General features: G+C 36.3%; 3 protein-coding genes, 1 non-coding gene and 2 pseudogenes across 6 annotated transcripts in view; 1 reads left to right on the top strand and 5 right to left on the bottom strand.

The window, feature by feature from the left end:
* Window positions 1-4598: 4598 nt before the first annotated feature.
* LOC106986876 (ferritin light chain-like) lies at window positions 4599-5739 on the bottom strand (annotated as a pseudogene).
* Window positions 5740-34580: 28841 nt separating this feature from the next.
* Window positions 34581-200063, top strand: CB4H12orf40 (chromosome B4 C12orf40 homolog). 3 transcript variants are annotated; one of them, XM_015085066.3, is made up of 13 exons: window positions 34581-34629; window positions 142027-142066; window positions 145396-145534; window positions 150044-150176; window positions 150573-150606; window positions 151725-151913; window positions 154512-154627; window positions 167307-167824; window positions 168076-168145; window positions 169209-169269; window positions 184849-184909; window positions 195201-195283; window positions 199296-200063. In XM_015085066.3, exons 3-13 carry the CDS (start codon window positions 145429-145431, stop codon window positions 199656-199658), a joined length of 1734 nt encoding a protein of 577 aa, XP_014940552.1. In that variant the 5' UTR covers window positions 34581-34629; window positions 142027-142066; window positions 145396-145428; the 3' UTR covers window positions 199659-200063. The 3 variants fall into 3 exon arrangements, with proteins under 3 accessions (XP_014940552.1, XP_053082099.1, XP_053082100.1); XM_053226124.1 differs by lacking the exon at window positions 34581-34629 and adding an exon at window positions 111657-112561; XM_053226125.1 differs by lacking the exons at window positions 34581-34629; window positions 142027-142066; window positions 145396-145534 and adding an exon at window positions 147702-147798.
* ABCD2 (ATP binding cassette subfamily D member 2) lies at window positions 40090-108118 on the bottom strand. Its single transcript, XM_015085074.3, has 10 exons — window positions 106976-108118; window positions 105222-105402; window positions 94431-94552; window positions 90978-91146; window positions 90243-90337; window positions 86010-86155; window positions 60692-60837; window positions 53487-53571; window positions 49187-49312; window positions 40090-43669 (listed from the first exon to the last, which is right to left on the bottom strand). The coding sequence occupies exons 1-10, from the start codon at window positions 107912-107914 to the stop codon at window positions 43450-43452; spliced, it is 2229 nt and encodes a 742-aa protein (XP_014940560.1). The 5' UTR covers window positions 107915-108118; the 3' UTR covers window positions 40090-43449.
* LOC106986917 (cyclin-dependent kinases regulatory subunit 1-like) lies at window positions 143626-144286 on the bottom strand (annotated as a pseudogene).
* Window positions 200064-200180: 117 nt separating the features above from the next.
* LOC113593118 (U6 spliceosomal RNA) lies at window positions 200181-200291 on the bottom strand. Its single transcript, XR_003413177.1, has one exon. It is a non-coding gene; the product is annotated as a U6 spliceosomal RNA (small nuclear RNA).
* Window positions 200292-234521: 34230 nt separating this feature from the next.
* The window catches only part of SLC2A13 (solute carrier family 2 member 13), a 373732-nt gene continuing 319895 nt past the window's right edge, over window positions 234522-288358 (bottom strand). The window contains exons 8-10 of the mRNA XM_015085125.3: window positions 246009-246130; window positions 245744-245896; window positions 234522-239648 (exon numbers count right to left, since the gene is read on the bottom strand). Coding sequence (XP_014940611.2) covers window positions 239422-239648; window positions 245744-245896; window positions 246009-246130 — 502 coding nt within the window. The 3' untranslated portion in view covers window positions 234522-239421. The remainder of the gene's footprint in view (window positions 239649-245743; window positions 245897-246008; window positions 246131-288358) is intronic.

Here is a 288358-nt window from a genome sequence, read left to right on the forward strand (position 1 = left end):
TTTTTGAGAGATAGAGAGAGAGAGAGAGAGTGCAACAAGGGGAGGGGCAGAGAGAAAGGGGGAGACATAGAATCCAAAGCAGCCTCCAGGTTCTGAGCTGTCAGCACAGAGCCTAACATGGGGCTCAAACTCACGAACCGTGACATCATGACCTGAGCTGAAGTTGAACACCCAACCGACCGAGCCACCCAGGTGCCCTGAAGTTACTCTCTTTCTTTTGAAATTCTCTAGGACTCTTCACTTAGGAACAAAATCTGACTACTCAGCCTAAGAGACAAAATGTCACTGAAGAAAGCTTCCAGGGAATTAATTGTCTTCTTTATGCTTAGCCATCATCAAACAAGTTCTCTTAGAATAATATCAAGACCTAGACTGGCTCATATCCCTGTAACCTAGAGTGACAACTACAGGGTTTTTAAATCTGTGTTTAAACCCTAACTCTGCCACTGAACAATAGCTCTATCACCTTGGGCAAATTAAGGAACCTTGCAGTGCCACTGTTTGCTTATGTGTTAAGACAATAATTCCCACCTTTCAGTGGTGTTGTAATGATTGGATAAAGTTATATATATATATGTAAATTGCCTCCAGAGAATGCCTAAAACATAGTAGGATTTGAATAAAAGGTACTACTTACAGTATTACCCTTCAAACAAGAAGTCATTCCTGCCCTGTAATTCTTTAGGTACTTACAGATTCTCATATTTCAAATGACCAAAACCAATGCTGATCGCTAGGTGGTCATATTTTCTCAGAATAACTTCTTAGGCTAATTTATCTTCCTTTTCAATTTTTGTATGTAACCCATAGTTATCACATTTCTGGCATGTGCTCAATATGGTTAGACTTTCCAGCTTAGTGCTTTCCCTCCCTAGAAGATCAGAACCCTTAATTATGCACTTTTCCCCTAGCCACATAGCCAGGGATTTAGAGCTCCTTAAGAAGATTAATTAAAACTGCTGCCATTCCTGTAGCAAAGCTTCCTTTATTTTGGACTGCTGAACTGAGGGTTAAGTGCTTTATCACAGAGCAAATCAATGGCAACACTGGATGTGGAAGCCAACAAGCTAGATTACCAGCTCTTTGTGCCACTGAAAGAACACTTCCATTGACTGATTTTTTCTTCTGTGGGATTTCAACAATACCTTAGTGAGAATCTGCCTAGAGACAAGAGCACCTTCCTGTACTGTGATATGATATATCCGCACACTCACAGACAATTCCCCATTGATCTTAACTGTAGAAAAGGGAAGCCTGGCACACTACTTAAGAAGGGCAAGTCAACCTAATTAACAATTGCACTTACTCCCAGCTTTTTTACATCAATAGTGCTTTGTCTATGTTGCTTAACCCTTGAATACTTACGGGTGGGTTTCCTGCTTACAAATAACTAGCCAATATTTATCTAACTTAGGTTTATTAGATAATTTAATTTTGTCTATTTTTCCAGATCATTCGTATAATAAGTAGTCTGGCTCAAATATCAATGTATTGCTCCTTGACACATAAATGAAAATACCTCCATATTCTTTGGTACATAGCATTTGTTTGTTTGTTTCCTCATGGAAACTGAAAGCAAGAGAAAATATATCCTTTTAATAAGAAATGCTTTGTGCTTTGCTTTCATAATACAGTTTTGTGCCAAAGCCCAGAATGAATTTACCTTATAAACCAATCTCTGAAATTATGAATTTAATTGTTTTAAAAGTTGATTGTTATTAATCAGAGTTATAGAGAAGAGATTTGAATAAAGAAAAATTCTCAAAATTATCAAGTATAGCGTGTATAACATATAAGATACATGCAACTATTACCTGGAATGTGGTGTGTGTGTGTGTGTGTGTGTGTGTGTGTGTGTGTAAAAGACACTACTGAGGTAAATTTTGAATCAAAGCAAAATGTAATCCTCATGTATAGACTGCTTATAAAGATATCTTACCAGTGAGAGTTTATACACCATTTTTATGATATTTTGATTTGGACTCTTCAATAATTAAAAATATGTTCCCCCTCAATATGAGCTCAGTTATTAAGTACAGTATTTTAAAAATGGAAGACACAAATAGAAAAATAAACCATAGGTTGTACTGTTCAACCATCATTATGTGCTACCTCAAATCTTCATCTTGATGAGCACCTTTGCTTTACAAAATTGTTCAAACACTCTAGTATGTGTATCTTCAGTTTTGGAATAAAAAGGAAAATGTAATGGAAAAATAACAGAGTTTATGTTTAGCAATTTGGAGATTTTGGATTACCCATTCTAATATATCAATTTCAGTTCATATTTCACTCTTTCTCATTGCCAGGTAGTATTCCATTGTGTATGTAAAACACAATTTCTTTATCCATTCATCAGTTGATGGACATTTAGGCTCTTTCCATAATTTGGCTATTGTTGAAAGTGCTGCTATAAACATTGGGGTACAAGTGCCCCTATGCATCAGCACTCCTGTGTCCCTTGGGTAAATTCCTAACAGTGCTATTGCTGGGTCATAGGGTAGATCTATTTTTGATTTTTTTGAGGAACCTCCACACTGTTTTCCAGAGTGGCTGCACCAGTTTGCATTCCCACCAACAGTGCAAGAGGGTTCCCATTTCTCCACATCCTCTCCAGCATCTATAGTCTCCTGATTTGTTCATTTTAGCCTTTTGTAGCAATGTGGATGGAACTGGAGAGTATTATGCTACGTGAAATAAGTCATACAGAGAAAGACAGAAACCATATGTTTTCACTCCTATGTGGATCCTTAGAAACTTAACAGAAGACCATGGGGGAGGGGAAGGAAAAAAAAGTTAGAGAGGGAGAGAGCCAAACCATAAGAGACTCTTAAAAACTGAGAACAAGCTGAGGGTTGATGGGGGGTGGGAGGGTGGGGAGGGTGGGTGATGGGCACTGAGGAGGGCACCTGTTGGAATGAGCACTGGGTGTTGTATGGAAACCAATTTGACAATAATTTTCACATTAAAAAATAAAATAAAATAATAAAAAATTAAAGATATATTCATTCATATTTAATAATAAGCCTGCAGAATTCCTGTGGCTGTTTATTCTTTGTGATGAAATTCAAGATAGATTGTACCAGAAACAGTTTTCTTGACTATTCATATATATTGAGGGTGAGAAAAAAGATTAAGTTGAAATAGAGTTCTTTACAGTTCATGTTTCTTCTCATCTAATGATGGCAAACTGTGAAAACATTACCCAAGAGCATGGTTTTCTAGCTAGTAAACCATGTTCAGAAATGTTTCCCAGTTTAATACAAATACATTCATTCAGAAAAGGAAATTGCTGCGTTGATATGTCCCAGGCAGATTGTTTCCTGTTTTGGAAACCACTGTGTTCAGTTATTCAGAGCTGAGATGGTTCTATTCATCCTCCATAAGGGGAATTGGCCAGCTCAGTGAGAATGACTTCCAAATATTTCAGTAGAATTAAAGCTCAGGTTTTAGACTCACTGGATAACTAAATATAAAACTTTTTTCCCTATAAATTAAAAATGTTTAGGGGCACCTGGGTGGCTCAGTTGGTTAAGCATCCAACTTCAGCTCAGGTCATGATCTCACAGTTCGTGAGTTCAAGCCCCATGTCGGGCTCTGTGCTGATAGCTCAGAGCCTGGAGCCTGCTTTGGATTCTGTGTATTCCTCTCTCTCTCTGCCCTTTCCCTGCTCACGTTCTGTCTCTCCCTCTCTCTCAAAAATAAAGAAACAAAAATTTTTTTTAATGTTTATTTTTATATGCTATGATCTTTTATTTTTTCATACTTTGTATCTGCATGCCAAAAGAATTTGGAGTTTCAATTTAAATCCCCATTTATGCTATCAATCTTATGAAATCTCTTCTGGTAAGATGAAACATAATTTTATAGTTAGAGGAAATTCTTAGCTACTCCCATTAGAGAGGCACAAAGTTTTGGAAATTATGTATTAGCCAGTAACTCCATTTTTCCCAATCACATTTTCCATATAACCTGCTACTAACAAGTAAAGTAATTGATCTAAATTTTATATTACTCCCAAATTTTACTATGTTAATCACTTTGTGCATCCAACACTTTAAACTCCCTTCCTTTGGTGCATGTACCATACTCTTCCCCCCCCCCCCCCTTCTGTATAACTTTTGCCCTGGCCACCTGTTTAAAGTAGGAGTTTGCAAAGGCATTACCACCTCCAGTTCCAGTGATTGGACCAAGCCAGGCTAATAGGAGGCATTCCCAAGATTTTTCTAATTTGATGAGGGAAGGGACCAAATGAAAGGAGGTATTTGTTTACTAGATGTATTAACTAATTTGGGATTTATTTGTGATCATTTATTTAGTGTTTTTGTAAATTGATTTAAAAATTCTTCCTTACATAACAAAAATAGAGAGTAACCTATTGTTACATTTGGATCATATAATAATAAGGAGTTTAACATTTTTAGGTAGCCAAACATGTTTTATTCTATCACTGCTTTTCAAAAATGTTTGAGGTACAGTTGACGTACAATGTTATATTAGTTTCAGGAGTATAGCATAGTGATTCAACAATTCTGTACATTACTTAATGCTCACTATGATAAGTGTAGTTTACCATACAATGTTATTATAATATTACAATATTATTTTGCTGCTAAAAGCTTTATTGTTTCCATTTGATGCATGCCTTGGGAGGGCTCCAAGAGGGCTAAAAACCTACTTAGTGACTGCAGAGAGAGGCTCAGGCATAAGCCCTGGCACCAGAGGGATGCCAGAGGGGCCTCTCAAAGGCTTCTGGGCTTCAGAGGCTTCTAGTCATGCTTGAGGGTGAGCCTTTCAGAGAGATACTCACCCAGCCCAGCCTGGGGGCCAGCTGGCCTGTGGAGGTTAATCAGATGGTCGCCCATCTTCTTGATGAGTTTCACCTCCTGATCTAGGAAGTGGTTCTCCCTGAAGTCACAGAGATGGAAGTCTGTGTGGCAGAACCCTGACCATGCATATCCAAAAGGGCCTGGTTCAGGTTCTTCTCCAGGACCATGGTGGCTTCCATGGTGTTCAGGGTTTTACCCCACTCATCTTACGATGGCTTCTGCATGTCCTGGAGGAGAGAGCAGTTGCAGCACTGGTTTTGCACCTTTAAGAGACATTCAACTCCCTCATACTTCTCCTCAACCAACTCGTAGATGGAATGGCTCACTCTCCCCAGAGCCACTGGAAATAGAAGCCCAGAGAGAGGTAGGTGTAGGAGGCCAGCAGATGCATGTTGACCAGATGTTTGACAGTGTCTCCCACGTCGGTGAAATAATTCTGACAAATATGGGAGCTCATGGGTAATCAGTAATAAGGAGTTATGTTCAACATAGGGTGTTGGCTGGTCCTAGAGGCAGACTGGCTGAGAATATGGCTCCAAAGTTTGTGACTGGAAAAAAGGTTGGAAAAAAGTTTGGATGCTGGTAGGAGGCTGACAGAGGGGGCATTCCTGGGTCTGTACAGTCCAAATACTGTTGAAGCAAGAAACAGATCTGCAGGACCCTGGACACACAGCCTATTATAGTATTATTGACTATATTCCCTATGATGTTCTTTTTTTTTTAAGCTTATTTATTTATTTTGAGAGAGAGAGAGAGAAAACAAGTGGGGAAGAGCAGAGAGATCTGAAGGGAGACAGGAAGACAGAGGATCTGAAGCAGGCTCTGTGCTGACAGCAGAGAGCCCAATGTGGGGCTTAAACTCACAAACCACGAGATCATAACCTGAGCAGAAGTTGGATGCTTAACCAACTGAGACACCCAGGTGCCCCCCCACCCCCTGGGCTGTACTTTTCATCTCCATTTATTTTATAACTGTAAGTCTATACTTCCCAATTCCCTTCACCTATTTTGCCCATCCCCCCACCCACCTCTTCTCCGTCAGTCACTAGTTTGTTCTCTGTATTTAAGACTCTTCTTGTTTTTCCTTTGTTTGTTTTGTTTTTTAGATTCCACATATGAATGAACTTATATGGTATTTGTTGTTCTCTGCCTGGCATATTTTACTTAGCATAATACCCTCTAGGTCCATCCATGTTGTTGGAAATGACAAGATCTCATCATTTTTTATGGCTGAGTAATATTTCATCATATATATATGTATGTATACACACATATATATATACATATATGTGTGTGTGTGTGTATATATATATATATATACATCTTTTTTATCCATTCATCTGTCAGTGGACACTTGGGTTGCTATCATATCTCAGCTATTGTAAATATAGCTATAATGAACATATAGGTGAAGTATATTTTTGAATTGGTGTTTTCATTCTCTATTGGTAAATACCCAGTAGTGGAATTACTGGATCATATGGCATTTCTGTTTTTAATTTTTTGAGGAATCACACTGTTTAATTTTTTGAGGAATCACACTGTTTTCCACAGTGATTGCACCAATTTACTTTCCTACAATAGCACACCAGGTTCCTTTTTCTCCCCATTCTTGCCAATATTTGTTGTTTCTTGTCTTTTTGATAATAGCCATTCTGACTGTGTGAGATGATATCTCATTGTGGTTTTGATTTGCATCTCCCTGATGATTAGTGATGTTGAACATCTTTTCGTGTGTTTGTTAGCCATCTGTATGTCTTCTTCAGAAAAAATGTCTATTCAGGTACTCTGCTCATATTTAAATCAGATTGTTTGGTTTTTGGTGTTGAGTTGTAAAAGTTCTTTATATATTTTGGATATTAACCCCTATCAGATATATCATTTGCAAATATCTTCTTGCATTCAGTAGGTTGCCTTTTTGTTTGGTGGATGGTTTCCTTTGCTGTGCAAAAGCTTTTTGTTTTGGTTTAGTCCCAATGGTTTATTTCTGCTTGTGTTTCCATTGCCTGAGGAGACATATCCATAAATATGTTCCTAAGCTCTTGCTGTTTCTGTTTGTAGTCTCCTTGCTCTAGTGTTTGATTAATGCTCTCAATAGTACATCACACAATTACTTTCCGAGTTTTGAGCATTTGCTCACTACTTTTGCCAAGCCTATCATGTGCTTAACCTCTGCAATGATAGAGAATGGCAATTGTTTTGCTGAATTAACTCTGGAAAGTGACCATTCCTAATAAGCAGAATTAAATGACAAGGAGATAATTTCTTTGCTGCTTTGTTTTGTTTAAGGCTTAGGACCACCTACTGAGTGGATGGGGGTGGGAAGGCTATTTGCAATTATTTTTAAAAAGGAAAAAGAATCTGTGCACCTGTCGCACAGCTGTAGTGACAGCCAAATAGGGACAAAGCATGCTGGGAGTGTGCTCAGCGGTTATTTCTCTTACATGAGGTGTAAATGCTTTGCTGTTTCAGGAATTCCTATGAAAAGCATCAGGCCTAACAGTATCCTCAATGAATTATTTTGTGAGAGATTCTCTATCCTGATTTCATTTTAATTTGTAGAAAGTGATAAAGAGTAGCTTATTTGCAAAGGCAGTAAACTTTATAAAATATCTCATAGAATGAAACATTTTAAAAGGGGAAAACTGAGATGAAAAGAGAGAGTGATTTTTGAGCCATTTCCATTATTACAGAAAGCTCTGTTGAACAATGTTGCTCTGGAGATCCCTATTCTATAAAAATACAGTTTCAAATAAAATTTTGGATACAATTATCAGGTTCACACAAAACTGCATTTATCTTAGGTCTGTTTTTTTTTTTTAATGTTTATTTATTTTTTGAGAGAGGGAGTGTGACTGGGGGAAGAGCAGAGAGAGAGGGGGAACAGAGGATCCGAAACAGGCTCTGTGCTGACAGCAGCCAGTCCAACGTGAGCCTCAAACTCACGAACCCCAAGATCATGACCTGAGCCAAAGTTGGTTGCTTAACCGACCGAGCCACCCAGGCACCCTCTTTTTTTTTTAAAGTTTATTTATTTTGAGAGACAGAGAGAGTGAGAACAGGGGGAGGGACAGAGAGAGAGAGGAGAATCTCAAGCAGGCTCCACACTGTCAGCACAGAGCCCAACATGGGGCTCAAACTCACAAAACTGTAAGATCATGACCTGAGCCAAAATCAAGAGTCAGAGCTTAACTGACTGTGCACCCAGGTGCCCCTACCTTTACCTTAGGTCTTAAAACTATATATATACCTATACCTATACGTATACGTATAGGTATATATATAAAATTATCATAAAATCATAATAATAGTTATATCTAAAGGAAAGGGGGGAAGATACACTCTTTTAGGCATACATGGGTGCACTTCTAGGTGCCAGCAGTGTTCTATTTCCTAATATGTGAGGTGGTAACATTTGCATTTTTCTATAGATTCTCCTCAATGTGTTATATTTTGCAGTAAATATGGGCTAAAAATCACTGTCACAATTAATTGCATATGCCTACATCTTTGAAAACATCAAATCATTTTTAAACTGATACCACTGAGAGATTATTCATAACTGCATGGAATCTAGATGAGTGTATAAGCTACATTGTTACCTTTTAGTAATGAGAGGAAATTGTTAATTGAAAAATGTTGGCAGTAGATTGTGATAGACACACTTAAACAAAATAACATCACTTTTTTATTCCTTGGGGGTATGCATAAACTAGATGGCATATTTTTATTCTTCAAGTAGCTGGATATTTTAAATATCTTTGCTGAGTTTGCTGTCATTTTGTTCTAGATATCATGTCAAATAAAAGATTAATGGAGGTGTTTATAGATTTAGAAGTTGATACTGATACTGAAGCAGTTATTAAGGACAAGTTAGCACAAACATTTTCCTACTGCCACTAAATCCAGACTAGGTTCAAAAATTTCAGTTGAAAATGTTTCAAATATTCAAAACAATCTCTTATGCTATTATAAATTGGACAGGTTTATAAGCTTTATCTTCAGATACTTGTACGGCAAGAAGGATAATTCATACTCAATTATTCCTAGAACCTGGGGTTGTTGTTTATAAAGTGATAAACTTGGAAAAATATCAGACTGCTATAATCCGGAGTCTGACTACACCTCCTAATTAATATCTTTTCTAATTATTAATGTTATTCCAACTTAATGCTCTGCCCCTCTCTGAGTCTCACTACAGAGTTAAGCTTCTTGAGGTTTTTTATCTCCATGCTTTCAATTGTGTGAAGAGTCTTTTGATTACTAGTTACAAAAATCAATTCAAGCTAGGTTAAGAAAAACAGAAAAAAAAAATTTAAACTTAAAAAAAAAACCAAAAAGAAATTAAATACTAACTATACAATTTCAAACCCAGAAGAAGGAAGTACTATTAAAATTTGGCTGTCAGGGGCGCCTGGGTGGCTCAGTTGGTTAAGCGTCTGACTTTAGCTCAGGTCATGATCTCACAGTCTGTGGGTTCGAGCCCCGCATCAGGCTCCGTGCTGACGGCTCAGAGCCTGGAGCCTGCTTCCGATTCTGTGTCTCCCTCTCTCTCTGCCCCTCCCCTGCTCATGCTCTGTCTCTCTCTGTCGCAAAAATTAAAAATTAAAAAAAAAAAATTTGGCTGTCAGTCATTTCAAATTTTATGCATACCTGCACAGAAATTTTTTTCTTCACATGAGATGATACTATCCATATTACTCTTCCAGTGCCTTTTTTTTCATTTAATGAATAATCTTGCAAGACAGTATTAAAGAGTAAATTAGAGGGCTTCCCAATTTTGCAATGGCTGCATTATGTTAAATATTTAGAATATTTCCAATTTAAACAAGAATTTATGGACATTATGCTGGGACCATGAGTATAATCTGCCATACAGAATCCAAGGAAAAGTCTAATAACCATTCACAGGAATGGAGGAAACAAGGCAATTCTACAGCAGGAATCCTTTGACTTTCCTTCCAGAGCTCTGTGATTAATATGTCTGTCAGTTTAAATTCTCCAGAGAGTGTATCAGATTGGTCCCACAGGAGTCAGGTACTACATTTTGGTCCAATTAGCTTTGACCAAGGGGCCAGGATCAGGTAAGAAAAAACATGGCTGCCAAGAAACAACCTTGGTTTGTGGGATGCAGAGCCCATGTCATATTCGATTTTGTCTTTCTGGTGCTTATGCAGTGTCTTACCATCTCCACAGAAAGAGTTGTGACAAAGTAGTTCTCTGTAATAAGTTGTCTTCCTCTCATTTTCCCCCTTTATTTTAGTATTATACTGACATTACATGCTAAGTTAAAAGATGATTTGTGTGACAGGCCCTAAATGAAGTTCAGGTCCAGTGGGGCCAGCCCCATGGAGGTACAATGAAAGGAGGAAAAGGAAGTCTGTGTGAGACCTGAGTCACAGATCCCTTGTCTTCAGCATCCAATGCACATGACCCCATGCTTGCTTTCTCTAGGTCCAGAATTGCATATCTAGCTGCTTACCAGCAATTCCATCTAGACATCCATTGGACACTTCAAATCAGCATTTCCAACACTGAATTTACATTCTTCTCACAGACTTCCACTTGTTCTGTCTTATCTTAATTAATGGCATCTCACCCTGTTTTCCAGTCAGTCACCAACTTCTGTCAGCTCTTCCTTTAAGTTCTCTCAAATCATTCCATTGTTTTCCAATCCACTGCCACTGCCCTGGCTTAGGCTACCATCTTCTCTAGCCTGCACAACTGCAAACTAATTCGTGAAACTTCTCTTTTGCCTCTAGTCTTTTTTTTTTTTTTAAGAGAGAATGCACACACATGGGAGCTGGGGAGGAACAGAGAGAGGGAGAGAGAGAGAATCCCAAGCAGGCTCTACACTGTCAGCACACGGCCCCATGTGGGTCTCAATCCCACAATCAGCAAGACCATGACCTGAGCCAAAATCAAGAGTTGGGTGCCCAACCGACTAAGCCACCCAGATGCCCTTTCCTACCTCTAGAATTACTTTTACAGTCAGTTTTTGACCCTGCACCCAGTGAAAGCAAGACCTTTCCTTGCAACTATTCTCTGTTCAGAATAAAACCTGAAGTCCTTAGCATAGTTCAGCACAGGATAGCACTGCACAGCCTGCTAGGCGTTTCGTGAATTGTCCACTTCTTCCATCTCAGCCACTCTATCCTCCTTACCCATTACCTTTTCTCTCTGTTTTCTTGCAGCTCCCTGATTTCTTGCCTGCAGAACAATAGTTTTGAACCTTGAATGTACATTAGAATCATCTGGAGAACTATAAAAAATCCCATTAATCTAGGCATCCCAGACCAATTAAATCAGAACTCTGGGGGTGGGACCCAGGGCTAGGGATCAATATGTTTTTAAAGCTCCCCAGATGATTCCAATGTACAGCCAAGTTTGGGAGCCTCAGTAAAACTTTGCATAGGTTCATTTCCTCTCCTTGACCTAATTCCTATCCCCACTTTGTTTATTCTTCACTCCCTTCTTCAAGATGCCTAGCTCATACTCATCCTATTTATCTGACAAACATATATACAAGGAAACCTTTCCTGACCACATAATATAAATTATGTGAATAGATGCAGAATTTTGAATGATGGGACTCTCAAGATCTCTGAATTCATATCTCTAATTATCCTTTGGACCTTTGATATCTATATAATAAACATCTGGAAGATGTAACTGTGTTTGTCAGGCTAATAATATACATTCATTCATTAACTACCACTGTCAGAATTTGTGCTAGTTGTTTGTCTAATTATCTTGTTTCATCCTTTCAGTAATTTTTAGGAAGTATTCAGATCCCGTTTTACTGCTAAGAAAGCTAAAGCTTAGACAGTTTAACAAAAATGGACTAAATATAAATTTGTATATATTATATATACATATAATATATTAATTATATATTTTAAACATAATTACTATATGTATTATAATTGTAATTATATATTATTTAGTATATAGTATATATATTAATATATATACTAAATGTGTAATATATACTAAAGCTAAAGTACAGATACTAGTATGAATCAAACCAAACAGAATATGAAATATTCCCCAAGTTCTTTTTTTTTAATCAGCATTATAAACAAAAAGTTTTGAAATCTTTTAAACAAGAAACTGTTTGGAAATGTATGTTTTAAATTTTGCAGATGCTTATGGAAAGAACTATTCAGCAGCATAGCAGAAGAATAATAAATTAAAAAATTGGAAATATCAACAAATGGTTTTGTGCAAACAATAGTTTCCAATCAGCACATAAAGATTCAAATAAGAGAAATGGCAAATTACTTTATTTTGCTTTAAATTGGAAAATAGTTCTTTGACAATTCTAGTGTGTATTTAAGAGGATACATTTCAAAAGCAGCAGTTAGGAACAAAAGCTTAAAGGGGATTTCTAGTAGTTTCAATGCTACAGAGATCTTTATATCTACTGCATGGTTGACAGATACTAAGGTTTCAGAATCAGAACATACACCACACCCATTTTGTTCACTATCCCATTATCTCTTCACTTCTCCCCTCCCATCCCCTCAAATCACAGCCTCTCTTTATTTTTCCAGCTTGCACTGTGTTCATTCACTTCCTGTGTAATTACCATAAATAATCAGCAAGATAGGACCTGTGTGGTACAAATGCCACACCTTGGTTGTGTAGTGAGCAACCACTTGAAATGGTGGCAACCTAAACATTTGCACACTTTTTAAAGCCACAATGTCCTGTATTTAAGTATTTCACAAGTAAGTCTTTTAACACCCAATAGGTAAAATATCTGAATGTCGTTCCACTGTTAATACCTGACCCAAAAGTCACCTTTTGGCTGGCCACAACACTTGACTCTACATGCCTGGGATGGGTGTTGACTGCAGCTCAGAATGATTCCTTCAAATTAAAAACAAAACACAAAAAAACAATTGTTCTTCCCTATTAAGAACTGAGCAGGGGACAACAAAAGGCTTTGTTCAGTTGTAAATCATGTAAAAGCAGGGGTATGTTACCTGCTTCTGCCAAGACTAAAGTAAAGCAATCAGCAACATGACTTCAGGGATTGTAAAATCCCAGAAAATGACTATTATGGTACTTTATTGAGTCAGATATTAGTGACATTTATTAGGAAAAATAAAATAAAATAATAATAAAATACAATAAAAAAAAGAAGTTCCCAAGAAATAATAAGATAGGTAGGAAAAAGTCCTCTTATGGGTTCCTTTGGCCCATCCCTTCTTCACTGCCAGACTCAGCCTCCAATAAGTATTACTTTTCCCTCGGGCTTCGTTGTGTGCTCTGTGGGTCTTCCCAGCTGCAAGACAATTTTTCATCCCCATCTTCTCAAAGAAAGTATGAGGTTTTTAGCATGTAATAATGAGTCCTCAGTTTTGGAGAGTTACAAAACTCTGATTTCCAAATCACAAATACCACTTCCTGCCCAGCCCCTTACATATATGGGGCCCGAGGTGTGCAAAAAAACAAAATTATAGCATTAGATGGTACTGTAAAAACCAGTCAGTTTCCATAACTTAAAAGTGAAGAAACTGAGAGTCAGAAAGAATTCTTTTGTTCAAATTCACACCAGTTATTGGCAAACTAAAATAGAATTCAAATCTCATGAGTTCCAGTCAAGCGTATTTTCTTATACCTAATTATTTGTCTTTAGTAAGTTTATTTTGTTTACAAAATTTCACAACACCCTTTCAGATAGCTGGAGATACCTGGAGTATCATAAAACTAAGTGGGATCATCACCAAAGAGAAGCATAGAATTTAATTGAAATTCCTAAACATTCATTTTGTATTCTACTTAATCACAAAGTTCACACATGCCAGATTTTTTATTTCAGTTATCTGGCTTTTGCTAGCACAATCTCCCCTGGGTAATCTGTTTCTTATCATAATTTTGCAATGTAATTTTAACTGTTGCCTTTTCCTTTGATTTCGCACTGTCATTCTTTCCAATATTGACTAACCATTGCACGTTGTTTTCAAACAAGATGGTACAGCTTTTCTGAAGGAACTAGTGAGAAAATTGAGACAGATTAGCTGCTCTAAGATAGCTGCTTCTTAACTCTGTATTTTATGCAGCTTTCCTTCTCGACCTAGGTAGGTGGCTTCTGGAATGAGCGCAACTCAGCCAAAAACCATTCTGATAACTTGTCTTAAAAGATCTTGTATCAGGTTTACTTCTTACTCACTAGCCAAACATCAAATAAATCTCTTTTTCTCCTCTTCTTCAGGTGCTCCAACGAATTTACATATAAATTTCATGAAGTCAAGGCATAATTGTTCTTGCTTAGTAGCACTTAGTTCAGTAACATAGCCATGATATGCCATTAAGTAAGTGCTAATTCTTTAAGCACATGTGATTCATCACCTAAATGCAACTGTAACATACAATCCTAGGTTCTTCAGGGTCCAGGGCACCCAAACATTACAACCTGTTACTTAGCTGCAGACTGTGCTCAGGCCAATTCTGCTACTTCTTCAATCCCAACTTAAGCTTTATATTGGAAACTATATTTACCATTTCTCCCCATTTCTAAGTTTAGATAGAACTAAAAATATTGCATGTGCATCTTTCAGACTGTGAGCCCCTTCTGGGCAATGACCATGAAGTATTTAATGTTGACTTCCCAGTGACTAATTGCCTGATTCTTCATGGTTGTTTAATAAATGTTTAATCAATAACTGAATGAATGAATAAGAAATGAATGAATGTGCTCCAAATCCTTCCCATACAAAGATAATGCTGTTGAGACTGTACATTAAGGTCAATTTTCTCTATTGTGATCAACGTTTCCTTGTCCTTTCCCTAACTGCAACTCCATTTCTTCATCTCTGCCTCAAAAGAAACTATCCCTTTTCTGCTATGGCCCAAGATTATAGGGAATTGCAAAGATTGCAGAAGATGCTGATCTCATATGTCAAAGTAACAGGACACTCATTGGCATGTCCCAGTACATTATTGGATATTTATTGGGGACAATGATCAGATTCCAGTTTATAAGCAAAACTGACACCATCTATTAAGAAATTATCTGACGCCTGAGGTGCCTGGGTAGCTCAGTTGGTTGAGCCTCCAAGTCTTGGTTTAGGCTCAGATCACCATCCCAGGGTTGTGGGATCAAGTCCTGTGTCAGACTCCCCACCAAGAGTGGAGCCTGCTTAGGACTATATTTCTCCCTCTGCCCCCTGCTCCACTTGTGCTTGCTCTTTCTCTCTCTCTCTCTCTCTCTCTCTCTCAAATCAAATTAAGGGAAAAAAAATGGGGGGTGCTTGGGTGGCTCAGGTGGTTGAGTTTCTGACTTCAGCTCAAGTGGTGATCTCGCTGTTCCCCAGTTCGAGCCTCACATCGGGCTCTGTGATGACAGCTCAGAGCCTAGAGCCTGTTTCGGATTCTGTGTCTCCCTCTCTGTCTCTGCCCCTGTTCCACTCTTGCTCTGTCTCTCTCAAAATTATCTGTATTTTCTGGGGCCTGGACATTGAAAGGGAACATACCACTTCAAAGTCCAGAGGCTAGACTGGAACTCAGCAAGGAAAGGAATTGGAAGAGTAGGAAGAAAGTATAAGACCAGCTGGTGCTAAAATAGACATGAGCTTCTGAATGCAACCACAGAAGCAGTTCATACCTTCTCCACCCCAACCCCCTGCAATGAGCCCTGGATTGTTGACAGTTGTTCAGCAACTATGCATCTTTCCACTATCTTTCAACTATCTCAGTTGCTTCTAAAGGATTTGTGACTTCTTTTTTTTTTTTTTTTTTGCCTTTACCTTGTAGGACTGTCTTTAATAGTCATTTATTAATCACATTTCAAACGTCAGCAAATGTACTATTTGTTCTAAAATCTGAACCCTACTCAAGAAAGCCCATTTACTACAGAGAGTTCTGTGTCACTGACCCCACAGACTAAGTATAATCACTAAGGCAGCATGTTTTAAGTATACAAATCCTTTATCACTGATTCCACTTCTAAGAATTTAACCTAACAAAATATTCATAAATGGGCTGACATTTATCCCTTCTTTACAATGTCAAAAAAACTGGGTTTCAAGTTATACATGAGAGATTGGTTAAGTAAATAATGATACATCCATATAATGGATACCTTCAGTTGAAAATCAAGTTGTAATAGGATATCAACATTATTAATATTACCATGAAAATGAGTTCATCATATATTCTTTTAAAGTACATGCTGTTTAGCTATTTTTATGTATGTAATTATGTGCACAAGAAGAGTAAAATGTTACCGTTTTACTCTCAACAAAGAGCTATCTGGATGTATTCTTTAGAAAAATGTCTGTACAGGGAGGTGAGTGGGGCGGGGAGTGAATGGGCTAAATGGGTGATGGACTTTAAGGAGGGCACTTGTTGGGATAAGCAACAAGTTATATGTTATATGCAAGTGATGAATCACTAAATTCTACTCCTGAAACCATTATTACACTCTATGTTAAGTAACTTGGATTTAAATTTTAAAAAAAGAAGAGAAATGTCTGTTCATGTCTTATGCCCATTTCTTAACTGGATTATTTGGTTTTTGGGTGTTGAGTTTGATAAGTTCTTTTTTTTTTTAATTTTTTTTTTCAACGTTTATTTATTTTTTTGGGGACAGAGAGAGACAGAGCATGAACGGGGGAGGGGCAGAGAGAGAGGGAGACACAGAGTTTGATAAGTTCTTTATAGATTTTGGATACTAATCCTTTATCCAATATGTCATTTTCAAATATCTTCTCTCATTCTATAGACTAACTTTTAGTTTTGTTGATTATTTCCTTTGCTGTGCAGAAGGTTTTTATCTTGATGAAGTCCCATTAGTTCATTTTTGCCTTTCTTTTCCTTGCCTTTCTTTTCCAGTCATGTCTAGTAAGAAGTTGCTACAGCCAAGGTCAAAGAGGTTGATGTCTATGTTCTCCTCTAGGTTTTTGAAGATCTCCCATTAGGACTTTCATTCATTTTTTATTTGTTTTTGTGTATGGTATAAGAAAGTAGTCCAGTTTCATTCTTCTGCATATCACTGTATAGTTTTCCCACACCATTTGTTGAAAAGACTGTTTTCCATTGGATCTTATTTTTTGCTTTGTTGAAGATTAGTTGACCACAGTGTTGTGAGTCCATTTCTGGCTTCTCTATTCTCTTCCATTGACCTATGTGTTTGTTTTTGTGCCAGTACCAACTGTCTTGATGACTACAGCTTTGTAATATATCTTGAAGTCCATAATTGTAATGCTTCCAGCTTTCCTTTCTTCTTGAGGATTACTTTGGCTATTCAGGGAACTTTGTGGCTCCATACAAATTTTAGAATTATTTGTTCTAGCTCTGTAAAAAATTCCCGTGTTATTTTGATAAGGATTGCAATGAATGTGTAGATTGCTTTGGGTAGTATAGACATTTTAACAATATTTGTTCTTCCAATCCATGAACATGGAATGTGTTTCCATTTCTTTGTGTCTTCTTCAATTTCTTTCATAAGTGTTCTATAGTTTTAAGCATACAGATCTCTTTTTACCTCTTTGGTGACATTTATTCCTAGGTATCTTATGATTTTTGGTGCAGTTGTAAATGGGATTGATTCCTTGATTTCTCCTTCTGCTGCTTCATTATTTGTGTATAAAAATGCAACAGGTTTCGGGGCACCTGAATGGCTCAGTCAGTTAAGTGTCTGACTTCAGCTCAGGTCATGATCTCATGGTTCATGAGTTCAAGGCCCGCATCAGGCTCTGTGCTGACAGCTTGGAGCCTGGAGCCTGCTTCAGATTCTGTGTCTCCCTCTCTCTCTGCCCCAACCCCACTCATGCTCTGTCTCTCTCTCAAAAATAAATAAACGTTAAAAAAAATTTCTTTAAAAGAAATGCAACAGATTTCTGTACATTGATTTTATATCCTATAATTTTGTTGAATTCATGTGTCAGTTCTAGCAATTTTTTTTGTGTGTGTGGAGTCTTTTGGGTTTTCTACAGAGTATCATGTCATCTGTAAAGAGAGAAAGTTTGACCTCTTCTTTGTTGATTTGTATGCCTTTTATTTCTTTTTGTTGTCTGATTGCTGAGGACTTCTAGGGCTATGTTAAGCAACAGTGGTGAGAGTGGACATCAATCAACATAAAGAAACTCATTGATAATAATACCATAATAGAAGGAAACTTTAATGCTTGACTTATAGCAATGGACAGATTATCTAAGCAGAAGATCAATAAGGAAACAATGGCTTTGAATAACACTGGAACAGATGGACTTAACAGATGTATTCAGAGCATTTCATCCTAAAGCAGCAGAATACATCACTGTCATGTTCCTGACCTTAGGGGAAATGCTCTCAGTTTTTCACATCAACCTCTTTGATTGTTAATTGTTTTATGTATTTGAGTGCTCTCAAGTTGGGGGCATAAATGTTTACAGTTGTTAGATCTTGATAGATAGACCCCTTAATTATGATGTAATGCTCTTTTTCATGTCTTGTTACAATCTTTAGTTTAAAATCTAGTTTGTCCAGGTGTCTGGGTGGCTCAGTCAGTTAAGCATACGACTTCTGCTAAGGTCATGATCTCACAGTTCGTGAGTTTAAGCTCTGCATTGGGTTCTGCCCTGGCAGTGTGGCAGTGGGAAGCCTGCTTGGGATTCTTTTTCTTAACTTCTCTCTCTGCCAAAATAAATAAATAAATAAATTAATTAAATATATTTATTTACCAAATATAATAATAATAAATATAATAATATGTTATATATTATATATAACAATATAACAATAATAAATATACTAAATATATATATTTATTTATTTACCAAAAACTAGAATGGAGGCCTTGACATTTAAAGCAGCTTTTTCTTTGCTATTTGCTGAAATGACTACTTTTTTTTTTTGTCTCTTGTTCTACTGGGATGAGATTGTATCATTGGATTTACACTAATTGATGTATTCTGTTCCTATGTATAAAGAATAACAGTTTAGAGTTATAAAGTAAATAAGTATATGGAAAAAATCAAAATATGCCATTTCTTTATCTATTTATTGTAGTCCTTGAATATTAAATGCAAAATAAAAAGTACAAAGTTGTGTTCTTTTTTAATGATTTAATTTATTTGACAAATACTACAAAAGTAGAACTTAATTGTAATGTTTGTTACTCATATATCCATAAATATTTTTTGCCTAAGAGAATAAATAGTTAAGGAGAGCTGAGGGTCATGAAAGTCAGGATGGAAAGGACGTTTTCCCATCTAAAAGAAGTTTTCACTGATACAATGGGCCTTACTATCACAGCAGCCAAACATACTATTTCATTGCTGTCAGAATTCTGTTGAACTCACATATTGGAAGGACCACAATGAGAAACAAATATTCCAGTCATTAAAATGTTACACAAAAAAGATAATTTTAAGATTCTTACTCTATATGTATTTGTATATGTGTGTGTTTCCTTTTTTAAAAATCTGGAACCAGCATTTGATTTTTAATTCTGGAAAATGAAGCAAAAAGTTTAAGAATTATCATATTACCTTTGGCTTATAATATAATTTGTTAAGTGGGAGAGTTTTTGAGACGAGGTTTAAGCCTCTTTCAAGGCCCAGTAGAGCAGATTAGTAAATATCAGTGACTAACATTTAGACTTTAATCATGATCATGACAGTTTCAGGTAACCTTTATTAATCATTTCTATTGTAACTCTCAAAACAAAGAATCTGAGTTTCAGTGCCACTTAGAAAAAAATGTTTTATTTTTGCTTCAACATTGACACACAGAAAATGAAAGCATTATGTGTGAGACTTTTAGATACATTAGTCAAATTAGTGTATGAATCAGTTACACTTGGAAAACTGGGGAAAAGGGTGCACATGAAAAAACTCTGAGTTGGAGTAGACTGACAGTAAAAATAATGCAATTAAGTAAAATAGGTTTTGTCAATTCAAAAAAACGGTCTATTTCCAAGTTTTGGGAGATGTTTTCTGAGGTAAAGGGCATTTAAAAATTGCTTTCAACACGTTTTTGGAATGTTTACAAAACTTCTTGGAAAAGCCAAGCTTGTGTTTCATAAGCAAGGAACAGGAAGGAAAAGAAGGAACGTAGAAAGACTGTTGAAAAAAAAATTTTGTGGAGAGTCAAGTATGAGGTATTATCAAAGGGAAAGACTGGAGTTGGACAGATCAGGTTTGAATCCTAGCTCCACCATTTGGTGTCTGTGTTATTTAATCTCTTCATTCTTCAGTTTCCATATTGCTACATGGACAAAATACTCTCCAGGATTTTAAGTATTAAATGAAAAGTACTTGTCATAGCACATGGCATTTAATAAACTGTCAATGAATGGTGATGATGGTGTTGATGATGAAGATAATGATGATACTATTTTGAGGAACGTAGGCAAGAGTAGAGCAGTGTTTTCTATAACTGGCTTATCAGTGCTTAGGCTGCAGCATAGATTTTCAGGGGTTGGGGCCCAGAAATATATATTTTTAAAAATCCCTGGTGACTGTGTTAATAAGCTGATTTTAAGGACCACTGAAATTTAGCAAAAGTTGCTGGCATTTTAGTGACTTTTGTGGTGTGAAGGAAGGAAACCACAATCCTGTGATATCTAAAAGTAGCCAAGAAAAGAACTGTGAGTGAATTCTTAAGTGAGCTTACATCCTTTATACCTCTGTGATCTCCAGACCTCACGTGAGACTACCCTCCAGCTACCTGTAATGCTAGCATGCTAGTTTAAATAATCTCTTCAATTAAAAAACAAGTAAATAAACAGATGTTAATAATCTCTGTAAGACTGATAAATCCATTGAAAAAGCAAATAGCTAAACTTATGTTGATCCATAAATAATATCTCTAAATTCTGAAGGTATCAGCTGTGGATTGTTTGGCACTCAAGTGAGACCTGAGGCAGAATTTCCAAACTCTATTTGCATTCCTGTTCCCATTAGTGGTTCTCTAATCCTATTTCAGAAAGTGAGATGTCACCGTGGGGTACAACCCTGATTCTGATTCCACAGTTTTCTACTCTGAAAAGTAAGATGGACCCATGACACTTCTCTGTATCCTTAAGTGGGTAAGACAAAAGCTATAGAAATAAGTGCTAGTAAGGGTGTGGAGAAAAGAGAACACTTTTGTACTATGGTGGGAATATAAATTGGTGTAGCCACTATGGAAAAAATATGGAGGTTCCTCAAAAAATTAAAAATAGAACTGCCGTAATGATAATCCAGCAATCCCACTTTGGGGATATATCCACTTTAGGGAATATATTCAAAGAATATAAAACAAGGATTCAAAGAGATATCTGTACTCCATGTTCATTGCAGCATTATTCACAATAACCAAGATGTGGAAATAACCTAAGTGTCTTTAATGAATGAATAAATAAAGAAGATGTGACATATATACACACACACACACACACACACACACACACACACACACACACAATGGAGTATTACTTAGCCATGAGAGTGAAAGAAATCCTGACAGTTGCAACAACTTGGATGAAACTTGAGGGCATTATGCTAAGTGTACAAATCAGGCAGAGAAACACAAATACTGTATGATATTACTTATATGTGGAATCTAAAAAAAATCAAACTAAGGGAAACAGTAAAGTGGTGGTTATGAAGGGCTGGGTGTGGGGGAAATGGGAGATATTAGTCAAAAGGTACTAACTTCCTGTTATAAGATTAACAAGTTCTGGAGATCTAATGTATAGCATAGTGATTAGAGGTAATAATGCTAAGTTATGTACTTGAAAGTGCCAAGAAAGTAAATCTTACATGTTCTCACCACAAAAATGGAATGATAATTATGTAACAGGATGGTGATGTTAGCTAATGCTATCACAGTGGTCATTTTGCAACATATAAATATATCAAATCAGCAGGTTGTACACCTTAAATTTACACAATGTTATTTCAGTTATACCTCAATAAAACTGAGGTAGAAAAAAATATGAAGCTCTGGGATACCAATGGATGTTAAGTTGATGGTAGAGAAAGCAAATGAAATTTCTTCACTTATTAAAAATGACTGAGAGGATTTCCTGAAATCTATGCATTTACTTTCCTTCTTGAGTCCATGCAATGTATTTATTTAGGTACTTTTTGCAATAATTTGTATTCCCTGGACTCAAGTTAGTCACATGTTCTGAGATATAATCTATACAGGAGCATTAGCTACTGTGATATGCTCAAGTTTATCACCTAGGACAAGAAGGTTCCATTATATGACACAATTTTTCATTATGACCCCTAGGAAACTGACAGGGAAATAGACAATAACCCCTTAAGCAGCACTTTTTGGAAAGTATCAAAGGCAAGACAATAATTAATAATAATAATAATAATAATAATAATAATAATGCAACATTTATGTAACACTTTAAAACTTAGAAAAAGGCTTAGCAAATACTGTTAAATTTTAAGTTTTGAGAAACTTTATTTTATTTAGTTTGATTTTTGTAATCAAAATAAAATAAAAAGAGAGTAACAAGAAGGAATTACTTGCCCAAATATAAACAGACGCTAACTGCAGAAGTTAGAGTTTTTGTTCCAATGCTTTTTCACTAAATGATATTCATGACTTCAAGTCTACTATTCTCACTGTAAAAAGCTGATTTGATCACAATTTGTATGTAGTAAAGAAATACTGGCTCATTGCAATTTTTGGTGTTGATTCTAAAATTAAGTACAATAGTTCCTTTACAGAAGTTGTTACTAATTGTGTCAAGGAGCTAATTTATTGACTCCTCAGGCAGAAAATGACCTCCTATTGTAGTCCTTAGTCTTTCATAATATCTTCTGGGTCCACACAGTATTCTTCATTGTTTCAATAGTCCTTCTTTAACAGATAGTTAGAAAAAGAGAGCTACTATATTTACCACAGAGATATATTTCAAAGTTTCTTTTATGAGGAGTAAGGTAGAGGAAATGGGAAGCCTTATATAAAATCTGCAGCCATAATTAAAGGGGTAATAATAAAACTCTCACTGGATTACATAGGATGAGACTCAGACCAAATAACAATTATGCAGTGTGTTTTAATAACACTCTACAATCACTAATTAGGTAGTCCAAACATCTTCCCTATGAGGTAGGATGAATATTGTCATTCCTTTTTTGCCTATGAGGAAATAAAAACGCAGAGTGCTTCCATGACGTGTCCAGAGTCATACAGGTGAGTCATGGTTAAGCTGAGATTAGAATCCAGAGCTCTGTTGTTCCTACAACTTACTATTCTTCTTTCACAGGTTAATGCTAAAATATTGTTCTGTATGGTTTGGGATTATCATTTCTGCTTAAATGTTTTCATAAAAATAATGCTACCTCATTGCATTTATAGCTTGTTTCTTTTTTCTAATTTAAAGAATTTGATAGACATTCATTAGGCTGTCTGTCATGGTCTTATAGCCATGTGTCCATTGCCTGATAGGTATGGAGGTGAATAAAGGAGATGCCAGGAGAGGTGTAGAGAAAATGAGATTTACACTATAGGGTATGTATACATATATAAATGTTTGAGTGGGTATGTACACCTATCCTAAATTGTGAAAACACATATTCACATGTATACATACCCTGGGTAACCCATAAGGTCTCTCAGAATGGCCAGTTTGAACTGAAATTGTTAGGAACTAAAATGGAGGCACCCAAAAATATTTATAGAAATGAATTAGATAAGAAATAGCAGCTACCTTAGACTGAACTAGATAGAACAGAAAATCAATTTTGGTCTTAGTTTCATTGTTAGCACAGTCATTTAGCCCCAACAAGCCCCCTTTTATGCACTTGAACCAAATGTGAAATAGTCACATTTCCTGGATTTGGAGTGTAATTTCACCCTTCTCTTCCTTTTGTCATATTGCCTTTTACTCATTATTCTATCAGCAAAAGCATAGTCATCCTTCAAAATCCAACTTAAACATTACCTTGCCCATAAATGCTTCCTGAATAATTCCAATCAGGATTATTTAGTGACTGTTCATTTCTATATATGTTGCTTTTATCTTTTTATGGTTTTTATTTGATTCTGGTACATGTAGTTGTTTACATATTTATCGTATGCCTTTCACTAGATAGTGAACTGGAGATCAGAGCTATGTCTTTTTCATCTTTGAATTTTTGTCTCAAAGATGGAACACGGCACCATGCCTTGAATACATCTTCTAAAATGTATTCCCTTTTACTTATTTTACAGCACCCTATTCATTTTTTCTTTATTGATTATCATAAGTTGTAGTTATTTTCTCTATTTATATACAAACTTACTATCTGAATCCTTCACGAGAATATAAAGTCCACAAGGGAAGCGATCATGTCTATCCAATTCATCATTGTTTCTCTAGATGAAATGGGAGCTAATCAATAACTGCTTGCTTTTGGGTAAATTCCGCCTCTAGATTGTCACTTCCTTGAAATTATGGACTAATGCACAACTCGTCTTTAGATTATTCCCTAATGTATAGTAAATAAACACTAATTGAAAATTAGCTGTAAATTATGTTTAAAATGTATAGATGTCATCAAAAGGAAAAAGACATAAACAAAAGTAATTCTTAGATAAGAAATTTGTGGATAGTAGTTTTTTAAAATTTATTAAATTGGTTTTTGAGTTCTCCCAGGTGTTTTGGGGAAGTAAAAATTCAGAAGAATGAAATATGGTAATTTCAATGTTCAGAAAGATCTACACAGTCTTACTTCTAATTCCCATAAATTAGATAGTACATTTCCAAATGTCTGAATGGAGGGGCAGCTGGGTGGTTTAGATGGTTAAGCATCTGACTTTGGCTCAGGTCATTATCTTGTGGTTTGTGAGTTTGAGCTCCATGTCGGGCTCTGTGCTGAGCTGTCCATGTCGGGCAGGTGCCTGAGCCTGCTTCTGATTCTGTGTCTCCCTCTCTCTTGACCCTTTCCCTGCTCATGCTCTCTCTCTCTCTCAAGAATAAATAAACATTGGGGCGCCTGGGTGGCTCAGTCGGTTAAGCGGCCGACTTTAGCTCAGGTCATGATCTCGGAGTCCGTGAGTTGGAGCCCCGCGTCAGGCTCTGTGCTGACAGCTCAGAGCCTGGAGCCTGTTTCAGATTCTGTGTCTCCCTCTCTCTGACCCTCCCCTGTTCGTGCTCTGTCTCTCCCTGTCTCAAAAATAAATAAAACGTTAAAAAAAAATAAAATAAAAAAAAGAATAAACATTAAAAAATTTTTAATTAAAAAATAGAAATAAATAAATAAATGTCTGAACATAAACCTCAAAATAGTTTAAAGAATAATCACTTTCATATATATTCTTTATGTAAATAGTTATAAGTGACTTATAACTTCAGACTATAAGCCTTTATAATATGAAAATAATAACATAATGTAATGTTATTTATCCACATTGAGAAGTACCAAAGAGTGTAACTTTCAAAATAGCATTTTAATTATTTTGAAGCATTATTAGTTAGGCCTCCAAAGGCAAAGTTGTATAAGAGAGGAAAAATAATTTTGTGACTTCTACTGATTCAAAAGAAATCTAAATTAACTAATTCACCTTAATACAGTCTTTGTCTTCATTATCCAGAAAATTGGTCTACTCTTCACTGATATAGTCACATTAATATTTACTAAAATATCTTTAAGTTAAAAATTATTTTTGAGGGGCACTTGGGTGGCTTATTCGGTTCAGGTGAAGGGGGTGATGATGTATAAAGACAAAAAGGATCGGATACAGTAAATGGAAGCTAAAACAATTACAACTGAAAGGAATTCTTATTTCTGTAATTAAGGAGAGAAGAAATAACTCTACCTAATTTTGAGGAGAAGAAAAATTTCAGTACAAACGTTGATGAATTTTTTTATGTTGATGTATTCCCTATGAAGATTAAAAATCTCCTTAAAATCCATTGTTTATCTAGACTTTCTATGGAAACGTGAGTTCTACCTAATTCCTTTCCAAGGAAAAGCAGGAAAAGGAATTTCCTCAATAATAAATTCTTCAGGGGCGTATGGGGGGCTCAGTCGGTTGAGCGTCCGACTTCGGCTCAGGTCGTGATCTTGCGGTCTGTGAGTTCGAGCCCTGCGTCGGGCTCTGTGCTGACAGCTCAGAGCCTGGAGCCTGTTTCAGATTCTGTGTGTGTCTTTCTCTCTCTGACCCTCTCCCCATTCATGCTCTGTGTCTCTCTGTCTCAAAAATAAACGTTAAAAAAAATTAAAAAAATAATAATAAATTCTTCAGGTGGAATATGAAACAGAAGAGGGCGTTTATGATTAATTATGATAATGTTACATAAAATGTATGCGTTTTATGGTATTTTAAAAATTATCCTTAGATTTAGTGAAGCTCCTTGTGAAAATTGTAACCTCAGCTGTTCTATGGAAAACCAAAGTGAACGGGTTATCATGTTCATATTTAACTAGACGTTCCCCAAAGAGAAAGAGAAGCAGTTTATTTTGTGGGCTTCAAGTATGGCAGAAGTATCGAGAGAAAGAAGTTTTGAAACAGCTGAACACTGCCAGTCATATTTTTAAGCAGTATCTGGTTTATGTAGGAACTGGGTTTTTTTGTTTTTTGTGTGTTTTTTTGTTTTTGGCCTATAATCAAAACTTTATTGAAAAACTGGGACAGCAAAATAGGAGATCCCTGTTGTATACCTTACAAAATGAAACATAATTACATTATCCTATTACATTAACTAGAATTACTAAACTGATAAGGCTTTCTGTGATAGAACACAAATTCAGGAAGTTATATGGATGATTAGTATTGCTTTCTTGTAAATGAACACCCTGCAAAGGAAGCATGAGAGTGTCTTTAACACAAATCTACTGTATACCTGGTATAGTTTTAATGACAAAAAGTGCTTTTTAAGTAAAAAATTCAGGTTTTAGGAATATTAGACTCATATTCATATATAGGTTTTTCCCTTTTATACCAGAAATTTGCTATTACAAATCTTACATAATGGAATTTATTCTGATGTGACTACAACTGTCAATCTTGTTTCTTAAATGTTGTAATGGGGTCTCTTTAAGACCATGAGCCTGACTGAGTTCAACAGTTAAAACTCTAATGAAAGCTGTCAAAAAATGCAATCTTAATTGCAATCTTCTTAAATGCAATCTTAGGAACTATTCTGAGTTACTTTCCTAAGAATGTAATTTTGATTAGTTATTTTCTGATCTACTAGGAATACTCTGGTACAGATGTACCCTATTAATCATCTGTCAGCACATGAGCACAAAATTCCAAGATCATGGCATGTTATAAAGATTTCAGAAATATGATGCAGGAGTTTTTAATCTGGCCTCCATAAATGGGCTTGAGGGGTCAGCAGAAACCTATAAATCATAAAAAAAAATTTATGTACGTCTGCATTCGTCTTTTTAATTTAAATTATTGAGGGGGTTTGGTATATCTTAACTAGGGCCACTATTTATATTTTAATTGGGACAGTACTTCTTTATAAGGGACTGTTCCAGATATGAAGAACATATAACATCCTTTGGAAACATTTCCATTAAATGCCAGTAATGACTCCTTAGTCTTTGTGACAACTCAAACCAATCTCCGAGTTCCCATCCACTCCCCGAGTCCTTCTTGGATTGAAAAATCACTGGATGTTATATAATCTCCCCCAAAACCAAGAACCATTGCTTTCTGAAGCTTTGATTGCCTCACATTTGGAAAAGTGTTTCTTGCTTGTGTATGATGATCTTGCAAATATCTAATTGACTGGAAGCCTCAATTAGATGAATTGACAGGTATTGTGGGAATATCTGAGAAAGAGACATGAAAGAGTAGAAAGAAGGCAGTAGTCAGAATGAGATGTCTGATTTTAAGTTCAGAAGTTCAAGTAGTTCCAGATAATGACAAGTTCATTTGTGTCCATGGAAGTGGATGGCTTACGTGGGTGGAGGTGAATATCATTCAAGATGAAGAGTTCAGTGTTGGTTCCCAGGCCTCTGGCGAGCTTTCCTGGTGCAATCTGAAACTGTACTCTGTATGTGGAGGGCAGGGAGAGACCAAAGAAAGAGGCTGGTAAGTGGTAGTTTTAATAATAACAAAGAGAACTAACATACAAGGCTGGTCTGAGGCAGCAGCAAGACAAATGAATTCCCGCACCTCCTTCCCGCCCCCCCGCCACAATCTTAAAAGTTTATAAAGAGGCCCTGACAGGCTCAGTAAGGTAAATACTGTGTGGGTGTTTTCAACACCACAATGCCATCTCAAAGTTATGTCCTTGGAACAACCTTTGGGAGCAGGAAAGGTACGCAGAACCCACATTCCAAAGACAAGGGAAGGGGTGAGGAGCCCCTGAGTACCCAAGTCCAGTTCACAGGTCAATCAGTGGTCATGTCTTTTTGATGATGTTTTCAACAGTGAAGGAACAAAATGGCCATGTTCTTGAATGAGTTTTTCACATGTACATTGTCAAGACTCAGGTTAGTGGTAGGACTTGGGTTGAGGGGTGTTAGGTAATAGAGCTTTAAACAGGGAACTTGACATTTGACTTTTGAAAAGATAATTTGACATCTCTAATAGTCAGGAAGAAGCAAATTAGAAAATTAATTGGGTACTATTTTTCACCAGTTTGACAAATATTAAAAGATTGATAATATTCAGCACTGGAGACTGAACAGGCAAACAGATATTCTTATGTATCCCTAAAGGGAATGCTACTATCTTTTTGGTTAAAGATTTGTAAATATCTATTAATTCCTCCATCCTGCTCTTGAGAAGCTATTCTGCAGGAACTTAGCTATCAATATAGAAGGCCAAATGCACAAATCTGTTTATTGTAGTATTGTTGATAGTGTTAAAAAACCTAGTAACAAAATATCTATTTTGTGGAACAGTGGAACAGTGCATTTATAGTATGGAATGTGTTACATCTACTGAAATAGAAACAAATTAGAAATAAATGTTTTAAGAGAAGATATCTATAATATGTAAAAAAAAATTCAAGTTATAGAATTATACGCGAAGTAAGCAATAAAAAGAAACCAAATCCTATATTTGTTGGTATGAAAATAGAAAAAGTGTGGAAGACTACCCACCAATTTGTTCACATGTGATATATCATGAGATAGGAATGGAAGGGGAAAGACAGAGATTACAAGTGCTTTTCTCATACGCTTTGACTTTTTTGACTTGCTTAAGTAGGATTACTTTCACCATTAAAAACAAAACTATCGTGATGAGCAAAATAATCTATTTACTCAAAAGAAATGACAATCTTGAAAGGGATAAGAGAAGTATGCAAATAGCATTAAGAGGCAGAACAATAGATGTGTCTTGAAAGATCAACAAATTATATATATATATATTATATATATATACTACTAATATATATATTATATATATAACTACTACTAATATATATATAACAAAGGGAACAAATTATATTATATAATTATATTAATATATGTTACATATTTAAATGTTTATTTATTTTGAGAGAGAGAGAGAGAGAGAGAGAGAGAATGAGCAGGAGAGGGGCAGAGAAGGAGGGAGAGAGAATCCCAACCAGGCTCCGCATGTCAGCGCAGAGCCAGACGAGGGGCTCAAACTCACAAACTGCGAGATCATGACCTAAGCAGAAATCCAGAGCCACACGCTTGACCAACTGAGCCACCACCCAGGAGCCCATACCTAATAATATTTTTAAGAAAAAGATCGACCTACTCAAATTTTAAATTCACATAGTCATGTGAATTTTACTATAATGAGAACTACCATATAGGAAATTTTCTTCTTTATATGTGCTGGGGGTTTATTAAAATATGTATATTTTAAATTACTTTAAAAAGTAGTAATCCTTACTTTTGTAACAACTGACAAATAGTATTGAGTATTTAACAGGTAGTACTCCTTGACACATGTCTTGTTTCCTCTCCTGCAACACAATGTCTCTCGATATTGCCTGGAACTAGTATAATGTTTTACCAAACACAGACCATCCCTAGCCTTTGGCTATAGATACAGTATTACATATCATGAAAATAGATAAAGAAAAATAAGAAGCAGCAGGCATTTATGAAACATGAAGGCTATTATCTCTCTTAACGTCATGTTGCATGTGAACACTGTTTTGCAGAATGGGGATAAAGAAACTGTTTCTTTAGCTTAATTTGTCATAGTATTGCTGTTATTCTTTCCCCCTCCACCCTTTTGAGCTAATGCATTATGGTTAGAGTATGAGCCTGGGCGTCATCAGTGAACTCCACCCCTTACTTCCAGTTCCACAAGAACCCTAGGTAGGTGGATAGGTGTGTGTGATAGGGTGGTGCCCCTGTCACATTCATCCATCATACTCCTGTTGATCTAGTTGTTGAGCCAACAGGAAGTTGCAACCCCATAAGGAATGAAGGAAAACTTCCATCCAACTCATCTTCAATGTTTCCAACTTCACTTGATATTTAAGGGCATGGATTTTGGAATCAAATTCCACCTCTCTAGTCCCTAATTGTGTAATTTGGGCAGTTATTTCTTTTATCCTCTGAGCCTCAGTTTCTTTGCCTGTAGAATAAGGATTGTATCCATAGAGTCTTTGTGAAGATAAAGTGAGAAAATACACAAAAATTTTCTAAAACCACATCTGCTCAGAAAAGATTGACTCCTTATGTCCTCATCTCCCTATTTCACAATGCTAACTTCGACCTTTCATTTAATTTTCCTTTCACTGTCTATCACCTACTTTCTGCCCTTTCTCCCCCTTTTCCTTCTCTAAATGGATGGTCTTCTTTCTGGAAGAATTGGGATTCTTTTTTTTTCCCCCTTAATATTGTGCCCCTTTTAAGTTTTAGCCACTAGAGGGCTACATACTAGGATACAATTCCACTCTGACCGTGCTAGGAAATCAGAGAATAAAATCTAAGAAAGAAGAGTCAAATAATAATAGTTCTGAAGAGATATTAGAAAACACTTAATATAAAATTAAGTATGAGGGAACTAGAGATTTAAACAAATACAAACACAGGTAATTGTTATGGTTTTCAAATCACTACTTCTACAAATCTATAGTTAATAGATAAATCTCATTTTCTTCTGAAAGTTTTCTAACTTTTAATCGTTTTATGGAAAAAAAAAAAGAAGATACATGTAAGGGCAAATAAACTTCCTTTAGCAACAAAGCCATTTTCTTTATTTTCTTTAATTATTTTCTTTAATTCACTTCAAATAATTTAAAATGCAAAGTAAATCCACACATTCAATTAAAAATGTAAAATATCTAGGGGCACCTGGGTGGCTTAGTCAATTAAGCGTCTGACTTTAGCTCAGGTCATGATCTCACGGTTGGTAAGTTTGAGCCCCGCATCGGGCTCTGTGCTGACAGCTCAGAACCTGGAACCTGCTTCAGATTCTGTGTCTCCCTCTCTCTCTCTGTTCCTCCCCACTTGTACTCTGTCTCTCTCAAAAATAAAGATTTAAAAAAATTTAAAAAAAAGATTTTCAAAAAATGTAAAGTATCTATATTTGAAATATCTCAGGTAGATTTTAATTTTTGCTTTAATATTCAACAAATTAAAATTAGTCCGTACTTAGATATCCAAGTAACTTAAAGCATTAAGGCAATCTCTTAATGCTGAACACCCACTCATTCTAAAATATATTTAAAAAATCCCAAAAAGTATTCATACATACCTAGACCTACCTAGAAGCTAATACAAGTTATGATGCTATCATTGAAAAATGGATTAAGCAAAAGTCCTATACTATTAAAAGCATCACATTAAAATGCAAACAATTAAATAAAGAAATGAAAAATCCATGTAAACTATCCAATCCAGATGGTACCGTTTATATTTATTCATCTACTTTTCACACATCTACCCATAGTCCTTATGTCTGGGAAAGTACTTTGTATTTCTGTTTGTTATTTTTTCATTATTCTTTCATTTAAAAAAATGTTGCTCTGTACTTTTGAGCATAAACCAGACCCCACAGAATTCCACTATAGACATGCTAGTAGTGATGAGAGTTGTCTTTGTGCCTCAGAGCTGCACTGGAGAGAACTAAATAACCAGAAGGCCCATAATTAACATTTCATCAATATGGAAGTGTTTAAATATATCCTCATCCTTAAGTTATATTTTAAGAAAAGACAGTTACAAATCTGCCCATAAAATGCTATCTACAATTGGCAAAATTAAACTAACACTTGTATACATGTGAAACAAGCCAAATCCTGATTTTAAGTGAGGCTGGTGAACATGGTGACAGATTCTTGACATTAGAAAAATAGAAAAGAGTTTTGTTGCTGTTGTTTTAATAATCCTCTCACAAAATGATTAGTGACCCCAACAGCAATTCTTTGATACTTGACCTTCATTCATGTAGCCCTTACGTATAATGAGTAGTGGTAATTTGATTCATTCATTCGTTCGTTGGGCACATATTTATGGAGTTCTTACTATAGGCCAGGCAGAAGTCTAGGGTGAAAGCTAGAACCAAACCAGACAAACAAACAAAAAACAATCACAAGCAAGTTCCGTAGTCCTTATCCTCTTGAAACTGATGACCTAGTGTATGTTGGGGAAGGGAGGGAGAGGTGCCGAATGGATATAGATGTTAATCAAAGAAAGATAAAATTACAAATGTGACAAATGATAAGAAGTTCACATGTGACGTTAAGAAAATTAAACCGGAGAGGAAGGTTAGAGAAAGCTTCCCTCTGGGGCTGAAGACAGGGTTGAGATCTGAAGAAAAAATAAGGGAGCTAGGTAAAGAGGCAGAAGAGTAGTTATCTGGGCAAGGGGAAGAAACTGTAAAAGATCCCATGATGTTTCCCATTTCAGGAAAGGAAATAAGAACATGAAGCAGAAGAAGGCAAGGTTTGAGAAAAGGCTGTGCAAGGAGAGAATCCATATTATGTGGGGTTTTGCAGACCAAATGGAGGATTTTAGTTTTTCCCAAGAATTACCGAAAATCATTGAAAGAATAATACGATCAGATTTGCATTAGGAAAGGTCACTGTAGCTATTATGACTAGCATGGATGGGTCCAAGAGAAATGTGTGCACATTTGTAGCACAAGACATGTATAACAATGTTCATAGCAGTTTGCTGTTCTTAACAGCCCTAATCCAGAAGCAATCTAAATGTTTATCAAGAGTGGGATTAGGGGCGACTGGGTGGTTTATTCAGTTAAGCAACCAACTCTTGATTCCAGCTCAGGCCATGATCTCATGGTTTGTGAGATTGAGCCCCGCATTGGGCTCTTGTGCTCCTAGTGAGGAGCCTGCTTCGGATTCTCTCTCCCCTCTCTCTGACCCTCCCTCATTCGTGCTCTCTCTCACTCTCAAAATAAATCAATAAACTTAACAAAGAGTAAAATTAATAACTGTGCTGTAAGTATACAAGAGACTGCTATATAAAAATGAGAATGAACAAACTGATTTTACACTGCAACATGGATAAACTTCATGCACATGATGTTAAATGAAAGAAGCCACACTTAGAAAGATACATACAGTATGATCCTACTTGCATAAAGTTAAAAGCAGGCAAAACTAATGTGTAGTGCTAGAAGTCAGGATAGTGGTTATACTAGGAGGGGAAAGAGGAGCTAGTTATTAGAAAGTGGTTTAGATGGGCTTCAGGGCTGGCAATGCCCTATTTATTAACTTGGGTGGTTAGACTGGTATTCAGTTTGTGATAACATAGTGTGTATACCCTGTATATTTATGTTTTGTGAAGTTTTTGGTATTTGTATAATATCACACTTAAAAACATTTTTTAAAGTTTTTGTTTGTTTTTTTTTTAATGTTTATTTTTGAGAGAAAGAGACAGAATGTGAGCAGGGAGGGGCAGAGAGAGAGGAAGACACAGAATCTGAAGAAGGCTCCAGGCTCTGAGCTGTCAGCACAGAGCTCGACACCCGGCTCAAACTCACGAGCTGTGAGATCATGACTTGAGCGGAAGTCAGACGCTTAACCCACTGAGCCATCCAGGTGCCCCTGTTTTTTAAGAATAGATTGATGGAGGGCATCTGTTTGTCTCAGTCTGAGCTCTTCAGTCATGGAGCATGAGACTCTTGGTCTGGGGGTTGTGGGTTTGAGCCCCATGTGTAGAGATTACTTAAAAATAACTTTTGTAAAAGTGAATAGATACATGGAGTTATTGGATGGATACAGTAAGATCAGTCAGGAAGCAATGGCAGTAGACCCAGTAGGAGATTTCTACTTGAACCTTGTTAACATGGCAAAGATGGAAAAGGGACTGATTTGAAAGCACTTACTTAGAAGGCAAAATGAACAGGATTTGTTGGTGAATTAGATATGGAGTGTGAGGGGTGAGAAGGTAGCAGGGGTAATTCCTAGGAGCCACCAATTTAGGAAACAAGAGAAGCAGACCTCTGTGTGTCAGAAGGGACAGGGTCAAATGGGTGTGGTTGAGGATAAGTTGTCATCTTTGGTAGTAGAAAGGTAAAGAAAGGGTCAGTCAGAGACCAGCTGTGAGAAAAAGAGAAGGAGGGAGAGTTGGACTTGTTCAGAGAGCAGAGAAAATAGTTGTGGAGAATGGGAAAGTGAGTGAACTAAGGAATGTAGTGGGATTACTGAGTGCTACTGAGATGTCTTTGGTGACCACAAATTTATAGTGAACATTTTACTTTGACGAGTGACTTGTCAGTATTGTTCAGCCACTCTTGTCCAGGCATGAAGAGACTTGGTCACACGTGATTAGAGTTTTTCCAGATGGGTGTGATCAGTATAGTTTTGGGGCATTAAAATCATTCAAAATAGATCAGTAGGATGTTGTGACAAACCTCAATTTTCCATCTTCATCATAAAGGAGGAAGATCTTCAATGGGCACCTGTTCTAAAGTTCCCTGGGAATGTGGGCATTCTCCTCTTGAGAAGGTAAGAGAGAAGATGAGGGAAGTGGGTGTAACAAGGGTACTAGGTCTCCAGGATTACGCTCTTCTCTCTAGGCATACTTTCCAACGTCACTGCCACCACAGTCACATAGTACCATTTCCTCTCTATCTTTCTCTTCATTTTTCTTTTTCTCCAATTCCTTTTTTGGGGATTGTGTGGAAGAAATAAGCATGAAGTAGACACACTGAAGTGGAGGGACCCTGGCAGATGTGGGACGGGACATTCTAAGAAGAAAATTAGTTTCACCTTATTGGGCACAGCAGCGTATACATAGTTTCAGGCTTCAGTAACTAATGGGCCCATTGCGAAGATGGCATGTCCACACGATTTCAGTGATATGCCAGCTATGATTGGCATGAGGCAAAATTGCAGTTTTATCTTTGGCATGTGCCTATCTCCCTTTCTCTTTCTTCTGCCAACGCCTCACCTATTTATTCATTCAGTCATTCAGTCATTTATTCCACAAACATATATTGAGTAACCACCCTTCAACATAAGCTGAGCTTCTTGTCTGCTAGCACCTCACACTTGTGGTTTCTCACCCCCAAAGTATCACCCCTCCCCCCTAAATTAGCCCTCTGTCTTCCGTGACTCTCAAAATCAACCATTTCTGGAAGGATGCTGATTAGATATTTACTTAAATAACTCATAGCAGTAATATGTGTAAATGGTAATAGCTGTAAACATAAGCCAGGCTCTCCCCTAAGCACTTTATAAGGGTGAATACATTTAATCCTCACAACATACTACCAAGTAAGTACCATTATTATCTTCTTGTTAAAAATTAGAAACCTAAGGCATGGAAAGATGAAGCAACAGGTTCAGCAGGGAGTGGCAGAGGTAGGACTCAACCAAGCAGTCTTTCTTCACAGCCTGTGTTCCTAATCACTGCCCAGCATGGCCTACACCTGAGGCTTGTGGTAAGGGTTGGGGAGGAACAATTTCTTCTGCCCTTGAAGGTCCTGCTGGCTGGACTAAAAATCAAGTTGGCATGGGGGTGCCTGGGTGGCTCAGTCAGTTAAGTGTCTGACTTCGGCTCAGGTCATGATCTCACAGTTTGTGAGTTTGAGCCCTGCATCAGGCTCTGTGCTGACAGCTCAGATCCTGAAGCCTGTTTCAGAGTCTGTGTCTCCCTCTTGCTCTCTGCCCCTCCCCTGCTCACGCTCTGTCTCTCTCTCAAAAATAATAAAATAAACATTAAATTTTTTTTAAAAAAAATCAAGTTGGCATGAGACAGATTAACAAGAGAAAATAAAATTTAGTAACATATTTGTGGTGAATTCATACAGACATGGAAATTCCAAAGGCAGTCAGGCAACACGACGCTTACTTGAGCTAAGGAGAGGGGAGAGGGGTCTGAGGATACAAAGGGGAGAAAGACCATTAACAAGGTGAAAGGAGGTGTTTGAAAAACAAAGTTTACCTTATTATGTAGATAAGTTTCTTAGGTAAAGAGGAATATGTTAATAGCTCTCTTCCCTATATAAGCAAGCAGTTCAGGGGGAGGTAAAAAGCTTTTCCTGAATCTGCTGGGTTTTAATTGCTTTTAACTCAAAATAACGTTCACACCAAAGTTGTCCATTTTTGGACGGCCTACCCTTTGCTCTCAAAGAGGCAAGAAGAGATGCTGTGTTCTTACAGGCTCTATTGTGGGTTGTAATTGAAATTTGCTTTCTGCTTTGAATTGACCCCTTTGTTCTTACCATCAGAAGTCCAGTGGTCATTAGGTGGGGTAAGGTTGTTCTCTTGGTACTGAATTTTATATAAACATTAAAGAAAGTAAAAGTCAATTCATGACTAATTTGAGGAAAGACTTCATCTTATTTATTTAATGAGGGTATAGGATCTTTGAACCTGGAGGGGTATTGAGACCTACCCAGGGAAGCAGAAAGAGGAAGGATGTACACTTGTGGTTCCAGAGAGAGAAAATGTGAAGCAGTTAGAGAGGCCATCCAGTTAGATAGTTAATGGGATATCTAATTTCTATTGAATCAGTGAATTAGAAGAAATGTTTGTGAAAATTTTATAATCAGCATCCTGTTGGGAAGATTAAAACCAGAGTATCACTTCTTGACTTACGGTGGAGAGGAGGAGAGAAAGGGGATGAGGCAAATACTAGGTAATCCCCAAGATGCTCAATTTTTCTTTCAGGAGACGAAACCCCCTGCACTTTAGAGTTTTACCTAGCAGTATGGGCTTAATATACAAGAATATGCACTGTTGAAAGAAATGTAAATTTGTGCAGCGACTTATGGAAAATAGTATGGAGGTTCCTGAAAAACTTAAAAACAGTGCTACCATACAATCCAGCAATACACTTCTGGGTATATATCCAGAAGAATCGACAGCAGAGTCTCAAGGAGACAGCTACGCACCCATGTTCATAGCAGTATTATTCACAATAGCCGAAAGGTAGATGCAACCTGCTCTATCAATGGAAGAATAGATAAACTAAATGTGGTATCAACATACGATGGCTTTTATTCAGCCGTAAAGAAGAAGGAAATCCTGTCACATGCCACAATATGGATGAAAGCTTAAGGACATTATGCTAAATGAAATAAGCCAGTCACAAAAGGACAAATTCTGTTTGGTTCTACTCACATGAAGTACCTAACATAGTCAAATTCATAGAAACAGAAAGTAGAATGATGGTTACTAGGGACTGGAGAGGGGGAGAAAGAGGAGTTATTGTTTAGTGGATATAGAGTTTCCAATTTGTAAGATGATATGTTTCACAATGAGAATGTACTTAACATTCTGAACCCTAACTTGAAAATGGTTAAGATGGTAAACTTTGTTATGTTTTTTATCACAATAGAAAAATATTTTTTTTCACTACTTAAGTCTCAAAATAATTACGCTGTTTTTATATTAAGCTTCTAGACTGTGTGTGTGTGTGTGTGTGTGTGTGAGAGAGAGAGAGAGAGAGAGAGAGAGAGAGAGACAGACAGACAGACAGAGACACAGAGAGAGAGAGAGACAGAGAAGTTGCAGGACAATATATGTATCTGCTTGGATCTACATTAACCTCCCTTATGTAAACCCTATGTTTGTGGATCTTGGAAAGCTGTTGCATGGAGCCACAAGTTAGCCCAAATAAGGGGACTTTGACATTTACTCCCTCAGTCTTTATCACTCTTGAGTTATCAATATCTGCATGTTGCAAAAGGGCACTTTCTATTAGCTTTCCGAAAAGATGGCATCTTATCTAGGACCTCTTTTACCTCATCCTTATGTGAGTCCCTAGGCACTACAAACTTCTGTAGTTTTATACATTTACATGATTTTTAGGCCCAATTCATTTTTTTTCATATAGAAATTGATTGAACTTTATTGAGACTTGTTATGTGGCCTGATATGTGATCAAATTTGCAAATGTTCCATTTGGGATTTTAAAACATGTGCATTCTATTTTTGTGTGTGCACAACTTCATATATACATATATACTTACATTCATTTTATATATATTCATTAGAATAAACTTTTCTATTTTTTAATTAGTAAAGGATTTATAGGCCCAATAAATTTTAATTAAGTTTAATACATTCAATAGATAAAAGTTGAATAATATATTTGATACATAAGGTTGCCTCCTATTTTGTATCATCTATAATTAGATGATTTGGCAAGTGAATATTTAGTGTTTAATATTTCATTGTTTCATAGTTGCATTATCTATATTATAGGTATTAAATCACATAAGAACACGTAAGGTAAATATTTAATCACTTTATCTTCTACATTGGGTAACAAGTACTGAGATAGAACATATAATTTTAATTGTACTTAATTTTAGAAGCCTTGTGTATTCACTTTTACAATTATTATTTATTTTAAATTTAATTTTTGCTCTTTAGAATTATCCTGCTACAGTTATCTGTATTTTGTGTTAACACAAGAGCAGTACTTTTCATTGTACCTAACTGGTTCACTTTACATGACCTGAACTTGAGAAGCTGTTTCTCAGGTTTCAAGAAAACGTGCTAAATGCATGGGAGCACCTACTGGTGAAGGATGATATAGTCCTGCAGACTGGTTTTAATTGGACCTTGTCATTTAGACCAAGTTAGAGGGCATGAGGATTATGAAGCCTTTAAATGTGTAATCAAGGGAATGTTGCTGCCAGAAAATGCTTATTGCTTAAATGTTGCAACAGAGCTGTCCTAGGCAGGAAATACAAGAATTGAGAAGATACTACAAAACAAATATGCCATTTAGATGGGAACATAACTTCTAACAGGCATACAATTGTTTACTATTGATGTACTAAAACGTTTCATGAGGACTGAGACCAGGTCTGTGTTGTTCACTTAAAATCCCTAGCACAATAAATTGTACCTTGAATGTGTCAATAAATATTTACTGAATGAATGAATGAATGAATGTTAACCGGTTTGGACATTTCTTCTTCAAAACATTTGAAAATCTGCCTTTTGTTCTCTTTCTCTCATAGGACTGCATCCAACATTTATAATAAAAACAGTGAAAATACAATTTAAGTGACAAATTTCTGTTTTAGATGAAAAAAAATGCATGTTTGGTTAACCAGAAACCTTGAGCCAGTTAAAAATATACTTATAACTTAAGAGTTTAAAAGTTTAGAGTTTAAAACAATGATAATGACAAATTGACCTAAACTAATTAAAATGCAAGTGATGGGAGTTACATGGCTTTGTAATCCAATATTGCTAGGTTTAAATTTCAGCTCTATAGCTGTAGCTGTATGAGGTTGGATGAATTACTTAACCTGTCCTCACTTTCCACTTTTATTGAATTAGTTTTGTGAAGATGTAATAAGTCAATATGTATCAACGCTTTCTGCCTTCTTGGTAAATAATAAATAGTAGCTATTGAGTTTTTCTCTCAGGGTACTCATTTTCCTAATTTTCAATGAACGGTAAGCTTCTTTGTACAGGGACCATATTTTATTTATTCCTAGAACCTAGCACAGTGCCTGGCATAGGCTGGTACTTAATAAGTAAGTATGTGTTGAATTAATAAAGAAAATAAATATTTAAGCAACTATTTGGGGACTATTGTTCATAGCACTACATACAGTTGTACACCACACAACTTGTAAATGAGGTGTATATAGACACACTCAGCAAAGTCATTTAAAATATAGAAATAAGGTGTTTTCTACCACTGGAATAATTTGTAATTCCTTTGATTAATCAAACGTTTTTTAATGATTATTAAGGAATTCACAAGAAATGTTGAGCTCAAGCAACTGCACATTGGAGACTATATCATAGAGCATTCACAAATAGCCACATTCTAGATTAGCTACATAGTTATTTTTACCATTAAGGACATTTTTCTCACTTGCTTTCATTAACACAAGCCCTGTGTATAAGTATAGGCAACTGGTTTTGAACATTTCACAATAAAAACTGTAAAGCAGTTTTGTATTTGGTAATCAAGAAAGGCACCAACAATGAAGAAGGAATTTGCTTTTAATAAAAATATTTTTTGCATCCATCTGAAAGTTCTCATGTGGCAAACATGACAAGTACAACTCTAAAACATATTCGACATACCTAAGGGTATATCAGCAGAAATGTAAATACCCTGGGGTCTATGGAAGTACTTCACATTTCTAAATGAGACCCATATTTGCCATAATGTAATTCTTTCAAAGGTATCTCTTTTAATCAATGGTTTGATCATCATTACCATATTCTGCACACCTCAGAAGTGTGTAACATTTTCCGGATTTTGGGTTCCAATGTGTCACAAATTTTTCTAGGCTTATGGAATCAAAAACTATTCCAAAAAGATTTTAATAGGCGACGCCTATCGCCAAATATGAAATTATACTTGGAACCAAAGTCTCAAATAAAAAACTAACATGTTCATTTATACATTTACTGGAAAAGCATAATTTGAAACAAAACCCAAATTACTGTCGAGGAAAACCTTCCCCATTGTAAACAAATGTAAACTTAGGCTGAATATCGGGATATGTCATTGTCCTTGAGATTACCGGAGAGGGATTTTTAAACATTATCTTGTTTACAAGAACGCACACAATTTTAGATTCATGCTTGGCCTAACACTACATGCTGGAGAAATAAAATGCAACATTTTTATAGAATGCAACTTATTTTCCAAGTTGGAAGTTAGCCAAAAATTGCACATTTAAAAATCAATCTCCATAAACTTACAGCTTTCTTTGACAAAAAACCCAAAAAACCCAGAAGTCAAAAGTTTGGGTAAATCGATAACCTGGTAAAAGTAGTAAAAGTAAAAGTAGTAAAGTAGTTTGAAAATTGAAATATCCTTTCTTTTTCTTTTCATCTACCCTTTGCTGTATTCAAAGATGGCTATTTGATATCTTAATCTTGTTCATGTTTTTTTGTAAAATGTAACTATAAGAATAGCAAAATATGGTATACCCATTGGACCATTTTGGAAACAGTTAGATGGTACATCAACACAAATTGAAATCACAGATTTTTTTTCCCCTCCAAGTTGGAGGATATTGGTCCTTGATGAAAATTCAGAAAATAAATAGGCACAAAAATCTCATGTAAACCATGTTTCTCTTAGAATTTTAACATTTAAATTACAGTGTGTACAGTTGTTAGTACAGAATTTTAAACATCCTTGAATCCTGTACATTATAAATAATGAATCTTACTTCAGCTCATTGATAGGATGTATCAAATAAGGGCTAATTACAAATCTAATATTTGTTTTGGCATTCATTTCTAGGTTTCAAAACAATATATCAGGTCCTAAATGCTTTATATTTCAAATTGTGAAAATTAAGGCATGGAAATTATGCACATATTTCAAATGAGGACTTTTCATTTTCTTCCTGTACCTTTAAGAGTTAACAAGACACTTGCCTCTGACTGTTTCCTACAGCAGGATAAGCTGAATACCCACTAACACAGAAGTTAAGATTAATGGATGATTTTTATCAAGTTTAAATTTTGGGTCCATGCATTTTTTTGAAACTTTGACACTTGCCTCACTGAGTACCTGAAGATACTAACAGAAAAACCTAGACAGATGTACTGATTATGATTTTCTACTGACTTCCTTCATACAAGATGGTTACATTTGTTGATAACTAAACATGTCTTGATTAGCATGGAAGAATTGCAAATGTGAACACATCATGATGTTCTACTACAGTGATCATGAATGACTTCTGGGTACTCTACCGCCTGATAAAGTCTGAGAATCACTGACTTAGCATCTCTTATGATTGTGTCTAAGTATGTAAATAAAATCCAAAACCGCTAACAACTGATCACTCTCATTTTTCCTGGCCTGTCAATGTGGTGGCATAGGCAGTAGGAGATTAAAATGCCAGTTCTGGATTTTGTATTTCCAACTCCAGGGCACATGAATAGATCAGCTTTATTTCACATGGATTATTCCATGCAGATTCTTTCTCATTACATTCAATAAATATTAAAATTTATCTATAACACAACTAATTTCCCTTCTGATTGCTGGCTATAGAGGTACATCAATATTGAGTATGAGTGTATAGTTGCTGAAAAATTTGCTAACTTTCTTGGTTCATTTTAAACCACAGACCAATGACCTTTCCACTTTGTATGTAATTTCCATGTCTTGTAAACAATAACCACATAGTAACAGCCCTTTCATTACCAAATTTATTTTCTTTTCAACATCTCATCTAACTTTTATTGATATTACAGTCCAGTTAGATTTCAAGGATAATAGTAGAAAGTGGAAATAGCAATGATCAAGGAATCAGGAGAACTTTATTTGATCCTTGGATCTGTCCCTAAATAAATTGCATAATTAAGGCAAGTCTGAGTGTCAATTTCCACAAACGCGAAGTAGGCAAAGAATATTTGCCTCAATAGATTGACATAAGAATTAAAATGAAATGATATAAATGAGGATTGTAAATTCTAAAGTGCTATTTCAAGTGTGCTATTACTACTGTGATTTGGAGAACCCCTATATTCCATGATAGCGCTATTATTTAAAAATGTGGTGGACTCCTCCTCTGAGCACAAAAACAAGCTGAGTATTTCTAGACAGAAGTTGCAGTAGAAAATGCTGCCAAGCAAAGTAACAGGCTGAGACATACGTTGTTTGGATACTCCTTTTCTGTATTGGCCATTCTCTTTTTAAAACGAAAGGGTTTATTAACAAATATGTAAGATTCTCATTAAGACTAATTTGTTATGTGTCCACATTAAGATGCTGAAAATCTAAAATTTAAAGATATGGCACTTTACACACATACAGCCATGCTTCTTTCTTTCAACCACTGCCATTAAAATAATTTTTTTCATATTGACATTATTTATCAAACTGTCAGCTATTTTGTATGCAGGTTTAGTTGACCACTCGCAATGATGAACATGAATTCTAGCTATTAAACCTAATAACCATAAATGGACTGAGGCATTACTCAAACTTCTAATTTTATGCACCTGTTTTCAAACCAAATAATGTTCTTAAGTTGTTCCATTCTCAAGATATCTCCCATGTTTGTTAAGAACTTCAGATGCATCACATACACATAGCAAATCTGGTATTCATCATAAATTCACCTAGAAAATCTTGTTTCACAGGTGAACTAGGCCGTCACTAGGAATTAGTATAAGCGAGAATGACTAATCTCACATAATGCATTTGTTTATTTTCCTCTGAAAAGTCAGATCATATATTTCCTTGATGCTAAAGTCTTATAAAACATTCCTTCCTTTTTCTCTGTGCTTAAACACAATGCATGCAACATAACAGAGTGTCTCTGAGCCTTTACCTAAAAATTAACTTTTAAAACATGTCAAAACAAATTAGGATGTCTCATCTTCGGTTTTGATTGTTTTCAGCACTGAGTCTTCTCCCAAAATTTTACATAGTTCATTGAGTCTCTGCTGCATTTTGGGAATTCCAGCTAGCTGAGATTCTAGCTTTTGTTTTTCTTCACTGAGTGTTAAACGGATAGCGGTATCCAATTGTTCAAAGCGCCAGCCTCCTTCACCATCAAACTGTAATAAATGAGTGTGGTATTTCCTGCATGATCAAAATGAAATTATATTATTAGCAATAATTGTGAAAAGCCATTTTAGGTTTATCATTCCAGTTGGTATCCAAAGGCAAATTTTAAGTAAGGTGACTGTTATACATTTGATTTTCAAGAATCCCTCATGAGGTTAAGTATTATAATCTTTTTAATTTCAAAAGTCACTAATCTCTTGGGAATTCCATTGCTTATATTTATCTTATATTCTGAATATATACGAACTTCAAAGGAAGATATGCTGTTTGTATCTATTTATCTTCAGAACCAAGTATGGCCCCTAAATAAATATCAAAGCTTAGTTAGAATGGGAATAAGGAAAGCAAGCTGAGAGAAGAAAGTAAACTTTTAAAGTTATACAGGGGAAAAAACTAAGAAAAATAAAGGAAATACAATATCAATTCATTAATATACTACCTTTTCGGAATGAATTATTCTACATAAGTAAAAAGTACTCACTAATAAAGTTTTAAAACATTTTTTTAAGAGAGAGAGAGAGAGCGTGCATGTGTGCAAGCTGGGGAGGGGCAGAGGGAGAGGGAGAGAGAGAGAATCTTAAGCAGGTTGCACATCTAGCCGGGAGCCCAATGCGGGACTCCATCTCACAACCATGAGATCGTGACCTGAGCCAAAATCAAGAGTCAGACACTTACCCTCCTGGGCACTCCCCCCAAGCACCCCAGTTTTAAAACATAAAAAAAATGAACTCTTTGATAGAAATCTTTTAAAGATACTTCCATGCCTTCATACAATTTAATATCCTTTCTCATGGCTCTGGTTCATAATTAGAAACTTCAGACAAGTATAGAGATTATTTTATTAATGACACAGGAGATAATCCATGTTGTCCTAAAAAGAGGCTAAGATTACTGGTTTCTGGAATTTGTGGGGGATGTGTGGAGAGAGTAATGCTAGCAGAGTTGGCCTTGCATTGCTGTGTCCCTGCATTTTGTCACTTTCCTGACGTGGCGCATACTCCTATGTGTCCTCAGTTTTCCTGTCTTTTCCTTCCAGTTTTTGTTGCTTCTTGATCCCTTTTAAGCACTCATCTGTCATTATTTACTATAATCAGTGGGCTTATTTCAAGTAAATTCACTTCCTTTTTTAAACTTGAGATATGATTCACATAACACAAACTCATCCTTTTAAGTGTAAAATTCAGTGATTTTTAGTTTATTCAGAAGCTCATGTGACCATCACTACTATCCAATTCCAGAATATTTTCTTCACCCCCAAAAAAAACCCCATACCTATTAGCGGTCCTTCCCCTTTCCCTGCTCTGCTCAACCCCTCCCAACCATCAATTTTCTTTCTGTGTCTCTGGATTTGTCTATTCTAGACATTTCATATACATACAATTATATAATACATGGCTTTTTGTGACTGACTTCTTTCACTCAAAATGATTTCAAAGTTCATCTAAGTTGGAGCATGTATTAGTACTTCCTTCATTTTTATGGCTGAATAATATTCCATTGTATGGATTTGCACATTTTGTTGATCTATTCATCAGTTGTAGGACCTGTGGTTTCATCTCATTTTGATTAGATGGTTTTATCATGCTGTAAGATGAGGAAATTAACCTGGGTTAAACTGTGTCTAAAAGAATAAAATCACTCTCAAGATGAAGGTTGAAAGTTCATATGCTTGATAACATATGACAGAGATTAATGATCTTTATATATATATATATATATATATATATATATATATATATATATATATATATATATTCCTGGGCTTTTCCTAACTTTGGATGTACAGCTGGGAGCAATTTCAGAATGCAGTAGTTCTGATCTTGGGCAACTTTTATCTTCAAGGTATAATGAAGGTTTGGCTCGTCCCTCCCATCTCACAACATCATTTGATTTCTACATGGGAGGAAGAAAATGTATGGGTGTTTCATTACCTGAGATTCAAAGGTGTGTCCTACATAATGGGCTAAATAGTATTTCAGGATTTGCTTAAGAGGATTTTACAGGAAACTACTATATTAACTGAGACTCAGAGATAATCTACAGACTTTCTGCACAAATCGAGTCAAGCTTAGGAAAGTGGTAGATACAAAGCTATAATTCTATCCAGGAATCAAATAAGTTAATAAGCTCTTATAATTTTTGACATTTTTATACACTGATATTGATTTTAATCTTTACAATCAATAATTACTACTTTGCTGTCTTGGGGAAAATGTAATACAGTTTTCCTTCATCTGGTATCTTTTCAGGGAAAATAAGAATTTCATCTAGGGAGAAAGGTTAATCAGAAATGATAGATTTCTTCAACCTAAAATGCCTAAATTAATTCATACTGCAGAAGTAACATAATTTTTAGTTTTATGGGGAAATGTACTATGAATAGCTACAATTAAAAACATGTTTTTCTCATTAAAAGGCATAAAATTACAGATTTTGTTATTAGCTTAAAAAAATATCTGTCCTCTATACACCTATTAGAATGGCCAAAATCCAGGACCCTATAACACCAAGTGCCAACAAGGCTGTGGAGCAACAGAAACTCTCATTCATTGCTTGTTGGAATGCAAAATGGTACAGCCACTTTGGCAGACAATTTTTCAGTTTCCTACCGAACTAAACACACTCTTATTATATGATCCAGCAATTGCACTCCTTGATATTACCCGAAGGAGTTGAGAAAACTTGTGTCCACCTAAAAACCCTCATATGAATGTTTACAGCAGGTTTATTCATAATTTCCCAAACTGTAAGCAACCAAGATGTCCTTTAGTAGGTGAATGGATAAATAAACTGTCTACATCCAAACAATGGAATATTATTCAGTGCTAAAAAGAAATGAGGTTTCAAGCGATAAAAAGACATGGAGGAAACTTCTATGAGTATTACTAAGTGAAAGAAGCCAAACTGAAAAGGCTACATACTGTATGATTCCAGCCATATGACATTCTGAAAAAAGCAAAACTATGGAGGCATTAAAGATCAGTGGTTTCCAGAGCTTGAGGAAAGAGAGGGATGAATAGGCAGAGCACAGAAAATTTTTAGAGCAGTTAAAATCCTCTATACAATACTGTAATGATGGATATATGCAACTAAAAATTTGTTCCAACCCACAGACTGTACATCACCAAGAGTGACCCTAATGTAAATTATGGACTTTGGGTCATAATGATGTGTCAGTGTAGGTTCATTAATCATAGCAAATGTTTCATTTTATTGTGGATAGCTATGCATATGTAGGGGCAGAGTATATGGGATATTTCTGTCTCTTCCTGTCAGTTTATTGTAACATACTAAATTACTCTAAATAAAGTATTTAAAATCACAGCAACCAAAACCTATTTATTCCTTCAATTGAGAAAAAAAAAATGAGTGAATGTTTCCAATGCCTTTTTAGGCTTCTTGAATAAGGAACTGAGTGACGTAATAACATGATAAATTAATTGATAGAGGTCAGAAAATTACCAGAACTAAGACATAACTCCATGTTATCCTAACATGTGATCAATTAGGAAGCATGTCTGGAAATGGCAAGTGTATACCAGAAAGGGTTCAAGAGTTCTGGCGTGGTTCTATGCCATCGCTGATTCAGGGATTTATAGACAAATGTCGTAATTGTTGTGGAGATCCAGTTCCTGTTGGTTTTCTCCAGGGAAAAGTCAGAGGAATCACATTCATTGCCATGTACTCATCCTGGACTAGATCCAGACTGCTTCTGGAGAGATTTTATCACTCCAGATGCTAATTAGTTCTTAATGACAGAGAGACAAACCACAAAGTTCTATAGAAAGGGTCATTTCATGAAATGCTCTATTTTCAGGTTAACTCTCTGCAGGGAAAAATTATGAAAAATCTGAATGTTTAAATGAAGACAAAACAGGTTATTATCTTCTCAATAGAAGTACAGAATCAAAGAATTTTCAACAATGAAAGCCTGATCTAAACTGAATACTCAGTTTACTCACAATTTTACGGTAAGTATTCTCTATACAGTGGAAGTTCTAGAATGCCTTCTAGGATTAACTCAAATAAAGCTGGTTACTTAGCCTAGGTTTGAAGTCACCTACGTGATGGAGGCTTTGGCACAGAATGTGATTAGCCACCTGCTACAGAATACTCCAGCTAGAGAGAGAGGAAAAGTCCTGCCTGTCCCTTGGGAAATATGAGGCTAAAGCATATAGAATCCACAGTAGTAACTAATATGTCAAAAGAAAAGATTTTGATTGATGAAACAAATACCAAAGTAGTGGAGTGTAGTATAAATGAACAGTGTTTTTATGGCTTATATATAAGGTGCATTTTGAGCTCCTTATACTAACTAGAGCAGCATACTATAGTATAGAGTGATCATGGTAAGTTACTTTTCTCATTTTTCTAGTTCTCAGTTTCTTAATCATAAAATGGGAATAATTAGACTATCTATAATCTCTATAGGGTTGTTATGAGACTTGAATAAAATGAGCCTGGACCAGAATAGGTGCTGAATCTGCACTATCAACTATTATTATGGTTATCAATCAATGGGAAAAGTAGGGGAATGGTAAAAATAGTGTTGCCATTTCTTTAAATATGGGAAATCTCATTAGGTTTAATGGGATAATATTTAGAAAATATTTTCAATTTTCCTTAAAACAAAAGCAAAAAAAAAAAAAAGCTTTTTTTCCCTTGTGTTTTCTCCAACTTAATCATCTGTAGGAATAGTATGTTGTGCAGGTTTTTTCCTGGATTTTGAAAAAAGGGGTAAAAAGATGATATAAAATTACATAAATATATTCATTCCTAGTACACACTATGGATTATGAATATTTTCAGTTAAACACACTTGATTTTTCCACTGTTTTTCAGAATTATTGGAATGTGATAATAGTTTTTAAATAGCACATATATGTTACGATGTGAGGTTTGGGATATCTCTACAACTAGTGTGCAACTTAACAGAAATATAGGTAGAATAAGTGAAGTATCCGATGCTCTATAGTGACAGTTTAGGCAAAGTTGCTCTTTTTAAAAAAATTTTTTTAATTTTTTATTTTGAGAGAGAGAGAGAATACACACGTGTGTATGCACATGAACTGGGGAGGAGCAGAGAGACAGAGTGAGAGAAAGAATCTCAAGCAGTCTCAGCACTGTCAGTGCCAAGCCTGACGTGGGGCTCGATATCATGAACTGAGAAATCATGACCTGTGCCGAAATCAAGAGTTGGTTGCCAATCGACTGAGCTACCTAGGCACCCCTAGGCAAAGCTACTATTTAAGAAATATAGAGGGTTGCCTGAGTGGCTTAGTTGGTTGAGCATCCAACTCTTGATTTTGGCTCAGGTCATGATCCTAGGTTGTGAGATCCAGCCTTAGGTCATGCTCCAGGCTGATTATGGAGCCTGCTTGAGATTCTCTCTCTCTCTCTCTCTCTCTCTTTTCCTTTGCCCCTCTCCCCTGCTTGCATGATCTCTTTCTTTCTCTCTCCCTAAACAAAAGAAAAAAAGAAAGAAATATAAAGAAAAACCATCTATTGCAAATTAGCATTGGAAACACTTACCACAGAGAAGGCCTGTGCGTTATAGATAGTAAGGAAATTCCAGCCCCTTTTGCAGCCTGAAATATCTTTCCTTCAACATCAATGCTGACAGCACTGGTACATTCATCCAGTAATGCATATTTTGGTCTTGAAAAAAAATTAACACAAATAAATCAATGGCCTTCCTATTTGAATTATATATCTTTACATGGACAATATGAGTTGCAATGTTAACTTTATTTTTTAATTGTTTAAGCTCTATGCCCAATGTGGAGCTTGAACTCATGACCCTGAGATCAAGAGTAGCATGCTCTATCTACCAACTGAGCCAGCCAGGTGCCCTGCAATGTTAACTTTAAAGGAGCAAAAGAGGGGCGCCTGGGTGGTGCAGTCGGTTGGGCGTCCGACTTCAGCCAGGTCACGATCTCGCGGTCCGTGAGTTCGAGCCCCGCGTCGGGCTCTGGGCTGATGGCTCAGAGCCTGGAGCCTGTTTCCGATTCTGTGTGTCTCCCTCTCTCTCTGCCCCTCCTCCGTTCATGCTCTGTCTCTCTCTGTCCCAAAAATAAATAAACGTTGAAAAAAAAAAAGGTTTAAAGGAGGAAAAGAGTATATGAAATTAGTAAACGTGACAAATGATAAAGTAAAAGAGGGGTCACCCTCCCTCTTTGGATTAGGACATTATATTGTTCTTAAATTTTAAATAGATTTCCTGATGCCTACTCACTATACAATAAGCTTTATTGTTATGCAAATGGGTGAATCATGGGTATGAGACATAGGAAAGATGAGGCAGGTCACTGAGTGCATTTTCCCATAGAAGGCAAGTTCATTCCTGGTGACAGGTTCTGACTAATTACATGAAAAATACATTACAGTAGCTAATTATCAAAAAGGCCAAGGCCCTGTTAGCAAAGATTTATTGAGAAGATAACTTTATCAACAATGTCAGTACCAAAACACTATTAATGGAATTTCATTGCTACAAAATTCTGCAAAAGTAGTATGCCTAATCGGACAAATTTACACTGGCATTTAACCTGGTAATACTGAGACCATGCTTTGCAAATTCTTAAGGGAAAAAAATCAGTAACTGTTTTCTCATTACACTCAGTTAATTACTTTTTCTAGCTCAATTTTTACTTTGGAAAGGAATGTCTACCACTCTCAGAGGTACCTATCATTGGATACCATTTCCTTCTATTTATTCTCTTCCTTTCATCTCACCCCCTGCTCTTATCTTTCTTTCTTTCCCCTTCCCTGTCTTCTTTCAAGAAGAAGACAGGGTCATCTGGACTTTGGGTATATATTTGGTACTCAACAACATGACTTAGCTTGGTCAATGGGACCAAAGGTCAACTCATGCACTGTCATTTATTATTTATTTTAGAGCTGAAAACCAGTATTAAGTATTTTACCAGGACACTGTCCTCCATGAAGATATTCTGATCTTTAAAAATAAATGACACTGAAAAGATAAACGTTGAAACCAGTAGTAATTTCTCCTTCAGCATAATTATTTAGTACTTTAAATTGTTTTTCTATGATCTTATTAATAGGATCTTTTTATCTATTCCAGGATGGGTAGACAAGGCTAATAGATATAGGAGTCAACTTAACTTTAACACCCCATTTGACTTTAACAACTGCTTTCCATGCAAAGAGCTTAAGGATCACTGGACATTCCCCATGACATTAACAGAAATAGTTGTGCTGGGTGGTTTTTGGTTACTGTTCCGGTTTAAGTATTAAGCATTACATTTTTGTCTCAGAGTTGATTACTGTTTTGTGAATAATTTTTTTTAAGTAAAAAAGAGGAAGAAGAAAAGGAAGTATAAAAGAGAGATAAACTTTTCTTTTTCTGTGTGAATCTCCTTCCAGTAATTTAGTTACTTATTGTACTGTGTCGCTTTTTGAGCTAAACAGAGAAGAGATGCCATCTTAGAATTAGAAATAAAGTATATGTCTTACATTCAGTTGTCATAGCAATCCTTAGTCTAGCAGATGTAAGATAGACTGCGTACTTTTGTTTTCTTGGCAGAACTGGGGTATGTGTGTATGTGTATGTGTGTGCATGTGTGTGTGTATTTAAATTAAGCAATAGCTAGAATCTGGGCTGATATAACCAAGTGAAACATTATGTAATATTGTTTCTCAGATTTTCCAATCTTTTTGTTTTGATGTATCATCAGAGGAGGCAGCTTTGTGAAGGATCTACTCTATCCCCCTTAAGACAGAACTCTTCGGATCATTCTTTAAATATTAAAATTAAAATCCTCTCCAAAAGAGTATACTACTGTGATACTTAGTACTCCCTGCCAATGTTCTCCATTTTAGTTAGTTCAGGTCTTTCATACTGCATTCCCATATTGATATTAATCCTTTGGGAACAAGGGAAGGCAGTTTCTCATAATTATTCTTTTCCTTCACTGGATTTGAAATTTCTATTTAATTTTGTTTTTTCTCAACAGATTCTGCTTTCCAACAACTTGCTCATCTTCACTGATCTTTCTATACAGATCACTAAATTTTCCTTCTAGTGGTGTTTGTAACTTGAGCTTATTTAGTCTCACATTATATCCAAAATATTTTAGATACCAAGTATCAACTATTGATTTCAAGTTACAAGTGCTTACAGATCTCTTTGGGTTGAGATTAATGCCTCTTGCTCTTTGTTACAGGGTTTATTTTATTAACACACTGACACAGTGAGAAATTTATGGTCACATTTTACATTCCACCATATTATATTTCACCAGCTATGCTGGTGATCATGTTACTGAATATTTATGGACAAGGCTCAAACAGATTCAGGGTTATAGTGGCTAACAGCTGGTCATAAATGTCAAACAGAAAACTTTACCCTTGAATCTCACCACATCATCTGAGAAAGGGACATTTTAAAATACACTGAACTAAAAGTTCTGAGTTAGCAAATTTTGGTTTCTATTTTTTTTAGTTCACCATATTCTTTTTTTTTAAGTTTTTATTTAAATTCCTGTTAGTTAACACACAGTGTAATATTTGTTTCAGGTGTACAATTAGTGATTCAACACCTCTATACATCACCAGGTGCTCATCACAAGTGCAGTCCTTGATCTACGTCACCTATTTAACCCATACCCCCAACCCACCTCCCTTCTGGTAACCATCAGTTTGTTCTCTATAGTTAAGAGTCTGTTTCTTGGTTTGCCTCTCTCTCTTTCTCTCTTTTTTTCCCTTTGCTCATTTATTTTGTTTCTTAAATTCCACATATGAGTGAAATCATATGGTATTTGTCTTTCTCTGACTGACTTAATTTTGCTTAGCATAATCCTCTCTAGCTCCATCCATGTTGTTGCAAATTAGCTTGCCATATTCTTGAACTAACCATGTACATTATTACAAATGCCATGTTATTGGGGAACCTGGGCGGCTCAGTCGGTTAAGCATCTGACTTCGGCTCAGGTCATGATCTCACGGTTTGTGGGTTGGAGCCCCACATCGGGCTCTGTGCTGACAGCTCAGAGCCTGGAGCCTGCTTCGGATTCTGTGTCTCCCTCTCTTTCTGCCCCTCCCCTGCTCATATTCTGTCTATCTCTATATATGAAAATTTAATTTTGTCATCTAACATTACTCAACATAAGAAATACAAAAAAAGTACTGACAGACTTCTGACACATGAAAAAAATTACTTAAGAAGCATAAAACCTATATATTCTAAGGATTAGCTTTTCTTTCTTTTTCTTTTCTTTCTTTTTTATTTTAGTTGACACACACGTTGACATTAGTTTCAGGTGTACAACATAGTGATTAGACAAGTTTACATATTATGCTATGTTAACCACAAGTGTAGCTAACATGTCACTATACAGTGCTACTACAATATCATTGACTGTATTCCTTATACTGTGCCTTTTTATTTCTATGAGTTATTCATTCCTTAACTGGAAGCTTGTATCTCCCAATCTCCTTCACCATTTTGCCCATCCCTCTATTCCCCAGGAAGATATTTCTATGTTTCAAATGTTTATTTATTTATTTTGAGAGAGAGAAAGAGAGAGAGAGAGAGTGAGCATGAGTGGGTGAGGGGCAGAGAGAGAGGGAAAGAGAGAATCCCAAGCAGGGTCTGCACTGTCAGCACCAAGCCCATTGTTGGGCTTGATTCCACAAACTGCAAAATCATGACCTGAGCCAAAATCAAGAGTCAGACACTTAACTGAATGAGCCACCCAGGAGCTCCAAGGAGTAAGATATTTTTAAAGATGAGGGCATCGAATCATGTTCAAAGATTTTTTTTTTCAGTTACAATAATGAACTAGTTTCCTGAGTATAGCCTACTTACCTATGATAAAACATGCGAGCCATGCCCATTCTTTGCTTTTCTCCTCCTGACAGAACATCTTTCCAGTCCATAACAGCATCCCATCCTTAAAAATGTATAAAAACATATATTTTTATAAGGCATTTGTTTGTTACCATTTTTACCCCGGACAAGTGATTCCTGGCAAGTTTAAGTTATTAACACAAAGTACCTGGTATTTAAAAAAAAATTTTTTTTTAATGTTTATTTTTGAGACACAGAGAGAGAGACAGAGCACAAGCAGGGGTAGGAGCAGAGAGAGAGGGAGACACAGAATCCGAAGCAGCTCCAGATTCTGAGCTGTCATCACAGAGACCAATGCGGGGCTCGAAGTCACAAACCATGAGATCATGACCTGAGCTGAAGTCGGATGCTTAACTGACTGAACCACCTTGGCATCCCAAAGTACCTGATATTTTACAGAACATATGCTTGGATAAACTAGAGAGCCTCATGTATAAACATTTTGTTTTAGATTTCGTGGTTTTTTTTTTAATAGTAATAATTCCTTATGCTGACAAAACATCTTCTAAGATGCTAAATACTGGCACTTAAAAAATTTGTTTGTTTCTGAATATCTCCAAAAAGTTGGTACACTTATACTTATTTGGGAGGGTGGTAGGAGAAAAGACCAACAATTTGCATAGGCCTACTGCCCAATCTACAAAGAGTAAAACGGAAACTAACTTAAATGGCTTCCATGTGCCTGGTACTTTATCTGAGTTTTCTCATTATATATTCATATATAATTCTCATTATATATCCATAACCTTATGAGTTAGATCTTATTGTTGAATTTTATAAGTGGGTGAGCTGAAATCCATAGAGGAGTTGACATGTCTAAGTTAACACAGCTAGAGATCAGAGCTAGGACTCATATGTAGGTCTATATTCACACTATCTCTTACAACATCTGGGTTTTATTTGAAAATTAGTTTTAAGTTGTTTCTTTTTTTTTTTTTTTAGTTTATTTATTTATTTTGGGAGAGAGAGCAGGGGAGGGGCAGAGAGGGAGGGAGAGAGAGAATTCCAAACAGGAATTCTGTGCTGACAGCACAGAGCTGACACAGGGCTGGATCCCATGAACCACGACACCATGACCTGAGCTGAAATTGAAAGTTGTACGCTTTACTGAGCCACCCAGGATCTGCTCTCTTACATCTTCACTACTGACTTTCTGTTGCATATTTATACAAAAAGCAATGCTTCTATATATTAAAAAATTGGTTACATCTATACATACTGATGTAGAAATGTACTTGGAACACCTTTGTATGAAAAATCAAGTTGCAGAATTGTGTGTATGTATAGATATAGACACACACATACACATTTATATAAACTATGACTGCATTTCTATAAACACACACAACTCACACCCCACAGGAATGGAATTATGAGACTTTTACTTTCTAACTTGCACATTTTTATAATATTGGGAAATATAATGATTTTTATTATTTTTATGGTTTATCTTTATTTTGTAACAAAAGAAGTGTACTCCAAAGTAAAACTAGGGGCTCCTGGGTAGCTCAGTTGATTAAACATCCAACTTAAGCTCAAGTCATGATCTGATGGTTCATGGGTGTGAGCCCCACATCAGGCTCTGTGCTGACAGCTCAGAGCCTGGAGCCTCTTCAGATGTGTCTCCCTCTCTCTCTCTGTTCCTCCCTCACTTGTGTGCTCTCTCTCTTTCTCGCTCAAAATAAATAAATAAATATTTATAAGGAAAAAAAGAAAGAAAGAAAACAAAACCATGAGGCCTATGAGAGAGAGAGCCATATCAAATATTTATTCATGGAAATGTCAGAAAATAATAGAGCAGAGTAGGCAAAGTCTGATTTTCAAAGAGCAAAATTACTGCCAAAACTTGCCACATACACTTAGGACAACAGTTCCAAATCCCAAGTGTTCAAGGCGTAATTTTCCCATGTAGAAAAAATTCAGGCTCTTTGGCCTCTTCTTTCTCTGTCAGCTGAATTTTCACCTTTATTAAACTTTAAATAAACTGGGTCAAAGGAAAAGAAAATAGGAAGTAGAGGCATTGTTGTTTTCTGTGCAGTGGATTGAATAGATTTTCCCTATTTCCCAATGATACTCCCCAGTGGGGAACCACTGTTCATTTTCTTGGATGAACTTCCAGGAATTTTCTGTTCATTTAAAAATATAGCTTGGGGTGCCTGGGTGGCTCAGTTGGTTAAGCGTCCGACTTCAGTTCAGGTCATGATCTCGCAGTTTGTGAGTTCGAGCCCTGCATCAGGCTCTGGGCTGACAGCTCAGAGCCTGGAGCCTGCTTCAGATTCTGTGTCCCCCTCTCTCTCCACCCCACCCCAGCTTGTGCTCTGTCTCTCTCTGTCTTTCAAAAATGAATAAACATAAAAAAAATTTTAAATATAGCCTTAAAATTTTATGTTAAGAGAAAAATCTCCAAATGCCATCTGATTTCAAGTTCTTGCTTCTAGTGAAAACTGTTGAAATATAATTTTTCTTGATAACTGAATTTTATAGCATTTATGAAACATAAGCAAGGATTTGAAAAATAAGCTCAGATTGCTTCATAGTGGAGAAATATTTGGGGCTTAAAAATTTGTTGCTCCTGCCAACTGAGAAGGGGCAAGAGAAAAAAGTATTTGGGTCAAAGGAAACTTTAGCTTTACATATTTAAATAAATCATGTCTTCTGTTCCACTAAACCCAGAAGTTTTAATAGGCAATACTGCTTGATCACAGAACATATAAATCAAACCTCTGAGTTATAATATCATCTCTGATGCTGAGTAAGTGAGACTAAGCCAGCTGAGGACAGTTTTCCTGCTTTCTTGAGAGGTACATGTTAATTTAGTTCATGTTAACATTTGGTAACACTTTTGGTAACATTTGGTAACACTTTTACTCTTTTCTATTTTCTAATCTCTTTTCATGGAATGAAACATAGTTTTTCATTCCATCTTTTACTAGAGCAAAGCAAAGTATTAGCTAGTCTAAATAGAACTTCAGTATACTTCTTCCAAAGTAAGTGACGTCCTTGCAAATTTAGATGCTTTTCAGCTTGGCTTAAAAACATGCTTCGTGTTTTAAGGATGAAGCAAGTAGAGTAGATTTCCTTGAAATTGTTTTATGTGTAAGGATATAACAATTCTTATTAGTGCATAAGAAGCTAGTAGATTGCATAGCACAGTGGCATAGCCTACTATAGAACATTGACTTTCAAGTGAGATCTTTATTTGAATCCCTGTCATAACACTTGCTGTGGGCCCCTGAGGAAGTTACTAAAATTCTGAATTTCACCTGTAAAATGGGGTTAGTAAAACCCCCATCATAAGACAGTTTTAAATATTAAATAAGATGACAATGTGCATTGCTTAATATATTCTGCACAGCAGGCACCCAATAAACCATAACAATTACTGTTACATTATTAAGGTAAGAACATTCTTAAAAACAGTTCTTAAACTTCTCAATGACTTCTGAAAGAATAGAATAGCCCATGTTTATTTTAAATTTCTATTTGGATTATTGGATTTCAAACCTACCCAAGATTAACATGTAGCATTTATTCTGCTTCCCCGGTGTTTTAAAACGGTGAAGGAGATGATCATATGAAACAAAAAGATAGTACTTATGAATTGTGATTATAAACACCATAAAAATAAGTGTAATAATACCTCTCCTGTCTGCCTCATTTGCTTATTACAGGGATCAAATGAAACAACATAAATGAAATTGCCATGTAATATACCAAGTACTGGCACACAAAGACAAAATATCATAGTATCAATATTACAAGTAGTAATGTTACCATTAGCTACTAATTATTGTGTATTCACTATGTGCCACTGTTATAAATGCTCTTCAGAGAGCATTTCTTTAAGTTTTTGTTTTAATTCCAGTTAGTTAATATACAGTGCTGTATTAGTTTCAGGTGTACAATATAGAGATTCAACAATTCCATACATTACCCAGTGCTCATTACAAGTGCACTCCTTAATCCCCAGCACCTCTTTCACCCAACTCCTCACCCACTCCCCTCTGGTAACCATCAGTTTGTTCTGTAGAGTTGAGTCTGTTTCTTGACTTGTCTCTGTCTCTTTTTTTCTCCCCTTTGCTCATTTGTTTAGTTTCTTAAATTCCACATATGAGTGAAATCACATGGTATTTGTCTTTCTCTGACTTATTTAGCTCAGCATAGTATTCTCTAGCTCCGTCCATGTCTTTGCAAATGGCAAGACTTAATTCTTTTTTACAGCTGAGTAATACTCTGTTAAATCCATATATATATATACACACACACACATACATACCACCTCTTCTTAATCCATTCCTCAATAAGTGGACACTTCTGGCTGCTTCCATATCTTGGCTATTGTAAATAATGCTGCAATAAAAACAGGGATGCATCTGTGTTTTCGAATTAGTGTCTTTGTATTACTTGAGTAAATATCCAGTAGTTCCATTGCTGGATCACAGGGTAGTTCTATTTTTAACTTTTTGAGGAACCTCCATACTGTTTCCAGAGGGGCTGCATCAGTTTTCATCCCCAACAGTAGTACAGGAGGTTTGGTTGTTTTTTATCCACATCCTTGCCAACACTTGTTTTTTGTGTTTTTGACTTTAGCCATTCTGTCAGGTGTAAGGAGATATCTCATTGTAGTTTTGATTTGCATTTCCCTGATAGTAAGTGATGATGAACACCTTTTCATGTCTGTTGGCCGTCTGGATGTCTTCTTTGGAGAAATGTCTGTCCATGTGTTCTGCCTATTTTTAATTGGATTATTTGGTTTTTGGTATCTGTTTGTACCCCAAAACATTGTATTTTGGATACTAATCCTTCTTCAGATATGTCATTTGCAAATATCTTCTCCCATTTGGTAGGTCGTCTTTTAGTTTTTTTTTTTTTTTTTTAATTTTTTTTTCAACGTTTTTTATTTATTTTTGGGACAGAGAGAGGCAGAGCATGAACGGGGGAGGGGCAGAGAGAGAGGGAGACACAGAATCGGAAACAGGCTCCAGGCTCTGAGCCATCAGCCCAGAGCCTGACGCGGGGCTCGAACTCACGGACCACGAGATCGTGACCTGGCTGAAGTCGGACGCTCAACCGACTGCTCCACCCAGGTGCCCCAAGTTGTCTTTTAGTTTTGTTGATTGTTTCCTTCACTGTGCAGAAGCTTTTTATTTTGATAAGTCCCAATAGTTTATTTTTGCTTCTGTTTCCCTTGCCTCAGGTGACATATCTAGATAAAAGTTGCTATGGCTCATGTCAAAGAGGTTACTGCCTGTGTTCTCTTCTAGGATTTTTATGGTTTCAGGTCTCACATTTAGGTCTTTAATCTATTTTGAATTTATTTTTATGTATGGTGTAAGAAAGTGGTCTAGTTTTATTCTTTTTCATGTTGCTGTCCAGTTTTCCCAACACCATGTGTTGAAGAAACTTTCCTTTTTCTATTGGATATCCTTTCCTGCTTTGTTGAAGATTAATTGACCATATAGTTGTGTGACTCTGCAGAGAGTCTTATTTAATATTCACAGAATCCTTATAGGTAGATATGTATCCCCATTTTAGAATTGAAGATACAGAACAGTGCTAATTAGATTTGAGTCCAGAACTCTGACTTCAAAGCTCACATTCTTAACCACTGTATTTCTGATAGGTAAATGGGCTAGGAAGTAAAAGATAAAATCTATGCAAAATTAAATCTAGAATTCTAGCTTGTTATTTCAATACTTTTTCTAGGCTATCAAATTATGTGTTACAAGTTATTTGAAAGTGTGACTATTAGAAAGGAATTCTTTTTTAAGCTCATATGTGTAACTGTTATTTCTACTCTTTCAAAAATGCCTTATTCATAAAGAAATTGTGGTTTATATATACAATGGAGTACTACGTGGCAATGAGAAAAAACGAAATATGGCCCTTTTTAGCAACGTGGATGGAATTGGAGAATGTGATGCTAAGTGAAATAAGCCATACAGAGAAAGACAGATACCATATGTTTTCACTCTTATGTGGATCTTGAGAAACTTAACAGAAACCCATGGGGGAGGGGAAGGAAAAAAAAAAAGAGGTTAGAGTGGGAGACAGCCAAAGCATAAGAGACTCTTAAAAACTGAGAACAAACTGAGGGTTGATGGGGGGTGGGAGGGAGGGGAGGGTATACGATGGGCATTAAAGAGGGCATCTTTTGGGATGAGCACTGGGTGTTGTATGGAAACCAATTTGACAATCAATATATGAATTCAATATATGAATATATTAAAAAAATACCTTATTCATAAAACACACAGCACAGAAGTTCCTGGGGCACCTGGGTGGCACAGTCGGGTAAATGTCCATCCCTTGATTTCCGCTCAGGTCATGATCTCACAGTTTATGAGTTCGAGCCCCACATCAGGCTCTGCACTGACAGCATGGAACCTGCTTGGAATTCTGTCTTCCTCTTTCCCCACCACCACTTTTCAAAAAATAAATAAATAAACATTAAAAAATACTTAAAAAAATAAGTTTCTATACCTTATCTAATTCTCTATGTGCTGCTTGACAGAGGGAAAAAATGTATTGGTAAGACTGTGGGTCTGAAAACAAAAAAGAGGTTCTGCGATACCACTCTTCAAATTATTAAGTTTAATGTAAGTTGAGAACTTGACAGGAGGATATTTCTGCCACGGATTTTACATGCATCTAGATTAATGATGGCCTCAGAGACACTTGTATATTCAAATATGAAGAAAAAAACCCTTTCATTAAAAAAAATGTTTTTTTAATGTTTATTTTTGAGAGAGAGAGACAGAACACGAGTGGGGGAGGGGCAGAAAGAGGGAGACCCAGAATCAGAAGCAGCCTCCAGGCTCTGAGCTGTCAGCACAGAGCCCAACACGGGGCTCAAACTCACCAACCATGAAATCATGACCTCAGCCAAAGTCGGCACTTAACTGACTGAGCCACCCAGTCGCCCCCCCAAAAAACTGTTTTCAAATGCTAGCAGCAGACAATAAAAAATCCTGGTGTGCTGTAGGAAATACAACCCAAGCAGAAGACAGGACATCAAGAATGGAAAAACAATAAATGCTATGAAGTCCATGTGCGTGTTTATGTTCCAATGATAGCATATATTCAAATTAAAATAGGGATGATTTACGTAAGTTTAGTTTTTGAAACAAAGTTAAATGCATTTAGAAAATGGTAGACTTTACCTCCTTCTCTTTGAACTATGTGATAGAGGTGGACATTGTGTAGAATACATTCCAGGTCATGGTCTGTGTGGCCTTTGTCACGCATGTCATCCACCGAATCAGGGTAGATGACTTGATCGCGAAGACTCCCAAGAGACATGTATGGCCTATAAAACACCAACCACATAAGAATCCTCGTACAAAGCCATTTTAGTTTACTCAGTGTGACGTTCTTGTGGTCTGAAAGCTCAAGAGCACGTTTTAAATACTGTATTTCTAGAATTACATTTATTACCTGGTGATGAGTATTTCTCTCTCAGGCATGACAGGATAATACTCTGTTATGTTCATGTAAAAATTTATTGAGACATAGCCACAAAGAAAAGTTTCCTCAAGGAATAGTTGGATACTTTCACACAGAAACACATATCTTGTTTCACTGTATTTTATAAACATTGCTTCTGTAATCCGTCTAAAATTATTTGAGTTAAATATTATAAAATTTGAGGTTTTGGCCCAGAGACGTGCCCAAGCAAAACTTAAAAAAAAAATACCATTAATTAGGGACACCTGGGTGGCTCAGTTGGTAAGTGTCCAACTCTTGACTTCCGCTCAGGTTGTGATCTCAGGACTGTGAGATCAAGCCCCACATTAGGCTCCACACCCAGCTTGAGATTCTCTCTTCCCCTCTCCCTTTGTTCCTCCCCTGCTTACCCTCTATCCCTCTCTCTAAAAGAGAGAGACAGAGACAGAAAAATGCCATTGATAATAAAATGAGTGCAAATTAAAACTACACTGGGCTTCTTAGTTTTCAGATGGTGAAAGTTCAAAAACTTGACAACTTACTCAACTAGCAACCTATGGAGAAACAGGTCGTCTCAAACACTGGTGACAGTGAAAAAATGTACAATGTTTTGGAGGGGATTTGGCAAACCATCATATATTTTGGCCTTTGAACCACTTCTGGCAATTTATTCTAAAGATATACTTCAAAAATTACAAAGATAAAAGTGTGTAAGGCTATCCATTACAGCATTATCTATAATTGCAAAATATTGAAAACAACCTAAATGCCCATACAAAGGAGACTGAAAAAACTACAGCATCTACACTGTGGAGCTGTAAAACAGGATGTGGACCATCTCTACAGAGTGATTTTCCAAAAAATATTTTTATGTTGAAAATCAAAGTGCAGAAGTAGATGTATAGCAGGGTTTCTCAACAGCAGCATTATAGATAAATGAAACCAGTAATTCTTTGTTGTTGAGGGCTATCTTATGTATTCTAAATGTTTAGCAGCCCACCTGGTCTCCACCCACTAGATGCCTCTCCCCCAATAAAGAGTCTCCAGACATTACCCCTTTCACCAAACCATCCCCATTTGAGAACCACTAATATACAATATACTACCTTTATACAAAATGAAAGCAAAATGAGAAACTATACATTTATCTGCTTATATTCATAAAAGGAAACAAAGTAAATCAGAAACTAATAAAATTGGTTACCCACTAGAGATTGGAGAAACAAGGCAGAATGGATAGGGGAGGGAGTGGCCTAAGTATCCTTTCTATATATTTTTACTTTTAGAATCATGTTAAAATGTCATTGTTCAAAAAAATAGCATTAAACCAATAAGAGTGAAGGAAGAAACCTTAACATTAAGTACAAACAGAAACACATGAACTGAATAGTATATCAAATGAATAACAACCACACGGAAGGGGGAGGAGGTAGTGATCCATGAAACTTGTGCGTGGCTACACTATTTCAGTTGAAGACCAAAAGAACCACAAAGAAATCTTGAACCTTATTGGGCAAGTTTCTTGTTGGTAATCATATAGGTGTAGCAATTCTGAAATTGCTTTACCCATGTTGCAGGATTGACCAAAGAAGTAAACATTTTAATAATATTAGGAGGTAGGGTTCTCACTCTGGAAGAAAGAAGATATAAACACAGAAGGTGAGAAGGAAAGAAAGAACTGTAATATTTAATTTGAATTAGAGTGTCCATATAAATCCATGTTTTAAAAATAAATCTATTTTCTGTTCTGTCTATATTTGGTATGTCCTGATGTTATCCTCTGAGAAGGACACAACATCATTTACATACTGTAGTGGGTTGAACTGCAGACCCAAGAAGATATGCCCAAGTCCTAAACCCCCGGTACCTATGAATGTGACCTTATTTGGAAAAAAATGGGTCTTCTCAGATGTAACTACCCTAGGGATCTCCAGGTGAGATTATCCTGGATTAACCAGATGGGCCCTAAATCCAATAATTGCCCTTATAAGCAGAAGAGAAACACAGGGAAGAAAGTCATGTGAAGACGCAGGCAGAGATTGGGGTTATGTTGTCACAGGCAGAGGAATGCCTGAAACTGCCAGGAACTGGAAGAGGCAAGAAAAGATTCTACCCTAGAGCTTAGGGGGTTTAGACCTACCAAGACCTTGATTTTGAATTCCTGACCTCCAGAACTATGAAAGAATACATTTATGTTGTTTTAAACTGCCAAGCTTTTGGTTACCCAGCAGATCTTGGAAATAGATAGTATTCTTGCACTAAAAAAAAAAAAAAAAAAAAAAAGGTAACCTGAATCATAGCATCAGGAAACTACCAATCAAAACTAATTCCAGGGACTTTCTTAAAATAATAACAACAGTTCTGCACTCTATGCATATAAATGTCATAAAAAAGAAAAAAAACAACAACAAAGAGAAGCTGAGGAGGTGAGATTAAAAGAAACTAGAGTAACATGGCAACTTAGATGCAAATGAATTGAGAAAAAGTAGTTATTATAAAGGATAGCATTATGATAATTGGAAATTTAAAAATAGAAAACTTAAATATGGGAAGTTGTTGGGGCTCATTCGAAGGACACGACTCTCAGTTGACCATGAGCTGGACTGGGACAATTGAAGGCTCCTCACCCCCTCGCATGTGCTTGGAATGTATGCTCTGCCTACCATTCCCACAGCTGGAACCGTTTCCAAGGAAGCAGCGTGAGAGAGCATGGTCTTATTGGGACCGTCTGGATGCTATATGTGACTGAATCCAGTTAAGGCCTCTATACAAACTTAAGATTCTGGTGGGCGAGTGCAGAGATCCACTCACCTTGTAGCTGCCCAGGACAAGCCTCATATGGTAAGTTCCCTTGCTTATTACCACCTGCCACCTGCCAATTAGGAATGGTCTCTTCTGTCTACTTTTGCCTCCAGGGACAGGGGCCAGTTTGGGAACCAAAAGCGTGTTTAGATAATAATACCAATGTGAATTTTCATGAATTTGATCATTGTACTGTGGTTATGCTAGAGAATATCTTTGCTCTTTGGAAACACACCCTAAAGTAGTTACGGATGAAGATTTATGATTACTGCAACTTACTTTTTAAAGGGGAAGGGTGTGAGAGAAAGAGAGAGAGAAAGTTGAAGGTTTTAAATATAAATATATTTTTGTAGGTCACTCGTCTGCCTATTTTCCCATAACGTGCAAATGATTTAGTTGGAGCACAGATAACACAAGGTTATTTTACAACAGGTTTAACTAACATTTGAAAATAAAAGTATTTATATTTTAATGAGATATATATACATTCCTGTAAAGATTTTCAATGGGGTCTTTAAAAATATGGGAATCCCTGGCCATATTTTAAAAATTGATATATAATTCACATCATAAAATCCACCCTAGTAAAGTACACAATACTTTTTGAATGATTTTTTATTATATTCACAAGCTCATATAACCATTGCCACTATCTAATTCCATAACATTTTCTTCACATCAAAAAGAAGCTTCATACCCAATAGCAGACACTCCCCATTCTTCCCTCCTCCCTGTCACTGCCAATCACTAATATACTTTCTGTGTCCATGGATTTGCCTATTCTGGACATTTCATATACACGAAATCACACAATATGTCGTCTTTTGTGATGGCCCTTCTGTTAGCATAATGTTTTCAGGTTTGTTCATGTTGTAGCATGTCATAGTATTTCATTCTTTTTCATGGCTGAATAATATTCCACTGTATGAATATGCCACATTTTGGTAATTCATTCATAAGTTGATGGATATTCCAGTTGTTTTTGCTATTTGACTATTAGAAACAGTGGGCACACACCTAAGAGTGGAATTTCTGGGGCATATGATAATTCTTTGTTTGCTCTTTGAGGAACCACCCAACTGTTTTCTGAAGTGACTACACCATTTCTGGTCACATTTCTTCTACCATGTCCCTATATCTTCCTCTCTTCTATATCTCTTCTATATCTTCTGCCTTATTCTTTATCTTTCCTTCTCCAGTCTAACCGTAATTTTTTTAAAAAAATCAGAATTAGGATGCATAATTATTTGTTTACATTATATTAAGCATTCATCTAACGTGACAATATCTTAAGTTAATATCTGGTAATAATATTAGTAGCATAAAATAGAAACTGACTATCAGAGTCAATGAGTAGTTTTTCAGCTGGTACTCAGACAAGTTAAGGAAGAAATCCAAGGAAACCTTAGTAGGTAGTACTTTTGCTAATTTCCAAAGTAAATTAGAAGCACAGATATATTCTATACCTTAGTATAAACCTCAGATATAATTCGATCTATAGAACAGCCATGACACAATATATAAGGGAGACTACAATGAATAAAATACACTGAACATTCATTTCACAAGTGTTTCTACAGGATTCTACCATAAGACTTGATTAACTGGTAATATTGGATGAAATCATATTTTATATCTACATTTCAGGGAAGACAGTATAGAGTCATAGTTGTGATAATAGGCTCTGGGCTGCAATTCCAATCTTACTATGTACTAGCAATGTGATCCAAATTCTGAACTACAACTACCTCATTTTTAGAGTAACTTACTTTATTGTATTTGTTATGAAAACTAAATGAAGCAGTGGGTTTATATAAATCTTAAATGAAGCAATGTAGTCAGAACACTTAGTATAGTATAGGCACATAGTAGGCACTCAATAAACTGTTACAAAAAAATCACCTCTACTTAGGCTTAAGTTCTCTACCTATGTGAAGAAGCAACATCTTAAAAAAAAAAAAAAAAACAGATGCAAAGGAATTCCTATTTAACCAGCTAAGATACTTGTGATTTTATACCACATAGCAAATTTTTATTATTTTCACAAAATTAATAAATAACAAGTACATAATTATGTAAATTTTAGAAATCGTATTCTGTTAAACACTCAAGAAACCATCTCGGGTTTACCTAGAAGTACTTCTCTTAGTAACTGGAGCACCACTTAGTTCACTGGAGCAATTTATAAGGGCCTCAAAGGTATTAATGCATGTAAGGCTTCCTTCCATGTGCTTTCTTCCAAGAAGAACTTGGAGGAGAAAAACTTTGTAACTTCTTTAAAAGGCTAATTTACATTATTTATGATTTTGCTATGCTTTTTGAAATATGTCAGTTCTCTTTGATGAATAGATAGGGAAATTTATTTCAAAATGGCTCTTCATTATAAGGCAAAGTAAATATGTTTTTGCAATGCTAAAGTTTTTATTGAGTTTATAAGTCTAATAACATTTTGAATAAGCACTCTTGAAATAAAAGACAAAACAAAACAAAACAAACATGGTGTTTAGCCACGAAGTATTTAAAATTCAGTCAACGTGAGATTTAAGCAAAATGCCAAATCATAAACATATTATGATGCAAAATGAGGAACAGCAAATGTGTCCACATAACTTATTATTTGAGCTATTTGTTAATCAAATGATGTAATAGAATATGAAAACTGCTAGTTTGAAAATTTATGTAAAGGGAATACAGATGAAATTATAAAAAAAAATTTATAAAATTATATATTTATAAGGACTCAACAAATATTGCTTTATTAAAGTCCCATTTTCTCTCAATTATTGTTTAAAAATCATATAAAATGGTAAAAACAACACATTCTATATGTGTCCAATGAGGTACATGGCAACTAAGGATACTTTGATAGGTTTTATTAATATATGCATTTAAAAATATTATGAAGCCACCACCAAACTCTCTGGAAAAGCTATATCCAGAGAAGTTGGGATGATACTGAGTGTCTTCGGAAACATAGCAGATGAGGACCTTATACCCAATGTTTATGTGATTAATTTGCATGTGATCCTTTCCAGCTCATAGGCCTGGAGTTTAACGTTTTAAGCTAGCTCAAGTTCCTCTGGTCCTACTAGAGTTTTACAGAATTAATAAGCACTTAAAGTACCCTCTACTGAACTTTCCTTTCTAGACATATAGACCTATTTAGATCATCTTCTAAATATTTCAGGTAGACCAGTTACCACGTCAGAATGTTATTAGCTTACTTGCTCTGGCCCATCAGAGAGGGGATCCTGCAACATACCTACTACAAGCAACAAAATAAATAGATTGCTTATAATTTAGCAGATATCAAAGAAGAGCACTAACTAGTTTCAATTTACTCTTCTCTAAGTAACATTTAGAATCACCACTATTTGCTGTGGAAAAGATATCGGAATAAATTCATAGGTATCACATTATAATTTAAATAATAATTATTATTTAAACAATTATCATAATTGTTTTTCTTTGTAATCTGGGATGACTTCAAATGCATCTATATTTAAAACTATTAGTTATAATAGTAAAATTAAAATTATTTCAGATCAAATCAATTCGCAGTGAATATGGCTTTTTATATTTATATTACAAATGTCTCAGGGTACATTTATAACTTGTATTCTACTCCCACTTTTCTGTGTTAACATTTAAAAATCTGACAGTTCATGATTGCTTTGGTAAAATGTATTAACATTTCTTAGGGTTTATACTCATGGTATCTCTATTTTTTTTCTTTAAGAGACAAAAGTAGAAAGAAGGAGAAAGTGTTGAGAAATGTTGGCTCTGTCTCTTGTGCTTGGAGTCTGGAATGATCACCCAAAATGTGAAATGTTTCATAGTCATCTGGAATTTAATTTTCAACAATGGTTATAAAAATTTCACAGCAATATTAACTAGATTTAAACATGATAGGTGTTAAATTTAAGAATAAGGTACTGCTAAGTACTGCTGTGTAACCATAGTGATAAGAAGTTAGCAATCTGAAAGCCATAAGATCTAGCTATTAATAATTCATATAAATGTACACACTGGGACCAATCATGTCATCTGATTTTTCTCATGAATAGCAAGAATTAAATTTGAGTCCTCAATGCATAAGTCATTCCTAATATTCTTTAAATAAATATGTAGCAAAAAGAAGAAATACTCAACTAAAGAGATATTAACTATTATTGAAATTATATTTTTAGGATGTTATTCCTAGGCACCAAAGCAGAGATGTGCACTGCCCCCTGAAGAGCAGGGACTATATTTATTTCCAAGTAATAAGAATAATGTAGTGGAATAATCAAAGTATGGCTAACCTGATGAGAATGCAAACTTCTTAAAAGTCAACTTTAAGAATATTTATCATTATATTAGATTACCATTTGAAATCCCTATTATTTGACTTTTTGATCTACAAAAATTCTAATTCCATATGGTGCAACCTAATAATTGACTCATAAATTGAGGAAAAGTTTTAGAAGCAAAGGAAGATTTTTTCCATTATTATTTTCATAAATTAACCCATGGAAGAGTTAAATATGAAAAAAATTATCCTAAATATTTTCCCAAGCAAAAGAAAGCTATAGGAAATTGTTTACATTTATAGATTCTTTAAGAGAGTTTTAAAAAACTGAACTGTACCAACTACTACACAGGAAGTACCAAAATGTATACTTTCAACTGTCAGCCAATTGCCCAAAGATATTTATGCAAAGTTTACTTGCTTTTAGTCTAATAGTTATAAAGCAAAGGAAAAGAATTGAATTAGCTACAGCCATATTACTGAGCCTTCTTCATGGCAAAAATCATTTCTTTTACAAGGGACATGTGAAGTGGCAAATATTTATCACCATCATTTTTTTTTAATTTAATACTACACTTTATTTATTTTGATTTATTTAACTCAGTGCATCTAAAATACTGTCATTTCAACATGTGATCAGTGTAAAAATTATATGAGGTTATTTTACACTCTTTTTCATATTTGGTCTTTAAATTTCATGTGTATTTTATGCTTACAAGTACATTTCAATTTGAACTAGGGCATTTCAAGTGTTCAATAGCCACATATGGGTAGTGATTTCTTTTTTTTTTTTTTAAGATTGAATTATTTTTAATAATAAATTTCTTTAGATTTTTTTTTATATGAAATTTATTGTCAAATTGGTTTCCATACAACACCCAGTGCTCATCCCAAAAGGTGCCCTCCTCAATACCCATCACCCATCCTCTCCTCCCTCCCACCCCCCATCAACCCTCAGTTTGTTCTCAGTTTTTAAGAGTCTCTTATGCTTTGGCTCTCTCCCACTCTAACCTCTTTTTTTTTTTTTTCCTTCCCCTCCCTCATGGGTTCCTGTTAGGTTTCTCAGGATCCACATAAGAGTGAAACCATATGGTATCTGTCTTTCTCTGTATGGCTTATTTCACTTAGCATCACACTCTCCAGTTCCATCCACGTTGCTACAAAAGGCCATATTTCATTTTTTCTCATTGCCACGTAGTATTCCATTGTGTATATAAACCACAATTTCTTTATCCATTCATCAGTTGATGGACATTTAGGCTCTTTCCATAATTTGGCTATTGTTGAGAGTGCTGCTATGAACCTTGGGGTACAAGTGCCCCTATGCATCAGTACTCCTGTATCCCTTGGATAAATTCCTAGCAGTGCTATTGCTGGGTCATAGGGTAGGTCTATTTTTAATTTTCTGAGGAACCTCCACACTGCTTTCCAGAGGGGCTGCACCAATTTGCATTCCCACCAACAGTGCAAGAGGGTTCCCGTTTCTCCACATCCTCTCCAGCATCTATAGTCTCCTGATTTGTTCATTTTGGCCACTCTGACTGGCGTGAGGTGATACCTGAGTGTGGTTTTGATTTGTATTTCCCTGATAAGGAGCGACGCTGAACATCTTTTCATGTGCCTGTTGGCCATCCGGATGTCTTCTTTAGAGAAGTGTCTATTCATGTTTTCTGCCCATTTCTTCACTGGGTTATTTGCTTTTCGGGTGTGGAGTTTGGTGAGCTCTTTATAGATTTTGGATACTAGCCCTTTGTCCGATATGTCATTTGCAAATATCTTTTCCCATTCCGTTGGTTGCCTTTTAGTTTTGTTGGTTGCTTCCTTTGCTGTGCAGAAGCTTTTTATCTTCATAAGGTCCCAGTAATTCACTTTTGCTTTTAATTCCCTTGCCTTTGGGCATGTGTCGAGTAAGAGATTGCTACGGCTGAGGTCAGAGAGGTCTTTTCCTGCTTTCTCCTCTAAGGTTTTGATGGTTTCCTGTCTCACATTCAGGTCCTTTATCCATTTTGAGTTTATTTTTGTGAATGGTGTGAGAAAGTGGTCTAGTTTCAACCTTCTGCATGTTGCTGTCCAGTTTTCCCAGCACCATTTGCTAAAGAGACTGTCTTTTTTCCATTGGATGTTCTTTCCTGCTTTGTCAAAGATTAGTTGGCCATACTTTTGTGTGTCTAGTTCTGGGGTTTCTATTCTATTTCATTGGTCTATGTGTCTGTTTTTGTGCCAATACCATGCTGTATTGATGATTACAGCTTTGTAGTAGAGGCTAAAGTCTGGGATTGTGATGCCTCCTGCTTTGGTCTTCTTCTTCAAAATTACTTTGGCTATTTATCCCCATCATAAAGAGGATTACGTGACATAACTAGTGCATGCAGCAAAATAAATGCAGCCAATACCATGCTGTATTGATGATTACAGCTTTGTAGTAGAGGCTAAAGTCTGGGATTGTGATGCCTCCTGCTTTGGTCTTCTTCTTCAAAATTACTTTGGCTATTTATCCCCATCATAAAGAGGATTACGTGACATAACTAGTGCATGCAGCAAAATAAATAGTTTCCTTCCTAAATAGTATATGGAGCCAGACTGATTTGTCAGTAGAAACCAAATCTATGGAGATGTTCATCCACTCATTTATTCAATCATTCATCAGGTGTTCATTGCACTGTTATAATATACTATTCTTTAGATTCAGTAGATACCACCAGTGCCATACAGATATGCAGATGCCCTTTCTAGCTTATATTCTATAAAGATTTGTTCAATAGTAACTCAACATGGGCAAAGTCTGTTCTAGTAACAACTCTCACTCCCTAAGCCCAGATTTGTCTAATTTGGGGGCAGCAAGACCAGTGTATGTGTAACCAACTGGGTATGGGGCTCCATGAGTAGCCCTGAATTAAGCATATCACATTCTTCCTTTATTCCAGCGACCCTTTCAGACCAACATTCCACTCAGGCAATGGTCCGGGTAGCCTGCATCTTACTTAAATAAACACATTCTTTGTCCTTCAGAGGCTCTCCCTATTTTTTTTTTTTTTTTGCACTTAGAGATTCATTAAGAATCAAAAAGTCTGAAAACTAGAAACCCAGAGGAAAATGGTAATTGAGATATTTAACTTGCATACCCCTATACTCTTACTTAGGTCCTTTTCCAGGCCACATCCTCATTTTTAAATCTGACAGCTGAGGCAAAAGAAAGGAAAAAGAAAAAAAAAGCAAAGCAAAGGAAAGCAAGGATCTCACTGAAAATACTTTATTGACTATGAGGTTACTCTGTCTGCCATGGAGAGAGGAGGCAAACTAGGTCTTCTAACCTCCCTCCTGATCTCACATACTCCTGGTTCTCTAATAGTCATTCTCTGGTTTTATATGTGTGGCTTAAATGATGGTCTACTATAACATAGTTCTTCTATCCCTCCAAATAGGAAATCCTGGATATGGGACGTATTTATATAGAAACAATTCAAAGGGATGTGCAGATTTTTTTTTAAAAAAATGATTTTTTAATGTTTATTTATTTTTGAGAGACAGAGACAGAGACTGAACAGGGGAGAGGCAGAGAGAGAGGGAGACACAGAATCTGAAGCAGGCTCCAGGCTCTGAGCTGTCAGCACAGAGCCCAATGTGGGGCTTCAACCCACAAACCAGGAGATCATGACTTGAGCTGAAGTTGGATGCTTAACCAACTGAACCACCCAGGTGCCCTAGGATGTTCAGATTTTTAAGTATCTACAAAACTCATTTGACACATACATATCTTGGCCTGTGATGCAGTTTGTCAATGTGGGTGCTATTGGTGTCATTTAAGTGTTTTGTTCATTCTGTTGAACTACTTAAACCAAAAATCTTGCACTGTTGCAGAATACAGTCTCTTTTTTTGACAACATAAAGGTTAAATAATGATTTTTAACACCATAATCCATTGTTAAAATTAAGATTTGCTTGTTTTATATCTCTTCAGGCAGTCTGATTTTAAATTAAGGGAATATTTTTAGAGATTTTTAAAAACTTTATAGATAAGTGGGTTTTAGAAGAATACGAAAGAATAGAGAACATATTCTAATCTGAAAGTGATCTGAACATAGTTTAAAGGAATTTCAATGTTCACAAGAATATAGTTTCCTTCACATTAACATAAATGAATGACAGCCAGTACTGTGCTAAAATTGCCTGGGATTGCCATGTTCCCCCAGCATTATATGGACCTCTGCTTCTGAACAATAGCTTAATATTAATACAGATTTAGCATACCAAACAAACAACCCTAGATGGTGATACTTGCAAGGTCAGGCAAGAGAGTAGTAATTTTTTAGAGAAATATGCCCTGCTGCTAGCAATACCCAAGTGAAAATGACTTTAGAGTCAGACACACGTAAGTTCAAATGTTAGCTGTAGTCAGCTGCTTGACTTCAACGTAAGTTTTCTCACCTATAAAATAGGAATACTAATGCCATCTTTATGTGTTTTCATACAGAAAAATTAGAAACATATAATATGTGTAGAATAGTGACTAATGCATAATAATTAGTGTATTTTAAATTAACAAAAAGCAAAACAAAACAAAGTAGTAAGTCCAGAGATACTTAACCCTTGCTAAAGATGCCCCAGGATCCATCAATTATTTCAAGAGGTCATAAGATTCTCAACTAAAAATCAATATTAATTCACTTTATGGTAAAAATAACATAGGCTAGTCAACTATACTTCAGTAAAAAAAAAAAAAGTAAAAATGCATAGGCTAAATCATTAAAGGCTTGAGTGGAAATGCCATCCCAGAAAGCATGGATTAAATGCTGGCACTGTTAAAAGAAGAGGTTTCATGTCATAAGCTCATCTAACTAAGAAAAACAATTGAAAAAGACAGAAATTTTTGAAAGTGAATGCAAACTATAAAAGAATCATAGTTTGTTATTCCCCATAAATCTGGGACAGCGCTCAAGAAGATTTAATTACTATGATTGTCTGAGAAAACATTTAAGGTCAAACAGTGGTTTATTTTTTCTTTTCAATCACAGGTAGATGTTTTTAATGTGATTATTTTGTTAATCTGAAAATAAGAGGCAGTGAATGCAGAGGGATTTATATCCAGAGATTTGATGAACTCTAACTTCGGGCTCTGAAATGCTATGTAACTCAAAGTATTAAAGTCTCTAATCTCTTTGAACTCCAATTTAATTATTCAAAATATTCTATTTAGCATGACTTATGCAGAGCATAATCAGTAAGTGCTGTTTATACATTAAAAGATAGTCAGAGGTAACTATCTATATTTAATTTTCTTTACAATCTTTTTAATCATGCTATCATTCTTACATACAATCAAATTTAGGATTTTTCTCTTTCATTTAACTTAAAAATGTGGTTCATAACTACTTTATTAAGCAGTATTTACATTTAGTCTAGAAGATTAAGCTACATGGTACTTGAATATACTCTCCTGGAATGAAGTAGTAAATAATTACTGAACTGATAAATAAAATGTTTTTTTTATAATTTCAGAATATCTGCTGACAAAAGAGAATGAGAAGTAATGATTATAATAGAAGTTATGTCATCTTTTATATTTCTCAAGGAGCATTAACAGACTAAAATTTAACATGTAAGGTTATATTACATATATAAGGAAAATGTACCATTTACTTATAAAGAGGAGAGAAGTTCCTTAGGTGGAAATTAGACAAATGGCAGACAGACCCACAAAGTACCAAAAAATTTTAAAAACTCAAAGAGGGGTGCCTGGGTGGCTCAGTCAGTGGAGCATCTGACTTCAGCTCAGGTCATGATCTCACAGTTTGTAAGTTCAAGCCCTGCATCAGGCTCACTGCTGTCAGCACAGAGCCCACTTTGGATCCTCTGCCCCTCTTCTGCTTACTCTCTCTCTCAAAAATAAACAAACAAATGTCTAAACTTTTATTTAAAAAAAAAGTAATTCAAAGAACTTCAGCATGAAGAACACTTTAGCACTGCTTACGGACCTAGGGGATGGGTACTGTTATTTCCAGGATATATCAATGACATAATATTCATGGAGGTGAGTCTAATAAATGTTTGCTTTTCTCAGAGTGGTATATTAGAGGAAAGGTGGATAGGCCAACCTTGCTTAGAAGTGTCCAAAAAGAAAAACAATAATTGTATGTGTACTTGAATCTGAGGCATTTCTGATCTATTTAGTCATGGGAGAAACATCTAATTCATGACAACTGTTAAAATCCTAATTAACTTTCAAAACCTGGGTCAAATGACACACTGTTATATCATGGTTTTCCTCCTTTTGAACATCTACAGCATTTCTTGCTTTTCTTGAGGCACTTTTTCCTACTTTTATTGAAGTTGATTGCATGTTTTTGTTTATAACCAAATTTAACATAAGCTCTACATTGAGAGTGATTATGTCTTACTGTCTACCCTACATAGTATCTTATAGCAGGGCTTTAATAAACACTTAAAATTAAAAAAAAAAGTATTGACAAAAAATAATATACATTAATGTTCCCAAGATATGAAGTATAATATCCTGGCCATTCTATGCCTCTTTTTTCTCCTGTTTTTTCTGTTGTCTGTTTCTTTTAAAAAATGTTTAGTCAAATTTAATTCAACCCTTATAATACAGTCCTCTCACTTTCCTAACCTTTTACTTCTCAACCCCCAAAGTCAAAGATAGACAAAAATTTGTACAAGTTTTCTTTTCATACACAATTATGGGAAGTCTGAATCTATTTCAGATCTGTTGAATGTTAAGTATTAAGGCATAAGGATTGAGTAGTAACAACATCATGGTTAAAATTTCTGTCCCAAGATATTTCTACCAAGGAAGGGTAGGGAGAGCAAGAGCTCTGGGAACAGAATTACATAGTGGGTTGGTGACCAACTGGAAACTGTTGCTGAGGAGAAATATGTGAAGTATACAAATGGTCCTCCGGATGATTAAAAAGAAGAAAAAGTAATATGAAAGACCCAAGATTTTGCTACCTTTTGTTAATAAACACCTATTTCTTATGTCTTTCTTCCTTCCCTCCCTTCTCTCCATTCCTTCCATCTTTGTTCCTTCCCCACTCTCTCCTTCCCTCTCCTCACTCTCTGTGCCCCCAAACCCCACCAAAATGTTTCAATTCCCCATTTAGGTGAATGTTAGCATATACTAATGTTTTGTTAGCAGGTGAGCTAAACAAGTAAAAGATTGGACTTTTGAGGTTTAATGGCTGAAGAACTACAGCATGACTAATGGGTCATAAATTAGCGGATTAGTGAATGCAAAAGCAGATCACAAATCTACCCTTGGGTAGTTGGGAAGACAGAGAAACTGCACCAAGAATTGACAAAAGAAATTCGGGATCTGTATTCAAGTGGAAAACTTTTCCTAAGGGTCAAGATGGCTAACAGTAGGGAACAATGAGTTTCAGTCATCAGTTTGAAGATTACAATACAGTCACATTATTCAGGAATTTCAGTCTCCAATAGCCTAAAATTGCCAAAATATTTTTTAAAGTTACATCTGAGCAAAACAAAACATTTCACCATATATCATCCCATAGATTTAGAGTACTAAATCTACATTAGAGATAACATTTTTCTTTGCTAAAACATATCAAATGTTCTAGTAGTTATTGTATCCAATCATTAATGAAATAGGATGAGAGGAAGCTGTTTTGAAACTAATTTATCTAGCACAATATTTATTTCTATTGAACTAAGGCCCAGATTTTCTTTTATCTGGTTCTCATTATTAACATTGTTTAAGTATTAGAAGACAGTATCTGGGCTGATATTGAGGAGATTTCACAATTTCTTAGGAATTCGAGTTTCCCAGCTTGCAAAGTGAGCTACAGCAACACTCTCTGAAGATGTGATTTAAAATGTAAGTGTCGGGGCGCCTGGGTGGCTCAGTCGGTTAAGTGTCCGACTTCGGCTCAGGTCATGATCTCACGGACCGTGAGTTCGAGCCCCGCGTCGTGCTCTGTGCTGACCGCTCAGGGCCTGGAGCCTGTTTCAGATTCTGTGTCTCCCTCTCTCTCTTACCCTTCCCCGTTCATGCTCTGTCTCTCTCTGTCTCAAAACTAAATAAACGTTAAAAATAATTAAAATAAAATAAAATGTAAGTGTCCCAATTTGCTTAATTAGAACATTTATTTTCCTCAGTTCACTTTTTTCTTTTGAATACAAATGATATTATTAGATATGCACCTTAACAAAATCCACTCCGTTTCCCCCATGAAAATAACAATGAGATCCACCCTCTATCAAGAAGTCTTTCAATCATAAAAAGTGAAAACAGGGAGATTTTAATAAAGTCTGTTAGTGACTCATGAAATTTATTCTGTAGGTACATAAAACTCGATCCTGTATTAACTTTACAGTTTTTTTTTCTGCCAAAGTAGTACTTAATCAATATTCTGCTTCCCTAAATTAATGCAATAAACCAATAGATAATAATTCTCATTAATACGAATATTTGAAGAAGAAATGTTTAACTATTGGCAAATATTTTGAAGTAGGTTGTCACAGCTTTCTTTGAAATCATAAACACTTATGAGATTATTTTCAAATGTTCTTGAAAAAAATCAGCAGCTTTTAGGATATAAGAAATAAATACTACATTTAGTCTCTCTTGGTTTACATATACATTTATGTACATTTTATGCTTTTTTGCATATTATTTTGCATATGAGATATTTGTCTTATAAAATTTTAAATATAAATACAAATTTTCATATTTCTAGAAGCTATATAATCAAGATAAAATGACTTTTAACAGTAATTATTTTAAAACACCTTTAGCCTTAAAAAACAGAGTTTCAGTCTCATGTCTTCTTAACTAAGTTGCAGTTGACCTTTTGCTTAGCCAACAGTAAATTTCATAACTAAGAACAAGTTTCTCACTGATTTAGGTTCATTGCAAAATAACATAGGTCTCTCTGAGGGCAAATACTGGGATTTATGTACTTTATTTTCCCACTTTTTAAAGATTTGGTAAAATACACGTGGCATAAAATTTGCCATTTTAACCATTTTTATGTGTACAGTCCAGTGGCATTATTTTGGGTTTTTTTTTTTCAGTTTTACTGAGATAAAATTGACATACAACATTGCGTAAGTTTAAGATATAAAAATGTTGATTTGATGTACTTATATATAGCAAAATGATCACTGAAATGTTACCTGATGACTTTATCACTTCACATATTTATCATTACTTTATTATGGTGAGAACATTTTAGATTTACTCTCTCAACAACTTCCAAGCGTATGTTATTGTTAACGGTCATCATGACACTGTGTATTAGATTCCCTGAACTTAATCATCTTCTAACTAGAATTTTGTGCTCCTGACCAACATCTTCCCATTTCCTCTACTCTCTGGCTTCTGGTAACCACCATTCTATTCTCTGTTTCTACAAGTTTGGCTTTTTTAGATTCTACATGTAGGTGTTATCATATAGTATTCATCTTTCTTTGTCAGATATTTCACTTAGCATAATGCCCTCAAGATCCATTCATGTTGTCATAGATACCAGGATTTCCTTCTTTCTCTTGGCTGAAGAAGTTTCCTGTGTGTGTGTGTGTGTGTGTGTGTGTGTGTGTGTGTGTGTGTACTATATCTTCTCTTGCCATTCAACTGTTGATGGACACTGAGGTTGTTTTCATATTTTGGCTATTGCAAATACTGCTGCAATGAACATGGGAATACAGATATCTCTTCAAGATCCTGTTTTCATTTCCTTTAGTTATATATGCCCAGAAGTAAGTGGTATTGCTGGATCATATGATAGTTCTTTTTAATTTTTTGTGGAGCTTCCATACTGTTTTCCATAATGGCTAAACCAATTTACATTCCCACTAACAGTGCACAAGGATCCCCTTTTCTCTACATCCTTGCCAACACTTGTTATCTCTTGTCTTTTTGATACCAGTCATTCTCACAAGCGTTAGGTGATATCTCATTGTCGATATGGTTTGCATTTAGTGATGTTACCATCTTTTCATGTACCCCTTGGCCATTTGTCTTTGAAAAAAGTGTCTATTCAATTCTCTGCCCATTTTTAAATCAGACTGTTTGAGTTTTTGCTAATGAGCTGTATGTGTTCTTTATATTTTTTGGATATTAAACCCTTACTAGACATAAGATTTGCAAATATTTTCTCCCCTTCTATATGTTGATGTAGTCCCACTTATTGATTTTCGCCTTTGCTGTTTGTGCATTCGGTGTTATATCCAAAAAATCATTGCCAAGACCAATGCCAAGGAGCTTTTCCCCTATTTTCTTCTAGGACTTTTATGGTTTCAAGTCTCACATTAAGTTTTCAATCCATCTCAAGTTCGTTTTTGTGAGTGGTGTAAATACAGTTCCAATTTCATTTTTCTACATGTGGTCATCTAGTTTTTTTTTTTAAAAAACCTTTATTAAAGAGACTATCCTTTCCTCATTGTGTAGTCATGGCTCCCCTGTCAAATATGCAGGGGTTTATTTAATAATAATAATTAAATAATAATTTAATAATAAACCTCTGATCATATGCAGGGGTTTATTTCTGGTCTTTTGATTCTATTCCACTGGTCTATGTCTATTTTTATGCTAGCATCATACTGTTTTGGTGACTATAGGTTTGCAGTATAGCTGAAATCAGAAGTGCAATGCTTCCAGCTTTGTTCTTCTTTCTCAGGATTGCTTTCTCTATTCAGGTCAGTTTGTGGCTCCACACAATTTTTAGGATTGTTTTTTTTTTTCTATTTCTATAAAAAATGCCATTGAGATTTTGACCAGAATTGCATTGAATCTATAGACAGCTTTGGGTAGTTTGGACATTTTAGTAATATTAATTCTTCCAATCCATGAACTTGGGATGTCTTTCCATTTGTGTCTTCTTTAGTTTCTTTCATCAAAGTCATATAGTTTCAATATACAGATCTCTCACCCCCTTGGTCAAATTTATATCTAAGTACTTTATTGTTTTCAATGGTATTGTAAATAAGATTATTTTACTTCTTTTTCAGATACTTTGTTGTTAGTGTATAGAAATGCAGTTAATTTCTGTATGTTGGTTTTGTAACCTACAACTTCATTTAATTCATTGATTTGTCCTGAATGTTTTGGTGGAGCCTTCAGGCTTTTCTATATGTATGTAAGATCATACCATCTACTAACAAAGACAATTTACTTCTTCCCTTTTGATTTGGATGTCTTTTATTTCTTTATATTGCCTAATTGCTCTGGCTAGAAATTCCAGTACTATGTTGAATAACAGTGGTCAGATTAGGCACTCTTGTCTTGTTCTTGAGATCTTAGATAAAAAGCTTTCACTTTCAACTTTTCACTGTTGAGTATTATGTTAGCTGTGCGTTTTTCATATATGGCCTTTTATAATGTTGAGGTATGTTCCTTACATACCCACCTTACTGGGAGATTTTGTCATGAGAGCATGTTGTATTTTTTCAAATGCTTTGTCTTCATCTATTGAGATAATCATACGATTTTTATTCTATTCATGTGGTGCATCACGTTTATTGATTTGCATATGTTGAACACATGAACACATGAAGCAATAAATCTTCCTTAATCATAGCATGATTCTTTTAATGAGCTGTTAAATTTGGTTTGTTAATTTTGTTGAGAATTTTTACATCTATATTTATCTCGGATATTGGTCTATAGTTTTCTTATTTTGTAGAGTCCTTATCTTGCTTTGTTATCAGGGTAGTGCTGGCCTCATAAAATAAGTTTGGGAGTGCTCTCTCCTCTTTGATTTTTTGGAAGAATTTAAGAAGACTGACATTAATTCTTCTTTAAATGTTTGTTAGAAATTAACCAGTGAAACCAACTGGTTTTGGCTTTTCTTTCCTGGAAGGTTTTTCATTACTAATTTAATCTCCTTTCTTGTTATTGGTCTTTTCATATTTTCTTTCTTCATAATTCAGTCTTGGTAAATTGGTTATTTCTAGGCAGTCGTCCATTTCTTCTAGGTTATCCAATTTGTTAGTGTAACATTGTTCACAATAGTTTTTTAAGAACGTATGTATTTTAGATGTATCAGTTGTAATAGCTCCCCTTTCATTTCTAATTTTATTCATGAGTCTTCTTTCTTTTTCCCTTAGTCTAGCTGAAGGTTTATCAATATTGTTCATCTTTTCAAATTATTAGCTCTTAGGTTTGTTGATCTTTTTTATTGTTCTTTTGGTCTCTATTTCATTTATTTCTGCTCTGATATTAGTTATGTCCTTCCTTCTGTTAACTGTGGGCTTTATTTTTTCTTCTTTTTCTAGTTCTTTGAGGCACGAAGTTAAGTTTATTAGAAACATCTTTTTTCATTTTTAATATAGGCATTTATTGATATAAATGATCGCCTTAGAACTGCTATTGTAGCATCCCATATGTTTAGTTTCCATTTTCATTTGTTTCAAGATTTTTTAATTTCTCTTTTGATTTCTTCTTTGACCCATATTGGTTGCTCAGGAGCATGTTATTTAATTTTCACATATTTGTAAATTTTCCAGCTTTCCTCCTATTATTGATACTAGTTTCACACTATTATAATGAAAAAAAAATACTTGGTATGATTTCAATCTTCTTAAATTTGCTAAGACTAGTTCTGTGTTATATGTCAGACAATGTTCCATGCGTGCTTGAGAAGAATATGTAGTTTACTGCTTTTGGATAGAATATCTGTGTATGTCTGTTAGGTCCATTTGGTGTAAAATATGGTTTGAGTCCAATGTTTCTTGTTAATTTTCTGTCTGAATGATCTATCTGTTGTTGAAAGTAGGATACTGAAGTCCCCAACTATTCATGTATTGTGTAACTTCCTTCAGATTTGTTAGTATTTGCTTAATATGCACTCATATTTAATATTTGTTAGTATTTGCTTATACATGCACCCAACTCCACTGTTGGGTGCATATATATTACAATTATTGTACCTTCTTGACACATTGGACACATTATCATTATATAATGACCTTCTTTGTCTCTTGTTACCATTTTTCACCAGAAATGTGTTTTGTCTGATATAAGCATGGCTACTCCTGGTGTCTTTTGGTTTCCATTTACATGGAATATCTTTTTTCATCCCTTCACTTGCAATCTGTGTGTATCCTTAAAGCTGAAGTGAGTCTCTTGTAGGCAGCATATAGTTGGGTTTTGTTTTTTTTTTGTTTTGTTTTGTTTTTTTGTTTTTGGTTTTTTGTTTTTATCCATCCGTCCTGTCTATGCCTTTTGATTGGAGAATTCAATCCATTTACATTTAGAGTAAGTGTTAATAGGTAAGGACTTACTAATACTGGCTTATTGTTTTCTGGCTTTTTGTGTAGTTCTCTGACTTCTTTCTTCCCCATTCACAGCCCTCCTTTGTGAATTGCTGATTTTCTTTTTTCTTTTTTCCTTTTCTTTTTTCTTTTTCTTTTTTATTTTTTTAATTTTATTTTTTAAATTTACATCAAAATTGGTTAGCATATAGTGCAACAATGATTTCGGGAGTAGATTCCTTAGTGCCCCTTACCCATTAAGCCCATCTCCCCTCCCAAAACCCATTCCAGTAACCCTCTGTTTGTTCTCCATATTTATGAGTCTCTTATGTTTTGTCCCCCTCCCTGTTTTTATATTAGTTTTGTTTCCCTTCCCTTATGTTCATCTGTTTTGTCTCTTAAAGTCCGCATATGAGTGAAGTCATATGATATTTGTCTTTCTCTGACTGACTGATTTCACTTAGCATAATACCCTCCAGTTCCATTCACATAGTTGCAAATGGCAAGATTTCGTTCTTTTTGATTGCCAAGTAATACTCCATATATACCACATCTTCTTTATCCATTAATCCATCGATGGACATTTGGGCTCTTTCCATACTTTGGCTATTGTTGATAGTGCTGCTAAAAACACTGGGGTGCATGTATCCCTTCGAAACACACCTGTATCCCTTGGATAAATGCCTAGGAGTGCATTTTCTGGGTTGTAGGGTAGTTCTATTTTTAGTTTTTTGAGGAACCTCCATACTGTTTTCCAGAGTGACTGCACCAGCTTGCATTCCTACCAACAATACAAAAGAGATCATCTTTCTCCACATCCTCGCCAACTTCTGTTGTTGCCTGAGTTGTTAATGTTAGCCATTCTGACAGGTTTAAGGTGGTATCTCATTGTGGTTTTGATTTGTATTTCCCTGATGATGAGTGATGTTGAGCATTTTTTTCATGTGTCAGTTGGCCATCTGGATGTCTTCTTTGGAGAAGTGTCTATTCATGTCTTTTGCCCCTTTCTTCACTGGATTATATATTTTTTGGGGTGTTGAGTTGGATAAGTTCTTTATAGATTTTGGATACTAACCCTGTATCTGATATGTCATTTGCAAATATCTTCTCCCATTCTGTCGGTTGCCTTTTAATTTTGCTGATTGTTTCCTTCGCTGTGCAGAAGTTTTTTATTTTGATGAGATCCCAGTAGTTCATTTTTGCTTTTGTTTCTCTTGCCTCCAGATTTGCATTGAGTAAGAAGTTGCTGTGGCCAAGATCAAAGAGGTTTTTGCCTGTTTTCTCCTCAAGGATTTTGATGGCTTCCTGTCTTACATTGAGGTCTTTCATCCATTTTGAGTTTATTTTTGTGTATGGTGTAAGAAAGTGGTCCACGTTCATTCTTCTGCCTGTCGCTGTCCAGTTTTCTCAGCACCACTTGCTGAAGAGACTGTCTTTATTCCATTGGATATTCTTTCCTGCTTTGTCAAAGTTTAGTTCACCATACATTTGTGGGTCCATTTCTGGGTTCTCTATTCTGTTCCATTGATCTGAGTGTCTGTTCTTGTGCCAGTACGATACTGTCTTGATGATTACAGCTTTGTAGTATAGTTTGAAGTCCAGGATTGTGATGCCTTCTGCTTTGGTTTTCTTTTTCAAGATTGCTCTGGCTCTTTGGGGTCTTTTCTGGTTCCATACAATTTTAGGATTATTTGTTCTAGCTCTGTGAAGAATGGTGGTGTTATTTTGATAGGGATTGCATTGAATATGTAGATTGCTTTGGGTAGTATCGACATTTTAACAATATTTGTTCCTCCTATCCAGGAGCATGGAATCTTTTTCCATTTTTTTGTGTCTTCTTCAATTTCTTTCATAGGCTGTCTATAGTTTTCAGTGTATAGATTTTTCACCTCTTTGGTTAGATTTATTCCTAGGTATTTTATGGTTTTTGGTGCAATTGTAAATGGGATAGATTCCTTGATTTCTCTTTCTGTTGTTTCATTGTTGGTGTATAGGAATGCGACCGATTTCTGTGTGTTGGTTTTATATCCTGCAACTTTGCTGAATTCATGAATCAGTTCTAGCAGATTTTTTTGGTGGAATCTTTAGGGTTTTCCAAATAGTATCATGTCATCTACAAAGAGTGAAAGTTTGACCTCCTCCTGGCCAATTTGGATGCTTTTATTTCTTTGTGTGAATTGGTGATTTTATGTAGTAGTATGCTGATTCCCTTGTTTTTATCTATGAATCTACTATAGGTTTTCACTTTGTGGTAACAACCTAACTTCAATTGCATATAAAAGCTCTACTCTGGGATGCCTAAGTGACTCAATCAGTTGAGGATCCAACTTAGGCTCAGGTCATGATCTCACAGTTCATGGGTTCAAGCCCTGTGTCAGGCTCTGTGCTGACAGCTCAGAGCCTGGAAACTGCTTCGGATTCTGTGCCTCCCTTTCTCTCTGCCCCCTCCCCTGCTCATGCTCTGTCTCTCTCTGTCTCTCAAAAATGAATGATCATTATAATTTTTTTAAAAACTCGACCCTTTCTTTTATGTTCTTAATATCACAATTTATCTCTTTTTATATTGTGTATCACTTAAAAGTTACACGAGTTGTAGTGATTTTTAGTACTCTGTCCTCTAACTTTCATACTAATATTTAAGTGGTTAACATACCATCTTATTACAGTATTAGAATATTCTGAATTTGACTGTATATTTACCTTTACTAGTGTTGTATATGTTCATATGTTTTCATGTTACTAGCTAGCTTCATTTCAGTTTCAAGAACTCCTTTCAGCATTTCAGGCAGGTCTAGTAGTGATGGATTCCCTCAGCTTTTGTTTGTCTGGGAAAGTCTTTATTTTTCCTTAATTTCTGAAGGATGATTTTGCTTGATTATGCACTTTTGTATGCCTTGGAAATGTCTTGTGTTGTTCAGGTTACAGCTATATTCAAGATCTGTACCTTTCTGGGGTGCCTGGGTGGCTCAGTCAGTTTAGCCTCCAACTTTGGCTCAGGTCATGATCTCAAGGCACATGAGTTCGGGCCCCACGTAGGGCTCTGTGCTGACAGTTCACAGCCTGGAGCCTGCTTTGGATTCTGTGTCTCCCTCTCTCTCTGCCCCTAACCCACTCGCATTCTGTCTCTGTCTCTCTCAAAAAAAAAAAAAAAAAAAAAAATTTAAAAAAAAATGAACTGTACCTTTTATATTATTTAGGAAATCTAAAATAGCTTAAAATATAAAATTTATATATACATGATTTTATTTGAGTTGAGAGTAGAATTCTATGATAGAATATTTTCCTCATGATTCTATGCCTTATAACCTAAATTAAAAATTAAAAATCCATTTACTTAACACATTAGTGTCTGAAACTTAAGCTTTGGCAGGATAATTTAGTTGTCAGATTCAGAAGATCTCCCAAGAAACTTTAAAGCATATAGAGAAAGAGAAGGATTCTGGTGTCACAAGATGTTATCTATTTTGTGGTAAACATAAGAATTCATGACACTGCTCACATCCAATATTTTCTTATTGCTAATGCATCTCTTAATTCTCTTATACTTCAAGTAGCTTTCCACTGCTAACATAAGTCTTACTTTAAAAAAAATTTTTTTTAATGTTTATTTATTTTTGAGAGAGAGACAGAGCATGAACGGGGGAGGGGCAGAGAGAGAGGGAGACACAGAATCGGAAGCAGGCTCCAGGCTCTGAGCCATCAGCCCAGAGCCCGAGGCGGGGCTGGAACTCACAGACCGAGAGACCGTGACCTGAGTTGAAGTCAGACGCTTAACCAACTGAGCCACCCAGGCGCCCCATAAGTCTTACTTTAAAGCAAAGAACCCCACATAACTTCATCTGCCTAACTACAACATGCGGTCTAAAAATTAGACGAGAGGGCAGGAAGGTGCAAGCACTTTATAACAAAAGAAAAGGAGCAAGACAGACATGTGATAGCACCATACTTGATATAAATTTCACATTTGCTCTGGTTCTATACCTCCAGCCTAAGTGCTCTTTTAGGTTCCACAGAAGAATGTTCTAACACAATAGGAGTAAGTACTCTGTGATGTCTACCTAACCCAGGGTGATGACAGATGGAAAAGATGAGCAGGAATAAATATTCCAAATTCTCACGTATGACGTTGTATTCAGATATTTCTAAATGCTTATGAGGAAAGATGGCTAAAGACTTCAAAAGAAACAATGTTCCTTTTAAATATTTCTATGCTTACTTTACACTCATTCTTAGAGTAAAATTTTAATTAAGGTAGTTTCAAATCATTAATAATATAGCATAACAGTAATAGAGACTATTTTATAAAGGCTCTTAAAATATAAGTGAACAATTTTAGAACATATGAATGTATACAGCTTGATGAAGAGATTAGTATACTATCCAGGTAATATTTTTTCTGTGAGAAGAGATAAGTTGACATCTAAAGCAATCAAATTATTCTTTCAACTAGCTTGCTATTCCTTGAGATTAACATCTGTAGTCTTTGAGTGCTCATTATATCTAGATAGATGGGAAAATAAAAAGAAGTGGTATTGTCCTGGAAACTTCTAATCAAAGCAATAATAAAACTTTTTGGATAACTAAATTTTTATTTCCTTAATAGCTGCTCTGAGAGAAAACTTGTTTAAAGATGATAAACTGAGGAGCCTAAGGAAATCAATATAATTCAAAAGAAAAATGAAATGTTTTTGTGATATAAAATATGTACCTACCTTTGTGGAATGTAGAACATATGTTGGGGAGGTGGTTTATAGAGGACTCCTTCATACACAGGCCAGAGCCCACTTAAAATTCTGAAGAGAGAACTTTTTCCACAACCATTGGGCCCAGTTATCAAAAGGTGCATTCCTTCTTGTACCTAGAGTAAGAAATAGAATTATAAACTGCAATATTTAAATGTGATTTCATTTGGTAGCATTTAAAAGCAATTCTTTGCAAATTTTGAAACACATGATAACCTAGGATTCGCAAGGATTCAAAAAATATATATATCAGGACTGAGAACATCAAATTTGGCTTTGACTTTGCTCTGAGGCTAATAGCATGATAAGATAATCCAACTCCAAAGGAAATAGACCTTCTTGGAATGAGCACTGGATTTCTAAAATTTTAATTGAGGTCCTGTCATCAGATGTTATACACATATGTAGAAACAAAACCACATGGGAAATAAGAAAGTATAAAATTTTAAATTAACATATATTAAATTTGATTTTATTTATATTAGTATTTGACTAAATTTATACTGAATTCAAATACAACTTTGTTGTATTTGTCAGTTGGAGTTATTAGCTATAAAGCAAAGTTTATTCTAAGATCCAGATGGTTGGTTTAATTTTCTATTTCAGCAGTCTGAAATGTTACACAATCACAAAAGCTCATCAGAGAGATGAAATGATTCTAATTCTGTTTTGTTCACAGATGGGGAAAATACATTTGCCAAGCCAAGAGAGAGGAAAGCAAGAAGACTATAATTTAGTCTTATGTCTAGGAATGGATTAAAACATATATATACATATGTCATATATGTTATATATATGTTATATGTGTTATATATATGTTACATATGTTGTATATGTATAATATATAATTCTAGGAATGAATTAAAACATATATATATATGTGTGTGTGTGTATATATATATATATATATCATAAGTTTTTATCCATTATCAGTTGGATGCTTCTCTTTAGAATCTTCCATCTTATTTATCATTTAAATTTAAACAGTTAAGTTTCATGAATTCCCATTCCACCCAATGGAATCAGGAAGCTGTCTTAGTGTGGTATTTAAAAGGCATTGTAAAAAACAAGGAAAAAGAACAGCATTTAAAAATTTGCCTTAAGAACACTGATAAGAACATTTCTAAGAACAAATGATATTTTGTAATCAGTACTAAAAAGTGAATATAGCATCAACGTATGAAAGGCAGAAATCTGTATGCTTGTAGATACAGTTTTGTGTAATAAGGACACAAATATCTAAGTATCAGTGATATAGAATATGTCTTATTTAAAACTCAATGATGAAGGAGTGCCTGGGTGGCTCAGTCTGTTAAGGGCTTGACTCTTGATTTTGGCTCAGGTCATGATCTCACAGTTTTTGAGATTGAGCACCGAGGTTCTGTGCTGTTAGCCTGCACAGAGCTTGCTTGGGATTCGCTCTCTCTTCCATTCTCTCTACCCCCCTCACCCAAAATATAAATAAATAAATAAATAAACTTAAAAAAAAAAAGAAAACTCAAAGGTGAGAAAACACTATATTATTTGCATTATGTCAGTATAAGGGACCACTTCCATGTCTACATATTGTGTATAACATAAGCTGGAATCTTCTTGTTGAAAGAAGGTGGTGGGAAGAGGAAGGAAGGGAAGGAAAAAAGGGAAGGATTGGGAAGGAGGTTAAGATAAAGGAGCTAGGGATGTATACAATAAGTATATGTAAAGCCAAAATGGCTCAGATTTATGTTCTGTCTAAATAATTAGATTTCCTTAGTAAACACTGATTGGATATCTACCATGTGCCAGACATTCCTCTAGGCACAAGGGCTACAGTGCCACCCAAGACACATTTCTGTTCTCATAGAGCTTATATTCCAATGGGAAAGACGACAAGAAACATGTGAACAAAAATTAAGCAGTGATAAACACTTCTTTAATGGCAAAACAAGAAAGATTCATTTGGGAAAGATGGTGGCATTGTGGGGTTGGACGTGGTAGGGGGGATGCTTCTTTTGAATGGGTAGACAGGAAAATCCTCTTTGAGGAGGTAACGTTTAGGCTGAGCCTGCGTGACAAGAAACAGCCAGTCAGAGCAGGAGAAAGAACATTTCAAGCACTGAAGGCAGCTACCACAAGGACATAAGACAGGAGTGAGCTTGAGTCTCAACATTTTACTATAGATATTTTTTCTCCCTAATTGTAGCCAGCTGAAAAGTTATTTTGATAGAATAAAGTTTGAAGAAAATCCTGGGAAGAACCCAGAAAGAATTAATTTTGTGATTTGCTGCACTCTGTCACTAGAGAGAGGGTTAAGGAAGTTTAATTTTGTAGAAGCATAAATACCTCCCAAATGATTTTTTTAAAGGTATGTGGCATGGCAAAAGGCATATTCACAAAATATTTTAATAGCATCATTCTCTATTAGGAATTCTCAGAAATTTAACACATTTGAGTCATAATAGAAGCCTTTTCTATATTCGTATTATTTTATTAGCATAAATTTTCTTATGTTTAACAGTGAGTGTGAAGCAAAAATAATTCCCACACCATTGAGTTTTCTTTATCAAATAGTTTTTTAATCCCATAATGGATAAGAACCTGTTCCTCTAGAAACCTGTTTGTCAATGTATATATAGGAAACAGAATTTTCATTATATTTTAGGGACCTGACACTTTTTAAATAAAACTCCCCGAGTTAGAAACAAAGCCAACTATCATAAAGTATACTATATTAACATATATCTTTGTAGAACTTCAAAATTGATGACATTTCATTAGATTAAGTATTTTTAAATTCATTTTGTATAAAAAACAAACTGAGCCCTGAATTTTTTCACAGAGAGAGTGTGATGTGTCCACAATAATGTAGTTAGTAGGTGGTATAATTCAAGACTCTTAATACTATTTAATAAATGGAACAACAAGAATTGATACTACAAAACCTAACCTGACAAATTCTGTATAACAAGTCATAAATTAAAAATTGCTAAACTATTAATAAATAATTAAACATTCCATATATGCCCCTTCAAATGTTTTATTTCAAATCTAAAGATTATGGTGCATCATTAGCACCTAATTGGTACTCATGATCATATCCAACTAATTAAATCATTCTGTAAGTCTATAAGTGGAAAAATAAAGCCTAACCAAATTGTAATTTAAATACAATTTCTCAGGCATCTGGGTGGCTTAGTCAATTAAGCGTCCGACTCTTGATTTCAGCTCAGGTCATGATCCCAGGGTCATGGGATTAATCCCTAAATCAGCCTCTATGCTGAGGAGCCTGCTTAAGAGTCTCTCTCTCTGCCCCTCCCCCACTCATTCTCTCTCTCAAAACAAACAAACACAATTTCTCCTATATTTATTAACACAGAATTTTCCCATGTTCAGTACTTATCTTCCAGAACCCTTATTCATTTGCAAGCACATCTGTAATAATTAAACTTAGACTGAGGTCCATGCTGAAATCATTAGTATGTGTATTGTCATGTTTGTAATTCTGTTACCAAGTCCAATCATGTCTTCGTAAATTTAGATGCCTTCATTGTAGTCATTAATGCTTATCAGCGAATTATTGTGTGCTTGAATTCCAAAAATGTTTGTTCAAATTTTACAATGCTTTAAATTAGGGCCTCTGGTTTACTAAGCAATTTTCACTTCTTGGTTTTTGTTACCAAGACATAGAATAATAAATAACAACTCTTAATCTCAACAAAATTAAACACTAAATTCCAATCCATGAATCTTCTGATTATTTCTTCCTATGGAAGAGGTGATTATTGGAAATATAAATTATATTTAGAGAATATATAATAGCAGAAGTAAACTTGCTAATGACCTCTTCCTTATATTTTAGTAAATACATTACAACATAGGCTTGTATATTTTGAGTAATCCCTATGAGGAAAAAATTAAAATCTTTTTCCAGATGTTAATTTCTGAGGAATTTCTCTATTGTTCCCAAAAGTTACCTTGTATGGGCCCTCAGTGCACTGAGAAATTTTGATTTTCACCCCGGCAAAAAAGGAGTAGAAATCAAATTTCTCTTTCTCTTTGCTTTCTGAGGAACTGCTTCTGTAATTGAGCCACTATGCATACCTTTCTTGATTTCCCCTCCTTTCCATATGCTCCTCCAAGTACTTAACATAAGGTACATGAATTCTGAGTTGTTTTGTATTAGTGTGATGGCAACAATCAGAAGATTCTTGAATATCATCTTACTTTGAAGTTTAGCCTGGAAGCCACCACTTCTCCCGTTGGTGTAATTATGGGAACATTTTCACAAATAATTCCATGATCCACATCAATAACTCTTCCTAAAAGTTAAGGAATAATTTAAGTTATAAAAGCTAGTATATGTTGTATCTACATCTCAAAAGAGGTTTAATGTAAATTTGGACATTCCGACACATATATTTGGAAAATATTTCTCAGAAACATTGTACAATAATCTAATGTCAACATCATAATGAGAGCATAATGAGATAAACTCTATCTGATATAACCTAGCTATATTCTTTATAATTGTTTATTTCACTAAATTAACCTTCCCTACAGAAAAAATACAATGCTGCAATAAGAGAATTAAGGTGTGGAATAACACAATTTTTTAAAATGTGATAATTAAAGTTAAGTTAAAAAATATAGAATAATGAAGAACAATAAAATGTTAGCTCTAATTCTGTATTTGAATTTTAAAAGCAAACAATTCATCCTGCCATATGTTCAGTTTCTAAAAATAATTCTAGAAATTTGTTCTAAATAAAATAGCATAATTTTTTCTTGGTAATGTTAGTCACCACTCCTCAAATTGTGACACTAACTTTAGGAATAGTTGTTTAAATAAGTAAATATTAGCTCTTGGTAACTAAAAACAGTGATCTTCTAAAAAATTTTGGTTCTGTTGATAAAGTAAGCATTTCAAAAGAGGAAAATATAAAACATTTGCTTTAATACCTTTAATTTCCAATGTGTCACTGAGGGGTAATTCTATGTTAACTCCATTCTTGCTATGGTTTTCAGACTCTTGCATGACAGCAGCTCTCTTATAAATGCCTCTTTTTACTTCATCAAAGACCCAAAACATATTGTACACTCGAGCAGTATAGCCTGCTAATTCTGTGATCTAAAATCAGCACAGAGATAAAATAGAGTTAATATACTCCAGATAGACTTTTAAATAAATATGCAATCTATTAGCTTCTTGATTTAATATTAAAGATCTTATTTCATAATACATGAAAAAAATAATACATCTGTTAGTGATAAAAAATAACAGAAAAGGCTTACCAAGAGAGCAAAATAACACAGTGTCAATGTAAATTTGATTGGAATTATAAAACCCATAAAAATTATTCATTCAAGTGAGTGTTCAAAATAAAATGTAAAGATTTCAGAATGTTAGTGAGGCTTAAAATCTTTCAATCAAATTTCTGATTTGGCTCCTGTTTACATGACAAATTTTATTTCCAGAAAATTAGAAATTTTGTGAAAAGCTTAACGTCATTCAATGAAATAACAATCCTTTGTTTTGATATCTTTTTTCAATTTAAAATGGAAGATTTTAAATATAAGAAAAATAGGGGTTTTTTTCCTTATTATGAAATGAATGTTTTTAAGTCAAATTGATTGTCAAAATTCCTAAGCTTCGCCAAAGAAAACACTCCTGTCAGAGGATATCAATACTGGAAGTGAGCTCAGTGAAAAGCTTCAAATCCTTTTCAGTCCAAATCCCATAGTTCAGCTTCTTTTCCAGCCAAACATGATTTACATGCCCAAAGAAAAACATTAAATCTGACTTTTATTCTGGGTGAGATTAAAAATGAGATAAATGTCTGTTTTAGTCCCTAAGGTCAGTAGAATGGTGCCTTGCTCTTATTCTGCCAGTTGTCCAATTTAGGTTGAATCCCTTGCTGTTTTTCTATTAAAATAACACCTTGTTGTTATCAGGGTAATGTGAAAGGTGACTCATCTCCTGTCAAGACCATCTTTCTCAGTGCAAAGAAAAGCACAAAAACCATTCCCTTATGGGAATATTTACTAGGAAATTGGTACCAACAAGCAAGGCATGTCACTAATAAATTGTGGAGTAATACAACAATGCTGACATTTGTGTAAGATTTATGTGTGTGCAAAACCTAAGCTGTAAATGAGTATGGATAGTTATCAATAGCCTTCTAGCACACGTCTCTACTATGTGAGACGTCTGTATTTAGTATTTCATTTCTGTATATTAATGTTGTAAGTATTTAATCGGTAATTTCTAAAATGTTATCTAGAAGAATCCCTTGAGTCCCCAAGTGGAGCAAAACAGAGCCAAGAATTAACAACATACAGATTCAAAAGAAACTCAGGTAAATGTATTTGCATAGAGGAAAAAATCCGAAATGAAATGTATGGGTCAGTTAAAGAAAGGCAAGAGGCAATGAGTTAATACGCTAGAATGCAAGGTGGAGTGGGCAGAGTGAGCATATGACTGCTGACAAATTACTTTGGGATACAAGGCAGGGAGTTTGCCCTAGGACTCTTACTCTAGAGAGGAATCTTGTTTCTTCTGGAACCAGCAGAGAGAACGCATGGTTCTTGCTTGTGCTGTTACAGCAATGGTAAGATTCTTTAGATGTGAACATTCTATGATCCCAAGTATATTCAGGGAAAATAAAGCAAAATGAAATTATTTCTTGTATTGGATACAATGTAGAAAAAACTAGTCAATTTATTTCTGTGACTTAGGTAGCAAAGTATTTTAATATGAGATGCGTAAAACTTTGATTTGTCATTTAATTTTAATAAATGATTTACTACATCAAAAACCTATCTTAAAAACGATGTACACATTATCAAAATTATTATTTGAAAAAAAATTTAAAGCTGAGTTGTTTTGGTATATGACCCTAAACAATCGGTTTTACTTTTTTTTAAAAAAAAAAATCCTTTCAATAAATCAGTTGTTGAATGACACTGAAAACTTTTGTCAGCAAATCACAAGCTTTCTTACTTTTTTATATGGTCTCTTCAAGGCTGATTTAATAGGCAGATAAATTTATAATGATGGTCTGGTGATTCATATTGATACAAAAGCCAAAAGGGTAAATTAATGGTGAAAATGATTAATCATGGGAATATTATATAATATCTGAAATAAATAATTTCTAATTTTAACACTGTGACATCTTCAGGTCTTAATACCATTCTTTCAGCAAACATTTCTTGACCACATACAATATTCCAAGTATTAAAATGATTAGGACTGCAAAGATGAGTAAGTTAATGCTTTCCACTCAGGGTCTGGTGAGCAGATAGACAATTGTAATGTGGTAAAGCATCAGATTTACTGGGACACGGAGAAGGGAGACCCAGACTCTGCAAGGAAGGTGGGGAAGAAGGTGGAATCACAAGAGGATTTTATATGCGGTTGGTGAGGCTTGACTTGTCATGAACGATGAGTACAAGTTTGCAAAGTATATAAATGATATTATTGCCTAGCAGTGATTGAATTCCTTAATATGTGTTATTTTTATAATTATTACGATTTTTTTAATGTTTATTTTTGAGAGAGACAGAGAGTGAGCAGGGGAGGGACAGAGAGAGAGAGAGGGAGACACAGAATCCGAAGCAGGCTCCAGGCTCTGAGCTGTCAGCAAGAGCTCCACACAGGGTTTGAACTCACAAACCATGAGATCATGACCTAAGCCAAAGCTTGGATGCTTAACCGACTGAGCCACCCAGATGCCCCTGTTGTTTTAAATATTCTACATGTATTGACTCACAACAACCCTACAAAATCAATGCCGTCATTATCCCCACTTCACATATGAGGAAACAAATGCAGACAGGTTAAGGAACTTGATCAAGTTCACATAATTTGTAAATACTGGAGTAAGCTTTTAAATGTAGGTTCTCTGGTTCCAGAATCCACACCTAATAGACTTTTTTTTAAAAACAGATATGTCATACTAGGGGCGCCTCTGCGGCTCAGTCGGTTGAGCACCCTGCTCTTGATTTGGGCTCAGTTTATGATCTCACTGTTCTTGAGATCAAGCCTTTAAGTCAGGCTCTAGCTCATAGGGCTGGGGCTGCTTGGGATTCTCACTCTCCCTCTCTCTCTCTGCCCCTCCCCTCCTTGTGCACTTACTCGCTCTGTCTCAAAATAAACAAATAAACATTAAAAAAAGAAAAGAAAAGAAAACTATACACCGAAAAAGGGGAGTTTCAATTGAGAGTATAAAACTCAAATAGTATTAGCATCAAAACACTTAGGAGTTGCTGCCCTTTATCTTGATTACAGTTTTAGGAATTTTTAGTAGAGAAAAGATGATTTCAAAATGCTAAGTATATCTGATAATTTACATCTTTCTTGATTTTCAAATATTTTATTTTAATCAAATTGAAAACAATATATGCAAGTACCTCTTTGTATGACGACATAATCCTTTCGATAGCATCAGCTCCAGAGGCCAATAAATTTCGAGCAGTAGTAAAGGCTTCTGTCCGTTCACTAACCATAGCTTGTTTTTGGCCATCTTCTAGATCTAAAAGCAAATTACAAAACTATTGAGTTTTTTCAAGTAACTATTTCATTTTTACAAATGAAATGGTGACTAAAAAACCTACGTGTAAATTTTTCATTAATATCAGCAATTTTCTAGAAATTTAATGAATTATTGAAAATACAGTATTTGTACCGGATTTTATTTAAAGCTTCCTTTCATTATTTTTTTAGGAGAGAGAGCAATTAAGCAATTAAGCAATTAAGACTATTTTCATTTAGCATTTAGCATTTTTCATTTCATTTAGCATTTTTTCAAACCTTTCCAAATTCAACATTCAGCCCTTCTTACAGTTACGCAATAAAATGCTAGTGATTTGTTCAATAAACTAGTAATAACTGGAATATAAGCAAGTATTTCTAGGGTGATTCCTTCAATAGAAATGTAAATTAGCTGATCTTCATAATCTAGACTTAGTTTATATGTTTCACCCAAACTGTACCTACAGCACTTCAAACATACGATATTCCATTCACCTCAAGCATACAAAATTCTGTTTATCCTTTGGTATTTGCATATACCATTTCCTTGAAATGGTATATATACCATTAATGTATATACTTACTGCACTTCCCTTCCTTTTTTTGCCTAGCTCTTTCTTTAAGAAAGTCAACTCTTTAAAAGAGATTTCCCTGGAAACCCTCGTCTGCCTTTTCTAATAATCTATAGGCTCCTTAAGAGTCAAGACTGTTTTTTACTCTTTATTCCCAGTACTCAGCAGAGTGTCCAGCACAGAGCACACCTCAATGTGTATTGAATGCATGGATGAACAAATGGATACATGGATGAACATCCTAAATTACTGTCAAAGCAGAATTACGGTCAAGAGTAGGAGGTAGACTAGGTTTGAATGCAGGCTCTACTACTTAATGACAAATGGTAAGAGAAATAAAACAAGCCAGTGACCTTCTTCATGCCTATTTTCTCATGTGTAAATGAGGGAATTCATACTACTATCTTAAACAATTGTATCTCAAAGGATTGTTGTGAGGTTTAAAGGTGAGACACAAATGAAGTATTAGTCTAATCCATGGCTGATAATAAGTGCTCTAAGTGTTAGCGGTGATTACTTTCTCTGGTTATTATTGCGTATGTACTCAATTTAGTCTTATTCTTCTCAATTATTCTCCACAGTCATTACTTTATATTTCCCATCATCTATAGGATTTTCAACATGGTTCTCCTATAAATTATCTCCAAAGTTCTAAATTAAATACTATAAATTAATGAAAGTATTAGAATGCTATAGATAGCCATAGGCCCGTTTTGATATATATTTCTCTCTGTTTAATCTCAGTGTAAAGTGTTTTTTTGTTTGTTTGTTTGTTTCATTTTCTGTGTTTTGTTTTCTACAACAGTGCAAATATTTAACTTGTGCCCTGCTAGGACTACCAAATACTTTTACCTTTACTTGCTCATAGACAGCTCAGCTGAGTTTGAAAGGGTTCCATGCATAACATAAGGTAAAATTCACTCAGCAGATATTTACTCAACAACTAGATGTGTTAAGAAATTAGGCACAGTATTATATGACATGCAAGGATAAATGTGATTTTCAGACTCTTTCCTTGGGGGACTTACAGTCTGGTAGGAGACAGAAGACAAGTTGCTAAATAACTACACAGGGTAGCCTATGACAAGAGTTAGTGTGAGGTGTTTGGAGAGGGCAAAAATCAATTCTTGCTGCAAGACACAGGAAATGTATCACGGAGCAGCTGACTGTGACAGAGGCCTTGAAGACTATGTACAATTAAGAAATCACAAGTACAGCGTAAGTAATGGCACAGAGAAAGGAAATTTCCAGCAATGCCAATTGGATGATAAATAGCCTGCTCATGTTACAGTATGGATGGTGTCAGGCACAGATTTCACTTGAATATCAGAATCACCGTGTGTCCATGGAGACATTTTATGATAATCCAATATGGTCCCTCCTGGCCCTACCGTTAATCACTGCTTTACAGAACTACCATTAGTCCCTTGAAGTTAGTTTCCTTGAAGAATGAAAAAAGAAAGGCTTTGAGTGCTGGTAGAAGTGAGGAGTGAAGGATGTGATTGGATAAATAGACTGGGAACAGAATGTAGATATTCTTAACACATTTAAATGTGATAAAATTTAGATAGCCACAAAAAAATTACAGAAGGGTTCTCAGCAAGCTACAAAAATAATGAATTGCTATATCAGTTAAAGTTCTAAGAATAGGTTTGGCTCATAGAGAATCTGGCTGATGATCTAAAATAATTATGGAATTTTATGAATTTAGGTTAAAAGGGGTTTGAGTAGCAGCTTTCATCAACAGCCTCTGTTAACAAGGAAAAACACTAGCACAGATGGATTTGTGCTTGATACGGCATGGTACTTTCCATGTTGCTTTGGCAGATTAGTGCTTACTGGGTTTTCTTCATGCTTTTAGCAACAAAATTACAGATAGCTGTGGACAGATTTCATTTGACTTTTATTCTATTGGTTGTTTTTTGGCAGGTACTATGAGGACAGTGCCAGTAGTATTTTGTCATGCATACAACAGCCAACTGCATAACTTCTATGAAAAAGCCAAATTCCTTAGTGGCAGAATATAAATTCATGACCTAGGGCACTCACGTATTTTGTATCATAGGTCAACACATTTTATTTTCCTCACCAAATAGTTTAAATATTTTGTCAAATGTTTCTCATTTAAGGATGTAATATTTAACATTATTTGCTCATTTTACTTCAACCTTTCAGCTCTGCTAATAAAAAGTATATATTGAAAGATGGTGACATCTGTTATTCACTGCAAAGGTGAGAAAAAATTTAAAAACTAAGGTTATGTCACGATGCACTTGTCAAAAACCCTACAGCTGTACAATGCAAAGAATAAATCCTAATGTAAACTATGCATTTCAGTTAATAATGTGTGCATATTGGTTCATCAGTTGTAACAAATGTACCACACTAATACAAGATGTAAATAATAGGGGAAGCTGTGAGGGAAACTGGATATTTATTTGGAACTCTTTGTACTTCCTGCTCAATTTTTCTGTACACCTAAAACTGCTCTAAGAAAATTAAGTCTATTAATTTTTTGTTTAAGTAGGCTTCATGCCTCAAAGCAGGGTTTCAACTCACGAGCCTAAGATTCAGACCTGAGCTGAGATCAAGAATCAGACTCTCAGCAGGTGACTCTGAGCCACCGAGGCACCCTAAGTCTATTAATTTTTTAAAAACTAAAATAGTAGGTTATTCCTCTGTACTTTTTTCTTTGGACTTATAATCTGAGTTTAATTCTTTCCACTTGAATTTTATCTTTATCACATTGACAAATCTCAGCAAAACCTTATGGTCTTTCCCTACCTCACACTGTATAAAATATCAATTCTAATTGGATTGAAGATCTCAATATGAAATGAAAAACCAATAATTTTCTAGAAGATAAAGTAGGAGAATATCTTCATGGCCTTGGATTAGGCAAATATTTCTTGAATAAGACATAAAACCACTAACCATACACACAAAAATGATTGATAAACTGAACTGTTAAAATGAACTTCTCTTACACACTATTAAGAGACTGAAAAGGTAAGAATAGAGTGGGAAAAGATATTTAAGATTGTGTGTGTGTATGTCTGACAAAAGTCACATTATAGAGTACATAAGAATTTTTACAAATCAATAAGAAAAAAACAGAAAAGTCAATTTAAAAGTGAGCAAAAAACTTATTGGCGCTTCATAAGAAGAGCTATCTAGGGTGCCTGGGTGGCTCAGTTGGTTAGGTGTCCGACTTCAGCTCATGTCATGATCTCGAGGTTTGTGAGTTCGAGCCCTGCACTGGGCCCCACATCGGGCTCTGTGCTGACAGCTCAGAGTCTGGAGCCTGCTTTGGATTCTGTCTCCCTCTCTTTCTCTGCCTCTCCCCTACTTGTGCTCTGTCTCTCTCTCTTTCTCTCTCAAAAATAAACATTAAAGAAACAAGAAAAGAAAAGAATAATAGTTAAAATGAAAAAAAACAAAGTAACTTATTCATGAGTTGGAGCCCAGTGTCAGGCTCTGTGTTGGCAGCTCAGAGCCTGGAACCTGCTTCAGATTCTGTGTCTCCCTTTCTCCCTGTCCCTCCCCCAACTTATGCGCGCACATGCACGTGCACGCGCTCTCTCTCTCTCAAAAATAAACACTAAAAAATTTTTTTAGAAAGAAAAGCTATCCAAATGGCCAATAAACAAAAAGTGCTTAATCTCTTGGGGCCTGGGTGGCTCAGTCAGTTGAGCGTCTGACTTAGGCTCAGGTCATGATCTCGCGGTTTGTGAGTTCAAGCCCTGCCTCCGGCTCTGTGCTGACAGCTGGAGCCTGGAGCCTGCTTCGGATTCTGTGTCTCCTCCTCTCTCTGCCTCTCCCCTGCTCATGCTCTGTCTCTCTGTCTCTCAATAATAGATAAATGTTAAAAAAAAAAAAAGTGCTTAATTTCATTAGTCATCAGAGAAATGCAAACTAAGGCCACAGTGATTTACGACTATGCCTAAAATGAAAAAGACTGACATCAAACATCGACAAAGATGTGGAGCAACTAGAACTCCTATGTGTACTGTATGATACTATTTATACAAGTTTCAAACCCAGCAAACACTAATGAATGGTCAGTAGAATAATTGCCTTTACTGGGGCATACTGGGAACAGGAGTAAGTGGGACTGGGGACACGGGGCTGAAGATGGGAATAAAACTAGCAGGGAGCATGGGGGATTCTGGGATGTAGGTAAGTTTCTATTTCTTGGGAGTGGTAATTATTTATATTTGTTAACTTTGTGACAGTTCATTGAGTGGTACACTAATGATCGGGTCCTTTACTGCATGTATGTTATACTTTAAAAATTATAGCTATGTAATAGGCATAGCTAATTACAGCTAAAAAAGTATGCCTTTTGTATGTTTTGGTAATTATTGTTACAATAAATTGGTCAACAGGAGAGGAATTACATCCAAATTGACCCATAATATAAAATTATATTCCAATGATTTGACATTAGAATATGAGACACTAACACAACAGGAGTTATAACTATGATTTTGTGGGAGGTACACTTTAGGAATAAAAAACATCACCCATGTTACTAGGTGATGATAGAGTTTAGTTCAATTCTTAAACGCAGTATCTGTCAGTTACTATTTCTGCTCTGTCGCCTTACACTAGCAGACCACCAACAGGCAGGTACTACCCGTAGTGCTAGCGGCTTAGAAGCTTGCTTCCCTGTTACATGCCTGTGATAAGATCTGGTAGGAGAGAAATAAAGTAGCTTTCTTTGGCCTTGCCCAGAACTGTTCTTGATATGAACAGAAGAAAAAGGCCTATAACATTAAAAAATTGAGATGATACCAGGTGGCCAACAGACATATGAAAAGATGCTCAAAAATCACTCATCATGGAGGAAATGCAAGTCCAAAGTACAATGAGATATCACATCATACCCATCAGAATGGCTAAAATCCAAACACAAGAAACAGCAAGTGTTGGCAAGGATGTGGAAAAAAGGAACCCTTTTATACTATTGGGGGGATGCAAACTGGCACAGTCACAATGGACAACAGTATGGAGTTTCCTCAAAAAAACGAAAATAGAACTACCCTATAATCCAGTAATTGTACTCCTGGGTATTTACCCAAACAATACAAAAACACTAATTTAAAGGGATACATGCATTCCTATGTTTACAGCAGCATTATTTACAATAACCAAATCATGGAAGCAGCCCAAGTATCCATTGATTAATGACTGGATGTGGTATGTACACACAATGGAATATTATTCAGCCATAAGAGAAGAATGAAATCCTGCCACTTGCAACAATATGGATGGAGCTAGAGAGTAAAATGCTAAGCGAAATAAGTCAGAGAAAGACAAGTACTGTATGATTTCACTCATATGTGAATTTAAGAAATTAAATAAATGAGTAAAGGTAAAAAAAAAAAAAGAGAGAGAGAGAGAGAGACAAACCATGAAACAAACTCTTAACTATAGAGAACAAAGTGATGGTTACCAGAGGGGAGGTGGTTGGGGGGGATGGGTGAAATAGGTGCTGGGGATTAAGGAGTGCACTTGTCATAACGAGCCCTGGGTGATGTATGAAATTGTTGAATCACAATATTGTACACATGAAACTAATATAACACTGTATGTTAACTACACTGGAAGTTAAAATAAAAAAAAATTCGAGATTTTCTTCATAGCATTTCAATCTCTCTTTTGACACCAGATAAAAGTAATATCCTCTAAAAAATAAAATAGAAAATATACATAATTAACTATATCAGTGCTTCTTTTTCAACCATATGGCCACATGATTACTTAGTGTCAAACTAAGTTAAATCCCTTCTAGAGCAAGTTCCAGTATCTAATATGGAGGCCACATGGTGACAGGGGAAAACATAGCGCACTAGGAATTATGGAGTGCCTTCCATCCTTAGTGCTTCCACTAACCATTTGTGTGAATGTAGGCAATTCTGGGGCTCCAGAATAGATGACTTGGAAGCTCCTCTTCCGATGTGAAAATAGCATGATTCTGTATGCAATTTTGTAATGGGAACTTGAACATAAACATAATCCTGCCCTTACCAGAGGATTTCACTTAAAGCTGTAAGTAAATGGTATAACAAAACTACTACAGAACTATTTTCCTTTTCTCCTCCAAAAAAAAAAAAAAAAAAGAAAGAAAGAAAGAAAGAAAGGAAGAAAGAAAAATCGTGCATGCTCCTATACTTCTGATTTCCTAATCATTTCCAAATGCTTTGCTCCTTTAACTATGAGAACCATGCCAGCAAACATCTATTGAGCATTTCTTATGAGGCAGGGAATATTCTAAGTTTTACGTATGTCAGTTTTAATCCTCATAACAACCCTGCTATAATTTCCCCCATTTTGGAAATGAGAAAATTGAAGCACAAAAAAGTTAAATGATTTGCCTGTAGTCACAGCTTTACCTAGTAAGCAAAAGGGCCAGCATTTGAACCCAGAAAATCTGACTCCAGTGCCCACATGTTAAGAATATAATAAATATTAACAATTGCTTCCACCTAAGCTTTTACTATTTGCCAAGGACTGTTTCTTTTTTTTTTTCTTTTAATTTTCTTTTTTTAATTTACATCCAAATTAGTTAGCATATAGTGCAACAATGATTTCAGGAGTAGATTCCTTAATTCCCCTTACCCATTTAGCCCATCCCCCCTCCCACAACCGTTCCAGTAACCCTCTGTTTGTTGCCAAGGACTGTTTCAAAGCACATTAAATACTTTACATATAATTTCATAACAATTCTGTAAGATATATATTCTTATCCCTATAGTTAAGATGAGAAAACTGGGACATAGAAAGCTTATGTAACTTTCTCAAGGATGGTTAAGTATTAAACAGCAGAGTGAAAATTTGAGCAGTGGCCTGCTTCTTTCTTCATTCTATCTTTTCTCTATCCTACTTTTTCTCCTTTCTCTTTGTCATTCCTCTCTTTTTATAAAAAGTTTATTTATTTTGAGAGAGAGAGAGAGAGCACAAGTGAGTGAGAGAAGGGTAGAGAGAGAGGGAGAGAGAGAATCCCCAGCAGGCTCTGTGCTGTCAGCACAGAGCCCAACTTGGGGCTCCATCCCATGAACTCTGAGATCATGACGTGAGCTGAAATCAAGAGCCAGATGCTTAACCGACAGACAATTAGGCATGCCTGCCATTCCTCTCTTATTCACCCATTTCTTTTCATGTCTTTTTGTCTTAAAATATACAGTATCATGTACTTAATTCATCTCTAACATAAAGGGCAATGCAGGGCATAAGTGTAAATTAAGATTAAAGACAAGAGTAGAATATAGGGTATGTAATTCCAAGACCCAAGGGCTCAAAGCTATGTCATTATCTAAAAAAATAAATAAATAGGGGCGCCTGGGTGGCTAAGTCAGTTAAGCATCTGACTTCGGCCCAAGTCATGACTCAGGGTTCATGAGTTCGAGCCGCACGTTGGGCTCTGTGCTAACAGCTCAGAGCCTGGAGCCTGCTTTGGATTCTGTGTCTCCCTTTCTCTCTGCCCATGCCCCACTCGCACTCTGTCTCTGTCAAAAATAAATAAACATTAAAAAAATAGATAAATCATTTTGAGTAAAATGGTAAGCTAATATTTTTGTGTGTTAAATCATTGTAGGTCAAGTACATTTAGTAAAAATATACATCTAAACATAAGCATCATACAGTAACTTTAGAAGTTACAGAAAATATTGAAGCATACTTTTTTTTTCATTTTTTTTTCAATATATGAAGTTTATTGTCAAATTGGTTTCCATACAACACCCAGTGGAAGCATACTCTTATAATGTTGACCTGTGAATTCATTTTTTGTGTATTTAATTGTCATATTGCTTCTCTTTGTATAAAATTTTCTTTTAAAAGAAACTTTAAGGGGCACCTGGGTGGCTCAGTCGGTTAAGCGTCCGACTTCGGCTCAGGTCCTGATCTCATGGTTTGTGAGTTCAAGCCCTGCATTGGGCTCTGGGCTGACAACTTGGAGCCTGGAGCCTGTTTCAGATTCTGTGTCTCCCTCTCTCTCTCTGCCCCTCCCCTGCTCATGCTCTGTCTTTCTCTGTCTTAAAAATAAATAAGCATTAAAAAAAAATTTGAAAAGAAGCTTTGAGAATTACTTTGTTCATTTGCATAAATGTAATCATTATCATAATTTCTATTTAAAATTTTAATGTTGTTTCTTTAGTTTAATAAGGCATTTTTTAGAATTTATAGGGTTTATTTTTAAATATCTTATTACATCACCTATGAAAGTAAGATTGTTAGATTCTTTGCATACATTGTTTACTTCCAACTGGTCTCTGTAGGGTTAATTTGTCACCCACTAATAGCTGCATTTTCTCTGTTCTTTGTTGAATACTCCAGGGTTTTCTAATAAGACCAATGTTTCTAAGGACTAATAGAACTACCATTATCTCATCATTGGGGTTGTCTCTAATATTCCTCATATATGAAACCTTAAAAATACCCCTACATTTAAAGAGACTTACTACAAATATCTGATAATTTTGTCAAGTTTCTTAGTAAAACTAATCTTAAGACCATAGGTTTTGAAGTGTCTTTTTTTCTCTAATACTCTTTTGAAAAGTAATTTATTTTATTTCATTACGGAAGGATTAAGTCTAAAAATATTATTACTAACAATACCTTTTTCAATATAAACTTATTAAAATGATTTTTTTAATAAAATTTTAAAACAGATAAAAGTCACTTTCCCTAGCAGTCTAAATGCACTAGCTATTAGACAGTTAAGTTGTGGAGTTTATTTGGTATATGTATAGCACTCATCACAAGGAATTGACGAATCTAAATTTACTAAAGTGAACAATTTTAGGTTAAGAATGACCCAAATTTGACAAATATTTTTGTAAGAATTGCTTAAAGCATTGAAGCACTGTTTCAAAACATTAAAGAAAAGGTAATTTTGTACTTGTTTTTATTAGACGACTTCCAATGAATAACTATTGATTCTCAATTCCATACCAAAAATAACTGTAACTATTCTGTTACACTATATTCTGTTATACTATTCTTAGTGTTGCCTTTTGTTTTCTAGGTAATAATTATCACCATGTATCAAGAACATCAAGAGTATGCTCTGTACTGTAAAAACATTATTTTACTAAAGTCTCACAATTCTCTGAAGTAGTGCTTCTGATTTTCATTTTATAGATGAGAAAATTAAGTTTTAGAATGTTTAATTAACGTGACGAAGAGGATGCAGGCAAGAAGAGGGAAAGCCAAGAGTTGTCTTACTAAAAGCCCATGTTTTTCTCTAGTGCCTTCAACACCAAGGCCCATTTTGGTCGAGTGGTTTCTAAAGAGGAAGGGGAATATTTTATATCAGTGGAAGAGCAGAAAATGATACTTCTTTAATTAATTCTCTCCTGTCCCTGCCAATTACAACCCAAACTCCCATCTTAGGTATTACACAACATTTTAATGTTGTCCTTCTTGCCCTTATATTTTTCATTTATTCCAAAGGATGAAAATGTTGGCAAAAACCATTGAGATGGTGATAGAATAGAATTAGATGCCTGCAACTTGCCAACTCCTACTTCCACAATGCCACTAAATCATGCTACCGAGGAAATTATCTCGGTAGAGATAGACCTTGCTCTATGGCATGAAACACTCCTTGAAACAATATTCCTGGTTCCTTCATGTAGTCAACCAGTTCTTCAAATCACAAATCAGGACTAATCCAGTTATAGAATATCTATAGACTAAACGCATAGGATGTTCAGAACTGAAGTTTACAACACATGCGGAAAACTTGTATAATACTCTTTTTGAAGGTATTAATTTGCTTTGAATTTAAATGCAAACTAGGGAATCATTTTGTATTAGGCAGAATAATTAAGATTGCTCAAGGTCAACTTCCAGAAACACTGCATCAGAGATCTCTGAAATATCTCAGAACTAGAAAGGTGTTTTGAGACACTTCTTTTCATATTGCTGGTCTTATTATTGGATGTTGCAAAGTCTGCCATTGTTTCTGACCAATAAATGACCATAGAATAATGACTATATACACAGTTTCACTCACACAAAACCAGCAGTGACACCTTCAAGAGAAATAATCTTAAACATATAGTTGAGATTGAGCATAAATGCCATTACCACCATCGGCAAAGCCAGTTGCAGTGATAATAGGTACAGCCACCATAATTAGTCCACTGCTGCTCCAAACATACTTCATCAAGAATTGCTCTATCATGATATACCACAAACGTTTGGATAAGATGAGGTTCATTTGATCTGCTAAAGCTTTGTAACTTTTCTGGAGTTGCTTCATTTCTACCTATGGAGGGAAACAGAGATAAGAATTAACTCAGCGTGAGCCATAAAATTAAATACTGTATGTTTGAGGACTTTTTAAAAAGATAAGTACATATTATTTTGTCTTACTTAGGATATTATTATCTACGATCTAACAATGAATAAATATAGATCACTATCAGAATTAGTCATTATTTTTTAATTTTGGTCACACCTGTATTATTTTTAAAAAACCATGATACTCAGTCAATAGAATATTAAGTATAAAATACATATAACTGATTTACAATTATTATTTCAAAATTATATATATAGAATGTTAAGATTAAATAATATCCTGTAAGACATGAATAAGCAATGTTAGAACCTTATCTTTCTTGATCACACCAAAAATACCTAAAAATAAAGATGTGACACATATACGTGTAATTAGACTCCATTTTTGAACTAACTCAATTTACTGGATTTTGTCTTAAATGCAAGAAGCCTACAACATGCTATAATTTACATCACTGAGTTCAATGATTCAAGAGGAATGACCAATCAGTATGATTAATATAACGCATGAGACCAATTTTCAAGTGGCAGTAAAAGTCCTAAATTTGCTTTAAATTTTCTTCTTCAGGTTGCTGTTACTTTAAAAGTATTTTGATAATTGATGATGCTTCAAAAATTAAATAATGCTGCTTGGTAATTAAAATACCATCTTCAATTTTAGAATTCCTTAATATTTCATTTGTGAAGTCATTTGTGTTAAGATTTCAGATTCATCACCTTAAAAATTTCCATCATACTTAATATTCTGAAGTTACTTTAATGCACTGCCTGCTTATGTAATTAGGCTAACTATTTTAGGGATCTGCTTCATGTTGAAAATCTTTAATATTTAAAAATAACATTCTGGAACTCTTTTTCTCATCCTCATTTTCTTCTCTAATCTTAGCTTTTCCCTGAAAGCTAGACAAAATTTCATTTCACTGCCTCTTTTTATTTGTGTCAAAATATGGTACTGAACAGTAACTAATAGTAATGCAAATGCTATTTGTGAGACACATTCTCCTGCAATTCTTAGGACTGAAGTCAGTCCATTGACCAGGCAGGCAAAATTGTCAAACTTGTCTTTCATGTAAAAGCATCGGGTTTGTTTTTTTTTTTTCCCCTTCTAGAAAAACAAAAGAACAACAACAACAAGAATACCATCCTAAATTTTCCATCCCAATGGAAATGTGTTTACTTAGTTTCCAAACAAACATTTTCTTCTAATGCTCTCGGACTAGTTAGAATTTTTAGTTTTAAGAAAATGCTTTAGAGAAAATTCTGAGCATATTTGGGTACCTGAGGCTAAGCAGGCTGTTTTTTAGATTGTTGGATATCTTATTCTTATGACACTTTAGAGAAGTTTGCACTCCATAGTTCTTTAACAGCTTGTAATTGGAAAGGTAAGGAAGCATATACTTCAATACAGGTTTAGACGTCATAGAAATCTAAAACGCTAAAGAAGTGGGTCCATCGACAGTACAACAGATGGTATCTAGCACTGCAGTGGCAGCTGGAAGAGTCTCACATTTCACCCATCACCTTAATTTCTATCTTACCTTATGTCCTCTGTAAAAGGCAATTTCTTCAACATTGGCTATAATTCTGGAGTGCACATACCGCAAATAGCCTTTTCTGTGAGCTTCTTCAGCCACCAATTTGCCAAATTTGGGAGAGCAAGCTTTCAAAACTCTAGCAGTGGCATATACCACAAGTCCCGCTAATAGGGTGGGCCCAATTGGGCTCGCTCCTCTGGATGTAGCAGTCTGGATAAGCGTATAGGAGGTCAAGATTACATCTAAAATAGGCTTGGTCAGATTGGAGTACAAGTGAGCCACAGACTGGGAGAACATCATAATATCCTCAGTAAGAGACTGGTCAGGGTTTGCCAGCCTCCCATCCATATTGATCACCTTATAATAAGTCTGATTTGTAAAATAGGTTTCATAGGCATGGTCTACCAGGCGAGTTCTGAAGGCCAAAGCCAATTTGCACTCCAGGTACCTTATTGCACTGTTAACAAAGGTGGCAGGGATGGCAATCATAAGCCACTTGATTAATTTGATGATGAAAGTTCGAGGCTTCTTTTCCACAATGCTTTTCACGATTTTTCCATCCAGACCAGCCACATAGATCGATAGAAAGGTTCTTGAGATTAGAGCCACTGAGTGAAGGCAGAGCCAGCCTGTTTCAGTGGTCACAAGTTTTGGAAAGAGAATTTTACGAAGTTCTAGTAGCTGTTTGAAAAAATCTGCATTCACTCCAGGACAAGGTTTTTTACAAGTGTTCTCGGTGCAATGCAGTATTTCTCTGTTCTCTGCAGCCGGGTAAACTGCTTCTTTTTTCTTCCTGTGGCCAGATTGCTTTAAACGCTTGCCAATGACGGGATAGAGTGTTTTCAGAGCATATGCCGCAGCCACCAGGCAGGCAGCCCTTTTAGCAGCACTCGATCTGGTCCATTTCACCCGATCAGCTGCTGCATTTAGCATATTTGTCATTTTCCCAGTTACCCAAACCGGCTTCAAAAAGAATTGGTTTTAAAAGATCATGCTCCGCGGGAATCCCCAGCAAATGTTTCAGAAAGTCCTACAGCGTTCCATAGTCTGCAGCATTTCTCCTCTTCCGTTGTTTTTGTTTTTGTTTTTGTTTTAATTTTGTTCTGCTGTGACAGATGCAGCAGACCTCAGACTCCACTGCATCTACGGGGATGAATCTCTCAGAAGCTCAAGCTGCACCAAGCCGCCCCAGGCTCCTCCCTCTCAGGCTCCTCATTGGCTGGCAAAGCGGTGGGACCTTGGAATCCTCGCTGCCTCCCTTTGAACCTTGAAAATGAGGAGAGAGCAAAACGAATTACATCCTTAACCGGGAGTTCAAAGAGTTAAATGTCTATTTTTGGAGAGGTCGAATCAGGGCAGCTGCTGGCGACAAAACCTGCCCTTGCTACTGAGCATGCTCAGCGTCACTTAGAAACCCACAGAAGTTTCAGGATATACGTCTCTTCTCTAAGGTTTTAGTGGATACCACAAGGGGAAGAGCAAAAAGGAAGGGAGATTTTCAAGAGCTGTAAAACGAGATGAGGGAGAAGGAACGAGGGAAATGGGGGAGGAGGGACAAGAGTGTCAACATAAAGAGTCTGAAAAGAGTATTGAATGAATCTAAAATGGAGAGAAAAGAAAGTGACAAGTGTGGAGGCCACTGGAAAAAACAAAGTATCAAATACTTAGATATGATCTTTGGTGCCGCTGCCCCAACCCCCATTTTGTTTTTTTCTGTGATTCCACATGAAGTCCTAGAACCTATCAGACAAGTTGTATTTGAGGATATATTCCTTTTTGTGGGTTTTTTGTTTTGTTTTGTTTTGTTGGGGGGGTGTTTGTTTGTTTTTGGTAAATAGAAGTCTTCTGTAGTATAAAAAATAATTATTTGCTATACTCCCATCCGTATGTTTACTTGTCCTTATAGTAAAAATCTTCCTACTCCATAACGGCTATTTTTAGCAATGGAGCATATTTATTTACAATGTAACTATTAAATAAACGAGTGCAAGGTTTCACTTCTATCTCCTTCCTTGTGTCCTTTAGATAGTTGTTACTTGGAGGTATGTGACTCTATAATCAAAAGTTAACCATTTGGGAATCCAACCCCAGTTAGATGGTAGAAATAGCTTCTCGAGAACCTTATTTTTAAGAGATTTTGTTTGTTTGTTTGTTTGTTTTGTCTTTTTCTAGCTTTTGTTAAGGCTTTGAGATAATTTGATTACTTCCCACTTCCATTTTTGTTATTTGATAATAACCAAGAGCATTAAAAAAATTCTCTACATCACGAATGGAGGACTTAAACTGCTAAATAGCCAAGCAAAATTTTGCATATTTAAAAAAAATGTAAAGGGCCTTTTTTTTTTTTTTTTTGGTAAGGATGAGTATATTCTTGAATATGCAAAAACATTTTTGCTTCCCCATCCACCCCCATCCACAACATACATACACATTTCTAGTCATCTGGAAGCCTGGGAAAATATGCATTAAACTAAAATGGAGGTTGGCAAATTACAACCCAAGCAGTGAGCCAAATTTGGCCCTTGAGCCAAGAACAGTTTTTACATTTTAAAGTGGTCAAAAATACATCAAAAGAAGAATAATATTTTGTGATGTGAGACTTTTATGAGGTTTTTATTTCAGCATCCAGAAATAAAGTTTTATTGGAACACAGTCATACCCATTTATTTATTGTTTATTGTTTTCAAGCTACAGTGACAGAATTGGGTAGATAAAACAGAGCCTAAATATTTACTATCTGACCCCCTTCGGAAGAAGTTTCCCAACCTCTGTGATAGACTATATAACCTGTCTCAGTGTTGAATGATTTTCATTTTCATTTTACTATGAGTAAAGAACTATTCTGACTTTTATAAGTAACACTATTCTTAACTTTCCCATGTACCTATATTAATTCCAAGAATCATCACAGGTCTCTTTTCATTTGTTTGCATTCAATTCAGCAAATTTACTAACATGTGAGTGGCAAAGTCATGCAAGTCTCTTTGATAGCTGGCCATATTAGCAGCACAATCATTTCATTAAAATTTACAAAGCCTGTATGTAGAGATTCTAGTGTTAAGGTGGTTATTTTCAACATCTTTTATTCCTAATCTCATGCTTTTCATGTGTCAAAATGAGGCTGTCTTACATTTATAAATTTTAATTCTTTACATCACATCTCCTGACTGTGACAGGGAAGTGGAGGGCCAGGGTAACCTTAAATGGAAGTGACAGGAGGATGTTCAGCCAGGCAGAATATGCTACACAGAGGGATGTGTAGGTCAGAAAAGCAGCCGGCAATCGAGGCAAGTGCCTTACATCACTGGAGGCCAAGCCAATGTATAGAAGGAGCAGTGCAGGGGGAATCTAGAAGCATAGAGCATTAGAGATCCAAATGGGCCCACACTTAATTGTAGGTAGGTCAGTTTACCAACTGATACTGACGCTGAGGTGCAGGAACAAGTTTTTAATGTCTTGGAGCGAAAGACTAGGTATGAGGAAAATAAGATAGAAATTTGGTTGCTAGAATTGTGGTATAAGGAAGGTTGAAAGCCAGTTACTAGAACTGGGGAAAAGGTCAATGTGAGATATGACTTGATGTTGAGCCCCTTAAGTACAGATCTAATTAAAACCATTTAAATTCTACTCCCATGCTTATATATATTCAGGGATATATACAAAACAATAAAACTATATGCTTTAAAAGTGTAAAACATCAGAAATGATTTTTATAATAAAGACATCTACACATAAATAACAATATATATTGTAGATAATATATATGTTGTATGTTTATATAGTAAATCACCAGAAAGTAATTTTTAGTAACAAAGATAAATTAAGGTTTAAGGATTTTAGATGGATTTCCTTTCAACAAATGGTAAGTAGTATTTCATCTGTGCTGTATTCCTTTGTTGAACTGTTTACTGACCCAAGAGATTACCTAATTGCCCTACTGGCCCTAAAACAGCACTGTGTTTGACTCATTATCTATTGATCATGCTAGTCTTATTCATGTGAGGTATAAAACAACACTGAAGATGAGATCTTAGGTCAACATTTCAGCTGTTATAAATAACCACCTAATAATTAGTTCATGAGGAAATGTCTTTTGCTGTGAAGGAAAACCCAGAAAATATCTTGTCTGAAGATGTGTCTCCTAGATTAATTTTTCCTTAGCGTAATTCACCACTTCTACTGCCTCCCTGTGACTGACTGGAAGGAAAGCAGTAACTTTAGTCAGGGAGAAGAGATGGTTATATCCAGCTCCCAGTTCTAGATTTTTTAGTAAATTGGTTAACCTCTCCTTTATGTCCTTTCCACATACAATAATATACCAAAAGTCAGTTAATCTTTTAGCAAGTTATTTTACCCTTTTAGTCAATTTGTTCCTGTTCAAAAGATGTTGAAAGCAGGAAAGGCTAATAACATTGGGTCGTTGCTTCTAACTTAACTGTATGGTTTAGTTACTGAGAATGACCAGCTATACAATGTGGAAGATTGATTTGTTCTGAAATGGCATATTCACTTGGTCTAATTCAAACCAATAATAGATATACTTTGATGAATTTTTATTATAAAAATTGGTATTTATATCATTAAACAAGGCATCTACCCTGGGAGGTAATCCTATTTAAGTACTTATTCCCAATGACTTAATAGAAGATATTTTATATTTGAAATTATGAGATATTCCCTAGGTTAAATTCTGGGAAACAATCTTGACAATTGGGGAACGGGTGGAATTACTTTGTGCATTTTTGGGGGGACAAGAGATTTCTAGTTTCCAGCCAAAATATCATAGAGCAGGTTGTAGGATAAATGTTTTATGAAGATATACAAACATAACACAGAAATGAATAGCAAAATCCAATTTTTGTTTTGAGATTTTTTTTTTTCGTTAAGAAGTTGAGAGTCTTTGGGCCTTTACAGCTTAAATAAAATTTTGATCACTCTCAGAAACTTATAAAAATGTACCGAAGAGTAAATCACCAACGTGCAAGGTTTCTAATAAACAACTGTTTACGGAATATTAAAACCGTATGTGAAAGATATTTAAAGGAACTGGATACAGAGTGATAGATAAGCAGGAATGCAAGCATTATCTTTAGGGTTAGGAATCTTATAACTTTCTCTTTGCCTTCTTTTTCTCCCCCAAGTCTGATCTTTGATCTGAAAAAGAAGGCTGAGACCAATATAGAACTAAATGAAATTATGGTGTGGGTGGCCTGAAACTCTAACCCTGTGGCCACAGTCCGAAACTTCATTTACTTAGGCTTCCCTTGCCTGAGTGGTTAAAACTGCTGATTCCTCTTCCCCTAGGCGGACTGGCTGCTTTCCCACAGGGTCCCTTGCCGCCCTATCAGGCCACTGTCTCCGCAGAAACCGCAGAGGCTTTCGGGAGGCTAACAAGCAGTCAGCCTGGGCGCAGAGGCTGTCGGGAGGCTGGGCCGTCGGCCCTGGGGCGGGGCGGAAGTAGGTGGCCGAGGCCTAATAAATTGGCTGAGGCTGAAGAAGTTGTGGCTCCGTGCACAACCCAGGCATCTGAGCTTCCAGCCTCTGGGGCTTCAGACGTTTCGGGGAGATGAACTGGGTCGGGGGATCCCGGTGAGTTGTGTTGCTGGAGCTTGAGACTGGAGACCTTGAGTCCCTGGACGTTCATTCCCATAATGGCGCCTCTTTCCTAGGCCGTCGAGGGGCGGGGATAGCTTTAGCTGGGGAGAACTTGTAGGCGTGGGTCTTTTCATCGGGAGCCAGGAAGGGCGACCCTAGCCACCACGTCTCTGTTCTTAAACCAAAAGCAAGTGGGCTTCTCCCCGCTGGCTCTTCAAAGGCTTCGCGTGTGGAGCCGCCCACCGTGGGTGAAGCGCTCGGCTCTCCCTCCCAGGTGTCTCACATCTTCCTTCTCTAACGAGGCGTCTCACCGCCTGAGCCCTCTTCTGCCTTCTTCCCGCTCCCCTCGCACTTGGAAAAGGTTTTCTTTCTAGGACTGTATATATTTTTTTCATGAACTTGGACCGTATTGCGGAAAAGACCATTTCCTGCTGCCCCTAAGTTCCTCGGTGGGGAGAGGGGCGGCAGTATCAATCGTATATTTAGTTTGTTTTTTAAAGGGAGGTAAGGTGAACAGTTTCTAATGGCAATAACTCACAAGATAATTTGCGATTTGTTTTGTATTTAGCATTAATCATCTAAAGCGTGATGGGTTGGCAATTTAGTTTTATATAACATGTTCATTCCTATTGGCCTAAAGTCCACTAGGATGGAAATAATGTAGGCCTGTAATTTCATTTGATGAAAAGAATTGTTTCGATTGAAACACTAAACCACTGAATACAATTTTTTTGTCACAGGTGGACCCAGGTGATGTGGTTAGAATGTTACACATTTACATTCTAAGGAATTTTGTAAGGAGAAAGACAGCTTTTGTGTTCACCAAGTATTGTAATTATGCCCAGTAATTTTAGCAGGAGCATTTATCCTGTTGAAGAATATGTTAGCATTGTATGTTAGAAATTTATCTGAATTATTTCTGGCTGGTGTTCTAGCGTCATACTTCCACTTTGGAGAAAACTGAAAATTCACTTACAGGTTTCACAGGATTTTGGTTGATATATGATTATAATTTGATGTTTTTGAATTTGAAATTCTTCAAAATGTGAATAATAAATGAGATTAAATCATTTTACAAATGCTTAAGTACTGTTACAATGTAGGTGCCATTCTGTCCTATATTTAAACTTCTGGCTATTCTAGGAGTAATATTTTAGTTGCTATTAGGAGGACACAAAAGCAAAATACTGCAGGAAAATAGTAGTTGTGTTTCTCAAAATGAGGTAGTGCTGTGCCTGGATGTAGTAAAGTTTTATTTTATTTATTTTGAGAGAGAGAGCATGAGAAGGAGAGGGGCAGAGAGAGGGAGGGAGGGAGGGAGAATCCCAAGCAGGCTCCATGCTGTCAGCGAAGAGCCCCACTTAGGGCTTGAACTCACGAACTGTGAGATCATGATCTGAGCCAAAATCAAAAGTCAGATACTTAACTGACTGAGCTCCCCAGATGCTCTGAAAATATATTTTTAAACTTAAACATGGATACATTATGGAGTAAAGTGCAAAACTCTTGCAATATTACAATAACATATGCAATTTTAGATAAATTTTCTTGGGTGAATGGGCTCCTTAGGTCAAACCCTATATTGGTAATGAAACAATGAGTATCTCCACTTTCTACTATCACAGTAGACAAGGGTGGACAAGATGAGTTGATCATGGTTTATGATCATGAGGCCTGAAGGATCTCAGAATCCAAGACAGTGCTCAGCAACCACTACTAGCTTAATTAGAGCTATTAGAGAATAGACATTTTAATCCATACCCCAGTCCATCTTGAAGTACTTGTTTATTACTCTCTGTTATTAGGATTGGTTTTGGTTGAAAATTTTGAGAACTGTTAAGAACTTCTAGATAAATAATTGGAGAACACTTAGAAAGCTCCATTAGAACTGCTCCCAAAGAGCATTCAACATTAATTAAACAAATAGATTTTCACATGCCTACCTGTTTAGGACATGGTTAAGCCCTACGTGGGGGAGGGGAGTTCAGAAAAGAAAAAGATATAGTTTTGAGCCACAAAAATAATCAGTGGTAGAATGGTGAGAATAGAATTTGGTAAATGACTATTATACTGAAAAGAATAGTTAAATAGCACTTAATAATAAAATGAGCCTTTTTTTTTTAAGGTTATTTATTTTGAGAGAGTGAGTGAGCAAGGGAGGGGAAGAGAGAGGGTGAGAGAATCCCAAGCAGGCTCTGAGTTTACAGTGTGAAGATGCAGGGGTCAATCCCAAGAACTTGATATTATGACCCTATCTGAAACCAAGAGCCAGGTGCCCAACTGACTGAGCCACCCAGCTGCCCCAAAATAAGCTCTGTTCTAAGTGCTTTTTCAAAACTAGCTCATTTACTCTTAACAAGATCCTAATGAGGTGTATACAAATGCTACCCCCAGTTTACTGATGGGGAAACTTACACACTGTTAAATGTTAAGTGATTTGCCTAAGGTCACCCAGCTAATCTGTGGTAGAGTTAGGATTTGAAAACAAAGTGCTTAACCACTCTGTTATGCTGTGTGGGAACATGAGTATTGTAAAAGTGGCACACATAAAGGGCTGTGGATACTTAGGGAACTGAGAAACAAAATTACGTTAAGCCTTGAAAGATAGCAATATTGCACAGAACAAGCATCACAGGGAAACAATGAAGCACAGGTTCTTAAAAGTTGAAAAGTAGGTGCGATAAATAATTAATCAGATTAGAGACCTAGTTTTTAGCAAGGCTTAGAAGAGATGGGTTGAGAGCAGAGGTATTATAGAAACTGAAAGGATTATTCGTTAGACAGCAGGTGGGTCTGCATTAACACAGGAAAACAGGAAGAAGCTTTACAATGTTGTTAAGGGAATTAAAGAAGCAGGCTATAGCAAGTTTATGTTTTGCTCATAGCAATCTGATTGCATACACAAAATAGAAGCAGAATATTCTTGTATATGATAGGAACCGGATATCTGTTAAGTTTAATTGCAGAATCATTTCATGGGAGAATCTTAGGATTGCAAAGGTCTACAATTTTTCTTGGCCTAAAACAAACTTGGCATTTGATTTTTTGCTACTCTTCTGTTTAGGGACTCTATTGGTCATACGTAAAATTTTTTTTATGTGAAATAAAAAAAGGTAAAGAGGTGGTGGCTATGGAAGAAGTAAGCTTCCCTTATTTTCCTTTTTAAAAAGAATGTTTATTTATTTTTGACAGAGAGTGAGCAGGGTGAGGGGCAGAGTGGAAGGAAAGAGAGAGAATCCCAAGCAGGCTCCTTCACTGTCAGCCCAGAGCCTGATGAGGTATTCAATCACATGAACCTGTGAGATCATGAGCTGAGCTGAGATCAGGAGTCAGACACTTAACCAACTGAACCACCCAGGTACCTCTTATCTTCCTTTTTAAAATTACTAAAATTAGGGGTGCCTGGGTGGCTCAGTCAGTTGCGCGTCCGACTTTAGCTCAAGTCATGATCTCACAGTTTGTGAGTTCGAGCCCCATGTCGGGCTCTGTGTTGACGGCTCAGAGCCTGGAGCCTGCTTTGGATTCTGTGTCTGCCTCTCCCCGACTTGTGCTCTGTCTCTCTCTCTCAAAAAAAAAATAAATAAAATGTAAAAAAAAATTGTTTACAATTACTAAAATTGTTTTATTTGGCTTTAATGTTATGGATTGTGGACATTTTTTCAAGATACAACATTTCATTTCAAACAATCTCATTTTGGGTAGAGATTTGGTCTAAGCTGAAAGTAATTTACACCTCTATGATCGCAATTCCCAATCAACTGTCTGAAACTTGCTAATCAGTGATAATGTCAGGTTTTTCAATTTAATGGTCTGTTCTTTCTTTTTTTCCCAAAATTATATTATTTTTTTATTTTAAAATCCACTCCCTCCCTCCCCCCCCCCCGCCCTCACGTCCTTTCTTGACAGAGTTAAAATATTAGTGTCAGTCTTGCCAATTAAAAAAAAAAATTTTTTTTTACTTGTCTGGAAATCATTGACCTACAACTCTAATTCTTGTTTTGTATGATTTATAAGTCACCACTAAGAGCCTGTATTTTTGTAGTCAGGTTGAGGTGTAAATTTGAGACAGAACAGGTATAACTACTGATATTTTTAAGTTTGGAAACGATTCTATTTTCCTGTTTATTCATCACTGACTTGTTTCACCAAATTCATAGCCCCTTAGACATGAAGGTGTTAGGAAGATGGGAGAGGAGGGGAAAATAAAAAGCTGTAGCCAGTCTTTGGGCCACAACATGCCTTTTAGAATGAGCTTGACTGTAGATGGGCTATATAGCACTATATATGAAGTCTAAGGGAAAAAAATTTTAATTAGGGGAAGCTTACTTATTTTAAAATAAAACTTTTTTAATGTTTATTTTGAGAGAGAGTGAGAGTGAGCAGGGAAGGGGCAGAGAGAGAGAGGGGGGCAAAGAGACAATCCCAAACAAGCTCTGCACTGTCAGCACAGAGCCTGACGCAGGGCTTGATCTCACCAACTGAGATCAGGACCTGAGCCGAAATCAAGAATGAGAGGCTTAACCAACTGAGCCACCCAGGTGCCCCTAGGGGAAGTTTATTTTTGTAACTTAGATTGAATAATGCAACCAGTGTCATAAGAGGAACATAGATAAAAGCCTGTTTAAATTTAGGTGAGGGAGAGGTTTGCATTAATAAATGTAGGTCTGGAACATTTGTGCAGAATATTTGTTAAGTGCTGTGGACCAAGCACTGTGCCAGGTGGGCGTGCAAAGTAACAAAATTTAATTGTTTTCTGAGAGATTCGTGTTTTATTGGGGGTGGGGATATGACATGCCATTAGGTTTGAAAACATTTAAGATAAGGGGCCAAAATATATGATTTAAAAAATAGATACTCTGAACGATACAATATAGGATAGTTTTAGCTGAAGCTTTGACAGCCAGAAACAAGTTTAGATGGAGAAAACAAAGAAGCAAATAAACATTACATAAGTAGTTGGAGAAAAAATTATAATATTTAAATATTTAAAAATGTGTATGGGTCTACTTGATGGTGAGGTTGAAAGCCAGACTGAGAAGTTGAAATTTGATCTGTTAGCTACTGAGTCATACAGATTTGGAAGTAATACAATAAAAATGGTATTTTTATGACGGTAGTATTAGTATTTTGTAGTTTGGAATGCAGTGGGAGAAAAACTCTAAGATCGTGATATCAGTTGGGAATCTGATGGGAAAAATTAATACTATTTTTCCGTATTCTGTGATTGTCCAAATCAACAGCAATCCTAACTCACTTGTATGTTTTGGGGGGGAGGGGGGGGCTGTGTGAATTTGGGTTTGTTACTAAACCTCTCTATACAAGGGCAGATCCACGTGGTGAGGAACCTTCTGTATGGAAAAATAATGCAAAATCATGACTGCAGAATTAGATACAGGGCTTGGAAGGGACATTTTTATGTTAAGGCACCTGAAGCTTAACCTTAATTAACTTTACAATAAATTATTTTTATAGTAAATTAGTCTCTGAGCATCCTTTTCCTTATCTGTTAAAGGGGGATAATACTTGCACAGTGAACATTTCCATTTGACTGGTGCAGTCATGATTTATATTATGGTCCTCGTGGCATGTACAGTTTAGCATTTGTCATGGAGTTTTTGTTTTTAACTTTTTAATGTTTATTTTTGAGAGAGAGACAGAGCACGAGTGGGGCAGGGGCAGAGAAAGCGAGACATAGAATCTGAAGCAGGCTCCAGGTTCTGAGCTGTCAGCACAGAGCTGACACGGGCTCAAACCCACGAACCATGAGATCGTGACCTGAGTAGAAGTCAGACACTTAATTGATTGAGCCACCCAGGTGCCCTGATGGGAGTTTTTGTTTTTTAACTAAAGAAACTACCATTACTATTTCTGTTAAAATGAGCCCACATAGATTCAAGGACTGGCCTATTTTTTTAACCTCTGCCATGGTCTGAATTAGTACATGAGCCACGTGTGCCATGAAGAGATTTCTCACTTTAACATGTGGTTAAATCCAAAGACCTGCACTGATAACCCAGGAAAGACACTTCCCAGATCGAAAAATAACCTCTGCTTTTAAAGATAGTGTGGAGGGCACTAGCTGATAATGTGCTGGGACATGCGCAGCTAGGGACAATTAATTTGCCGGTTTGGGTTGTGAAAGTATTAAATGCTGATGTCCCTGCTGGCCACTTGTACCAGCTAGTTGTGCTATTGCATGCTAAAGTCTGAGACATGTGTATAGCTGCCATACCTGGGGGTGGGGTCAATATGAAGCTTGGGAAATTTCAGGTTAGGTGTAAGTGAAATACTTGTAAGGAATACAAGGCTAATCAGTCCTGCCAGAGAGCATATTAAGAGTAATAGGAATATTGTTGCTGTGATGCTTTCTGTCAACTTTTTTTTTTTTAATATTGTTTGGTAATGGTTTTGTAATCTTTTTGTAGCAAGGACCTCACATAAAGGAAAATTAATGCTTAATAATAAATTATGTACTGATACTTTGTTTTCAAATTAAGTTGATGGTGGACTTACCCACAAAAATTTTACCAACATTTAGCATCTCTTATGTTTTATCATTGAGCACATGACAAACCGAATAAACAAAATCTACTGAAAAAGCATCCAGATTTATTTTCAGATTTAGTAGTTATTTTAAGAATATCATCGCGGCAAATAATTTGACACGTGTAACTGCAGAACATTGAAGACAAAATTATATCTGCAGTGATAATATGAATACACATTTGATGGGTTATAGCATCATGTGTAAAACAGGATTCTTACTAAATATTATAACCTGTGTGACTAATATATACTTGGATTGATTGTGGTTTACATATCCCAAGAAGCTTGATATTTTACCGAACAGAAACTGCAGTTTTCAGAATTTCAAACAATTTTATATATGCACAATTAATATAACTGAATTACAGTCTCTAAGACAATACTAATGTTGAAAAAATGCTTTGGTGTGCCATTATAAGCTTTCTCTTTTTGCTGCCTTTCATTAATTGAATGAATTTCATAATCACTTGGGATTTTGAAGAATTACTTTGTAAATTAATGTGTCCTGCATTGTTTTGAACATTTTTGTAAGCAAATATCCTAAATTTTGAAGACATTTTGTTCAAAAACATCTTTATTCAAAATAAATCTTTATTCTATAAATAGAATGGAAAAACTTCAACTTTAGAAGCTTTAGTGAATTATTGAAAATAAAATTTTTATGATTTAATTGGGAATAGCCTGAAATATACATTTAGGTTGAGATATCATTCACTTTCCAAAATCTCTTCCACTATGTGATCAGGAGAGGGCTGCTCATGTTTATCATTACAGCCTGTGACTGTGAAACAATGTTTTCTTTGTGAAAATACTATAAAAATTCAGTCTGCAAGAACTTATTTAAATTAGGCTGTGTATTTTGAGTATTAGATTTCTGCTTTAATTGATTTGACAATTTTTTTTCAATACCTTACCTTTTATAACTCACACATCTCTAAAAACCTTTTTCTTGTATTATAAGAGAAAAATCTATGTAAAAGCCATAATGTTCTAACATATATCATTACTATTCCTAACACATCAGGTAGACCTGTTTTAGTTTTGTGGAAAGCCAATGTAAGTACTTTTTCTAGGCTAGTTACTGTCCTGAATCTTAATAAGTTTGCTGGCTAACAATGTTAGATTATGATGTTTTAGATTAAATTAGTATCAATGTAACATAAGCCATAAACTATTGTTTTTCATTGGTTAGTTATTGCTCTGTTTATTTTATTTACATTTTACACTTTTAATCACACTTAAGATAATATTATAAGATCTTAACAATCTGGAAAGTTTCCTTTGCATGGCACCCTGCCACTAAAAAATAAACTAAGCGGCAAACTAAAAAGCAAAACAAAAGAAACAGAAGCAATTCAATACTGACAAGACATATGACACCCATAGTATTTAATTCATAATGTAGTTTCAATATCTCCTACACCTCCCATGTAAAATGTGTTAGTGTTGTTTTTTTATCTTTCTTTGTCAACCTTATTGTTGTTTTTTTTTTAAGGAAGTATTTCTTTAGCCTTTTCCTTTAAATATGTTCTTACTAGAAAGAATAGCAAGGGGCAGAATACTCATGATAAAAGCATACTTTTATTTCTTAGTGTGTTTCTGTGTCTCTCTGTCCCCCTTTTCCACCTTCCCCTCCTTCTATCTCTTCTTTCCCTCCCTGAATCTTTTTACACCTATTTTACTTTATTCTTTCTTACAAAGAATTATGTAACAAATATCCATACTCCTGCTCTCCAGAATTAATAACCTGTAGAGTGTTCTATGAAGGGTTATGACCTACTACTGATTTCCTTTTAGTATGTAGCCACAAAGGCAACTAATACTGTTCATCCTCTTATTGAAAGAGATGGTTACAATAGCTTTCTTTAAAAGTCTACTTTCTTGAATAAAGGAATGATTGCTATTAAAAAAATGAGCCTCATTTTCACTGCCCCACTTCTAATAACTGGTAATTTAAATTTTAAGGCAAAAACTAGAGAAACTCTTAAAGTTATTTTTTTATAAAGTACATATAAATTTCATGAAGAAACTTGCATATAATTAAGGCCTTGAAGGTATTGAAAGTTTTGAATGCAGAAGTGTGGTGGGGAAAAAAATAAGTGTGATGGGAGGAGTGTCCATATATGGAGGAGAAAATTGTATATTTTAATTTGGTTGGGTGTTGGAATACATGAAGTAGAAGAACAGAAACAAGTTTGAAATCTGAGTTGGGAACAGACTATGGAAGCCATGTCCCTAAATGATAATCGGAGATGGGTTTATTGCGATTACCAATGTAGTGAAATGTATTGGAGAACATTTGCATAAAATCCAGGAAACTGTTTAAAATATCATTATAGTAGTTAGCTATATAATATTGCAGTTGTCAAAGTAGCAAATGACTTCTTAGGATTCATAGTTTATATCTGGCATGTTTTATAGCTTATATCTGGCATAGTTTATATCTGGCTGTTTTAATTATGTCCACATTTTTGTCAGGTATAAAATTCTACTTCCCCCTTTATTTAGGGGCTGTGTTTTCCTTTTGCTCTGTTATTTTTTTTTCTAGCTTTTTTGAGATATAATTGATAAATTATTGCTGGCTAGGACTTCCAGTATTAGGTTGAGTGAAAGTGGTGAGAGTGGACATCCTTATCTTGTTCCTGACCTCAGGGAAAAGCTGCTTTTCTCCACTGAAATATGATGTTAGCTGTGCATTTTTTGTATGTGTCCTTTATATGTTGAGGTATGTTCCCTTTAAACCTACTTTGTTGAGGGTTTTTATCCTGAATTGATGTACCTTGTCCAGTGCTTTTTCTGCATCTATTGAAATGATCATATTGTTTTTATCTTTTCACTTATTGATGTGATTTATCATATTGATTTTGTGAATATTGAACCACTCTTGCATCCCAGGAATAAATCTCACTTGATTATGGTGAATTTTTTTTTCTTTTTTTTTTAGTGCAGTGTTGGATTCAGTTTCCTAATATTTTGTTGAAGATTTTTGCAATTATGTTCATCAGAGATATTGGCCTTTAGGTCCCTTTTTTTGGCAGTGTCTTTATCTGGTTTTGGTATAGGGTAATGTTAGAGTCATAGAATGGATTTGAAAGCTTTCCTTCCTCTTCTATTTCTTGGAATAATTTGAGAAGAAATCTCAAATCTTCCTGATTCAGTTTTGGGAGGTTATTACGTTTCTAGGAATATATTCATTTTGTCTAGGTTGTCTAATTTGTTGGCATATAATTTTTCAAAATATTAGCCTTTATATATATATATTTTTTTAAAGTTTTATTTATTTATTTATTTGTTTATTTATTTATAGCACACAGGAGGAGCCGAGAGAGAGACAGAGAGAGACAGAGAGAGAGAGGGAGGGGGAGAGATAGAGAGGGGGACAGGGGGAGAGAGAGAGGGGGAGAGAGAGAGGGGGGGAGAGAGGGGGGGAAGAGGGAGGGGGGGAGAGAGGGGGGGAGAGAGGGGGGGGAGAGGGGGGGGGGAGAGAGGGGGGGGGAGAGAGGGGGGAGAGGGGGGGAGGGGGAGGGGGGAGAGAGGGGGAGAGGGGGGAGAGGGGGGGAGGGGGGAGGGGGGAGAGAGAGGGGGGAGAGGGGGGAGAGAGAGGGGGGAGGAGGGGGAGAGAGAGGGGGGAGGAGAGAGAGGAGGAGAGGGAGAAGGGGGAGAGAGAGAGGGGGACAGGGGGAGAAGGGGGAGAGATAGAGAGGGGGGACAGGGGGAGAGGGGGAGAGATAGAGAGGGGGGACAGGGGGAGAGGGGGAGAGATAGAGAGGGGGGACAGGGGGAGAGGGGGAGAGATAGAGAGGGGGAGAGGGGGAGAGGGGGGAGAGAGAGAGAGGGGGACAGGGGGAGAGGGGGAGAGATAGAGAGGGGGACAGGGGGAGAGGGGGAGAGATAGAGAGGGGGACAGGGGGAGAGGGGGAGAGATAGAGAGGGGGACAGGGGGAGAGGGGGAGAGATAGAGAGGGGGACAGGGGGAGAGGGGGAGAGATAGAGAGGGGGACAGGGGGAGAGGGGGAGAGATAGAGAGGGGGACAGGGGGAGAGGGGGAGAGATAGAGAGGGGGACAGGGGGAGAGGGGGAGAGATAGAGAGGGGGACAGGGGGAGAGGGGGAGAGATAGAGAGGGGGACAGGGGGAGAGGGGGAGAGATAGAGAGGGGGACAGGGGGAGAGGGGGAGAGATAGAGAGGGGGACAGGGGGAGAGGGGGAGGGGGAGAGATAGAGGGGGAGAGGGAGAGGGGGAGGGGGAGAGGGGGGAGAGAGAGGGGGGAGGATGGGGGAGGAGAGAGACAGGGGGAGAGCCCAATGTGGGGCTCGAACTCACCAACCATGAGACTGTGACCTGAACCAAAACCAAGTGTCAGTTGCTCAACTGACTGAGCCACCCTGGTGTTCCTAAATCTTCATATTTCTGTGGTATTGGTGTTTAATTCTCTTTTCTTTCTGATTTTATTTGCGTCTTCTCTTCTTTTTTTTCAGTTTTAAAAATTTTTTGATGAGTCTGGCTAAAGGTTTGTGAATTTTGTTGATATTTTTGAAAAGTAACCCCTGGTTTCATTGATCTGTTTTTTGTTTTAGTTTCTACTTCCTTTATTTCTGCTGTAATTTTTATTTCCTTCCTTCTGCTGACTTTGGGTTTTATTTGTTCTTTTTTTTTTTTTTTTTTTTTTAGCTCCTTTAGGTTGTTGTTTGTTTAAGATTTTTCTTGCTTTCTGAGGTAGGCCTATATTATTATAGACTTGTCTCATAGAACAGCTTTTGCTGTATCTCAAAGATATTGGACTGTTGTGTTTTCATTTTAATTGTCTCCATGTATTTTTTTACTTCTTTGATTTCCTGGTTGACCCATTGTTTAGTAGTATGCTATTTAACCTCCATGAATTTGTATTCTTCCAGTGTTTTTCTTGTGTTTGATTCTGGTTTCATAGTGTTGTGGTCAGAAAAGATGCATGGAATGACTTCATTTTTTTTTTTTTTTTTTTTAATTTGTTGAGACTTCTCTGTGGCCTAATATGTGATCTCTTCTGGAGAATATTCTAAGTGCACTTGGAAAGAATCTGCGTTCTGCTGTTTTGGGAGGGAATGTTCTGAATACATCTGTTAGATCCATCTGGTTCAGTGTGTCATTCAAAGCCACTGTTTCCTTGTTGATTTTATGTTTGGATGATCTGTCCATTGATGTAAGTGCGGTGTTAAAAGTCCCCTACTGTTATTGTATTATGATCAGTTATTTCCTTTATGTTTGTTACTGCTTTATGTATTTGGATGCTTCCACGTTGGGTGGTAAATATTTACGGTTGTTATACTGTCTTCATGAATTGTTCTCTTTTTGATTATATAGTGTCCTTCTTTGTGTATTGTCTTATTACAATCTTTTTTTAAAATCTTTTTTTTCTGATGTAAGTACTGCTAACCCGTCACGTCCATTTGGATGATAAATCCTTCTCTATCCCTTCACTTTCAATCTACGTGTGTCTTTAGTCTGAAAGGAGTCTCTTGTAGGCAATATATAAATTGGTCTTGCTTTTTAAATCATTTTGTCATCCTATGTCTTTTGATTGGAGTGTTTAATGTATTACATTCAAAGTAATTATTGATAGGTATGTACTTATTGCCATTTTGTTACTTGTTTTATGGTTGTTTTTATAGTTCTTTTCTGTTCCTTTCTTGATCTCTTGTCTCAGAGTTTGCTGGCTTTTTTTAGTGATCTCCTTGGGTTCCTTTTGCTTTAGTTTTTGCTTTAGTAGTATCTACTTCTGGTTTCCTATTTGTGTTACTATTAGATTTCTATATAACATATTCTTTATGTAGCAGTCTATATTAAGTTGATGGTCACTTAAGTTTGAACCCATTCTTTACTCCTTTCCCCCTCACATTTTAGGTACATGGTGTCTTATTTTACATCCTTTTGTGAGTCCCTTGACTGGTTTTTATAGATACACTTAATTTTACTATTGTGTTTTCTAATTTTCTTAGTTCTGCTCACGGTCTTCCCACTGAAAGAATCTCCTTTAACATTTCTCATAAGGCTGGTTTAGTGGTCATGAATTCCTTTAACTTTTGTTTTTCTGGGAAACTCTTTTTATCATTCCCTCTATTCTGGATGATAGCCTTGCTGGATACAGTATTCTTGACTGAAGGTTTTTCCCTTCGGCACTTTGAATATGTCATGCATGCTACTTCCTTCAGCCTGTGGAGTTTCTGCTGAAAATAGTTGATAACATTATGGGATTTTACTTGTATGCAACTGTTTTATTTTTTCTTGCTTTAAAAATTCTATGTCACTACTTTTTTTGTCATTTTAATTACTGTGTGTCTTGGTGTGGCCCTCCTTGGGTTGACTTTGTTGTGGACTCTCTGTGCCTTCTAGATCTGGATTTGTTTTCTTCAAATTCAGGAAGTTTTCAGCTATCGTTTCTTCAAATAAATTCTCTGGCCTCTTTTTTCCCTCTTTTCTTTCTGGTATCTTTGTAATGAAGATGTTATACTTGACAGTGTTGCTAAGTTCCCTAAGTCTATTTTAATTTTTATTGCTTTTTCCTCTCTTCTGTTCAGCTTGATTGCTGTCCATTACTCTATCCTCCAGGTTGCTGATCTGTTCTTCTGTTTTCTCTAATCTACTATTTATTCCCTTTATGTATTTTTAAGTTTTAGTTACTGACTCTGCATCTCTGATTGGTTCTTTTTTATGTTTTGTATCTCTTTGTTAAGGGTCTCACTGAGGTCCTCCACTCTTTTTTTGAAGCCCAGTGAGTATCTTTATAACTATTACTTTAAATTTTTTTTCAGGTATATTATCTGTTTCACTTAGCTCTCTTGTGATTTTGTCCTGTTCTTTCATTTGGGACATACTCCTCTGTTTTCTCATTTTGTCTGATTCCTTGTGTCTGTTTCTCTGTATTAGAAAGCTCCATCTTCTGCTCTTAAAAGTAGTAGCCTTATGAAGAAGAGGTCCTATACTGCCCTGAAGTGCAGCATCCCCTGTTTAGCAGAATCCGGTGCTTCAGGGGTATCGTGGGTGCGCACGCACGCATGCGTACTCTGCTGTTGTCGCTGAGCCAATGTTTCCTTCAGTCCAATCATTTGCAATGGCTCCCTTTGCCTGTTGTGGACAGACTTAGATCCCTGTGTTGCTATTGGGCCTGTCTGGGGCTGCCTTGGACTTGAGTTGTGTCAGACTAGGCTTTTGCCAGAGATGCAGTAGGACTGAACTGCAGGTGCTTTTCCTGTCTTGTTCCCTGAGAAGCTTTTGTTGGTGGTCAGGGCTTGCTGTCAGGCAAGATGCCTGCCCCCAGCCTACTTCTGGAGCCACAGTCTGACTGGTGTGTGTAGTTACCTTTCCCCTCCCTGGAACAGGAGTCACTTTTGAGTGGTCTTGGACCCTGCCAGGGCTGTTTGCACACTGCCAGGCTGTGTCACCACTTTGATGGATCTGACCAAAGGTGTATTGGAGGGGGCAGTTCCATGGGAGAATTCAGAGGCAGGTATGCTGTTAGAAAGTTAGGTAGCTAGTGGTGGCACTGTGCTGGTCCCTACAGCTGTCCTAGGGTCTAGGCTGCAGGGTGGGGGAGGGGAATGGTACCTGCCAGATATATTGTTCCCAGAGAAATCTTCCAATGATCCCTACCCCTCCAGCACATACTCTGAGATTAGTAAACAAATCTCCCCAGGCATTTTTTTTCAAACTGCTACTGTTAGTCTGTATCACCTGGCTGTTTCTTGTGCTGTGTCTCTAAGGGCAGGGACTCAGTTTCCCCTTGTCCTCTTGGCTATCCCAGAGCCAAGCCAACTCATTTTGTTCTTCCAGGTGTTAAGCCCCTCTGATTGTAAGAACTCAAGGAATTATGCCCCTCTAGTTTTCAACACCAAATGTTATGGAGATTTGTCTTCCCTGTATGGGTCCCCCATGCCTGAGGTGCAATGGCTCCCTGCTCAGAGTCCTCTCCTCTCCCCTCTTCTTGTGGGCTGCCATCCCTCCCTTCTACACACAGTCCCACACGTCCTCTTAGCTGTGGACTGCATCTCTGCCCTTCCTACCCTCTTCAATGTTGCCTTTTTTCTACATTTAGCTGTGAAGATGGAGACTCTGTTCTGCCAGTCGTGGGTTATTTTCTGGGTTATTTACACTGATATGGGTGTTATCTAGTTGTATCTGTGGGATGAAGTGAGCTTAGAGTCCTTCTACCCTGCCATCTTCCCCAGAACATCTTTTCTTCTCTCTCTGTTTGGTGCAAAAGTTTTTATTTATTTATTTATTTTCATCATTATATTTTTTATGTTTTAAATTTATATCCAAGTTAGTTAGCATATAGTGCAACAATGATTTCAGGAGTAGATTCCTTAATTCCTCTGACCCATTTAGCTCATCCCCCCTCCCACAACCCCTCCAATAACCTTCTGTTTGTTCTCTATATTTAAGTCTCTTAGGTTTTGTCCCCCTCCCTGTTTCTATATTATTTTTGCTTCCCTTCCCTTGTGTCCATCTGTTCTGTGTCTTAAAGCCCTCATATGAGTGAAGTCATATGATATTTGTCTTTCTCTGACTGACTGATTTCACTTGGCATAATACCCTCCAGTTCCATCTGTGTAGTTGCAAATGGCAAGATTTCATTCTTTTTGATTGCCGAGTAATACTCCATTGTATGTATCCATTCATCTATCTATGGACATTTGGGTTCTTTCCATACTTTGGCTATTGTTGATAGTGCTGCTATAAACACTGGGGTGTGTGTGTCCCTTTGAAACAGCACACCTGTATCCCTTGGATAAATGTCTAGTAGTGCAATTGCTGGGTTGTAGGGTAGTTCTACCTCCATACTGTTTTCTAGAGTGGCTGCACCAGCTTGCATTGCCAAAAAGAATGCAAAAGAGATCCTTTTTCTCCCCATCCTCACCAACATCTGTTGTTGCCTCCATTGTTAATGTTAGCCATTCTGACAGGTTTAAGGTGGTATCTCATTGTGGTTTTGATTTGTATTTCCCTGATGAGTGATGTTGAGCATTTTTTTCATGTGTCGGTTGGCCATCTGGATAACTTCTTTGGAGAAGTGTCTATTCATGTCTTTTGCCCCTTTCTTCACTGGATTATATATTTTTTGGGGTGTTGAGTTGGATAAGTTCTTTATAGATTTTGGATACTAACCCTTTATCTGATACGTCATTTGCAAATGTCTTCTCCCATTCCATCAGTTGCCTTTTAGTTTTGTTGATTGTTTCCTTCACTGTGCAGAAGTTTTTTATTTTGAGGTACCAATAGTTATTTTTTGCTTTTGTTTCCCTTGCCTCTGGAGACGTGTTGAGTAAGAAGTTGCTGCAGCCAAGATCAAAGAGGTTTTTGCCTGCTTTCTCCTTGAGGATTTCGATGGCTTCCTGTCTTACGTTTAGGTCTTTCATCTATTTTGAGTTTATTTTTGTGTATGGTGTTAAGAAAGTGGTCCACGTTCATTCTTCTGCATGTCGCTGTCCAGTTCTCCCAGCACCACTTGCTGAAGAGACTGTCTTTATTGTATTGGATATTCTTTCCTGCTTTGTCAAAGATTAGTTGGCCATACCTTTGTGGGTCCGTTTCTGGGTTCCCTATTCTGTTCCATTGATCTGAGTGTCTGTTTTTGTGCCAGTACGATACTGTCTTGATGATTACAGCTTTGTAGTATAGTTTGAAGTCCAGGATTGTGATGCCTTCTGCTTTGGTTTTCTTTTTCAAGATTGCTCTGGCTCTTTGGGGTCTTTTCTGGTTCCATACAGATTTTAGGATTGTTTGTTCTAGCTCTGTGAGGAATGCTTGTGTTATTTTGATAGGGATTGCATTGAATACGTAGATTGCTTTGGGTAGTATTGACATTTTAACAATATTTGTTCTTCCTATCCATGAGCATGGAACCTTTTTCCATTTTTTTTTGTGTCTTCTTCAATTTCTTTCATAGGCTGTCTATAGTGGAGCTTTTAGAGTTTTCTGTGTTAGGTATAATGTTATCTACAAATAGTGATGTTTGACTTCTTCCTTACCAATTTGGATGTCTTTTTTTTTTTTTTTTTTTTTTTTGTCTGAACACCACAGCCAGGATTTGCAATATTTTGTCGAACAAAAGTGGTGAGAGTGGATATCCTTGTCTTGCTCTTGATTTTAGAGAATAGCTTTCAGATTTTCACCATTGACTATGTTGTTAGCTGTGGGTTTGTCATATATGGCCTTTATTATGTTGTGGTATGTTCTCTATAAACCCATTTGCTGTGACTTTTTGTGATGAAAGGAGGTTGAATTTTGTCAAATGTTTTCTTTGCCATTATTGAGATGATGTGTGATTTTTATATTTCATTTTGTTAATGTGCTGTAGCATGTTGATATGTGTATATTGAACTATCTGTGCAGCTCTTAGTTAAAATGCAGTCGATCTTGGTGAATGATCCTTTTAATGTATTTTTAAAATTTTACTTTTGTTGTGTTGTGGTGTCAGGGTAACCCTTGCCTGATAGAATAAATTTGGAGGCACTTCTTCCTCTTCTGTTTTTTGGAATAGTTTGAGAAGGATAGGTATTAACTCTTATTTAGTAGAATTCACCTGGGAAGCCATCTTGTCCTGGCCTTTTGTTGAGTTCTTTGATTACTAACTTGATTTCATTGCTAGTAATGGTTTGTTCAGAATTTGCTTCTTCCTGTTCAATCTTGAAAGACTATTGTATGTTTCTGGAAGTTTATTAATTTCTTCATTTTTAATTTGTTGCCATATAATTTTTGTAGTTGTCTCTTACAATCCTGTGAATTTCTGTGGTATCATTTGTTCCTCATTTCTGGCTTAATTTTTTTGAGCCCCTTTCTCTTCTTAATGAATCTAAGTTTAAGAGTTTTTTTTATTTTTGTTTAACTTTTCAAAGAACCAGCTCTTAATTCATTGATTTTTTTTTTTTTCCTTTTCTTATAGTCTCTATTTTCTTTATTTCCATTTTAAGCTTTATTATTCCTCTCTACTAACTTTGGGCTTTTTTTTTTTTTTTTTTTTTGGTTCCCTTAGGTAAAAGGTTATATTACTTATTTGAGATGTGTCTTGTTTCTTGAGGTACACCTATATTGGTATAAAATTCCCTCTTAGAATTGCTGTTCCTATGTCCCCAATTTGAAAATTTGCATTCTCATTTGTCTCCAGATATTTTTGGGTTTCCTCTCTGATTTCTTCATTGATCCATTGGTTGTTTGGTAGCATGATATTTAGTCTCTACATATTTGTGTTTTTTCCAGGTTTTTTCTTGTAATTCATTTCTAGTTTCATACTGCTGTGATTAGAAAAATGCTTTATATGATTTCAGCCTTTTTAAATTTATTGAGACTGGTGTTGTGGCCCAACATGCACCCTGTTCTGGGGAACATCCTATGTTCTATGTTGAGAAGAATGTAGGGTACCTGGGTGGCTTAGTTGGTTAAGCGACTGACTCTTGGTTTTGGCTCAGGTCATGATCTCATGATTTCATGGATTCAAGTCCCTTGTCAAGTTCTGAGCTAACAGTATGGAGTTGCTTGGGATTCTCAGTCTCCCTCTCTCTCTGCTTCTCCCCCATTCCCACTGTCTCTGTCTCTCAAAATAAATAAATAAACTTAAAAAAATTTATGAAAAGAATGCATAATCTGTATTTGTATATATATCTGTCAAGTCCATGTGGTCTAATGTGTTGTTCAAATTCACTGTTGTCTTATTGATCTTCTGTCTGGATGATTTTCTATTGATGTAAGTGAGGTGTTAAAATACACTACTACTATTATATTAATCCACTACTGTGATTTCTCCCTTTGTGTCTGTTAGTATTGCTTTATGTATTCAGATGTTCCTGTATTGGGTGTACAGATATTTACAATTATTATAGTGTTTTTGGATTGATCTGTATATCATTACGTAATGCTCTTCTTTGTGTCTTGTTACAGTCTTTGTTTTAAAGTCTAGGTATTACGGCCCCAAATTTTTGTTTGTTTGCTTCCATTTGCTTGCAATATCTTTTTCTTTCTCTTCTCTTTCAGTTTGTATGTGTCTTTAGTTCTGAAGGTTTTTGTAAGTAGTGTATAATTTTTTTTTTTTAATCCATGCAGTCAGCCTATGTCTTTTGATTAGAGAGTTTATTCCATTTACATTTTAAGTAATTATTGGGGAGTGCTTGGGTGGCTCAGTCAGTTAAGCATCCGACTTTGGCTCAGGTCATGATCTCATGGTTCATGAGTTTGACCCCATCTAGAGCTCTGTGCTAACAGCTCAGATTCTGGAGCCTGCTTTGTATTCTGTGTCTACCTTTGTCTGTGCCCCTCCCCTGCTCACATTCTTTCTCTCTCAAAAATAAAAATTAAAAACTTTTAAAAAAAAATTATTGGTTGCGTACTTAAGCCATTTTATTCATTGTTTTCTTAGTTGTTTTTATAGTTCTTCTCTATTCTTGCTCTCTTCCCTTGTGAATTGCTGATTTTCCCTAGTGGTGTTTGTATTTATTTCTCTTTGTTCTTTGTGTATTTCATATAGGTTTTTAGTTTCTGGTTATCATGTGGCTTATATATAATATCCTTTGTATAATACAGTCTATATTAATTTGGATGTGACTTAAGTTAGAACACATTTATAACCACATTTATTGCCCTTTCCAAATTATATATATATTTTAGAGGTTTTTAAGATTTTATTTCTAAAATATATTTTTCATATTTTAGATGTTTTATTTTGTGTATTTCCTAATTTGTAGATATAATTGATTTTATTGCTTTTGTCTTTTGATTTTCATACTAGCTTTATAGTGATTGATCTAGTGTCTTTTCTATATATTTGCTTTTGCCAGTGAAATTTTTTTCCTTCCATTATTTTCTTTATCTTTGTTTGTCTTTCTTTTTCCCTTGAAGAAGTCCCCTTAATATTTTTTGTAAGCCTGGCTTTGTGGTGATGAACTCCTTTTTTGGGAAACTCTCTCTCTTTTAATTCTGAAAGATTACAGGGTAATCTTACAGGGTAAAGGATTCTTATAAGTTTTCTCCTTTTATTATTTTGAATATATCATGTACTTACTTTTGGTCTGCAAAGTTTCTCCTGAAAAATCAGCCAATAGTCTTATATGATTTCTCTTGTATGTAACGATTTGCTTTGCTCTTGCTTCATTTAAGATTCTCTCTTATCTGTAACTTTTGAAATTTTAATTATTGTATTTATGTAGACCTTCTTGGGTTCATCTTGTTTGGGCTTTCTGTGCCTCCTGGACCTGGATGTCTATCTCTTTCTCCAAGTTAGGGAAGTTTTTAGCTATTATATCTTCAAATAAGTTTTCTGCCCCATTCTGTCTCTCTCTTTTTCTCTGGGACCCTTATAATGTTAATGCTATTATGCTTGATATTATTCCAGAGATTCCTTAAGCTATCCTCATTTTTTTTTCCTTTTTTTCTATTTGTTTCTTTTTTGTTATTGTTCTTGGGTGCTTTACATTACCCTGTCTTCCAGATTGCTATCTATTTTTATGCAGTCTCTTTTTTTTTTTTTTTTTTTACATTTTATTTATTTTTGAGAGAGAGAGAGACAGAGCACAAGTGGGGGAGGGGCAGAGAGAGGCAGAGACACAGAATCCGAAGCAGGCTCCAGGCTCTGAGCTGTCAGCACAGAGCCCGATCCGGGGCTTGAACTCACGAGCCGTGAGATGATGACCTGAGCCGAAGTTGGATGCTTAACCGACTGAGCCACCCAGGCGCCCCTTCTGCATTCTCTTAATCTGTTGTTATTCACTGTGATATATTTTTCCTTTCAGTTATTTTTTTAGTTTTGATGGTTCCTTTTTATATTTTCTATCTCTTTGTTGAAGTTCTGAGTTCATCCACTCTTCCCTCAACTTCAGTGAACATCTTTATGACCATTAGTTTGAACTCTTTAGCAGGTAGATGACTTATCTCTGTTTAGTTTTCTGTGGTTTTGGTCTTTTGTTTAGAACATATTCCTTTGTCTCTTTATTTTTTTCTGATTCTATGTTTGTTTCTGTGTATTAGGGAGGTCAGCTCCTGGTTTTGAAAGTAGTGGTCTTCTGTAGAAGGCATCCTGTGGCACCCAGTAGTGCAATTACCCCTTGTTACAAGAACCAGGCACTCTAGGGGTATCCCCTTTATGGGCTGCATGTGGCTTCCTGTTGTGATTGTAACTTCTGTGGGTTCCCTGGTAGTTTGGACTGGCCCCCAAGCCAACTGTCTGCAATGATTGGCCCTGACTGCTATGGGTGCACTGCTGGGCAAGACTGGGCACTGGAATGGCTGGCTGAGAAGGCCCATCTGCAACTGCAGTGGGCATGCTGGTGGCTTGGCCTGACTTCCCCTTCTCTGGGGCAAGAACTGCTTTAGAGTGGCGCTAATCTCCGCTGGGGCTGCTGGGTGTGGCGGGGTGGGAGCTGCTTTGGAGGGGTGCCTGTTGGGACAGGTGGGTTAGGTAGTGCATAATTTCAAGGGAATGCCAGGCTGGAACCAGCGGTACTAGCAAAGTACATGGAGAGCACATAGAGAGCACACAGAGAGTGTTGGAACTGGCTCTTGCAAGAATCTGACCAGCTAGGTTGAAGGAGGGCAAGAAAAGTTGTGCCAGCATTTCTATTCCCAGAGAAAGCTTCTACAGATCCCTGCCCGTCTGGCACATGCCCTAAAATTGGTCAATAAATCTTTTATTTATAACCCTGGTGCTTTTCAATATGCTATTTTTATTCTGAGTCTTGGACTGAGTGATTAGTATGCTGGCTCTTTAAGAGTGGAATATCAGTTTCCTGTATCCCTCTGGCTCTCTTGCAGTAAAGCCCCCCTGACTCTGAAATCCTGACCCCCAGCAGGGCTGGGTGTGCCTGATAAGGGGTTTGATTCCCTCACTCCTCACCAGGACCTCCATCCCTATGATATCCTTCCTGTTTGTAGGTTGTCTCACCAGAGGGTTTTTTCCTGGCTGTAACTCTGCCCTTGCTACCCTTCTCAGTGTGGCATTAGCTGTGGAGGATCTGTTCTGCCAGTCTTCAAGTCATTTGTAGAGTGAGTTGTATATATACAATTGTTGCCTTGCTATGTCTGTGTGAAGAGGTAGGCTCAGGATCTTCCTACTCCTTGATCCTCCCTAAATTTCCCTCTTTCTCCCAGTTTTGACAGAATGGTCTTATGAAGGAATTGAATCTCCTTGATCAGCAGGCTCTACCTCCTAGTTGTCTCTCAAACTTTTATTATTGTCCAAGCCTCCTTTGTTCTGTTTCTTAGTAGTAGGTGGGTCCTAGTGGGTAAGATAGAGTTAGCACCTGGTTGCTAACTGCCTTGAGGTATGCATGTATTTAAGCTCCTTCCAGGAAAAAAGAAAAAAACAAAACAAAAAACTGAGAGGTGAGCTTTTTTGCTTGCTCTAGCTGTGCTGGACTCCTTGGACAGCCTCTGGGTTGTTTTCTATGCCCAAAGAACTATTTCATTGTTTGCTACATTTCTGTGGGAATGGTGAATGCAAACCCCATTGACTATTAGAATCAGGTGATCTGGAGACCAGTCCTTTAGGTGGCTGTCATAAAAGTTGTGGTGTTAAATATGCTGTACAAGCTATTTCCTAGTAGATACTGGAGATTTGGTTTCATTGGAGTGGGGAGAAGGCATGAGAGAGGTTTGCAGTCTTCCAAGGTCTCTGAAGATCACAGGCAGCTTGTTAATGCTTGCTAGATTAGGATCTTTGCCCCAGGGCAGTATTTTTTAAGGTAAACAGATAAACCTTTTTCAGAGAAATAATGGATTTAAGAGATTTTGCCTAGTTACTTCTTGCTTAGCCCTGGGGTGATAGGCTAAGAATTGTTTCTTTGTTTACTAATGTTCTATTGGTTTCTTGAGTGGAAGCCCCTTTGGTTATCAGTGTCAGGACATCCAGTGACTTGTTCTTTGGGTGACAGCTATATTGGCTGGAGCACAGCATCCTCTTCTAAGGAGATGCTGGTAAACTGGAGCGGTTTAGAAATAGGCAGGAGAGGTATCCTCTGGCTTTCTAATTTCTGATGGAATTATCAGCCTGACTCTCAGGCGGGAGCTTTTAAAATATGGAGATAAACCTTTTTCAGGGAAAGGCTGGGAGATAGATGATTTACCTGCTCACTCCATGCTGAACCCTCAGGGATAGCTGTGATGAATGCTGCATGCCCATTATGAATTGCTTATTTGTTTGCTATGTCTTGTGGGTCTCCTGGACATAGGCCCTGTTGGCTTTCAGAACTACATTTTTAGGAACCTGACTCTCCGGTGAGAGTTGGAATGCTGTATATGGAGTACAAACCATTTGCTTCTCTGGTCAAAACTAGGAGTTGGGGGTTCCCTCCTCACTATATGGCACTGTGCTATGGCTGGGGGGAGGGCGTGTTTATGGTAAGTGTGTCTGAGCCTTTCCTACTCATTTCAGTGTGGGTATTTTCTCATTTATCTAGTACGTAGGAGTCACTCAGCTAGTTTCTGGATCTCTTTCAGAGGGAATGTGGTACGTTTGGTGTGTCTGGGAAGAGGGGAGCTCAGGAGCCTTCTATATTGCCATTTTGCTCAACCCTTGGGGAGCAAAAAAAAAAAAAAGAATAACATTGTTATTGTGATATTCACCTTTTCACCTAAGCAAATCCATTAGAACATTAGATGCAACTGTTAGGAACACACACACACACACACACACACACACACACACACACGCACACACACACATACTTCTGACATAGCCACATAAAAAATTACTTTTGAGTCACTAACTTCTTAATTTCATTGTATAACATTTTTTAAGTAGCTGTTTACACTCTTTGGCAGCCCAGCATCTGAGCCCCTTGTTGGCATGTGGGATATTTCCCACCTTATGAGTTTTGGTGCTAGGCATAGGCCACATTCCTCTATAGAATCTGGCAAAACAAAACAAAACAAACCCAGATACTTGTTTCAGTCTGTTTTGCAGCTAGGGAATGGGCATATGATCTAAGCTCAGACTTTGATGCACTTGTCCTGTATATTGAATAGCAGTTAAGGAATACAGAGCATCTATTGTAGTTGTAGGCACTTGTAGGTGCTGCAGCAGGATTGAATTTTCAGAGGCAGTAATGTCATTGATGCCAGAAGGAGGTATTTACTGTTCAGCAGTGGAGAGGGTGAAGCCACCTTGGCGCCTCTGGCCAACCTGTTAGAGTCTTTAACTTTTAGCAAGCACCTTCAGGCCTCATGATTAACTAAACCTTTGTCTATCTATAGATCATGCATGGTTTCCTAGAAAGACTCAGAATCTAAACCCTCTTATACAACCTCCAACCACCACAATGACATTTGTAGCTAGCACCATTGAGTCTGTAAGCATTCAAGGAGTGTTACCACTGTGTCCCCTTTTACTAATTTAAAAAATTTTTTTTTAATTTTTAAATTTAATTTTTTAAAGCTTTTTTTAATGTTTATTTATTTTTGAGACAGAGACAGACCAGGAATGGGGGGGGGGGTAGAGAAAGAGGGAGACATAGAATCTGACGCAGGCTCCAAGGCTCTGAGCTGCCAGCACAGAGCCCAATGCAGGGCTTGAACTCACAAGTCGCGAGATCATGACCTGAGCTAAAGTTGGACACTCAACCAAGTGAGCCACCCAGGTGCCCCTAGTTTTTTAAAGTTTTTATTTAAAGTCCAGTTGGTTAACATAAAGTGTAATATTATTTTCAGGTGTACAATATAGTCATTCCACACTTCCATAAAACACCTAGCGCTCCTCACAAGTGCTCTCCTGAATTCACATTACCTATTTAATCCATCCCCCCACCCACCTCTGCTCTGGTAAACATTAGTTTGTTTTCTGTAGTTAAGAGCCTGTTTCTCAGTTTTCCTCTTTCTTCCTCCCCCCCCCACCCATGATCATTTGTTTCTTAAATTCCATGTATGAGTGAAATCATATTTCTGTTCGTCTGTCTCTATTTTGCTTAGTGTAATACTCTCTAGCTCCATCCACATATTGTGAATAGTAAAATTTCATTCTTTTTTATGGCTGGGTAATACTCCATTTGTGTGTGTGTGTGTGTGTGTGTGTGTGTGTGTGTGTGTGTGTACCCACACACACATACATACACCACATCTTTATCCATTCATCAATCAGTGGACATTTAGGCTGTTAGATAATTTGCCTACTGTCGATAATGCTGCTATAAACATCAGGGTGCATGTATCCCTTCAAATTAGTATTTTTGTAGTCTTTGGGTAAATACCTAGTAGTGCAAATGCTGGGTTATAGGGTAGTTCTATTTTTAACTTTTTGAGGAACCTCCATATCATTTTCCACAGTAACTGGGCCAGTTTGCATTTCCACCACCAGTGCAGGAGGGTTCTCCTTTCTCCACATCCTCACCAAAACCTGTTGTTTTTTATGTCCTTTATTTTAGCCGTTTTGACAGGTGTGAGTTGTTATCTCATTGTAATATTGATTTAAATTTCCCTGATGATGAGTGATGTTGAGCATCTTTCCGTGTGTCTGTTGGCCATCTGTATGTCTTCCTTGGAAAAATGTCTATTCATGTCTTCTGTCCAATATTTTAACCAGATCATTTGTTTTTTGGGTGTTGAATTTGATAGGTTCTTTATAGGTTTGGATACTAACCTTTTATCAGATACGTCATTTGTGAATATGTTCTCCCATTCTATAGGTTACCTTTTAGTTTTGTTGATTGTTTCCTTTGCTGTGCAGAAGCTTTTTATTTTAATGAAGTCCCAATATATTTTTGCTTTTGTTTCTCTTGCCTCAAGAGGCATATCTAGTAAAAAGTTGCTATGACTGATGTGAAAGAGGTTGCTGCCTTTGTTCTGCTCTAGGGTTTTGATGTTTTCCTGTCTCACATTTAGGTCTTTATCCATTTTGAATTTGTTTTGTGTACAGTGTAAGAAAGTGGTCCAATTTTGTATTTTTTTAGCTCTTTTTTTTTTTTTTTTTTTTTGGTAGTCTCCATGCCTAAATGGGGCTTAAACCCCTGACCGTGAGATCAAGAGTCACATGATGTACTGACCAAACCAGCCAGGCACCCCCAGTTTTGTTCTTTTGTACATTGCTGTCTAGTTTCCAACACTATTTTTTGAAGAGACTGTCTTTTTTCCATTGCATATTCTTTCCTGCTTTGTCAAAGATTAATTGACCAGATAGTCGTAGGTTTTTTTTCTTTTACTGATTAACTGCCCTAAAGTTCCTTTAAAAATCTTTGGGTCAGGCAGAAACCTTGGAGTTGGTTTTTGCACAGGAGTCTGCCTTCTTCCCAGGTGGCCAGCCTCCTGAATAAAGCTCAAATTCCTTTCCAATCAAAGCTCTTGAGTATTGGCTTTTCAAGTGACAGGCAGCCAAACTTGGGTTTTTGGTGACAGTGGTATAGTCAGTGGTGTCCAGGGTTCACCATGTCAGCAGTGATGTCCTATGAAACTAATTATGGCATGATTTTTTACTATGACCTCACAACAGCCTCGATTTCTTCTTCCTACTGGTTGCCAAACTTGCTTTCTCAGCCTTCTTGCCAGGTCTGTTGGCTACCCAGCTTCCTTCTAATACATTTATTTTCTGTTTAACCAAAGGGGCTTTCAGTTTCTTGTAACCAAGAATCCTAATTGATGCGATGTTTTTTTCTTTAGTGCACCTCATTGAGAGTGATTATATTCAGTAAAACATTTAGACACTGTTGGGTAGCATTGGTTTCCTTTATAACAATCTAAAATGTCCTATTTAAGAAATTACCTTTGACTTCTACATCAGGATCCTTTTTCACTCTCATTATGGTCTAGTGATTAGTGGATTAGTAGGCTGATCTAGGAGCTAGTCTTGAGTTCCTAATGCACTTTTCTTAGGCACATAGTGATGGGGATTGTGTAGTACAAAGAATTTGGTGAGAGCCATAAGAAGTGTCCTGGATAATGGAAAATCAACCTGGAATAAAAGCACTTGATCTATGCATATATAAAGACTGTATTTAGATTTTGGCTTGTCCCTAATTCTGCTGATTTTCATAATGTGAGAACTGCTGATAGAATTGATATTTCTTTTTATTATCTGTTTATAATCTGAAATGCTTAATATTGCTGGCTCTGTCATACTTTTTATATTTCTGAACTTTAAAAGTCTCTTTGTACTCTGTGCAAGTTTTTGTAAATTTTAAAATGATGGAGAATAAACTAATCTCTCTGGTCTTATCTAAACTTAGCATTTGAGATGCCAGTGAAATGTAATTTATTTTCCTTTTTTCCCCTAAAATTTGAATGCCAGCAGTACACTTTTGCTGCATAGAACAGAATAGATTGGATTCTTTGATCAATGAACTTAAACTGGTCAATGAACACATAGCTATTGGGAAATATGCTAAAGAACAAGTCCAATAAATGGCAAAGTATGAGGGTATTCAGTAACTGTCATTCATGTAGTTTATGAAAATTTGGAAAATTTTCATTTGGAAAAACGAACGGCTTTGTGATGTATTCACAGTCGACATACTTGGAAAGTAGTGTAGTGTACTGGTTAAAAACTTCACACTCAGAATTCTTGTATTTGAATCCTGGTTCTACCACTTACTAGCAGTGTGACCTTGGGTAAGTTACTTAACCTTTTTGTGTCTTAGTTTCTCCATCAGTAAAATGGGGATAAAAATAGATACAATTTTATGGAATTGCTGTGAAGATTAAATGAGTTTATACATATAAAGTATTTGAAGTATTAGAGTGGTAAGATATATGGTACTCGTTATTAGGTATTATTTTCATGTTATTTCATATAGCTAAGATACATTTGATTATTTTACTTACAATTCTTGCACAAATCTTGAAAATTTGAGACCATAGTTTCATGTATATCTAAAAGCTATATTGTGCATGGCAAAAAAACAGACACATAGAACAATGGAAAAGAATAGAAACCCTAGAACTAGACCCTCAAACATATGGCCAACTAATCTTTGACAAAGCTGGAAAGAACATCCAATGGAAAAAAGACAGTCTCTTTAACAAATGTGCTGGGAGAACTGGACAGCAACATGCAGAAGATTGAAACTAGACCACTTTCTCACACCATTCACAAAAATAAACTCAAAATGGATAAAGGACCTGAATGTGAGACAGGAAACCATCAAAACCCTAGAGGAGAGAGCAGGAAAAGACCTCTCTGACCTCAGCCGTAGCAATCTCTTACTCGACACATCCCCAAAGGCAAGGGAATTAAAAGCAAAAATGAACCTTCTTGGGACCTTATGAAGATAAAAAGCTTCTGCACAGCAAAGAAAACAACCAAAAAAAATTAAAAGACAACCAACAGAATGGGAAAAGATACTTGCAAATGACATATCAGACAAAGGGCTAGTATCCAAAATCTATAAAGAGCTCACCAAACTCCACACCCGAAAAACAAATAACCCAGTGAAGAAATGGGCAGAAAACATGAATAGACACTTCTCTAAAGAAGACATCCGGATGGCCAACAGGCACATGAAAAGATGCTCAACGTCATTCCTCATCAGGGAAATACAAATCAAAACCACACTCAGATATCACCTCATGCCAGTCAGAGTGGCCAAAATGAACAAATCAGGAGACTCTAGATGCTGGAGAGGATGTGGAGAAACGGGAACCCTCTTGCACTGTTGGTGGGAATGCAAATTGGTGCAGCCTCTCTGGAAAACAGTGTGGAGGTTCCTCAAAAAACTAAAAATAGACCTACCCTATGACCCAGCAATAGCACTGCTAGGAATTTATCCAAGGGATACAGGAGTACTGATGCATAGGGGCACTTGTACCCCAATGTTTATAGCAGCACTCTCAACAATAGCCAAATTATGGAAAGAGGCTAAATGTCCATCAACTGATGAATGGATAAAGAAATTGTGGTTTATATACACAATGGAGTACTACGTGGCAATGAGAAAGAATGAAATATGGCCCTTTGTAGCAACATGGATGGAACTGGAGAGTGTGATGCTAAGTGAAATAAGCCATACAGAGAAAGACAGATACCATGTGTTTTCACTGTTATGTGGATCCTGAGAAACTTATCAGAAACCCATGGGGGAAAGGAAATGGTAAGGAAAAAAAAAAAGGAGGTTAGAGTGGGAGAGAGCCAAAGCATAAGAGACTGTTAAAAACTGAGAACAAACTGAGGGTTTATGGAGGGTGGGAGGGAGGGGGGGGTGGGTGATGGGTATTGAGGAGGGCACCTTTTGGGATGAGCACTGGGTGTTGTATGGAAACCAATTTGACAATAAATTTCATATATTGAAAAAAAACTATATTGTGCAGATCTGCTTGTATTGTCATGAATGTTTTATAGCATTCCAGTATTACTAAGAGAGCAAATATTTTGGTAACTGTTAAATACTGTACTTTCACTGGGATTTAGTGCAGTGTTTAGCACAAAGATCATAGGTATAAGGTGCATCTATAATGACTAGCTATTTTTTTTTTTAAAGAAGTTAGATGATTTCAAAAACACTTAGCTGATACATTAATATAACTCAGGTTGCTCTAATAATAAACTTAACATTTCCTCAGATCCTATATGGATTTTGATCTTCTCTCTAATCCCTCTCGATTTTAGTAGAATATTGAAATACAAGGAAAGGCAAGAAAATAGCAGTTTTGACCAAGAATATTGCTATCAGATGAGAATGTTTCAGGGATACATCTTTTCCAATGCATTGCTTTCTCTTTGCTTATATTGATTTTATAATTCAGATTTTTTAATGTTTTTTATTTATTAGAGGTTAGTCTTTATTCTTGAATTTTCTAAGAAAATTTTTTGAAGTAGTATATGCTATAAATAACATTTTCATAGTTTTCTTTTCAAAAAATAATATAATTGTTACTATACTTTTCGATGTTAATTTCAAGTCTTCAGCCAAAATGGCAATCATTTAAGACACTATTTTTTTAACCATTATATTTTTTTGTTTTGCTTCTTTTTTCAGTACCAGGGTTCTGATCAAGCAGGAAAGGAGAAAGCAAAAGGTAAAAAAAAATATATTTTTATTTATATCAGCATTATGAGAACAGTGATCTTCTGAAATATTTTTCGAAGGTTAATAAATTCACCTAAGTAACTAAAAGACTATCCAGTTTTCTCTGTTTATAGATAGCTTGTATAGCCAACCATTTTGCTCAGGTAGAGACTTAAAGATCATTGTTGATTCTAGCTCCAACATATATCCCATGTCTGATCACTTCTCACTACATGTGCTATCAGTACCCCAATTCATATCGTTTATTGCCTAGAGTATTATGATGGTCTTAGAACCTGTCTCCTAACTCTTTTATTAGTTCTTTTTCTTACATTGATTTTATTATATAAAGTTGAGCATGTATGTATCTTACAACTGAGTAGTGTATATTCAAGAGAAACTCTTCCACATGTGTACTTTGAGACATATACAAGCTTGTTTGGATCTTTGTTACGTAGCAAAAAGAGGAGAAGGCAAAAGAGAAGGGTGAGAGCCTGGGGAGGGAAGGAGACCATCCAAATGTCCATTAGCAGTAGAATGGTTGAATTGTGGGATACCCAAGTAATGGTACAGCAGTGAAAATGTATCAACTACATAGAATTAATGTAGATGACTCCCCCAAACATAATTTTGAACAAATGTCACAAGTCACAGAATGTAAGCAGTAGCATTCTGTTTGCCAAAAGTTCCAAAACAGAAAAAAAATATGTTCAAAGCTCATAAAATTTAAAAAGCAAGGGAGTGATTATAATAAAAGCAGGATAGTTATTAACTTAGATGATGTCTCACTATAAATTTAACTTGTATTTTCTGGACTACTAATAAGGTTATCTTTTCATCCGTGTTTCCTCTTTTGTGAAGTACTTCTCCAAGTATTTTTTTTACATTTTTTTTAGTGGTGTTGGTCTTTTGCTTATTGTCTTTATATATTTAGAATTTTTTGTTGGTTATATGTGTACTCTGTAGCTTTTATTTTTCTTTTCTTAATGCTGTCTTTGAAGGAAAGTTACTAATTCTAATGTAATTGAACTTACCAATTTTTTTCTGTTTTATCTTTCATTCCTTTGTAGTCTGTTCTTCATGTAGCAGTTAGTATGATCTTTTAAAAGCACAAATCAGAATTTGTCATCCTCCTGCTTAAAAGCTTCAGTTGTTTTTCACTGCTTTTATTTTATTATTTTTTAAATTTTTTATATTATAAAAACTTCCTCTTTTATCAAGGTAACATGGAACAGATTTCTTGAGTAAAATGGAAAGTTTCCAATACAATGAAACATAAAACACCATACATACAATACTTGGCAGAAAAAACAAAAGAGCAAGTTTACACAGTCCCTGTAATAGCCATGACCTTATTCTTAGATTAGTTGCTTCCTCCATCTACCAAGTGTATTCTGCTGGGTACAGAGCTCTGCATGGCTTCTGGGGTCGCACTCAGCCAAGGCTGCAGCCCAAATAGCACTCATCTGGCTGGGCCATGGTGCTGTTGGCTCTGCTCACTTGAAGCAGAGCAGTCACCAGCACATTCAAACAGTCTGAATATCCTTTCAATATCAAAGGGAGAAACAAGAAAGTAACATAATAATGTTATCAGAAAGATGTTAGCTTCATTTCTTTGGCTTCTTGGTCAGTGTCCTCCAGAACAAGATGTGAGGTTCTGGTTCATGGATCATATAATGGACCCATCCCTGACTCTGCTGAAAGCCAAGATGCCTCCAAGTTCAGATTCAGCTATCAAATGTGCTTGAGACTGGCGTGGCTATGCCCTTGGGCAACATGGCATGCTGTACTGGAACTCCTCCTTGTTGTATTTGTCCGCATGGTAAATCTGTTTGTGCGATTGTGCGATGTGATCGCTCCACCTGAGGACCTTCAGCCAACCTCTAAACAACTCCCAGCAGCACACCACTGCTTTTAGAGTAATACTGATTTAACCATAGCCGAAAAGGACCTGAAGGATTTACACCTTCCCTACTTCTCTGACTTTCTTACTACTCACCCTGTTATTCATTGTGTTTTAGCTACACTGAACTTCTTTCTGCCATTCTTCTCTTTGTCTGGAATATTCCTCCTCAAGATATTTGCATGCCTAGCTTATCAACATTTGTGTTTCAGCCAAAATATCTCCTCTTAACATTGTTTTTCTCTGATCTCAGCATCTAAGTAGCTCCCCACTCTCTAGTTACTTTCTCTCCAGGACCCTTTTTGAGTCCTCACTCTTCTCTTTCATAATCTCGTATTTAGTTATAAGTTTGTTCTGTCGTCCCTCACCTTCATTAATATATATTCATCAGAAGAGGAATTTTATTACTTTTGTTTATTTTATATCGCCTGTGCCTGGAATTGTGACAAGCAATAACGTAGACATTCAGTAAATAAACCATGAATATAGTCTGTCTCCAGATTTTTTTTTTTTTTTTAATATTCTAACTCTGGATCATTCTTGTGAATATTTATAAGAAAGGAAAAGACATATGGCCCTCCCCCAAAGTGTTGATCTCTAGTTAGGCTTCTTTTCTTTTAAAGGAAATGTATGACATTTTCAAAGTCATACTTCCCCAAAGTACTCTTTCCCAGCTCTATTTTTTAATCCTTTCATACTCATTAGATGACTTTGTCTTATATTTTAGAGGAAATAGAAGGTATCATGAGAATTATCTCAGATTTCTACTACCAGTTCTGTAAACTATCTTATATCTTCACTAAATCTTTCCCTTCTGTGACTGTGGAAGTACTGTAGTTTCCTCTAGTCAAAGGAATCTGCAGTCTGGATTCCATCTTTCTCAGGGACTTCATGGCATCAATTAATTCTTCTCTTTCTTATATCCTCAACCAGTCACTGTCAGCTGGAGGCTTTACACTGATACTCAAACATACTTAATTTTCCCCTATTAAAACAATTTTTGCTCCCTTTCTGGGTCCTTTCCCTTTCCTGCTATGCCTCTTCACTCTTATCTCCCATTCACTTCTCAGTCCACTCCACAGTACAACCGTTGCTAATGGCAAAGTAGGAGTCATGGAAGGATAACAAAGGGAATTAAATTGGCAACTTTCTACATTTCATATAATTTTTAATCTTTTGATACCGGGGAATGGCTCTGTTTTAAAGTCATTATGTTTAACAAAAGAAAGATTTTAAGAGGCTGTGAAATTAAGAGTCTTTGGGCAAATTATAAGTCATCATGATTGATTTCAGTTTATATGTAAACATATAAAGGGGGTATCAAAAATATAAAAATGTCAAGTCAACTATTTAATAGCATTATTGCTTTTTTATTTTTATGATTCTGCCTAAAACCATATGGCTATTGTAATAACTTTTATTTTTAATTGTTTTAGGAATATTTTGAAAAGAAAAGGTTAAAATCAAAAATGAAATTACTGGGGGTTTTATCCCCTGTCAAAAATTCCACTGTCAGTTTAGACCTCCTTAACTTGTATATGGTAAATCACATATCTTGCCAGAAGAAAACACCTGGTAAGTCTTTTCATTAGCATTTTGTTTTGACTCTAATGTAATCGTAACATTCAGTTTTCTAATAAAATTGTAACTTTAGAACTCAAAGTATAAATTAGTACTTTTGTTAATTCTTAAAATCTTTTGTGGCTTCATATTTTTAAGTTATGTGTTATATAAAATTAACTTTATAAGGTATGGTCAAACATTATATTGCAGTTGTTTTAGTTACTACATTAGTCTGCTTAAGCAGATAGTTACCAAAGTTAGCTAAAGAGCTAAGGGAATGAATGTCTTTACTGTCTTACAGTATTTAGAGAATTTGTTTGAAAGGAGGCACTGAAGAAGGTTTTTCCATTAATGATTAGTTTCATATATCACAACTTGAATAATTTCTTAGGCATTCTTAGAACGTTAACTATAGTAGTCTAATACTTCAAAACAAAGTTCATTTGCCTATGTTTAGAGTCTTCAAGTAAATAAAAAGTTTAGACAGAGTATATTTTTGTCTCAAGGGAACTTGTGTGTGATATTTAATCTTCAAGATATGTGCTAAAATGAGAGCCTAAGAAATAAGACTGTTCATAAAGGAGGATAGAAATTGCTTATAACTACTGTTAGTATATCCTCTTTTCCTTTCTCTGCCATTTTTGTATCTTACTCTGCAGATGACGGTTTACACAAGGAAATTTAGTTATACTTTAAAAGTAAATATATTATTTATGGATTTTAGCAATAAAATTTTTTGTTGTAAATCTGATTGATTTATTTACCTTCTTTTTCTTCACTTAACGTAATACAGTGTTATCGGCCACAGTCAATGATGTTTACTCATTTTATAGCTGAAAGTTTGCACCCTCTGCAAACCTGTATTTCCCCTACTCCACAGTCCCTAGCCCCCAGCATCCACTTTTCTACTCCATTTCTATGAATTTGACTTTTTTTTTTTTTTTTTTTTTTTTTTTTAGATTCCATATGTAAGTGATACCATGCATTATTTGTCTTTCTCTAGCTTATTTCAGTTACCATGCCTTTACGGTCCACCCAAGTTGTCACAAATGGCAGGATTTCCTTCATTTTCATGGCTGAAGAATATTTTGTCATATGTGTATACCACATCTTCTTTACCCATTCATCCACTGACACACACTCAACCTATTTCCATATCATGGCTATTGTGAATAATGTTTCTGTGAACATGGGAGTGCAGGTATCTCCATATGATGCTCTTTTCATTTCCTTTCAATATATACTCAGAAGTGGGATTCCTGAGTCCTATGGTAGTTCTACTTTTAATTTTTTGAGGAACATACATTATGTTCACTGTAGTAGCTCCATCCATTTACATTCCTACCAACAGCATGCAAGAGTTCTCTTTTTCTACATCCTTGCTGGCACTTGTTTATCTCTTGCCTTTTTGATGATAGCCATTCTAACAGGTATGGGTTGATATCTCATTGTGGTTTTGATATGCATCTCCCTGAAGATGAGTGATGTTGAGCATCTTTTCATGTACCTGTGGACCATTTGTATGTCTTCTTTGGAAAAATGTCTATTCAGTTTCACTGCCCATTTACAAAATTAGCTTGTTGATTTTTGGCTAAGAGTTGTATGAGTTCATTATATATTTTGCATATTGAACCTTATCAGATAAATGATTTGCAAATATATTCTCCCATTCCATAGTTTGTATTTTCATTTTGGGAAAGATTTTTTTTGCTGTGCGGAAGATTTTTCGTTTTTTGTTGTCTGTTTGTTTTTATTTAAATTTTAGTTAACATACAGTGCAATATTGTTTCCAGGAGTAGAGTTCATCATATAACACCCAGTGCTCATCACAAGTGCCCTCCTTAATACCCATTATTCACCCACATCCCTCCATCTACCCTCAGTTCTCTATTGTTAAGAGTCTCTTGTAGTTTGTTTCCTTCTCTCTTCTTCCTCCCTCCCTTCTCATATGTTGATCTGTTTTATTTCTTAAATTCCGCATATGAGTCAAATCATATGGTATTTGTCTTTCTCTGACTTATTTCACTTAACATAGTACATTTTAGCTCCATGCTTTTTAATTTTTTTAAATGTTTATTTTTGAGAGAGAGAGAGAGACAGAGCGTGAGCAGGGGAGGGGCAGAGAGAGGGAGAGAGAGGGAGAGGAAGACACAGACTCTGAAGCGCGTTCCAGGCTCTAAGCTGTCAGCACAGAGCCCAATGCTGAACCTGAACCCACGAACCACGAGATTGTGACCTGAGCCAAAGTTGGAGGCTCAACTGACTGAGCTATCCAGGTGCCCTGATTAGCTCCATGCTTTTTAGTTTGATATAGTTTCACATGTTTGTTTGCTTTTGGTGTCAAATCCAAAAAAAAATCATCGCCAAGACTGATGTCAAGGAACTTACCTCTTATGTTTTCTTCTAGGAGGTTTATGGTTTTAGGTCATATGTTGAACTTTTTAACCCATCTTGAGGTGAATTTGTGTATGGTGTAAGATAGGGGACCAGTTTCTTTTTCATGAGGCTGTCCAGTGATTTATTTACCTTCATATATTTCCTTTCTCCTTCACTTTCTTTTCATTTATATATTCAACATGTTTATTGAGTACTTACCCTAAGTAGTATATTGGATGCTAGGAATAGAATAGAAAGTGATGGGGTCAGGGCACACTGCCCAAAAATAAGGCACCTTGGCATACTGACTATTCTAAGCAGAAGGAATTTGAGAAGCAGCAGAGAAACAGGAAGGATTCTCATTTGAGAACTGTCCTCCCTATACCTTGAGGAAAGGAACATCTTTATCTCCAAGACAGAGGGACGCCGAGAACAATCTGAACAAACAAGCCTTGCTGTTTTTGAGGAACATTTATTATGCTTCACTTAGTTCATACCCTTTTTTGTTCAATCACATTTTCCCACTACTTTCCACTCTTCATCAAACCTAGTATAAACGTACTCAGGTTTAACCACTTACTTGGGTCTCTATTTCCTTATAAAGTTTTCCATTTAAAATTTATTCAATAGATTTATTTAATAAAACTCTTCATTTGTATGAAGTTTATTTATTAATTTGTCTTCTGTTATAGAGTCCCTAGCTGAGAATTTAGAAGAGTAGAGGAAAAACATATTTTTCCTTCCCTACAAAAGCAAAAGTTTATTAGTGATGGTATTAGGAGGGGGACCTTTAGAAAGTGATTAGGTCATGATGTTGGAGCCCTCATGAATGAAATTAGTGCTTTTAAAAGGAGACCCCAGAGAGGAGTTCTTGCTTCTTTCACTGTGTGAGGACACAGTGAAGAGACAGCTTTCGCTGAACCAGGACTGAGGCTCTCACCAGACCCTGAATCTGAGAAAATTTTGATTTTGTTTTCCAGTTTTCCAGCCAGTTTTTTTGTTTTCCAGCCTGAGAAATTAATTTCTGTTGTTTATAACCATCTAATCTATGGCATTGTGTTAGTGCAGCCTGAATGGATTAAGACTGTTTACTAAAAGAAAGGGCATTGGTGCCGCTGGGCCACTGCTAGAATCAGGGACTTGAATATCATCAAGATTTTTTTCTCATTTTAGATATTAACTTAATTCTCTCAGGTTGTCTTTTTCATTTAGGCCTAAAACTTGACCTTAAAAAAGTAATATTGTTCATCTCTCCTGTTTTGCCACAAGGGAAACACTGAGAGTTGTTTCTTGGTTCTGAGTTTTAAAATTTTACTGAAAGGATACTACCTTGCCCTTTTGGTGCCAGGTCCTCGCACTGGAACAATTATTTATAACCACAAGGATGTGATGCTATTATTGATTCATCTTGGGTCAGATGGCTGACCCTAAATCAATTATTTTTCTAGAGACAGGGTTTTATATGAAGATAGGAAGTTCTCTATGAAAACCATATAGCTGGTGTGTATGTAAAAAGCATTTTTCAGAAAAGGAAAGTAGTTAAAAGTACTGAGCAGACCAAATTGTGATATCTTGTATAAGGAGAGAAAAGGCTTATGTTTCCATCAAGTTTAAAAATCTAGGGGCACCTGAATGCTCAGTAAGTTGAGTATGATTAACCGACTAGGCCACCCAAGTGCCCCATGAGTGACTGACTCTTGATTTTTGGCTCAGGTCATGATCTCACAGTTGTGAGGTCAAGCCCTGCAGTGGAGCCTACTTAAAAAAATCTATTAAGAGAGATAGAGTTAATGAAGTACAATAAACTGCTGTAAGTGCTATAATAGAGAACATATGTAGTGGTATGGACATGTATTACATAACATCTGATATAGTTTGGGGGTCAAGGAAGTTTTGGGAGAAGAAAACAATAGAACTGAATTATTATGGCCCTTTTTATGAGGACTATGTAACATGATGAAAAAGAGGTGATTTGAATTATTTATGACAGTTTTTAGTGCTGTAATGACTTCTAGTACATACAGAATATAGGTAGTTTTAGTAGATTTCTAAGATGTACATTTATTTAATGAACATTGTATATCAAACATTGTTTTTAAAAGATTTTATTCTTATTTCTTATAATTATAATTTTTTTCATTATAGAAACTGTGAGAAAACCAACCCATGTGAATATGCATAGAGATATAAAAATGCCCTTAAGAAAGCATGATTTAGAACTTCCAATGTCACCTCACTATATACCATCTAAGCTCTGCATTGATGATGTAGAAAACAAGTAGGTTTTATCTAGGTTGTATATTATTTAGGCATTTAAACAGGTCATTATCAGTACTGTTTTATTCATTGGAAAATGTACGAAGGACTTATTCTTCTAGCTGTTTTTTTTTGGTTTGGCTGTTAACAGTATTATTAAACTATTAAGACCTTTATCAAATGAGCTAATGTTTATACTATGTATTTTATATGTGTAGTTTGACTTTCCTTATCCTAAAAATGTCTCTTGAGTAATAATATAATTTTTATAAAATTAGAGAATGATTTAGAGTTCTATATGTTTTTGTGTATTTGTATACAACTGTATGCATTTTAAATATATAGAAAAAGATAAGTTTATTGCCAGCTATTTTTTTTAACCTTAACATTTTCTTTTCATTTGTATGTACTATCAAAGACTAGGCAACAAGAAAGAACTTGCCCCAGTTCAGGTGAGATTTAAAACAAAAATTTTTAAATTACTTTAACAATTGTAACATACCACCAAATGATATAAATTTTTCAAATATCAGAGAAAATTGTCCTTTAAAATTTTGTTTACAGTCTTTTAAATTATTTAAAAAAATTTTTTTTTTAATTTTATTTTTATTTTTTATTTTTGAAGGAGAGAGAGAGAGACAGAGCATAAGCGGGGGAGGAGCAGAGAGAGAGAGGGAGACACAGAATCCAAAGCAGGCTCCAGGCTCTGAGCTGTCAGCACAGAACCTGATGTGGGGCTTGAACTCAGGAACCGTGAGATCATGACCTGAGCCGAAGTCGGATGCTTAACCAACGGAGCCACCCAGGCGCCCCTAAAGTTTTCAATATAAGAAAATTATACCTTAAGAATATTTTAACTGATTGTTTATGAGGAACCCTTTGGAGTTCTAGTAATGTAGATTAGGCCTCTGTGTATATAACAGTTGATTTTCCTTGTTACTGATGAGCTACAAAGGATAATTCATTTGGGGATTCCTGATTTGGGTTAATATGATAAGCTGAGAAATTCCTCTCTTCTAGCATAGTGACTGGATTATTTTATATCAAATTATTTTCAATATTTCCACTGATCTCAAGATTATTTTTTTCAATGTATTGCAAATGATTTTTTTACTAAATAAAATTTTAATCAATTAGAAAATCTATAGCTTGTGATTAAAGCTTGAAATTTTAAAGTTTAATGCTACATTATTATCTTTCTTTGCTTTGAATTGCCAAAATTAAACTACATCAGAGAATGGCAGTGATACCAAAATCTTTTGGAAATCTTTTTACCTGAATTGTGGGTCAGTGAAGCTCAAATTTCCTGTCACTTGGAGATGGCATGAAACTTGAGGGTGGATCAGTAGTAAGAAAGGCAGACGGAAAGGAGCTCTTAAGTACAATTTTAGTTGATAACCTATCGTGTCTTAGCCTCTCTCGTCTTAAGAAGTCTTGTTAATTACTGATGACTTACTTTTCCTTGGAACTTCTTCTGCAGTCCATGACCTTTTCTACTTCTATTTGACTTTCTTCTTTTCTAGTCTATATATTTTGGCAAATCGAATGGTTGTATCTTCTTTTCCTATAGTTGTCACAAGTAATGGACTCAGAAAGAATGTTTGAACCTCAGTTCAACAGAATAGAAAATTTCAGTTTTACTCCACCATCCTTCGCAGCAGAGTTATCTTCTAACAGAAATATTACAAAACAAAATTTCATTCCCAGAACAGCACCTAGTCCTCAGAAAGTTGCATATGAAAAAAAGCAGGATGAGCAGGTACATTTGAATCACTAGACTTAACATTTTATATTATTGTATTTTTATGAAATGCTCTTTTTTTTTCTGTTCTGATGGATTTAAAAAATAATGGTTGTGAATTGCTATAGATAGAGCCAATTTAGGATGTCAGTTAGGTATAATAATTCCTCTTTGGTCAAAATTTAATTGTCTGCACTGTAAAAGATTATGAATTCAAAAACTGGAATGTTCCTTAAAAATATTTGAAATCATCATCCTTTTATAAAATAATTGACAGTGAAATTGAAAATAGTTCAGTATGGGTATATAAGAGCTGATGATGGTAATCACAGTAAATGACTAGTTGGTGATGTCATGGTGGCCCAATTTGCATGATATGGAAAGGACCCTATGAAGAGCAGTACATAATCTCAGTGATGTCATGGTAATCCATTAAAGTAGGAGTTGGGATGGCTTGATTCTTTTTTATGATTTGACAGGTGACAACTAGTTATGTGCACTTGAATTCAAACTATACAAATCTTTTTGTATAGATAGAGATGTGTAGTGCTAAAATGTTCAGTCATTGAATTCTCTAAAATTAAAAATCTAAAAACATCCAGAGTTTAAAATTCTGAAATATATCTGCCATAGGCCATACAAGTAGTCATTTTATTAGATTATATAGAGAGTTTTAAAAAAATAAATAAAATTATGTATTATACTAATGTATAGTGGTAGTGGGGGAAAATGGTTATATAAACATGATGTCTTGTTAATGGCGATATTTAGTTTTGAATTTTTCCCATATTTTTAGCATGCAGTGGTTTTATGCCATATTTCTGTATTTGTCACTATAAATGAATTTATAATTTATAAATTTGTAATTGCAATTTTATAAATTATAGTTATATATGGTATGTTATATATAATATATAATGATATGATTCAGTTTTATTAAGATATTTATTAAAATATGTTTTCTGTTTTCCAGAGAAGAGAAAAATGAAGTATTATATTCCAGTGATATGTTATCTTTACTAATATAAGGATCCATTAACTTTGGAATGATACAATAAAAACCATTTAGTTATTAGTTTGCATTTTATAAGACTAAAATGTGCATCTTAGATAGATTATGGGATAGAGAATAAAACTCTCTGTAATCTTTACTTAAATAATCTTTGCTTTTAGGCTGCAGGTTAGTGATTATCTCCAGAGGGGTAAATAATAATATACTTAATACCCAGAAGAGAAAATTAAAGAGAGAGAGGCTAATGTTCCTGTCCAGGATGTAGTGTCACATTGTGAAGTATTAGAGAAGTCTTTAATTGCTTATTTGGCGTGGTTTCAAAAAAAGTGAGAAGAATTAAAATGAAACTGTAAAACAAAAAAAATGAGTTGAAAAAACAGGCTAGAAGAAAAAGTAGGCTTTGGCTTGCTGGTCTTTGAAAAAGTAGTATAGAGCCAACATACAGTATTCTCTTCTCTTTTGGTCTGTTTTTGTGTTTTTCACTTCATGAGATGACTTTGTCCCTGCATTTCTGTCACTGTTTCTTTGAAACTGAGATGTGAGATGTATTTCCAGACATTACTTCTAGCTCTCCCTGACTTTTGACTCCCCCTCTTTTTCTGAATATCTCTTTTGTTTTCCCTTGTTTCATTTTGTTTTGTTTTTTACTGACTTTGTCATTGGTTGTCTTTCGACTTCTCATTTCTATGTTTCATGGCTAATAAATAAAATATGTTACAAATATAAATTACTATTACTGGATAGATTAGTGTTGGGCCACTGTAATGTCATACATTATATGGTACCATCCATATTAACACATGGATTACCTCATCTGGTTTCCACAAGTTTTTCCATATGTTCCCCATTTTGGACTCAATGATACTGATATTCAGAAAGATTAAAGTAGCATTCTAAAATTACTCAGTAAATGGAAAAAACAGATAAGTACAGCTAGTTTTTTTTTCTTTTTTTTAGACAAATTATTTTCTGTCAGAGATAATTTGCTCAATTGTATATAACCATTCATCTATCTATGGACATTTGGGCTCTTTCCACACTTTGGCTATTATTGATAGTGCTGCTATAAACATGGGGGTGCATATGTCCCTTTGAAACAGCACACCTGTATCCCTTGGATAAATACCTAGGAGTGCAATTGCTGGATTATAGGGTAGTTCTATTTTTAATTTTTTGAGGAACCTCCATACTGTTTCCAGAGTGGCTGCACCAACTTCCATTCCCACCAACAATGCAAAAAGAGATCCTCTTTCTCCGCATCCTCGCCAACATCTGTTGTTGCCTGAGTTGTTAATATTAGTCATTCTGACAGGTGTGTAAGGTGGTAAAAAATATATATATTTGTTAACCTCTGAGAAAATGGTACTCCTCATAGTATCAGTTCTGTTATTTTAACAATCATGTAAATACCGGTATTGCTTTTATTGCTAGCACATTATTTTGTTTTCAATAAGGATACAATTACTTTCTTTTAAACCAGAAAAGACTTTTTTTTTTTTTTTTTTTGCATATAGAGATCCACTTGAATGGTATTTTATGGTAAATAATTTAAATTGTGTATATGTACATTTACCATTTTGGCAGATTCTTCTTTCTTTTTTCAGCTCATTAAAGTTAATTATTCTAATAGTTTGGTTTCCAAATTAAACGAAAATCAAGATGCTCTCAGTCCATCATATAAAACAGCACAATTTGGGTCATTATTCGAAAGGTTAAACAGGTAAGCAAAGATTTTTAATTTTTTAAGTAATCTCTACACAAAACATGGGGCTCAGACTTAACAACCCTGAGATCAAGAGTCACATTCTCTACCAACTGAGCCAGCCAGGCGTCCAGGAAAGCAGTTTTTGAAGGAAATAAAGAGGCTGCAGCATTCTTTGAATATTAATTTGATTTTAATGGACACATTTTTTTAGAAATGTAGACAAACCTAAGTAATACTTCTAGAAAAAACACTGGAAGTTAAATGAGCATTTAATTAAAATAGTTTTAAGTAATTATTTTCTAATGTGCACAGTCTACCTTTCAGTTATTTAAAAAAGCTCTTTTGAGCCAACATGTTTGTATTTGTTTTATAACCTCCATAAATTGCTAGTTCTTTTTCTGTATCATAAACATATTTATTTTTCATATTTGTGGTAGTTGATCAGTGCCCCACTTTTATTTTCTAGCTATTTGTATATAAATCCTGGCTCATTGTTTTAAAATCCATTAAACTTGTAAAACCAGTTTGAATCACTCTTGGTAATCGTGGTGAGAAACCTTGACTCTGTAATCCTATCCCAGTATTCCTCATTTTAGTAAATGACACTACTGTTCACTCACCTGCTTACACCGAAATTAAAGTTGTCCTTGATTGCTTCCTTTCCTTCAACTGCCAATATCTGTTACATCAACAAAGTATTGCCAATTCTGTACTTTAATAAACTTTAAAGTTAACTACTCACATTTCTACCTCAATAGGTTCCATCCCAGTCTAAGCCACTACTGACTATAGCCTGGATAATTGTAATAACCACATAACAGTTCTTTTTGTTTTCTCTGTCCTGAGATCCATTTATTATTATTTTTTTTTACAACTCTATTGATGTATCATCAACGTGCAACAAACTGAATTTATCTAAAATGTCCACTTTGCTAAATTTTGACCTGTGTCAAATATAATGAACATATTCATCATCATTGGTAGTTTCTTTGGGCATCTTTGTAATCTTCCTCTGGCCACTTCGCATTCCTTACTCTCAGCCTAAGGCAACTGCTGATCTGCTTTCTATTAGTCTGTATTTTCTAAAATTTTATGTAAGTGGCATCATATAGTATGTTGTCTTTTTGGTCTAGTTTCTTTCACTCAGCATAATTATTTTGAGATTCTTCTATGTTGTTTGTTGTGTGCATTGATATTCATTCCTTTTTATTGCAGAGTAGTATTCCATTGTATGGACACAGCACAATTTATTCATCTGTTGATGGACATTTGGGTTTTTTCTCCTCCAATTTTGGCTATTCCAAACAAAGCTGCTATGAAGGTTCATATAAAAGTCTTTGGACATACGCTTTCATTTCTCTTGGGTAAATATCTGCAAGTGGAATGGCTGGGTCATATGATAGGTGTATATGTAACTTTTTTTAAGGAACCAACAGACTATTTTCCAGAGTGATTTGAATCATTTTACATTCCTGTCAGCAATGTATGAAAGTTCCAGTTGCAACACTTGCTTGACACAGTTGGTACAGTCAGTCTTCTAAGATTTAGTCAGTAGTAGTACAGCTTTCTCCCTCTATCTGAAAGCAGAGCATTCCTATGAAACCTTTCATAAACTGAAATGGTGTTGTAAAGCAAAGAAGCAATTACAATTAACTTACATGGAAAATTTTTGGAGCTTTCCCAGACCGCAAAAAATAATCTCCCTTAGGTTTTTCTAATACCTTAGGACACATCTTGCTAATGATGCACAAAATAAATTGGGATAAGGCACAGATGCGCGCAGACACAGTTCAAAGCTGCAGTAGCTTGATGCTGAGATGCTGAGTGTAGTTCTGGGGAAGGAGCCTGGCAGTGCCACTCTTGCTGCTCAGGGTACGGTGTGCATGCCGTGTCTCTGACAGCTTGCTGCAGAACAAACACTGAAAGCTGTTTTCACTTCTCACCTTTTTTTTTTGTAAAAGCAAAAATCCTTTTCAGATTTCCTTGGGTTAGTAAAAATAGGTACTAACGTAGATCCTTTCATAAAAGCGAAGTGGCATAATGTAAGCTTTTGAAAAGGCTGGATACGTGTATCTCATTGTGGTTTTAATTTTACATTTCCCTAACAACTAATGATGTTCACAGCTTTTCATGTGCTTATTAGCTATTTGCATATCTTTGGTGAAATGCTTACCCTTTTTATTTCTGTAATTTTCTTTTTGAAGTAAAAAAAAAAAAGGTTTTGATTTTGATTGAAATCCAGTTTATTAATTTTTTCATTTATGAATCTTGCATATGGTGTCATAGCTAACAAATCTTTGCCTAAACCAGGGTCATGAAGGTTTTCTCCTGTCTTGTAGTTTTAGATCTCACATTTAAATCTGTGATCCATTTTGAGTTAATTTTTATATATGGTGTGAAGTGAGTTTCAAAATTCATCATTTGCATTTGTGGAAAGGAAAGAAAATCTTTTCCCCGCTGAATTGTTTTGGCACCTTTGTTGAAAGTCAGTTCACCGAAAAACGTAATTTATTTTTCCCTTGGAATCTCAATTCCATTCCATTGATCAATCATGTCTGCTTTTATATTAGTGTCACGCTGTCTTGATTACTATAGCTGTATTGTAAGTTTTGAAATTGGGAACTACATTAGTCCTTTAATTTGTTCTTCTTTTTCCAAAATGTTTTGGCTCCTAGGCCTTTGCATTTCCATCTAAGTTATAGGATCAGCCTGTCAGTTTCTATTTAAAAAAGAAAAAAGAAAAAGAAAGAGCGAGAGAGAGAAAGCAAGCCCACTTGGAATTTGGGGATCAACTTGGGGAAAATTGTGATTTTAAAATTAGTGATTCTTCCAATCCACAGGCATGAATTGTTTTTCCTATTAGTTTCTTTCTTTTTTTTTTTTTTGAATGCAGCTTTCATTCATAGTAATATGAATGAAGCTTTCTTCATAGTAATCCTAAATTTGAACTGTTCCAGATGTCCATTAAGAATAGAATATTAAAGGGGTGCCTGGGTGGCTCAGTTGGTTAAGCATCCAACTGCAGCTTGGGTCATGATCTTGCGGTTCGTGGGTTCAAGTCCCACATTGGGCTATGTGCTGACAGTTTGGAGCCTGGAGCCTGCTTCGGATTCTGTGTCTCCCTCTCTGCTCCTCCCCTGATTATGCTCTGTGTCTCTCTCTGTCTCTCTGTCTCTGTCTCTCGAAAATAAACATTAAAAAAATATATGTACATGTGCAACTAGTGAAACATTTTGTGTCAACTCTACTTCAATACAAAGAATAGAGTATTATATAATCATATAATGGACTAATACACAGAAATGGAAAAGAATGAACTGATAACATGCAGTAGCAAGTAAAAACATGGATGAAACTCCATACCAAAGAGGACCATTGTATAATTCCATGTATATGAAGTCCAAAGACAGCCTTGATTAATGTATGGTGACAGCAAACAGAATGGTGGTTACTGTTGGGAGTTATAAACTTGGAGGAGCATGAGAAAACCTTCCAGTATGCTTGAAATGTTCTCTCTCCCCAGCCCCCACAGTTTCATTGAGATATAACTGACAAAAATAAATTCAAATAAATCGTATGTTTAAGGTGTTCAACATGATGATTTGATATACATATATGTTGTGAAATGATTACCACAGTCAAGGTAACTAGCATATTCATCACCTTATGTAGTTACCTGTGTGTGTGTGTGTGTGTGTGTGTGTGTGTGTGTGTGTGTTAAGTCTATGTAAGAGATGCTCTATTAACAGATTCCAAATATGTAATGTATTATTCTAGTCCCTATGTTGTACATTAGTGACAAATACAACTTACTTGTGTTTTAACTGTAAGTTTGTACCCTTTGACTAGTATCTCCCCATTTCCACCCCCGCCCCCTTCCCCAGCTGGCAGTTCTGCTCTTTTCTTCTTGGAACGTGACTTTTTAGATTCCACATATAAGTGAGGTCCCATGGTATTTATCTTTCTGTGTCTGGCTTATTTCACTTAGCATAATGTCATTCATATTCATCCATATTGTCACAAATGTCAGGATTTCCTTATTTTTTTATGGCTGAACAATATTCCATTGTATTTAATCTTTAATTTCTCTTAGTGTAATGTATTGTGTTCAATAAAGCCTTGTGCTTCCTTGGCTAAATTTATTCCTAAGCATTTTATTCTTTTTATGCTTTTGTGAGTGGTATTATTTTCTTAGTTTCATTTTTGAATTGTTCTTTGCTGGTATATAGGAATACAATTAATTTTTTAAGATTGATCTTGTCTCCTGTGACCTTGTTGAACTCATTATTAGTTCTACTAGTGGTTTTGTAGATTCTTTAGGTTTTTCACTATTACTGGATTATGTTGTCCATAAATAGAGATATTTTTAATGGTTTTTCAATCTGGATGCCTTTTACTTCTTTTTCTTGCTGACTGCAGTGACTAGAATCTCTAGTATAGTGTTGAATAGCAAACAAGCAAGGTAAGAGTGGGCATGCTTGTATTATTCCCAGTCTTAGAGAAAAGGATTTAGCCTTACACTATCATGATGTTAGTTGTAGATTTTTAGTAGGTGCCCTTTATCAGGGTTAGGGAATTCCCTTCTATCCCTAGTTCTTTGAAAGTTTTTAGTATGGATTTTGCCAAATATTCTTTCTGTGTCTCTTGAGATTATCTTGTAGTTTTTTTTTCTTTTATTCCATTAATATATTGTATATTACTTTATTTTCAAATGTTAAACCACCTTAGGTTCCTGGGATAAAAGCTGCTTGATCTTGGTATATAATCCTCTTCATATCTTGTGGGATTTGGTTTGCTATTATTTTGTTGATAATTTTTACATCTCTGTTCATGAAGAAATTGGTCTGATTTTTTTCTTGTGATGTCTTTGGCTTTGGTACTAAAGTTGATAGTGACTTTACAATAGAGTGAGTTGGAAAATGTGTCCTCTATTGAAGGGATTTGTGGAGGATTTATATTTTTTCCTTAAATGTTTTTGCACCTGCTTTACTTAATGGGATGACTTTTAACTACTATATATATATTTTAATGTCTTTAGGTTTTCTAATTTCTTCTTGAGTCAATTGTGGTAATGTGTGTTTTTCTAAGAATTTATCCATTTCATCTAAGTTGTGTAATTTGTTAGCTGTGTGATAAAGTTGTTTATAGTATTTCCTTGAAAACCTTTTAATTTCTGTAAAGTTGATAGTGATGTCCCTTCTTTAATTCTAGATCTGTGTATTTCTTATCTTTCTTGGTCAATATAGCTAAAGATTTTATTGATATTTTTAAAGAACTAAGTTTTGCATTTCATTTGCTTTCTTTGTTATTTTTCTGTTTTCCACTCCATTGATTTCTGTCTTAATGCTCATAATTTCCTTTTTCTGCTTGCTTTGGGTTTAGTTTGTCCTTTGTGTGTGTGTGTGTGTGTGTATTTTGTAGATTCTTAAAGTGTAACTTTAACTTACTGATTTGTTATTTTCTTCTGATTTAATATAAGTATTTAAAACTGTAAATTTCCCACTAACCAATGCTTAGAGGTCAACCAATGATTGCTTGGAGGTTGTGTTTAAACATATTGAGCTAATAAGGCTTTTTTTCTGTGTGCAAGAACTCACATTCAGTCAGGGATGAGTAGATACCTGATGCCCTCTCTTGAGTGTGTATACAGCTTTACACATGTATGCAGCCTTTCACACTGCTGGGGTATTTGGGAGTTTTCTCGATCTCCCTATGAAATTTCTGGATGGTTTTTTGCTTGCTCCAAATATAGCAACCCCAGTTAGCTGTGGTGATGGGCTTTCCTGAGGGCTTGCCACCAAGGTAATGATTATTTTTGGCAAATTCCCTGGGCATGTGGCTCCTCTGTCCTCATTCCTAGACTACTAAGCATTGGTAGAGCTATCAGCCATGGAGCTGGGGGTGGGAGGGAGGTAACTTCGCAGGGCTCCACAGTGGTAAGTGTTCAGTGTTAAGGTTTAGTATTTTTTCTTGAAGTACTGCTTCTTAGTTTATTGTATGCCTTGGTTACTCTCCAGATTCTGCAATGATTGTTTCTGCAAGTGTTATCTGTTTCTGTCATTGCTTTTGGGCGACAGGATTTGCCAGACTTTTCTTTTATTCCAAGAGTCTGTCCCATATTGATTAATTTTTGAATGTTAAATAAGCTTTGTATTCAGGAGATAAACTCCAGTTAGTTATAGCATGCTATCCTTGTTATGCATTTTTGTTTTTGATTTGCTAAAATTTTATTAGGAATTTTTGCATTAATCTTTATGAGGGTTATTCTTTTCTATATTTCTTTCCTTGTGATAACTTTGTCTGGTTTTGAAATCAGCCTAATGTTGATGACATAGGGTGACTTGGGATGTATTCCCTAATGTGTAATTTTCTGAAGGTTTATGTAGAATGGATACAATTTCTTTCTTAAATGTCTGATAGAGTTCATCAATGAAGCCAATTGGTATGGAGTCTTTTTTTGTGGGAAGGTTTTTTTAAAAACTATAATTTCCATATTTTACTAAATACAAGGCTAGTCTGAATATTTTTTCTTTGAGTGAAATTTGGTAGTTTGTCATACAAGGATTATATCTATGTTTTATCTATGTTGTAGAATTTATTGACTGAAAATTAATAATAATCTCTTGTTATGTATTTAAAATTTTTAACATTTGTAGTGATGTCTTTTCTCTCCTTGCTAATACAGATAAGTTATGCCTTTCCCTTCTTTGTCCTGTTTTAAATTGAAGTATAATTGGCCTGTAACATTATAGTAGTTTAAGGTACAGTGTAATTAAATATTTGTATACATTATAAAATAATCACAATAAGTATAGTTACCATCTGTCAGGATACAAAGTTACAAAATTCTTATGTTGAGAATTTCTAAGATTTAACTCTTAGCAAATTTCAAGTATGCAATACAATATTATTGACTATAGTCACCATGCTATGGTCACCATTACATTCCCATGACTTACTTATTTTATAATTGGACTTTTTACCTCTTGACCAACTTGACCCATTTCACCCACTCCCCAACTTCCCTCCCCTCTGGCAACCAGCAGTCTGTTCTGTGTATCCATTAGTTTTGTTTTGTTTGCTTGTTTGTTTGTTTTTTCTTAATTTTTTAGGTACATAAGTAAAATTATGTTATTTTTCTTTATTTCTCTGGCTTATTTGATTTAGCATAATACCCTCAAGTTCCATGTATGTTGTTACTAATGACAAGATTTCATTCTTTTTTATAGCTAATAGTATTTCATTACATACATATACATATATATATGTATATTCCCCATCTTATTTATCCATTCATCTATCATCGATGGACACTAGGTTGTTTCCATATCTTGGCTATTCTAAATAATACTGCAGTGAACATTGGAATGCATATATCTTTTTGCTCCCCCCCCCCAGATTATTCTTATTTAGAGATGTTTACCTAGGGTGAAAGCTGAGGTCATTCATCAGAGATCATTTTTCTTATCCAGTAAAGGTGTTTTAGTGCTGTAAATTGTCCACTAACTGGCCCTTTTGCTGTATTCTCCAAATTTTGATGTGTTTTGTTTTAATTTTCATTCAGTTATATATCTTCCTAATTTTTCTTTTGATTTCTTTTTCAATCTATGAGTTAGTTAGAAATTTGTTGTTTGATTCCTAGACATCCTAAGGCATTCCTGTTATTTTTCTAAATTAGTTCCATTGTGGACAGGAAACATCCTTTGTATGATTTGAATCCTTTCACATTTGTTGAGACTTGTGTTATGGTCAAGAATGTGGTTTACATTTTTTGTGATTATTGATATGGTAGGGCTTCAATAGGTTCTCTTATTATTTTTTATTTGTCCCATATCTGTTTATTTTTCCTCTTTTTCTACCTTTTTTTAATTTGAGTGGGTTTTTTTAATGGCTTAATTTATTTTTTTTTCTTGGCTTATTAGTTATGTCTGTTTTGTTTTTCAGTGGTTGCTTTATAGTGTATATTTTAACTTATCACAGAGTATCTTAAAATTTTACCACTTCAAGTATACTATAATAACATAGTATGCTTCCATTTCTCCATTCTGGCCTTTGTGTAGTTATATTCATATATTTTACTTATATACATGTTACAGATCCAGTAATATATTATTGCTTATCTGTAAAAAGAGATAAAAAATGAGAAAACATGTTTTTTATATTTAAGTACAAATTTACTGTTCTTGATGGTCTTCATTATTTTGTGTAGATCTAGATTTCCATCTGGTGACATTTTCCTTCTAAAGACTTCCTTTAATATTTCTTCTAGAAGGGTCTGCCAGTGATTAATTCTTTAATCTTTTGTGTATTTGTCTCTCTTGTATTCTTTTTGAAAGATGTATTTTGACTTGCATTTTTGCAACAAGAAATTTGCTGTCATTTTTAATATCTGTATATGCAGTATACAATTTTTCTGTTTTTAAGATTTTTCCATCATGTATTCTCTACCATCGACTTTCTACTATGGATTTTATCCATTGCTTAGGATGTTCATTTTCTTACCATTTCTTGTGTTTGGGCTGTGTTGAGCTTCTTAAATCTGTGAACTTACCATTTTTATCAAATTTGAAAACAGTTTAGCTATTAACTTTTAAAATATTTTTTTCTGATTTCTTTCTCGTCTTTGGGACACAAATATCATGTAAGTTAGCCCACTTGAAGTTGTGTCATAGTTTGCTAATGTTTTGTTTTTATATTTTCAATATTTTTTCTTTGTTTCACCTTACATAGATTATATTGCTTTATCTTCAAATTCACTGATTGTATATTCTTTGATGTCTCATCTTCTCAAAACTGTTCAGTATAGTTTTCATCTCTAGAAGTTTGATTTAATTTTTCTTTATATCTTCCATGCATTTATTTCAACATGCCTAGTCTTTCCTCTTACTTCTTGAAAATAGGGAATATAGTCATAATAACTTATTTTAATGTCCTTGTCTACAAATTCTATCATTTGTGTCATTTCTTGGTCTATTTCTAATCGATTTTTCTTCTCATTATGGGTTGTAACTTTTGGTTTCTTTCTATTCCTGGTAATTTTGTTTGAATTATGTACATTATGAATTTCATCCTTCTGGTGTCTGGAAATTTTTGTATCTGTATAAATTATTGTAAGCTTTGTTCTTGATACAGTTCAGGTACTTGAAAATAGTATGATCTCATTGAGGCTTATCTTAAAAACTATTTTTTTTAATGTTTATTTATTTTGAGAGAGCAAGAGCGCACGAGCAAGTAGGGGAGGGGCAGAGAGAGAGGGAGAGAGAATCCCAAGCAGGCTGTGTTGTCAGTTCAGAGTCCGACACAGGTCTCAATCTCAAGAATTGTGAGATCATGATCTGAGACCAAATTAAGAGTCAGGCACTTAACCCACTGAGCCACTTAGGTGCCCCGAGGCTTGCTTTAACTTTTTAAGTGGGACCAGATATGTCTTTAGTCTATGGTTAATTTTGCCCCCTGCTGAGGTATACTTCTGAGTACTCTGATTCCTTTTGAATTATGAGGTTTTCCACTTTGGCTGATGGAAATACATTTTCCATCTATGTGTGAGTTCCTGGACTTGTTCCATCTTCTCCTTTTAGATGTTTTATTCCCCTTCCACACGCCAGCCTTGGGTATTACTTCCTATGCATGTGCTGATCAGTACTTAGCTGGAGATTTGAGAACTCTCTGTAGATCTCCAAAGTTCTTTCTTTGAAGCACTTTCCTTCATGATACTTTGCCCTGTGAACTCTATTCTCTGTATGCTTTCTGAACGTCTAGCTCTGTTTTTTCAACAAAGGGAATCTGTGAGCTCTGACTGGGTTGTCTATTTTTATTTTGTGGCTTTTTTTTCTTGAGAGAGAGAGGGTGCAAGTGAGTGAGGCGCAGAGGGAGAGAGAGAGAGAGAAGTGGGGCTCACCGGAGCTTGTGTTTTACCTCAAGTGGGGCTCATGCTCACCCAATGTGGGACTTGAACTCACAAACTGTGAGATCATGACCTGAGCCAAAGTCAGATGCTTAACAACTGAGCCACCCAGTCGCCCCTGTTTTGTGGCTTTTATACTCTGTAGGCAGTAAGCTAGGAGCAATCCTAGGGTTCACCTCATTTGCTGTGTTCTCTCTCTCTCTCTGATCATTATCCTGTTCTACCTGATGGTTGATGTCTGAAAACTTTTGTGTCCTATATTTTGTCCAATTTTTTAAATTGTGTCAATTAAAAGGGGAAATCTAGTTCCTCTTACTTGATACTGGCTAGTTGGAAGTTTTGAAATTTATATTCAGCTAGCAATCAAACTCATATTTTTCAAGGCAAAATGCAAGTCAGTTTTACTTTTGTATGTAGAACCTTTCAGCGTTTCTTACTGCTCTCTTAACAAATAAAGCTCTATCCATATGATCCAGTAATTCTACCACTGGGTACTTAACCCAAGGAAAATTAAAACACTAATGCAAAAAGATATATGCGGCCCTATGTTTCTTGCAGCATTATTTACAATAGTAAATTATGGAATCAACCCAAGTGTCCATCCATAGATGACTGGATAAAGAAGATGTATGTATATATCCATAATGGAATGTTACCCATCATAAAAAAGAAGGAAATCTTGCCATTTGCAGCAACATGAATGGATCTAGATAGTATAATGCTGAGTGAAATAGGTCAATCAGAGAAGGACAAAACCATATGATTTCACTCATATGGAATTTAAGAAACAAATAAAAAAAAGGGGCAAGAAACCAGACACTTAAATTTAGAGAACAAATTGGTGGTTACCAGAGAGGGATGGGTGGGGAGGATGAGTGAAATAGGTGAAGATTAAGAGTACATTTACTGTGATAAGCACTGAGTATGCATAGAATTATTGAATCATAATTTACATCTGAAACTAATATAACACTGTATGTTAATTATACTTGAATAAAAAAGTGAAGTTTTGTATACTCTGGGTTCTTTTAAAACCTTATATCATAGGTGTTCTTTCACTGATTCTATTCAAGCTTTATTCCTTTCTTTTTGTTCCTTAAGTGTATTGCCAGTCTTAAATCTATGCTTATTCTATTAACTTGATGATGCTTTCTCCTTTCTTCACATGTCTGGCCATTCTGTTTCTTTCTCTTATTTATCACTTCCTTACTAGGAACTTTCCTGACCAAACTATCTGATACAGGACTTCTAACACAAGTTAGTTCATCATGTGATCTTGTAGCATCTATGTAACTGTCGTAATTATCTTTTTTATTTATTTCTTTTACCCTTTGTACTTATTGATGGTTAAGTATTTAATTATTTTAAGAATTTTCCTTTTTTCCCCAGTTTTTTTAATTTGTTTATTTATTTGTTTGTTTAGAGTGAGCACGAGCAGGGGATGGGGCAGAGAGAGAGGGAGAGAGAGAATCCCAAGCTGGCTTTGTGCTGTCAATGCAGAGCCCAACATGGGGCTTGATCTTACGAACTGTGAGATGGTGACCAGAGCCAAAATCAAGAGTCAGACACTTAGCTGACTGACTCACCGTCGTGCTCTAATGGTTATGTATTTATAATTTTCCTGAACTAGAATATAAGCTGTGTTGTCTCCTTCTACATAGTAGGAATACATTAAATGTGTTTAATACACATAAATAAGCCTTCCTTTACATGTTTTTTTTTTTTTATTTAGAGTCATAAAATTTCTCTGGTGTTAAGATGTATATTACTGCATAGTATAGGTTATGTCTTTTGGTATAACATAATAGCATCATTCTGTCCAAAACATCAATGAGACCTATATTGAGAAACAGTGTAGGATCGTTATCTATGAACATACATGGGTAAAACATCTCTCTCTGCTTAAAAGTAAACTTAACTCTTTTATCTCTCTGCCCACAACACATGGCATAGTGTCTGGAAACACAGAAGACGTACATGCTCATTAAGTATTTAATAAGTAACTTAAAAAATGGAAATCAGAGTTTTGGTGGTCTATATATCTTTTCTAAATTTCTTTGTTACCTCCAATCTTTGGAACAACTCAATCCCAGGTAAATTTGTTGATAGTCAATGGCAACAAAATCCAGAATATCTTGATTTCTAATTGTGTTCTATGATAGTTTTGATCTGATACAAATTGGACATGTTAGAATTATGATTTCCTCATTAGAAGGAACTTAAAAGTTATCTAGTCTTACCTTTTCATCTAATTTATCTTATATCTTAGATTACTTACATATGCACTTGTATATATGTTTTTCTGCCTTGAGAACTTTAGAATTGTTTGGTTGAAAAAAACCTGTTCTAATATTCCCATGATTATTTGATTTTATGTTTTAACATAGGATAACTTTTCTCTGTACAGTCTTTAAATATCTTTCCCTGGTTAAATGAAGCAGCAGCTACACACAGTGTCTAAGTTATTCACTAGATCTTGTTACAGAAAACAAACTATATATAGGTTGGGCATATTTTGTTTTATTAATATAATAGTAAATTGAACCCATACTAATTTTTCATGTTGAAATACTGAACTAAGTGTAGATTAATTTTATACTTACTAAAGCACTAGAAGAATACATTAAATAAATTTCCACCCAAAGCAATATTTTTTTAATTAAAAAAAATTAAAACATAGTCTAGGTAATTGTTAGTAGCTACTTGATATGTTCTCTAAGAATTTAAGTGTTTCAAAATGAAAATGCCCTATTTTTTTTCTTTCTAAATATGTTTTTATGTATCCCAAAGTCCAAGAAATAGGAATTTCCTTACTGGAAGACCTGTTAGAGTTATGGGTGAAGATTGTGGAAGCATGAATGATCAAAGACAAACAGACTTTATTACTGAAAAACACTCAGTACAACCTATTTGGAGAGAAAATAGAAGAGAGGTTTCAAATTTTCTTGAAGACATGAACCAGCCAACAGCCAGCCTTATATCAGAGAATTGTAACTCTTTTATTAGTGAAAATGTGATCAATTTATTAAACACAGATCAGCAGAGGATAAAGAAAACCTTTGACAAGTGTGGTTATGACAGTATGGAAGATAATTGCGCAAACACAAGTTCTGATAAAAATCATTCAGCTGGTCAATGCATTAGAAGTATTTTTACAGATCCAGAGTTGACTTTTAGTTGTTCGACTTTTAATGAAACACATTATCCAGAGAGGTGTCAGCCAAACAAGAAGTATCAGAAAGAGTACAACAATAATGAAAGAAATACTTTTAAGAAGGATTGTTGTATAGCCAGCTCTGAAAATAAAGGTGAGTGTCATACACGAAAAACATAATTTTTTTTTGTTTTTAGTTTTAGGTGTGTGTGTGTGTGTGCGTGCGCGCACGCGTGCCCTCGTGTGTGTGTGTGTTTAGGAAGCCTTATGAAATTAAAAATAGCATTGTATTATATGACTTTTTGTATCAGTAATTCCCCTCTGTATGGGTCATAAGCTTTAAATTAAAAAACAGAGATGGTCTATGTTAAGGTTTTGGTTCAGTGCATATTTTTATTTTTAAAGGAAAATTTGAAAGTGATTGCCAAGAGAAGACAGCACAGAATGAAATCCAGAAACATCCGGTGAATTATATGTAAGTTTTTAGGTAAATCCAGGGAATACAAATCAGGATCTAGTATAATGCATGTTGAAGGTTTGACCTGATGCAAAATGAGGTAGGCGAATAGCTGTCTGAGAGTGGGTAGTCCAGCCTCAAGGAAGGCTTACCACTTACCAGAATCTTGGTAATGCCACCCCACTTGAGAGTATGGTGCTCATATTTGCAGTGCAAAAATATCTGGAATGATAGTATAAATTAGATTTGGGAAAACTGACTTACGTATATAAGAAACTTATATACCCACCATAGTGTCAGTTTATTAATTTATAGTAAGAAATAGAAGAGTCACATGTATAGCAATGCTTCCTTGCATGGTGAGCATATTTTCCAACTTTTGGCAGTTCTTTGTGGGAAGATTGCTTGGTTAGTATAAAATCAGAACAAGAGAGTGATAGAATTCAAATCTTAATAGCATAAGCAAGCATATCAACAGTTTATGGGACTGTTATTATAGGTAATTAAACAAAAGTTATAGTTTCAGAAGAGCCCAAACTTTTTTTGTAGTGATTATGATGTAGTCAGATTTTGGTCATTGAAAATCATGAACTAGAATATATTTTTATTCTGAAAGTATTTCTTATGGAAATATTTAAAATGTGTTTATAAAAAGAGTACATAAGTGCTATTTTTATGGGATTGACACAACAAATTAATTAAAATGTAGATTCACAACTTAATAAAATCAACAAAGTAGCTACTTGGTTGACAGATACTCAAATTTTCAGAAACGTGTGAATAAAAAACATTATAGGCCTTGAATTTTTGAATGTACTTTATGAAAGTGATTTAGAACATGGTCCTCAAATCTGACTAAAGGTCCACATAACTTGAAGGGGTGATTTTTTTTGAATTAAAAATGCCAGGTTTGATCCACATATAATAAATAAGCTCTTTAGGTTGGAGCTTATGAATCTGTTTTTTGAAAAGCTTCCCTTGTAATTCTGATCTGAAACCAACATTGGGAACAATAATTTAGAACAAGGGTTTTCAGTAGGATTAAAGCACACTTTAAAAGCATCTTATTTATGATCCTTAGGGGTAATATCTCTTTGGAAAGATTGCATTCTAATCCATCATGGGACTTGGGATTTGGTGAGGTAAAGTACATCTTACATTATTTTTCCAATTAAGTCAGTTGTATTATGTCATAATATAATAATACTGGTTGGCAGTTTACGTTGGTTTAAAGTTTGATTTAAAGTTAGATTTTATCAAAAAATTTCTTTTTAGGTTAATACTTTTTCTTTGTTATATTTTTTTTCACTTTGGGGAAATTATAGCTTAGATTTAGACGTAAAATTACCACCTTTTTAAAAAGTGTAACATGCTTTAAGATAAACCAATCTAGATACTTAAAAAATTCTTCTTATAAGTCCTATAAAATTTTTTCCAAGATGAAAAACATCAGGTTTCAGTATCCTATGGTCAGCATAGTTATATGTTTAAGAATACTGAAAGATCTATAAGCACTGGTTATGTAAGTTATAACCACTGCTGGTAATAAGGGTGTGTGATTGTTTCAACAGTCCAGGTTTGTGCTAGGAGCTTTATGTACTTTACTTCTAATCTCCAAGAGCCTGATCCTGTAAGGTCTTCAATGCAAAAGAGACTCAAATTCAGAGAGATTAAAGAAATTGTTCAAGGTAACACACTCAAACCAGGATTCAGACTCTTACCTGACTCTATATTTTCACATATACTAATTGTTTTCTCTTTTTCTCTTTGATGAATATGCATTGAATACATAATATGTATTCATATAATAGAATTTATTGAGGGTCTCCTATATGCTAGACACTGTTGCAACAGTGGTGAAAAAATGTTTTTGTTTTCTGAAGCTCACATTCTTTTATGCACCAGACACTGAAAGGTACTGAGAGGAAAGGGCATGGAACCTATCTTAGGGAAGCTATGGTAGCTAGCCTGAAACAGAAAAAAAGAACCTAGTACATTTAGATACATTGCTCCAATTACAAAGGTTTGTAGAAACTTAGTAAAAGACACTTCTTCTAAGTTTTTTAAAGGAGTTTTATGGTTTCAGTTCTAACATTTAGATCTTTAATCCATTTTGAATTCACTTTTATGTGTGGTATACATAAAGTGGCCCAGTTTTCTTCTTTGGCATGTAGCTATCTGGTTTATTGAAAAGACTTTCCCCCATTGTTATTCTTTCCTCCTTTATTGTACATTAATTGACCATATAGATGTGGGTTTATTTCTGGGCTCTCTATCTTATTCCATTGATCTATGTGTCTGTTTTTGTGCCAGTACCATACTGTTTTGAGTCCTGTAGCTTTGTAGTATATCTTGAAATCTGGGATTGTGATACCTTCAGCTTTGTTCTTCTTGACCTTAGCAACATATTTCTGGTTTTGTTTCCTTAGGCAAGGGAAACAAAAGCAAAAATGAACCAAAATACACCCAAATAAAAGGCTTTTGTACAGCAAAAGAAACAACTGACAAAACAAAAATGCAACCTTCTTAATGGGAGAAGATAGTTGTAAATGGTATATCCAATAAGGGGTTATTATCCAAAATATATAAAGAACTCATGCAGCTTAACACCAGGAAAGTAAACAATCTGATTTAAAAATGGGCAGAGGACCTAAACAGACATTTCTCCAGAGTAGACAAACAGATACCTAACAAACACATGAAAAGATGCTCAATATCATTAATCATTAGGGAAACGCAAAACAGAACCACAATGAGATGTGATTTCACACCAGTCAGAATGGCCAGTATCAAAAAGATAAGAAATAACAAGTGTTGGTGAGGATGTGGAGAAAAGGAAACCCCTCTTGCAGTGTTGGTAGGAATGTAAATTGGTGAAGCCGCTATGGAAAACTGTATGGAAGTTACTTAAACAATTAAAAATAAAAACTCTGTACAGTCCGGTAATTCTATTACTGGGTTACTTATCCAAAGAAACCAAAAACACTAATTTGAAAAGATATATGCGCCCCATTGTTTATTGTAGCCAAGATTTGGAAACAACCCAAATGTCCATCAGTAGATGAATGAATAAGAAATTGTGGTACGTGTGTGTGTGTGTGTGTGTGTGTGTGTGTGTGTGTGTGTGTGTGTGTAGGGACACACAGTGGAATATTACTCAGCCACAGAAAAGAATGAGATCTTGCCATCTGTGACATGAATGGACCTAGAGAGTATTATTATGCTAAGTGAAATAAATCAGAGAAAGACATACCATATTATTTCACTTATATGTGGAATAAAAAAAAATGAACAAAAAACCCAGACTTTTAAATATAGGGAACAAACTGGTGTTTGCCATTGGGGAGGCTAATGAGGGATCGGCAAAATAGGTGAAGAGGATTAAGAGGTAAAACCTTCCACTTATAAAATAAATAAGTCACAGAAATGAAAAGTACAGTATAGGGAATGTAGTCAATCATATTGTAATAATGTATGATGATAGTTGGTAACTACACTTATGGTGAACATTGAGTAATATATAGGATTGTCAAATCAGTGTGTTATACACCTACAACTAATATAATCTTTTATGTCAGTTATGCTTCAATAATAAAAAATAAAGATGGCAGTTCTAAGTTTCATGGTCAGTCAGAGGAAGATGTGATAGAGAAGAACATTTTTGATTTGGGTGTAAGTTTACCAAATGGACAAACTGCCTTTATCCTATGAAGAAGAAACAATTTAGATAGAAACTAAGAGGTGAGGGAATATAGGTTGTTGTAGAAACTGTAAGTAAGGGGGTGCCTGGGTGGCTCAGTCAGTTAAGCATCTGACTTTGGCCCAGGTCATGATCTCACAGTCTGTGAGTTCCAGCCCCGTGTCGGGCTCTGTGCTGACAGTTCAGAACCTGGAGCCTGCTTTGGATTCTGTGTCTCTTTCTCGGCCCCTCCCCCACTCACCCTGTGTCTCTGTCTCTCAAAAAATGAATAAACGTTAAAAGAAAAATTAAAAAAAAGAAACTGTAAGTAAGTTGTTTCATTCTACTTACTGTTATTGCTTCTACTGTAGCATAAATTATAAGGTGGAGGAATGGCAGGAGATAATGCTGGGCATTATAAAGGGCCAGGTCATAAAAGACTTCGTAGGACGTATAACAATTTAATTCCCTACCATCACACAGAGAGCCACTAAAAATTTTTTAGCAGAGGAATATTACAAACATCAGAGTATTAAAAAGTTGAGGAGTGGCAGTGAGGATGGAAACAAGAGCTATCACAAAGACTTAAAAGGTCTAGTTTTGATAGAGCTTGGTGATTAGTTAAGTGAAAAGGGAAAAACTGAAGTCCTGTATTTATGAAACATGGAGATGAAAACATGGGAGATGGTTGCAGAAAAGGTTAACTCTCCATCAAATTTTATGTGCCCTCTTTTACAGAATAGAGCTGTTACTGTGAAAGGGCTACCCGGTCAAGGAACACATTTTCTTTAATTTTTTTTAATGTTTGTTTATTTTTTAGAGAGAGCATGAACAAGGGAGAGGTAGAGAGAGAGGGGAGACAGAATCCGACGCAGGCTTCAGGCTCTGAGCTGTCAGTACAGAGCCTGACATGGGGCTCGAACCCACAAACTGTGAGATCATGACATGAGCCAAAGTCAGATGCTTAGCCAACTGAGCCACCCAGAAGCCCCAAAGAGCACATTTTCTAATCTTCCATTCAACTAAATTTGGCCATGTGGCGAGATCTCAAAACAATGTTATCAGCAGTGATGTGCATCATTTTCATGCACTGTAAAAGGTGGGGATTCTTTCTCCATGTTACCCCACATGTGATAGCTGCATGGTAGTGAAGCCCTAAGGGATGTTTGCAGCCACAAGATGGGAGGGGCTGAGTTTCTAAATCACTAGTTGGAAGAAAATTGCTGACCTGAAAAACTCATTTTAGATTATTAAATAAGAATGAAATAATTGTGGGGCACCTGGGTGTCTCAGTCAGATGAGTATCCGGCTTCGGCTCAGGTCATGATCCCACAGTTCATGGGTTCGAGCCCTGCGCTGGGCTCTGTGCTGACAGCTCAGAGCCTGGAACCTGCTTCAGGTTTTGTGTGTGTCTCTCTCTCTGCCTCTCTCTCTCAATTTCTCTCTCAAAATAAATAAACATTAAAAAAAGAATAATATATATTCGCTCAAAGAAGGAATTATTAGCAGGTTAAAATACTTAAAAAAAACAAAAAAACCTCTTTTTGACTATATCTATGACAGCTTAAATGTGGCTAGAGCAAGTTGGAAAAGAAAATAAGCCCATTAGGGTAGAGCCTGCAGGGAATCAAGTACTATGAGGAGGTCTTTGGGTAGACTAGACATGGGGCTTATAATTTGTGACTCATTGACAGGGCTAAAGATGTAGTGAAACTTTGGCTAAAATCTTAAATTCTACAAGAGCGACCAAGGCAGGAGTCAGCACAGGAAAGGAAGAAGGAAGGAGTAGGCACAGAAGAAAGGCAGGGCTGTGCCTTCCCACTGGCTGGGTAAAATCAAAACAGTTAGTTCCTACTGAGGCAGAATTAAGACAGAGAAGCAAACAAAAATCCATCTTGGATGGCAGATTGTAGGGAATGGGGAAGAAGTGGTGTTCCCAAGATCCTTTTGTTGGATGTGGAAGGGAATAGGAGAGAACAGGGTCTTGGAGGAGTATAAAAATAATTTTTAAATTAAGATTTAATTACATATAATGATTTGTTAATTTCAGGTATACATCATGATTTGATGTATAAAATGTGAAATGATCACCAAAATAAGTCTAGTTAACATCCATTACCATACCACAGTAAAAATTTTGTTTTTTCTGGGGCACCAGGGTGGTTCAGTTGGTTAAACTTCTGGCTTCAGCTCAGGTCATGATCTCACAGTTCATGAGTCCAAGCCCCGCATCAGGGTCTGCACTAACAGTGCAGTGCCTGTTTCAGATTCTCTGTCTCCCTCTCTCTCTCTCTCTCTCTCCCTGCCCTTCCAGCCCTTTCTCTCCAAAATAAATAAACATTTTTTAAAAAATTGTTTTTTCTTAGGAGAACTTTTAAGATGTCTTAGCAACTTTTAAATGTACTATATAGTTTTACTAATTATAATCACCAGGTTGTACATTACATCCCCAGGGCTTATTTATTTTATAAGTGGAAATTGTATCTTTTGACAGCCTTCATCCATCCTTTTTGCCCATACCCAGTCCCACCTCTGAAACCACCAGTCTGTTCTCCGAATCTATACTTTGTTTTGTTTTTTAAGTAGGCTCCATGCTCAGTGTGGAGACCAACATGGGGCTTGAACTCATAACCCTGAGATCAAGACCTGAGCTGAGATCGAGTCAGATACGTAACCAATGAGCAACCCCAGGCCCCTCTCTTTGAGTTTGTATTTTAATTTTTTTCACATTGCACGTTACAAGTGAGACCATATGGTATTAGTTTTTCTCTAACTTATTTCATTCTTCATGATACCCTCAAGTTCCATCCCTGTTGCAAATGGCAGGATTTTCTTCTTTAATATGGCTGAGTAATACTCCTTTGCATATGTATACCACATCTTCTTTATCCATTCAAACATCTATGGACACTTAGTTCATTTGCATGTCTTATCTATGGTAAATAATGGCAATGAGCAAGGGAGTGAGGACAATCACTTTGAGTTAGTGTTTACATTTCCTTTAGAAAAATTACTAGAAGTGGATTTGCTGGATCCCATGGTAGTTTTGTCTTTCTTTTTTGAGGATGCTCTATACTGTCTGACATAGCAGCTGACTAATTTACATTCCCACCAACAAGGCTTCCTTTTCTCCACATCCTTGCCAATACTTGTTAGTTCTTGTTTTTTTGGTATTAGCCATTTTAACAAGTGTGAGGTGCTGTCTCATTGTGGTTTTGATTTGCATTTTCTTGATGATTCATGGTATTGAGCACCCTTTTCATGTACCTGTTGGCCATCTGTAGGTCATCTTTGGAAAAAAGTCTGTTCAGTTCCTCTGCCTATTGTTTAATTAGATTGTTTTTTGCTTTGAGATTTAGGAGTTATTTACATATTTTGGATATTAACCCCTTATTAGATAAATGGTTTACAAATATTTTCTTCCATTCTGTAGGTTGCCTTTTCATTTTGTTTTTGGTTTCCTTTGCTGTGCAGAAGTTTTTTTTAGTTTGATGTAGCCTCACTTGTTTAGTTTTGCTTTAATTACCTTTGTTTTTGGTGTCAAACCCAAAAAATCATTGCCAAGATCAATGTCAAGGAACTTATCTCCTAGGTTTTCTTCTAGCAACTTTATGGTTTCAGGCCTTATGTTCAAGTCTTTATTCCATTTTGAGTTAATTTTTGTGTATGGTGTAATATAGGAGTCCATTTTCATTCTTTTGCATTTAGCTATCCAGTTTTCCAGCGCCATTTATTGAAGAGACTGTCCTTTCCCTACAGTACATTCTTGGCTCCTTTGTTGTAAATTAGTTGGCCATTATATATGTATTTACTTCTCTGATTTCTCTTATGTTCTCTTGGTCTATGCCTATTTTATGCCAGTACCATACTGTGTTGATTACCATAGCTTTTTAATAGTGTTTGAAATTGGGAAGTGTGATGCTTCTAGCTTTGTTCTTTTCCTCAAGCTTTGGTTATTTAGGGTCTTCTGTGGTTCCATACAAGTTTTAGAATTATTTGTTCTACTTCTATGAAAAGTACCTTGGAATTTTGGTAGAGATTGCATTGGATCTGCTTTGGGTAGTATGGGCAGTTTAACAAGATAAATTCTTGCAATCGTGAACATGGATTATCTTTCCATTTGTTTGTGTCTTTTCTTTCTTTTTTTAGTGTGTCTTCTGTTCACCAATGTCTTACAGTTTTCTGTGTACAGATCTTTCACCTCTGTGATTAAATAAATTTTTAGGTATGTTATCCTTTTTGATGCAGTTGTAAATGGGATCGTTTCTTTAATTTCTCATTCTGATAGTTCATTATTAGTGTATAGAAATGAAATTGATTTTATATGTTATGTATCCTGCAACTTTACTAAATTTATTATTTCTAACAGTTTCTTGGTGGAATGTTTAGTGTGTTCTATATGTAGTATCCTTTTATCTGCAAATGAAGATAATTTTAATTGTTCTTTTCTGTTTTGTATGCATTTTATTTCTTTTTCTTGCCTGATTGCTCTAACTAGGACTTTTAGTGTTATGTTGAATAAAAGTGGTGAGTGTAGACATCCTTGTGTTGTTCCTGATCATGGAGGAAAAACTTAAGCACTGTTGAGTAGGATGTTAGCTACAGGTTTAACATATGTGGCTTTTATTCTGTTGAGGTGTGTTCCTTCTATACTCATTTATTGCGAGTTTTAATCATGAATGAGTGTCAAATATTGACAAATACTTTTTTTGCATCTTTTGAAATGATCATATGATTTTTATACTTCAGTGTTGAACCATGTTTACATTCCTAGAATGAATCTCACTTGATCATTGTGTATAATCCTTTTAATGTATTGTTAAATTCAGTTTGCTAATATTTTTCAGGATTTTTAAATATATGTTGCATTAGGGATATTGTGCTGTAATTCCTTTACTTGTGTTCTTTTCTGAGGTAATACTCATACAATGAGTTTGGAAGTGTTCCTTTATTATTATTTTTTTTTGAAGATTTTTAATAAGGATTTGTAGTAATTTTTTAAATGTTTGTTTGATAGAATTCACCAGTGAAGCCATTAGTCCTGGACTTTTGCTTATTGGGGAGTTTTTGATTACTGATTCATTCTCTTTACTAGTAACTGGTGCTATTCATATTTTTGATTTCTTAATGAATCAATTTTGGTAGGTTGCATGTTTTAGGAATTTTATTAATTTCTTCTGAGTCATTCAGTTTGTTGATTTATCATTGTTTGTAGTAGTCTCTTATGATCTTTTGTTTCTCTGTTATCAGTTATAACATCTCTTTAATTTCTGATTTTCAGTCCTTTCTCTTTTTTCCCCTCTTGAGTCTGGCTGAACAGTTCATCTTTTTTTTTTTTTTTTTTTTTTTTTATGTTTTCAAACAACCAACTCTCAGTTTCATTAATCTTTTGTATTGTCTTTTTAGTTTCTAATTCATTTATTTCTACTCTGATCTTTGTTATTTACTTTCTTCTACTAACTGTAGGTTCAGTTTGTTAGTTCCCTGAGATATAAAGTTAGGTTGTTTGAGATCTTTCTTGTTTCTTAAGGTAGGTGTTTATCACCACAAACTTCCCACTTAGATCTGTTTTTGCTGCATCCCAAAAGTTTGGTTATTTTGTATTTCCATTTTTATTTGTGTCAAGATTCTTAAAGTTTTTTAAATTATTTTTTCATCCATTGGTTGTTTAGGAGCATGTTGTCTAATCTCCATGTATTTGTCAATTTCCCAGTTTCCTCCTTGTAAATTTTCATATCATTATGGTTTCAAAACATGCTTGATGTGGTTTCAGTCTTAGTAAACTTAATAAGACTTGTTGTGTGGCCTAATATACAGTCTGTCATGGAAAATATTTAGTATGTGCTTGAAAATAATGTGTACACTATTGTTTTGGGATGAAATGCTTTGTATATGTCTGTTTAGTACATCTGATGTAAAGTGTCATTTAAGCCATTGTCTCCTTATTGATTTTCTGTCTGGAGGATCTGTCAATTGATGAACATGGGGTATTAAAGTAGCCTACAATTATATATTTAGCTACTCCTTTGTTGGGTACATACATATTTTCAAAAGGTGTATTTTCTTCTTGGATTCACCCTGTTTCATTATACTATGACCCTCTTTGCCTCTTACAATAGTCTTGTTTTAAAGTCTATTTTGTCTGATATATGTGTATCTATTCCAGTTTTCTTTTGGTTTCCATTTTCATGAAATGTCTTTTTTCCATCATTTCACTTTCAGTATGTGTGTGTGTCCTTATGTGTGAAATAAGTCTCTCAAAGGCAGCATATACATGGGTCTTTTTTTTTTTTTTTTTTAATCCATTTGGTCACTCTGTCTCTTTTGATTGGAGAAATTTAGTCCATTTATATTTGTCATTATTGATAGACATGGGTTTATTGCCATTTTACTCATGTTTTGGTTGGTTTGTAAGTCCTTTGTTTCTTCTCTTGCTCTGTTCCTTGGTAATTTAATGATTTTTCTATTGTGTTATGCTTAGTTTCTTTTCTTTTCATGTCTTGTTTATTTACTATAGGCTTTTGCTTTGTGGTTACCATGAGGGTTATATAAAACAACTTCTGATAATGGTCCATTTTAAGCTGATAAAAACTTAAGTTCAAATGCTTTTTTAAGCTCTACAGTTTTACTAACCCCCCAACATTTTATGTTTTTGATGCCACACTTCTTTTCATCTTATGTATTTATTAACAAATTATTGTAGTTGTTGTTTTTACTACTTTTGTCTTTAGCTTTCATACTAGCTTTATTAACTTTTCAATATTAGCCTTTACAGTATTTTTTGAAATTTAGTATATTTTTACCTTTACTAGTAAAATTTATACCTTCATATGTTTTCCTGTTATTAATTGATAACTTTTATTTCAGCTTAAGGAAATCCCTTTAACATTTTTTATAAAGCCAAGTCTAGTGGAGATGAACTCCTTTAGCTTTTGCTGATCTCTCCTTCTATTCTGAAGGACACCTTTACTGGGTAGAATATTCTTGGTTGATAGTTTTTTTTCTTTGAATATATTGTGCCTCTCCCTTCTGGCCTGCAGAGTTTCTCCTGAAAAGTCTGATGATGGTTTTATGGGGTTTTCCTATACGTAACAAGTTGTTTTTCTTTTGCTGCTTTTAAAATTCTCTTCTTGTCTTTATCTTTGATCACTTAATTATGTATCTTGATGTGGGTCTCTTTGGGTTCAGCTTATTTGGAACTCCAAGTTCTTCCTGGCTCTGGATGTCTGTTTCATTCCCCAAGTTAGGGAAGTTGATGGCCATAATTTCTTCAAATAAGTTTTCTGTCCCTGTGTCCTTATTTTTCTTTTGGAGCTCCTATTATATAAATATTGGTTTATTTTATATTGTCCCCAAATCCCTTATACTATTTACACTTTTTTAATTCCTTTTTGTTGTTGCTCCTCTGATTTGATAAATTCCACTGACCTGTCTTTGAATTCCTTATCCTTTGGCTTCATCAAGTTTTCTATTCCTTTTATTACATTTTTCAGTTATTGTATTCCTTAGCTCTGTGATTTCTGTTCGGTAATTTCTTATATTTTCTATTCCTTTGTTTAAATTCTTAGTTCTTGCATTGTGCTTCTGACCTCAGGGAGAGCATTTTTATGATTGTTATTTTGAACTCTTACCAGATAAATCATTTATCTTCATTTCACTGATGGGTTTTTCTGAAGTTGTTTTTTTTTTTTTTTTTTCTTTTGTTTGGAACATGCTGTTCTGTGTCTTCAAATGCTTTGACTTTGTTGGTTTCTGTGTGTTAGATAAAACAGACACTTCTAGTCTCGAAGGTAGGGCCTTGAATGCGATATAAAATCTGTTTAAATCCTGCCCTATCTCTTTGTTGTCTCTCAAACCTTTGTGATTTTCCAAGTAGTCTGCTTTATTTTTAGTAGCTCCCAGTAGTTGAGTGTATGCCAAAACCTGCCAGTGTCCCACTGGGAAGGATCTCAGTCAGTAACCAGATTGTTTGATTGGAAGCCACACCCTCAGGTGGGATTTTTTAAAGTATGCAAATTTACCTCTTTGATGGTAAGACTTGGAGGTGAGCATCTGTCTGTTCCCTCTGCTCTGAGCCCTGATGTGATAGCCAGTTAGGAAGTGTTTCTCTATTTGCTGTATTCCTGTTGGATCTGTGAACCTAAACCCTGCTCTCCAGCAGAGCCAGCCTATCAAAGGATGTGTCCTCTGGGCAGCAGCCACAAAAGCCAGGATGCTGGGTGTTTATACAAGTTCCTTTCTTGGTGACACCAGCAATGTGGGGCATGGCAGAGGGAGAGTGTGAAGATGGTACCTGCTGGCCTCTACGCTATCTGGAGATGATTGCAGGCGGCCCCTAGATGTGTGTTTAATTACAAGCTTGCCCCTCTGGTTACAGGTGTTAATATAAGCTAATAGGCCTCTTCCACAGAAAGAATAGATGTTTTGGTCTGCCTCATCATTAGTCCCTGGATAGGTAGCTGGTTAAGAACTCTTTGTTACAGTCCTGTGGGACCTAGGAGAGCTCTGGGGGTTACCAGAGCTGATGATCAAAGGACATCCCCTGGGCAGCAGCTGCAAAAACTGGGGCTCTACGTGTGCATTGGCATTGTTTTCCGGCAGTACCTGCAGCCTGGAAAATAGCAGAAGGAGAGTGTGAAGGTGGTTCCTGCTGGGCTCTGCAGTCTTGGGAGAATATTTCAGTAGGCCTGTAAATGTGTGTTACTTAGGATCCTGCCCCTCAGGCTGAAGATTTAAGATAATTAGATAAGCCTCTTTCATAGAAAGATTGGGGTTGCATTTCATTCTGCTTTCTCTCACTCCTGTCCCCTGCTGGGGTAGCTGTTTCAGAACTCTTTTTCTGTTTGTTACGGTCCTATGAGACCTACAAATGCAAGGTCTGAGCCTGGAACCTGTTGCCTGCCAGAGCTAAGTAATCAAGGGTGTCCCCTGGGCAGCAGCCACAAAACCCAGGGCACCAGACATGTGCACGGTCTCCTTATTGGGAGATACTAGTTACCTGGAGTGGGTTGGAGGGTGAGCACAAAGATAGCACCCAGTCTCTGATGTCTCTGGAAAGGATTAAAGTTGGTCCTTTAATGTGAGTTTAATTAGAAGCCCCAGGCTGCAGATATAATGATCATAGGCTTCTTTTACAAAACACTTGGGTATTTCAGTGGGCTGCCTCATTTCTAGACCCTGAGTTGTAGCTACAGGGAGCCTGTGTGAGCCCCTTAAGAACTGTTGCTCAGTTTTCCATAGCCTTGTTATTCTCATAGACACAAGTCCCATTGGCATACAGAACTTGATGTTTTATTGTTGTTGTCTGTCAGGTGCAGGTCTTAAAAGGTAAGGTATTAGTTGTAGGGTTCAAAGCACTTGCTCTTCAGGGAGAATTTTAGAGTTGTGGGTTCCCTCTGAATTGTGGGTTGCTATCAGCCCATGACAGGATTTGTGGTGAAATTGTGCCTCAGCCTCTCCAACTTTTTTTTAAAGTTTTTTTTTTTTGTTTGTTTGTTTGTTTTAATACTCTGTCCACCCAGCATGGGGCTCAAATTTATGACCCTGAGATCAAGAGTCACACGCTCTGGTGACTGAGTCAGCCAGGACCCCACAACTTGTTTCCATGTGGATTTTTTCACATTCCCCCATTGTGAGTGAAGGAGTCTTTTAACTAGTTTTTGGGTTTTTTTCAGAGGAAATTGTTCTGTATGTAGCTGTAGATTTGGTGTGTTTGTGGAAGGAGGTGAGTTAAGCATCCTTCTCCATTGCCACCTTGAACTAGTACCAATTCTAAAGGAGTAAGGTTTGGGGTGTCTGAGTGGCTCAGTCGGTTGAATGTCCAACTTCAACTCAGGTCATGATATCACACTCATGGGTTCTAGCCCCATGTCAGGGCTCTGTGCTGATAGCTCAGAGCCTGGAGCCTTGCTTCAGATTCTGTGTCTCCCTCTCTCTCTGCCCCTCCCCCACTCACGCTCTCTCTCCCTCTGTCTCAAAAATAAACATTAAAAAAAAAAAAAGATGGGGTGCCTGGGTGGCTCAGTCGGTTAAGCGGCCGACTTCGGCTCAGGTCACGATCTCACGATCCATGAGTTCATGCCCCGCGTCGGGCTCTGTGCTGACAGCTCAGAGCCTGGAGCCTTGCTTCAGATTCTGTGTCTCCCTCTCTCTCTGCCCCTCCCCCACTCGCACTCTGTCTGTCCTCTCTCTCTCTCAAAATAAATACACATAATAATTTTTTTTCAATAAAGGAGTAAGGTTTAAATATGACTGTTAAAAATAGGAAGGTAATCACTAGAGAGATGGAGACACATGGAAGAACTTCAGAATTCACAGAATTTGCCATGTCACACCAGGAAACCTAATGAAGTGGGGAAAAAATGCTTACCAACTGAGCCATCCAGGTGCCCCAAGAAGCTGATTTCTTAAAAATCAAGATTCAAAGAATATTAAATTGGAGAGAGAGAAACATGTAGAATATAACCAAATTTTGAAAAAAAAAAGATAACCTCTCTGACCTCAGCTGTAGCAACCTCTTACTCGACACATCCCCAAAGGCAAGGGAATTAAAAGCAAAAGTGAATTACTGGGACCTTATGAAGATTAAAAGCTTCTGCACAGCAAAGGAAACAACCAACAAAACTAAAAGGCAACCAACGGAATGGGAAAAGATATTTGCAAATGACATATCGGACAAAGGGCTAGTATCCAAAATCTATAAAGAGCTCACCAAACTCCACACCCGAAAAACAAATAACCCAGTGAAGAAATGGGCAGAAAACATGAATAGACACTTCTCTAAAGAAGACATCCGGATGGCCAACAGGCACATGAAAAGATGTTCAGCGTCGCTCCTTATCAGGGAAATACAAATCAAAACCACACTCAGGTATTACCTCACGCCAGTCAGAGTGGCCAAAATGAACAAATCAGGAGACTATAGATGCTGGAGAGGATGTGGAGAAACGGGAACCCTCTTGCACTGTTGGTGGGAATGCAAATTGGTGCAGCCCCTCTGGAAAGCAGTGTGGAGGTTCCTCAGAAAATTAAAAATAGACCTACCCTATGACCCAGCAATAGCACTGCTAGGAATTTATCCAAGGGATACAGGAGTACTGATGCATAGGGGCACTTGTACCCCAAGGTTCATAGCAGCACTCTCAACAATAGCCAAATTATGGAAAGAGCCTAAATGTCCATCAACTGATGAATGGATAAAGAAATTGTGGTTTATATACACAATGGAGTACTACGTGGCAATGAGAAAAAATGAAATATGGCCTTTTGTAGCAATGTGGATGGAACTGGAGAGTGTGATGCTAAGTGAAATAAGCCATACAGAGAAAGACAGATACCATATGTTTTCACTCTCATGTGGATCCTGAGAAACTTAACAGAAACCCATGGGGGAGGGGAAGGAAAAAAAAAAAAGAGGTTAGAGTGGGAGAGAGCCAAAGCATAAGAGACTCTTAAAAACTGAGAACAAACTGAGGGTTGATGGGGGGTGGGAGGGAGGAGAGGGTGGGTGATGGGTATTGAGGAGGGCACCGTTTGGGATGAGCACTGGGTGTTGTATGGAAACCAATTTGACAATAAATTTCATATATAAAATTAAAAAAAAAAGAAAAAAAAAGATAGCAGAAGATATACATAAAATATATAGTGTCAGGGTAAAGACAGTATAAATGCAATAGAAAATTCATTCTAAAACAGAAGAAGAGGCAATACTGAGTTACTGATCCATACCAATTATGAAATCCAGCTTGGCAGGCATTGTGAAGTCTTGCTTGCCTGGATTATGGGGGGAAATTCTTTGAACAATTTAGTTTTTTTCTCTTTGGAATGATCTTTTCTGTCATTTATCCTCTATAAACAGATCTGAGGTGGGTATTGGTATTATGTGCTTCCCTTGGTGTATATATAACTTTCTCAGCTTGTGTGTGGTGCAAGTCTGGGGCTTGCGTGCTATTTAAGAGTTGAATATATAATACTTTGTAAATGATTGAGTAGTAGGATTAGAGAAAAGACTCTACTGCATAAAGTTATTCAGGAACCTGAGCTGGTGGGGACTTTGCTGTCATTAACTGGTGGTTTCCATGTTTCTAAATGTATGTTCACATCAGATAGCAGAAGGGAAAGAGAAGTGGGAGGTTTTAGGGAAAATTTTTATGGGTGAGGGGTAACAGTGGCATATACCACTTTTGCTTATGACCAGAATTCAAATCACATGTCCAAACAGACTTCAGAGGAGGCTAGGAAATGTACTCTAGCTCTGTGCCTAAGAGAAGAGGGAAACAATTTGGTAAGCAGCTTTCTCCTTTATCCAATTTCCTTTATCTTACTTAAAACACTTTATCCTACCATCAGAGAATGTATATTTTTTTTGTAAGTCCATGATACATTTGCAAATATAATTCATGTAGTGAGCCATAAAGAAAGTTTAAGAGATTTGTCTAAGGAGAGATTCATAGTCACATTTTCTAATAATTCATTAAGTTAGAAATCAACAACAAAAACAACAACAGAAGATGCTTAACCTCCCGTACTTTCTTGGAAATTAAGAAACATTCTGGTTTTTAGTGAGAAAAAGACTAAAAGAAAAAAACCGTGAAAATAAGAAATTACATAGAAATTGATGAAAATCAAAATCAGTGGTTTGTTCTATACAAAAATATATACTTCTGAGGGCCTTTATTATTTAAGAAACCTGAAAATAAATAAATTGATATCCAACTTAAGAAATTTAGAGAATAACAATAAATCTCCAAATTACATTCATATATTTGTCTCTTTTGAACTGCATTTACTATGATTACTTCAAGACTTCTCATAAGTTTCTTAGCAAGTGTCTATTCTGTTGCTTACTGTTTCAAAACCTATTAAATTTTGTTTACTTTATTATTCATCACAGGCAAATTTTTCTTTGTAGTATTAAAATAATCTTTGTTGAATTAATGTGAAGGAAAAGTACTGTAAGATGAATTGGTGGGATTAAGAGGGAGATATGAGGGGGTATTACTGTTTATACTTGGGAGTTGTTAAAATTTTGTTTTTCTTCTAGATTCCGATGGAAGAAGGAGGAACTTGTTCGTTAAAAGACAGGCAAACATCTAAGAAAATCTGTAAGTATAACTATCAAGTGAATTTTATTCTTTAAAATGAACTAACATTTAAGTGAAAATCAGTTAAGTTTTAAATGTTTTTTTTTCAGATTTATGCCACCAAATATTTCATAGATATGTTAGAATATACTAGTATTACACTTATTTTTATTATATATATTATACATGAGTATATATAATATATATGTACAGTTTAATGAATAATGAAACTGATACCCGTATATGTACTTTGTAGCTTAAGAAATGTATAATCAGAACTTTTGAAGGTTTTCTCAATTGCATTTCCAATCCTGCCCCCTAGAGGTAACTATTATCCTGAATTTATTTTTTGTGATATCACACATAGACTTTTCCATTGCTTAGTTTTGAACTTTTTACAAATTGAGGCCAACTCTACATATTTTTGTGATGTTGTTGTTCACCCACTAATGTATTTTGAGGTTTGTTCACTTTGATACTTTTGACTCTGGTACATTTCATTATTTGTTTACTACTATATCGTTTACTACTATTTTGGGAATGTACCACAGCTTGTTTATACATCCTCTGGCTGTGATTATTTAGGTTGTCTTGAATATTTTGATATGATAAGCAGTGTTGCTTTGGCAATTCTTGACATTTCTTCTGACACATGTGTATAAAAATGCCTCTGTGATATAGTTTTACAAGCAGAACTGAGTAGTCGTATGGTATGAACATCTTCACCTCATCCAGGTAATGCAGAATGTTTTCCAAAGTAATTGTGCCATTTTAAACTTCAACTAGTGAGAGGTAGGAGTCTTAGTTGTTACATATTATAACACTGGGTCTGGTACCTAATTGTTGGCAATCTGGTATTGCATTGTATTTTTAATTTATATTTCTCTATTAATTAGGTTGATTGGCCATCCATGTTTCATCTGTGAAATGCCTTTCATGTTTGTTGCCTGTGTTTCTTTTAAGTTGGGCTTTCTTTATGGGATGTGTCTTTTATATACCTATATGTGTATATCCCTAGATATTAACTGTGTATAGCAAATACTTCAGATTTGAGTGGTCTTTTTATTCTATGCTGTCTTTTTATAGATAAAAGTTTCTAGCACTTTTTATATATTCTGTGATAGAATGATTCTTCAGGATATGTAGGTCTACTAGGATACCTAGAAATCTTTATGGACTTTTTTTCTTTTGGAATTAATTTAATCTTTAGAATATGTAACACATTAGTGTGGTTGCAATCCTTATCTTTGCTGCCCTACTTCCTTCTGCATCAGATGAGTAGCTGCTTTTTGTTGGTTTACGTTTTATCATTCCGGGTTTTTTTTCCCCCAAAATACAGCCTAAAAATTTATAAACACACATATACACATGAAACTTAGTTCTTGCCTTTCTCACTCTAAATGTAATAGTAGATTTTTTATTTAACATAGGATATTTCATAAATTAATTGAATAGATTAATTTATTTAATAAAACATCCTGAAGTGTTCTCCATGGTAATATTAGACATTTTTTCATCCTTTGTTTATGACCATATGGTAATCCATAATATGGATGGATTATAGTTTATTCAGCTAATGCCTGTTGATGGATATTTGGGTTGTTTCCAGGGTCTTGTTCATACAAATAATGTTGCAATGAAAAACTCTGTGCATATGTTGCTGAGTTGTGGAGGTATATTTTTAGGGTAATTTCTAGGAATGGGATTGCTGAGTCAAAGGAGAGATACATTTTTTTTTTCTGGTTTTATTGAGGTATAATTGGCAAACAAAAATTGTATGTATTGGAGCACCTGGCTGACTCAGTTGGTAGAGCATTTGACTCTTGATCTTGGGATCATGAGTTCAGACCCCACATTGGGCGTAGAGATTAAATAAGTAAATAAATATTTTAAAAAATTATAGCTAATTCTCACACAATTTTTTTTCTTCTTTTTTTTTTCTTTTTTTTAATGTTTGTTTATTTTTGAGTGGCAGAGAGAGCACGAGCAGGGAAGGGCAGAGAGAGGGAGACACAGAATTTGAAGCAGGCTGCAGGCTCTGAGCTGTCAGTATACAGCCTGATGCGGGACTTGAACTCAAACTGCGAGATCGTGACCTGAGCTAAAGTCAGACGCTTAACTGACTGAGCCACCCAGGCACCCCTCTTTTGTTTTTTTCTTTTTTAATGTTTATTTATTTGAGGGAGAGAGAGCGTGCAAGTAGAGGGCCAGAGAGAGAGGGAGAGAGAGAATCCCAAACTGGATTGGTGCTCTCAGTGTGGAGCCCAGTGAGGGGTTTGATCTCATGAACCATGAGACCATGACCTGAGCCGAAATCAAGTCGGGTGCTCAACTATCTGAGCCACTCAGGCGCCCCTCAGAATGCTTTTGTTGATTTTGCTATATCTTTGTTTCAGTAGCCAACTAGCTACGGTTGCAATTAATAAACAGCTGTCATTCCAACATGAATGTTACTTGATATTTTCATTTAAATTAATGAGTATAGGGGCACCCGGGTGGCTCAGTAGTTTGTGTCTGACTTCAGCCCAGGTTGTGATTTCACAGTTTGTGAGTTCAAGCCCCACGTTGGGCTCTGCGCTGACAGCTCGGAGTCTGGAGCCTGCTTTGAATTCTGTGTCTCCCTTTCTCTCTGCCCCTGCCCCACTCACACTCTGTCTCTGTCAAAAAATAAACATTAATTTTTTGTAATTAGTGCAAAAAAAGTGAAACAATGAAGATGCATGTTGAAAGTATACTCTTTCAACAATGAAAAAAATACATTGTGAATGATTCCCACAGTCAAGTTAATTAACACATCTACCACCTCATATAGTTACCTTTTTGTGTGTATGTGGTGAGATACTTAAACTGTAGCTCCCCTGGGCATTTTATTTATTAATATTTTAAATTTTTTGTTTATTTTTGAGAGAGAGACGGAATGTGAGCAAGGGAGGGCAAGAGAGAAAAGGAGACACAGAACCTGAAGCAGGCTCCAGGTTCTGAGCTGTCACCACAGAGCCTGATGGAGGGGCTCGAACCCACAAACCATGAGATCATGACCTGAGCTGAAGTCAGATACTTAACTGACTGAGCCACCCATACCACCCCTATGTGGTGAGACACTTAAAATCTACTCCATGCTGTACATGAGATCCTCAAAAGTTATTTCTCATATCTGAACGTTTGGTTTTAAAAACATCTCTTGATGTTTTAGAAATTTCTATTAATTAAATAACTGTCTCTGGTCTCAACTGTTCCTTTCATAGTCAACATCTAGAAAATTCTTTTTTCTTTAAGAGCTATAGGTTGCCTCTTTCCTATTTTTGAACCTCTGTTTATTTACTATACTAAAAATGTTCCTCTTCTCAGTGAAAGAGGAATTTTCTATAGAAATTGCATTCTTTTATAAATCGGATTGTTTATAAATGTGGTTTGATCATCAGCCAATTTAAATTTTCATACTTTTTATCACATATATTTTATGTTTCAAATTTAAATTCTAGTTAGTTAACATATAATGTAATACTGGTTTCAGGAGTAGAAATTAGTGATTCATCATTTACATATAACACCCTGTGCTCATTACAAGTGCCTTCCTTAATGCCCATCCCCCATTTAGCTCGTCCTCCTACCCACCTCTGCTCTAACAATCCTCAGTTCTATATAGGTAAGAGAATCTTATGGTTTGCCTCCCTCTCTGTTTTTATATTAGATATTTCCTTCCCTTCCCCTATGTTCATCTCTTTTGTTTCTTAAATTCTACATGTGAGTGAAATCATATTTGTCTTTCTCTGATTAACTCATTTCACTTAGCATCATATACTCTAGCTCCATGCGTGTTGTTGCAAATGGCAAGATTTGGTTCTTTCTGATGGCTGAGTAATATTCCATTATATATATATATGTATATGTACATATATATATATATACACACACACACACACACACATACACACACACCACATCCTCTTTATCCATTCATCAGTCAGTGGATATTTGTGCTCTTCCCATAATTTGGCTGTTGTTGATAATACTGCTATAAACATGAGGGTGCATGTCCCCATTCAAATCTGTATTTTTGTATACTTTGGGTAAATAACTAGTAGTGTAATTGCTGGATCATAGGGTAGTTCTACTTTTAACTTCTTGAATAACCTCCATACTCTTTTTTAGAGTGGTTGTACCAGTTTGCATTTCCACCAACAGTGCAAGAGAGTTCCCCTTTCTCCACATCCTTGCCAACACCTGTTGTTTCCTGTGTTGTTAGTTTTAGCCATTATGACAGCTGTGAGGTGAAATCTCATAGTGTTTTCTTTTTTTTCTTTTGAGAGATAGAGGGCACAAGTGAGTGAGGAGCAGAAATGGGAAAGAGAGAAAATCCCCTGAGGGGCAGAAAGAGAGAGAGAGAAGGGGGGCCTTGAGTTCACCTGAAGCAGGACTCAAGCTCACCCCAATGCAGGACTCGAACTCATGAACTGTGAAATCATGATCTGAGCTGAAGTCAGATGCTTAACCAACTGAGCCACCCAGGTCCCCGTCTAATCATGGATTTGATTTGTATTTCCCTGATTATTAGTGACATTGAGTATCTTTTCACACGTCTGTTGCACTTCTTAAGTCTTCTTTGGAAAAATATTCATGTCTTCTGCCTGCATCTTGACTGGATTAATTGTTTTTTCGGTGTTAGTTTAATAAGTTCTTTATAGATTTTGGATTCTAACCCTTTATCAGATATGTCATTTGCAGATATCTTCTCCCCATTCTGAAGGTTGCATTTTAGTTTTGTTGATTGTTTGCTATGCAGAAGCTTTCTGTCTTGATGAAGTCCCAGTAGTTCATTTTTGCTTTTGTTTCCCCTTGACTCAAGAGGTAAGTAAGGTAGTAAGAAGTTGCTACAGCTGCTATCAACCTGGGGATGCCTGGGTGGCTCCGTCAGTTAAGCATCTGACTCTTGATTTCAATTCAGGTCATGATCTCACGGTTCATGAGTTTGAGCCCCACATAGGTCTCTGAACTGACAGTGTGGAGCCTGCTTGAGATTCTCTCTCTGCCCCTACCCTGCTTGTTCTCGTTCTCTCTCTCTCTCTCTCTCAAAATAAATTTAAAAAACTTTAAAAAAATTTGTTACCTGCATTCTCCTTTAGGATTTTGGTGGTTTCATGTCTCACATTTAGGTCTTCCATCCATTTTGAATTTATTTTTGTGTATGGTGTAAGAAAGTGGTCTAGTTTCGTTCTTCATGTTGCTGTCCAGTTCTCCCAGTATCATTTGCTAAAGAGACTGTCTTTTTTTCCATTGGATACTGTTTCCTGCTTTGTCAAAGATGAGTTGGCCATACATTTGTGGGTCTAGTTCTGGGGTTTCTATTCTATTCCATTGGTCTCTGTGTCTGTTTTTGTGCCAATACCATGCTGTCTTGATGATGACAGCTTTGTAGTAGAGGCGAAAGTCTGGGATTGTGATGCTGCCTGCTTTGGTTTTCTTCTTCAAAATTACTTTGGCTATTTGGGGTCTTTTGTGGTTCCATACAAATTTTAGGATTGCTATTCTAGCTTTGAGAAGAATGCTGGTGCTATTTTGGTTGGGATTGCATTGAGTGTGTAGATTGCTTTGGGTACATTGACATTTTAACAACCCATGAGCATGGCATGTTTTTCCATTTCTTTGTGTCTTCTTCAATTTCCTTCGTAAGCTTTCTATAGTTTTCAGCATATAGATCTTTTACATCTTTGGTTATGTTTATTCCTAGGTATTTTATGGTTCTTGGTGAAATTGTGAACGGGATCAGTTTCTTTATTTGTCTTTCTGTTGCTTCATTATTGATGTATAAAAATGCAGCCGATTTCTGTACATTGAATTTGTACCCTGTGACTCTGCTGAATTCATGTTATCAGCTCTAGGAGTCTTTTGGTGGAGTCTTTCGGGTCTTCCATGTATCATGTCTGCAAAAGTGAAAGTTTGACTTCTTTGCCAATTTTGATGTCTTTTATTTCATTTTGTTGTCCGATTGCTGATGCTAGGACTTCCAATACTATGTTAAACAAGTGGTGAGAGTGGACATCCCTGTCATGTTCCTGATCTCAGGGGGAAAGCTCTCAGTTTTTTCTCCCATTGAGGGTGATATTAGTTGTGGGCTTTTCATAAATGGCTTTTATGATGTTTAAGTATGTTCCTTCTATCCCGACTTTCTCGAGGGTTTTTATTAAAAAAGGATGCTGAATTTTGTCAAATGCTTTTTCTTCATCGATTGATGGGATCATATGGTTCTTATCGTTTCTTTTATTAATGTGATGTATCACATTGATTGATTTGCAAATGTTGAACCATCCCTGCAGCCCAGGAATTAATCCCACCTGATCATGGTGAATAATTCTTTTTATATGCTGTTGAATTTGATTTGCTAGTATCTTGTTGAGAATTTTTGCATCCATGTTCATCAGGGATATTGGCCTTTAGTTCTCCTTTTCTGTGGGGTCACTAACTGGTTTGGGAATCAAGGTAATGCTGGCTTCATAGAATAAGTCTGGAAGTTTTCCTTCCATTTCTATTTTTTGGAACAGCTTGAGGAGGATAGGTATTATCTCTGCTTTAAATGTCTGGTAGAATTCCCCAGGGAAGCCATCTGGTCCAGGACTCTTATGTGGTGGGAGATTTTTTTTTTTTTTTTTAATATATGAAATTTATTGTCAAATTGGTTTCCATACAACACCCAGTGCTCATCCCAAAAGATGCCCTCTTCAATACCCATCACTCACACTCCCCTCCCTCCCACCCCTCATCAGCCCTCAGTTTGTTCTCAGTGGGAGATTTTTGATAACTGATTCAATTTCTTTACTAGTTATGGATCTGTTCAAATTTTCTATTTCTTCCTGTTTGAGTTTTGGTAGTTTGTGGGTATCTAGGAATTTGTCCATTTCTTCCAGGTTGTCCTGTTGGCTGGCATATAATTTTCCATAGTATTCTCTGATAATTGCTTATATTTCTGAGGGATTGATTGTGATAAATCAATTTTCCTTCATGATTTTTTTTCTAATTGGGTCCTCTCTCTTTTCTTTTTGAGAAGTCTGGCTAGGGGTTTGTTTTCAATTTTGTTTGTTTTCAAAAAACCAACTCTTAGTTTCATTGATCTGTTCTATTGTTTTTTGGATTCTCTATTGTTTATTTCTGTTCTGATCTTTATTATTTCTCTTCTACTGGCCTTGGGGTTTCTTTGTTGTTCTGCTTCTATTTCCTTTAGGTGTGCTGTTAGATTTTGTATTTGAGATTTTTCTTGTTTCTTGAGCTAGGCCTGGATTGCAGTATATTTTCCTCTTAAGAGTGCCTTTGCTGCATCCCAAAGGGGTTTGGATTGTTATGTTTTAATTTTCATGTGTTCCATGTATTTTTTAGTTTCTTCTTTAATTGCCTTGTTGACACATTCTTTTTTTAGTAGGATGTTCTTTAACCTCCATGCATTTGAAGGTTTTTCAAACTTTTTCCTATGGTTGATGTCAAGTTTCATAGCATTGTGATCTGAAAGTGTCCATGGTATGATCTTATTGAGAGCTGTTTTGTGACCCAGTATGTGATCTATCTTGGAGAATGTTCCATGTACACTCGAGAAGAATATGCATTCTGCTGCTTTAGGATGAAAAGTTGTAAATATATCTGTCAAGTCCATCTGATCCAGTGTATCATTCAGGGCCATTGTTTATTGATTTTCCGTCTAGATGATCTGTCCATTGTTGTAAGTGGAGTATTAAGGTCCCCTGCAATTACCACATTCTTACCAATAAGATTGCTTACCAATAAGATGTTTGTGATTAACTGTTGTATATATTTGGGTGCTTCCAAATTTGGTGCATAAACATTTATTGTTAGCCCTTCTTGATGGATTGACTTGTAATTATTATATAATGCCCTTCTTCATCTCTTGTTACAGCCTTTAGTTTAAAATCTAGTTTGTCTGATATAAGTATGGCTACTCCAACTTTCTTTTGACTTCCAGTAGCATGATAGCTGGTTCTCCATCCCCTCAATTTCAATTTGAAGGTGTCCTCAGGTCTAAAATTGGTCTCTTATAGACAGAAAATAGATGGGTCTTGGTTTTTTTTTGTTTTTTTGTTTTGTTTTTTTATCCATTTTGATACTCTGTCTTTTGATTGGAACATTTAGTCCATTTATATTAAGTGTTATTATTGAAAGATACGCGTTTAGAGTCACTGTGTTATCTGTAGGTTTCATGCTTGTAGTGGTGTCTCTGGTCCTTTGTGATCTTTGTAGCATTCCACTCACTGAGGCCCCCTTAGGATCTCTTGTAGGGCTGGTTTAGTGGTGATGAATTCCTTCAGTTTTTGTTTGTTTGGGAAAACGTTTATATCTCCTTCTATTCTGGATGACAGACTTGCTGGGTAAAGAGTTCTTGGCTGCATATTTTTTCTGTTCATCACTTTGAAGATTCCCTGCCATTCCTTTCCGGCCTGCCAAGTTTCAGTAGATAGGTCTGCTACTACCCTTATGTGTCTACCTTTTTATGTTAAGGCCTGTTTATCCCTAACTGCTTTCAGAATTCTCTCTTTATCCTTGTATTTTGCCAGTTTCACTATGATATGTTGTGCAGAAGATTGATTCAAGTTACGTCTGAAGGGGTTCTCTGTGCCTCTTGTATTTCAATGCCTGTTTCCTTCCCCAGGTTGAGGAATTCTCAGCTATGATTTGCTCAAGTACACCTTTGGCCCCTTTCTCTCTCTTTTTCTTCTTCTGGAACTCCTATGATATGGATATTATTCCATTTCCTTGAATCACTTCTGTAATTTTCCTGTCATGATCCAGAAGTTTTTTTTATCTCTTTCTCAGCTTCCTCTTTTTCCATAATTTTATCTTCTATTTCACCTATTCCCCCCCCCCTTTGCCTCTTCAATTCTCACTGTCACTGCCTCCAGTTTATTTTTCACCTCCTTTATAGCATTTTTAAAATTCACCATTACTATTTTTTAGTTCCTTAATGTCTGCAGAAATAGATTCTCTGCTGTCTTCTATGCTTTTTTCACCCCAGCAATTAATCTTAGACTGTTATTCTAAATTCTTGTTCAGTTATATTGTTTATATCTGTTTCGAGCAATTCTTTAGCTGTCATTTCTTCCTGGAATTTCTTTTGAGGAGAATTCTTCTGTTTCATCATTTTGGCTAGTTTTCTGTCCCTTATGTGTTATAAAAGCTCATTGTGTGCCTTGTACCTGCGAGAACTGCTATATTAAAAAGGGGTCATACATGTCCAGGGCCTGGCCCTTCAGGAGGTGTTCTTTGGAGAGTGTTACTTACTCCCTCTTGTTGTTGACTTTGGTTACTTTATCTCCCTACTCATAGAAGTAGAGATCCTGACATGAGGCTCGAACTCATGAACCATGAGATCATGACCTGAGCTGAATACCAAGAGTTGGGTACTTAACTGACTGAGCTGCCCTCGCACCCTTCCTTGGGGTTTTCTTGAGAGGAAACCCATTTTCATAGACAAAGGGACAGGAATTGTTGAAGCTACTGTTGACTTCAAGTATTTATGCATTGTAGGGAGTTATGACCTGCCTCTTAGGTGCACTTTTAAACTGTACTTGCAATCAAGTTGCAGTTGTCTGGTTGCAGTTATCTGGTTCCAGATAATGAACCAGATAATGAAAGAATATTATACTGGATGCTTTGAATTGATTTTTTTTCATACAGTTTTGATTGTACAATTAATCTTCATTTACTGGATTAACGCATATCTGCATGTTGGGATTTAATAAACTTGATTTATTCCTCTTTCTTGCAGTTGACACTTCAAATTATTTGTTTATATGGGGTACCTGGATGGCTTAGTTGGTTAAGTGTCTGACTTCGGCTCAGGTCATGATTTCGCGGTTTGTGAGTTTGAACCCTGCTCGGGCTCTGTGCTGACAGCTCAGAGCCTGGAGCCTGCTTCAGATTCTGTATCTCCCCCTCTCTCTACCCCTCCCATGCTCATGCTCTGTCTCTGTCTCTCAATAATGAATAAATGTTAAAAAATTTTTTAAATTATTTGTTTATAATAAATGGTTCATATATTGGGAAAAAACAACCCAATATTCTTTATTATCCTTTCTTTCCTTATGTATATACTCTTATTTTACTTATAGATACAAATGTTTTAAGTATAAAATCCATAATACTGTCAGAAATGAAAGCTGCCCAAGTATACAAAATTTTAGCTAGTTTTTACACACTTTATAGCTCTCTGTAGAATGTTAACTAAATGTATTTTACCGGCAAAGAGTTTTGCCTATGTATATACTTTGTATATATAAATACCATTCTTCATGAATTAAATCTTTATTTTCAGATCTTGATTCTTCACAGAGTAGTCAATCTACCAGTTATTCTCCAAGGCCAACAGATAGTTGCTTCAGTTCTAGTTCAGAAATGGTAAGTTACATTTTTTTTTTTTTGCTTATTAATTTATGCTCTGCTAATTTAGAATTACTTACATTTTTCATAGGTTACCTTTACATTCTAAAAAATTGTCAATAAATAATGAAAATTTGAAAAAAATATTAAACACTTCAAGTGTAAGAAAAATATAAACAGAAATGTAAAATTGAAATGTAAATATCATTCATTCATTTATAAAAATGATGTGTTCATTATTATTTACCAGAGCCACTCTTATCAAGGATAAAGTTGGATTTCTTTTGAAATGCTTTTTAAAAGAACCCGCTTACAATAATTAAAAACCTAAAACAACTAAGAATACATAGAAAAAGTCTGAAGGCTTAGATGAAGAAAACTATAAAATGTTGAAGAATGTAATCTGAATAAATGGAGTGTTATGTCCTCATGTTATGTCCTCAGTGGGAATGCTGCATTTCTCACAAATCACAGTTTAAATGGAGTTCTCCTTCATTAATTCTTCCATGTTCATTTAATCTGCCTTTTTTTTTTTTTTTTTTTTTTTTTTTTTTGTAGCGTCTGCCTCACTGTCCAAACGGCTCTTTCTAAGGATGGACACCTGTGGCCTCTATCTTGCCAATTTTAATGGGCATATTTAAGTTTTCATTTTATGAGAACTAATAATATTAGTAGAAGTTATTTTCTTGTTTTGAAACATGTTCTTTCTCTTTGCTTTTGTGATAATACACTTATCTTGGGTTTCCTTCATACCTCTTTGAATTCTACTTTATGGGGCGCCTGGGTGGCTCAGTTGGTTAAGCGTCCGACTTCGCCTCAGGTCATGATCTCATAGTCTGTGAGTTCGAGCCCCGCGTCGGGCTCTGTGCTGACAGCTCAGAGCCTCGAGCCTGTTTCAGATTCTGTGTCTCCCTCTCTCTGACACTCCCTCGTTCATGGTCTGTCTCTCTCTGTCTCAAAAATAAATGTTAAAAAAAAATAAATTCTACTTTAGCCTTTGATGACTTCTTTTCCACCCTTCTCCCTATATAAATGTAAGTTTAGGCTTTGCTATAGGACACTTTTCTTCTCTAAACCTATACTCTAAATGTTAGATGATGTTCTGTATTCCATCAACATATAATATTTGTCTCATGACAGTTTTCATCTTTGTCATTTTAGCCCAGATGCTTATTGAGATGTCCAGTTTCCTATTTGATATAGCTTCTTGGATATTTAACTAAAATCTCACTTTATTTTTGAAACATTTATATTTTTATTTGAGAGAGAGCGTGCAAGCAAGAAGGGGAGAAGGGCAGAGAGGGAGCGAAAGAGAGAGTGGAAGATAGAGAGAGCAAAAGAGAGAGATAGAGCATGAAAGAGAGAGAGAGAGAGAGAGAGAGAGAGAGAGAGCGAGCCTGTCTCAAGCAGGCTCCACACTTAGTGCATCAATCCCACAGCCCTGGGATCGTGACCTGAGTCGAAATCAAGAGTCAGATGTTCAAACAACTGAGCCACCCAGGCACCCCTCCTTTTTTTCTTTCTCTTAAACTGAACACCCACAGGTCTTTGCCCCAGATCAGTTTTATTGATAATTCCCATATTAGTAGATACCTTTTTTATCCACTCAGTTGCTCACGCCAGAAACTTAGTTAACTTTGCCATTTCTTTCTGGCTCATAATTTTTTTTAACCACATTGTTTCCATCACTTCATCCACTCAGTTCTATCTCCAAAATAAATTGCATATTTATCTACTTCTCTCAACTTTTGCTGTCAGTATGCTAGCCTCAGGTACCAGTATATTGTTCTTGCACTATTGTGATGGTCTCCTGCGAGATCTCTCTACTTATACTCTTGTCCCACTTTCTTCTGTTAGCAGTCATCATGATCTTTTGAAAACCTAAGTTGAATCGTGTTATTTCTGTGTTTAAGTATTCAGTGGATTTAGGTTTTACTTTAGAATCTAACCTTCTTAGGGTGGCTACAGGCCATGTGTAATCTGGCCTCTGGCTACATCTCCAACTTCTAATGTTCTCCCTTTTACACCACACTTCACATGTACTGACTTTTTGACTTTTCGTTTTCTTAGCTTATCAGTCTCTTTTCTGTTTCAGGGCATTTGTAGATCCTATTTCCTTTGTCTTACTCTTACTCATCCTTTAAGTCTCAGTTCAAATATGTCACTTCTTCTGAAAGCCCCTCGTTGGCTCCTCAATCTAAACTAGCCTCTCAGTTATGCTTTCAGAGTGCTTCATACTTGTTCTTCATAAGGCTTTTCTTGATTTATAATTAGATATTCATATGCATGATTATTTGATTAGTATTATTTCCACCCGTGAGAATGTATGCTTTAAGAGGGCAGCAAACATGTCTACTTCACTCACATTGTAGAAGCTAAATGGATATTTATTTTCTTGAATAAATGTATTGAGCTTGTTTTTTCAAATTTGTGCCCAGCCAGTGTCAATGTTATTTCTTGGGCTTACTTTTTCTATTTTAGTGCCAATCTACTGCAGCCTACACCTTATTTCAGGGTTTTTATGTTAACTTTGCTTTTTTTTTTTTTTTTTAAACCTAGAACAGTCATTACTTTTATATTGGAATTTTAGTAAAAAATATTTTCATTAGTTCAGTAATTAAAATATAAATTTCTCTAAAACAAAACAAAACAAAAACAACGGGTGCTTGGGTAGCTCAGTCGGTTTAGCACCCGACCTCGGCTCAGATCATGAGCTCACCTGCATTGGGCTCGATGATGTCATCACAGAGCCTGCTTCAGATCCTCTGCTTTCCTCTCTCTCTGCCCTTCCCTTGCTTGCATGCATGCTCTCTCTCAAAAAAAAAAAGATAAAATTTTTCATGAAGTTGAAACATTCGAACTAGCAAATTGAAATCTACACCTATTAAAAGTTCTTAAAATTTGACTTTTTTAGATAACAGTTAAGATACTTATTCTTATTTAACTTCTTTTGTCTATTTTATTTGATTTTCCATTAGCTGATACTCTCCTTAAATTATACTTTTCATGAAGCTGGACCCATAAAAGATACAATCTAGATATTTTTGAACTTAATGAGTCAATGAGTGAATTATTTATTTATCAATTCTTTGTGTGAAATGGTAGGGGGATGATGTAGCCTATTATGAGGATTGAGAACAGAAAAAATTCCCTTTTCCTTTCTTAGCTCTTCTGCCTTTTTAATACAAGGATTATTATTGTTCTTGCTATTGTAAAAGTCCATAACCTCCTGGGAAGCAGTAGGTTATTGTTTTTTTAAGTTTTAATACCAGTATCATTAGCATGTAGTCTTATGTTAGTTTCAGGTGTATAATAGAGATTCAACAATTCTATACAGTACTAAATGCTCATCATGATAAGTGTACTCTTATTCCCCTTCACCTATTTCACCCATCCCCCCTCACCCACTTCCCCTCTGATAACCATCAGTTCTCTATAGTTAAGCATTTGTTTTTGGCTTGTCTCCTTTTTCTTTGTTCAATTTTTTTGTTTCTTAAATTCCACTTATGAGTGAAATCATACGGCATTTATCTTTCTCTGATTTATTTCACTTAGCATTATAGTCTCTGGGTCCCTCCATGTTGTTGTAAATGGCAAGGTTTTGTTCTTTTTCCTAGTGGAATAGTATTCCATTGTATATATATACCACATCTTCTTTATCTGTTCATCTACTGATGGACACTTCGATTGGGCTGCTTCCATAATTTTGCTACTGTAAATAATGCTGCAATAAACATAGGGCTGCACATATCTTTTTGAATTAGTGTTTTGGTATTCTTTGATTAAATGCCCAGTAGTAGCACTACTGAATCATATGGTAGTTCTAGTTTTAATTTTTTGCGGAATCTCTGGAAGCAGTGGATTAATGTTTGAAGACTATTTGTTGGTGTGCCAGCTTTGAATTGCAGCCTGCCAATATTTTCTAATTTTAAATTTTCTATAGTGTGAATTTTAGAATGCTTTGAAGTGATTGAATGATTTTTAGAAATTTAAGCAAAAATTTACAGCAAAATTACTGAATTTCTTTTAGCTATCTGAAGAAGAAGATAAAATATTGCAGCACGTTGAAGAATCAAATAGGAGAGCCATCAGAACCAAACAAATAACTAGTAATTTTTATCCAGAAAGGATGCCAAAACCTCCATGTGATGGGATTATTAAAAACAATGCCAAAATTCATGAACAAAATGAGAATCTTCACCACCTTTCAATGAAAGATAATACAGATCAGTTTCCACAGTCTCAGTGTAATTCAGCACACAATTCGCAGAATATAACCAGTAATAACCGCATTCTACAGGTTGCAAGATGTGATGCGTGGGTCCAGACAGACAGTGAACCTGTAATGGAAAAAAAATTAGATGCTGCCATACAGTGTGATATAATTTCATAATGTAAATGTAGAAGCAATATGTCTTTGTAATGTTGAAAGGTGCAGTGAAAATATTGAGGCAGATACCACTGGAGGGCAGGAAATCCTTAAGAACGACTGATACTCTAAAATTTCAGCCTGAGTCTTAGCATTTTACTTAATGTTCAGAATTTCATTAACGTAATAAGGAATGAGAATATGTAGCCAAGCACAAGGTAAAAGTATTTATGGCTTGTTTTAAAACATTTTAATTTTAATGTATACATTAATTTTACATAGATATTTCTTTAAACACATATGTAGCTAATCTTCAAGATACACATATTATATCTTCAAGTTTTTGGAAAAATACGTATGTAAATTTACTGTCTATAATTCTCATGGTGATTATTATGATCTATTTATGGATAAAGTATGTTTAATTGCCTCCTGTGTTTTCTTTATTTTAAAATTTAGTGCAGTTGCATCTGTTAGCAAAAATGTTCTAAGATTTTAAGACAGAAAATAATGCTAAACAGTGTCAAATATGTTTTGTAGTCCCATAAGAATTTTGTTAGCTGCTCATATTACAAATTTGCGTATCATCCTTATATAGGGCTTTGCTAGTTTTCTCTGTGTTGTTTCAATTTTAGTATATGTGCTGCTGTTAGCTACATATATTAAATATTATACCCTCATTAAAATTCTGGCATTCATTTTTAGATGAAATATATTTTCTAACTACTTACATTAAATATTATGCCCTAATTTAAAAATTCTGGCATTTTTAGACAAAATATATTTTCTGTTCTGTTTGGATAATGGTTTTTGTTGGTGCTTGTATTCAAAGGAGAATGTTTTTCTCTTTAAGCTATAAAAATATGTCAATGCTTTTCTAAAAGAAATCTTCAACATTAGAAAAAGTAATTTATGTTTACTAATTTTAATATTGCTAAGATTCTTTTCAAAAATATTATATCAGAATTTCTCATTTATAAAATACAGTCTTTGTTCCCAATATAACACTTATTTTTTTTTGTCAAGATTTTAAATGTTTATACTCTGAAATCAACCATTTGTATGGATGTATTACAAATTATACAGCACAGGACATTATGATATGTAACTGAACCAAAAATGTAGTTAGGAGTTTCTGTGCCTCTAAAGAAAAGGATGATGAGATATTCCATTGTTACATGCACACATATCAAATCAGTATTTTGTGCAGTAGGAGTGATCTAAAGCATAATGATTTAGAAACACTAACAGTGTTTAAACACTGATTTTTAAAAGGTAGCAGTCTTCAGTTTTTAGCTAGTTTTAGGAAGTTATTTTTGCAGGCTCGGGAAGCTCAAAGAGCTCCTGAGTAATTTTCTTAAGGTACAGTAATCATCTTCTGGAAGGGGAATATAATGATCTGATGTATATTGATAGTATTTCAAAAGCCAGATTTTCATTGTGATTTTAAACAAAGTATTCTGTCATGGATTGGTTATCCTGAGCAGTATTTTGCAAAATATGACCCAGCAATGAAGACCAATATAGAAAAAGAAGACCTTCTACCTGTGATACTAGAATAAGATTGAGCTGTGAATCTTCGCTTGGTTTCAAGTATCAAATAAATGAATTTTTCCCAAGTACTATGCTAATCAAAGTCTAGCAGTATTGAAAGCACCTTAATTACAGAAATCTACATGTAGTTACATTTTTGTCAATATCATAATGTGGCAGTTCAGCTCAGTAAGGTAAAAAGGAATGTCAGGGCTTTTTAGTGCAGTGACCACACATAGAAGAGGGTAAGGTACAGTGTAGTAAAGAATGTAAACTTGCCCAAAAGAAGGTCTTCCCTTTGTTCTTGGCTTTGGGGATGTAATCTCTATACCCTTGGAGTGTCCTGCATGCCTAATAGAAATGTTTTTGTTAGCCTGGGGACCTTGGACCAAGCTAGATAGTAACAGCATGATTTAGAATGAGACCTTAAATCAAGCAGTCTCAGCTCAACTTCTTAAGGTTTTAGAAACTGAGGTCAGCATGCCACTCTGATGTAGCCCCAGTAAAGACTCTGGACCCTAGGGTTTGGGTGAACTTTCCTGGTTGGCCGTACTGTATATGTTACCAGACAGTGATATCAGGAAAGTCTATGACTCCACAGAAGAGGTCTACTAGAAGCTCTTCATTTATTACTTTCCTAGAGTCTGTCCTGTGTGTTTCTTCCCTAGGCTGATTTTAATCTGTATTCTTTTCCTGTAATAAACTGTAATCGTGACTATAACATCTTTCAATGAACTGAGTCCTTGTAAAGCAAGTTATCAAATTTGAGGGTGCTCTTGAAACCCCTAAAGAAAGGGTAGTTTTGTGGACTGTTCCCTAACATTGCAGTTGCTAATTCTTTAGGTGCTTTAAGATGATGCATATATTTGGAAAGGAAAGTGAATATGGATTTACGGAATCAAAAAGACACATCTTACATAGTAGAATAGATTGTAGCATACTTCTTAAAATCCAATATGATTTAGGTTTTCCTTTGGTGAAGCCATTTAATGGAAAAAACAACAGAAGTAAGCAGCTTTCTTTCCATATTCACAACTTAAGATTTATAAAACGAGTAAATCTTAACTAAGGCTTATCCAAATGAAACAAAATGGAAAGCTCAATGATTATGCACACATTTGTATTGTAAGCTACCAATCACAGTGACTGCAAATAAGGTATGTACAGTCAGTTACGGCTGATGTATATGATACTGATCTGGAGTTGGCGCTTAACAAATTTATAAAACAGTGATTTGGGCCAGCATTAACTACTCTAGTAATTTGCCATCTGTAATAATATGAGGCTATCTTTAGGGATAGTCTCATGTAATTTTCTTTTTAGCACTTACCATAATTTTAATTTATTTGTATAATTTCTTGGTTAATGTTTATTTTCCCCATGACACCACATACAGCAGTGTAGCAAATGCTGTCATTGCTCTGCTCACGCTTCCTTGGCACTTTCCATTTAAATACATGCCAACCTGATTTCCAACTGACAGCACCTGTGACTTATTTCCTGAGAGGTTTCTCTTGGCTGAGACATCTGTGTTGACCATGTGCAGGCAGACAGGAAGTACCAGGGTGTTTGAGAGAAGTCTTTTAAAACAATGACTGATGGGAGTTGGTGGGTAAATACTCCAGTTCACTGTCCTCTTGGGCAGGATAACTCCCTCAGAAACATTTTCTGCACCAAAGTTTGACACACAGACCTGTACCATTAACATTACTATTGTGCAGGAGTTAGAGGTGCAGATTCTTAGAACCTACCCCCAAACTACTGAAACAGAATCTCTGGGGGCTGGGGATCAAGAATATATGCTTAAATGGATGATATTTATGCACTCCAATGTTGGAGAAACACTATCCTTACAGAGTTCCTCAGAGGGTTAAGTTGCCTACAAAGGTAGCTTGCTTGGTAATAAACCCTGTATTAGCTTCCTTTCTTTCTTGTCTCATTTTCCTACTTCCCTACAAGTTTTTCTTAAAATCACAGCCCCCATCCCCCCCCCCCCCCGCCCCCATGCTGCCCAAGACTACATGCACTTAAATGTTGCTTTGAGTTTTGCCTTCTAGTTTGCTTCTGGGAGAATCCATATTGACAGTTAGGGACCATGATGAATTGATGAACGAATTTTCTCTGTAGATGTGATTCAAATTCTGACATTGATACTTTTTCTAGTTTTACAGTTCTCTAGTTCCAGTTTTCCGTTTCTGCCACCTGCTGAAAATTCAGTAAGTACATCTAGCAGTATATTAGACACAAGTGAAGAGAGAATTTTTGAAGTGAAATACATCAGAATAAATTGTCCAAAATGCACAAAAAAAAAGAAAATGAGTGAAACAATGAGGAAGATAGAATATAAGTTCCAACATATACTTGATTGAAGTATCAACAGTGGAGGAGAGAGAATGGGAAAGAGGCATAAATTAAAGTGATAATGCCTGAGAAGTTTTCAAAATTGATCAGGCATACTAATTCACAAATTCAGGAAGTCCAAGAATTTCCAAGTAGGAAAAATAATTTGAAATCCCTGTCTAGACCCAGTATAATAAAATGGCAGAGCCTGACAGAAGATCTTGAAAGCAGCTGGAGAGAAAAAGACTACCTTCCGAGAAGGACAGCTGCACTGTTCGACGTTTTAGTAGCACTAATGGAAGACAAAATGCAGTGTAATCACACCTTCCAAATCCTGAAAGAAAAAAGCTATCATTTTAGACTTGTGTTTCTTTCCCTACAGCTCCAGCACTGTTTGAAACCACCAAACTAGCCAATACTAGCATTAAGAAACCATTTCTGCAGGATTTGGTGACTTATACTTAAGGCTTCTGTATGTAGATAGTGCTTTTTCTTTGTCGGAAAGTTTTTCATTTTTTTTAATTGTTTGGTCTTCAACCCATATGCTCAGTAATTTTTTCATTGCTTCTATTTCTTTAGGCTGCCTTCTTACTGACTGCAGCACTTGCTCAAAGACCTAGGAATTTCTTTTATTTTTTCAGTGTTATAGCTGATGGTCTGCAATATATATTCCTTTATGCCTATTACTGAGGAGATACCACTCTCATTTCTTTAAAAATGCTTTGTTTCAAGCTTCTTTAATACTTAAAACATTCCTTTTATGTGCACTGCTCAGCATTTTTGAGTCAAGACACTCAGATTTTTTGATTTGTTGAATACACACACACACATATTCATTATATATATAATTTTCACAAATGTGAAAGAATGGCAAAACATAAAAGATAATACACTGAATCAGGGTAAGTGGTAGGTTTTTGAATATGTGTGTGTTCATTCTGTGTATACCTATGTGACTCAGTTCAAATGGGTGCAGTTTTGTCCATTCACATAGGGTTTCTTGTGGATGCAATTGCACATCAATCTGTGAAATTTACTTTGTAAATTACATTGTACTCAAATTGTTTCCCAAATTTGCCTTCCCTTAATGGTTGTTATAGCAAACTTGACTTTTACCAGACCATAGTATTTTTTTCAGTTTTTTAATGGTGTCTTTGAAGAGCAAAAGTTCTAAATTTGATAAAAACAAACTAATTTATCTTTTCAGAAAAATTAATGATGTTACAGTTCTCCTCTGTGTTTCCTTCTAGACGTTTTGTATATTTAGTTCTTACATTTAGGCCTATGATTTATTTCCAGCTTTTATTTATTTTGTACCATATAAGGTAAAAAAAAATTTTTTTAACATAGATATCTAATTGCTCCAGCAGCATTTGTTGAAAAGACAATTCTTGCACCCAATGAATTAACTTGATGCCTTTGTCAAAAATAATTTGACTATGTGTGGTTTTGAACTCTTTATTATGTTCTATTGATGTATCTCTTCTTATGTGAAGCACACATTGTCTTGATTAATGTAGCTTCATAATAAGCAGGTTTTGAAATCAGTGTTACTACCTGTTTTTTAAAATAATTATTTCAGCTTTATATGCATTTACATATAAGATTTGGTCTCAGCCTGTCAATTTTTCCAAAAAAATCTAGTTAGATTTGATAGGAATTGTGTTGAATCTGTAGATAGTGATTTGGGGATTAGCATCTTAATAATCTTGAGCTTTACAATCAATGAATATTTATATCCATTTATTTTTAATTTCTTATATCAACCTTTTGTATAGACTGCTTCATGAGCAAGATAGATGTTGCTGTTTTAAGCCACTGAGTTTTGGGGCTTGTTACCCAATAGTAGACAGTTGGACATATTTTAGTACCTGGAAGTGAGGTGCTGCCACAACAAAAACCTAAAACGTGGCTTTGGGATGGAATGGCAGGATAAAGCTGCAAGGACCTTGAGAAAATTAAAGTATAGTAGCCCTTGAAGAGACTATTAGTGGTAACCTGGGGGTCCTCAAGGTGGCCACTGAGTGAGAACTGAAAGGAAATTGAGGATAATGGTATCAAAAGTTGGAAGAATGAGGACATTTATTATGTAGTGACAAAAAGTTAAGCAACATTACGATCTGTAGTAATGCAGAAAATAGAACTAACAAGAAAATAGAACTACAAAATTAAGGAGATTTCAAATTATTGAAGTGGCTTCTAGCTGTCTATAGTAAAATGCAAGATGAGAGTGTTAAGTAAAAGAAATACTTTCATATATAATGAAGCTTGGAGTTGCTGGAATCAAAAATAAAACTTTCTCATTCCAGTTTCTTCAGATGGCAAACAATATTAAAATTATGAAAAGGCTTTTGAACAAGGTCAATTGAAGGACAATGTCAGGAAAATAGGGAATAAAGGTGATGTCTAAGGTGTTATTCTAAAACTCTTTGCAAAGACCTCAGATTCGAGGTGGTATCTCAGATAAATATCTTTAAGGATCTTAAAGGACATGAACTCCACATTGTCTCTATTCAACAATAGGGCTTTCAAGAGTATCAAGGACAGCAAGCCAAAGATAGACAATGCCTTATCTTGATGAGTTTTGTGGGTGTAGCTTTTGTCTGATGGGGTAAACCCTAGTAATATTCATAAGAGATCTACAAAGTTTTAAGACAAGTGTACTTGCAGAAACACTGCCAGCTTGGACTGAAAGGGACAGAGACAGTAAAACATAAAAAGAGACCTTTGGACTTCTGACATACTACTTTCAGGAAGCCGACTGATGAAACTACTGAGCTGCAAACATAAGCAGTTCTTTATGGAAAAGATGACAAAGGGGTTAAACCATGAGCTCAAAGGGTAGAGTTAAGATATATAGACATGCTGTGCTGCATTCCCAGGCAGCAGGCCTGTGTCAAGAAACCATCAGTACATGCCTAACTGGATTTCAGAATTCTTATTGACTGATAACTCTAGTTTGCCTCTCTTTCACCCCTTTTCAATGGAAAAGCCTATAATGATTCTTATGCCTTTACACCATTATATGTTGGTATGTAGAGGGCATATAATTTGTCTCTGTAGTTCACCATATCTTCAAATTGAGGATAGCTACACTTGAGGAGCTGTGCTTGATAAATAGCATCTGAAGAGTCTCATACACACTTGGATGAGATTCTGGATTTTGAACTTATGCCTGGTGCTGTAATAGGTGAGACTTTTGCAGAGATTGGGTTGTCTTGGGAAGGGGGGGAGTGTATTTTACATGCAGAAAGATTATAAATACTTTGAGGTCAAAGGATATGTTTGTAGTTTGACTCCCTTTCCACAAACAGTGGGGTCTAATTGCTCTTTTCTTGGTATGGGTGAGCCTTGATGACTTAGGTCTAATAAACAGAATGAGGTAGAAGTGACACTGCATGAATTCCAAGACCATATCATAAAATGTGATATATTTTCCAGCTGGTGCTCTCTTTTTTCCTCTTTCATGACATGTACCTTTGCTGCCCTGAGCTGCCATTTATGAAGTCTTGTTGCTGCTAAACCTCCATGCTGGAGGGACCATGTGGAAAGACCATATAGAGAGAGAGTAAGATGCCTGAGGAGCCCCAATCTTTTGGGTCTTCTCTGCCTGGGTACCAGATGCCTGAGTAAATGAACCATCCCCATGCTTTTAAGTAGTCCATCCAAAAGTGTATAGACATAGGCTGTCCCTGCTAGCCATGCTCATGTTGAAAATCTGTGATCAAAATAGGTTATTTTAAGCTACTAAAACGTTTGAAGTAATGCGGCATTAGATAACTGAGTTCATATTTACAGGTCTTATTCTTCTCACTGCTACAACAATTGATGAGGGCCAGAAGCCTGTTTTGTAATATATATTTTTTTAATGTATATGGCCCAAAATAGTGCTTTTCATACAGGGAACACTCAATACATCTAGTTGATGCTTTTAAGTGTACCTAGCTCTTTTAAATCGGCTTCATTCTAGCACTATAGCTGTATCACTTCTCATTTCTCCTTTGAAACTTTGTCCTTGTTGCTTTGTTTACTTAGTTACTTTCTGAATTTGGCTCTAGTTCATAATCTTTATATATCTCTTATACTTCATCTTGATTTTGACTCCTTAACCTGACTTCTGTTACCTCACCTGATAATGATAATAACCATTAAAATATATTGAGTTCTATGTAAGTTTTATAGCTTAAGAGCCACAGTATCCCCTGGAAAGAATGTCAAGTACATACAAAAAATTTGTAATAATTTGTTGATTGACCTTAACTATGTGAAAGACACTGAAGTGATTTATATACACTACCTCTTTTAATTCTCACAACATTATGAATATTATCCCCATTTTGTAGATAAGGAAATTGAACTTTAGTGAAGTGACTTTCCCAAGTCATTCAGTCAATAGAGACAAGATTCAAATCAAAGATCTTTCTCATTCTAAAGCCATGCTTTTAATGACTGCTTTATCTCATTTTGATGTTAACATAGGTTTCTAGTTGTTGACCATTGACTTTGCTCATACCCTTTATTTCATTTGCAGTTGTCTTATTTGCCTCTCATTTGTGTGTTGCTGCATTCTATCCTGTTGCTCAAATTTGGAGATCCGTGGAAAGAATCTACCATTAAAAATGTAATTAGGCATACACAAAAAATCAGAACTAAGACCTATTTCAGTAATAGGGGGAATAACTTTTTTTTTTCATGGAAAATATATAAAACATTATATTCACTGGAGCCATTGAATTATCATTGAATTCCATGCTTAAAAAAATAAGACTTGTAAGAATGAATCGGTAAGACTTATGGCAGTTCTTTCTGATGTTAGATTTCAGTTTTTAGAATTAGACATTTAAGTCTTATTCATATACCAGTACTTTTTTTTTCCTATTAAGGTAAAAACATTCACATTCCAAAGTCTATTTTTGTATTGCATATCAGCATAATAGTTAATTCTTTTGGCTGCTATTGGCCATTGGGTTCTCAGCCAAGTTATTTGGTTCTCAATAATACTTTCAGTGTCACTGAACATGTTGTATGTGAACAATATTTGCCTCTTATTTGTTGTTTTAAGAATTTTTATTGAAATGTTATTTATCAGTTAAAGAAAAGGTGAAGTATAAAAATTGAGAGCGATTAACAAGGTAGACCAAAAGAGTATTTAGCAACATTTGAAAAATCAAAGTACAATGAAGTGCAAAGATATCATTTTCCTATCATAACTTAATTACAGTTGACCCTTGAACAACACTGGTGTTAGTGGTGCCAACTCTTTGCAGTTGAAAAGCCATAGATAACTTTTGATTCCCTAAAAACTTATCTACTAATAACCTGTTGACTGGAAGCCTTACCAATAATCTAAACAATTAACATATTTTGTATTTATATGCATTATATACTGTGTTCTTAAATAAAGTAAGCTAGAGAAAAGAAAATGTTATTAAGAAAATTATAAGGAAGGGGGGTACCTGGGTGGCTTCGTAGGTTAAACGTTTGGCTTCAGCTCAGGTCTTGATCTCACGGTTCATCAGTTTGAGCCCCGGATCAGTCTCTGCACTGACAGCACAGAGTCTGCTTTGAAACCTCTGTCCCCTTTTCTCTCTTCCCCTTCCCTTCGTGCTTTCTTGGTCTTTCTCTCTCCCTCTCTCCCTACTTCTCTCAAAAAATAAATAAACATTTTAAAAAATAATAAAAAATCATGAGGAAGTGAAATACATTAATAGTACTGTAAAAAATCCAAGTATAAGTGGACCCCTGCAATTCAAGCCTGTATTGTTCAAGGGTCCATTGTATACTGAAACTTTATTATTAGGTTTGATATTAGTCAATTGTAGTCTGTCTTTAATAGTTGATAATGGGGCACTACTTCATTTTATATAAGATTGGATCCAAAGGTCAGTATTGTCTACGACTGCTTTTACTTAGAAATAATGTCATCTGACTTTATATACTACAACCTCCTTCCTCCCAAAATTGCTAATTGGCATTTTCTAAATTATTTCATAATGGCTCCAAGTTCTTTGTTCAATACCCATGAAGGTAACATATTTCAGTATATATCTTAATCTACAAATCTTTTCTGAATTTCACTGCAATATTAGGATAGTTTTTGCCATGTTGTATACAATGCCTAGAATAGTGTGTATCTTACAAAAGGTACTTATTAGATTTTTGTTGAAGGAAGAGACTCTCTTAGGGTACATTGGTCACTGCAATCACTGGAATGACAGAAATGGAGATTTTTTTCATAACAAAATTTTTTTTAATTTATTTTTGAGACAGAGAGAGAGTTGGGCAGGGGTGAGGCAGAGAGAGAGAAGGAGAGACACAGAACTCAAAGTGGGCTCCAGGCACAAAGGTGACAGCACAGAGCCTGATGCGGGGCTTGAACTTACAAACTGTGAGATCATGACCTGAGTCAAAGTCAGACGCTTAACTGACTGAGCCACCCAGGTGCCCCAGAAATGGAGATGTTTTTAAGATGGCCTAGACTTGGTTTTGTTTACCATTTGGTCTGGCTTGAACAGGAATTAGGCTTTTTAGAGTTTCACAAACCATCTAACACTTAAGGCCTTATGTCACCAACAGTTCCTTCCTTGCTATCACACCAAGCCTACTTCCTTCTCAGCTTATTAGCCTTAACAGCAATAACCAATTTATATTCTACACAGCATATGTCATCTTTGGCTAATCATCCCATAATATTATTGATTGAAGTGAGTATTTGTAGCCTAAGAGAGAGAATATTGAATTCCTCTGAATTCTATGGTATTGGAACCCACAATGTAGCATAAAGAAACTAGGCTTTTTTATTTAAAGCTAACAGATTCTATTAAACTCTAATAGATCCATTATTTAAGGTTCTTTAGGGGCATTAACCTTCATATTTTTATAACAGGATGTAAAAACATGACTATCATAAATAAAACGGCTGATGAAATAATGATATTGAACTGAGACCAGAGTTGCAGCACGGTTTACAACTAACTGTGGTGTTGGGGTAGGGGTGTTATTGCAGAATCACTATAATATGTTGTATTTAAAGACATAAGGTCATATTTATCTTTTTTTTTTTTCCCTCTACCCTGCAAGGTGGTGATGCCAGTGTTTACAGCCTGTTGCACACATTTCCAGACAGCTAGTTAAGTTTCAAATGTCACCGGGATGGCTACACATATTTTTAAATATGCAGCCTGCACACATTAAAAAATCCTGTGGGATAAAGAAAGTATACATATTTTTCAGCATTCTTAACCTATAAGTAAGTCCTCCTTCTGCACTTCGTGCAAAAATGTAGTTAACAATTATTTTTAGAGGACTTAAATATGTATGTGCAAAAACCTAGAGGTTATGGGAGATAGAAATTAATTGAGATAGGTCCTTTCTTAGTTTTTGGTTTAATAAAGGATTAATTCCTTTATTCATTCACACCTACTCAGTGCAAAAGCAATGACTATACATTAGAAGAACAAGATAGATTGATCCTTAGTCACATAAAACTCATAGTCTAATGGGAGCTACAGTAAAGAAGATAAAGAATATCATGATTGAATTATTTATAGAAATAGAGTTTAAAATATATCACTTTTGGCCAGGGCCAAATATGGAAGATATACTTACAAATATTCCAAGTCGCTATATGAAGTAAATGCTGAGCATCTTCATTTTTTAACAGAATGAGTCTAAGAGGAGCAGAAACCAAATGTAGTACTGAAGATTGCTAAAATGGTCATGATTCTCTATCCCTCCGGATCTTCACAACTGGTACAATAGGATATTGCATGTTCTTCAGTTAAGAGATGGAATCTATTTCTCTACCCCTGAAATTTGGGGAGGTTGATTTTGCCTGTAAAATCTAGCACATGTGACTTTGTGTCAGTTGTGACCCTAGGCCTCAAGAGACCTGCATACTTAGGCTTTCTTTCTTAAAGGATGCTCAGCTGTGATGAAAATCTGGACAAGCCAGCTGAAAGATGAAGGACCACATAGAAGAGAGATGAGCCATCCCAGCTGAGGCCATCTTGAACATCTATCACCCCACCTATCTCATGCATTGGTGAGCTCAGCAGTGACCCCAGGAACAAATCACTTGGGTACAGTCCGAATTGTCAGCCCACCAAATTGTGAGCTAAATAAATATTTGTGGATTTGAAGCCCCTGCATTTGAGTGGTTTTTTGTTTGTATTTTATTTTATTTTCTTTACATAGCAAAAACTAGCTGATGTAGCAAAGTTAGTAAGTGAAAGCGCATGTAGTGGTGTTGTAATTACCAAGCCCTTAATACCATTTTTTATGGTGTACATACTTTTGGAAATTTTTTTAGCAAGCCAATTTTCTTTTGTGGTGAATTCCTACGGCAGATTCCTTGTCACAGACATGGAGTTAGGATTTACAATATGCATGTATTATATTGATTTCCAAAAAGTTTGTATCAAAATAATAGGAAATAGGTATTCATTTTCACTAAAACAATGTGGCATAATTTCTTAATGTCTTTGCTTGTATGATTTGATTTGGGGAGGCCCCCTTTGGTAAGTAAAACTGATATTAAGGTTTTCTTCAGTTTACATCTTGGGATCACTTACAGTGTCACCAGAGGGAATCAGTGAGACCTTTGCTTTCCTGTAGTTAAAGAAATAACATAGTGAATAAGAAAGAGTGTGAGTTTTGGAGTCCAAACAACTATACCTGTTCAGAAAATGCAATTTGCCTGATTTTTTTTAGAAAGTTACATTTTCTCATCTCAACTTATTTCTTGCTTTCCCAAAACTGAGATATGTATTTGTCTTTGGAAAAATTATTTTGTTATGCCTGTAGAATTTTTATTAAATTTAAATCTTATTTTGTCATTCCAAATGGACTTTGAACTTCTCATGGTCAATGACCTTACCTTTTTAAAAATTAGCTTAGATGAGATCTACCATAATCCTGGGGACATACAAACCTATCAGTAGAATTCAAGTAGCCTGGTCTTCATCTTACCAGAGAATATGATGAGAATGTTTTTTGCTGAGGAGGATCAGTATTACTGAGGACAGAAGACTTTTTTTTTAAAATATATTTTTTAATGTTTATTTATTTTTGAGACAGACAGAACATGAGCAGGGCGGAGCAGAGAGGGAGAGGGAGACATAGAATCCAAAGCAGGCTCCAGGCTCTGAGCTGTCAGCACAGAGCCTGATGTGGGGCTCGAACTCACGAATTGTGAGATCATAACCTGAGCTGAAGTCGGATGCTTAACCGAATGGAGTGCCACCCAGGCACCCCATTTAAAAAAATTTTTCTTTTTTTAATGTTTATTTATTTTTGAGACAGAGACAGAGCAAGGACAGAAGACTTTTATTACATGATTAGATTCACAGGACTTGGGGTATGGCTGGATGTAGAGGTGGCAGACAGTACAGTGACTATTAATGTTTCCTGAATTGAGGTTTTTTTTTTTTTTTTAAGGTTTTAAAATAATTGTCAAAGGTGGCGGTGTAGGAGGACGCTGAGCTCACCTCATCCTGCTGATCGCTTAGATTCCACCCACATCTGCCTAAATAACCCAGAAAATCACCAGAAGACTAGCAGAATGGATTCTACGGAGCCAAGCTAGACAAGAGGCCCACGGAAGAGGGTAAGATGGGTGGCGAGGCAGTGCGCACTCCACGGACTGGCGGGAGTGAGCTGGGGCAGTGGAGGGGCATCCCCCCCCCCCCGCCCCCGGCAAGGCAGAGCCCCTGAAGTCTGGCTTGCAAAAGCAGAGGGGCCAGACTGCATGAGTTCTGACAGCCAGCAGGACTTAACATGTGGAATTTTAAAAGTCAACAGCTCTGCTCTCAGAGAGTGGGGAGGGCGAGAGGACAATGGGAGGGAGAGTTGTTGAGCCCCAGAAGACAGAGCTCAGCTCAGCTGGGGAACAAAGGCGCTGGCAAACGCCGTCTCCTTCTCCCATCTCCCGGCCAAAATTCCAAAGGGAACCAGTTTCCATCACCGAACTTGCTTGCACCACACAAACGCCCAACGCTGTGCTTCCGTGGATCCATCCCCCCAACGGGCCTGCCTCCCTCCAGGTGCTGCAGGGCCCCTCCCACAGGAGACCACGGATGGCAAACTAGCTAAGCCTGCCCCTCCCACTCCTGAGTACCTTGCAGATACAATCCGTCTAATCCGCCCTTGGCCAGATCCCATCAAAACAGCACCACAAGCCTGGCAGTGTGCAAGTAGCCCAGACAGGGGCCACACCACTCCACAGTGAGTCCTGCTCCTGGGAGAGGGGAAGATAAGGTACACACCAGTCTCCCTGTGGCCCCAGTCATGGGCTGGGGGCAGACATCCGGTCTGCTGCAGCCCCGCCAACCAACACAAGTTTCTTTGGACAGCACAGGGGAGGTGCCCTGCAGTTTGGAGCTACCACAGGGACTAGCCAAAATGACAAAGCGGAAGAATTCTCCTCAAAAGAAACTCCAGGAAGTAGCGACAGCTAATGAATCAATCAAAACTGATTTAAGCTACATAATGGAACAAGAATTTAGAATAATAGTCATGACATTAATCGCTGGGCTTGAAAAAAGCATAGAGGACAGCAGAGAATCTATTGCTACAGAGATCAAGGGACTAAGAAACAGTCAGGAGGAGCTAAAAAGTGCAATAAATGAGGTGGAAAATAAAATGGAGGTGACCACAGCTCGGATTGAAGAGGCAGAGGAGAGAGTAGGTGAATTAGAAGATAAAATTATGGAAAAAGAGGAAACTGAGAAAAAGATAAACAAATCCAGGAGTATGAGGGGAGAATTAGAGAACTAAGTGATGCAATCAAATGGAACAATATCCATATAATAGGGATTCCAGAAGAAGAAGAGAGAGAGAAAGGTGCTGAAGGTGTACTTGAAGAAATCATAGCTGAGAACTTCCCTGATCTGGATAAGGAAAAAGGCATTGAAATCCAAGAGGCACAGAGAACTCCCTACAGACATAACTTGAATCAGTCTTCTGCACGACATATCACAGTGAAACTGGCAAAATATAAGGATAAAGAGAAAATCCTGAAAGCAGCTAGGGATAAACTGGCCCTAACACAAAAAGGTAGACACATAAGGGTAGTAGCAGACCTATCTACTGAAACTTGGCAGGCCAGAAAGGAATGGCAGGAAATCTTCAATGTGATGAACAGAAAAAACATGCAGCTGAGAATCCTTTACCCAGAAAGTCTGTCATTCAGAATAGAAGGAGAGATAAAGGTTTTCCCAAACAAAAAATGAAGGAATTCATCACCATTAAACCAGCTCCAGAAGAGATACTAAGGGGGACTCTGTGAGTGAAATGTTGCTAGGACCACAAAGTACCAGAGACATCACTACAAGCATGAAACCTACAGATATCACAATGACTCTAAACCCATATCTTTCTATAATAACACTGAATGTAAATGAACAAGATGCTTCAACCAAAAGACATAGGGTATCAGAATGGATAAAAAAAAACAAGACCCATCTATTTGCTGTCTTCAAGAGACTCTTTTTAGACCTGAGGATACCTTCAGATTGAGAGTGAGGGGATGGAGAACTATCTATTATGCACTGGAAATCAAAAGAAAGCTAGAGTAGCCATACTTATATCAGACAAACTAGACTTTAAATTAAAGGCTGTAACAAGAGATGAATAAGGGTGTTATATAATAATTACAGGGTCTATCCACCAGTAAGAGCTAACAATTATAAATGTCTATGTGCTGAATACAGGAGCCCCCAAATACATAAAACAATCACAAACATAAGCAACCTTATTGAATAGAATGTGATAATTGCAGAGGACTTTAATACTCCACTTACAGAAATGGATAGAACATCTGGACAGAGAATAAACAAGGGCCCTGAACGATATATTGGATCTGATGGACTTGACAGATATACTTAGAACTCTGTATCACAAAGCAACAGAATATACTTTCTTCTCGAGTGCACATGGAACATTCACCAAGATAGATCACATACGGGGTCACAAAACAGCCCTTCATAAGTATAAAAGAATTGAGATCATACCATGCACAATTTTAGACCACAATGCTATGAAACTTGAAATCAACCACAGGAAAAAGTCTGCAAAACCTCCAAAAGCATGGAGGTTAAAGAACACCCTACTAAGAATGAATGGGTCAACCAGGCAATTAGAGAAGAAATTTAAAAATATATGGAAACAAATGAAAATGAAAATACAACAATCCAAACGCTTTGGGATGCAGTGAAGGCAGTCCTGAGAGGAAAATACATTGTAATCCAGGTCTAGCTCAAGAAACAAGAAAAATCCCAAATACAAAATCTAACAGCACACCTAAAGGAAATAGAAGCAGAACAGCAAAGACACCCCAAACCCAGCAGATGAAGAGAAATGATAAAGATCAGAGCAGAAATAAACAATATAGAATCTAAAACAGTAGAGCAGATCAATGAAACCAAGAGTTGGTTTTTTGAAAAAATAAAATTGATAGACCTCTAGCCAGGCTTCTCAAAAAGAAAAGGGAGAGGACCCAAATAGATAAAATCATGAATGAAAATGGAATTATTACAACCAATCCCTCAGAAATACAAGCAATTATCAGGGAATACTATGAAAAATTATATGCCAAAAAACTGGACAACCTGGAAGAAATGGACAAATTCCTAAGCATCCATACACTTCCAAAGCTCAAACAGGAAGAAATAGAAAATGTGAACAGACCCATAACCAGTAAAGAAATTGAATCAGTTATCAAAAATCTCCCAACATATAAGAGTCCTGGACCAGATGGCTTCCCTGGAGAATTCTACCAGACATTTAAAGCAGAGATAATACCTATCCTCCTCAAGTGGTTCCAAAAAAATAGAAACGGAAGGAAAACTTCCAGACTTATTCTATGAAGCCAGCATTACTTTGATTCCCAAACCAGTCAGAGACCCCCACAGAAAAGGAGAACTACAGGCCAATATCCCTGATGAATATGGATGCAAAAATTCTCAACAAGATATTAGCAAATCAAATTCAACAGCATATAAAAAGAATTATTCACCATGATCAAGTGGGATTAATTCCTGGGCTGCAGGGATGGTTCAACATTCGCAAATCAATCAATGTGATACATCACATTAATAAAAGAAAAGATAACCATATGATCCTGTCAATAGATGCAGAAAAAGCATTTGACAAAATTCAGTTTTCTTAATAAAAACCCTCGAGAAAGTCGGGATAGAAGGAACATACTTAAACACTATAAAAGCCATTTATGAAAAGCCCACAGCTAATATCATCCTCAGTGGGGGAAAACTTAGAGTTTCCCCCTGAGATCAGGAACACGACAGGGATGTCCACTCTCACTGCTGTTGTTTAATATAGATTGGAAGTTCTAGCATCAGGAATCAGACAACAAAAGGAAATTAAAGGCATCAAAATTGGCAAAGATGAAGTCAAGCTTTTAATTTTTGTAGATGACATGATACTCTACATGAAAAACCCGATAGACTCCACCAAAAGTCTGCTAGAACCGATACATGAATTTAGCAAAGTAGCAGGATACAAAATTAATGTACAGAAATCAGTTGCATTCTTATACACTAATGAAGCAACAGAAAGACAAATAAAGAAATTGATCCCATTCACAATTGCACCAAGAATCATAAAATACCTAAGAATAAACATAACCAAAGATGTAAAAGATCTGTATGCTGAAAACTATAGAAAGCTTATGAAGGAAATTGAAGAAGATACAAAGAAATGGAAAAACATTCCATGCTCATGGATTGGAAGAATAAATATTGTTAAAATATCATTACTACCCAAAGCAATCTACACATTCAATGCAATCCCAATCAAATGGCACCAGCATTCTTCTTGAAGCTAGAACAAACAATCCTAAAATTTGTATGGAACCACAAAAGACCCCGAATAGCCAAAGTAATTTTGAAGGAGAAAACCAAAGTGGGAGGCATCACAATCCCAGACTTTAGCCTCTACCACAACGTTGTAATCATCAAGACAGCATGGTATTGGCACAAAAACAGACACATAACGAATGGAATAGAATAGAGACTCCAGAATTGGACCCACAAAGGTAAGGCCAACCAATCTTTAACAAAGCAGGAAAGAATATCCAATGGAAAAAAGAGTCTCTTTAGCAAATGATGCTGGGAGAACTGGACAGCAACATGCAGAAGAATGAAACTAGACCACTTTCTTACACCATTCACAAAAATAAACTCAAAATGGATGAAGGACCTGAATGTGAGACAGGAAACCATCAAAACCCTAGAGGAGAAAGCAGAAAAAAACCTCTCTGACCTCAGCTACAGAAATTTCTTACTTGACACATCTCCAAGGGCAAGGGAATTAAAAGCAAAAATGAACTATTGGGACCTCATCAAGATAAAAAACTTCTGCACTGCAAAGGAAACAATCAACAAAACTAAAAGGCAACTGACGGAATGGGGAAAGATATTTGCAAATGACATGTCGGACAAAGGGCTAGTATCCAAATTATATAAGGAACTCACCAAACTCCACACCCAAAAAATAAATAATCCAGTGAAGAAATGGGCAGAAGACATGAATAGACACTTGTCTAAAGAAGACATCCAGATGGCCAACAGGCACATGAAAAGATGCTCAGTGTCACTCCTCATCAGGGAAATACAAATCAAAACTACACTGAGATAACACCTCACGCCAGTCAGAGTGGCTAAAATGAACAAATAAGGAGACTGTAGATGCTGGCGAGGATGTGGAGAAATGGGAACCCTCTTGCACTGTTGGTGGGAATGCAAACTGGTGCAGCCACTCTGGAAAACAGTGTGGAGGTTCCTCAAAAAATTAAAAATAGACATACCCTATGACCCAGCAATAGCCCTGCTAGGAATTTACCCAAGGGATACAGGAGTACTGATGCATAGGGGCACTTGTACCCCAAGGTTCATAGCAGCACTCTCAACAATAGCCAAATTATGGAAAGAGCCTAAATGTCCATCAACTGATGAATGGATAAAGAAATTGTGGTTTATATACACAATGGAATACTACGTGGCAATGAGAAAGAATGAAATATGGCCTTTTGTAGCAACGTGGATGGAACTGGGGAGTGTTATGCTAAGTGACATAAGTCAGGCAGAGAAAGACAGATACCATGTTTTCGCTCTTAGGTGGATCCTGAGAAACTTAACAGAAGACTGTGGGGGAGGGAAGGGGAAAACAAAGTTACAGAGAGGGAAGGAGGCAAACCATAAGAGATTCTTAAAAACTGAGAACAAACTGAGGGTTGATGGGGGGTGGGAGGGAGAGAAGGGTGGGTGATGGGTATTGAGGAGGACACCTGTTGGGATGAGCACTGGGTGTTGTATGGAAACCAATTTGACAATAAATTTCATATTAAAAAAATAAATAATAAATAGCAAATAAAAATGAGACCAAGTTAAACACAAAGACAAAAATAATTTAATTGTTAATTTATATGTATCATTTCACATTCTATAATTGCTTATTCATGATGATAGCAAGGTTATATTACTGTAAATTATTTTTTAGATGTGGCATATTGCTTTTTGAATTAAAAAAAATTTCCAATATAGTTATCATATGTTTCAGTAGGACAATATAGTAATTCAACAATTCTTTACTCAGTTTTCATAAAGATAAATATACATTTAATTCCCTTCACCTATCCCCCCTGGTAATCATCAGTTTGTTTTCTGTAGTTAAGAGTCTGTTTTTTTTTTTTTTTTAATTTCTCTTCTTGTCATTTGCTTTTGTTTCTTAAATTCCACATATGAGTGAAATCATATAGTATTTGTCTTTATCTGACTGACTTACTGCACTTAGCTTTATACCCTTTAGGTCCATCCATGTTGTTGCAAATGACAAGATTTCATTCTTTTCTATGGCTGAATAATATTCCATTGTATGTATATGCCACTTCTTTATCCATTAATCTGTCTATGGACACTTGGGTTGCTTCCATATTTTGGCTTTTGTAAATAATGCTGCAATAAACATAGGGTTGTATATATCTTTTAGAATTACTGTTTTTGTATTTTGGGGGTAAATACCTCATGTTGCAATAACTGGATCATATGGTAATTCTATTTTTAATATTTTTAGGAACCTCCATACTAACACTAATTGTTTATTGTGGTTTTGATTTTAGACATCTGATAGGTAAGGTGATAGCTTATTGTGGTTTTGATTTGCATTTCCTTGATGATGTGTGATGTTGAGCACCTTTTCATGTGTCTGTTGGCCATCTGTATGTATTCTTTGGAGAAATGCCTGTTTATGTCTTCTGCCCATTAAAAAAATTCTTTTTTAACATTATTTATTTTTGAGAGAGGAGAGAGAGACAGATTGCAAGCTGGGCAGGGGCAGAGAGAGAGAGGGAGAAGCAAAATCTGAAGCAGGCTCCAGGCTCTGAGCTGTCAGCACAGGGCCTGATGTGGGGCTCAAACTCATGAAATGCAAGATCATTACCTGAGCCAAAGTCGGATGCTTAACTGACTGAGCCACCCAGGTGCCCTGTCTTCTGCCCATTTTTAATTGGATTACTTTTTCTAGTGTTGAGTTGTATAAGTTCTTTATATATTTTGGATACTAACTCTTTATCAGATATGTCATTGCAAATAACTTCTTCCATTCAATGGGTTGTCTTTTAGTTTTGTTGATTGACTCCTTTGTTGTGCAGAAGCTTTTTATTTTGATGAAATCCCAATAGTTTATTTTGTTTTTGTTTCCCTTATCTCAGGAGACATAGCTAGAAAAACATTGCTTTGGCCAGAGAGATTACTGCCTGTGCTCTTTTGTAGGATTTTTATGGTTTCGTGTCTCACATTCAGGTCTTTAATCCATTTTGATTTTATTTTGGGATATGGTGTAAGAAAGTGGTCAGTTTCATTCTTTTGCATCTAACTGTCCAGTTTAGCCAACATTTTTTGAAGAAACTGTCTTTTTCCCATTGCATATTCTTCTTTCCTTCGTTGAAGATTAATTGACCTTATCAGCTTGGGGTTTATTTCTGGGCTCTGTTTCATTATCTGTGTGTCTATTTTTGTGCCAGTACCATACTCTTTTGATTACTACTACTCCTTTGTAGCATAACTTCAAATCTGGAATTGTGATTCTTCCAGTTTCATTTTTCTTTTTCAAGATTGTTTTGACTATTCAGGGTTTTTTGTGGTTCCATACAAATTTTAGGGTTATTTGTTCTAGTTCTTGGAAAAATGCTGGTGGTATTTTGATGGCATTACATTAAATCTGTAGATTGCTTTGGTTAGTATAGGCATTTAAAAAATATTTATTTGGGGCACCTGGGTGGCTCAGTTGGTTAAGCATCTGGCTTCGGCTCAGGTTATGATATTGTGGTTCGTGGGTTTGAGCCCCGCCATCGGGGCTGTGCTGACAGCTTGGAGCCTGGTTCAGATTCTGCATCTCTCTCCCTCTTTGCCTCTCCCCTACTCACACTCTGTCTCTCTCTCTCTCAAAAATAAATTTTAAAACACATTTAAAAAAAAATATTTGTTCTACTAATCCATCAGTATGGAATATCTTTCCAAATGTTGGTGTCATCTTCAATTTCTTCCATTAGTGTTTTATAGTTTTCAGAGTATAGGTCTTTCACCTCTTTGGTTAAGTTTATTCACAGATACTTTGTTTATTTTTGGTGCAGGTATAAATGTGGTTGTTTTCTTAATTTCTCTTTCTGCTGCTTCATTATTAGTGTGTAGAAATGCAACAAGATACCTGTATATTGATTTTGTATCCTGTGACCTTATTGAATTCATGTATCAGTTACAGTGCTTTTTTGGTGGAGTCTTTAGGTTTTCTGTATGTGGTCTCATGTCATCTGCAAATAGTGAAAGGTTTCCTTCTTCCTTACCAGTTTGGATACCTTTTATTCCTTTTCTTTGAGTGATGGCTAGGCTTCCAGTTTTATGTTGAATGAAAATGGTGAGAGTGGACATCCTTGTCTTGTTACTGACCTTAGGAAAAAGCTCTGTTTTTCACCACTGAAGTATGATGTTAGCTGTGGGTTTTCTATATATGGCCTTTATTATGTTATGTTCCCTCTAAACCTACTTTGTTGAGGGTTTTCATCTTGAATGGATTCTGTACTTTGTGTACTCGAATGGATGCTTTTTCTGCATCTATTAAAATGATCATATGGTTTTTGTCCTTTGATTTATTGATGTGATTTATCACATTGATTTGTGAATACCGAACCACCCTTGCATCCCAGGAATAAATCTTGATTGTGGTGAATTGTGTGTGTGTGTGTGTGTGTGTGTGTGTGTGTATGTGTGTGTGTGTGTGTGTGTTACTGGATGCAGTTTGTTAATGTTTTGTTGAGGATTTTTGCAATTAATTCATCAGAGATATTGGCCTATAGTTCTCTTTTTTTTTTTTTTTTGACAGTGTCTTTATCTGGTTTTGGTATAGGGTAATGTGGGAGTCATAGAATGGATTTGAAAGCTTTCCTTCCTCTTCTATTTTTTGGAATAGTTTGAGAATTGGTATTAATTGGTATTAATTGGTATTGACTCTTCTTTAAATGTTCAGTAGGATTGGGGCACCTGGATGGCTCAGTCGGTTAGCATCTGACTTCAGCTCAGGTCATGATCTCACAATCTGTGAGTTCGAACCCCGCGTCGGGCTCTGTGCTGACAGCTCAGAGCCTGGAGCCTGCTTCAGATTCTGTGTCTCCCTCTCTCTCTGCCCCTCCCCTGCTCATGCTCTGTCTCTCTCTGTCTCAAAAATAAATAAAAACATTAAAAAAAAAATGTTCAGTAGGATTGACCTGTGATACCATCTGGTCCTGGACTGTTGTTTTTGGGAATTTTTTGATTACTGATTCAATTTCATTGCTGGTAATTGGCCTGTTAAAATTTTCTATTTGTTCCTGAGTCATTTGTGGGAGGTTGTATGTTTCTAGGAATTTATTCATTTTATCGAGGTTGTCCAATTTGTTGGTATATAACTTTTCAAAATATTCTCTTATAATCCTTTGTATTTCGATGGTGTTGTATTTTTTTTCCTCCTCTTTCATTTCTGGTTTATTTTAAGCTTCTCTCTCTTTAAAAAACCTTTTTTAATGTTCGAGGCACCTGGGTGTCTCAGTCGGTTAAGTGTCTGACTTCAGCTCAGGTCATGATCTCGTGGTCCATGAGTTTTAGCCCCACATCAGGTTCTCTGCTGTCAGCCTGCTTCGGATCCTCTACCCACCTTTCTCTGCCCCTCCGCTGCTCGTGCTCACTCTCTCAAAAATAAACATTAAAAATAATAATAATAAAAATAAAAAAATTCATTGTTAAATTTTTTGATGAGTCTAGCTAAAGGCTTATCAATTTTGTTGATCTTTTCAAAGAACCATCTCCTGGTTTCGTTGATGTGTTTTATTGTTTAAGTATCCATTTTGTTTATTTCTGCTCTAATCTTTATATTATTTCCTTCCTTCTACTGCTTTTGGGTTTTGTTCGTTCTTTTTCTAGCTCCTTTAGGTGTCTGGTTAGGTTCTTCACTTGAGAATTTTCTCCTTGAAGTAGGCCTGTATTGTTATAAACTTCCTTCATAGAATAGCTTTTGCTGCATCCCAAGGATTTTGGATCATTGCTTTTCCATTTTCATTTGTCTCCATGTATTTTTTGATTTCCTTTTTGATTTCTTGGTTGACCCATTCATTGTTTACTAACTTGCCATTTAATTTCCATGCATTTGTGTCCTTTCCAGGTTTTTTTCTTGTGGTTGATCTCTGTTTTCATAGTGTTGTGGTTGGATAAGATGCACAATATGACTTCGATCTTTTTGAATTTGTTAAGACTTAATTTGTGGCCTAATAGGGGATCTCTTCTGGAGAATGCTTCATGTGCGCTTTAAAAGAATATGTATTCTGCTGTTTTAGAATGGAATGTTCTGAATTTATATATTAGACACATCTGCTCTACTGTATCATTCAAAGCCACTGTTTCCTTGTATTTCTGTTTGGATGACTTTTCCATTGATGTAAGTGGGGTGTTAAAGTCCTTTCATATCATTGTATTACTATCAGTTACTTCCTTATGTTTGTTATTAACAGCTTCATGTATTTGGCTGCTTCCAGGTTTCGTGAATAAATATTTACAATTGTCATATCTTCTTATTGGATTGTTCCCTGAATGGTTATACAGTGTCCTGCTTTGTGTCTTGTTGTTACAGTCTTTGGTTTAAAATCTATCTTATTTGATATAAGTATTGCTACTCTGGATTCCCTCTCCCTACCCCCCCCCCCCACATCTGTTTGCGTGTTAAATATTTCACCATCCCTTCATTTTCAGTCTGCATGTGTCTTTAGGTCTGAATCATTTCAGCTGTCTCTTGAAGGCAGCATACGGATGGGTCTTGCTTTTTATCCATTCCGTTATCATATGTCTTTTGATTGTAGCATTTTTAATGAAAATATCATGCTACTACCTTCAGGCCTGTGAAGTTTGTGCTGAAATATTAGCTGATGAATTTATGGGATTTCCCTTGTACCAAACATCTTTCTCTTGTTTTATTATTTTTTTAAATTAAAAAATTGCTCATTTGGGGGCGGGATGGGCAGAGAGAGAAGGAGCAAATCCCAAGCAGGCTCCATGGCTGTGGCTTGATCCCATGAACCATGAGATCATGACCTGAACTGAAATCAAGAGTTAGTATACTTAACTTACTGACCCACCCAGACACCCTCTTGTTGCATTTAAAATTCTTCCTTATAACTACTTTTTGCCATTTTAATTACTGCATGTCTTGGTGTGGACCTCCTTGGGTTTATTTTGTTGTCGACTCTCTGTGCTTCCTGGATCTGGATTTCTGTTTTCTTCTCCAGTTTCAGGAAGTTTTCCACTATTATTTCTTTAAATAAATATCTGTCCCCTTTACTTTCTCTTCTTCTGAGATCCCTGTAATGAGAATGTTATTATAGTTAATGGTGTCCCTGGGTTCCCTATTTCCATTTTGTATCATTTTCCCATTCTCAAATGCTTTCCATTACTCTGTCAATCGATCTCTTCTTCTGCTTCATCTAATCTATTTATTCCCTTTAGTGTACTTTTGTTATTGATTTCTTCATCTCTGATAGGTTCTTTTATGTTTTCTATCTCATTGCAAAGAGTCTCACTGAGGTCCTCCACTCTTTTCTTGGGTCCAGTGAGCTATCTCTATGATCAATGTTTTAAATTCTCTATCAGGCATGTTATTTACCTACAGTTTGCTTAGGCTTCTTGCCATGGTTTTGTCCTGTTCTTTCATTTGGGACATATGCCTCTGTCTCCTCATTTTATCTAACTCCCTTTGTCTTTTTCTGTGTGTTAGGAAACTCAGCTACATGTCTTGCTCTTGAAAATAGTGGCCTTATTAAGAAGAGGTACCAGTACTTGGCACTTCAGGGGTGTCTCCCATATGTTGTGTGTGCCCTGCTGTTGTTGCTGAGCTGATGTTGCCTTCAGTTTAGTCATGCCCAGTGGGTCTCTTTGCTTGCTGTGGGCAGTGTTTGGTTCCTGTGCTGTCAGTGGGCTAGTCTGGGGACTCCTTGTGCTTGAGCTGTGTCAGGCCAGGTGTTTGCCAGGGATACAGCAGCACGGAACTGCAGGGCTCTTCCTTTTTCCTCCAACGAGAGGCTTTCATTAGTGAGTCGAGCCTGCAGTCAGGCCAGCCGTCTGTCCCCAGCTCTTTGCAGGAGCCACAGTCTGACTGGTGTGTGAAGTTATCTATCCCTGTCCCCGGGGCAGGAGCCACTTTGGGATGGCTGCTTTCACCTTGCCAGGCTTGGGGCACTGCTTTAGGTGGATTGGGCCAAGAGTGGTTGGAGGGGACAGATCCACACCAGCTGGCAGCAAGGTTTATGTGGGTCTGCTATAGAAGGGAAACCTGAAGCAGAGGCCTGGCCGGAGGGGGCATGTCTGCAGAATGCAGGGGTGGGGGCAGTGGTAGCAAGTTAGGTAGGGAGTGTTGGTAGGTCCTGTTAGGGGGCTGAGGACAGAAATGGCTCATTTGTTTTTGGAGAAGCCTCCCAAGTGTCCCTGCCTGTATGGAACATGCTCTGAGACCAGTAAACAAATATCCCTCCTATATACCACAGGGGGGGTTTGAACTGCTTCTTCTGTGCTTTCTATGGGGCTCTTTTGTGTGCTCTTTTAGGGCAGAGACTCAGTTTCCCCTTGCCCTCCCAGCTCCCCTTGAGCCAAGCCCACTGATTTTTAAAGTTCTAAGTTTTCAGACCTGCTTGGTTGTAAGAACTCACACAGTTCAGTCCCTCTGGTTTACAAAGCCAAATGTTATAGGGATCCTTTTTTCCCTTGTGGGATCCCTGGTGTGAATGTTTCACTCCCCTCTCTGCACCTGTGGTGTCCCTCTCTCCAGTGGATAGTCTGGTGGTTTCCATTAGCTCTGGGCTGTGTCTCTGCCCTTCCTACCCTCTTTGAGGTGGCATCTTCTCTACATTTAGCTATGGAGAGTTTGTTCTACCAGTCTTCAAGGGGGTTATTTACACTGATGTGAGTGTTATCTGGTTGTGTCTGTGGGATGAGGTGAGCTCAGGATCTCCCTACTCTGCCATCTTCCCCAGAAGTGTGGATGGCTTTTTTAAATTTTTTTTTCAACGTTTTTTATTTATTTTTGGGACAGAGAGAGACAGAGCATGAACGGGGGAGGGGCAGAGAGAGAGGGAGACACAGAATCGGAAACAGGCTCCAGGCTCCGAGCCATCAGCCCAGAGCCCGACGCGGGGCTCGAACCCACGGACCGCGAGATCGTGACCTGGCTGAAGTCGGACGCTTAACCGACTGCGCTCACCCAGGCGCCCCTGGATGGCTTTTTTAAAAGGCCAGTTTGTCAGGCTCCTCTCCACAGTTAAACATCCTTTTTTCTTTCTTTCTTTTTTTGTTTTTTGGAGGGAGGAAGAAGCCCGGTAAGCACCAGTGGTACATATGTTTAAGTGTGTTGATAAATGAACTCTACTATCTAGCAACTTGAAGGCTTCCCTATTGGCACCTGCAGGTTCCCTGAGATTTCTGAGCAAACCGACAAATAAAGGTAATTTGTTTTGTTTTGTTTTGTTTTGTTTTTGGTTTCTAAAGGTACAGCTGTCTCGGAGCTCCAGGATTTTCATGCCTGTGGTGAACACCTCTTGACAAGACTTCAGTGTCTTCCGGTCACTTGCCCAGTTGTTCCTTATGGTAGAAAAAGGCTTCTTAAAGCCCATAAAAAGGTACTGTGTCTGCCTCACCTGGAGTTTTAAAAATTGTATTTTACAAAGTTGTAGAAGCTTACTAGGTTTCCACTCAGTATGTGAGGGGCTTGGAAGGTCATACTCTATCCTAACATCAAGTGAAAAGGTGAACAAACTGAAAATCAACAACTCTTCCACATGAAAAGTGAGGTCACAGGGCAAATTACTGCCCCTAAAATTGGAGACAGAGAGGAAGACACAGAGAATCTCAACTTAGCTAAGTAGGAAGTCAAGAGCAGACATTTCCATGGGAACCACTGCCAAGGTAGGAAACCTAAATTAATTGATGGGTTGCTATAAGCTCCATGTGGACAAGTCTGAGAGCTAAAAATTCCAGAAGGGTGCAGTCATAGTGAGGCTCCCTTACACTTTTTTTGCATTTTAGTTCCAAGAGCTCTTCCAGATTCTAACAGTGAATATTGGAGAAAGATCCTCCCAGGCTTCTGGCAGGAGGAGGGGGAAAAGGAATCAATTTTAAATAGGCCAGAGCAAGTTCTTTTCAAGTTTTTTTTTTTTTAATGTTTTTATTTATTTTTGAGAGAGGGAGACAGAGCATGAGCAGGGGAGGGGCAGAGAAAGAGGGAGACACAGAATCCTAAGCAGGCTCCAGGCTCTGAGCTGTCAGCACATGGCCTGATGAGGGGCTCGAACTCATCAATCACGAGATCATGAGCCAAACTGGATGCTTAAGCAACTGAGCCTCCCAGGCATTCCCTTGCAAGCTGTTCTTTTTAACAAGGCCTGCCTTCAAGAGAAACTTTGTCACCAGAGCCTAATGTGATCTGGGCTTTATCAGAGCCTAACAGTCCTGGCGAAGGGAACTACCCAACTCCAGCTCTCTCTAGCCATCCTGTCTCACCTAAGGTGAAGAAAAAAACTGAAAAGCACTTGGGAGGTTTATATCCCAGGAGCACAGGCTCTCCAAAAGACTGAGACCTACTGATAGGATAATGGAACAATTCCCCTCCTCCCACACCTTAACACTACATCACAGTTAAACATCCTTTTTACAGGAGTTTCTCTTCCCCAGTACATCATGTCCAGGTTTCAAGAAAAACTTACAAAGCAAACTAAAAGGTAAAAAACAGTTTGAAGAACAGCAAGAATCAAAACTGGACTCAGATATAGTAAGAATGTTGAAATATTCAGACTGAAACTTTAAACAACTATGACCAATATATTAAAGGCTCTAATAGAAAAAGTAGACAACATGCAAGAACAGATGGGTAATGTAAGCAGAGAGACAAATTCTATGAAAGAATTTAAAAAATGCTAGAGATAAAAACATTGTAACAGTAACAAAGCATGCCTTTGATGGGTTCATTAGTAGACAGGACATAGTTCAGGAAATAATCTCTGAACTTGACAATATGTTAGTAAAAGTTTCCAAACTGAAAAGCAAGGAGAAAAAAGAATACAAAATTGAACAGAGTATCCAAGAACTGAGGGACAACTACAAAAGTTATAACATACTTGTAAGGGGAATATTAGAATAAGAAAGGGAAAGGAATAGAAGAAATTTTGGAAGCCATAAGGACTGAGAATTTCACCAATTAATGTCATATAACAAACCAAGGATCTAGGAAGCCCAGATAAATGCCAACAACAACAATACAAAACAAACGAAAAACACCCCGGCATGTCATTTTCAAGCTGGAAAATGAAAGATGAAAAATCTTGCAGTAAGCTGGAAGAAAAAAAACACCTTACTTATAAAGGAGTGAAGACGAACACTGCATCTGACTTCTCAGAAACCAAGTAAGCAAGACGAGAGTGGAGTGAAATATTTAAAATGTTGAGAGAAAAAAAAACCCACCGGCCTTGAATTCTGGATGCTGCAAAATTATCCTTCTAAAGTGAAGGAGAAGTAAAGACTCTTCTCAGACAAAAATTGAGGGAGTTTGTTGCCAGTTAGACCTGCCTTGCAAACAATGTTAAAAGAAGAAAAGTTTTTCAGAGATAAAGTGATACAGGTGAGAAAATTGCATCTGCATAAAGAAAAGAAGAGCAGTAGAGAAGGAATGAGAGTATAGGAAAAACTTTTATTTTTCCGATTCTTTATTGATTGAACAGATAACATTTTGCTCAAAATAATAATAGCAAAAGCAACAATGTATTCAATGTATGGCTTATGTACAAGTGAAATGAATGACACCAGTGACACAGCGACAGAAGGAAAGAATTAGGAATATTTGACATTCTAATGTACTTGCATCACCGGTGAGGGAGTGGAGTTATTTGAAAGTGGACTTGGGGGCATCTGGGTGGCTCATTCTGTTAAGCATCTGACTTCGGCTCAGGTCATGATTTCATGGTCCTGGGTTCGAGCCCTGTGTTGGGCTTTGTGCTGACAGCTCAGAGCGTGGAACCTGCTTTGGAGTCTGTGTCTCCCTCTCTCTGCCCCTTACCTGCTTACACTCTGTCTCTGTCTCTCAAAAATAAATGTTCAAAAAAATTGAAAGTGGACTTGAATTAGTTGTATATGTACGTTGCAAACTCTAGGGCAACCACTAAAAAAAGTGAAAGAAGTATAATTGATATGCTAAGAGAGGAATGGAGTATAATATGCTCAATGAAAACCACAAAAGGTGGCAAACGTAGAAAACAAAAATAGGAATAGAGAACAACGGCAGCAAATAGAAAACTGTAACAAATATGGTAGATATTTCATCAGCTTAAATATCAGTGGTCTAAATACACAAATAAAAACCAGATTGTCATTGGATCAAAAATAAGACCCAATTATATGTTGTCCTCAAGAAACCCACTTTAAATATAAAGATGCATGCAGATTAAAAGTAAAGGGATGGAGAAGGATATACCATGCTAATATTAATCAAAAGAAGGTTGGAGTAGTTCCATTAATTTCAGCAGACTTCGGAGCAAGGAAGCTTATTAGGATTCCGTGGATTAATTCATAAATGTAAATTTGGGCATGTTTTTGGAAATTACTGATTATTTTAGACTTTAAATTCCAACCCTTACACATTTACCTCTACATGTTATTTATCAGTTTTATCCAGTAGTTATGTTTTAGTTTCTAAGTCCATAACCAGTGACCCTGCAGGGGAAAAAAAAAAATAGAAATTTTTAGGTAGAGGCCATTATAAAATTTTCCATGATAAAGTTCATTATAAAAAATATATATAGTAGTTGTTAAAAAACAGGACTTTGGAACAAACTTACCTGTTTGTTCTACCTTAATAGAAGTTACTTTACTTCCTGTGACTCAATTACTTTCTCATCAATACAATAATGGTAATGTACTTTTTATATAGGGTTTTGTGAGGTTAGGATAATGTATATAAAGTATGTAGCATATAGGTGTTACTATTATAGAAATATAGAAATAGTGTATTATAAAACATGCAAATTCCACCCCAATCTTGCTATCCTAGTATTTAATGATTTTTGTTATTAGATTTTTCCCTTTTTAAAAATGTTTATTTTTTTAAGAGAGCGAGAATATGTGCAGGCACATAAGCGGGGGAGGGGCAGAGAGAGAGAGGGAGAGTGAATCATAAGCAGGCTCCAAACTTAGTTAGAGTCGGATGTGGGGCTCAATCCCATGACTATGAGATCATGACCTGAGCTGAAATCAAGAGTTGGACACTTAGCCACCCAGGTGCCCCAGATTTCCCCCTCCTTTAATAGGAATCATAAGAAACCAAATTTGTCATCCAAATGTGTTTATGTGAATACACATGCATTCATATAGCATATGGAGTTTGCTGTTTGATTAAAACAGCTTTGCTATAGAGATCGATCTATAAAACATGCTCTTTGACATTGGCCTGGTGCCTTGGTATCATTTTATTTCTTTCCAGTCCAGTTAAAACTTCCCACTGCTCCTTTGTAGGCTACGTCTGAAATGCATGCATCCATTTATTCTTTGCTTCTTTGCTCCTTTATCCATGCTCCTTTGTAGGAGCATCTGAAATGCATGCATGCATTAATTCTTTACTTACTGAGCACATGCTACATGTTAGGTAGGCACTGTAAGAGGTGCTGGAACGTCAGTAGTGGATAATGAAAATTCCCTGCTCTCATGCAGTGTATATTCTGGTGGGAGAGACAGACAACAAATAAGAAAAAAACTCTTCAGTGATAAATACTTGGAAGAAAATAAAGCAAGGTTACGTGATGTAGTAGGAAGTAAGGGAGTCAAGACAAGCTCTCAGAGGAGATGGTTTTGAGCTGAAAGCTGAATGACAAGAAGGAACCAGACACAAAGACTGGGGCAACAGGCATACCAAGCAAAGTCCCTGAGGTGGAAATGACTTAGCTTGATGAATTCCTAAGCAACTTGCATATAAATCCACTGTTTATTATTTACTAGATGAGCTCACCATTTGGAAGAACATGCAGCTGATTCCTATTTATGTATTTTTTCTTTCTTTGTTAGCTGATTCCTTTTTAAAGCGATGATTTCAAAAATCTATTGCAGTGGTAACCCACACCATGGTGTGCTTAAGAATTACCTGGTGATTTGTTAAGTTCCCTGATCAAAAGCTGAATTTGTGAAATCAGTAGAATGGTAGTTACCACAGTCTGGAGAAGGGGGGATGTTGTTTAAGGGTACAGACTTAGAACTAGGAGACAAGTCCTGGAGAACTAATGTACAGCATAGTGATTATAGACAATACTGTACTAATAATCTTCAGAGTAGCTAAAAGAAGGGATTGTTCACCACAAAAAAGAAATGGTAATTATGTGACATGGCAGAAGTGTTAGCTAACACTGTGGTGGTAATCATATTGCAATATATGCATCAAATCAACAAACACATTGTATACCTTATACAGTGTTATATGTCAATTATATTTCAATTAAAAAATAGTTTCCTGGACTATGTATATCCCCAGATATCTGATTCAGTATGTCAGGTGAAGCCCACAGATTTGCATTTATAACAAACTCACAGGTGACGTCAGTGCTTCTGGTTTGAGGACATTTTGAGAACCACTGTTATAACAAATCTGTTTTGAGTTTAATATCCATTTGTTGGGGGCTCCTGGGTGGCTGAGTTAAACGTCTGACTTCGGCTCAGGTCATGATCTTGGGGTTCATGAGTTTGAGTCCCGTGTCAGGCTCTGTGCTGACAGCTCAGACCCTGGAGACTGCTTTGGATTCTGTGTCTCCCTCTCTCTCTGCCCCTCTCCTACTCACGCTCTGTCCAAAATAAACATTAATATCCATTGCTAGTATGCCAATATTTTCTTTCATGTAAAAACTTACTCTGCTGATCATCTGAAATTAGTTTTTTTTTTTAAATTTTTTTTAACGTTTATTTATTTTTGAGACAGAGAGAGAGCATGAACGGGGGAGGGGCAGAGAGAGAGGGAGACACAGAACCGGAAGCAGGCTCCAGGCTCTGAGCCATCAGCCCAGAGCCCGACGCGGCGCTCGAACTCATGGAACGTGAGATCGTGACCTGAGCTGAAGTCAGATGCTTAACTGACTGAGCCACCCAGGCGCCCCTGAAATTAGTTTTTGTAAGTGTAGTTGAAAAATGCATGAATTAAAGGTAAAAAAATACTCTCAATGTTTCGACTGAATTCATAGCATTTAGTATATAGCTTAATTTCAACATAGCCTCTTAGTGAAGTACTGATATTTTTCATTTGGAGATTTCAAAAATAATTATTTTTATTTAATTAATGTCATTTCTCATTTGGAGAGAAGTTCAACAATAATTATTACTTTGGGGCGCCTTGGTGGTTCAGTCAGTTGGGTATCCGACTTTGGCTCAGGTCATGATCTCACACTCCGTGAGTTCGAGCCCCGCGTCGGGCTCTGTGCTGACAGCCCAGAGCCTGAAGCCTGCTTCAGATTCTGTCTCCCTCTCTCTCTGCCCCTCCCCTGCTCATGCTCTGTCTCTGTCTCAAAAGTAAATAAAAACATTAAAAAATACATTTTTAAGGCTGGGCATGGCACCCAATGCGGGGCCTGAACTCATGACCCTGAGATGAAGAACTGAAATGAGATCAAGAGTTGGACAACTGGCTGAACCACCCAGGCATCCCTCAAAAATTTTTTTAAATGCTGGATATAAATGATAGGTTACTGAGAGATATTCTAAAATTGTTTCTGGATTCAGAGATCACATATACAGAAATTGTGTAGTCTTGTTAATCTGGAGACTATGAGAATGTTGTGTTTTTCAACTGTGCCCTTCAGGAGAATGTCCATGGGAAGGAGTCTCGGAGAAAGCAAGAAGGACATCAGGCTAACCAGCCATATCTGCTCAAACCATTCTGGTTGGCAGAAGCTTGCCTGCTGCAAACAGCCTGTATGACATATGTCAAAGAAGCTCACGTGTTCCTGTTCTTAGTTGTTCACAGGAAGAGAATTTATAAACACATTGCTTGTGCTTTGCACAGTGTGGCTTTAGCAGCATCAGGGATAGCATGTGGATGATGACACTAAGAACAGTCAATAGTTCTCCAGCACTTACTGTATACTATTGGTCTACATGCTTTACATGATTGATGAACCTTCACAATACATGTATGAGGTAGTCACACATCCACTTTATAGTCAAGAAGTGGAGCAAAGAGTAACTCAGTAATTTGAGTTACCAGGCAGTAAGTAGAAAAGGCTGGGATTCAAAACTGGAGAATGTGTGTTCATGCTGACTCCTTAAATAATGTACTATATAGGGCTTCATATTTGGAGAAAAATCCCCAAATCAAAAGTTGTCAGAATTTGTGTCTGTAGTCCAGGTTAAAATGAGGCATCTGATTCTTTCTCCGCATGCCTTTTAAGTTGCAACACAGGAAATCTGCCTGGGTCTGACTAGAACACATTCCAAATGATGACCAAGAGAGGAAGAATATTGGTGTAGTCCATGCAGAGGTCTTGTATCACTTTTTAGTGTGTGATCTTGGGTAAGTCATCAAAATGTTCTGAATTTATGTTCAGTACCCATAAAAGCACTATAATGATTACCCCACAGGACTGGACAGTTAAATGAAGACTTTGGCCACTGACACAGATATGTACTGCATTATTTAGGTGCTCTGGTGAGTGGATCCTTTATGCATATTTAGGGGATTTTCTTGGGCCGTTTTGACTGCAGGATTTTTACCTTACTTGCTGACATCAGAATCCTTGGTTAAATGCAACTCCACTGTAAGGCTTTTTTTTTTTTTTTTTTTAAACAGGAGAAAATCAAATGTAATTTTGTGTGCATAGAGAAGGCACACAGATAGGAGAGTCCCCTCCACTGTAAGCCTCTGGATTGATCTAGTGTTTTCAGGGATCTCTTCAGGCTGTTTCTATAGTTGGGCTCAGGATGGCACACCCTAACTATGGAGATAATTCTAACAGCTGCCCAGATCAAACAATAGATAATTCTTACTATTTAAAAAAAAAAATTAAAAGCTTCAGTTGGGGAAAAATGGCAATGGAGAGCTATACAGTGCCAAAAGGAACTGTCATCAGGCCACCCGGCAGGTATTTTGTTTTCACATACAGAGCAAATACAATTCTTGTCAACCTGACATAATGGTTTATGTTACAACTTGTTTTAGCAACAAACAGAAATAATATTTCAAGGGCTCCTAAGCACTTCGTTTTACATTTTATATTTACTATTTAGAATTATTCCTTGGAACAAATTTTAGGTATTATAAAATATTTTTTTAAAGATCGAGTTTACCCATGATCAAAAGAGATAAAAAAGTATTATTCAATATGTGGAGCTTTGTAGATGCCTTTGCTATGTCTAGATCCTAAAATCCAAGGAAGAGAATTAAAGAAAATACAAAAGTGCAAGGGAGATAAATGAGTAATGAATTGTCTTAACTTTTATTTGATTATTTTCATTTACAGTTCTGGCACTGACACTTTTTTTAAAAAAAGATTTTAATTTTATGTAAAGATTGAACTTCAATAAAATAACTTAAAAAATTTACATATACATCACTACATTTCCATAAAATATACAATACTTTTGATACAGCTATAGGCTAGAATGACTTTGAAGGAAATGATACATATTCATAATTTTTGAGACATCCCATATGTCACATATGTAAGAATAAATATTTATACTGAATTTTCTAAGACATGTGAAGTATTAAATACTATATAACATGCACTCAAATTAAAATATACATTTCGAAATACATATTTTAAAAGCATAAAACTTTTGATTTAATCTAGATGTACATTAGAGCTTCTAAATAGAAATTTGAACATTTATTACAAATAAAGATACTATAACATCAAATAAGATATAGTCCAAAAGCCGCTAGGAACCAGTTTGGACATGTAGAATATAAATTTCTACTTTGGCTAGAGTTAAGTCTCATCTTTTTAACCTTCAAATGAGATGGAATGATGTTAAATTTACTAAAATTTTAAAACTTTATAAAAATTGGTTTTTAAGTACCTGTAAGGTGCATTCCTTTTTCTCATACTGATATGACAAAATCAAACACATGAACTTAAGAGTGTGAAATAAAAATCTGAATATTACTGCTAACTGAAGGTAGTTACTGAACATTTCATAGACCAAATCACTCAGTGCAACAGACTGTTTTATACATCCAAAGTAAAGATTTATAGGAATTATATTGTTTTACACTCACAAGCAAGTTATGAGGATAAAATTCTGTCATGTACTTCTGAACATCATTAGCACACTTACAAAATATCTCTTTGATGATTATTGGCACACAAATATTTCCTTCTCTAAAAGATAATGTAAAAGATAATGTAAAAGTTGGTAGCAGTTAGTTGTTTTTAAGATGATTGCTATTTGTGGAAAACAGCAATATTTCTCACCCAGAAGAAGGGAATGTTCTGACAGATACACTGCTACCACTGATCACTTGATCAAATTAGCTTAACATTACTGTACACGAGGCTAAGAAAATTGATAGAAAGTGACAGAAAACAGGACATTAAAATTAATCTAGAGAAGAATTCTGAGTCTTGTCATTGTCAGCAGCTACACATAAGCTATAAATTTTATCCGCTATTTAATACATTTTGCTATAAAGCACGTTGTTATGAATTCTTTGCTAGTGGCCTGATATTTTTTTTTCATTTGTAGTTAGGAAAAGATCTAAATTTGGTACTTGAAAACTTGTTGCAACAACTGTGTAAATGTAGGTTGTTAGGTGCTAGTGTAATTTGAGACTTTATAACCAGGAGAATGGTTAAAAAAAATCTGATTATTACAAAACATCTCAATAATTTTATTGTTCTAAACTATGCTGATGAGATAAAACAATCCTTCCACTCCTCCTTACTGTATTATAGTACTTGTAAACGGTTAGTGTCATTAAGTTGTGAGACTTTCTTAGAGAACACATGGATAGTATTTTGTAGAATATTCTCCACCAAGGATCTAGGATTGTAATACATATCAATTTTACTTTCCAATAAAAAGCAAAAGCGTAGGTTGTCAGTTACATTTTTCCTGTTCATTCTTCCTCTGGATAATGGATTTTGAAACTATAGTAAACAACTTCTAAATTCTTTAGTGGAATTCTCATTTTAGGGTGAATAACCTAAAAAATAATATTTAGAATCTTCTACATGAAAATGTAGTTCAGTGGTAAAATATTATTATGAAAAAGCACTTGATGATAGCCATTACCATCATAGTATTTTCCATCAGGGAACTAATTACTGCATATGGCTGGGAACAAAATTTCAAATGAAAATATTACCTTTAAAATTTAGTTTTCATTTGGATCTTTTACAAATACATTAAAAATCATGTTTTGGGTAATTACTGACTAAGGTGCGACAGTCAAAATTATTAAGAATGTTTGTATTGAAGAAAATTATTAATGCCAGATCTTTACAATTTATCTGACTTCACGTTCAGCCCTGTGTTCAGGTGCAGATGGAGGGTTCTATTCTCCTTAGAGCAGATCTCATCAGCCACCAAGCTAAGCCTCAACTAGGAGTTATGACTTGCTCTGCAATGTATTCCTGAAACATAATACATGTCTATTGAATTTGCAGCATGCTTAGAAGGACACCTATAATTTCAGTTAAAAGCATGATGCTCAGTCTGTTTTAATATGGTAGGTCAAATCATACCATATATAAATTGTCCTAAAAATATATATATTTGATGATATTTCAAACGTAATGTTTTCAAGTTGATAGTGGTAGCCAAAGATGCTAGGAACTTAAAAGGTACATAATATAAAAAAACCTGAAAAGTTCAAATACTTAATTTTTAATATACTATAAATGTTCACTGAATCTAAAAACAACACCCTAGTTGTATAAGGTTTCTTTTTAAGTAGTTGTTTTTAAAAAAATTATAAATAATCTTTATACTATGCCATTCTGTCTTATACTTCCAAGATATGGAATACTGTCTTTATCACTATATAAATAACAAATAGTTCTTTAAAGGAGAGTTTGAGGAGACGAGGGGAGGAGGACTGTGGCTAATTTTCCCTGTTTTTATGTGCATTTATGGATATAAAGTTCAAAGTGCCATTTGCTCACATCAGGGAGAAAGGCCATGTTCTGCATTAGGAGATAATAAAAGTCCAGTCGCTCCTTTAATAATAAGGTTACTGTGCATTCAGCCCAGCTGAGTATATAAGCATATAATTAAGGCTATGTATACAATAAAGAGAAGAATTGAGGCAATTATTTGGATAAATCAGAAAAATACATTTTTAGAGAGCACTTTAATTGGTCCAAATGCTTTTTCTCCCCATATTCTGATTTTGCCACATAATAGCTCATTTTCCATTTCACTTTCCCTGTGTGAAGTATTACACAGATAAGAAATTTCTTATGGTATAAGAAATATGAATAACTTTTTCTATTAAATCACATCTGCTTTTCTGGGGGAAAAATCAATACTAGTATCCCCTTAGAAATCAATTGTCAAAGCACCTAATTCAGGGAAAAAAACTCTCTAAAATAAATTTTTTTATTGTATGAAATGATCAAAGGGAGCTTTTTTTTTTTTTTTGGCTGAAGGATTTTTAGGCCAGTAAAGTGACATTTTAAAAGCACACTTATCATACCCCTGGTGGCTAAGAGAATAAACCTCCTTGGCTACATTTTCAGTTTTGATAATAGTGACAGGAATAAGCCAGACTTCCAGCGAAGAGCAAAACACCTTTGGGAGACTGGCAGAAACAATGAATTTAGAGATAGCTATCTTTTCAGTCCAAAGAGTGCCTTATTAGATGTTTAGAGCCATATTAAAATGCATCAAACTTAAGATTCATTCATATTTTCACTGGAAGTAGCAAGTAATTTTGTATATCCTGTGAAGTTCTTAAGAACAAAAAATAGGGATCATTGATGAATGAGCATAAGAACCAATGAACACTTTGCAAAGACACTGAAGAAATGTATGCTATATTAGAAACATCAATCTGTTCCAATAGAAAATCTCAATTTTTAGACAAGGAAAAAAATCCAAGCCAAGTATGAGAAAAAGGAAACACCCAGACAAATTTATGTATCTTTTCTTTTTTGGTAAACTGTCAGGGAAAATGAGAAAAGGGTGTGCAAAATAAAAACAAATTTGTGCTCTTAAAGTAAAAAAAGACAAGTACTATTAAGTAATGAAATGTCATGATTCCCTTATGAAGAATTAATAAAAAGTTAAGGAAAACTTAAGTCCCACTATTTACTTAAACATCAATATAACAGCAGCATTCTCTGTCACTGATTTTCTTCCTTTCTTTGTTTCAGAAATTATTTGATTAAAAGGGGAAAATAGTCTGCTAGCAGCTATTTAGAACAAAAATGAAGGCACAAATAGTAGGGCTCTAGAGTCGATGAGTGAAGGCGTGGTGAGTATCAGGTGATTTTGGCATGAACAGAAACCCTGAAATATACTTGAAGACACGGCACTGTTTTGCGTTTATAGGTGCATACTTAAGTGACTAACTCAATCAGGGATCCATAAAAATTTTTTCTTTCTTACTTTCTAGCAATAAAATATACTTATCAAAACTTGCCAGCTTATCTGTGCAAATGTATACTTATCACTGATGCAAAAAAATACGTATGAAAATAAACCCTTAAAGACCTGCTTTTCATAATGTTCCAAAGGTCCTGTGCAGAGTCAGTTTCTTAAGAGCTCTCAAGATCTGACTTGGAGAGAGAGACCAAAATGTGGAATCCAAAGGAGATAAGGACAACCATGCCTCTGTGGAGGCACTTTTGAATCTGCTGAAAGCTTAAATGGAATTTACTTTCTAATAGTTGATCACAGATAAGCTACTTGTCCTTAGGGAAATTTAGGGCCAACAGGCCATGTTTTGACAGAAAACATCCTTGGATCATATCCCAGAATCCTTCTTCATAAGTGTATCATACATATATGATTCAGCTAGTTTAGCACTGACTCTATTGCCACTAATAATTATATATGGTCTTAGGAAAAAAGGATACCACTGAAGTCACTGGATACAATATTCATTTTAGACTATCTCAGGAAGGATTTACATACATTTGTTCAATAATTATTAATTTAAAATCTCTAAATATTGTTTCACATTTCTGCTTGTGAAAAAAAAAATGTCATCATGGTTGTATCTTCCTCCTAATCAAATATTCTAGAATATGAGGTCATTCAAAACTAGACTGGAAAGAACCAGATTAAAAGCAGGGCAGTGAGGTCACCAATTGCTGCTTTTGTTCCCCAAGTTTGTTTAAATACCTAAATATTTCAGCAGCTGAAAATTATTCCACATCAGAAGCATCGTTGTCAGAAAGATGATAGTTACTTCCCTTCACCCGAATATATTCAATATATCTCCCTTCATCAGAATCTGAAGCGCCACATGTACATAACCTGTTGTCAAAGAGTGATTCAATTTCCTCTAATTTTTTCCCTTTGGTCTCAGGAAGACAGCCATAGATGAAAAGGAGTCCCACAGCAGCGAATCCAGCATAGAGGAAGAAGGCTCCTGCAATGGAAAATAATACGTATGTATATGAATAGTCCTAGGTTGGAAAGTGTACTTGATTTTGATTTTTCCTTCTGGTCAATCATACATAACTGTGGTCTTACATGGAGGCAAAAAATAACTACTGGCCTGCTTTACTCTTACTATTCTAGCTCTATGAACATAATACAATTTACCTTTCTAAGCTCAAGTTATACAATGCCCAACTCAAGAAGAATGATAAACTGAGTTCAGATGTAACTTCTCCTTTGAAGTCTTTCTTCACTTCCTTGGCTAGAGATCACTGTTCTCTCTCCTGTGTACTTTTACAGCACTTTGCTGAAGCCACCGTCATAACAACCAAGAAGTATTATGTGCATGCATTTGCGTCTGTCTTGTCTACTAGAATGGAGGCACTTTGAGGGAACAATTTCTTTCTCATTTATCTTGTACTTCTAGAATCACATACATGATGCCACTTCTGAGTTCATGATTCAGTGGAGTACATGGCAACTTATCTTTGCAGTCTCTCATGCCCAAAGTTGAGAAGTCAACCTTGATTGTTTCCTTACCCTTGCAACCAACATCCAATCTGTTAGGAAATTCTGTTGGATCTACCTTCAAAATACAATCCAAATATGACCACTTCTCGCCATTCCACTGGTATCTCTGATCTAAAGGCAATCTTCTCATCTGCACTATCGCAGTGGTCTCTTACCTAGTCCCCTTGTTCCTTCTCTTAGACCACCAAGGTCCACTTGTTTTGGTCCATAGTGCTTCTCACCATCTGGCATACTATAAAGCTTACTAATTTGTTTTGTTTTCCCCAACTAGAATGTAAGTTCCATGAGATCAGATAATTCTGCTTTCCGCTAAGACTACGCATGCCAATGCAGTATAAACACAAAGACCTAAATAGTACCTGGTTGTGTTACAATTCTAAGTGTAAATACAGCAAGTCTAGATGGATGCGACATATGTGACTTGTGTATACTCTCTACATATTTCCAAGATGGTCTTTCTTATATAATTTGCAATTTAAATATAAGAACCTTACCACAGTGGAGTTCCTGCCTAATTTAAGGTGTTCAATTGAGATCATCCTGGTAATGGAAGATAATAAACTAATGTGACAAATGGCAGAAAGGATATCAGATTGGGAGTTGGAAAATCTAGGTTTAAATCTTGTTATGTGACTTGCAGTCATTTAACCTCCTCTCTGTGCCTCAGTTTCCGTATCAAGTAAAAAAAAAAAAAAGATGGTTTCTCAGCTATTTTATATATTTATTTTTGAGAGAGAAAAAGAGGGGGGACAGAGGATCTCTGCACTGGACAGCAGTGGGGCTTGAACTCACAAACTGTTGAGGTCATGACCCGAGCCAAAGTCAGATGCTCAACCGACTGAGCCATCTAGGTTAGGTGCTCCACTCAGCTCCTATTTTAGTTTATAATTCTATAAATTTTACAACCCCAATCAGGAGCAGGCATAGGAGAGATGGTTATGAGATGCTTGAGAGGGATATGTGCTCTCCTGTTTCAGTGTCAAAACTGGTCTCCTTAAGGACTGAGTCTATGGCTTGTTTGTATTTGGGTTCCCAATGCTTAATATGGTGCCTGACACAATGGAGCATCTAGAAATAAATGTGCTCTTGTTGACTGCAAGCAGATCTGAAATAAAGGGCTAAGCTAGACAAAGACATATTTCAAAATCAAGCTGTAAGCAAAATAGTGTAGCAAGCAGTTAAAGAACTGAATAATATTTTCCCTTTCTGATGAATCATTACAGAATGGGAAAGACATTATGAAGACTACTTTTTAAAAGACATAAGTAACCATTCTAGGAATAAATACAGAAACATTCTTGGGAAGGTTCAAGGAAAACTGGAAGAAAAATGCTGCTGAATTGTCCACCTGAAAGAATCTGCTTGGTGGGACGAGGAGTCATGAGAGAACTTGAGGGAAAAAGAGGTAAATTACAAGATTTAGAAAAAATACGAAAGGGTTGACTAAATCATGGCATAGTTTGCTAGATTAAGTCAAGGAGCTGGACTTGTGTAAGAGAAATGCTCTTTGTTTAAAAACACAAATACAGGCGTCCTTTATTTCATTTGTTTGATTCATGTTAAACATTTCATACAAGCGTATATGTATTTTTTATGTCTTATACTTAGTAAATAATCAGAAAATACTACTAGGTCAGGTCATCTGGGATGCATGGCTGAGTGCTACAGTGACAGGAAGGTTCCGTGGCTCTGTAGACAGTGTGGATCTGAAAGTCACAAAGTGATGCAGGCAGACTCCTGGGGCAGTATCTTAAATTCTCTTGACCCTGCTTTCCTCATCTGTCTAATGGGGAAAAAACTGCTGCCCTGCCAAACTGCAAAGAACAGAAAAAAATGTATGTTACATGCCTACTAGAATTCTGGAGGTTAGCTGCCAAAAAAAAGTGGTAGCATTACCAAATGCATCTAAATGACTATGGAAGAAGGGTTGCTATTAGAGATAGAATAGAACAAGATTAGTAGGACTTAAAAACTGGGAATGTTTTCATGAAAAGGGTGATGCTGAAAAGCTAGCTCTTGGATGATGCTGGGTTATGGAGGGAAAAAAAAAAAGCAGATGAGGTCCTGTGTTTGATTACAGATAAGTAAAACTTGTGGTGGAAGAGAAATGGAATCGTTAGCAGGGAGGGACAAAGAAAGGATGGTAATCATGATGACAATACAGAAAAAATAAGTGCAGATGGTAAAACATTTTAGACTAAATCAGGCTGCTAAACTCCAGAATCTCTAACAGAGCAAACTACGTTTGGCTTTATAAAATATAATGTTGAGGAAACATTCGTCATGTTTCGCAATTTAGCAACAGTGGCATGAATAGAAATAAATCAAATCTGTCAGTGCTCCACCATTATGGTTAAAAACAATTAGATGGAATAGGAAGATTCTTAAAGGCCATATAGTTTCTTGCTTGTGACCCAGATTCCCCATCCAAATAACATCAAAGAAATTCTACTAAAATGAAAGACCCTTGGGGCGCTTGGGTGGCTTAGTTGGTTGAGCGTCCGGCTTAGGCTCAGGTCATGCTCAGGCTCAGGTCATGCTCTCAGGGTTTACGTGTTTGAGACCCCCGCCGGGCTCTGTGATGACAGCTCAGAGCCTGCAGCCTGCTTCAGATCTTCAGTCTCCCTCTATCTCTGCCCCTCCCCTCCCCATGATCTGTTTCTCTCTTTCTCAAAAATAAACAAACAAACAAAAGATAAAATACAAGATCCTTTTACAGAATCTGAAGAATCTAAAGCAGGCAATACCAAAACTGCCCAAGTGGTGAGACCTATGGTTAAGCCACAGAGGCATGGGCCAGCCAGGAAGGCTGTGGCCTCCTCCAAATAATGGCCAAGTCAGTTATGTTGACTCATTTTCTTATTTCTCCTTGGAATGCAAGTAGAAAAAAAAAAACCAAAAATCTGTAATGAGTCTGTCAGGATTGTTAAGTGCAGATATTCCTCAGTTTTATTCTGAAGGAAATCAATCTTATTAAGAATCCTATATGACGTTTCAGATTTAAACAAATATTTAATTGAATTATACAGGATGAGGAATCAAAGACCATGTCTGACTGAATTTCAGTACCTCAGTACAGGAACTTTGATACAATGCTTTTCAAGGGATCTATTTAGTAGATTTAGTATTTAGTAGTCACAAGTGCTATACATAAAATGGTATAGTCCTGACATTTTAATGATAATTTTTAGTAATAAACGTTACTGAATGGGGGCCAAGGCAGACTTGTCTAAGCAGTATAGTTCAGGAAGAAAACAAAATTTGAGGTTTTATGAAATAAGAAAGGAGGCAATAAAAGAAGACATGGAAATTTATAGAGAAATACATTGTTATGGAGTATGTTTGTTAAATCATCTATAGAAACATGTGTCTTACATAAATCAGTAACATGTAGATTAAAATTTAGGTCCAGAAACAGAGAAAAAACTTAGCAAGCAGTAGACCTAATGGACCAGTGTGTTGACATATTAGAAGCCTGGCTTAATGCAAAGCAAAAACTTCTAACTAGATATATAAACAATATATATATTTTATTACATATAAGCCATATACATATACTACAATATAAACTGTATATATTCAAATGGAAGTAGAGTTGACACAATTCACATTAGCTTCCGGTGTACAACATACTGATTAGACAACTATGTACATTATGCATACTCACGTGTAGCTACCATCTGTCACCATGTATCACTATTACAATACCATTGACCATGTGCCCTGTGCTGTACTCTTCATCTCCATGGCTCACTCATTCTGTCACTGGAAGCCTGTACCTCCTACCACCCTTCACCCATATTTGCCCAACCCTCACCCTCCTTCCCCTCTGGCAACTGCCAATTGGTTCTAACTGAATATTTCTGAAAGAAGCATGGCTGTGTATGCCCTATTTAAATTTTACTTCTGTTGCCTCCTGTTGTTGAGGCTGCATAAACTGAAGGAGGAGCTTTGCTAACAAAAGTCTTGCCATGTAGACTTTTAGTATTTGGTCTACAACTTAATAAAAAGAATACTTCTGTGGGGTGCCTCCCTGCGTGGTTCAGTTGGCTAAGTGACCAACTTTGGCTCAGGTCATGAACTTGCGGGCTCATGAGCTTGAGTCCCACATCGGGCTCTCTGTGGTCAGCACAGAGCCCACTTTGGATCCTCTGTTTCTCTCTTTCTTTCTCAAAAATAAACAAACAAAAATACTTCCTTGGGATATTAGCCTATATTTAGGTCTTTAAGAATTCCCTAAAACAAACAAAAAAATTAAGCATTCTCAAGAACTAGCAAATATGGGTAAATATTTATTGTATAAATACCTATAGTGTCAGAAAGATAAGTTTCTGAATTTATGTAAAAAACTTTAATTGCCAATGGGATAAAATTGAATATATGAAATATGTATTTCCATTTTAAAATGCCAATGCATTTCCTTTTTTAATATGTTTCTAAATGTTCACTGGGAGAGACAAGAGTTTTATAAAGATAATAGGAGCTAATACTAATACAGTATGTTCAGGAGACAGGAAGAATAGATTTGTATGTTTCCTCATATTCAAAATTCATCTGTGTATTTATTAATTTGACAAACACTTCTGAGGGCTTATCAAGTGAAAAGGAGGCCCTGGAAGATACTGGGAATATAATGGCAAACCAGGCCTAAGTCCTGGCCTAAGCTCCAGTGATTTATGGTCCAACTGTGGGATGTGTGTATGTCTGTTCTTGCAAAAAGGAATGTACATGCCCAGAGCATGGGATGGGGTGGGGTGAATGATGGGGAAGGGGTCAGAGAATGGTCTAAGCAACAGACACTCCATATACATACAGAGACTTACAGGGACTATCTTGGGATAGTCCATCGTTTAGAATCCAATTACAAACTATTGGCTCATAGTGAAGAAATTCTCTCGCTAAAGAGAAAATCTTTTCACTTTAGTTAAAAATGGACTTGAAGTAGCTTCCCAAAGCTTTTTTCCTGGCTCAGCCACGTCCTAATATTGTTTTGAGTTATGGTCCACACATTTTCACATAAACACTTCTGTCAGGTTTATGCTTTTGGTAGTGGTAAGTGCTGGTCTGGGCCGACACTGAAATTACCACGCGGTGGCCTGAACAGCATAGATAATCTAGTGGAAGGCATACATCACAGCACGACCTTTGGGGGAGCTACCTGGACATGACTGTCTCCATCATGAGACATCTTCAACATTACCCCTTAGATTCCCTGCCTACATCATTTCTACCATCTTCTGTTATTTATGTTTCTTCATTAAAATAAAAGCCTGCAGTGAAGATTTCCAACTGGGGCGATAGCTAGATGTTTGGGTTGTATGGGGTGAGGGCTATAAAGCACTGAGGGATGAGCAGCCATGCTGCTTAGTAAAGAATTACTCTTCTCTTTCCCTAGGGTCATTTCCAAGGCCTTTGGGGAATGAGAAAGCCACGTAGACATACTGAGTATAGCAAAAATATAACCATCTACTCTGTTAAACCCAAATGATAGTACATATAAAAAGAATAGGAAAAATAAAAATGAAACTATAGATGGAAAAAATATTCTCTTACCATAATATGTGAGGTACTCTGCTGTGTGTAAAAATGTCAGTGAAACCAAAACGTTGAACATCCAATTTATTCCAGATGAACATGCATTTCCTGTACTTCTTGCCCAAAGGGGATATATTTCGGAATTCACCGTCCAAGGCATTGGTCCCATTCCTGAGAAAAATTAACATTTTCAGTAAGGTAGTTTATAAGAAATTTGAAAAAGAGTAGTTTGTCTCCTTAAAAAGAGATAACTTTAACACAGAAACACAAAGCCTTTGTTTACCAGGTGCGAAGAAAACAAGATATAAAATAAGGCCCAGAAGTGCAGTCCAGGAGTATGGCGTAGGGCAGAAATTGTAAGCCCAAAATACTTCTTCCGTTTTGAATTTGGTTTCATTCTCACACCTGAAAAATAATGAAATATTAAGTATTAACTTAATATTTTAGGGTATAGTCGCAGAAATTCAATGTGCTCATCTTGAATGTTTTGGAAGTTCCTTAATTTCATTAAGGAAAAGGGTCCACGATGTTTTTCTTGAAAAACAAATTAAGATTTAAATATACAGGATTACCTGTGAGGCTCACACAGAATATTTTAGATCTGAATATAACTCAAGAGAAAAAGCTGTGTGTACAGCTCAACAGCAAAAAAAAATTGTCTAATTAAAAAATGATCAGAGGATCTAAACAGACATTTTCCTAAAAGAGATACATAGTTGGCCGACAGGTATATGAAAAGGTGTTCAACATCACTAATCATCAGGGAACTACAAATCCATAATCAAGGAAGTTGAAACCAAAATGAGGCATCACCCCCCCCCCCCCACCCTTGTCAGAATGGCTACCATCAAAACGATAAGAAATAACAAGTGCTGGTGGGGATGTGGAGAAAAGAGAAAACATTTGTGCACTATTGGTGGAATGTAAACTGGTGAAGCCACTTTACACAACGGGATGGAGGTTCCTCAAAAAATTAAAACTACCATATGATTTGACAATCCAACTTCTGTGTATTTATCTAAAGAAAACAAAAACACTAACTTGAAAAAACACATATGCCTGCATGTTCACTGTGGCATTATTTACAACAGTCAGGACATGAAAGCAACCTAAGTGCCCACTGATGGATGAATGGAGACAGACACACCACACATACATAGAGGAATATGATTCAGCATTAAAACAGAAGGGATTTTTGCCATTTGTAATCACATAAATGGACCCTGAGGGCATTACGCTAAACCTAATAAGTCAGAGAAAGACAAATACCATATGATCTTATATGTACTATCAAAACAAAAAAAACCTGAACTCATAGGTACAGAGAACAGATCTGTGCTTGTAGGGGCACAGAGATTGGGGTGTTGAAATGGGTCAGAAGGTACAAATCTAGTTACAAAATAAGTCATCAGATATAATATACAGCATGGCGACTATAGTTAATACTGTACTGCATGTCTGAAAGCTAAGAGAGTAGGTCTTAAAGGTTCTCATGACAACAGACATTGGCAAATAATATAAGGTGACGGATGTTTAATACCAAATCATGTTGTACACCTGAAACTAATAAGTTATAGGTCAAATATACCTCAATTAAAAAACACATTGTATTTTATACCCACTTCATAGAAGTCAGACATGATTTCTAGTTAGTTCTTGAAAGCCATAGTAACACTTTAAGACTACTGAGTGTCAGTAAGTTGTGGTAGAAAGACCTTAGAGTTTGCAGTCAGGACAAGATTCAAATCTTGAAACCAGATATTTTTTTTAAAAAATAGAAAAAGAGAGAGGGGGGAAAACAAACAAACAAACAAACAAAAAAAACAAACAAGTGTGAGTGGGGGAGGGGAGAGAGAGGAAGAGAGAATCCCAAGCAGGTTCCATGCTGCCAGGGAAAAAATGCCAAACATGGGGCTTGATCCCACGACCATGAGATCGGGACCTGAGTCAGGATCAAGAGTCAGACCGACTGAGCCAACCAGATTCTTTTTTTTTTTTTTTATAAAATGGGGATAATGCCTTACAGGTAATTTTAAGGATCAGAAGGGTCATTTGTAAGGAAGTGATAGCATAGATGTGAGCAGAGAACAATGCTTACATCTGATTCCAACTAACACTTTCCCTTCCTGCTAGGTGCCCTTACTTATGTCTCAGTCACTCCCTGATGACTTTGCCTCCTAGTTCTATTGTGAAGCAAAGTCTCCGCTGGTCTTAGACTGACTCCCAAGGTAAAAAGTTGTAAGTTCAACTTAATTAAAACTGGAGTTTCCCAAGAAGACACAACCAGTCTCAAAAACATTCTTGCTTCCATTGTCATTTTTAGACTAGTATTCCACCTCTATCGACCTCTGTGTTTGAACCTTAACATCTAAGCCCTGTCCTTGCTGTCATAACCCTGACCTCTGTCATAACCCTCCACCTTGTCTTCATGATTTGGGTGCCTGGTCAGTCATATTCTCCACCCCCTCACATCCTCTGCCACAATCATTTATTTTTACTTCTGGCCCATATAATACTTTGGCTTCATAGTTCTTTAGCCTCTGAAACTGCAGAGAGAGCACTCTGTAGTTTGCTTGATTTGGAACTATTTTACTTTAAGGTCTCAGAGCATTCCTTTTCTGATAACAAGCATTTTGTTTCCTCATTTCCTGTAATTTCCTCCACACCCCCCCAAAAATCTTTAGATTTTAAACTCTTCTCAGTATTCACTTACCTTCATCACTGGGTGGGTAGAGACCATGCCGATACTCTTTGTTGGCCTCTAGAATCCATCTTTCTTTCATCCATGCTTACCTGCCATTCTATTTCAGTTTCCAGCCCTGTGCAGTGGGAATTTAACTGCCTTCAATAACCACTGGGCAGGGGCACCTGGGTGGCTCAGTCGGTTAAGCGTCTGACTTGAGCTCAGGTCACGATCTTGCAGTCCGTGAGTTCGAGCCCCGCGTCAGGCTCTGGGCTGATGGCTCAGAGCCTGGAGCCTGCTTCCGATTCTGTGTCTCCCTCTCTCTCTGCCCCTCCCCCATTCATGCTCTGATTCTGTCTCAAAAATAAATAAAAACGGTAAAAAAAAAAATTAAAAAAAAAAACCACTGGGCAAAATTATGGAACCACGCTACTTGGTTCTATTAAAAGTTCATGCTAGGGGCGCCTGGGTGGCTCAGTCGGTTAAGCACTGGACTTCAGCTCAGGTCATGATCTCATGGTTGTGGGTTCGAGCCCTGCATCGGGCTCTGTGCTGGCAGCTCAGAGCCTGGAGCCTGCTTTGGTTTCTGTGTCTCCCTCTCTTTTTGCCCATCCCCTGCTCACCCTCTGTCTCTCCCTCTCTGTCTTAAAAATAAACATCTTTTAAAGTCTTCTCTACTGAATTCTCTGCTTCAGAGTAGACATTCAATAAACTTTGGTCAACTGTTGCTTCCATTAATTAACATATTTAGTACTATCTTCTAATACTGACATTTTTTCCTCTGCTTTCCCACTATGAATTTGGGTCCTTCTTTAAGAAGAAAACTGAACCTACTGAACCTCTGTTTTTCTATATTTTCTTTCAGTTTCTTTCAGTTCTTCTCCCACCTCCATTGGTAACATGTCTCTTCCCTTTTCTAAGGACCTGCACCTTCTTCTTCTTTGCCTTCTGTCTCCTCTGGGGTCACGTTCCATCAGCAGTCTGTCTCTTTCCACCATTTTCAGTTTCTTCTGACTTGAATCTTCCCTTCTGTTTACAACACACAAGATCACTGCTACTCAGTTGTTCAAACCCTCTCACTACTACTAGTTCATCTGCAATTATAGAGAAGTTTATACTGGTGAATTCTACATCCTCACTCCCCACTCTTACCTTCACAGCCCAGCTCGCCCATCCACCTCTATGCCAGCGGACTCCTGCTAGGCTCTGTTTTCCTGAATCTGCTCACCCAAAAGTCTGACCCTCAGTCAGTCCCTCCCTCCGTCCTAATCTCCAAATTCCTTTATCCTGCCTTGACTATGAGGTTCTTTGATTACTCTCTGGTGGTATTTGCTGACAACCCTTTTTCTTCTCCTTCCCCTTTGCTTTTACAGTTATATCTCCATCTCTCCATCTTATCTCTCCGATGTATAGGTCTTCATTGCTTTTTTAACTGTATCTTCCTCCCTCAACCGCTAAATATAGGTGTTTTCTAAGGTTCTCTTGTGGGGCCTGTCCTTTCTCTCTTAAACATCTCATCTAATTTTATTTTAATTATTTTTTAAAAGAAACGCAGATTGTCACATGCAGTGCCTCATTTGGATGTGTGTGGAGTCTTGGAATCTTGACTACCCTACATTCTCCTATGAATCGACCTTGACAGGTTGTTCAGAGTTTCTAACAGGTGCGCAATTCCCATATACCCTTGATGGAAGAACAGCCCTCCCCTATCCGGGAAGGTCACCCTCTTTGAGTGCACAGCTATAGGAGGGGTGCACACAGAGCAGTGAGGGAGGAAGGGGATATCGCCTAGCCAGCCAGATCAGCCAAATCAACCCTGGTGACCAATGGGGTGACAGATGTCACTGCCAGATCACCCTCACACCCTGTCATCTTAGAGATTTATGATCTCCATATGATGCTTCCTGATAGGTTATTCTAGCACTAACTTTTGTCTCCACTAATGGAGTCTGGGTATCTGCTGAATATCCACTATTCTTGCAGGCTGTTGGAACATTCAATGTGATGATGCATACTGAGGGCTTAGCACACTGCGTGGCAGGCAGTGTATGCCAGTGCCTCTCATGACATGCCTGTTTTCGATAATACCACCATCCTTTGAGTTGAAATGGGTTAAACTCTTGCAGTTAATCTTCAATGTTTTCTTCCCCATCTCTCTTTAAATCCTCTATACCGTGAAGTCCAAGTAACGAAGAGTGGCGAAGACTATGGAGCTCTGAGACTGGCATCCTATGTTCAAACCTAAGTTGGGACACCCAGATTTGAAGCTGGGATGTATGTGAGCTAGGAACTTAACTTTTAAAAGCCTGTGTCCTCATCTGTGAAATAAGGATTCTCCTGACAGCCACCTCAAATAGTTATTTTGAGGCTTACCTGAGATAATGGATGCAAAGACCTTCACGTGGTATGGGTAAGAATTCACGATTATACTCCTAGACATGGTTTCTTGGATCTGACTCTTCTTTTCTATTTGCATCAAGACCACCCTAATTCAGACTCTGAGTGTGTGTCTCCTCACCTGCATGCGTCTCTACAGCAGTCTCTAGAGTGGCCTCCCCATGATCTGTTTCCTGATGTTCATGCACTCCTCCAGTCCTCTCTCAGTGTGGGAGTGACCTGTGACTTCTTTCTAACAGAATGTGCCAAAAGTGACAGGACACATGTGACTAAGTATGTAAGGACAGTGCTGCTTCGCTGAAGTCTCTCCCTCTCTTGCAGGTACAGATGCCACCCATTCACCTGTCTGAAATTCTTTCTTCTCAATGCATTTTCATTTTCCTCATTTACGTCATTATCACAGAAGGGCTCTATGTTGTCCTATCTGAAGAGCCTCTCTTTTTTACTGTCCTGGACTCTCCTCCGAGGCAGCACAGTGCAAAGGTTAAGGGCACAGGGTCTAGAGTCAGGCCGCATGGTTTTGTACCTCAGTTCTGTTACTTACCAGGTGTATAACCTTGGGCAAGTTGCCTAGCCTGTTTGTACCTCAGTTTTCTAATCTGTAAAATAAAAGTCCCTAAGAAACTCGTTATGAAGATTACACACAGTTGAGAACTGCGTGGCACAAAGAAAGTGATTTAAGTGTTTGCCAAAAGAATAGCCAGTTTTGTACCCCCCACCCCTGTTTTCTTAAATCCCAACCTCTAGTTCATATTAGTATTCTCTATGGACATAAACGAAGCCTTTGCACTAAACTCTGAGTAGAAAACAGCAGTAGAGATCTCTTGATCAATAATCCTTCACCTTCATTTCCCACCAATAGTCTTTTGAGTTCTGAAGATCTTAAAATGAGAAAATAAGAGAGGGGATGAGGAGAGAGAGGAAAGGAGAAAAGATAAGCATGCAGGTTGCCGGGGAGGGAAATGCTTACAAATACTCAAATCACTAAAAATCACTGAAAAATTCTATTCACTATTTCATCCATTATTATCAAAGTTACTTGCATGATCTATTTTTCTGTAACAATGGGCAGTAGCAAATTTAGGGTGGGCTCTGTGCAAGATCTGATGTAGCTTTTCACCATTTGGCCGTGCATGTGTATGTGCATAAAAAGGCGAGTGACTCCCTGTAATCCTGGTGCTGATTTTAGGAAACCCCTGCAGGCTCTGACTTGGCAGTTACACACTCAGTAATACGTAGACAGCTAATGACTAAGACTGTGACATCATCTGACCTTTAAAATACAAACACTAGAAATCCCAACTAAAAGATAAAAATGTATATTCCAAATGCTATTGCAAAATACCCTCATGTTTTCCTGGCTGAGCGAGTGCCGGTGGAAGAACATAATGCTCCAGAGAAAGAACAAAAAATACTTTGACATCAGTGTGTGGGTTGGGATTAGAAAGAGTCATGCACTCTGATGGGACACCTCACCACATTCTACAGCAAAACCAGGAAATGGACTACAATAACAGGAGCTGCGCAGAGGCCACTGCAGTGGACAGGGCAGCAGAATCCTGTGAGCAGGTGAAACAGGTCTGACTTTGCCAGACTCTGAGAACTAACTGGTACCAAGAGCATGACTAGACTGACACCTGATACATAGACTGCATAAACGATGGGTTCGCTGTTCCAGCCATCGAACCCACAGTGCTTCCTTTAATGACGCATCTAGAAATCAACAGCTCTCTTGGAAGGTAGAACAATTCTCCCTTGCCTACTCGACACCCACTCTAAAACCAGTTCAGATGTATAGAGCTACTTCTGCCTGTTTTGTGTGTGTATGTTGCCTCTCCATCAGATATCCAAAGAAATAACCAAAGGAACTAAGTGGTGCAACTGCTTTGCCACAGTTAACCATAAGCAACTCATTCCATGCCTTCTCTACAGCACACTCTGTCTGTATTGCTCCTTTATTCACTGTGATGAAATGAACTGCTTCATGTTCACACATGGGGGGTGCGAGAAAATACAAACCTGTATTTGAATCGCAAAACTTCAAATCTTTTTATCCAATCCTAATCACTGAGAAACCTAGAGAACTTTGTCTCCTTCCCAGATTTTACTAAAAGATGTAAAGAGAAGAGAAGCAAAAGCTCACTGTGGTTTTCCCACAGCGACACATCTACCATTCTTCTACAGGGTTTATCACACATGCTTTCCTTGCTGGTTCACTACTGAGCAGTGGGAGTGAAGAAGCATGATGCCGTCTCCAGTTCCTGATGTAGGTCTGTGATTTCTTTGAAGAACATCATTAGGCTATCATCTCAAAACAAAGTGGACAACCCTGAGAGTTAACATGAATAGTTTTTTATAGGAATTTATAATCTGGTTCTACAGGGATAGTCTGAGCATGGTGGTAGAAGGGTACCTAGAAAAGGACGGAGTATCTCCCCTTCGCTCTTGTCTGAGGAGAAATAAACACAATGCCAATCACTCAGAGGGCCAGGATGATGTCACTTTACAAGCAACCCAACCCGTGAGAAATTTTAACTTTCAGGCATCCCACCAAAGCAACAGGAAAACTTACTGTTAAAAACTTGACTCATTACTTTTCACTTTAATTTTTGTGTACTAGCATAATTCCTACATAATAATACAATATGAAATAAACTTCTGTTAAGGGTGGCAACATAGCATTTAAATTCTAACACACATATAGTTGAGTAATTTTAGAAAAGTATGGTTCCCTAGCTTGCAGTATGTAGACCAGGTTGAAGATCTTGGCCTTACATGATTTTCCATTGTCTAGCCTTTTATTTTTCCTGTTTTTGTTTCACAGTTTTCCTGCAGAGGACTGTCACATTAAGGCAAGTTGAAAAAAATAATCGATTTTCTTTTGTTACCATTTTCTGATGAAAAGAAAACCTTTAAACTTATTGAGATGAATCACAGATATGGGAAAATTTCAATAGCATTAGATATTTGGAGCTCAAAGTCTCTTTTTAAATGAATTAGTAAAGTTTTATTTGTATATAAAACATGGCATCTAAACCATTTACCAGTATGTTGGCTAGCTTATATACCCTAAGTATGGGAAACAGATGAAAATAATATTTAAAGTCATACAGATGCAGTGACATTGGTGTAGTCTCTAATTCTAGTAAGAATTTAAATTGATATAATTTCCTTTTGGAATGAAATCTGGAATGAAATATTCTTAGGAAATTTTCTTTAAAAAAATTTTTTTTAACATTTTATTTATTTTTGAGACAGAGAGAGACAGAGCATGAACGGGGGAGGGGCAGAGAGAGAGGGAGACACAGAATCGGAAGCAGGCTCCAGGCTGCTCTGAGCCATCAGCCCAGAGCCTGATGCGGGGCTCGAACTCACAGACCGCGAGATCGTGACCCGAGCTGAAGTCGGACGCTTAACCGACTGAGCCACCCAGGTGCCCCTCTTAGGAAATTTTCTAAATGGAAATACATGCTGAAAGATACTTCACTATACTTTTATTTACCAGGAGCTTAACACAGGTAAGTAATTAGAAACAACAAAAATATTTGCAATGAAGGGTAGTTAAGTCAATTAAGGTACAACGTGACTGTAGAGAATAATGTAGGCATTAAAATAACTATTAAAAGTAAGCTGAGCTAAATTACAAAGGTGGGTTTGAAGATTAAGTCTTAGATCTAACGTAGGTTACTTTTGTTTTGATACCAAATTGGCAAACGAACAGTACAATGAATGTCTGCACAATCAAAAACAGAAATAAGTGGATGTGGTCCCCAGTTAGCTCTCTGGTTCCTCCCAGACTTGTGCCCTGAAATTCTGTGGCCGATGTAGAGAACCTGCCAGGTCAGAAGAGCCCTGAACTCCGCCACGGGGAGAGTCTACATTAGTGTTCAAGTTTCAACCCCATTTCTGTGTAAGAAAAATTTCCCACTTTCTTACTTCATAAGAAAAGACTTCATCATTCTTTTTCCTACTGCATTATTACACCGACAACAAGTGGTCATGGTCTACTTTGTAAAGATTACCTGGAAACATGGAAAATACCAATGAACTTGGCAGTGCGGGAGCAATCAGTGATATAAGGTTATATGAATAAGAGTAAATGGGAATATGGAAAACTAGGAGGAAAGAAAAATCTGTTACGATGATGACTGCTTTCACTTTTGAATTTATAGTTGTGATAATGTCACTTTGACAAGATGGGAGCAACTTTAACAACTCATGGACAACTATTCTTGCGCCTCTTTTTCCATTGTTTTGTTTCACTCTAAATTTTTTCCTATTGTAAAGGCAAGCATTAGAGCTAATGTTATTAGCCATTCGCCTGCTTCAACTGGCACCAGAAGTAAGGGAACTCTTGCCTTTGAATTACAAACCTCCTCCAGTATGCTGTTCCTTCGTATCACCCCAAAGGCCTCAAAGCTCTCGTTTCCGTATTTACATTCTTCTATTAGCACACTGCTTCCCTTCTTAGGAGTCTCACAGTGCCTGCCTCTGTCCACAGCTCAGGACTGCCCCACATGCAAATGGTAGTTCTGTGCTGCACAAACTGCCTGCCTGGCTAACACTATGTTTGGCACCAGCAGCCGTGGCATAGGGTAGATGGTTCATACCAGAGAATGACTTGACAAAGAATTTATATTCTCTCTCTCAGGAGGTCAGAATATGACCAATTTGAAGTGAATAGAGCAATACAGAAGTGGAAAGACTCAGAGAAGGTAAGCAGAGGCCATGAGAAGGATCATATCGTTGTTAGTGATGGGGGAGTGCAGAAGAGAGAGGCAAAGAGCAGACTACCACCAATCCGATGCATAGTATTCTAGATCTTCTTTCTTTCTTTCTATTTTGTTCTCTTACTTTCCTGGGTAACTTTACCATAAAACTTCCATTAACCAGGAAATCTTGTGTCTCTGTTCTTCTCAAAATGAAAAGTTCTAACAAAATGATGGCTATGTTCTAAGATAGAGTACTGATCCTGATTTTCAATCTGTAAAATCCCACAGGTCCTCAGAGAGTGTATCACGATGGCCACACAGCTCTGTTCTTGCAACAATGTTTTTTTTTTTTTTCAACGTTTATTTATTTTTGGGACAGAGAGAGACAGAGCATGAACGGGGGAGGGGCAGAGAGAGAGGGAGACACAGAATCGGAAACAGGCTCCAGGCTCTGAGCCATCAGCCCAGAGCCTGACGCGGGGCTCGAACTCACGGACCGCGAGATCGTGACCTGGCTGAAGTCAGACGCTCAACCGACTGCGCCATCCAGGCGCCCCATCAATGTTTTTTTAAATACTGAAAATATGATATACAATATGAAGATAACTCTTCCCCGTATAGGCACTGTGGGAGATGCTACTCTTATTCCAACTATGCTGTACTCTGTTGCTCATATATTTTCTGGAGTTTCTTTTGGATCATATTCAGAATCTACTTCTTTGTCACTCAAGACAAACTCTCTTCCTCCTTTTTTTATTTCTTGCCATTATGAGCCAATCATATGAGGAAGTATTTGGTACGAAAAAGAGACTGAACCAAATGGAGTAGACGTGAGGAAACTGTGTAACTGAAATAATAGCAACAAACAGAATAAGTTCAGTTGTTTGTCATGCGCTCTAGAGAAATATGCGGATGTTGCTAAATGGGGTTGTGCTGCAAGCACACTGCTCCCATCAATGGTATTTAAATTGAAAGCCACTTGTGAGATCTTGGATTATGTCTAATACCTGGCACAATGTATAGGCTTATTTGTTAAATAAATTAGTAAACAAATGAAGAAAAGGCTTAATTTCAATAGAATTGGTTTTGCTGATTGCTATGGATTTAATACTTTAGTATAAGAACTATTTAATAATGAAAAACTACTTTTTCAAATAAGACAATACTAAAGTAAATGAAATTAATAATGCAGTTTATAATGGGGCAGGATTATGAGCGGCTCCCATGTGACGATGCTATGATAAGGGTCTCACGATGTGAAAGATACCATCGTTCTCAAGTTTCAATTCAGAGACCTGAGGTTTTCCCACACATCAGGGTTTGCTCTCTTCCCTGACCTCTTTTACTCTCCTGCATTTCTTGGGGACTTTTCCCCAGTAAGGACACAGTACTTCTCTCTTTCCTCTTCCTTCCCTGGGGCTTCATAGGCTAGTACACTTAGTACATTTTATACGTAAGCAATGCTCCATGCTTTTTAAACAAAAAAATAAACATACTTTTATCAATTTTAAGCGGACATTTGGTCATCTAATACCAGTCTCTCCACTATACTGTAAGTATTAGAGAAGACATATATTTGGCATTAAACATTTTAAATTATAAGAGTTTATCTCTACTTAATTTAAAAAGTTATTGCCTGTGGTGATACAAGACAGACCTATTTCCTTACATAAGCATCGTGAAATCTGCCTGTATCATCCGAAGCCGTGAGAGCTTCATAACACTGCTCCGGGCTGATTTTCTTTCCACCGTGAGAGTTCCTGCACAGGATCCACCCCGCTCATTTTTATTTGCAGGTGCACGGGAATGAATGTAGCTGATTTATCGCTGTTGGCTATCTTGATGCACACAATGGCATAATTTGTTTCTTGGATTCTTTTCAATCCGTTTTACAGCTGCCTTCCATCAAATGTGAGTCCCACGGCTTCTTTATGAAAGCTGTGCTCCCAACAGAAATGTCCTTGGGTAGCAGTGTATCTTCACTTGAGGGAGTTGACTAATATTTGTATGGAGTTTTACCATACACAAAACACCTTAATATACATTAACTAATTTAAATCCCATAATGATCCAAAGTAAGGGAGCATCGATAGTTTCATTTTGCATATGAGACAAGTCTTTTGAAAATACAGTAACATTCCCAAGATTACACAGGAGGGGCAGCATTTGAAACTCAGTCTTCTCGGTTTCTTTCTCCTTCAACATGATAGTCCTACCCATTCATATATATATGAAAACCTCTTTCTTAAGGTGCCTTATTTTTTTTGAGGTTTATTTGTTTATTTTGAGAAAGAGATGGTGCAATCAGAGGAAGGGCAGAGAGAGAGGGAGAAAGAATCTCAAGCAGGCTCTGTGTTATTAGTGTGGAGCCTGATGCAGGGCTGGAACATAAGAACCATGAGATCATGACCTGAGCCAAAATCAAGAGTCTGAAGCCCAACCTACTGAGCCACCCAGGTGCCGCTGAGGTGCCTGATCTTTTATGGAACATAAATGGAAAAAGAGGAGATGAAATCTCTGTTTGAAATCTCCCCTAAGTCAGTGTTCTTCTTTTTTTTTAAATAAAAATTAAAAAAAAATTTTTTTAATGAATATTACTTTTTTTTTTTTATCTTAGAGGGAGAGCACATGCGAGCGGGGGAGAGGGGCAGAGGAAGGGAGAGAGATGTAGGGGTCGATCCCATGACCCTGGGATCATGACCTGAGCTGAAATCAAGAGTCAGATGCTTAACTGACTGAGCCACGCAGGCACCCACCCAGTTTTCTTCCTTAAGGTCACTACTGAAGTAAGTCACTAAATCTCTATCCAAAATGAGTAGAATAAAATGCTTGCCAAAGAGCATTAGGAATTAAAATGAGCAGCACCTTGGCAGATATGAGCCTCTGTGTCTTATACATTCTCTTTTGACTCAATATCCATGTTGCCCAAAGCACAAACCAACAATCAGAATAGAAATGATGCTTATATGAGCTAGCAGTTAAAATGTCACATAACAATTTCAATAGCTAGATAAGTCATTTGAGGGCAGTGATGTAAACACCACAGATGTATTACAAGGAGAACAATCATTCCAATGCAACAAGATGGCAGTGTTAATCAGGCTTTAAATAATACACACTCTGAAACACAGCTACATAATGATTTTTTCTGATACAGCTGTCATTAAGGAAATTAAAAAAAAGGTGTCCCCAGAAAGTTGCTTACAAGGATGAAAATACACATGGAATGTCTCACAGATTACTTAAAAAAGAAATTGTGCCATTAGTTATTGACATAAGAATTTTGTAAATAGTGAAGAGATGGACTCATTATTATAAAACTATAAACTGTAAGGCAGTTTCACATTATTTTATCTCAAATTGCTGCTAAAGTGAAAATGTAATAGCTTCATAAATTAAGCATTTTGACTGCAATTGCCTTTTTTCTCACTTTCTGATTTGTATAGAAATGTCTGAAACACCTTACTGATCACCGGGAATGAAACAAAACTGTACAACAGAGATGTGTCGCGATCTTTCTAAAACGAAGATTGTTTTTCTGCCATTTGGGTGAACGAGTAGCTTAACAGGTCCTTTACCGTCCACCCTGTCCTTCCTTCTACTGTGTTCCTGGTACTGGAGCAAAGCAAATGGTGTCACACCCACCCTCAGGCTCACCATCCTAAAAACTGGCTTCACACTGCAGGGTCTGTCCCCTGCTCCAGCCTCATCCTTCACTCCCTCCACCTCACTTACCATCCTCACCCCTGCTCCCAGGGGCCGGCACGGTGACAAACACACAGTTGGTGCTCAATAAGTACGTTAAATGAATCAGTCACTTTCACCATTTGACGACGTAACAAAATACTGCCTCACGATTCTGAAATTCCTTTATTTCTAAAGCAATTTTGTGTAAGGAGAGAACGAATTAGTGTGATATATTTGTCAGATGAATTTTTATGATTTTTTTACGTTATAGCAGGTACAGTTACATAGACTTTTAACTCCAAGTAATCACTCCTTGAATTAACTTACTATTTCAACAAATAAATGTTTGTTGTATTATTAGCAGGTAAGAAATTTTTATATTTCTTTACACACACACAAACACCCATAGCCGCAGAAGAGGTATTATGGAATCTGTGGCCTTTTTCTTCACAAAGAGAGAGAAAAGGGATGGTAGTTATGGACAAAGTGGGTGCATAGTCTTCTGTTAGACCCTGACATATCCTGAAAGAGGGAGCTTAGCACATGTCCTTTGGTTTAGAGTTGTCCAGGAGATCAGCTCTAACACCTGGTAATAAAGACTATTCGGAACATGTGAACAAGCCACAGGCAACCTTTGATTATGGATGGTTCACTGTTTAGGCTCTATCTTGGATCCTTGATGAACTTGTACTCTGTGGGGTTAAGATAACCATGGTCCTCTTTAAGAGACAAAACAGATGAACAAAAGGGAAGGGAAACAAAACTATAAAAACACAGAGGGGGACAAAACAGAAGAGACTCATAAATATGGAGAACAAGTGGAGGGTTATTGGAGGGGTTGTGGGAGGGGGGATGGGCTAAATGGGTAAGGGGCACTAAGGAATCTACTCATGGAATCATTGTTGCACTATATGCTAACTAATTTGGATGTAAATTAAAAAAAATAAAAATAAAACAAGTTAAAAAAACATAAAAAAAAAGATAACCATGGTCCTGGAACTATGCTTCAAATAAGGTCAAGGTCTTAGGAGACTGAAGAAAAATCTTAGGGAAAAGCGCATGCTCTAATTTAAGGAAGGCTTGCTATACTTTTATTGTAAAGTAAATTAAAAAAAAACCTCGTGTTTACCTTGGGTAGAAGTTTTCCCTGAGGGTACCCGGAGTTGATAATATATATGCCTCAAAGTTCTACCCCTTTAAAGGAAAGGTGGGTCCTGAAGCATCTGAAATGCATATTGTAGGCAGATACTGGCATATAGAGAGGAACATACAATTCAGAGGTGGGTCCTCAGGGATTGTTATGTTAGATCAGTCTGGCTGCCCTAATCACAACAGAGAAAACCCAGAGTCATGAAATTTTAGGAGTTGGGAAAACTTCAAACAGAGAGTATTATATCTGGACTCAACTTTGGTGAGTGATCATCCTTTTTACTGTCTTTACCCTCTGTGGAGTGTGGGATGGCTCCGAGGGTTAAAAACGTTATCTAAATCCTCTCTCTCTGGTAACAGGTACAAAGAATATTTTCCCTGGAAGAAAGTGCTGATCAAATTTGAGATTTCAGTAAATGGCCTACTTTGAGCTTTTTTTGGTCCCACTTGCCTTTGTTCTTGGCATGGTGCCTATAATAGCTAGAACATTTTTATATGAATAGAATCATAGCCACAAATAAATTTTCTGCAAATGTTTTCTTTAAAAAAAGATAAAATTGTAATGTAGTAAAACAGTGAAATCAACCTAGATGTTGTGAATCTCTGATCCATATATCTGGAGTTACTCAGTCTGGTCAAATCTTCAGAAGAAAAGGAATTGGAATGAGTAAAGGGCCAGTTTTATACAAAGGTTAACAGCACAAGCTTCACAGTGGAATAGACCTGGATTTGAATTCTGGTCAACCACTTACTAGCTTCCACCAAGGACCTTAAGGAAGTTATTTAAGCTACCTGAGGCTTCCTATCTTCGTTTAAAAATGCTTAGCAGGTAATAAACTATTATTATGAAAACAAAAGTAATTATTTAATTAATTGTTTAATTAATAAAACGCATGTATTCTGCAGGCCTGGGCCCCAGAGACAGAAAGGAATTTTTTTTTCTTGTATAATGTTCTATACATTACAATATTCCCTTGTGGATATGATGTGTTTCCTACAGAAGAAATGAAATAACATCATCTGGATTCCTAGGATATTTTTTTGTTCCTTCTCAGCTCATTTACTTATCCCAGTCAGAGCTTTTCTGTTAATCGTTTAATTGCATTTTGATATACTTTCTTGGCTTCTTCTTTAGCCTTCACTGAAACAAATTTTCTTTTCATGCAATCATGAATAAGTGTATTCTTATTGCTATGCAATAGTATATAAGTACCTTTTGGAATATTATAAATTTTTTGAATGAAAATGAATAAATAGCAAGGTGTAAGAAATAAGAGACAAGAGAAAGTGGCCTGTGAATGAATGAATAAATCATGATGCAAGGTGAATGGAAACAGTTGGGAGACTTAGTTGACGTTTCCTCACTGTCTAAAAATCAAAAAGGGCAAATGCACCAAGCTTATGGATGATAAATTACAATTTGCTAGCCATAGATCCATCAAGAGCTAAAAATGCACAATACAAGTTTTACTGGTACTAATATAATAAACATGATACTCTTAATTCCATCAAAGAAATCTGGTCCAAGAAGGAGAATCTAGCCTAAAAACTGCATAGTAATAAAAATAATATTCAATTATGCATATTTGTTGGAGTACATATACAAAAATATTCTACTCCTAAGGAGGCTTATGTACTTTCAAATAGACTAATTATGACATTCTGTATGTGTAAAAGAATTAAGAACTATCTAAAGCCTTTCTAAAAATCCTGTTTAATGAAGGGAAACTTCACTTAAGTGTAGTAGGGGGCCAGAAGGGGGAGCCATACCATTCAACATCAATTACAGGAAGAAGAGTCAACTATAGGCCCCAACAGGAAAAGATGCCTCAAATATTCTACAAGAAATCAACCATTACAACTCAGTCAATGAAAAACTGTCATCAGTCACCCTGAATTCTTGCTTTTCTCCATCTTGAATGGACTTTCATTCAAAACAACCCCTCCCAACTTCCTCCTCCTCAAAATAACATTCTTCTCCTCTGATAGACTGGCCTGTGGTTTTGCCGTAGCTTGTTTGTCCCGAATTTAAATTCTGTTATTCTAAATAAACCCATTTTTTTTTTGCCTGTAAAGTAAATTTTACTTTTCTAATTATGTTATAATGCTGCTTATATTCTTGATACGCACAATTAACAGAACACTGACATTAGAAAGTAGCTGATGATCAAACTGCCCTGCAACTTAAATTTACAAATTCCAACTCCTCATCTACATGTATCCTATCATCACAGAATAAATATTTTAGCACAGAGTGCCTTCTTCGTACATATTTAAAAACAAAGTTTCTGTGTGTGTGCAAATAAAATTAGGTTCATGACATAATTGTTTTATAGCCTGTTTTATTAAAATTTGTCAGACATATAAAGAATTTATAAAATATGTACACTATAAACAACAATAGTAAGATAATTATCCCTATTCTCACCAACCTGTTTAAAAACTACATTATTATTAGACTTTAGAAGCTGTTTACAGTTCACTTTCTAATTGCATGCCTCTCCTGGCCCCACAGATGATCACCATCATTAATTGTGTTAACTATTATCTTTCTGTATTGTGATGTAATTTATGTATGCATTCCTAAAAAATCGATAGATTGATTATGCCTGATATTGAATTTTACATAATGGAACACTGTATGCTTTTTTTCAGGACTTGCTTCATTCCTGAAAATTATGCTTTTGAGATTCATCCATGCTGATGCCTTTAGCTATACTTCTCATTTTCAGTGCACTATGGTATATACTTGTATGAATATAACAGTTTATTCTATTGTTTACAGTTTTTAAAACCTACATATAATGCTACTATGAACCTATTTTTAATATGTCTCTTGGTGTGTGTGTGTAAGGATTTCTCTGTTAAATATAAAGAAATGGAATTGTTGGGTCACAGGTTACACGCACAGTCAACTTTCTAGATAACACAAACTGTCCTAAGGACAGTCTGGGTCCATTTAGATTCTTCTCATCAGAAGATAAAGAGATAATGTTGCACTCCAACCTTGCCAGTTTTATTTATTTTTAAAATATCTGCTAATTTGGTAGATGAAAACGGTACTCCATTGTTGTTTTAATTTGCGTTTTCTTGATCATCCAAGACCTTGAGCCTCCTCTTTCTACGTTTATTGGCCATTTGAGTATTTGTGTTTAAGGTTTTGCATTTTCCAACTGGACTGTTTTTTTTTTTCTCATTGGCTCACAGAAACATTTAGGTATATTGTAGATCAAGATTGTCCAACAGAAATACAGTGTGAGCCACATACACAGGTAAAAATTTCCTAGTAGCCACATTCAATAAGTGAAAGGAAACAAATGAAATCAATTTTAGTAGTATATTTAACCCAATGAATTTAAAATATTTTCATTTCAACATGTATTCAATATAAACATTATTAAGAATATATTGTTTGCACTAAGTCTTTGGAGTCTGGTGTGTATTTTACACTTACAGTACATATCAATAGTGAGACAAGCCATATTTCAAATGCTCAAAAGCCACAGTGGCTTGTGGCTAACTCCAGTGGGCAGCATAATTGTAGATACTAAGCTTTTGCCAGTTATATATACTAGAAATATTTTCTATCAACGTGGGGCTTCTTTCAATTTCTTTAAAGTATCTTTTCACAAATCAAAATTCTGAAATTTAAGTAGTCAGATGTATCCATAACTTCCCATATGGTCTTCATATTCTGACTGGTTTCTTTAAAAAAAATCCTTCACTTCCCCTAGGTCATAAAGATATACAGCTATATTGTATGTTTAAAATTATACAGTTCACAAATAAGATGGCCATATATGTAGAAAATGCAATGAAGCCAACAGTAACAGTTACTAGAAAAAGTGAATTTATAGTAAGGTTGCTTTTTTCAAAATCAATACATAAAAATTGACTGTGGGAGTGAAGATGGTGGAGAAGTAGGGGGATCTTAGGCTTTCCTCGTCCATCTAACACAGCTGTATTGAGGTTAGGTTACTTGGAACACCCAGGAAATCGATCTGTGGAGTGGCAGAAGGATCTCCACAGTTGGAGGGAGACACATTAGAAGGTGTGAGGTGTGTGGAAGTGAACTGGGAGGGAGGAGTATGGTGGTGCAATGGAGAGGAGTGAACCCCCTTTCTGTGGAGAGACAAAAGGGAAAGAAAGAGAGGGGTGGAGAAAGTATGGTATCAAGTTCGTACAAAAGGAGAACCTCTCTGGACCACGGACTGGGGGGGCAAGAAGTACTGAGTGTTACCCCCCCCCTTTTTTTTTGTTTTGGAGCTCAAACTCTGAGGTTTGGGAAGTACATGACTTATTCTGGAGCAGAGCTGTGGCACATACTCCTGGGGAGGAAGGAGCTGACCCTGGAGTGCATAACATGGTGTGGGGAACTCAGGGTGCATAGGGAGAGAACAGTTCCCTTCCTGGAGTACTTTTGGAAGAGGGTTTATTGCCTCCCCAAGGACAAAAGACCCTGCAGGTGTCAGCCAAAGGCCTTTCATCAGCAGGGGACAGAGGTGCAACCAGAGCGAATATAACCTTTGCTGCTTTTAGAGGTGCTACACTATAGATTCTGTGTACTGTGCAGGCATGGGGCTATTTCTCAGGGCCAGAGGACTTCACACGGTGTGGAGAGGCTCTACTCCAGAGGAGGGGAGCAGATCCATGCAGTGCCAAGTCCTTTAAAACTTTGGGTTTTGAATCCTAGCCGCCCGCCAGAGGAAAAATGCAGGAGAATTGTGGTGCAGCCCTCGCTATTCTGTGGCGGCTGTCTGAACAGCACGGGTGTGAGATTCTTGGTCCAGGGATGAGGGATTGGAATGGTGCCATTTTTCCTCCAACACCAACATGGTGGGACTTCACAGAGCAGCACAGAGGCCCCCAGTGGACCTGCTTACACCAAACCCTGCCCCTCTGTGCCTGGCAATTGCTTATTTACTGGGGCAGGACTGACTCTGCCAACACAGCTGGCCTCTCCTCCAGACCAGCACAGCCGGCTCCCCCATGCACCAAGTACACTGAAAATCAAGTGCTTCAAAATGACACCTACAGTTTTTTCCGTGTTTCTTTCGGAATCAGTCTTTTTGGTTCTTTTCTTTTCCTTCCTTTTTCTTTTCTTCCTTTTTATCCCTTGCTTTTTCTTTGAAATCAGCCTTATAGTCTTTGATTCTCTGTTTTGTTTTGTTGTCATTCCCTTTTTCTTTTTTGGGGCGCATGCTCACCCCCCACCCCTTTTTTTTCTAGGGGTAGTTACTTCAACAAACAAATCAAAGCACACCGAGTTACAGATTGAAACATTCTACCAGCGTAAGCAAGAAGAGCTCTACAAGGACTGACAAGAGAGAAAGAGAAGCCAAAATGCAGCAGCAGAGTGCACACAGCACACACCAGAAACACTTCCTGAAGTGGCAGACCCTGGACAGTGTATGACCCCTCTTTAATACAGTAGTACTCTCAGGTGCAGGAAAAACAACAAGCATTTAAAACACACAAAAGACACAAACTGCCAAAATGACAAGATGGAGTAATTCTCTTTAAAAGAAAGGTCGAGAAGAAATCATAGCTAGGGACTTGCTCAAAACAGATAAAAGCAATTTATCTGCACAAGAATTTAGAACAACAGTCTAAGACTGCTAGCTGTGCTCGAAACAAGCATAGAAGACACCAGAGAAACACTTGTTACAGAGATCAAAGATCTAAAACCTAGTCACGATGAAATAAAAAATGCTTTAACTGAAATACAAAACAAACTGGATACAGTGACAATGAGGACTGAAGAAGTAGAGGAGAGAATAGGTGAAACAGAAGATAAAATTATGGAAAATCATGAAGCTGAAAACAGGGAAAGGAAATTACTAGATCATGAGGGGAGAGTTAGAGAACTAAGTGATTCCATGAAACTAAACAATATCCATATCATAGAAGTCCCAGAAGAAGAGCAGGAAGAAGGGGCAGAAGGTTTATTTGAACAAATTATAGCTGAGAACTTCCCTAACCTGGGGAAGGAAACAGGGATTCAAGTCCAAGAGGCACAGAAAACTCCTCCAAAGAAACAAACAAGCAAACAAACAAAACAGGTCAACACCATGATATATCATAGTGAAACTGGTAAAATACAAAGATAAAGAGAGAATTCTGAAAGCAGGTAGGGACAAAACGTCCTTAACCTATGTAGGTTAGGTTCTCAGATTAGATCCTTAATCTAAGGTAGACACATAAGGTTAGCAACAGACCTGTCCACTGAAACTTGGCAGGCCAGAATGGAATGGCATGAAATTTTCAATGTGCTGAATGGGAAAAATATGCAGCCAAGAATTCTTTATCCAGCATGGCTGTCATTTAGAATTGAGAGATAAAGAGTTTTTCAGGCAAACAAAAACTAAAGGAGTTCATGAGCACTAAATCAGCCCTGCGAGAAATTTTAAGGGAGACTCTCTGAGTGGAAGGGAAAAAAAAAAAAAGACGACCAAGGCAACAAAGATTACAAAGGACCAGAGAACATGACCAGAAACACCAATTCTACAGGTAACACAATGGCATTAAATTCATATCTTTCAATAATCACTCTGAATGTAAATGGACTAAATGCTTCAATCAAAAGACACAGGGTATCAGAAGGGATAAAAAACCAAGATCCAACTATATGCTACCTACAAGAGACTCATTTTAGACCTAAAGACACCTGCATATTGAAAGTGAGGGGATGGAGAACCATGTATCCATGCTAAAGGAGGTTAAAGGAAAACTGGAGTAGCCATACTTAGACTAGATTTTAAAATAAAGACTGTCAGAAGAGATGAAGAAGGGCATTATATCATAATTAAGGGGTATATCCATCAAGAAGATCTAACAATTGTAAATATTTATGCCCCCATCTTGAATCACCCAAATATAGAAATCGATTAATCACAAGTATAAAGAAACTCATTGATAATAACACCATAACAGTAGGAAATTTTAATACTAAATTTATAGCAATGGACAGATCATCTACGCAGAAAATCAACAAGGAAACAATGGCTCTGAATGACACACTGGACCAGATGGAATTAACAGATACATTCAGAACATTTCATCCTGCGGCAGCAGAATACACATTGTTCTTGAGTGCACAAGGAACATTCTCCAGAACAGATCACATACTGGGTTACAAATCAGCCCTCACCAGGTACAGAAAAGATTGAGATAATTCCATGCATATTTTCAGAACACAATGCTATGAAACTTGAAATCAACCACAAGAAAATATTTGGAAAGTCCTCAAATACATGGAGGTTAAATAATATCCTACTAAAGAACAAATGGGTTAACCAGGAAATTAAAGAAGAAAGAAAAAAGTACATGGAAGTGAATGAAAATGAAAACATGGTAGTCCAAAACCTCTGGGATGCAGCAAAGGCAGTCCTAAGAGGAAAATACATTGCAATTCAGGCCAATCTCAAGAAGTAAAAAAGGTCCCAAATATACAACCTAACCTTGTATACACCTAAAGGAGCTTAGAAAAGAGAAAATAAAGCCTAAAACCAGCAGAAGGGAAATAATAAAGATTAGAGCAGAAATAAATGATACAGAAACAAACAAATAAACACAAAAACAGAATAGAAACTAAATGCTGGTTCTTTGAAAGAATCAACGATAAACCCCTAGCCAGACTTATTAAAAAGAAAAGAGAGAGGACCCAAATAGATAAAATTATGAATGACAAGAGAAGAGATCACAACCAATACCACAGAAATACAAGCAATTATAAGAGAATACTATGAAAAATTGTATGCCAATAACCCGGGCAATCTGGAAAAAATGGACAAATTCCTAGAAACTCACACACTACCAAAACTGAAACAAGAAATATAAAATTTGAACAGGCTCATTACCAGCAAAGAAATAGAATCAGTTATCAAAAATCTCCCAACAAACAAGAATCCTGGGCCAGATAGCTTCCCCAAGGAATTCTACCGGACATTTAAAGAAGAGTTAATACCTGTTCTTCTCAAACTGTTCCAATAAACAGAAATGGAAGGAAAGCCTCCAAACTCATTCTATGAAGCTAGTATTACCTTGATTCCAAAACAAGACAAAGACCCCACTAAAAAAGGAGAACTACAGACCAATATTCCTGATGGACCTGGATGTACAAACTCTAAACAAGATATTAAGAAATTTAATTGAACAGTACATGAAGAGAATTATTCACCATGATCAAGTGGCATTTATTCCTGGGCTGCAGGGCTGGTTCAATATTCACAAATCAATCAACATGATACACCACGTTAATAAACCAAAGGGTAAGAACCATATGATCCTGTCAATCGATGCAGAAAAACCATTTGACAGAATACAGCATCCTTTCTTGATAAAAACCCTCAAGAAAGTAGGGAGAGAAGGAACATACCTCAACATCATAAAGGCCATATATGAAAGATCCACAGCTAATATCTTCCTCAATGGGGAAAAACTGAGAGCTTTCCCCCTAACGTCAGGAACACAACAGGGATGTCCACTCTCACCACTGTTGTTCCTCATAGTACTGGAAGTCCTAGCTTCCGCAATCAGACAACAAAAAGAAATGAAAGGCATTTAATTGGTAAAAAAGAAGTCAAACTTACACTCTTCACAGATGATATGATACTCTACGTGGAAAACCTGAAAGACTCCACCAAAATCTGCTAGAACTGATACATGAATTCAGCAAAATTGCAGGATATAAAATTAATGTGAAGAAATCTGTTGCATTTCTATATACCAATAATGAAGCAACATAAAGAGAAATCAAGGAATTGATCCTAATTACAACTGCACCAAAACCCATAAGATACCTAGGAATAAATCTAACCAAAGAGGTAAAAGATCTATACACTGAAAACTATAGAAAGCTTATGAAAGAATATGAAGAAGACACAAAGAAATGGAAAAAAAAACATTCAATGCTCATCGATTAGAAGAACAAATATTGTCAACAAGTCTATACTACTCAAAGCAATCTACACATGCAGTGCAATCGTTATCAAAATAACACCAACATTCTTCACAGAACTAGAACAAACAATCCTATAATTTGTATGGAATCAGAAAAGACCCCAAATAGCCAAGGTAATTTTGAAAAAGAAAACCAAAGCTTGAGGCATCCTAACTCCGGACTTCGAGCTGTATAACAAAGCTGTAATCATCATCACAGTAGGGTACTGGCACAAAAACAGACAATGGAACAGATCAATGGAACAGAGCAGAGAACACAGAAGTGGACCCACAAATATACAGCCAATTAACCTTTGACAAAGTGGGAAAGAGTATACAGTGGAAAAAAGACAGTCTCTTTAGCAAATGGTGCTGGGAAAACTGCACAGTGACATGAAGAATGAAACTGGACCACTTTCTTACACCATACACAAAAATAAATTCAAAGTGGGCGAAAGACATAAATGTGAGACACGAAACCATCAAAATCCTACAGGAGAAAACAGGCAGCAACCTCTTCAACCTCGGCTGCAGAGACTTCTTATTAGACTTGTCTCTATAGGCAAGGGAAATAAAAGCAAAAATAAACTATTGGGACCTCATCAAGATAAAGAACTTCTTCACAATGAGGGAAACAGTCAACAAAACCAAAAGCAACTGATGGAATGGGAGAAGGTATCTGGCAAATGACATATTGGATAAAGGGTTAGTATCCAAAATTTATAAACAACTTACCAAACTTAACACCCAAAAAACAAATAATCCAGTGAAGAAATGAACAGAAGACAAGAACAGATACTTTTCCAAAGAAGACATCCAGATGGCTAACAGACACATGAAAAGATGCTCAACATCACTCATCAAGGAAATACAAATCAAAACCACAATGAGATACCACCTCACACCAGTAAGAGGGGCTAAAATTAACAACTCAGGAAACAACAGATGCTGGCGAGGATGTGGAGAAATGGGAACCCTTTTGCACCATCGGTGATAATGCAAACTGGTTCAGCCACTCTGGAAAACAGTATGGAGGTTCCTCAAAAAATTAAAAATAGAGCTATCCTATGACCCAGCAATTGCATTCCTAGGTGTTTCTCCAAAGGATACAAAAATGCTGATTTGAAGGGGCACATGCATGCCAATGTTTATACCGGCACTATCGACAATAGCCAAATTACGGAAAGAACCCAAATACATACATACACACACACACACACACACACACACACACACACCTATACCATGGAATATTACTTGGTGCTCAAAAAGAATGAAATCTTGCCATTTGCAGTGGATGGAACTAGAGTGTATTATGCTAGGCAAAGTAAGCCAGGCAGAGAACGACAAATACCGTATGATTTCACTTACATGTGGAATTTAAGAAACAAAACAGATGAACACAGGGTATGGGAAGGAAAAATACGATGAAAACAGATGGAGACAAATATAAGAGACTCTGAAATATAGAGAACAAATGAAAGGTTGCTGAGAGGAGGTGTGTGTAGGGGGGAGTAGGCTAAATAGGTGATGGGCATTAAGGAGGGCACTTGTTGGGATGACTGCTGGGTATTGTATATAAGTGATAAGTCACTGGCTTCTACTCCTAAAACCAATACTACACTGTATATTAACTAACTTGAATTTAAATAAATTTTGTACTCTAAAAACAACTTACTGCATTTTACATTCTAAAACAAACCATGAGAAATTAAGAAATATTCTATTAACAACAGCATCAAAATATGAAATACCACGAATGTGATGGAAGATACACACGATCTGTAACCTAAAAACTAGAAAATACTGCAGAAAATAAAACTAAATCAATGCAGATACACCTTGTTTACGGGTTTATTGTTAAAAATAATCAATTTTCCCCCCAAACTGATCTATACAGTCAACACAACCCAATCAAAATCCCAGCAGGCATTTTTTTTTTGTAATTGACAAATGGATTTTAAAATTCATATGGAATTGCAGGGGAGCTAAAGAGCCCAGGCAACTTTGCCTCCATCGTAGCCTCCAGAGGAAGGGTTCTTGTACAGATGACTGCTCCATGCCTCAGAACCCCTCTTATGTAAAGCCAACCAAAATATCCTCCGTTTTATTTCAGATATTCCTGAAAGAAATCCTGTTTTCACTCAGAACATTCCTCCAAAGGTTGTTCATTCACCTACTTTCCTTCTTGGGAGGAATCCCTCTCATTACAAGTATAATTTGTAGGGTCTTTCAGGTGAGCTGCAACATACTTTGAAAACAAATGTTCCCAGAACATGATCTCAGGGCAGAAGCAAAAGAAAAATTTAACCCCAAAAATGGACCCCCATTCTTGTGATTTTTCCTTTATCTCCAACAGATCTGTTACGGTTGGCAGACACTGGATTCGGTGTGCCTTGTTCCAGGAGAACGTGCTGTGGAGGATGATAAACATTTTCTGTTCTGAATTAACACCAACTCCCCTGTTCTCTGGTACTGAGAAACTAACCCAGTCACTCTAAATGCCCCATTTGAGCCAACAATTCCTAGAACAGGATGTAATGGCCTGGAAGAGCCAAACTGCAAGGAAAACAACTTTCTACAAGACTGCAACAACCTGCCTGACCAACACCCGCCAACCCTGCTGCTGGCACTCAGCAGCTTTTGTCTCCTTTCTCCATAAAACCTCCTTCATGTTCAGAGTAACCCCTCCTTTGGTGTTCTCCCTATTGCTACTGCTTGAATAAAGTCTTTCTGTTGCATTTGGAGGCTTGGAGAATTTCTGAGAAACTGACAGACTTTTACTCTCATTCCGGAGGGAGATTTTCACTGGGCATTGAATTATAAGTTGATGTGTATATTCTTTCAGCACATTGAAGATAGAACTCAATTCTCTTCCAGATTCTGTTGAGAAATAAGCGGTCAGTCTAACTGCTCTTGCCTTGAAGATGATTTCTTTTCCCACCCTCTTCAGCTGCTTTTAAGATGTCCACCCTCTCTTTGTTGTTCAGCAATTTCACATAAATATGTATAGTGTGGATATGGTCTTACTTCTACTGCTTAGGATGCTTTGGGCTTCTTAAAATTGTGCATTCAAATATTCTGGAATAATCTCAGTTAGCGTAGTTTTAAATACTGCCTCTAACCCATTTCCGCTATTTTCTCCTTCTAAAAATCTGATGTGAAGTATGTCCATCATACTTCTTATCCCAACCCCCTCTTCTATCCTGATTGCTTTCTCATAGCTTTCATCTTTATGTTTCCTTAGGCTTCATTCAGGATAACATTTTCATATCTGTCTTCCAGTACATTGATTCTACTATGTCAATTCTGCTGGTAAATCTATATAGCCAAATTTTAAACTAATTTATCACATATTTCTTTTCTAGAATAGTTATTTCCCAAATCTTCCCATTCTTTGGTCATATTTTCAAGATTCTCTTTTATTTTTAAAACATATTAATTGTGGTTATTTTAGATTTGATGAACAAATCTAATACCTGAAATCTCCACAGGGCCATCACTGCTGTCTTATGTGTTAACGATTTCCATTCATGGTGCCTGATACCCTTGTGTATTTTGTGATTTGGACTGTGAACTGCTTGTTTTCCTTGCAGTTTTATCTGCAGAATGGTTTGAGGCTTTGACAGAGGCTGGATATTTCCAGAGGATTTACATGTGCTTCTGCTAGACACCTGGAGGGTTTTACAGACACAGGGAGCATGAATTCGGGCTGACACATACACAAGGGCTGACTTCGTGTTTTAAATTCTTGGGGGAGAGTGGTTTCCCCTCTATCCATGCCAGGGTTGAGAAAGGAAAATTTCCTATGTGTCCCTTCTTCACTGGAACATTTTTCTTTCTTTTATAATAGCTTTACTGAGATATAATTCACATGCCATAAAATTTTAGAAGATTTTCATCACCCCCAAACAAACCCCATCCCCATTAACAATCATTTCCCCATCCTTCCTCTTCTTAGCCCCTGACAACCACTAATCTACTTTCAGTCTCTATGGATTTGCCTATTCTGGACATTTCATATAAATGCAATCTTATAACAGGTGGCCTTTTATAAGTGGCCTGTTTTAATTAACATAATGTTTTCAAGGTTATTCATGGCAACTTTCATATTTCATTCACTCTCATAATGCCAGGTGTAGCCCTTGACTTTTTAACTTTACATGACTGGGGCCACTGAAATGTGAGCAGAGACAAGGCATAGGACTTCTAGTTTTTTTTTTTTTTAAAGAAAGGTTTCTTGCCCACTTTCTCCTCTTTCTCATTCCCGTGGACTGGCACAAGGTCTTGGCTAAAACTCTGTAGAACGTATAATTCTTCAAATAGAGATCTAGGTCCCTGCCCATTTTGTGGTGCACTGACACAAGGGTTAGTATCTCTGAAATACTGAAATATGCTGAAATAAACATCTTTGTTTAAACAGGTCTTATGATAGCAGTTTAGCCTGTATGCTAACATAATTAGAATACAGCATCATTTATTTTATCATTTGCCTACTGGATTTTATTCCAATGTTTTTAATAGTCATAATGTTGCCACAAACATATCTATTTTTGGCTTCCTCTCCAAATTTTCCTTATAACACATTTTTAGAAGTGCAGTTGCTAATTACAGGGTGTGGATATTATGAAGCCTCTTGATACATATTGGCAAATTTCCACTTAGAAAAATGCTTTACTCTTGACATCAGTGAAGAGTGCTTTTTGCTCAGTTTCAAAACTTAAAAAAAAACCTAAAAAGTGCGTTTTTGATAACTTGCCTACAGTAAATAATAGTAAGTAATCAATAGCGAAACTGTTGATCTTATTGTTTGTATAAGATCTGATGCTAAGAAAACAACACATATCTCTTCAAGTGATTTAAAGTAAGCATGCAAGCATCCCTTTGCCCTTCAACTGGGAAACAATAGTAAAAATTGTATTATGTTTGCAATATAACTATCTTTAAGTACATTAAAAAATGCTAACATTTTCAGCATATATTTAACTTATTTTGGATTTCTGACTTGCATTTCCTGAGCTATAATTATGTTATTTTCCCATTTCAGCCTAATATTTTCTCATTTGTATTGTAGTTCTATTTTCTGTTTTCACAAACATCAGCAATATGTGAAAAATATGTAAGTGGAGATTTAACATACAAGGAGGAGCTAATCCAATAACTCATCTCTTGTAAAGTTCCTAAATATTTCAATTAGTCTCACATAAATGATGAGGAAGGACAACTGCATCCCTAAGTTTTGTTGTCTCAAATTGGTAGCTTTTATTCTGTGAAAATGATAAATAAACCTCAGATAATCTACTCATAGTCCAAGACACATGTGTACTTTAAAACAAAAAGAAAAGTTAACAGATACATGTTATATGCCAGTTATGGTAAACACAGACATACACAGACACATGATGAAAACCTGTCATGACTCAATTCATATACCCCAACCATTTGAATATAAAAGCTATTGTTTTGATTCAATCTACTTCAAATATGATTTTTATTCAGGGCTGTGGGAGTCAGGATGCAAGATGTCCCCCAGTGATCCCATCTCCTAGTATTCAGGCCCTTGTGTAGCTCCCACTGGATAGGGTTAACCTGTGTAACTATTATTGTGGAAAGATGGGAGTATGACCTCCAAAGCCAGTTAATGCAAGATATTATGACTTCTGCCTGCTTCTCTCTTGGAACACCTGCTCTGGGGAAAGCCAACTGCCATCTCATGAGGACTACCAAGCAGCGTGTTGGAGAGCTTCATGTGAAGAGAAATTAAGGCCTGACAATAACCAGCATTAGCTTGCCAGGCACATTAGGGGAATCACCTTGGAAGCAGATCCTCCAGCTCCAGTCAAGCCTTCAGATGATAATGATCTGTGAATGAACCTGAGACAGAAACTCTCAGCTAAGCTATTTTTAGATTCGTGACCCATAGAAAACTATATAGCATGATAAATGTTTATTGTTTGAAGCTGCTGAGTTTTTGGGACTATTTGTTACAAAGCAAAAGCTTTGTATTAGTAAAATACAGGGGCTTTCAAATATTAAATGAAGATCAATTAACTTGAATAAGAATCTGAAAGCAAGAGAATAAACCTTACTAGAAAATTAAAATCTATATTCCCAAGTAGCTTTTAACTCATCAAAAACATACACCACACCTTTTACATGTAAGAAGAGCCCTTTAACTTTTTCTAACTGTAAAGCCGGTGCTTCTCTCCTGAAGAGGCCTTAAAGCCTCACGTTTCAGCCTCCTTAACAAGGCATGTACATACACCTCCCAGGATTCCTCCAGGCTTGTGCTAAGGTAAAGGGGAGACTATTGGGACACATCACCTCCATTCCAGGCTTTCCTAAGCTTTCAGGACACTTCTCATGATACCTTTGTCTAATCGTAAAAATCTCTCACTCCTTTAAGTACTAAATAAGGCTCAAAATACTTTATTAATGGTCCCCCAAAGAAGTCAGGTAATGAAATAAAGGTACCACCTGCCTTCAAACTACATGCAATCCTACAACCCTTACCTGCTATTCTCATTTGAGGAAAGGTAGAACTACCTGGCAAGTCATGTTCTTTAATTTTGAACATTACCACGTTCACGGTACACTTTTATAGGAACCTACTCAGACTAATCTCCAAAACAACATCAAAAATAAGCCTCATTTGCACTGCCATTGGCAGAGTAAACCAAATAAAGGAAACATGTATGACAGCTCAAAAAAAAAAAAATCTGAGGTTAGCTAGCAGCTGGGTCAAAAAGGTTGGAAAAATCAAAGTTACAAATTGGTCTGTTCAACTAGAGAAATTTAAAAGGTGAAGAACACATGTGACTGAAATGCAGCAATTGAGTGCTTCTTATAGTAAGGACTATTAACAAAAACATGCTTAGAGACAAAAAGGAATAATACCTTCTCATTACTCAAGTCTGACAACAGTGGAGGGTTGGTTAGACCATGAGTTCACACTGACTCAGAAAGAAACTTGGTAGAACTTTCAGCTCATTGGTTGAGAGAGAATCAAATTTATATCAGCATAATTTATAACCTGTCAGAATTCTCAGAATAAGAACTCCTGATCTGCAGTGGAGCAGTTGATATGTACAAAATATATGATGAAGACTGATGCCCAGCTTTTTCTGCCGTTCCATGGAAAACCAATCTTGGCTGGAAAAGCTTATATACGATATTTGACGTGTTATTTCTTCAGTACTCTTAGTACTATTACGATCTTAGTACATGAGAAAATCAGGGCAACTCTAAGCCTGCCATTGAGCTTCTCAAACCAGTCTCACATCTTCAAATTCTTGGGATTTCTGCAGAAAAGTAATTAGTACTGACATGCTTTGGATGAAAACTGTAAACAGAAGAAAAATTTGTGCCTAAAATCTCTTCTGAGAATGCTATAAATAGGAATGCAATTTATGTTGAGTAAGGTTTGACAGGGCTATTTCCAAGAGGGGGCTTGGAAGAACTGGGGCTGCTGAGGGTAGCAGAGTCCTACATAACCTGAAGCCCCCCCACCCTGCACCCCGCAGATGATGGCAGTCCAGTTGAGAGGGCTGACTTTTTGCCCAGGCTACTTCCACTTGGCACAAAAGTACAATTCAAAAGTGGTCATATTCCATTTTAAGATTATTTAAAAAGCCGAGTAATTGCATAAAAAGATTACCAAAGCAGGAAATTTCATCAAGGGTACTCCTGCTTCAAAAAACAAGATTTCATTTGGTGTCAGCAATTTTCTTGTCCTAGCCCAGCTATTATTAATAGGTTTTTGTGAGTTTTAGTGAATCATTTAAAATGCTTGGGATTCAGTTTCCTCATCTGTATCATGAAAGGACTGGACTAAATCTAATATTCACTAGTTTGTGCAAAATCAGTATTGTGTTGAGGAAGCTTTCCAGGCTGCTTGGAGACCCACTACGAAAGAAGATGGTAATCAGCTAGGTCAAGGCATGGTAGAGGAATGGAAGCAGAAGTGCAGAGTTGTTACCTGTTGTTACCTGTTGATATAACATTCTATCATTTACATTGAACGTAACTAACCAGAAAACCCCTTGACGGGGTAATTCAACAAAGCTACACATTTATAGGAAATATAAAGAGCTAGTAATGAAGAGAAAGAAAATTCTTTATTGTGAAAGGCTGTTAATTTGAGTAGGTAACAACGGCTTCATCAAAGCAATTGATGTTCAATTAAAAAATGAGGTACATTTAATGGTAGGCACTAAGTTGCATAGATAAAACTCCTAGATCATGATGAAAACATGGCTTTGCATTTCATAGGCCTCAAGCAATACTGAACTGTCACAGGTATAATATCAAGTTCTTCATTAAAACTCCTTCTACTTTGTCTGTCACATCATTGTAAAATTCTAAACAGAGGAGCATTTAAAAAGCCGTTATAGGCTTTACAACCTAAATTTGAAAAGAAAATGCAGTAAGAAATACAGCTGGCAACTGCCACATTTTTAATCAGTAGTATTGCCGCTGTTGCTGGGGAGATCATTAACCTAATTCTCAAGTGCTATGAATCAACAAAAACTTAAGTTTAACATGTACATTAAGTAAACAACAAATTACAAACAATTTAAATCATGTTAATTTAGAAGAATTATAAATTCATTAAAAATATCTTAAAATACCTTCTGATGAAGTTATAAAATAATATGAGGCACCACAGAAATTAACAAATTCAAATGCATTATATCTTATTAGGTTTAGCACTAAGTTATCTGATCATAGTGGATTGATTATCCTTGGATCAAGGGTATGGGGAAATCTAGCCACAAGAGAATATATTCATGACAAATTTCAGTATCACTGACATTTTCAAGGTAGTAAAACCTGCTTAAGTTCATAAGTAAAGCTCAGAGGGACGTGGAAAATTTGTGTGTTTTGGTATAAACTCTGGTTGAAACAACATACATTCTGTGTGTGTATGTGTGCGCGTGCCTGCTGTGAGTATATGTGCGTATATATATACGTGTGTATATACATACGTTTATATCTCCTGTGAATATATATCCATAGCCCAAATATCATATCGGATTGAGATTTTTCATTGTATATTGAATAATCTACAAATGTCCAATTAGAGGAAAAAAAACATAAAAATATGTTCTAGGACAGTAAAACCCACTAGAAGATGTCCTTGGAGTTATGTAAGGTAATGACATTTGAAAATAAACCTCACTCTAGGAATTTTCCATGAGCCCCCTGGGATACTAAAAAGACATAAATTTCTAAATTTATTTGTAGTGATGTTCAGAAGAGAAGAGTAAGGTACGGCCACCCATGGACCCTCATCTAAAGTACAGGGCACAGGGCAGCCACATTAGGTGCCCTTTTAAGGGACCAGCCTGCAGGTTAGTGACAACCCTGCATTACCTAACAGAAGCAAATGCAAAAACTCTCTGGAAGGACAAGCTCTTAACTCAGGCTATACAGGACTGCTGCAAAAAAAAACCACATGCTGAAAATGAACCCATTACGATTATATAGAACACATAAAGAAACAATCTACTGTGATCAATCCCCACAAGGTAGTAGGAGACAATGACAAATAGCAGAATTACAGCAGCAAAAAGTTTAGACTGTAAACTCATTTAAAAATAAACAAACAAAAACAACAGGAAAACCCAAAAAACCCAAGCATGATTAAATGATTTCAAGATATCTAAAATATGAAAAAATAAAACACTACAAAATATTCAGATTTGAAAAAGAATCAAATACAACTTAAAAAATGTTGTCATAGAAAAAAATCCTTCAATAGATGCACCAAACAGCAGATTAGACCTCAGTGAAGAAAATCAGAGAAACTGATGAGTGATTTAAGCAAATTCCCCAGGACATGGCACAAGGAAAGAGAAGAAATAAGAGAGAGGGCAGCATGTGATGGTTAACATGCATCTCATGGGAATTCCAGAAGGACAGAAGAGAGAGAATTTGAGGGGGACAATATTTAAAGAATTTTTCACAACTGATAAAAAACAATTCAGAAAGAACAATAACCTCTTAGCAAGGTCAATAAAATTAAATTCACATAGAGGTCCATCCTTGTGAATATAAAATTCTAAAGACAAGGGCTTAACCATCCAAAGAAAGCAGAGACTACTTAGAAAGGAGTAACTAGGGGTGCCTGGGTGGCTCAGTTGATTGAGCATCTGACTCTTAATTTTGGCCCAGGGTTGTGGGATAAAGCCCCACATCGGGCTCCACCCCGAGCATGGAGCCTGCTTGGGATTCTCTCTCTCTCTCTCTCTCTCTCTCTCTCTCCTTCTGCCTCTGTTTCTTTCTCTCTCTGTCTCTCAAAAAAAAAAAAAAAGTAACTACTTTGGTGGTAGACTAGTCGCTCAGAAGATAGGACTAACATTTCTAAAGTACTGTATTGAGAGAAGTTTGTGAATCTAGATTTCTATGTTCAGGTTACTACCCTCAGTGATAGGAAAACAAGTAAGCTTTCAGACAAAGCTTAGGAGAGTCTACTGCTAATTCTCCTGCAGAAAAAGCTTCTGCAGGATACAGAAGAGGAAGAAGAAATATGAATAAAAACCTGGTGCGCACGTGAGCAAATGTAAACACGCTGTAAAGTGGGGAAAAGACAGCTGGTTAGTACGGCGGGAAAAACACTATGTTTAGAAGACACACGCCTAAACAGACGGACACAGACAGCTGAAATATTTATGAGGAAAAAAGATATAACAAACAAATGGTAACAACAAGAAAGCTGGCAAAACTACACAATGGACAGGATAGATTTCAAGGCAAAAATAGTCATCAAGGATAAATGATAAATGATATATACATAATAAAAGCTTCGTTTCACCAGAGAAATAGAATATTCTAATCTTTCAAACACTTGATTCAATATACTTCCAGCTGTGGAAGGCAACGCTACAGGATTTCAAAGAAAATGCGACAACTTCAGAATCATGATGGTAGAATTGAACGTTCACTCTCGGAAACAGCGAGTAGGTTACTAGCACTACTCCAATTACTCTTCCTACTACTCCTAACTACTGATCTGCCAAAAGCAATGTATTTACCCTACTCCTGTTATGCCTACTAAGTAGCTTTAGTATTCCCTAATTCCTCTGCACTTAGCTTATTCTGCCTCTTCTGCTAATGCAGCAAGAAACGAAGGGGATGCAGATTGGTGAATTAACTAATGTACTCAACAAGTATTTACTACTACGTGAGTCCCAGGCTCTGGGCTCTGCTCTAGTTGACAGTGTCACAGTACAAAACACAAAAAAAGGTCTCTGCCCTTGCGGAATTTACATTCTACACGGGCACACCTAAAAAACATAAACATACCAAGATGTGTATGTTACATGTTAAATATACACATACAAATACAAAAAAAAGAAGAGTAAGACTAGAGTCAGGTGGAGGTAGTTGGCTATTTTCACAGCGCTTTCAGGTAAGGGTGCCATACTAAGGTGAAGACAGCAGAGAAGGAGGAGAGATTCTACTACAATGAAGAGGGCCCACAGGATAGATGATGAGTCTTTACAGGCAGCAGCAGCCACCCCTTACACTCTTTCTGGAAAGTTCCTAATGCCTCTGGTTTGTTTTTCTTTTCAAAAAGAGTCCTTATTCCCAAAGGCTATTGATCAGAAACAACTAAATTTAAAAACAGATCTATTGTGATGTGCTTAAAAACAATAGCTCTGAAGTTGTAATACTGCTGTGAGCCCTCTTTTAAAAAAACATTTTGCATTAAATGTTCATTAAAAGACAAAGGGAAGTGAAGGGACTGGGGAGTCCCGAGACACCTCCTCAGTAACTTAGGCACCAAGGAAACTGGATCTGAGTGGGCAAGTCAGAATCAAGGTCTTAGATGAATGACCGAGAAAGAGGAGTTACGTGGCCTTTCGCCATTCTTTTCTTTTTTTAATTTTTTTTCCAACATTTATTATTGAGAGACAGAGCATGAGCATGGGAGGGGAAGAGAGGAGGAGACACAGAATCTGAAGCAGGCTCCGGGCTCTGAGCTGTCAGCACAGAGCCCTATGTGGGGCTGGAACTCACGGACCGTGAGATCATGACCTGAGCCGAAGTCCAGACACCCAACTGACTGAGCCACCTAGGCACCCCTGGTCTTTCTCCATTCTTGTTTGCTGAACAGAAAAAGTAAGTATGGCTGAATGGCTATTTTTGAAACGCAGGCAGAGAGCAGGAAGCTGTGGCCTGGATTTGCCTAGTTTCAAGGTAATTGGACAAACCAGCAAGAGACAATTAATGGCTCCTTGTCTTCATCAAACACTTTCCTCACCACCAGCAGGTTCCCTACAGTGTTTATAGCCATCTTTCTGATATGGACTGCTGTCTGAGAAAGTGTAGAGTGGCAAAGTCTTAACTACAGTACAACAAGTCATACAGAATCACAAACCAATCCATGTACGAAGGTGTGACAGTTTCACAAGGGCTCTCGAGAATGTGATTTCACAAATTAAAAATTAAGAAAAAAATTTCTGACAAGTTCATATTTCAGAATTGACTTTCTGATCTTGCCTGAAACCTCTGAAGCTGAAAAATCAGACCAAAAGCTTTCAGTCCACTTGAAAAAAGAATGAAGGATATGTCAGAACCAAACCTTTGCCCAACAAATTGTTAAGGTCTTGTTCAAGAGCATAAAAAACTGACCCTAGATGCCTGATGAATGACCCTTTCTCAGGATAAAATAGTGTTCTGTCCCTTTCTCCTAAATGCTGCTGGAGACATTTTCCCCTAGGCTCTAATTAGAGGCTTCACAGGATGCTGATTGCATTTATCATTACCTGCAAATTATAAAACATCCACAAAAAGGCATGTTCTCAGTTGTGATAAAATCTAATCCAAGGTAGATTTAGGTGCTACACAAATGAAACACCAATGTGAACAGATGTAATTTCTTCAAGCAAACCTCCTTGTAGTTAAACAGACTCAAGGGGAAAAAAAAATTAAGGTTCTTTAGACACTTCACAAAAAGTAAATATTGTACTATTTGAAAATTCTCCCTATTATATTATATATAGGAAACATAATTTAACAGTTATAAGTTTTATCATGTAGTATTAAAATCAAGATGTTTGGAAATGACCTTTTTAGAAGTTAACTGGAGACAGCCTGGATGTCCTTCAATAGGTGAATGCTTAAATAGTGGGACATCCAATATTATGCAATACTAGTCAGAAACAAAAAGGAAAAGGGGCACATGAGCAGCTCAGTCAGTTAAGCTTCTGACTTGACTTCAGCTCAGGTCGTGGTCTCATTGTTTGCGAGTTTGAGCCCCATGTCAGGCTCTGGGCTGACAGTATGGAGCCTGGAGCCTGCTTGGGATTCTCTCTCCTCCCCACAACCCCCTTTCCCCTGCCAAATAAAATAAATAAGCTTAAAAAAAAAAGAAATAAAAAAGAACTATTGATACATCAACATAAATCTCAAGAATTATGCTAGGAAAAAACCCAATCCCCAAAGGTTACATACTGTATAATTCCATTGATTAAACATTCCTGAAATGACAAAATTATTGAAGCAGAAAATGTATTAGTGGTTGTCAGGGGTTAAGGACATGGGTGGAGTCATTTGGGGGAAGTGGAGTGGAAGGAAGGAGGGGGTGGTTGTAACACAGCAACACCAGGGACCCTTGTGGTGATGGAAGTGGATGGAGACTGTGCTGGTGGATTATAATGGAATACTGTAGTACAGTTATGAAAGATGTTACCATAGAAATTGAACAGAAAGTACATGGTATCTCCGTCATTTTTCAAAACTGCATATGACTCTAGAATTACTTAAAAATAAATAGTTTAGTTTAAAAAAGGAAAGGGTGGCTAGAAGACTTGGGAGGTGTATCAGCTTGGCTACTTGCTCACTTTCAAAAAATGAGCTGATAAAACTTTTCAGAATTTGGCTTTTAATAACAGTACCAAGAGAATCTTGCAGTGGCTAATGGTGTCACCAAATGCTGCCTGCTAAAAACAGAATTATTCTACATTTTGAAAATAGCCAGAAAAATATAATTTTGTATGTTAGGAGTAATTTTTAGAAGCCAAATAATACAGAAATTCAACTATCTATTGATGCATAATATACATAATAAAAAACTCATTTAAGATATATAAATCAATGAGTTGAGAATGTAACTACCACCACTAAAAATAAAATATTGTATATTTCCATAATTCCAAAAAGTTCCTTAATATCCAGCCCTTCTGAGTAACTGATCTGCTTTAGGTCACTAATGACTAGTTATGCATTTCTAGAATTTCACATAAAGACAACTGTACATTATGTATTCTTTTGTGTCTAGATTCTTCTGCCCAGCATGTTTCTAAAATTCTACCAGGTTACTGGACATATCAGTCATTCATTTTGTTTATTTTTGGGTGGTATTTAACTGTATGTTCATTTGTTTATCCAACTGCCTATTGAAGTAACATTTGGAGTAGTTTTCAGTTTTGCCTGCTGGAAATAAGGCTGCTACAAACAAGAGCATAGAAGACTTGGTTAGATGCATGTTGTGTCGCACTTGAGCAAATATGTACTAAATTACTGGGTTGTACAGAAAACAGGAGAAATTTTTTAAGAAACTTCAAAACTGATTTTTTTTTAAACTTTATCATCTTGAGACAGAGCACAAGCTGGGGAGTGGCAGAGAGAGAGAGAGAGTCCCAAGCAGGCTCTGCACTGTCATTATAGAGCCCAATGCGGGGTTTAGCTGTAAGATTATGTCCTGAGCTGAAATCAAGTGTCAGATGCTTAACCGACTAAACCTCCCAGGCGCCCCTCAAAGCTGATTTCTAAATGGTTTGTACCAACTTCTTACATTCCCAACACCATGCTTCACAACCTCACTAATACAGCATTTATCAGTGTTTCTTGTTTTAGCTATTTTAGTAGGTATGCTGCGGCATGTCACTGTGATTTTTATTTGCATTTCTCTGATGACTAATGATGCTGAACATCACTTTATTTGCTTATTTGCCATCTCATACTATATTGCATTTTATTAACTCTTTTGTTCAAATCTTTTGGGCTGTTTATTTGGGGGGGGTGGGGGGGAGTTATTTGTTGCTTTGTTTGTTAAGTTGTAAAAATTCTTTATTCATAAAATTATTTGTCAGATACACATATTGCCAATATTTACTTCGGGTCTGTAAGTATTTACTTCTAGTTGGTAGGCTTTTCATTCTCTTACAGTGTCTTTCAAAGAGTAAAATGATTTTAATTTGATCAATTCCAATATATCATTTCTTTCTTTTATTGTTTGTGCTTCTTGAGGCCTATTTAAAAATTATTTGCCCAATGCTGAAGTCACAAAGATTTCCTTCTATCTTTTCTTATAGAAGTTTTATAATTTTAGCTTTTACATTTAGGTCTATTTTGAGTTATCTTTTGTTTATGGAGACAAGACTTGTGGCCCATTTTCTCCTGATACAGACAGCCAATTGTTCTGGCACCACTTATGGAAAATATCCTTTTCACACTGAATTAACTGTGCATCTTTGTTAAAAATCAATCTGCCCTATCTGTATGGATCCATTTGTGAAATCTGTTCTGTTTCATTTATGTATATGTCTGTTCTACCAATACCAATTGTCTTGATTCCTGTAACTTTATAGAAATCATTTAAGCCAAATCTTGTTTTTCTTTTTCAAAAACGTTTTGTCAATCCAGCTCTTTTGCATTTCCATATAACTCTTAGAATCAGCTCGCCATTTTTTTTTTTTTTTTTTACAGAATAACTTATTAGGATTTTGATTGGGGTTATTTGAACATATAGATCAACTTGGAGAAAACTGACATCTTAACAGTGTTAAATAGTCTAATTCACTAGCTTGGTATACCTCTCTATTTAGTTCTTCAATTTCATTCATAGGAATATTTTGTAGGGCTTAGTGTAGTGATCTTTCTATATATATATTTTTAATTCAAATCCAAGTTACTTAACATATAATAATGGTTTCAGGAGTAGAATTTAGTGATTCATCACTTACATATAACACCTAGTGGTCATACCAATTAAGTGCCCTCCTTAATGCCCATCATCCATTTAGCCCATCATCCCACCAAAACCCCTCCAGCAACCCTCAGTTGGTTCTCTGTATTTAAGAGTCTCTCATGTTTGCCTTCATCTCTGTTTTTATCTTATTTTTCCTTCTCTTCCCATATGTTCATCTCTTTTGTTTCTTAAATTCCACATATGAATGAAATCATGTATTTGTCTTTCTCTGACTTATTTTGCTCAGCTTAATACATTCTAGTTCCATCCATGTTGTTGAATTGGCAAGATTTCATTCTTTTTTATTGCAGAGTAATATTCCACCCCCCCCCAACCCCCCAAATCTTTAACCATTCATCAGTCGATGGACATTTGGGCTCTTTCCATAATTTGGCTATTGTTGATAACGCTGTTATAAACCTTAGGGTGAATGTGCCCCTTCAAATCAGCATTTCTGTATCCTTTGGAGAAATACCTAGTAGTGGAATTGGTGGTTCATAGGGTAGATCTATTTTTAATTTTTTGAGGAACCTCCATATACTGTTTTTCAGAGTGGCTGCACCAGTTTGCATTCCCACCAACAGTTTAAAAGGGTTCCCCTTTCTCTGTATCCTCACCAACACCTATTGTTTCCTGAGCTGTTAATTTCAGCCATTCCGACACATGTGGTTTTGATTGGTTTCATTGCGGTTTTGATTTGTATTCCCTGGTGATGAGTGATATTGAGCATCTTTTCATGTGTCTGTTAGCCATCTGGAAGTCTTCTTTGGAAAAGTGTGAGTTGTCTGTTCATGTTTTCTTGCTCACTTCTTCCCTAGTTTATTTGTTTTCTGGTGTGGAGTTTGTAAGTTCTTTATAGATTTTGGATACTAATCATTTATCCAATATGTCATTTGCAATTATCTTCTCCCATTCTGAAGGTTGCCTTTAATTTTGTTGGTTGTTTCCTTCGCTGTGCAGATTGGCATTATTTCTTTTTTAAATATGTGTTGTACTTCATCATGGAAGTCACTTGAGTATTTGATTTTCTTTGTATGGAGGTTTTTAATTAAAAATTTGATTAAAAGTAGATATGTGATGATTTAGGTTTTCTGTGTTTCTGTGTGTCAGTTTTAGAAAATTTATGTCTTCAAAGATTTTGTCCATTTCCTGGTAAGTCCTCTCTTTTACAGTTTGTTTGTTTATTTACTTATGTATTGAGAGAGAGAGAGAGAAAGAGAGAGAGGAAGAAATAAAGCAGGGGAGGAGCAGAGAGAGGAGAGAGAATCCCACGTAGGCTTGGTGCTGTCACCTCGAACTGACACAGGGGTCAAGCTCATCAACTGAGAGAGTATTACCTGAGCCTAAATCAAGAGTCGAAAGCTCAACTACTGAGACAGCCAGTAGTTTCTTTTAATTCTAATAGCGGTAAACTCTGTCTTCTCTTTCTCTTTTATCCTTCAATGTGTCTAGGTATAACGTAATCAACTTTACTTATCTTTTTAAAAAAACAGCTTTTGATTTCATATGTACTGCATTTCCTTTTTTTTTTTTTTAAATTTATTTTTGAGACAGCACGAACAGGGGAGGGGAAGGGGGGGCAGAGGATCTGAAGTGGGCTCTGTGTTGACAGCAGTGAGCCTGATGTGGGGCTCTGAATCACAACCCATGAGATCATGCCCTGAGCTGAAGTCAGATGCTCAAATGACTAAGCCACCCAGGTGCCCCTGCATTTCCATTTTTATTTTATTGCTTTCTACTCTATATTATTTCTTTTCTTCTACTTACTTTTTGGGTTTTATTTGCTCTTCATTTTCTAGATTCATAAATAGAAGTTTAGATCACTGATTTTAGACCTTTCTTATTTTCTAATATACTTATCTTTAACTATATATACATTTGCCCTAAGCATTACTTTCAGCTGAGTTCCAACATTTTTTATATACTTTCATTTTCACTGGGTTCAAAATATTTCCTAATTCACCTTATGATTTCTTCTTGACACCACTGGTTACTTAGAAGTGTGCTACTTAATTTCTAAATATTTGGGAAGTGTTTCAAGTTTTTTAAAAAACTGTTTTCTAAGTTAATTTTACCATGGTAGAGAATGTATTTTGTACGAATTAAATTGTTTAAGATTTGTTGAGACTTGTTTTATAGCCCAGTATACTGTAGATCTTAGTAACGTTCCATGTTCATTTGAAAAGAGTATGTATTCTGTAATTGGTTGACAGTGCTGTTAAAAGTCTTCTATGTCTTTGCTTTTTTGTGTTATATTGGTTACTGAGAAACCAGTGAAAACCTTTCCAATGATAATTATGGATTTAGTTTTTGCTTTATTATTTTGAAGTTTTTAAATTTTTTGTTTTTAACTTATTTATTTTTAATGTTTATTTTAACATTAAATAATGTTTATTATATAATAACTTTAATATCATTAATGAGAGAGAGAGAGAGCATGTGTGCGTAAGCAGGGGAGAAGCAGAGAAAGATGGAGACAGAATTTGAAGCAGGTTTCAGGCTCTGAGCTGTCAGCACAGAGCCTGAGGTGGGGCTCAAACTCACAAACCATGAGATCATGACCTGGACGTTTTACTGACTAAGCTACCCAGGTGCCCCAAAATACACCTTTTTAAATTAAATGTTTATTTATGTGAGAGAGAGAGAGCTCAGGGAAGTTGGGGAGAGGCAGAGAGATAGGAAGAGAGAAAGAATCCCAAGCAGGCTCAACACCATTAGCATGGAGCCTGACGCAGGGCTCAAACCCGTGAACTGTGAGATCATGACCTGTGCCAAAACCAAGAGTTGGATGCCTAACTGACTGAGCCACCCAAGCATCCCAAGAAATATACTTTTAAGATTTCATGTCTTCTTGATGAATTGGCCCCTTTATTATGATGTGTCCTTTATCTCTGATAACATTCCTCATTTTGCAGTCTTCTTTACCTAATATTAACAAAACCACTCCATCTTTCATAAGATTCATATTTGTAAGGTATGTCGGTTTCTATCTCGTTACTTCTAACCCATACATGTCTTAATATTTAAGTTACTTCCAACTCCCGACAGCAAATAGTTAAGTTTTGCTTTTTAAAAAATACACTTGG

The sequence above is a fragment of the Acinonyx jubatus genome, chromosome B4 (assembly GCF_027475565.1).
Source record: "Acinonyx jubatus isolate Ajub_Pintada_27869175 chromosome B4, VMU_Ajub_asm_v1.0, whole genome shotgun sequence".
Taxonomy (NCBI): domain Eukaryota; kingdom Metazoa; phylum Chordata; class Mammalia; order Carnivora; family Felidae; genus Acinonyx; species Acinonyx jubatus.

Coding starts and splice junctions, on each gene's coding strand:
- ABCD2 (XM_015085074.3), bottom strand. CDS start 107,914: ATGACAAATATGCTAAATGCAGCAGCTGATCGGGTGAAATGGACCAGA. Junction 94,553..105,221: donor AACTGGCTTTGCCGATGGTG/GTAATGGCATTT, acceptor ATTTGCTTTTAG/ATCTAGAAGATGGCCAAAAA. Junction 43,670..49,186: donor ACGCACAGGCCTTCTCTGTG/GTAAGTGTTTCC, acceptor TTGATCATGCAG/GAAATACCACACTCATTTAT.
- CB4H12orf40 (XM_053226124.1), top strand. CDS start 112,539: ATGAACTGGGTCGGGGGATCCCG. Junction 151,914..154,511: donor AAAAAAAGCAGGATGAGCAG/GTACATTTGAAT, acceptor TTCTTTTTTCAG/CTCATTAAAGTTAATTATTC. Junction 167,825..168,075: donor AGCCAGCTCTGAAAATAAAG/GTGAGTGTCATA, acceptor TTATTTTTAAAG/GAAAATTTGAAAGTGATTGC.